This window comes from Gobius niger, assembly GCF_951799975.1.
Source record: "Gobius niger genome assembly, chromosome: 1".
Lineage (NCBI taxonomy): Eukaryota > Metazoa > Chordata > Actinopteri > Gobiiformes > Gobiidae > Gobius > Gobius niger.
The window spans coordinates 26,600,817-26,818,251 of NC_136852.1; the positions used below are offsets into that span (position 1 = coordinate 26,600,817).

At 42.2% G+C, this 217,435-nt stretch overlaps 3 protein-coding genes across 12 annotated transcripts in view; 2 read left to right on the forward strand and 1 right to left on the reverse strand.

Moving 5' to 3' along the window:
- Positions 1-10,527, forward strand: part of chrd (chordin) — a 25,217-nt gene extending 14,690 nt beyond the window's left edge. Inside the window, exons 11-20 of the mRNA XM_079559265.1 lie at positions 2,743-2,849; positions 3,580-3,859; positions 3,941-4,182; positions 5,492-5,605; positions 6,091-6,376; positions 7,877-7,933; positions 8,040-8,143; positions 9,470-9,733; positions 10,215-10,308; positions 10,398-10,527. Of these exons, the coding sequence (XP_079415391.1) occupies positions 2,743-2,849; positions 3,580-3,859; positions 3,941-4,182; positions 5,492-5,605; positions 6,091-6,376; positions 7,877-7,933; positions 8,040-8,143; positions 9,470-9,733; positions 10,215-10,308; positions 10,398-10,462 (1,613 nt within the window). The 3' untranslated portion in view covers positions 10,463-10,527. The remainder of the gene's footprint in view (positions 1-2,742; positions 2,850-3,579; positions 3,860-3,940; positions 4,183-5,491; positions 5,606-6,090; positions 6,377-7,876; positions 7,934-8,039; positions 8,144-9,469; positions 9,734-10,214; positions 10,309-10,397) is intronic.
- Positions 10,528-18,707: 8,180 nt separating this feature from the next.
- clcn2c (chloride channel 2c) lies at positions 18,708-197,140 on the forward strand. 10 transcript variants are annotated; one of them, XM_079559307.1, is made up of 27 exons: positions 18,708-19,292; positions 68,423-68,561; positions 82,803-82,853; positions 101,882-102,013; positions 104,128-104,256; positions 106,139-106,272; positions 112,949-113,026; positions 116,221-116,244; positions 118,153-118,231; positions 121,011-121,136; positions 121,760-121,844; positions 128,129-128,230; positions 129,172-129,256; positions 131,539-131,694; positions 142,454-142,523; positions 143,776-143,886; positions 146,980-147,193; positions 154,642-154,775; positions 157,315-157,508; positions 165,709-165,820; positions 170,139-170,209; positions 170,791-170,871; positions 172,886-172,918; positions 186,886-186,924; positions 187,724-187,828; positions 193,817-193,903; positions 196,368-197,140. In XM_079559307.1, exons 2-27 carry the CDS (start codon positions 68,423-68,425, stop codon positions 196,563-196,565), a joined length of 2,769 nt encoding a protein of 922 aa, XP_079415433.1. In that variant the 5' UTR covers positions 18,708-19,292; the 3' UTR covers positions 196,566-197,140. The 10 variants fall into 10 exon arrangements, with proteins under 10 accessions (XP_079415433.1, XP_079415429.1, XP_079415434.1 ...); XM_079559303.1 differs by lacking the exon at positions 18,708-19,292 and adding an exon at positions 34,287-34,694; XM_079559308.1 differs by lacking the exons at positions 18,708-19,292; positions 82,803-82,853 and adding an exon at positions 34,287-34,694.
- Positions 197,141-209,396: 12,256 nt separating this feature from the next.
- Positions 209,397-214,349, reverse strand: hspb12 (heat shock protein, alpha-crystallin-related, b12; the record flags this gene model as incomplete). The annotated part of the gene is made up of 3 exons (XM_079571373.1): positions 209,397-209,645; positions 213,017-213,219; positions 214,142-214,349. The coding sequence occupies 3 exons, from the start codon at positions 214,347-214,349 to the stop codon at positions 209,472-209,474; spliced, it is 585 nt and encodes a 194-aa protein (XP_079427499.1). The 3' UTR covers positions 209,397-209,471.
- Positions 214,350-217,435: the final 3,086 nt, after the last annotated feature.

Genomic DNA, 217,435 nt, shown 5'->3' on the forward strand with positions numbered 1-217,435 from the left:
AAAACTCAACAAAAATGTGACAAAAACTCAACAAAAATGTGACAAAAACTCAACAAAAATGTGACAAAAACTCAACAAAAATGTGACAAAAACTCAATTTTTTTTTAACAAAAATTCAACCAAAAAGTGACAAAAATTCAACAAAAATGTGACAGAAATGGAAAAAAAGAAAAAAAAGAAAGAAAAAAAACATACAAAAGGTGACACCACACAGCAACAACGCGAGGAAAAGGGTCAGTTTTGTGGGTCTTAGCTTTCAAATGAGGAGTTACATAGCCAAAAGAGGACAGAATGCATTTGGTTTAGGCGGGTGGTAAGAGGTTAAAAGCGGTGGCCTATTTCTTTAAGTTTGCATAATTATATGGTTTATGACCTCCTGTGCTTGGACTAGCTGTTCTTGGCATCTATATTAACATTCTCCACACAAAAACAAAAGCGATAACAATCATTTGCCGATATATATCGCGCCGTGTGGCCACATGTCTCACATTGTCCACAGTCACATGGTTTGGCTGTCATTATTTTCCCCGTCTCCCGTCTCTCCCTGTCCCTTCCTGAGCTCAATCTTGTTTAAAGCCCGGCTACACGCAACGACGGTTACCTCATCCTAATTTAAGCCTGACCTTCGGACCGCGCGTGCAGGCCAGACATTGAAACAACATGTATGTTTTGGTCAAGGTCGAAGCTGGCGGACACACCTCCTCATTAGTGCCTCGGTTTGCGTCTGTCCCCCCGATGACTTCTTCTGTGTGACGGGAGGACATGGCGTGTGTGTGTGTGTGTGTGTGTGTGTGTGTGTGTGTGTGTGTGTAGCTTCCTTTCGGGACCTCGGGGATTCAAACATGCGCCTTTTCACTCAAGAAACGAGGGCTGTTGGAAGTTGACAGCTCCGATTGCATCATCTCGCATGCTGTCAGGATCTGCTAGGCTTTCCAGCGGAGGATAATCCGAGGGGAAAGGAGATGGCGGCCGATAAGTAACTGGAACGCTGTTTTGTATTAATGAAATCAGCGCCACACCACTTTGGAAAATGACATGATTTGGATTTTTCTCACAAGTTCGGATTAGGATTAGGATCTATGTTTTGATATCAGGATGCAGTTTACAGGCCACATTTTTACCGTGTCCGGGAGCAATAACATTTGAGGGAAGATTGAAATATGAACTGCCAAAGCAACGCGAGAATCACATGTGTTTTGAATCTGTTTGGACAAGTCTAAACTGTAGGGTTTGGTTTTTAGACATTGTAACAGGGGTTCTCAAACGTTTCAAGCTGCGACCCCCAAAAGGACTATTCAGACAATCCGAGACCCCCACTGTCAACATATATGTAATATAGATACTATAAGACACTTAAACTGTGGTTTAGTAATACACATTTGCATTGTTTACTTACTTTAACCTTGCTGTTTTCTATTAATACACTATCAATATTTTTTTATTTAAAATTCATTGTATTCTTTATTTAGTACAGACACATACATGGTCCATATAGATTGAAAAAACAAAAAAAAGATAAAAGCCCATCAATATGATCCAAACAGTCCATCCTCACATCAGATGTTTACTGACAACTCAGAGTCTCTATGATGGAGTTCTCAGACTCTTTGAAATCTTCTTTGGACCCCCAAGTCAGCTTTTTCACAACCCCCCCAACTTTGGAAACCACAGCTTTATATGACCCCATAGAGACAGAATTGTAATATTAATTTTTACAAATTATATTGCACTGTCTCAGTTCTCAGTGATCTCAGTGTTTGACTGGTGGTACTTGGTCTCTTCAGGTGGTACTCCGGGTCGTCTGCAGTTAAAGGAACAGGCCACCGTTTTTACACACTGAGATATGTTCTTACCTTAGCTTAGACGAGTTGATACGTACCTGTCTAGTCTTTGTGTGTGCGCTCAGTCCCGTAAATGTTGTTAGCATTTAGCCTCTCCTAGCATAGCGATAGCTCCAAACTGGGGTGTCAATTTCTTAAGTGGATAAAAAGGGGCACTACATTGTAAGGCGTAGTAACATAGGAGCACTTCAACATCCAAGCAGGAATGTCTCACTTTACTGCACGGATTACTATGCCTTATATATAGTACCCCTTTTTATCCGCTTAGAAAATCGCCATGTTTAATTTTGTGTAACTTTACTTGGATCGTGTAAAGGCTCACATAACTGTGTTTAAATAGGGAAAACATGAAACAGCTTGGTCGCTTCCAACTTCACCCCAGTTTGGGGCTATGCTAACAACATTTGCGTGACTGAGCGCACGCACAAAGACCAGACAGTTACGCATCAACTCGTCTAAGCTAACTTTAATTAGAGATCATTCTATTGCTGCTTTAGTAAAGTATTTTTTGTTTTTTGTTTAGACATGGTTTACAACCCGCAGTAGATAGAATTGAGTCTACTTTTTCGACCAGTGGTTCTCAAGCTTTTCACAAATATTTGACTTTCCATTTACTGATTGCAGATGACCCTGAGAACCGCCAGTGTCAAACCACAGCTTCAGATCATTTTAAGACTCATTAAAGTCTTGAGTTGATCTTAATCCAGGCCCAGTGGTTCTTGGAAGGTCATATGTTTGATTATATGGTACTTTGGTGGTACATTTTAGCACCACTCGCCGGAATAATTGCAGTCTTTATTTTTTTCTGCCAGTTGCAATCATTCAAACTCCAGTTTCGATTTCATTGCAGTTACTCTTCCAGCCCTGGCTCAAGTATTGTGTTTCCTTGTGTTTCTTTTAGCGCTTCAAAGCGTGATGTCCAGCGGTGACGCGCTCATGCCAAGCAAAACCGGAGGGGTCGGTTCGGCCATCTTCAAACTCCACGACAACGGGACACTGGACTATCAGGTTCGCGCCACGTCGAGTTCCCTTTTCATTGCTGCCTGTACTTTTACTAAAAGGGCAAATCATTTCATAGCGCATATTTGGAGTGTGAGAAAAGTGACTGCTGCCTGCCAATGTTTGGAAAAAGTTACCATGGTGGACTGCGAAATCTGGTGGAAAAACAGAAACCAGATTAGCAGCCTATTAACTGAGAGGAGCTGGGGATAAGGGTTATTGATCCACAAAGGAAATTGCTCGGTCATAGTCGCTTAGTTGCACTCCAAACACTTGAGAAAACAGAGGGTACAGTATGTCGAAGATGAAAATGTGCATGCATGGAATTGAGAAGCAAAAATCATTCATTTCTTCAGCTCTTTGCAGAAGTCCAAAAGCACATCAAAGAGGGAATCATTTGGAGCATGATAGAACTGCACAATTTCAGCATGCTTTGTATTTGGTCAATGTCTCTCCCCGCTTTTCACCCGCTTCCACACTGTGCTGTCCTAAATGTATGGAAAACACACAAAAACAAACTTAATATCGGAGCATAAAGAACAAATTAGCTAGACCTGCGCTGGCACTGAATGGAGTGAAATTTAAATCAACTGCTGCTTGTCATTAGGAAAAAAAGGAAAAGATCAGAAGATTGAGTCCTAGTGTGGATGTCTGGGAATACGAAGAATAAATAAAAGGCATGACACAACAGTATAAGGGAGGTGTTAGTTTGCATACTGATATCCTTTATCTTTAACAGGTCCAGGTTGCAGGCCTCACAAGCAACGTCCTTGGCCTCACCATCGAGCAGAAGCCCAGGCGCCGCAACAAGCGATCGGTGCTTTATGACCTCACCCCGGAGTATAACGGCGCCAGCGGGCAGGCCCTGGGCAGCTGGAGCCGACTGGAGGCGCGGCACATCCACATGCTGCTGCAGAACGAGCTCTTCATCAACGTGGCCACGGCTCACAACCAGGACGGCGAGCTCAGGGGCCAGATCAAGGCTCTGTCCTACGGTGGACTGGACGCGCCGAGACACGGTGGGGAAAACGCATTGTAAACAGTGAAATGAACTCTTCTGTGGTAGCTCTAACTCACGTGTATTTCCCTTCTTCCTCCAGAGATTCCCACCCCTCTGGCTGGTTTCTTCGTCTCGCCGCCTGTTCGGACGGGGGCGTCGGGGCACGCCTGGGTGTCTGTGGACCAGAGCTGCCATCTTCACTACGAGATCGTGGTGACCGGGCTGAGTAGGGCCGACGACGTGACGGTAAACGCCCACCTCCACGGACTCGCCGAGATCGGGGAGATGGACGACAGCAGCGCCACGCACAAAAGACTGCTCACCGGCTTCTACGGCTCACAGGTAGGAGCGTCTTTAGCTTTTCAGGGCGTTCATCCAGGGGCTTGTCCCGGAGTGACCAGTATGGGCAAGGGCCCCCGCAGTGTAATGCAGTATATTGGGGGACAATAACAACTTAAATTCATCAGAAATGAGAAAATTGCTATAAATACACAAGTTGACCCGAAATGTAAGTTTAGCTCTCATTTCAAATTTTGAATAAAGTGAACTTTTTAGACCAGGGCCTTTAAATTGATCTTTTTCGGTCATTTGGCGAGTCCCCCACCATCACAAAATGTATTCATATTTTTGGGATAAAAAAATTAGAAATGAATTACATCTTTGCTTGAAATGAATTAGGCAATAATATAAAGGTTTTAAATGTATTTACACAATTGTAATATATTCAAATATATTCCAATATTAGGGTTTTAAGTTTTTTTTTTAATTCATTTTAGACATTGCAATTAAACACGGTACAAAAGTTTGTACCTGATGTTATTAACCCCTTAACCCACGCTTTAACTGAGTGCATTTTCTCCAGTTCAGCTATACCTAAATCTAAAAGGTCACAACATATAGGCCAGTGTAAGGGCTCATTTGAAAGCTAAGACATACAAAACTCATCAAAACTGATCATTTTCCTTGTGCTGTTGTCGTAGTGTCGCCACCTTTTTAAACACTTATTTTCTGTCACTTTTGTTGTTTGCTTTGCTCTTTTGTGGGATTTTTGTCACCTTTCTCCACCTTTTTCTCATTTTTTTCATTGCTTTTTTTGTCACATTGTCGTCACGTTTTAAATAACGTTGCATTTTCATTCTTGTTTTCATTGCGTTTTTTTGTCACTAATTTGACACTTTTTTCCACACGCTTTTAGATTTGACTAAAGCATCTTTGAGTAATCTTTGAGTCTTCTCTAGTGGCTATTCTTAGCTGTTCTGAGCTTACTCCCAAAAAAGCTCCTTTTGAGGTCCTACGTACCGAGGAAATGTTTTCCTCACCTCTCGATCTCTTGCTCAGCTTAACCATCAACCATCATCAAGTGAAAACACTCAATCGCTTCACTACAGCTGCATGAGCTCCATAGACTTTGTTTTCGTTCTCTCTATATTGTTCACTTTTTATTGAAACAGCTGCACAGCAAATGGGAGCAAGGGGGGGGGGGGGGGGGGGGGGTCGGAGGAACTTATGAGGATTTTGTGTGAATGTCAGGAATTTAAACTATATGGATATTTTGTTTTTGCTGTTTTAGATCAATATAACATTTTCTAACCAATAACAGTAATATTAAAACATCACTATTATTATTATTTTTTGAATCTTCATCTTTTAGGCTCAAGGTGTTTTGCGAGACATGAGCACCGAACTGTTACGACACCTGGACCAAGGAACTGCTTTCATCCAAGTCAGCACCAAGACGAACCCGAGGGGAGAGATCCGAGGACGGGTGAGGACAATTCTGCTTTAATCAGATAAACTCAGACGTTTTTTTTTTTTTACGGTCAATTCCTGCTGCTGAAACTTACCAGAGAGTCGACGAGAGGCGAGATGGCCGCGGAGGGTTTATGTGTCTGTGCGCTGGCTCACAAACAGGTGCGAGAAGCTGGGAGGCATTTTATAAGTCAGGAAGTAAAAGTTTTATTGGGGAGCATTAAAAAAACACAGGCATTTCTGCAGGTGAAGTGGTTGATGGGTTTTTTCTGTCAGGTACAACATACGTCTCCCGTTGCTTTAATAGAAAACAGCCGGAGCGTAAACAGGCATCTGGCGAAGGGGCCTGGGCGTGTTCCGTGTAGATTATAACAATTAAAAGGCAGTAAATATGAACTGGAGTCTCCTTGCGACGCCGGAAAGGACAATACCACAGCAGCAGCAGAACTAAATGATCCTGTTTCCTATAGTAACAGCCCTCCTTGGTTTATCCCCACATAGGTGCATGTGCCCAACAACTGTGAATTCGGGCACAGAGGCGGCGCGGCGGAGATTGAGGCCGAGGAGGTCCTGTCCAGGGACCCCGAGGAGCTGAAGAAGGACCCGCACACCTGCTTCTTCGAGAACCAGCACCACGCCCACGGCTCGCGCTGGACGCCCAACTACGACAAGTGCTTCTCCTGCAGCTGCCAGAAGAAGACCGTCATCTGCGACCCGGTCATCTGCCCCGTCCTGAGCTGCGCCAAGACCGTGCAGCCGGAGGGCAAGTGCTGTCCCGTGTGCGACGGTGAGACTGGGGGTAGATCGTGTGGGTTCGGGATGGTGTTTGACGTCTCTCTCTGCTAGTCCTTGCTTTATTATGCTGCACTCGCTGAGGCTGAGAAAGTTCGATGTCAATTTTAAAGTGATAGTCTGCAGGTTTAAATTTGACATAATGTTTTTTTTGTTTTTTTTTCAAAGTGCAAACCTTGTCAGCAACATTAAAATCCTCGAAGGGATTCTGGACTAATCATTTGGGAAGGGGGAGGGAACTAGACCGTTTACTTTTGAAATTTCTTTCTCCTCATTTTGTAAACTAGAAGTGGCTTTAAAGTGCATATGGCAGGTTTTAATGCTTTTGAAAGGTCATCATTTCATCAGCGTAATTATCATTTCATTTCAGTGTCAGGCAGAAAAGTTATTTTTATTAGACTTTTTAAGCTGCTGACAGGAAGTGACATAGATACAGACGGCATCTCGTCATAGAAGGGGGCGTGGCTTCGCCGAGGGGGAAAATAGAATCTTTAGAGAAACACAATTTTTCACTCCTTTTGGCCATTTTCTGGTGGAATATCAACTTATTTATCACATATAAATAAAGTCAAGTGTAAATCGGGCCCATATGGATATTTTCTCACAACAGATTGTTCAGTAGAAGTGAAAAAACGGCAGTTGTAGCTAGCACTAGCTAACCGTTAGCATTAGCCCGATGCTGACATGTAGCATCAAGTTAGCATTCTCCGTTATTCATGTATTTATGGGCTGTTGAACCACTTTGCTCCTCCCCATGTCTTTGTATCATTACCTAGTAGAAAACTATGTTCATTTTTCAGCATTTGTTAAAGTAGTTTTTGAATAATTGGAGAAAATTAAAAAAAAATCTAAATTGTTTTCCCCCTTAACTGTTTTCAAAAATGACCATATATGGGCGATTCCAGAGATGCCGTCTGTATCTATTGCTGGGTTGCAGGTTCTAGAATGTGATGATGTCATCGGGCCCAGCGGGGGGCAGGAGCCAGTTTTTCCTATTCACAGCATTACACTTTCACAAGTCGTAGCTCAAAAGAAAATGTATGAATTAGAAAAATGATCATTAACATCAATCACTGGGTCCATGATCTCTCTGTACAAGACCAAACATTTCCTCAAAAACAAAATAATTTTTCCTCCATACAATAGCATTGGCCTTTAGAACGCTGTGATGTCACCTGCAACCCAGCAATAGATAGAGGTAAAGTTCCAGAGCAGTTTGACTTAACATGGTTGGCGCGGCAACAGTTTTCCCTCCATCTATGTCACTGTCCAATAAGGAAGTTGCAAAAATGGCCAAACTAAAGAAAACTGGGAACAATTTATTATTATTGTGAAATTGTCCTTTCCCATATTGTCCCACAATCTAATTCTAAAATGTTGTCAGTTTTATTTGATCATTTTAACCTATACATCACTTATGAACTGACACTCACAATTCAGTTATTTGTCTTTCAACTAGTTGCATATTGAAATGTTTCTATTCATTTGTTTTCAGACAGGATAGAGGCCAAAGACATGAAAGCCCCAGAGAAGGCTGCTGAACACCCTGAAGGTACCACTTCATCAATCTTATTTTTTTTTTTGCCAACAATCTCTCTTTTTCTTTTCTTTTTTTTCGTAATTAATCATCATCCAACGTTTTTCTCTTCTCTCTGCAGGCTGTTACTTTGAAGGAGACCAGAAAATGCACGCGCCAGGAACCACATGGCACCCGTTCGTCCCTCCTTTTGGCTACATCAAGTGTGCAGTCTGTACTTGCAAGGTAAATAAATATCCCATTGATGAGGGATTATCCCAGATAGTGCGGTCCAATGTACAGTCCAAACTGTGTCTTTTTCTGGAAGACCAGTTCTAGTTGAGTGCCCAGGGACCTACAATTTTGAAAACGGATGCATTTTGTGTCAAATATTGTCCAATTTCACAATCTATTCTTTTTGCTTCATTCGAAATATGCAAGATGACAAGATAACAGAATCAGAATAGATTTTATTAAGTGCTCTTTTAGTTTTAGTGTTTAGTTCCACTGTCTTCTGGGCCTTCAGCTCCAGGTTGTTGTGGTTGCACCAGGACGCCAGCCGGTCCACACTGACCTCGAGGCGGGGTAGTGTCGTCCGCAAACTTGATCAGTTTAACGGACTGGTGACTGGAGGTGCAGCAGTTAATGTACAGGGAGAAGAGCCGAGGGGAAAGTACACAGCCCTGAGGAGATCTGGTGCTGGCAGTCCAAGTGTTCGAGACAATCTTCTCCAACCACACACGCTGCTTCAGAAAGAAAAGAAAAAAATTGTCACCATGCACAATTGAGCATTTGCCATTGGACATGAACCTCTTAACCCCAGCCTTAACCAAGCGCATTTTCTCCAGTTCAGCTTTACCTAAATCTATAAGTCTATAGGCCAGTGTAATGCCTCATTTGGAAGCTAAGGCTAACAAAACAGATCTAAACAAATCTTTTTCCTTGCGTTATACATTTTTTCTTTCTTTTTCATCTCATTTTTGCCATTGTTTTGTTGAGTTTTTGTCACTTTTTGCTGATCTTTCTTCGTTGTTGTTTTTTTTTTAGCTCTTTTGAGGCTTTTTATGGTCATGGTTTTTTATGCTTTTTTGTTTCATTCTTGTTTCATTCTTGTTGCTCTTTTGTTACAATTTTTCTGCTCTTCTGTTGATTTTTGTTGCTTCTTTATTGTGTTTTGTCATGTTTTTGCCCCTTTTTTGCTGCGCTTTCATCATTTTTTTGGTCACATTTTTGTTGCTCTTTTGAGACTTTTTTGGTCACTTTTTGTCACTTTGTTGTTAGTTTTTTGTTGCATTTTCATCCTTGTTTTCAAGAAGTTGGGTAAAGCCAAACTGGAGATAATGTGCCCGGTTCAGGTGGGGGTTGAGAGGTTAATAGCAGAAATGCAGCCATGCTTCTGCCAATCTACCCCAAGGCGGCTGGGGCTGTACACAGAGTTCACCACCACCAACTGCAGGGAGTCAGAAATTAATCCAAGCAATATTTTTATTATCATTCTTACTACAGTTGTATTCGATATGTCCCCGTTCTGGTGTGGACCTGTCTCACCGGGATCCCTCTTTATTCCACCAGGGTTCGACTGGCGAGGTCCACTGCGAGAAGGTGACTTGCCCCGCGCTGACCTGCAGCCACCCCGTCCGCCGGAACCCGTCCGACTGCTGTAAGGAGTGTCCCGAGGAGGACCGGACGGCCCCGGGCCTGGAGCACAGCGACATGATGCAGGCGGACGGGCCTCGGCACTGCAAATTCGGCAAGAACTATTACCAAAACAGCGACAACTGGCACCCGTGGGTCCCGCTGGTGGGGGAGATGAAGTGCATCAACTGCTGGTGTGACGTGAGTGTGATTTTCTGTCAGTACCTCATCGCTCGTATCGGTGGTTAGCAGTGGTACTTTTGCTTCTATGTCGGGGCTACTAGATGTCCAGCTCCATCCCGAATGACATCTTTTGTAAATTTGTAAACCCCCCCCTTTTTTTTTCTGACAAAACTTAAACAAGATTTAGTTGTGGTTTCAATTCAGACATTTTCGAACAACTGGTCTACATTACATTTCGCAATTTCGGGGAAAAACCAAGTCACTCCTTTGTCCATTTGTTTGTTGGTGGTCGAAAGCTTTGTATTTGGTCACTGTGCGACGCTAGCCTCAACCGCATCCCCCAAAATTCGCTTAGCGCAGCAACCGCTTGGTGTCACGATCCCTGGCTCTTTTCAAACAGCGAGGAAATGTTCATCAACAAGCAAAAAACCCGCCTATGAATCTGCTCTCATTTGTGGTCCCGGTTATTAACGTGTATAATTTTCTTCCCTTTCGGCAGCACGGCGTCACAAAATGTCAAAGAAAGCAGTGCCCGCTTCTGACCTGCACTAACATCACCCGTAAAGATGGGTCTTGCTGTCCCGAATGCACTGGTAAGCGAACGAAAAGCTCCACAGCACATCCTACTCATGTTTACGAAAAACGTTTACTGACTAGATCGCGCTTCCTTCTCCCCTTTTAGATTCCACAGATGAGGAAGAAATCGTACTGAAAGCTCCGGACAAGCGGCGGAGCTCGAGGCACTGACCACTTTGGGACGCTGCTTAAAAAAAAAAAAATCCCTCCCCCCAAAAGAAAGGACTAAATTATAGACTTCTGTAAAACTTGGATCTTACACATGGGAGACGCGCCGTGGATTCCTTGAACTTTCGCCTCGCTCCCTCTTTCGAAAACTTTGCACCCACCAGTTTCCCGGCTTCAGGATTGTACTGCAAACCCCCCCCCCCCCCCCCCAAAAAAAAAAAAATAACAGAAAAGAGAAAAACTTTTTTTTTTTTTTTTACAAAGGAATGTAGCGACATGGACAAAGCTACAGGTGAGGACCAATCGTGAAAATGGCGTCCTCGTTGACAGAGCTTCTTGTTGAAGTGCGGCAAAAAATGAAATGAGAAGAGATTTTTGGAAAAGAATGGATGTGCGTTTGCGTGTATCTGCGTGCTTGGAGTGATGCTACAGCTCAATAAGTCGAAGTGAGTTTTTTTTGTAAAAGTGAAAATAAGAGTAAGTTAAAAGTGTTGAAGCGTTGCGACGGCAGAGATTGTGAGTTGTCTTTAAAGCGTACCCGTTTCGTGGCTTCTTGTCTGTACCGAGCTCGGTAATATTTTTAATGGATTTCTATTGTCGTTGAGAGGAAGGAGCTCATGTGTATTTTGTATTTATTGAAAGCTGAGGAGAAGATATAATACAATGTTTGTAAATAAAAATAAAAGATAAGAATACTGTGTGAATGTGTTATTGATATGGCATCGGGCAAATCACTTTTGAATTCCTGCTTTAAAGAGTCTCTGTGGTAAGTCTTATTCATAGTTTTACACCAGTGAAGTGGTCATTTTATGAGGACAAGTTTAAAACATTATTAAACATGATTCACTTATTTCTCATTGGTTGACCAATTTTTGGCGTCCCTGGGGGCTTTGACACACATTGCCAGGAGATGTTGCTTTTTGCTGCAAGTTTAATGATTCAAAGCTGTTAAAACATCAAAAACTAACCTTTAATTGCGAGACAGAGCTGGGATTACAGCTCAAAACCGAAATAAAAGGGAACAATTTGAACCTTTCAGTTGAATGTTTTACTTCAGTGATCACCGGTCTATGCCCCCTCATACTGCAGCCTATATACATCTCAATCTGTGGCCCTTCATGGAAAAAAACGTTTTCTGAGAATCCACACGTGTTGTCTATTTCAAAGAGTTAATGGCTCTCAATGATTTGTTTTTGTTGCTATCTTAATTTATATTTATTTAGCCCAGGAACAAACAGTCGTATTTTATACTTTTTTCCCCCCTGTCCTCTCATAAACACGGACAAACATAAACATGACTATCATGGCAGACACGTGTGACCGAAGATAGACTTCAGGGGGGGGGGGGGAAATCACAGCCAACAGCTTCCTCTGCTGGCCATGTGATGTAATTACAATATAAATACTATGAAGGACAGGCATCCAGAATGGTACCCTCTCTGTATATTTCACACGCTGGATTTTTCCAGGCTACAGGCAACAAGCAAAGATGCAGGTTGGTCAGAACCAAAGGTGGGGAGAGTAGCCAAACATATTTACTCAAGAAGTTACTTTGAAATAATTTCACCCAAGTACAAATAAAAAGTAGTGACCCAACAATGACTTTAACCCATGACGCCTGATTTTTGTTTCCATTTTTCAATTATATAAAAAAAAAAGATCAGTGTTTTTAGGTTTAGGTTCATTAAACATTGACATAGCAGGAAAGAAAGAAAAAATCTACCTGAAATGTGTGAATTATAATAGAATAAAAGCAGCAATAGAAGATAAACATATTTCATGTTTTTTTTGCGTTGCTCTTCTTGGCTGCACATGGTCTTCGGTGCCTGAGCTGGAATCCAATGGAAGCGTCTGAGGTGCAAAGGAGAGGAACTGTCCTTCAGGATATTGTGGAGGGTCTGCAGTGTGGCCATGTCCCGGCTCTCGCTCAGAGATTGGATGTGTTTTTTGTGCCGCCTTTGCTCTGCCCGATCAGACCTCGGAAGCTCAGGGTGTAGGTCTGTTCAGTAGTTGAATGGGAGACCGTTTGGTGACACCAGGAAGCCTAGCGGATGTAGTGAGTGAGTGGTTGGCTGTGGTCAGAGGGGCCGATGGCGCAGACTGGTTGCCTCGCTTCTGTCAGTCACTTGAATACTGTGAGTGCTGAGAAACTGTTTTAGCCAAAAAAGGTTGGAAGAATTATTTTCAATGACGCCGCAAATCAAATTGGGTGAGTCAAAACATAGAAATCATGTGGAAATTGTGATCTTTGCAAAGAAAATTCTGAGAAAATGTCAGAAAATACAGGAAAACTATATAATTCTAAAGAACATGGAACACGAGACGATCTACATCTATTTTACAGATGAAAATGAGGTATTCGCCGCTGAACCTCTTGACCCCCGCCTGAACCAAGCGCATTTTCTCCAGGTCAGTTTTACCCAAATCTAAAAGCTTCTCGACTGGTGCTGACAGCCTACAGCCCGTGTTTTTGTCACATTTTTGTTGGTTTGCCAATAGCTTTCTTTTGTCGTTTTGTTTTTGTCATTTTTTTTTCTTTCTTCATTGCTTTTGTCCCTGCTTTTTGTCACTTTTTATCCGTGTTTTTGTCACGCTTATTTATTATGTTATTGTTACGAGTTACAGTACTCCAACATCTTTACATTATTTATAAGAGCAATTACTACAGCCAATTAGCCAATCAGATTACAGCTAGCAGAAGGCCAAGTATAAAGTCAATAGATTCAAACCTCTCCCAAGTAATGCCTGCTGAGAACTTATTCAGAGATAGAGATAGAAGTTATAATTAAAGAAGCACACAGTTCATTCCCCTGCCCCTGTTTGCAAGTGACTTATGAAAAGATGAATGCGGGTGCCATTTTTGTGAACCTAAGCCCTTTATCTTGCTCTATAGGAGAATATTTGTTTGCTTGACTGTTTCGAATGTGTAGCTTTCTCCAATTACTGCTATAACCTGAATAATAATGATGATAATAATAATAATACAGCCGGTTTATAGTGTCACAAAAGTGAACCTAGATTCCACTTCTGCTCCTGCCAAAGATAAAAAAAAGAGCGAGGGGAATATTTGTGTATAAATATCCACAAACAAATGCAAATTATTCTTATTTTAATTACGATGGATTATGTAGTTTTATAACGTTGACTTGTTTAAGGAGCTGGGGCACATGAGAGTATATACGCTCCAGTGTCCTCTGCCCTCTGCGGTGAACCATTGCACTCACTTTTGTGTGATTGGGTGGATACTGTGCGGCTGTGTTTTTAACAGACCATATCCACATGGAGCAATGGTACTTTCACAGAGACAGCTGTAATTAATATACTCTTCCTTATTTCTTGCACACCATTCGTCTGCACTCTTACCTCACCGAAGCAGTTTGTATTGCCTCAATAAGTTAAAGACTGAGTCTATACAAAGAATACAAAGGTGAAAGTATTCATGAATCCTTCCACAAATCGTACTGACCACTGCATTCCATTTGAAATGTTGAGAAGTTCTAGATCCAGAATGTGAACATCTATTCCATTCAGCCAGCCCTTCAAGACTCTTCATTGACTGAACTACTGGATCAGTACCTTTTAACCATATTATCATGACCATCCCGTACAGGTGAAACTCGGAAAATTAGAATATTGTGAAAAAGTTCTGTCATTCAATATAAAGTGTGAAACTAATATATGATATAGACTCATGACATGCAAAGTGACATATGTCAAGGCTTTGTTTGTTATAATTTTGATGATTTTGGCTTAGAGCTTGTAAAAACCCCAAATTCAAAATCTTAGAAGATTAGAATATTACATGAAATCAATTAAAAAATGATTTTAAACAGAAATGTCAGCCCTCTGAAATCTATAATCGCGCATTTGGTATTTGGTTTGGCCCCTTTTGCTTGAATGACTAACTTAATGCTGTTGCGTGGCATGGATGCTCTCACTGCTGAGGTGTTATGGAAGACCAGGATGCTTCAACCAGAGAAATCTGGCATTTGAAGCCCATGTCCAGGATCTGTCTGTGTGTGGCGGCTCTTGATCACTGACTCCAGCCTCAGTCCACTCCTTGTGAAGGTCCCCCAAACTTTTGAATGTCCTTTTGGATGGATGGATGGATGGATGGATGGATGGATGGATGGATGGATGGATGGATGGATGGATGGATGGATGGATGGATGGATGGATGGATGGATGGATGGATGGATGGTTGTATTGGATGGATGGATGGATGGATGGATGGATGGATGGATGGATGGATGGATGGATGGATGGATGGATGGATGGATGGATGGATGGATGGATGGATGGTTGTATTGGATGGATGGATGGATGGATGGATGGATGGATGGATGGATGGATGGATGGATGGATGGATGGATGGATGGATGGATGGTTGTATTGGATGGATGGATGGATGGATGGATGGATGTATTGGATGGATGGATGGATGGATGGATGGATGGATGGATGGATGGATGGATGGATGGATGGATGTATTGGATGGATGGATGGATGGATGGATGGATGGATGGATGGATGGATGGATGGATGGATGGATGTCTAACCACAACATTTACTCGTTTACTATTTCAGATCAGCGTAAATGTTTTGCTTTTGAAACCAAACAAAACAAAGTATCTATTCAAAGTGTAACAGCAGTGGAACAGAAAAAAGTCAGGTTGGTGCCATCTTTTATCTTATAACCTTCACACTCCCGGGGAATACACAATGCCTCCGAGATCTAAACCGGGAGAAAATGGCTTTATCATCTTGATACATCTTTTGACATTCATTTTCTTGGAAGTTTGGTTCAGTGTTTGACCTGAGCAAGAAGCAACGAACCTCCCCAGAGGCAGAAGATAGAAGCCGTTTAGCCTCAGTACTTTATAGCAAGAGCCGTACTGCATAAGAACTATACAGTATACAGTCAGATTACAGGAAGGATTTGAGGGTAGCACAAAATAAGGTTATTCAGATATTTCTGAATAATAGGAACATTGATAAATCAATTTGAAGCCTTTGTTGCAGATTACTTACACAAATATAAAATATAATAATGTGTCTAGATGAGATAATATATGTCAAGAGAGCAAACTGCCCCACGCCAAAGGGAAGTTGAATCCAACCATTAGATTTGAAGAACAGTGTTGACAACAAGCACTTTTAGTAATCCATTATACAAAGACTTAAAACTTCATATAATCAGAGAATAACACGAGTATGGAGGAAACACACATCTGGGTATTTAACATTCATGTCTTGTGAGCAGTTGGTATAAATGTATTACTTGCCATTGTGCTATTCCATTGTTGGTATTTTAAAATCATTGTTACCTGCATCAGTGAATATTAAAGTGTGTAAGTGTAAATGATGTGCCACTACAACACTGTCAAGGGGTTTTTGAGAAGATTGAATAAGGAAGGAACATTTTGGTTGTTTTAAATCCTTGACAGACTGGGGATTGACTATTTCAAGCCAATTTTGGACAGAACTGCACAGATGTTCTGCTGTATCTTTTTTCTGTTTGATCTTGGCACACTTGCTCGCAATAAAAAAAAGGAATGACATGAAGGTGAAGTCGGAGCCAGTCGAAGTTTCCCCAGCACTCATTCAACTAACTCTATATGGCCTTTAGTTTCCCCTTTGTGAGATTCCCAGTCTGATAATTACTCTTTATAGATCCTTCTCTGAAGCTGCTGAACATATCTTTTTTCTGTTGAACCTGTGCTGGACCAGTCTTTGAACCAGCAGATAATGAGAGCAATTTCATTGTCTCTGCACTGGAGTGCGTAAATGACTTCATCGACTTCTGGAGCTTTCTGTTTCGGGGCGCTGCTAAGTGTTCTTCTTCACTGGGCATCATGTTAATACAAACTGTGCAGCATTATCCACAGACTTTGAGCCAATGTGCAAACACTCACTTTAACACACTCAATAAATAGTGTGGAAAATGATGGTGATGTCCTCGGAATTTGGGTTGATTTGTAAAAATGGCCAGGGGTATAAAGTATGGAAGACAAGTTCACTGGGAAAGTGCTTAGACATGTTCTACTGTACAGTGGGAACCAGATGTTTACATACACTATATAAAAGGACACATATGCATTTTTCCCCTCATTGTCTGACATGAAACCAGAATTAACTTTTACTTTTTACGATCAATTAGAATTTTAACTATAATTTCTATTTGCTAAATGCCAGAATAATGAGAGACAGAAATCTCTACACAGTTTTATATTACTTTTTACAAAGCCAAAGGTTGACATACATTTCTTTAACATTTGGTAGCATTGCCTTTAAACTGTATATTTTGGGTCAAACATTTTGGATTTCCTTCCACAAGCTTCTCATAATCGTTGGCAGGAGTTTTGGTCCATTCGTCCAAACAGAACTGGTGTAACTGAGCCACATTTGTAGGCCAATTTAAGTGTACATGCCTTTTCAGCTCTGTCCATACATTTTCATCAGGACTTTGTGATGACCAAAACACTGACTTTGTTATCCTTAAGCAACTTTGTAACCAGTATTGGCCAAATGCTTTGGGAATTGTCCATTTGGAAGACTCATCTGCACCCGAGCTTTAACTTCCTAGCTGATGTCTTGAGATGTTGCTCCAATATTTCCACATAGAGTTCTTTCTTCATGATGATCTATTTTGTGAAGTGCACCAGTCCCTCCCACAGCATAGCCACCCCACAGCATGATGCTGCCACCCCCGTATTTCACAGTTGGGATGGTGTTTCCCCCTTTTTCCTCCAAATGTGACGATGGTCATTATGGCATTACGGCATTCAGACCACAGGATATGTCTCCAAAAATAAAAGTCTTTATCCTTGTGTGCAAACTGGCATTTTGAAGTTTCTTTTGGAGTAAGCACTTCTTCCTGGCAGAGTTCCCTCTCAGCCCATGTCGGTACAGGACTTGTTTCACTCTGGATAATGACAAACTCTCTCTTCAGCATCTTCACCAGGTCTTTCGCATTTGTTCTTGGGTTGATTTTCACATTTCAGACACAGCACGTTCATCTCTGGGACACAGAACCCGCCTTCTTTCTGATCTGTTGATGGCTGGTAAGAAAAGTACCATGGTGTATTTATTTTTGTACGACTGTAAACAATAAATCATTTATGACATTTTTGTACGATCATAAACAATTTATATTAATACACAAGCATAGACTGCTAAACAAGGCCTCATGGAAGGCCCAAGACACACTGGTGGGACTATGTCTCTGAGCTGGCCTGGTGTCAGAACAGCTGGAGGAGGTGTTCGTGGATCAGGAAGTTTGGGCATCTCTGATGAGACTGCTGCCCCCGCGACCCGGCCCCGGATAAAGCGGAAGAAAATGGATGGATGGAAGCATAGACTCATGCATCGGTTTCTTGCATGAACACATGCTGAAAGTTTATGTGATGTTACTTGAATGAGAGATGGGGGATAGTTTTATAATAAGTTCTTTGAACTTCTTCCTACTCCTTTTGAGCACAATAGTCTAGTTTTGTTTTCTTTCTTCTGTAAACATGTTCTGCTCAATTGAATAAATAAATGAAAAAACAAAGTTAACATTTCCATCTTTTTTATACTTGCATTTAATTGTTTGAACCCATGTATCTGGCACCTTCATGCGTCTTGAAATTGCACTCAAGGATGAACCAGACTTGAGAATCCAAGGACATGACATCATCATCTGGGCTTTCCCAAATTGTTTACAGGTATACAGTAGTGATCTTTGTGTATGTAAACTTCTGACTTTGTAGAAAATTACAAAAACATTCTGGCATCGAGCAAATAGAAATCATTTTGAAAATTAAAATTTCTTGTTTCTGAGGAAAAACTGCTGATGTATCTTTTTATATAGTGTATGTAAACATCTGGTCCCCACTGCTTACATTTCTATTTCATTTCTCTTCCCGAGAGTCTGATAAAATCATATTAACTTTTTTATTGTGCAATAATAATTCATAAGTGGATTATTTTGCAGCATTTGTCGTTTTGAAATAAGGTTGACCATATTTTTTATATATTAATAGTTTTATTATTATTTTTAACATAATGCAAAAACAAAGCAGGGAAATCTGAGGAAGCGTGCCATATCATGAATGACTGTCTCCTTCTGCCAGTGACCACTCCACTCGTGCGTCAGGCACGATCACGCGCGGTGTTTTTAGAACCCACGTGTTGTGTGCGTGTGCGTGTGTGCGTGTGCGTGTGTGCGTATTGTGTGCCACCTCTCCTCTCTCGTGCCCCCTCTCTGTCACTCTGTCCATGTCAGGTCCGCGCGCTCATGGGGCTTCACCGCTGGATCGGGCACATCTGGATCCCCGGCTCAGCAGCGGAGGAGGAGGAGAAGGAGGAGGAGGAGGAGAGCGCCGCGAAGTTGAGCGTTTACCGCATTGCAACACGGAGCACGGCGCGCCCCCACGACTCCCTGTTGCATGTCCGCGCGCTACAACCACGGAGTTTTTGTGGAATCACTAAACGCGTAGGCTATATTTGTGTATCCATTTTTCCTCAGAGTGTTCAGGCAACGCGTCATTTATTTTCTTCTTGATGCACAGATTGCCAAGTTCTACTCCCAGCATCCTCCGGGGCGTCGGAATTTGCGGACAGTTCCTTTGCACTGATTGCGATTGAGACCAACTGTTGCCTCGGATCAAAACTTCTGTCTGTCTCTGAACTCTGGGACGAGCCGAGCGCTCCCGTGTCCGCCGCGCGCAGGGGGAGCTGGAGGGGGAGAGGGCAGCAGGAGAGATGGAGAGCGGCTGCAGGTGACTGACTCCACCGCGGGACGCCACTGGGACCAGCCCGCGAGGGACACCCAGGGGCTCCAGGCAGCAAGGTAAGCCCTGAGCACTGCGTCTGTGTGTGAGGGTGATTGAGACTGTGTCAAGCATCACTGAAACGGTTTAGAATTCAATTTAGACAGATTTGTTTTTTTAAAAAGGCTGTAAAGCTAAGAAAACATAAACTAATATCATGATCCAACATCTGCCCAGTTATATTGTTCACTCTTTTCTCCCACATTAAATTAAATTAAAACTACGCTGCGGAACATTCCATATGTTCATCCTACGCCAAGAAAGTACAGTACAACATTTGCTCCAGGTGATGTATTTGTGCTATTTGGAATGGGGCCCGCAGGTCTGGATATTCGTCATGCTAATCATATACACTCACGCATGTCAAAAAAAAAGTTTGTCACGAGATCTCTGCCTCATTGGCTGTGCCTCTTTCTTTTTTTTAGCAGATACAACAGATTAAACTTAAAACGCTGCGATAATCACAAGACGCGCTCCGAGTGGTCACACACTGGAAACGAGCTTAATGGCATTTTGATCATGTGCCACGCTCTGTACACACATCCCATACACGCGGAGGAGAGCTTCCGAGAAAGCGACTTTGATTTTTTGATTTTTTTCCATTCTGTTTTATGACGAGCTGCGGGTGCAGATCTCATCCATGCACGATGCCCACTTCAGTGACAGAGGAGTGTGGCAACAGGAAGGGTGCAAAAACGAAATAAAAAATAGGCCCATGATTGTTGTTCGATTACAAGCAATAACAGAGGAAGCGACTAGATTAAAAGGTTAGTTGTCTAAATTCAATCCTCCATCCATCCATCCATCCATTTTCTTCCACTTTATCCGGGGCCGGGTCGCGGGGGCAGCAGTCTCAGCAGAGATGCCCAGACTTCCCGATCCACACACACCTCCTCCAGCTGTTCTGGGGGGACCCCGAGGCGACACCAGGCCAGCTCGGAGACATAGTCCCACCAGTGTGTCCTGGGCCTTCCACGAGGCCTTGTCCCACTAGGACATGCCTGGAACACCTCCAGAGGGAGGCGACCAGGAGGCATCTGAAACAGATGCCCGAGCCACCTGAGCTGCTCCGTTCGACGTGGAGGAGCAGCGACTCTACTCCGAGTTCCTCCTGGGTAACTGAGCTCCTCACCCGATCTTGAAGGGTGTGCCCAGCCACCCTGCGAAGGAAACTCATTTCGGTCGCTTGTATTCGCGATCTTGTCCTTTCGGTCATTACCCAGATCTCATGACCATAGGTGAGGGTGGGAACGCTGTGCCCCCCTGACTCAGCTCCCTCTTCACCACCAGTCCGATACAGCGACCCCGTTACTGCTGACGCCGCACCGATCCGGCTGTCGACCTCACGCTCCCACACTCGTGAACAAGACCCCGAGATACTTGAACTCCTCCACTTGAGGCAAGGACTCCCCACTGACCTGAAGAGGGGAAGCCACCTTTTTCCGGTAAATTTAATCCTAACTTTTGATATTTGTAGCATCCCAATTCTTCACAGAGCTTATAGGCATATTTCACCCTTTCGGGTCATTGCCACAGAAATGATAGAAAACTATACAGCCTGCAAGTTCTTGATTCAGCTGCTTCATAATTACATGGACAGCATTTTTCCCACAAGTGTCTGAGTTCACAATATAGTAAAGGAGGAAGAAAATATATGACTTAAGATACTGTATTACTTCATTGATATCCACTGGTCCGCAACCCACTAAGAAAGATTCCGGACCATGTAGGTATTAATAAAATGTCTAATACTAGAGTAATGGTTAATGATAAGCATTTGGGCACTTCAGTTTGGATGCACGGTGGGAGGAAAAAGTATGTAACAAATTGTTCACATTTCTGCCTAAATTGGTCACTAAATGTATCTTCATCAAAATCAAAAGAATGAATAAACAGTGTCTGCTTAAACTAATAGCACGCAACATGTAAACATTCACATTTCAGTGTGGAAAAAGTATAAGTGAACACCCAGAAATCTCGCTGCGGGTCTTTCCTCTACTTTTTGTATTGTTTTTAGCTAATGTTTTGTACAGTGAACAGGTTTCTGCGGCGATGCTAAATTCAAAAAACATTTCCAAAATGTATGCGCTTTTACATCTATCTCAACAAACAGCTGGACACAATGGTTATAATGCTTTGTGTACATCCGTGAATCCAGCCTGAGTTACATTATATCGAACTGACTTCCTTTTTTCTTTTACTTCATCCGTCACCATCGATTTCTGCTGTGAGAAACAATTAGGTTCAGGCCATAGGGGATTGTGCCTGATAGCTCAGATTCAACACATCCCATATAGACGATCAGAGATGTCCTCACTCGAGACGTCTCGCTGGAGGGGAACCATGGATTTCTGCCTAAAGTTCGGCCGCTGTGGGATAATAGCGTGCTCGTGGTAAAGGCTGGGCAGGTGAGCGGTGATGCTTAAGTCGGTCATTATAAGCTCTGGGACAGTTTCAAGTGTTGAACATCGATCGTAGAGACTCACAGAGGAATGGATTATTTTACAAAGTGAGAGATATGGACAAAAATGGACACTTGTAGTAGAATATCTGGACGAGACGAGGTGTGCTCTGTAACCTTCAGCTCCAGACTAGACGCAGTAAGTGGGTTGAACGGGGGCTGTACATGGGCTGGACAGTCACCCATGGAGAATGCCGATGTTCAGTGGTCTGTCACCAAACGTTTTTCACTTGGGCAGTGTTTGTATCCCACTCACAGTGGGATAAATAAAATATAGTATAGTTTGTCGTGTGAAAAGAGATGGAGCCTGAATCCAGAAGGAAGTGCATGAGGCGCCATGTTAAGGGGAGACACTTTAGGCATTTTAAAGAAAATGTGTTTTTTTTTTCTCAAAATGCATTTTTATCACATTAATGCAACTCTCCACATCAGTATCTCCTCCTACACACTTTCTAGTCTTGGACTTAATATTTTTGAAGTGTTTTCCAGAGGGATTTTTCAATATCTAAACCCTAATTTAATTTTTTATTTTGAATTTCAAAAAACAAGGGGAATTTAAAAGGTTTACCTATTTTTCCACTATAAAACTACTTATTTTAAGAAGAAACACAGAATCCCAAATCCATCTGAAAAAGTGTTTGTAACAAATCTGTCAACCAGATAAAACCATAAATTTAAACTAAATTTATTCAGATTTTGTTGTTGAAAATAGAGGCTCAAAGGGCCTTATTTTCATAACATAAAATGACAACAGAACTTGCAATACTTTTTTTCTCATATTAATGCCAGTACAGCAGAAGTTTGAAATTGATGTCTCTACATTTAGAAACGTTCCGCCCCATTCATTGTAATGGTCCCGAGTGGTCTGTGAAAGTAACATGGCTGCTCAATCTCCTCCTACAAAGCCTGTTCCTTAAAAGGGCAAAAAGGTGAGACCACAGTGCTTCATAGATTTAGTCTTCCACATTTTAGTGCTGATGTACAAAAAACAGAGTGGTTAAAAATATGGCACGTACCCCAGCGTTGTAACATGGGTCATTGCAATTTTTAGAAAATGAAAAACTCTTTGGAGCCATGCTTTTAAGCTGTGCAAACGAGGTCCAAACATAGGATCTCTTTTGGAGTTACCCCTGGCCACCAGGGGGTGGTATTAGAGCAATGTCAACTCCGCAGCATGAGAACCAAAGAGAAGCGCTTTCATTGCCCACTAGTCTCGCCTCATGGAGGAAAGCTGCCAAGGTAAAGCAGAAAACCAAACCATGCCTCAGTCGACCTTTGTCTCCTGTCCTTGAGCAAGACACCTATATAGTGTGTGTGTCTGAGGGATCAGTGCAGGTTGGAGGGGCTGTTGGCACAGGTTGGCAGCCATGTCTCCAAGCTCAATCATTCTTGTTTAATTTTAAACAAGAATAATTGTTTAAAGAGAAAATGACATTTGGACAAACTAATTGCTAAATAAGGACATACATCTGTAGTCAAAAGCTATGCTGTTGTAACTTGTGCTAATTATGTTTTTTCTGCCGTGTTTAACGACAAATGTTTAGTGGGTCAAGAGAAGATGGAAAATACTGGTTAGTTTTCAGATCATGTGCACAGTAAAGCATCTTCAGACTGAACAGGAATTTTAATGAAGTGGATCAATTTCAGTCTGAGAAATACGTCGTTCGAGTTATTTCTGTTGCCGTTAATTTGAGACATTTTAGATACCGCTTTAGATGCGGAAATTGACCGACAAAAAAAAATAAAATCTAAAGATGCTGCATTTCAAAGAGGATTTTGAGTTAAAGAAAAAAAAAGGTATGATTGGCTTCCTCATTTTTAGACTGTATGGAATATGGCGCCGTAATGTCAAAGAACGGCATGTTTCGTGGTCATATCCTGCACGCAGCATCATCAACAAAAAGGCAACCAAAGAGGCGCGATGACATCAAAAAACCAAACCTGTAACATGGCAGCGGTTGCATTTTTTGGCTGCTCCATTCCCTCAAAGCAGTTCCAAAATCGATTTACGAGGTTCTTGTAATCACACTGTTCCTCATTCACCAGATAATTGGGCTTTTGTCGCGGCCAAAAAAAATCCACTCTTATCAGCGCTGTGTATCTCAGCTGGTGGCACGAACGAGGAAGCGGCTCAAAGCGGTCAGGAACTTGTCCATTTTCCAATTGCCGGCGACTATTGTATAAAGTCCCTATATTTTTGGTCGTCATTTTGGGCGAGGGTAATGCTGAGTGCGACAATTAATCTAAAGACCAAAGCTGTGATGGGAAACACTCGGGGCTGGTCAAAGATGCGTCATGAAAGATACGTTAATAGTGTCCAATATGTCTGGACTGTGAGCTCTTACCGCATATATCCGGTCTTTTGTTGATATTGGAAAGTCATTTTTGTGGATGGAGATCGTTTGCAGCTCGTGTGTGGATGTCTGTTTCGGTATCAGCATGTGTCCCGGCTTTGTATCTCCTCACTCTGCGTTTTTTCAAAACTTAAGTGGCTCACAACAGCTCAAACTTTTGAAAACTGTTGACGATTCAAGCTTCCCATATGACCTGTTTCCTGCCTGTGTTTCGTTGATGTTAATGATTCATAAAATACACTCAGTCCTGTCCCAATTTTTTGCTCGATATACTGACATATACTGTAATGCTACAATATTACAATAAGTGTCATTTTTACCACTCCAAAGTCGACATACTAACTCTATTACCAAGACTCATAAGCTTGTTGTTTTCTGCGGCTTGAATACGTTCATTTTAATTGGAGCTCTTAAAGCACTGTGTATTGTTTTTTTTGTTTTTTTTCATATTTGCTCTCACCTCTGGAGAAAACCCCTGCACTCCTGCTTTTATCATGTACTCTGAACTCCCTTCACCTCTTCCTCACATGAAACACTGCCCATACATCTAGTTAATAAACCAACAGCACATACAGCATCTAATTTATTATTGATTCAAAAATGTAAAGTATGTGTTTATGGTATGAATGTTTACCAATGCTGCTTTAAAGATTAATTACATTATTCATTTCACACTAAAGACTGTTCGATCAATGTGTCTTCAAATGAAAGCTCTTCCTACTCCTTTTGAGCACAAAAGTCTTGTTTTGTTTTCTTTCCTCTGTAAAAAATGTTTTAAATAAGTTTCTGCTCAATTTAATTAATAAATAAATGAAATTAAATGAAAAAACACAAATGTGCTAAGGTTTTGTTTAGGTTTTTTGGGATTTTGATTGGAGCACAAAGGATTTATTTATTTGAATACTATATTGATTTATTGGAAAGGTCATATGGACTTGAGCAGAAAATGTATGGACCATATAGGCCTGCCACGATAATGTTTTTTTGAGGATGATATATCGTCCCCGAAAATATCGCGATAAACAATAATATTGAGTATAATGCAAATACTGTAGGCAATAAAAATTAAATTATAAGCAACTATTTTAGTTGAAATGTATTGAACTTTTGGCATTCAATATTAACACCTTATAGCAAACAAAATGCAAGCTAGAAGGTTTGAAATCCAGCTGTGCTCCTCAATCTTTTTACACTCTCACTAGGTTCTGTGTTTGAACCTGTTTGGCCTGTCACAAAATTGTTTTTTTTAAATAGTCAACATACAGTAGCCTACCATCTTTAAAAATATCCCAATAACAATAATATTGATATTTCATATACATTAAATATTTCCTGACAAAAACTCACTTCTGTGTTAAAGCAGTACTAAGTAACGTGTTTACCTTAATAAATCCTTTTCGTAGGCCTTTGGGGGTAATACAAGTGTTTATGGGATGATTGGAGGGTCTTTCATCGCCCCCTTGTGTCTCTGACCAGAAAACCATGTTTGCAACTTGACTGCCACCGGTGCGGAGAAAGCAATACACACTAATGGAATCACAAAGAAGAAGCTAACATGCTAACGGGCAAAGCTAACTGCGGGCTAACGTCACTTTAAACAGTATTTACAGCCAGGTTTGAGTGAAAAAAAACATTTCCATTGTATAATTGGATGCACAGTAACCCTCTCTCCCTCCCCTTTCCTGTCAGCGTAGTATTTACTCTCCAAGACAATTAATAAGTTAAAAAATCGTAACTTGCTACTACACCTGCAGTTGCGCTTATGGCCTCTAGGGGGAAGAGATACTTAGTACTGCTTTAAATTAAACCTGGTTAGAATGAAATAAATATATGGATTCAGATAATACTGTATTCCTGCAAAAGTCAAGTAGTCATATGTTTTTTTTCCCCTTTTAATTTCAAATATAACCTCCTGCACACATGCTGTTGGTGGTCACTCTGTATAGCACTGAGTAATGTTCTCAGGACTATCGCGCTTGTATTTGGATAGAGGCTAGAGCGCTCGGGTTCCTCTCGCTAACAGTAGCTCTGGTTAGCTTTGATGCACTGACTGGGCGGTGGTTCCTCTCGCTAATAGTAGCTCTGGTTAGCTCTGATGCACTGACTGGGCAGTGGTTCCTCTCGCTAACAGTAGCTCTGGTTAGCTCTGATGCACTGACTTGGCGGTGGTTCCTCTCGCTAACAGTAGCTCTGGTGAGCTCTGATGCACTGACTGGGTGGTGGTTCCTCTCGCTAACAGTAGCTCCGGTTAGCTCTGATGCACTGACTGGGCGGTGGTTCCTCTCGCTAACAGTAGCTCTGGTTAGCTCTGATGCACTGACTGGGCGGTGGTTCCTCTCGCTAACAGTAGCTCCGGTTAGCTCTGATGCACTGACTGGGCGGTGGTTCCTCTCGCTAACAGTAGCTCTGGTTAGCTCTGATGCACTGACTGGGCAGTGGTTCCTCTCGCTAACAGTAGCTCTGGTTAGCTTTGATACACTGACTGGGCAGTGGTTCCTCTCGCTAACAGTAGCTCTGGTTAGCTCTGATGCACTGACTGGGCGGTGGTTCCTCTCGCTAACAGTAGCTCTGGTTAGCTTTGATGCACTGACTGGGCGGTGGTTCCTCTCGCTAACAGTAGCTCTGGTTAGCTCTGATGCACTGACTGGGCAGTGGTTCCTCTTGCTAACAGTAGCTCTGGTGAGCTTTGATGCACTGACTGGGCGGTGGTTTCGTTTCGTTCTCATGTTGGACATACCTGCAGTCGCATTCATGTTGCTATTCTCTCCGTGATGAATTCTTTGACTGGAATTCCAAGTGTTTTCACACGAGTCCCTCTTGCTCCGCGATAATGTTCTCAGAAAGTGTTGGAATCAGTGACGCTCTGTAGTAGCACAGCACTTTGTTTACAGCACGTGCATTTATCATGCATTTACCGGGACTAAACATGATATCGTCCTTCATTTTACTTATCGAGCAATAAGTCAACATAGTAATTATCGCGGCAGGCCTAAATTTTGGGCACAATCATATCAGAATTTTTTTTATTTTTGTCCGGGGGGAAGGCTCCTAGACCCTCTCATCAAAACGCAATTCAATGGTTGAGTGACAAACGGATAGATCTTATTCTACCAAAGATGTATTGCATGAAAAATGCTACGAATAAATGAACTTGCATTTAATCGTACATATTTGTAGTGTTTTACCGTATAAGACATATTTTAAGTCAAACGTTTGCTCTGAACTATGTCTATGAGATCAAAACTGAAGCCTGAAGTCATTGTGCATGTTTCTGTCATCGTCTTCAGGGCATCTGTTAATATAGAAACCATTGTATCTTTAAATATCTCCCGAATAAAAAAAAATCTCTATATCTTTCTGGCTATTTATATACACATGCCCCATTCCATCGGATGTGTCTGTTTATGGTGATTAGTAACACATCATTGCTCAAAATAATATAAAAAACCTCAAATCCGCCTTAATTATGCCTGTTGATCCCTATAAGGAAGTGAAGCATTTCATGTTAGCACTGGGCATTTTTACACCCGACAAAAGAGGTCACTGTTGCGTGTGTAGCGCGAGCTTTCCTTTGTATGAATGGAGCCGATTGTTCATTACCGCCATGGCCACTCTACTACATTTAACTGTGCTCACAACCGCCTTGAGATTGGCCTCTGGGAGATTTTTGCATAGCTCTAAAGATCCAATGGGCAGATTTCAGATTTCCAGTGCCCAAGCGCTTAAGTAAACAACATCACATGCTGTTTGTGGTGAGAAGAAAGACTCAATTAGGAGGATAATTGTGCTGCGCGGCGAGTTTGAGGCTGTCCCAACCGCCAAAGGTCAAATGAAAAAGATCAAATAAGAAAAACAGGCTTATGAGGAGACTTCAGTGAGCGATGGCGGCTACAGAGCTTTGTTTGTAAAAGTAATAGTTGGATAAATATTGTGACAGTGATGATGTCGAGAAGCCGAAGTCGTTTTTTTCTTTTCCGGAATAGCCACAGCAAATGATCTATAATGAGGAAAAAATGATTGATTAGAGCCCATAAACCAAGCTACAGTTCAGAGTGACATGTCAACTTTAAAGGTACATTATGCAAAAAAAAATTTAATATTAGCGTGTATTTGGCCCAGTGGCTGTATCATTGGTCATTGCTCCTGGATTACAATCGAGGCCATCGGGATGGAAAGTAAAGGCGTCATGTTTACCGCTGATACTAGGTCACTGAAAGGTCAAATATGCATTAATAGAGTGGTACGCAAACGTTTGGGCATTCCTGTACATTTTCATCATTTTCCTTTATAAATCATTGGTTGTCTGGATTAGAAATGTCAGTTAAATATGTCACATAGGAGACAAACACAGTGATATTTGAGAAGTGAAATAAAGTGTATATGATTTATGGAAGGTGTGCACGAATTATTTCAACAAAATTAGGCATAAATTTAGGCACCCTTGTCATTTTGTTGATTTCAATACCTTTAGCACTAATTATTAGAAGACAAAATTGGTTTAGTAACCTGAGTGACCTTTGGCCTCCATACACAGGTGAATCCAATCATGAGAAAGGATATTTAAGGAGGCTGATAGTAAGTGTTTCTTCTCTGGAGAGTGGCAACATGTGAGCCTCGAAACAACTCTCAGAAGAGCTGATAACAATGATTGTTCAACATCATGGTTTAGGGGAAGAATACAGAAAGCTGTCTCAGAGATTTAAGCTCTCAGTTTCAACTGCGAGGAACATTGTGAGGAATTGGAAGACCAGAGGCACAGTTCTAGTTAAGGCCTGAAGTGGCAGACCAAGAAAAATCTCAGATAAGCAGAGAACAGTCACAGTTAATTAACCCACAGACCAGCTCCAAGACCACTGTCACTGTCACTGTCACTGTTTTGGGCAAAACAAGGGCAGACAAAGAGCACAGCATTACAAGAAAAACACTTGCTACCTACAGTGACATTTGGTGGCGGTTCCATCATGCTGTGGGGCTGTGTGGCCAGTGCAGGGACTAGGAATCTTGTTAAAGTTGAGGGTCGCATGGATTCCACTCAATATCAGCAGATTCTGGAGACCAATGTCCAGGAATCAGTGACAAAGTTGAAGTTGTCTTGATCTTTCAACAAGACAACGACCCTAGACACTGCTCAACATCTACTAAGGCCTTCATGCAGAGGAACAAGTAGAACGTTCTGGAATGGCCATCTCAGTCCCCAGACCTGAATATTATTGAACATGTCAGTTGTGCAGGTTGTTGTTGTAAAAGAAGAACGACTTCAGCTTCTTTTGCACCTGTAAAAATATCAAGTAGAAAGGGGGTGGGACTAAATAAGGTCACACTTCAACCCACTCCTTTTTGAACAAAATAGCTTTGTATTGTTTTGCATGCATTATTATTGTTTTTAAATTGTTCAAAATTAAATAATTGAACTGGAGATGTTTTGTAAAGAACAATGGTCCAAAATGATCTTCCATCAGAACCCAGACTCTAATTGGAAGCTATAGAAAGTGTTTAGTGTTTGTTATTTCTACAAAAGGAAGAAGCACAAAATATTGAGTTATTTTTTCTTTTGTGGTGCCTAAATTTACGCACATGCTTAATTTTGTTTAAATCATTCTTGCACACACCAGATTGGAAATCCATCCATCCATCCATCCATCCATCCATCCATCCATCCATCCATCCATCCATCCATCCATCCATCCATCCATCCATCCATCCATCCATCCATCCATCCATCCATCCATCCATCCATCCATCCATCCATCCATCCATCCATCCATCCATCCATCCATCCATCCATCCATCCATCCATCCATCCATCCATCCATCCATCCATCCATCCATCCATCCATCCATCCATCCATCCATCCATCCATCCATCCATCCATCCATCCATCCATCCATCCATCCATCCATCCATCCATCCATCCATCCATCCATCCATCCATCCATCCGCTGGGTCCACAGAAGGATGACCTCATGGTTCTAACTGGGCCTGTTGGTCTCTCATAAGGGGCTTCTGAACCACTCTTTGTCTGACCCGTCACCTAGGACCTGTTTGCCATGGGAGACCCTACCAGGGGCACGAAACCCCCGACAACAAAGCTCCCAGGATCATTCGGGCGCTCAAACCCCTCCACCATGTTAAGGTGACGGTTCCAGGAGCGGAAGATTGGAAATACATCTCTAATCCATCCATTCTGTGCCATAGAAGGATCTTTCCACTTTAAAAGAATAAGGCGGCAAGCCAGTAGTGTAAGTGACCACCTTACAGCCCCTCAGAGTCATAGTTTCAAACAGTGCCATGAGAGGGTTTGGGGTCACATTTACTTTCATATGAACACCCTGGTATCACAGTGACCCTTCACACCTCATGTGTCGTCCGTCACCTGAGAGAGAGTTTAACCTGCGCTCCGTCTCACTTCAGGCTCATGTCAAACAAACTGAATCCACATTAGCTTTGTGTATAGCGACACTGACTGACGGCTGTGTCATTAATATGGACGTGGCTAACGGGCCTTTGTACATGAACGAGTCGCAGCACAAAGAGGAGGAATGTGCCCAAGTACTTTTCCACTCTCTGATACCCACGCCAACAGTCGTTTTTACACAGTATCTCAAAGTCTCGGCTTGCCAATTTATACCAATCTCAACATGCTGAAATTGTTGACGTTGTTGCTGATCCTGTTCATTGGTTTGGATAGTTTCCCCTGGTCACAAGTGGTGAGAGACCAAAGTTGTTTTTGGGGAAACAAGCAGCGGTTTTGTCAATGCAGGATTAGCCGCTGGACGAGAACAGATGAGGAATGTAGATACCAGGATCCGTTTGGAGAGAAGTAAAAAAAGACAAAAAACAGTTGTGCTCATCAGAAGTTCTTCTTTTTTACTGCTTCTGCTCTTAAGGGTGCTGGTAAACCTGTCAACTTTGTGCCGCTAGCCTGGAGAATTTGCATGTATACGACTTCTCTATCAGTTTAGACATTTCGTTCGATGCTTTATAACAAATAGGACTTCTGCAGGTTTTGGCATGGTTTATGCTCAGTTCAGCCTTATCTTGCTGATCTTTGTTATCTTGTGGTTATTTTCCATTATGACAATAAAGCAATATACACTGGAGTGAATCCTGGTTTGACCTTGAGCAGAAACTACAAAGAGCCCGGACAGGACAGACACAAAAGTGTGACAGTAATGATTAACCTGAGGAGTTGATCTGGCTTTACCTGTGAAGTGGATCCAGGTGTGATGGCTTGTGTTTGTTTCACTTCACTACGAAAGAACACCAAACACTCGAGTCGGTCAATGCTGGAGAATCATTTGATCAAAAGGCTGGGCAGGACCTGGGTGGGGCTCTGGCACATGTTTACTATAATGTCCCCAAAAGTGGCAGGTTTGTATTCAAATTTGATAGTGTCAAGAATTATATATACATAAAGTCACTGATTTCCAAGATATGGCTTAATCTGACTCCAATGTCCTTTTATAACCATTATTCTATAATAATAACATAACTGATCTTACTCTGAGGCTTGGCTCAGGACTCTGTCACTATTTGTCCATGTGACGGCCCAAGACAGCCATCCCCCAAAGCTGTTTTGTTTGAGATATGCATTTAGATATTATTTGACATCAAATCAAATCAAATTTATTTATATAGCACATTTAAAACAACTGCTGTTGATCAAAGTGCTTCACAAAAAGGTCTACAGTACAAATGATAATAATAATAATAATAATAATAATAATAATAATAATAATAATAATAATAATAATAATAATAATAGTAAACAAAACACAATATACAAGCAGCAAAGCACTAACAGCTCAGGTTTTGGCCATGTGCCAGACAGAGTTAAAAGCTTTTGCATAGAAACGATTTAAAACGGTCAAGTGTCTGTGCAGCTCTTATGAGGCATCATCTATTATGTTTATCGCCCATGTTTCTCACAAGTATTCATTTGAATTCTGTCCCATGATTTCCATACTGTGAAAAACACGTATGACGTACTCTCGTGTTAAAAGATTCGGGAAACATTGATCTCCTTTCTTGCTTTGGAGACGTCTGACATTTGTAGTCAAGGGTTTGTTGGGCGTGTTCATTATGTAAGGGATAATGCACGACGAGGTGTCCATTAATAGAAATGTTATCATTGTTAATTATTCCACTTTTTAATCAGTTTTACCTGAATCTAGTTCCAGCTCAATCATGGAAACAGCGGCAGTGGAGTGATATAGAACGTGATTTAACTGTTATATAACTGTTGCCGGGCTCGGTGTACATTACGTAAGGATTAAACAACTCAGAGCCGTGCATTCGACGGTTATAATGCACGACGCGGAGTCAAGAACACCACGACGCGCAGCGGAGTGGTGTTACTCCGCGAAGTGCATTATAACCGTCGAATGCACGGCTCTGAGTTGTTTAATCCGCTTATACCATGGTCCCACAAACGTAACATTTATAATAAATATTTGTTTCATTTACTAAACTCACTAAATATGCCAGACCACCGGGACTATTTTATGTTGGTTATTAGCCGGTCACTGAAGGCTCGTCTCAGGGCGAGTCATTCTCCGCAGCTACGAGGATCTCAGTCAGACGCAACCAAACAACATAAGCACACGCTGCATCGCCAGAATCACAACACAACAGGACTAACCCGGCACTTTTCCGTGGAAGTAAACACCGATGTGCGGCACTCGTGGGCAGGAGTTGTTTCACTTTTACGCTGTTTAATAGATCCATGTGTTTAACCTGAAGCTAGCTAGCTAGTTCAACGAGCTCAACTGTTTATGGAAACAGCTGCGGTGGAGTCCGCTTACACCTGGCCCCCACGAACTGAAACTTTTATGATTGACTTTACTAATCCAGACAAATATGTTTAAATGCAGGATCATTTTATGTACGCCTGAAAATCATGAATATAGTGCCTTAACCGTTTTCAATAGAAATGGAAAGCTCATATTTTATTAACAGTAGCTAACCTAGCTGCTCACTCTCCTCTACTTCCCATTTATCAAACATTTTGTTTTGGCCCAAAACGTTGAAATTAAACAAAATCCATCTCATACGTTCCCGTCAGTCACTAATTACGTGTTTATCTGATTCAGCTGTGTCATGCGTTGCTATGGCGACGCCCACAGCGGAGTGATATCCCAGTGATTTAACTACCGGACTACGTGTGCGGTTATACCAAAATAATGCACGCTTGTTAGCACCCACCAGCCAATCAGAATCGAGTATTCACCCAGACCATGGTATAATACTTTTTAACGGACACCCTCCAGCCAATCAGAATCAAGTAATTTAATATTGTTGCACGGCTGCAAGAATGTTTTCTGCTACAATCAAATCTGGTATAGTTTATATATTGCCTTACGTACTGATTGTTTTTTGCCTCTGCATTTTCCCTCATGTATATGTGTTTTTTTTACGTGTATTTTAAAGGGACTATACGGAGTTTAAACATGTTAAAACTCCTCCCCCTACATGTTCCAGCAATGTCCTAATGTGTAGAATGAGCTCAGACCTGTTCACCACAGCTTCCTCTAAAATCCTGCACTGTCACTCAGAAGTTCCGCCATGCACGAGCTTAATATAGAAGCTGCAGTTACATGTAAGACTGAGGTGGCAGCAGTGAGTATAAAAATGGCCCTTTAAGCAAACAAAAATAAAAAAAAGAAGCGTATAGAGTCTCTTGTTTACAGCTTCCAACAAAAGTATTTGAAACTAAATTGTGTATCGCTTTGATTTGGTTTTTGATTTGCTTTTACCTTCGTTTAACCTCTTGACCCCCACCTGAACCAAGCACATACCTATTGGGCATTACTCAAATCTAAAAGCTTTGTCAGAATAGCAACAAAAACGAGAGGAAAACAAGGATGAAAACGCAACAAAAGAAAATCATAAGAGAAAAAAGGGACAGGAAAGCAAAAACAAAAAGAGCCACAAAACAGCGATGAAAAAGCTTCAAAAGTGCTACAAAAAAGTGACGATTAAAAAGCGTAAAAAAAAGCATAAAAAATCGACTTGGGGGAAAAAAAAACATCAGAAGTGACAAAAAATGTGACAAAAAAGTAAAAAAAAAAAAGTGACCCAAAAACGTCCAAAAAGGGACGACTGGAACACGGTGGGAGGGACTGTTTGCCAACTTCATTCATTTACGCAACACGTGGATTCAGACCCATCCACGCGCGTCCATGTGCGCCTCTCTGTTGTGAACTTGACTGTGCGCGAGAAGTTACTGCAAACTTCTTTGATTGGCAGTCCTATCCAGATGGGAGGGTCAACAATATCAGGCAAAGCACGTCCGTAAGTCCCGCCTCGCAGAGTGTGTGGATCCTGCCGGGGACTTGGAGCTATAAAATGAAGGAACTTGGTGTTATCGGAACGCACTTTGTGACCGACTGTCTCCTTGGAGAGCTCCCACTCCGCTCGGGCTCCGTACCGCTCCGTGCCACAGCCGCTTCGCCGGGAGTCTCGCTGGAGCCTCGTCTGTCCACGTTTTGAAGCCGACAACCTCGCTCCTTTCGCCGGGTAGAGAGAGAGAGAGAGAGAGGGAGAGAGCTCAGCCATGGCGGGGGACGGATCGGACCAGCGGGCGCTACAGTATGAACAAACTTTGGTAAGTGAGCGTTACTTTACGCGCACCGCTCACGTGTTTGTCGATGACACTGTAGCCTGTAAACACATGTGGATCTGCTGCAGTCATAAAGTGGCAAATGGAGTGCAAATAAGTGAGAGAAACGCGGGTTATAAAGTTGTCCTGGCTTTAACCAAATGCGTTCTGGAGTCGTTCTGTTGCGCCGATTAGACGTGTGCACATGTAGGAATCGTGCATTTGTAGAGTATTTCTTGCATTTGCCCAATACATATAATGAATAGATAATCATCAGATTTTACAACGTAGTTTGGCGCACTGTGCACGATTTTGTTGCTTCGAAGGATTGTAGCGACTTATTTTTTACTTTACCACATGTTGCCTTTGCTGATAATACAAAACAGAAGTTTGCAGCACTTTGTTAGTGAAATTGAACATAAATAAATCTGTTCTGTTGAGTTGGCCTGCTGGTACACTCAACAGGTGCTTGTCCACACATCTGGATTAACACTGTCACTGCGCTCCTGCCGAACTCCATTGAAATATTTGCACATTTATTGAAGTAATCACTGTTTTCGTATGAAGTATCGATGATAACAGCGCTTAACACGTAATCATGACGTATGCACAAATCCGGCATAGATGTCATTGCGTCGGTTTGCACATAGTTTCAAAAATGTCTGTGACCAATAAGCCAGATGTGATGATCAGGCTGCTTATTGATACTTTTGTGAGTCAAATCCTGTGCATTTGTATGAAATGTTTAGCCTTCCGTTTATGGTAGGATCTTTTTGTCATGTTTTTGTCACCTATTCATTGCTTTTTTGTTGCTATAATGTTTTCGTCACTTTATAGTTTTTAATTTTTGTTGCGTTTTCATCCTCGTTATCGCTGCTATTTTGACTTTTTAAAAAAACATTTTTATTCAAGCTTTTAGATTTGGGTAAAGCCAAACTGGAGAAAATGTGCAGGTGGGGGTTCAGCTGGGTTCAGGTGGGGGTTCAGGGGTTAAGTGCGAGTCCAAGAGGAAAATGGCTTAATTTAGTGCTGGATGTGTTGAAATGTGAGGTTTGGTGGTTCATATATTTCACAGAGCAGGTAATATTCCTTTGGCAGCATAGAGTGAGTAGAGAGTGAGAGAACATGCAAACCATATGGAAAGCAGTGTCAATAACAATCGTGCTTTGGAACAAATTGTGGATGGGAACAGATCGACCTGCCAGTCCTGCCAAAGTCAAAACATAAACCAGGTGATTTTAAAAATCACTGCACACCGGAAGCCATGTAATCTGCTCTGGTGTGTCCAAAGGGGAAAAACGGTATTTACCTTTTAGTAATTTGAAGCCCCTGTTTTTATCTGCCCTTCCATCGGTAAACTATTTATGACTTATAGGTCTGTAGGGCCCTGGCTGTGGTACATGCCCCGCTCACAGTGATTAGGCCTTGTCCTGAGTTAAACATTTCCTCACCGAACTGTGCCGACCGTGAAGATTCTCATGTGCGAGAATGAGAGTAAACAGTCCATTCATCCACCTGAGCTTAATAAAAAAAAAAAATCAAAATAGCGACAAAAATGAGGATGACAACATGACAGAGATGTGCAACAAAAAAGCCACGTCAAAATAGACACGAAAAAATGACAACAATGTGATGAAAAATTGCAATAGCTTTTGTAGGTCTTCGCTTTCCGATGAGGCGTTACGCTGTTGCTCTCCTGTCAAGAAGCTTTTAGATTAGGGTAAAGCCGAACTGGGGAAAATGTGCTTGGTTCAGGTGTTAAGAGGTTAACATCATCACAAATATTGTAATTTCAGTTGAGATCCATGAACATAGACAGATATACAAAAGTAAAAGATTGAACCCCAAAAAGTGCTTTCCACTGTTATCTTTTAAACACACAAATCTTCCATTGTACTCCTTCAGAGTCATAACCAGGAGCTGTTCCTCCCACAGAACTGGCTGTACACCTGGTGATTAAAAAGCTCATGATGAACACTGAGACTGACCAAGGGCTAAGATTGCCATTTTGATTATATTTTGATTAATGACCCAAACCCAATAACCCATCTACGCCACGCAGTTCAGCTGTATAATGTATGCATAATGTTAATGTATGCATTCTGTTCAGTTCAGCTTTACCCAAATCTAAAAGCTTCTCGACTGAAGCTTACAGCCTATAGACCAGAGTAACTAACGCCTCATTTTGTTGTTGTGTTGTCGTCGACTAACTTTTTCCATAACATTTTGGCCCCTTTATTTATTTATTTTTGTCACTCTGTTGTTGCATTTTCATCTTGTATTTGTCTTCTTTTTGTTTCCCTTTTGTTGATGTTTTGCTCCTCTTTTGTGGCTTTTTTTGTCTGTTTTTTTTTTCCTCGCTATTTTGCCACTTTTAGATTTGGGTAAAGCCAAACTGGATCAAATGTGCTCAATTCAGGTGGGTGCTAAGAGGTTAAACAATTCAAGGGCTTCCACTGCAAACAGATTATTTTGTACCTTTTTTTCTTCTTCTTTAATGTAAACTGCGTGGTACAGTAACTTGTATTTGTTTGAATGAGGTGCTTTTATTGGCCAAGGGAGCCTCCATTGAGCGTCTGCCAGGCTTTGAGTCCGAACACTTCTTTGCCCCTGTGTTTCCCATGTTTAGAGCTTGTCTTTGTGAGTGGGACCCCCCCCCCCCCCCCCCCCCCTCCTCTGCCTTTCCCTGCTGCTAATCACACACCGTTTATGTGTGGGGGAATTACACAATCTGGACCCGCACTGATGGTGGCAATGAGCAGCAAGTCATGGCAGCAATACGACCTGTCAGTGTCTATACTTACTTTAATTCTGTAGGTGGGACAAAGGATAAGGATATTTTTCACCTGTCTTTATGGGATGTGTATATCATGCAGCACTATAGGCACATCACATTAAGCGTCTTGCTCAGGGGCGCAACAGTACTAAGAGACTTTCTTCTTACCAACCCTCTGTCTGCTTTATCTACTGCAGGATGTTTCATAAAAGCTCATTCTTTTCCTGTTTTTATAAATACATGTACACGTGACACATAGGGAGGGTGTATAAGATGCTTTGTCAGATGCACATAATGTAAAGGAAACTCCTCGTGTGAGCCGAGTACCTCGTGTTTGTCCACAGTCCCCATGCCTCTGCCTGTGGGCCGCAGTAACCGTCTTTGTGCCGCTCTGTGTGGGATTGTGTGGTGGGCAGAGGATCCTCAAAGAGCCCAGTGTGTACGGGCTTGTATATACAGAAGCTGAGGCTTTACCCTGCAGTGCTGGAACTGCAACTTCTGCATGAAAACAGACACATTGATACGTCTGGTTAGATGATACCAATTTGTAGCTTTCATTGATTTCACTGAGCACGCTGTTTGGCCCTAGGAAATGCATGAAACAAAAATAAGTGACATGTTTTAGTTCTTGCTGGTTTTTGAGACAAAGGGTTTGACGCTCAAAGGAAACCGACACAAATGGACTGATCTGTAATTTTCCACATTATTAGCCCTGTAAATCTAAATACAATAGCAAATATGTAACTTGATATTCATCAAATGAAACGTGGCGACTGGTCCTTGTTTGCAAAGCCATTTAATAATCATTGACTTTCATTTGAGCGACGGTAAAATATGACTCTTTATTAAACCCGTTGGAGCTAATATTTACACCACGCGAGTCAGTGTGGAGTTACTGTTCAATAAAAGGTCATATAAGGTTTCCTACATGTGATACCTGTGATTTTATAGTAATCAGTGTCACATGGGCTGCAGGATGATAGCCCTGTGTTTGTCCGTAGATTAATTTAGCAGAACGTTCAACCTTAGGAACTTGCAGTTAGTGATTTTTTCTTGGCACTGTTGTAGCGTTGCTCTTTGTAATGCTCATGTGTCAAATACTATAGCCTGCTTTTTTATTACCATGAAATAATGAATTAGCGGATGCCTCAAAGTGCCCTCTACATGCTGGCACCATATTGACCCAACAACGATTTTGCGTTGGGTGGTCAATGTTATTTCCATGAGTTCTGTCTGAAGAAATATCCCCCTGAAAAGTACCATGTTCTGCCAAATCAACTCAGCTATTTCACTGATAAGAAGGAAAGTTATAAAGTTTGTGCAGAATGCTATGTGACGTGAGTCTTGCATCTGCATTGGTTTTGGGAAAACCTTTTGAACAGAAAGCAGGAGAGGCTGGCTGGCCAGGCTAACGGCCCCACGGTAACCAGAGCTTGAGTGCAGAATGATGACTCCGGTGAAGGTTCTAGGGCTTTTAAGGTGATTTGAGTTGCCTTGTGTGTGAATTGTTCAAACATTAATATAGCACTATGTTGGAAGAACAGTTTGGATTAGAAGAAGAAATGACTAAAGTATCATTACTGCATCAATGCCTTTTTTTTTTTTTACCATCTGACAAACATCGCTAAGATCAGAGGCATAGTGTTGAAACCAGACTTGGAGAGACTTATCCAGGCATTTGTCTCTAGCAGGTTAGACGACTGTAATGTCCTGCTCACTGTGAGACAGCTGCAATACATCCAGAACGCTGCTGCTCGAGTCCTGACAAGAACCAGGGAATACGACCATATTAGTCCAGTGCTCCGGTCCTGCACTGGCTACCTGTCACTCAGAGAATCGACTTCAGATTTTGTGTACAAGTCTCTACATGGTCTCACATGTTAGAGCCATGTGACCCATCTCGGGCCCTGAGAACGTCAGGGAGGCGTCTCCTGGTGGTTCCCAGAGTCAGGACTAAACACGGTGAAGCTAAAACTAAAATCTGGAACAGTCTTCATGGCCTTCAAATCCAGGCTGAAAACAGTTCTTTTCACCCATGCATATGACACTGAAAGTATTTTAGCTGCACTCTTGCTTTTCACTGTGATTCATTAAATTTTTAAGTCTATGTTTTATGGATTGATTTGATCTGCACTTTGAATTGCCTTGTGAAGGAATTGTGCTCTACAAATAAACTTGCCTTGCCTTTAAGCGAACACCTGATTTAATAAGCCACAATTTGTGAAGTGAAATGTTCATTCATGTCAAAAATCTATCGCAGAGTCCTTCAAACCTTGAAAAAACAAAAGCCCAGTCCATTGATATGACTTCTAAACACTATCTGGACCAAATTCCAACAAATAAGACCTGTAACCAGCATTTACAGCTCGTTATTCAGATGAGCATCGCACTCGGAGTAAAACAGGATGTTATGGGCTTTGAACTAGACAAAATTAACACAAAAAAGAGACTGATTTCAACATGCTGTCCTTTTCACTCATCTTAGAAGGAAGTGAAATCACTGTTTGGAGAAATGTGGAAGTGCCGCGTGTCTTTATAATGATCCTGGCTCTGACATAAAACGCTAAACTGTTTCAAAACTGTACCAAATGAAACAAAAATCACTCGGCTTTGATGACAATATATTGGCGATATATTGAGCAGCGCTGCGACGTTCTTAATACCGATGTGTCGCATAAAGCTGCCACTTCAGCCTGTGGGAATTTTCCACTGTTTGTCCTCTCTATTACTTGTCTATTTTCTCACTTTTTCTCGCCTTTTACCCCAAAACAGGTCAACGACTCATTGACCTGTCTTTATGTGCGGGAGAAAGGGCCGCTTGCATAACGTTTGCTCAGAGCTGAGTTGTAAATGCACTCACTTGGCTCGAGATAAGCATCAAAAGCTGTTTTCTCTCTCTCCTTCTTCGCCACAGAAGGTTTTGTCTCGGAACGTTGACCCGTCCAACTTCGTCGGGGCAAGCGCTCAAGTGCCTCGGGGCTTTGAATGCCGTCACAGGCGTGTGCGCACGTTTGAATAAAAGGCGAGACAAATGGGTATTAATTTGGTAAACACTCGAGGACAAAGGCATTCTGCTTATGTTTGACGCGACCCACTTGAACGCTAATGATTAATCTGGAAAAGATGAAACGGAGCTCAATGTTTAGAAAGTCTTTGAGATACTCTGTGTTATTTTATTTGGATTAAATAAATGCAGTTGATGTTTATTTCTCTTTTTATCTGTCTTTATCTTTTCTGATACGATTGACAAAAGCACCAGCAAACCCTCCAGGCGTCATGCTGAAAACCCAGTGAATGAATTTAGTTAGAACTTAGTTTTCGTGTATGTAGGAGCCGATGCCAGCAACTATGGGCACTCTTTCTACCTTTCACCTGCCTTGTTCCCTTCCCTTCTTTCATCGCGCGGACACTTGGATTGGACTGCACCAACTTGAACTAAAACGGGGTGGGGTGTTCCACTTAAACACCCTTAACCTAGCACCAAAAAAGTGTTATGAAAAGGTGACAAATGTGCGATGAAAACACAACAAAAAAGCAGTGAAACAAAATGTCCCAAAAGTGAGTAAAAACATCCTTCTCGATGAGTTTTGTAGGTCTTAGCTTTCAAATGAGGCGTCACACTGGCCTGTAACCTTTTTAGATTTGGGTGAAGCTGGAGAAAACGCACTTGGTTAAAGGAATAGGCCACCGTTTTTACATGCTGAGATATGTTCTTACCTAGCCTTAGCCGAGTTAATATATCCCCGTCTGGTCTTTGTCCGTGCGCTCTGTCACGCAAACGGAGCACATACGCAGCCTCTCCCACATGTCACATAGCTCCAAAAAAGCTCACGATAGAAGCTACCAAGCTCTTCCACGTGTTCCCTATTTAAATAAAGTTACGTGAAGTGTTTTCATGCGAAGTATATTTACACAGAAATGTAATGTGTCGATTTTATAATCAGATAAAAAGGGGGACTATATTGTGAGGCGTAATGATACAGGAGCACAACGTCCGTGTAGTAACTCCTAAAGACTTCCCCCGCTCACTTCTGTCAATAGAAGCTGCGTGACTTGTAGAGAGCCTTTTACAACAAGCAGAAAATATATTTTGGGAAAGTGCTGCGCATTCCTACCTCATGGTCGAGCTCCTGAGTCCGTCGTCGTCTGGGGTGAGTTGGAAATCCGTGAAACATTACTACACTATATACTTTCTGCTTGTTATCCCAGCCCGGCACGATGCACGTAAAAGGCATTGTTCACAAGTTATCGACGCTTCTTCAACTGTTCTCTGCTAGCTCTCTACAAGTCACGCAGCTTCTATTGACGGAAGTGAGCGGGGGAAGTCTTTAGGAGTTACTGCGCGGACGCTGTGCTCCTGTATCATTACGCCTCACAATATAGAACCCCTTTTTATCTGCTTATAAAATCGACATGTTACATTTCTGTGTAAATATACCTCGCATGAAAACACTTCACGTAACTTTATTTAAATAGGGAACACGTGGAAGAGCTTGGTAGCTTCTATCGTGAGCTTTTTTGGAGCTATATGACATGTGGGAGAGGCTGCGTATGTGCTCCGTTTGCGTGACAGAGCGCACGGACAAAGACCAGACGGGGATATATTAACTCGGCTACGGTTAGGTAAGAACATATCTCAGTATGTAAAAACGGTGGCCTATTCCAGTAAGGCGGGCCGTTAAGAGGTTATACACCTGTCTGAGTTAGGTCAAAGTCAAATGGTGTCTTCCTGCCACAAGAATGAAACATTCGATGCGAAAATTCCTTCTGATTTCAATTAGAGGGCGACCGATATATCGGACGGCCGATATTTGGGATTTTGTCTTTCCAATATCCCGATATCTCCAGGACCAAAAGTGACTTTCCGTTTATGGCATTCCGTTTAGAGGGAATGAGTCCTCCCACAACAGAGAAACAGCTCAATGAAAATGAGTTAACTACAAGTTTGACTACAGTTAGTTAGTTTCACAACATCTCAGTGAATATGTCATTTTGAAACACAGAACCTGGAGAATTCGATCACTGAGTTAGTTTTAACCTCCACAATTGTATCTTTGACGGCCGAGTTGGTCTGGTAGCGGTTGACTGTCCCCAAAATTGTCACCGTTAAATGAACCATTTACAAACAGAGCTGCCAAAGTCTTCTGCTGCTCTGCCACCGCTGCACTGAATATTCTGAATGCTACGGCGATTTGGAAAAGGCCCACTTCAAAGTGACTGCAGTGAGTCTTGTGACCGAATAGACATTTAGTGGAATTAGTACAGTAAAAAATTCAAATATAACAGTGCTTCCTGCCGAGATTAGATGGTCCGATATTAAAGGATGTGGCGAAACGCTCAGCTGACTGTTGTGTGACCCTCTCAGTGCAGCTGCACAAGAGGCAATGAAACCACTTTATACGTTTAGTTTTCTATTTTTCTTCCAGGTTTTCCTGCGCAGGAAGAAAAGTGTCAGTCAATGATTAATGCCACATTGCTATTAGATAGTGCTGGGTTTAATTGATTATCGATTTGAATCCATTTTTCCTTGAAATAACCCGGTATCGATTTAATAAAAAACCCTTAGATCAATCCTAAATGAGATAGAAACTTACTTTCTTCCACTGTTCATTTTGAGTGCAAGCTCATCCCTCCAGCCCTTCAGGGAGTTACAACGTGGCAGAAAAATTATGAATTATAAAGCTTCCGTCGGATATTAAATGTCTTTTGCGCACGTTTCCTTCCTGCTTATCTTCCATACAAAGATTTTGTGGTTTGTTTCCCAAAGATCTTGTCCCGTACAGTTCAGTCTGATGTCTATGGTGGCAGCCATGGGGGAGTTTAATTCTTAGTGTAAATATATATTTACTAATTTACAAAGCTAGAGTTAGTTTCTACTATTTGCAGCATTAGTTCTAGAGAAGGTCCAAGTAAAATTGGTTCTGCAAAGTCAATCGAATTGAATAATGATCAAACCCTTGGGAAGTCAATTGAATAGAACCGATTTGACTTTCTGCTTGAATGGTTTCACCTTTTTGTACTATTCGTGATGAAGGGCAAACTACACGTTGACATATCAGTGGATGTTCAGTTCATTATCAGCGGGCCACTGTTGTGTGTTGAGAGATCAGACTCGTCCTTTTCACCTCAAACTTGTAATCGCCTCCTCTCACTTTGGGCAAGTTGCAGCTTTGCGGAGGATGAAGCAGAATGTTTGAATCTCTTTGAGTTTGTCAGATCTTTCGTGCTCCGCAGAATGCTTTTCATGTTCCTGCTTAAAGTTTCCTGCGTAAAGTTTTTCACCTTTTCCCATGTCTCTGTTTGATGTAAAGGTTGGCAATCGATAGACGTAGGATTTGGGAATTACAGTGTGGGATCTGAAGTATAATTTTGCCTTAAACACATTTATGTGGGTACTTTAGCTTTGATCTTTTGCAGGTGAGGCAGGTTAGGATTTCTCATGGAGCTCCCTCTTCAGGTGGCCGTGGCAGCTAGCACATGATGTCGTCGGGATGAATACAATTTGAGCACCAAACTGCTTACAATGATTTATTATGGGCTTGAGAGTCTGGTGTATAATCTGTGACACAAATATCATGATTCTAGAAGAACAGGTCGGAGCGCTTCAACAGTAGGAGAATGAACGACTAAAGTGAACAAGAGTCACAAACTGCTACTCCCACTATGCTTTGGATGAGGGAACAACTTCATAAGTGAGGGTTCTTTTAAGACATGCAGTTTTGGGCCTGGAGAATGAACAAGCAAACATCCTATGTGACTGTGAAGCGGAGCCTTTTCAGTTTTGTTAATTTCCCTAATTCCCTTAAACCATCAATTATTCAAGTGGTGAGAATCCACCTGCTGGAACAGTTCTCTCATTCAAGTCACTCTTGTAATCCCAAGGCACTGCAGCTACACACTAGTTTCTCATGGGAAGACGTGAAAAAGCAGTTTGGTGACGCCTAAATAGTGAATGACAGCTGCCTCCATAAGTTCCCTTCGTCTGCCACTGTGTGTTTTAGCTCGTTGTAATGACCCAGATCAGGACAGAGCAGGAAGAAGAACTCGAATACGAGATACAGGAGCAAATGATTTAGTAGGGCCTGACCGATAGATATTTTATATATTTTATGTTGTAGACAAAAGCCTATAATTTCGGAACCGTAAGAGAGAGAGGGACAAACCTTTTTTGTTTGTTTTGGAATCTACTTATTTTTGTCTTTTCAAAGAAGCTCCCATAGACATGAATGTCCTGAATAAATCAGCCCTATACCTCTCATACAGCGCCCCCTGCTGTCACAGTTCAACACATTAAAGAGACAAGGTGCAAGTTGGTCATTGTGTATACTCACTACTGCCACCTCTGGCCTTACACGTAACTGCAGTCTCTATATTAAAGAGGGGGTATTATGCTTTTTTCAATCACATAGCACCAGTCTATAGCACACTACGATGATGACCAAACCTTCTGTTGGTCTGTAAATGCAGTGAATTAGAATAACTGCCTTGTATAAAATTGCTCTCTCAAAATGGCTGTAGTGAATGTCTTGAAATAGGCCTCTGTCTCTTTAAGAACCTCTGAGCCTTTCAGACACGCCCCCTTCACACGCTGTCTGTGGCATCAGTGGGGAGGGGTTCTGCTGAGGAGCAGTGGTTGGTTACTCGGCTGGTGACAAAAGCTCGGAGGCGTCTCCAGGAGGTGGGGGCGTTCCTAGGAGGACTCAGGCAAACGTATCCCTAAAATGGCTGCCATCAGAGTTTTTACAGATTTCTCAAAAATACGTGAATGTGCCAAGGCAACACTTCAGGCATGTTTTTAATGAGGGAATGACATAATAACATGATGTAAAGCTTGAAAGTCCATTTTGCATAATACCCCCCCTTTAAGCTAATGACAATTCCCAAAAACCATCGACCTTAGAAAGAAAATACCTCTATTACATACATATTGCTATATATTTGAACTATACGCTATTTCAGAGATTTAAAAAAAAAATGGCATCATATCAAATTACTTAAAATATCAGCCTATACATCATCTATTGGCCGTGCTAACCCCCCTCATATCAGTGTCGGACCTCAAAAATCCATATCGGGCGGGCCCTGTGATTTAGTATCAGATAAATTCCACTAAAGTTAAAGTGTGCATTTTCTCATAGCGCTCCAGAACTTCTCCATGTGCCTTTTTAAACATTATGGCTTCATTCAATTGGAGAAGAACATTTTATCCTCAGTTTGTCCTCATGAAGTCACATGAAGCTAAAGCGCGTGTGGTAAGTCACACGTACGGCTACAACCTTGAAGGCACCTGCTGATGGAGGACTGTTGAACGCTGATATGAATCTGAACATTGCTCTTATTAAAGACCGCCTGGCACCTGGCCATGTTAATAATAATATCTGTACCCTGCTGTTAATATTCTACAATTACCTTTCTTAATTGCCTATTGCTTCTATTGATTTTGTGATGTACGATTAAGAACTACTTTTTTCCCCGCTATATTACACAGCCCTATATCCCAGACATTCAATGATACACGATACGCTTAAACACATGAGAAAAGACTGAGTGGATCTGCATGTGTAGGTGAAGTTTTCACAAAGAAGGCTTTATTCAATCATTACACATTATTACGCCGCACAAACAGCGATTGTGCCTCAAGCTATTGTCATGTGAGATCTGACTCCTGTGGAGGACTGTGTGGGGTTTGAAATGTGTGAAATGGTGTTATACATGTAAAGCGTCTGCACATTCTGAACGTCTAAACCTAATTATCCATTTGCGTCTTGTTGTGCTTTCCTTGTAGCAATAGTTCAGATTCAGAAAACTTGCACAGTCACTGCGCGTCAGTCCCAACAGTTCAGACGAAAGTAGAGGCTCAAGATGGACAATAACAAAGAATAGAGCACAGTTTAAATGGTTTGTGTTGCTTAATAAACACACTTCCTGTAGAATTCAACCGTTTAGTGGCAGAGGGGACAAAAGAGTTGGAGAAACAATACGTTTTCTGAAAAAGGAACATAAAAACGATGTCCAGAAGGCATGGGCGAAAACTGAAGACAGAGCGTGGAGAGGCCGGCCCAAGATGCATTCTTTAGCGCCTGCTCCTTTCATAGAGAGTTTAAGTCTCTTTGATAACTGCTCAAAAATGTTGATATTGATTTTGGAGTTGAAGTGTTCAGCATGTACACAGACACTGATGGTCAGGGCCATACTGACCACTTTACATGGGCTTGTAATGGGCCAAAATGTAAAAAAGACAATTTACAGAAAGTAATTACAGCTGCTAATCATTTGTTTAGGCTTTATATTACTTTATATTACCATTTTCATGTTTTTAAGACGATGCTTGATGTCCTTTGAGCAGATAATGTTTTTTGTTTTGTGAAAAGGCTTCTTCTACCTCTGGCTGAACCATAGAAGGCAGATAACCATTGACAAAGTTCGTCCACGTGCACTTGCCCTCCTTCACAGTCGGCCGCTCTCACGTTACCTGCCTTTGTTACGTCATCTGTTGTTATGACTGAAAAGTAGTGACTACTGTATGTGGTGGTGCCTCTAGTTTTGAACACGTGGAGTAATCCCGCCAGGACCAGCTGAGAGAGATGTCCTTGGAGATTGCCGCTGTCTGATACAGAGGCATTAAAGATGGTTTAATATTTATTGCTCTGAAATACTGCGGTGCCCTTCAGGCTACAGTTACAGGCCTGAGCTATTCCAGAAAGTTGCATTGTTACATTGTTGTTTACATGGAGAAAAATCATTCAGTGTGTTTCTCCATCTAGAGCTAACTCACACAACTCCACACAGAAAGGTCCACTTAACCTCAGAACAAACCTGGGACCTTCTTGCAATTGGGGCAAGAGTGCTAACCACTGCACCACAGTGACACACATTTATTTGGAGACAAAGATAGGTGATGTTTATGATATTTCACATTGTCAGTCACTTGGTTCCAGAAAGTGATTGGATCAAACAGGTCAGTGATTAAGTTTTAGATGGACTGTGATTATTAGGCTGTAGATACAAGGATCAAACACCATGAATCCTGCCTTATCTGGTTAAGGGAAGTGCTCAAGTAGCAGCGTGCAGGAGCAGGGCAGAGTCAGAGATACTATATTTATTCACAAACAGTGAATAGTTACAAACCATCGCCTATTTGTACTTGAGCCTGGAACCGCTGCTACACACTTGCTTCTGTTTGCAATAACTTTACACATTTTGCAACAGCCTGAATTGTCCAATTAATCCTCACTAATTATTTAGAGCCAAATGATCAAGTCATTTCCATCCACCGCTCTCTCAAGACGATCCTTTAGGCCATTTACAGAACTTACCGTTAAATATCTGAAATGCTCAAATACTTGTGTGAACTGTTTTAGCCCGGGGCGCGTCGGGACACATTGGAAAACTCTTTTTTTTTTTTTTTTTTTTTTGCAATCTGCTGCACAGCCAAGGACATGCATGACGCCTTACATAAGAGCAGATAGGACCCTGCTCTTTACATTGCAGCGCTCTGGCTAAGCAGGCTTTAGGCTGACTGTAGTTAAGAGCCAATAGCACTGTGATAACTTGAGCAAATGTTTAGTCACGGGTTGAGAACGTGTTAGATTTAATGCATGAAGTGTGTGCTTTGTATTAAGACCAGCCAGAAAGGACTAGGGTGGATGAAGTGGAGACTTAGGAGAGCATTAAAGACTGAGGATGAATAATACTGGGAATTGTTTGTGGTGTGCACTTGACTTGGATATACAATGAAAGTTAAATGTCATAGTGTTTTTCCTTTGTCAAAAAAAAAAAAAAATAGTTTCATTCATGCAGGTTTGAGTGATACTTGCTACTGTACTTTTGGTTGTTTGGTCTTGTGCAGCAGAAACGCTTTCCTGGATTTTGTTGTGGAATAGATCCTGAATAAAACCTGCAGTGTCCCGGGCTCTCTTAAACACCCAAAAGGCATTCATGACACTGCCACTGATTTGCTAGCATGCCAATAGTTTAAATGAAATCTCACACTTTTTCTTTAATGATAGTGATACAGGATTAATATGCAGAAAATGTCTGCTGCTGCCTGGAGAGGGCGCCGCAACCTAACGACAAGATACAAACAAACATGATGAAGTGTCCTTATATTTTATGTTATAAGGTGTAAAATAGAAATGCTGAGGTGCCCGAGAGGAGGTTTATAACCCGATCATACATGCTACAACCACTTTAAGAAGCAACAATATTATAAAATAAAATGCAACCAGTTTCCACAAATGCTTTACCTTTTAGAATGCCCGTGTACATTCAGTCAGTCTGTCATCTTGCTCATTCCTCATTTCTCAGTTAAACTAGCCTGGACTTGTGCCTTATCATGAAAACATCATGCTGGGTACATAAGGAACAGAAGGAACAGTATGTAGTTTAATTGTACACAATAGTAAAAATGTGTAGAATTACTGCGTATTATGAAAATTGGTAAATGAGGTAAAGGTAAATGTGAACTGTGTGACCAAGACACATTTGTCCGCCTTTTCCCCGGACGGTAGCTCTTGGTCAAATTGGACATAGAGCTGGAAGATTTTGGTATAACCTCGCTGACTATCATTCGCAATTCCCAAATGGGTGCACAGTCACTTCCTTTGAAAAAAAAGAAAGAGTTTTGTTCTCATTTTGTTTTAAAGTAAAGTCATAATTCGTCCATGTTTATCCAAAGCACTGATGCATTAGTCACCAGGATAAAAGGAAACCGTTATGACGCGATTCATGGTGTGATCCCTTTCACATCACTCTCCCCGTGCTCTTTGTTATAATTTCTCTATGATATCTTATACGGGCATCACAAAAGCCCTGACGCGACTGATCCCGTAAGTGGATTTAGTCTCCGCAATTCACTGACACCTGTCCAACCGCCTTACCCCACTGAATATAAGATGAAACTTACAGATCGATATACACTAGGTTGATTCGATTAGTGTTTGCCGAGGCTGCAGATTTTTTTTACTCCACATTGTCTTCTTACCTTTTGAATTAGAGGTTAGAGTCTGTGGAAGATGGTTCAGGGCTTTTTCGGGTTATAAAATCCAAATTCACTTTAAACACTGTGCAGGATTTGAGAGAAGACTGAAAAATGAAATGCTAAAAGGATAAAAGAATCCCATGCATTTCAGCGTGTGGGGATTAGTTTATGTATAATACTCCATGGAAACAGGATATTTTGGTGTTTGCACGAGATATTGAATGACCTACGGTAATTAACTGCAGTCTTTACACTATTTCGTTTTGAGATTCTGTGTACTTCTTGCCCTTCTCCCTCCTCTGACGTTGACAACCACTCTCACACTACACTGCATTAAAAAAATATTATGCAAATTGTAATTCAGTGCCATGAAGGTTAAAAAAAGAAAGAAAAGTTTTCCATTAAACTCATGGATGGTGCTGTGTCTCAGGGCTCAATCTCAGACGCCTGTGGTGATTAGTTGTGGAAAAAACTACTGTCTTCAAGCAATAAAGGAAAGAAAAAAGGATCTCTCTGTTGATGAAAAGCGTTTCATTCAAAGATTCAAAGAGATTTGTGGCTGATTCAGGGCACACACGGATTAGTGCAGATAAAAGCCCAATGAGGACGGTTTCTACCAGACAAATACATCAGATTAAGAGAACAGCTGCTACAAAGCAGCAGACAGGTATTTGAAGCTGCTGGTGCCTCTGTAGTCTCCCGAACATCAAGGTGTGTTGTGCATAAACCTTCTCTCCGGCCTCCTCTAAACTGTTCATTGAAGCTGACAAGCAGAAATGGCTGCAGTAGCTCAGAAATACATGAAGACTCATTTTCATACTGTCTTGTTCACTGATGAGGCCGTGTAACCCTGGATGGTCAGATGGATGGAGGAGTGGATGGTTGGTGAATGTCCCAAGGCTATGACGTCAGCAAGGAGGGGGCGGAGTCATGTTTTGGCCTGGAATCATAGGGAGAGAGCTCCTATAGGCTCCCTGAAGGTGTGAAAATGACCTCTGAAAAATATGTGGAGGTTCTGACAGACCACTTTCTTCTATGGTACAAAAAGAACTGTGCTTTCCCTAACAAGATCATCTTCATACATCACAATGCACCTTGTTGCTTCAAATGGTGGTCTGCTTAATAATGTCCTTTTTCAGTACTTTGCTAAACCTGACGACTAATTATCCCAGGTGTCTGAGATTGATGTCAGTGATTCAAAGAGCCCTGAGACACAATACCATCCATGAGCTTTTTTTTAACGTTTATGACATTAAAATAGAATTTGCATAATAATTGTTAACACAGTGTATATAGTGTTTGCATAGTGTAGTTTGTTTCCTCTTTAAATCATTCATTACGATGCTGTCTTTTTGGATAGTGGGACAAAGCCGTTGATCATTTAAACCCAAATTAGCTTGAATTCTCAAAATTGGTTATTCCGCACGTTGACTTTTGCCAACACTGTTTTGCTAAATGCTCCCTTTGTTCCCACGTGAGTTAACTTGATTTTCCGCTAAGCTCATCTGGCGTGATTACCCGAACAATGTCAATCCCTCTGAACGGGCTAAAAGTCATTCTCTTCTGTGCAGAGGTGCCTGTGTGCACTGCAAACATCTTTCGGCCTTCCCGTTTATCTGTTTGTTGTTTTAAATCCGCCGCATGTGTTTTCACAAGCTGTGATTTAGACCTGTTTCCAAAATAAGCCTTTTAGTCCTGATATCTTTTCAAAATGCTATTTAAACTGCAGGGAACAACAAAATGGTGGTTTGGGCCAAAATACCACCTCGTCAGCTGTTCCCAGACGGATCGGGGTAAATCCATAAATCTGCTGGATTAATGACGTGCAAATACCAGGCTTACACCAGTTTATTGTGATGTGTTATATTTGTAACGTTGTTGTGGATTTGAGTAGAAGCTGGAGAAATTAGCCAAGTAACAATATTATGACCAGAAGAAGAATCAGACGGAGCGAAAGAAGTTGAAAAGAAATAAGACGAGTAATGAGATGATAGAGAAAAAAAGAGAGAAAACGAAGTTAGGGAGAAAGTCGAAGTCCAGGCCTTTTATGTTTGTGAAGTTATCCCCCCATAGTGTCCGACTCACTCCACAGTGGTGTCATTGGTAAGTGCTTCGTTGGTGCACACAAAAAAGAACGTTTGTGTGCCATATTTTGTATAGGCTACTGTTTTGTTGTTCTTTAAACAGTTCAGTTAAAGGAGTGGCCTTAGACACAGTACCATACCTCCATACATTTTAAATTAAGGTTAGGGTTCACGTGTTCTTGGTGATAAAAAAAAAAAGGCACCAATGTGTGACCATAAAAGCACTGACGGCGAGGCATTGTCGTCCGTTAGAACACATAAGAATTAGGGCTGAATGATATCGATAAAGAAATTTTGTCCATATCTCGATATTCATGCCAGATATCTCTATCGATACGATGCTATATAACTATTGGTTAGGTGAAAACTAAACATTTTTCAGAAAAATAAAATCATCATACAAAAGAGTGCAGTTTTATTGATGAAAATCTATATAGTTTATATCTTGCTTTTAAGATATTAATATTTTAAATGTTCATATATCGATATCAATATGATAACGATATCCATCCATCCATTTTCTTCCACTTGTCCCTTGCCGGGTCGTGGGGGCAGCCGGTGGAGCTGCCCAAATCACATTGCATCTACTGCAGGTGGTGGGTCCACGGGAGGATGACCTCACGACTAAACGGGCCTGTTGGTCTCTCATAAGGGGCTTCTGAACCGCTCTTTGTCTGACCCGTCACCTATAGGACCTGTTTGCCATGGGAGACCCTACCAGGGGCACGAAGGCCCCGACAACAGAGCCCCCAGGATCATTCAGGTGCTCAAACCTCTCCACCACGTTAAGGTGGCTGTTCCAGGAGGGGATGATAACGATATGATTTTCTTTTGTGAAATTGATATCTTGAATGTTCATATTTCGATATCGATACGAGAACAATATCTTTTAGCCATATAGGAATTCAGGTGAGGTTCCTTTAATAAATGGATCAATAACTAAATAAAATGGAGCTCATTTTGTTTGTACAAACATGCACTAACTAACCAATGACATCATTTTGGAGTTAATTGGTCACTATGAGAAAAAGGTCATATTTTAGAGGTCATTATTGACTCCAGTGTAAGTAAAAGCTGCTCAGTCACATTATCACTTAAGTTAAATTACTCAAATATACTTGCTAAAAAGTACAAATTGTACAAATCCAAGTGTCGTAAATAATAGGGCTCCTTCCGAAACCATCAAATTGCTAAGAGCTCTTACGCCAAACCGGATGTGCGTCAGCGTCCGCCATGGCAAGTTGCTTCCGAATTGGTAAGTCAGTTAGGAAGTAGTTAGGAAAAGGAGCCTTGATGCTAACTATCATGGCCACTTTAGCATAGGGACCTCTGGTGCTAACTAACCGGTGATTAGGAGCTATGTGCCATCCCATAAACCACCACACTTTTCTCCTTAAATGTCTTTGTTTGGACACTATGTTGTTGTTTGACACTATACAGTATAGGGGGCGACATGCACTTTTGTTTGGCCTGCACTCCACCAATAACTTTAAAGAAGAAGAAAAACAGCTGTTGGTGATGTCACTTCCCTTTCCCCTGTTTAAGGATGGACGGATTGTGCAAATTCTGCTGAAGGTCTAGTTCACTAACTGCATAGAGAGCTAACAGTCGACCCCATGAAAGGTTAAGGAGCTAGTTGCTAGTGTTAGTGCTTAGAGGCTACAATTTGATGGTTTCAGACGCAGCCTATCTTTTGGGATTGCACTCAAATGCAATACCTTCTTCCTTGTTTCCGTGGCATTAACGGCACATCTGCACACTGCCACCTACTGGTCTGGAGAGTTCATCATTGGGCTTCTAAATGGGAAGAAATGTAGTGAATGACAAAATACTGACCAAAAACAAAAGAATGTTATAAAATATCAGATTGTAGTATCCCCCTGTTCTGAAGTTTAGTTCCTGGTAATAAGTGAAGTGCTCGTGTTGTTCAGACCCGGTGCAGTCTCTCGGTGCTGAGGGCGGCAGGTTCGGTGACTCACTCCGGTGATTGGATATTGTGTGCGGCGGCTTTTATCCCATTACACTTATTGACAAAAGTGTCGCGCTCCTGGCTGGCACTATTCCAATCTACCTTTCCTGTGTCATATTTTTCAGACTTTTTTTTATTTTTCTAAGTGACAAAAATGATGTTTGGAAACGGGTGATGTCGAAGCAGAACGGCACGGTGCATAATTAACTGGGTCGACGTAAAATGTGAAAATGGGCCTGTTGATGGGTTTTCTCACAGCGCCCCGTGTTATTTTGTCCTCTCTCCGTTCCCTGCCGAGCTCTGTTTGGGTTATGACGCTCACATTTCAGTTCACACACTTGTTGCGCCACCGCTGCTCCAGGACTCTCTCCTTTCTCTTCTCCCTCATTGTTATGTCCCTTTTTTCGGTGACACAGATGTTTAAATGGAAATGCCCATACCCTAGCCGAGCTATCAACACTGTCACAACTTATAATCACCTTTAGAAACCGACAATTCCCAAAGATGATCAAGATTTACGTCCAACTTGGTGATTGTAAGCAAAACTCTGTGTCATTTTTTGGGATTTGTAGAGGTTTAAGCTACAGGGAGAGCATTTTTGAAGCAGGATACTTTATGTGTTAACCCATATCCCAAAGGTCTCTCCCTGTCATCTACGTGTTGCTTCCCACGCGCTCGGCCCGAGTGATTTTTCTCAGGCCGCTTATTGTCGCAGCTGTGTTGTTGGGACAGATGTGCGTGGACCGTCCGGACACTGCGTCCCCTCAGTCCCCGTCCGTCTCTCTGTGTGTTTTTTTATATTACGGCCGGTGTGGGGCAGTGCCATGGCCGTCCCACAGTCTCACCCGAGCACGTGTGAGGGGACTCATTCAAACACACAGGGGCCCATTGTGAAGAGCCTGTCGTCCCTCGATCCCCTGTCCAGCCCCAGCTGCCTCTGTGTCTCTCTCTCTCTCTCTCGATTCTCTCTTTCTGTCTCTTTCTTGGAGATGCAGTTAGTTTGTGTTTGGGTTTGAAGGTTATCGGAATCAAATAGCAAATGGATTGGTTGCAAATATTTGGACGATGTAATTCCCTTAAGTGCTAGATGTTCTGATGTGTGCAATCGTTTGACCAGAAAAGTTGACACCATTGATCGGTCCCAGGTAGAGATGCACTCATTCAGCTTTTTTGCTTCCAATACCGATACTAGGGGTTTGCGTATCGGCCGATATTAACCGATACCAAGAGACAAAAGTGGCTTTGTCTTAGTGAAAAAGTGAACGGTCCTCTTATCTCCATTGTGAGATCAATAAAGTCTGGTCTTTTCTTGTCATGATCAATGATCAATTATATTTATTAATAAACCAATGGAAAAACATTTAACAAGGATCACTAGACTTTTGACACTGTCCTTTATATTAATATAAACGACTTGCATAAAGTGACCTCATCTCTTATCTTGATATCTCATAAAAAATATTCTTTAACAGCATTTCATAAACCAAAATAAAAACACAGAGGCCAATTTTATTTTATTGAGCTACTTTAGGTATTTTTAATAGTTTCTGACAGAGCATTGTTGCTAGCCGTGGCATGCTCCCGCTAGCTTTCGCATGCTTTTGCTAACCACAGCATTTTGCGCAATCAGGTTAAAAAACAAACTCAGCTAACTAATTCTCCAGGTGCTTCCCTTCAAAATGACATACAGCATGCCCATTCACTTAGATTTAGTTAATGAAAGTTGTGTTTTCAAAGAGGTGGGAGCAAAACTAGAATCGATTCATTATCGGATATTTGTAGCTGATACCCAATATTGTAGTTTTTCTAGTTTTGCCCCAATATCCAATACCAGTATTGGATCGGTATGTCCCTAGTCCCAGTGTGTAGACACAATCATGCAACACTAGGTTTCTTTGAACTTTCTTTGTCACGAACAGCCCACCTTTGTTGCTTGAATTTGTTGTTTGTTTTTTAAATGTATTTTATTTTACAACATTAAATCCCTATTTTAACACGTTGCATCTTCTGAGTGACAGTCAAATGAAGCCAGAGAGATGAATGTGAATAAATAAAAACAGTAACATTGCACCAGTATCCACAACAGTCTTATACCTTACAACTAGAATCCCAGTTTCGATTCCTGAAGGGGCAAGCGGGAACTTTCTGTCTACAGTTTGTATGTTCCTCCCATGTCCACACAGGTGTCCTTTTGGGCACTCCGGTTGTCCCTGACTAAATATGCAATAGGAGGAAACAACCAGGTAATCCTGATCATGGTCCTGGCTGACATCTGGACATGGGTCCCTGAACGCTGCACTGCGGCGGTCGCCCACTGCTTGTGACATTTTGAAGAATGGGTCTGCAACGGCTACAGCTAGACTTTCACACAAACATGACTATAACTCCTGAGTAGTTCCATTACAAGGATTGTAGTAGTAGAAGTAGAAAACCTGTTGTCCCCGTGGAGAAATACATTTTTCATTTTTCATTCACTCCATGCAGCGTGGTGGTAAGCTTTGTATATAGCCATGGCTGCCCTGGTAGACAAACAGAATGGAAGCTGCACACATCACTCACTCACTCATAGTTTATTGCTTATATTACTTTTGTGTTGAATTCTGCATCTGACTTTCACTCTTGACATATGCAAAATCGTCGTTTTGAGCTTTTAACTGTGTGCTAATGTTATAAACAAGCTGGAGTAATAATTCACTTCATTCACGCGTGTCTGAAATACCTAGTTTACTTTTGGCACCTAAAGTCATCACATATTGCATTTTTATACTGTTTCCATATCTAGTTCCTTGCCTAATTTTTTGTTTTTGTTTTGAACCCCAAACAAACATTAATAAACCAGATTTTGAATGTTTTGCTCCTGAAATTGTTCTAAATGCTAATTACATTTTACAGACGGGTGTCCTGAGTTGGCCTGGTGATTTTGAGGGTCATGTCCTGAAAGTTTTGGGAACCCCTGATCTAAAGCTGTGTCCTGGGGCAAGACACTGCACACACAACAAGAACCTTCAGTGTACGGGGTCCTCTGAACATTTTGCCTTTCAACTCACCTGCGCCCTGTTTAGTAAACGCCGCCGATCCGGGCTCTCATGCAAAGTTTCAGGAAGCCACGTGCGATGAGCTCTGGACTTTGCATGTCATAAAGTTTGTGGTTTCCTCTTCTATTTATAGCCCGGTTGGTTTGAGTGAGTCCGCTCCCGTCAGTCCTGTCACCTGCAGTCCTCCCTAATGGGAAGAAAAAAAAACCTGCTCCTCTCTGACACTGCAGTGAGTGAGGGGGAGTGGAGGGGATGGAAAACAGAAAATAACATGTCCACAACCGCTTTAGACAAGTCCGCCGCTGTTCAGAGTCTTAGCTGTCAGCATCGCAAATGAAGTAGGAAAGAAATAACACGTTTTTCAGCCGTTATTTAAAAGTTTCAGCCCGAGAGAAGCAGTCAAATATATGTTCAAATCACATTTTTAAAGAAGCCTTATCTGGGTTACTCCTTCTGTGGCCACTCTCTGAACATTAATGTCTTTCATAAATAAAAGCAAATGCAAATAACCAGAAAGGGCTTAAGTGTGACAATATATCGATTTTCCGATATATCACGATATTTTGCGGGACGATACGATATTTTTTATGACAATGTCGATACTCAACTGCCCCTATATGGGACACAGTGTTTGTTTTCTGTTGTGTTTTACTGTATATTCAAGACGGAAAGAGTCACCTTTCACAAAACAGCATCATTTCTCTTGGAATAGTGACTTTATCTCACTCTTTATACTCTGAGAAATTGCTTTTTTATGGGTATATGTAGTAACAGGCACCAAAACAGAATAAAAACTAAACTAGACACAGCAACTTGTGGTGTAGTGCGCACAAAGTGCTGTTCCGATACTGGCTGCAGAGATCTCCAACGAGTAGCATGGGAGCTACCATGAGCTCACTGAACATTTTCTGTATACACTTGAGCAACATTTGAGACACATTTTGTTCTTGTTCTGAACTTATTGAAACATCTCTTGGTTACTACCTCTACCTCTAAACTTGAGTCGCACGGTTACACAAGTGTCTTCGAAGCACTGGCAGCTCTCTGCCATTTTTACTACGTTTTGTGCATCCCCAACCCCCCAAGGATCAAGACCTGAATGTTCAGAGATGGCAGCACTACTCTTTTTTTTTATTGTGCAGCCACAAGTTGATAAACCTATTTGTAGGTTCATAGATATGATATAGATTCGCTTATTTAGATTACAGAGCAGTTTTCTTGCACTTATAAGATTTATCCAAGATTCTATTGAGAGGGCATTAAAGCAGTACTAAATAACTTTTGCCCCTAGAGGCCATAAGCGCAACTGCAGGTGTCGTAGCATGTTATGATTTTTAAACTTTTTAATAGTCTTGGAGAGTAAATACTACGCTGACAGGAAAGGCGAAGGGAGAGAGGGATATCGTACAATGGAAATATTTTTTTTCACTCAAACTTAGCTGTAAAAACTGTTTAAAGTGACGTTAGCCCGCAGTTAGCTTTGCCCGTTAGCATGTTAGCTTCTTCTTCGTGATTCCATTAGTGTGTAATGCTTGCTCCGGTCCGGTGGCAGTCAAGTTGCAAACATGGTTTTCTGGCCAGAGACACCAGGGGGAGATGAAAGACCCATAAACAATTGCATTAGCCCCCACAGGGACCACGAAAAGGATTTATTAAGGTAAACACGTTACTTAGTACTGCTTTAAATGACATGTATTTCAGAATATGTAGCAGTCTTAATGACAGTATGTCTTCTTTGTTGACTAGATGATTATAGGCTTTGCCACTTGCTGACTGACCATTTCCAATTCCAAGTCGTTTTGCCGCCCCAAAGCAAAGTCTGGACATTGCAATGCATGCTGCTCTTTCTCCTTTTTCTTGTTTTCACTTGTTTGCAGACAGGGGAGCCCTGAAACCCAGCCACACTGGCCTCTGTATGGGCAGTCTCCTCAGTAAACTGCCCCATAGTCCGTCTGGCAGCTGCTCATTGATATTACAACCACGTCTTTCTGAGCGGTGCCACGAGACCTCCCCTTAAAAACCATCAGAACTCCATTCACCTGGGTCCGGCGCAGCAGGTGCACCTCTGTTCCCTTTCCCTCTTTGAAAAACCCATATTTACAGGGGGGATATTCACAGCCGCTGGCAAACTGCGCTCGCCTCCTTCCAAATACATCCCTCGCTCTCCAAGTATGAGACCCATGTGGTTGCTTTCGAGAGCCAGACTCGTTGATTTGAACAAGCCGCCTTTGGCCTATCCGAGCGTTTCGGCTGACGTAAGAGCTGCCAAGAAATAACATACGCGCAAAACTGTGATGATATTACACGCTTTAATCATTTCAATAACACGGTGCGCTCTGATGGCAGCAAGGAGAATTACCTATATAACGATATCAAGATACAAGCCACCATTTTTAGGTAACGGAATGCTATCAAATCGACTACGCTGTGACTCCTAAAAACAATTACCAAAGCGCTGAAGCAGAAAGCATTGATGCGAGTTAGATACGGACCCTTGGGTGGCCAGACTGTAATATATTTGTCAAGGCCCTTTGTAGCCTCCCTGTTGCTCTCCCCATAGAGCTGCATGAGACAGGTGTGCCGTTAATCACTGAGCCCGACTGCGGAGCCTGCAGCTGCTCTTTCACCGACTTCCCCACTGCCTTCATCACTCCTGTTTCCCCCTCATACCTCCTCCCTCTCTTGTTGAATCACCCTCACCTCTTTCCTCCCTTAGATTTTGCTTCCCTTTTTATCCTTCCGTTTCCCTGCGACAAAACATTTTCTATCCAAACACGGCGATATTGGGGCTGCTCGATCATGCAAAAGTAATAAACGCAATGACTTGAGAAATCGTGATTATTCCAAGTGATTGGTATTTGAAATTACTTTTTTTTCCTTTTCTTCAACTTACTAAACTAAATGTGTAATTGTTGGGTAATAGGGCTGCATAATTCATCACCAAGTTACAGTGGGAGGAAACAGTGAGTACACTGTTTGGAATTTCTCACATTTCTGCCTAAATTGGCCATAAAATGTGGTCTGATCTTTATTTGAATCATAAGAATGATTAAACAAGTGTCTGCTTGAACTAATACCACCCAAGCATTTACATTTTATCATATTTTCATTGGCCATAACATGTAAACATTCACAGGACAGCGTGGAATAAGTAAGTACACCGCCTGAATCTCACTGAACTGCAGCATTTTCATAAAGAGGAATGGTCTAAGCGTGATCGTGAGCATCTCATCTGCGATTACAGAAAAGCAGTTATTGCTGCAAAAGAAGGATCAGCCAGATATTTAATAAAAGGGTTCACTTACTTATTCCACTCTGTTGTGAATGTCTCAAGTTTTTCTGCAAAAAATCTTGATAAACTTATGAATAAATGTTTCTTTTGATGATATCACGTTGTCCAGGCCCTGAGGCAACAAAACAGCCCCAAACCATGATTCTCCTGCTCCAGACTTCACAGTGGGAATAGGGTTTTGATGTTAGTGTGCTGTTCCATTTTTCCTCCACACATGACGTTGTGTGTTCAGCCCAAACTGTTCAACTTTGGTTTGTGAAAGAGCACTTCGATGCTCCACAGCACTACTGGCAAAATATACTGAGGACTGATTGACCCGAAGTTTAATGGTGTGCGGCACATTGGGTAGTAATCGTAACTGAAATCAAAATCTGATCGAATGCAAAGCCCCATGTGATATTTGAATTAAAACAATAACTTCTTACAATTGTCTATAACGTTAAGTTGTCTTTCATCGGAACCAACGTAAAGACATCGCTGTCGATAAGTACTGTTTTTCCCCCCTCTCATCTCATCCATCTTCTCTCTTCTCTTCTCTTTCCCCTCCCTCTCTGTGTCTCTCTCTCTCCCTCCTTTCTGCTCCTCTTTTCTCCCCCATCTCTCCCTCTCGCTAAACTCGACACTGATCTAAATTCAGCTCACACAGTTCGATGGATGTTGTGTACAGTGCCAAACCTCCCAGATTCCCCTTCGGCACACACAAATGCCCGTGCTTTGGCATGGACAGAAAATAGTATGTTGCAAAGTCAGAGTACAGTATAGTATAAGAAGAAATATGATATACTGTTATATTAGAGGAGACCTATGAAATCGAATGACCAAGTTTACACCTAAAAACACCACGTACTTATTTTATTGCAATGTGTTATATTTTTGTTTCGAGACACCAAAAATGAGGTATGTTTGAATCTAACAGATTTTTTTTTTTAACTAACCAAAATATCCCAAATCCCTCTGTGAAAAAACTCTTTGTATCTTGAGTAATATTTCAAAAAATGGCAGGACTTGTTCTTGAGCGCAGACCTACTCTCTCCACCTCACCTAACCCTGGCCCCCTGCTGCTTCCCCTGCCTCTTACACGTCGGCCTCTGTCCATCTCCCTCCCTTTTTCTCCGAACTTTTCACAAGTTCTTTAGGAGAGGCCCACAGGGTTGGCATGGCAGCCTGGCACCACCACTCAAGCCTCCCCTCTTCCCCCCTGTCCCGCGGTGCCCCACGGAGCAATTGGGCCGTCCTTTATTTACTGTACATCCTTTTAAACCGCTGTTGTAAGCCTTTAACTCAGCTTCTGTGCCACTTACATGTGCATGCCTGGCCAGTGTAAATTTTGTCAGGCTCTCATTGAGGGGATGCCAGCGGGCCGCAGAGCTAACTTTAGATGGGCACACACTGGAATCCCCACTTAATCACAGGCCAAAACATTACCCCCGCATTCATTTACATGCAGCTGCGGAAGGGACTTCTTCAAAGGCAAAAATCACGTGAGGTCAACGTGTGAAGCCCATACGAGGGACTAAATAACTTCCTGCCACCGTTTTGTTGTGATGTTTTGGGTTGGCTTCCAAGAACCATTCACTTTTTCCACTAAGCTGTATGGCCATAATAATGTGCAAATGTAGATTGCAGGAAGAAAGACAACCTGCACTTACCTTAACCTGTACTGTAGGCATTGTAATTTTGAGCTGACAGTGGCCGATGGATTGTTTGTGGTTTGAGCCTAGCTTTGGCCAGTGCAGGTCAGCTCATGTTTGATATTTGAGGAGGAGTAGTGAATATATGGGTTGGGTAGTGTTTAAGAATACGAGATACTGTATGCAATGGCTAAGTGGTTTGCGATCGTAACTCCCTTTTCGGGCCTTTATGTGAAGAGTTTGTATCTTTTCAACCATGTCTTGGGTTTCCTCCAGGTTCTCCCTCCAACATAAACTAGTCACCCCAAAACATGCATAAAATGTTAACCCACCAGCTAGGTGAATAGCTCAGGGGTTTGCAACTGTTTGAATCCAAAGATCCGATACTCCCCCAAAATACGCAAACCTTACCCATAAAGATCCACAGTTAGTTTGAGGACCAAACTAAGACATTCAATGAGGCACAAGGGCAGGGCTGAAGAACTGCATGGGGCTCTTAAAGTGATAGTCTGTAAGTTTAAATGGTTGACAAACTTAATAGATAGCATACAATTGACTGCCTGGGCCTGCAATTTGATGTAACATAAGTAATAATATGTTTTTAAGTCTCTACCTTCGCTGATTTCGACAACTAATCACAATCACTGGCGCCATCACTTCGACCAATGAGACAAGCTTTCCTGTGAACCGGCCTGTCTCTCCAATCAGGAGGGAGGGAGGGGCTTAGTCGTTTACTAGGAAAGGAACTAGATATTGAAAAAGTAAGCAACTTTTAGTACCAAAAATAAACTTGGTCTTTCAAACATGCGTGGATGAAGTGAATTATTACTCCAAGTCTGGTTTTGATAAGGGAATAACATTATAACAGTTAAAAGCTCAAAACATACTTCTTCTTTAATATAACAGTAAATCAAGAGTGTAAGTCAGATGCAGGATTCAATACAAAAGTAATATTTCTAATCAAATAATATGACAAATAAGATGACTTTGTAACATATATTTTAATATTTGGCTTCATTTTGCTGGACTACTGTTCTCAATCATAAACACACCAAATTCAGTGTTACGAACTTAATTATTTAAATCCTCTTGCGACCCCCATCATAGTGTCCCCTGACCCACCTACAACTACAAACAAGGACAAAAGACTGGCTTTGTTTATAGAAAGATGACAATTGTGTGTCCTGAGCTCATTCATTTAAAACCATGCTGGGTTTGTATTACAAACTGTATCATTATATGTGTGCATGCTACTGTCCTCTTTATAAAGCCCCCTTGCATTTATTGGCTTGAACCACTTGTTGACTCTCCGACTGTTGGCTGCAGCTGAAGTCTCTGTTCCTGCCCTCTTTGTTCTGGCCTCACCCCTCAGCTCTTGGAGGTTGCTGCTTGAGTTTTTAAGTAGGAGTTTCCCAACAAAATGTGCCACTTTCCACCCTTTTCGACAGACCACAAAGGCCCTGTTGTGTTCCCCTAACATTCTGTGAACCTGAAAACTTCTAAGGATGCAGAGCTGTGCCCGCACAAATTGAATTCTCATTAGGATGAAGTCATGCTCACTTTTGGCCCTCGGCTCAGCCCTCCCTCGGCCCTCCTCATGGCAGATCCCTTGGTTTTAATTGCACAATGATTCTTTCAGATTCTCCTCTTCCTTCCTCCTCGCTCCGCTCTGCTGACACGCAGAACAAACAGCAGGAAAAGGTGCTCAGTGAACTCGCTCAGCTCAATGTGGGGCCAGCGAATGTTCGGAAAGAGACAAACTGGGCGCTGAAAATGCCATTCCTTTGTCGCAGGAGCAGCGCCAAGGACTTTAGAGCTAAATCAGTCCAGGTCCTTAGCCCGCAAAGTCCTCAATTCGATATCTGAGTCAAGTTGATGGGACTTCATGCGTGAAGCTCTGTGTGTTTCCTCAATGGCACTTCATAAATCAACCCCGGTGCCTTCTGCCCTTGATCCCCTTGGTCTTTGTTTTTTACTCATTAATGAAGCCTCGAAGGCATGGCTCCAACTCCGAGATCTCATTGGTTTACGGAGTCTCTCACCTTTGTCTCCTCTTGTCTTGTTGTTATCTGCTCTAGAATTTCTCCGTCAATAAAACCCTTGCATTCCTCGTCCACGGTCATTCTCTGCTTGCCCTGCATTCGGTGTGCCTCCGCCCCCCTCGATTATGCAGTTTGAGTGACAAAGGTGTGAGCATGTGGGCAAAGAAAAAACCTTAATCTCTTACACTTTGCGTGGAAATGATTGTCCTGGAACTTGCAAGTGTTGCCAAGGACGACTTGTGCGACTGGGGGCACCCTGTTCATCTGGGACCAATTAACCAAAACTATGTCCTGTTTTCTGACTAAACTCAAACATAATGATAGACTTTAGCCCCACGCTGTAAGGCCTTTGTCGCACTTGGGTCTGTTTGTTCGCGTGTTTTGGAGGGGACACATCTCAGAAGGGCTATTTCTGCCCCTTATGTTGGGTTTCTCCATGTTTTTTTCTCCCCTCCTCTTTGGCATGTGAAGTGTCTTGATTAAAAGCCTGGTTGGGTGATCATGATTGCGGCAGGGGAATGCCTCCAGCGGAACGGTATCTCGGGGAGGGCAGTGGTCGGCATCTCGAAAAGGGAGGAAACCCCAAACTCGGTTCTTACTAGTTTTGTGTTCATTCCTCACATGGCGTGTTGGGAGCTTTGGTCGTGAAAGTGGGGTTTGATCGCGCTCCACGGCCTTCTCGGGCCCTGGAATTGCAGCAGCAGCTGTTTTAGAAATGGTTACATGGTTGATGAGAATGTTGCATCTTTCCTAAAAGCCTTCGACCTGCTGGGGCTGCGCAATTTTGGAAACAAACGAAAGACAAAAGACGGATTGCTATTTTTCTGAGATCTTTTGCAAGTGGGGCTAGCAGGTTGGAAACATGATTAATACCCATAGAGACAGATTTTCGTATTCATATTTACTAAATGATTGCAGTCTTTGAGATTGATTGATTGATTGTTGTCACATGACCCAATAGTATGGTCAATGGTCTCAACTTATATAACCCATTTCCACCTACATTTGATATCTCATTCATACACCAATGTACGCAGACACTGGAGGCAAGTAGGCGTGGGCCATATCGTATCGCATATCGTTGTCGCAATAGAATTTTTTTTGCTATCGTTAGAATTTTTAATATTGTTGTGGACACGATATAATTTATAAACACTGACTGCAGCACACGGGGTCAGGTGCTTTTCATAGTCAAATGAAATGAAGGATGTGAACTGCTTGAGTTGATCATACTTGCGAGGAAATAAGTATGCCGTAAAAAAACAACATTAAAATATGACTGAATTAATCTTCCCAATTGGCGTAAGGCTGGGATTGTGAAGTTTTTTTTGTCTATTGTCAGTTATATCGTCAAATATATCGTTATCGTGATATTTCCTTTTTATATCGTTATATAGATTTTAGGCCATGTCGCACTGCCCCAGAGGCAAGGTGGGTGAAGTGTCTTGTCAAAGAACACAACGACAGTGTGCACCTTCAGGAGGCGGGATTCAGACTCCCATGGCACCGATGGGCGATCATGAGACGACCCGCTCTACCATCTGCACCACTGTCCCATAACTGAGCCGTCACTGGGCGGCACTGGGTCACTGCGGCCAGAGACCCACCTCTCTTTTCGCAACACTATCTAATAATAATAATAATGGCACTTTTATTGTGCTTTACAAGCTTATGTTACCAAGTTTCTCAAAGCGCTACGCTGTAGTCATTATTCATTATTCATACTTGATGGTGGTAAGTGGTAAGCACAAAAAATAGTGTGATATTAGATGATGCAATATATGTATTGCAAGAAGCCACAATATATCACAGCATTGCCGAGATCAACACATTTGTTTGCAAACTCAGCCAAAAACAAACAATGCATTGAACTTAAAAATGTGTAAAAGTTCAGTTTTAAACATTTCCTAATTTAGTTACATTTTAGTCGTGTTTTGGTCCTGATGATGTAGTGTTTTTTTAAAGTCTTGTTTTGACATTTGCAGAAAAAAGTTACTTCTGATTTGTGTTTAATTAGAATGAAACATATGGTGTTGAAATGGTTCAGTGAAATATCGTAATAATATTGTTATCGCGATATTGCACATCCGTATCGCGTGTCGCAAGTTACTTCAATATCGTTCAGCCTTAGTGGTAAGCTACTATTGTAGCCACAGCTGTCCATTGGGGTAGACTGACGGAAGGTGAGGCTGACAATCTGAGCCATTCGCCGCTCTGACCGCCACCATCACTCCCACACTTCATTCATCCTGGCCTATTGTACATGTTTGTAGTGGTAGGGGAAACTGAGTACCTGGAGGTAACTGAGTACCCGGAGGAAACCGAGTACCCGGAGGAAGCCGAGTACCCGGAGGAAGCCGAGTACCCGGAGGAAGCCGAGTACCCGGAGGAAGCCGAGTACCCGGAGGAAACCGAGTACCTGGAGAAAACCTACGCAGACATGGGGAAAACATGAAAACTCCACACAGAAAGGCCCCGCCTGGGCATCAAACCCGGGACCTTCTAGCTGTGAAGCACGAGCGCTAACCGCTGTACCACCCCCTTTACTTCACTTACATTTTTACTTAATGGACCATGTACAGACATTAAATAAATAGTTTAAATACGTCGTCTAGCTGGAGGATTTTTTTGCATGTTTTAGTTTAGTTTAATTTATTAGTTTATTTCAACAGGGACAATGTGCAATGTTATAGTGTGAAATATAGTAATGTTGACATAAGAGCTGCAGAGTGCAGACCCTGTTTACTTGTACATTTTCATATCTCTGTGCTACTAATAGTACACAAGTTATGACATATTTTGTGTCCGCTTGTGTAGTTTTTCATGTGTCTCTGCTTTGAAAGAAAAGCCCTTTGTCCAGTGTCTTTGACCCACTTAAATCTATGACCCTCACTTCACCTCAGTGAACCTGTGAGCCCTTTCACCCAACAGACATCGCGGCTAAAAATATCCTCCAGCTTTCGATCGCGTCCCATTCGCGGCTCCGAGTGTGGGACAGTGAAGAGGAGGAGGTGGCAGGAGGAGGATGCCTGTTTGTTGTACTGTTTGTCAACTAAACACAAGTCCATATGGGTGGCCTCCTTCTAAAAAGGGTTTGTGTATTTTGGGACAAATAGTTACCATTAAAGGTATGTGTGTACTGCCCACCTTTTATACAGGTATTCGATAATGTCGGGTTCTGAAACATGGAACGGGAGATAAACACAAGTCTAATTGAACTGCTGTGAACGTCCGTCCTCGCTGTGATCATGTATCTCCCTAATGAGTCCGTGTGCTCCCACCGACCGACTGCAGTGTCTAATGGCCGTGTGTACCTCCTTCACTTCACCTCAGTGAACCTGTGAGCCCTTTTACCCAAACAGACATCGCGGCTAAAAATACCCTCCAGCTTTCGATCGCGTCCCATTCACGGCTCCGAGTGTGGGACAGTGAAGAGGAGGAGGTGGCAGGAGGAGGATGCCTGTTTGTTGTACTGTTTACTGTTACTGTTTCAACTAAACATAAGTCCATATGGGTGGCCTCCCTCTAAAAAGGGTTTGTGTAGTTTGGGACAAATAAACCTGATAAAGCTTTCTGGCGAACCTTGAATTTTGAGACAAATATAGCCTGTATCTTGATTTCTTTCTACTTCAGTTGTAGATTTTTAAACCGGTCCAGGAGCAGGGACATTTGAGAGGAGACTTAAATCTGAGTTGTTTGCTTTGAATTGCTTTGATAATTAAGTATTTTAGATGAATTATTAATTAATCACGGCTCATGAACTCTAAAATGACATAACCTGAAATTAAATATTTGATCAAAACAAGTGGACGCCTTTGTTTTGCAGGAGAGATATTGTTCATTTCACTTTGAGTCTGGAAATTGTGCTCACTGTAGCACTTCCTGTCCCCCGTTCTGCTGACACTTGGCCTTTTGTGCGGTCGTGGTTTTTATCATTGTCAAAAGCTTATGAGGATGAACTTTTTTAGAGCCAATGTCTTGTGTTGTGGAGGAGAAAGTAGAATCAAAAGTTGTTACATAATCAGCTCTACATTTAATACTGCCTGGCATTGTCGTCACATTTTCATCAGTTTTTGTCACTTTTTTTGTTGCTCTTCTGTCACTTTTTCATAGATTTTTTCCAGCATGTTTTTGTTGCTATCTTCACACTTTTGTCAAGAAGCTTTTAGATTTGGGTAAAGCCAAACTGGAGAAAATGTGCTTGGTTCAGGTGGGGGTTTAAAGGGACTATACGGCGTTTAAAAATGTTAAAATTATGTATTTTCCTCCCCCTAAAAAGTTGTTACTTCAGCTCCGAAGTGCCGTCATGCACGAGCTTAATATAGAAGGTGCAGTTACCCGTGTGACCTGAGGTGGCAGTAGTGAGTATAAAATGGCAAACTTGCATCTAGACCCTTTAAGAAATTAACTTTGTGCCTTTTTCACATTTTCCTGCAACACTTTGATAAAACTTTACTTAGGAAAGAGTAGTGACTCAAATAGTAGCTAAAGTAAATCACTCAAGCAGTATTTTTACCAAGTCCTTTTATACATTTGAGTACTGAGTACACATTTGAGCTAAGTCTGTTTTTGTGTTGATGTAATGGGTGTGGATATTCTGATATTTGCAAAGAGAATAAGATTTAAATGACACCTCTTACTCTAGTACGAGCACTTTCACTTTAAACATTATTCTCTAATAAAAGTACACATACTGTCTCTATGAAGTTACTTTAAAAGGTATGTGTATACTGCCTACCTTTTATACAGGTATTCGATAAGGTCGGGTTCTGAAACGTGGAACGGGGGATAAACACAAGTCTAATTGAACTGCTGTGAACGTCCGTCCTCGCTGTGATCATGTATCTCCCTAATGAGTCCGTATGCTCCCACCGACCGACTGCAGTGTCTAATGGCCGTGTGTTCCCCCTCCCTGTGTGTTCCAGATGTATGGGCGCTACACCCAGGAGCTGGGGGTGTACGCCAAAGAGGAGGCAGCTCGCATCAGGGAGAGCGGGCAGCGGAGGTCCGTGAGCGACCGCAGCCTGCTGGAGTACGACAAGGGCCGCTGTGCCAAGTGCCGCAGTAAGTCTCACGCACAGTACAACACAGTACAACACAGTACAACACGCACAGTACAGCACAGTACAACACAGTACAACACGCACAGTACAACACACACAGTACAACACATGTACAATACACGTACTACCACTCACGGGTCCGGGTCCAGAATGTGTGTGGCATTAGAGCGTGGAATTTCAATGTTAACTCATTGTTTGGAACTTTTTTTCTTCACACTGAGCTGAGGGACTTGCTTAGACTGTGGTCACTCAAGATCTATAGAGACGGAACTGGTGTTGCCCTGGTAACATTGGAAAATCCAATAAATGTCTTGATAAATCTAGTATCTTAAAGGGATATTTCAGGATTTTTGACATAGGGCCTAATTTCCTAGTTATCCAGAGTGTTGTTGATTTCTGGAGATTGTTTTTTCTTAAATCCATGCAGTTCTTATATTTGAAGAGCTTAGTGGCGCTAGGCTAGTGCAAGGCTAGTGCATTTCTATGGTATCAGCTAGCCTGCATTAAAAACAGTCTGACCCGCCCCACAGAGCACCTGAGGCAAACCACTTATAACGCCAGACCAACCATATAAATGTCTGTGTCAATAGAATCATGTTTGAAATATAACAGCTCTTCAAATATAAGAACTGCATGAATTTAAGAAAAAAATATCTCCAGAAATCAACAACACTCCGGATAACTAGGAAATTAGGCCCTATGTCAAAAATTCTGAAATATCCCTTTAACTTGATTCTCATTTGCAGAGGAATTGAGGTTGTATTCATCCCACATTCACTGCAGTATAAAACTAATGGAATATTCACAGCATTTTTGCCTAGAGACATTTAAAAGTCTGAAAGCTGAAGGGATGAAAGAATGTGAACATCATTTGTTTTCTGATGCGAGGAGACTTGTCGCCTCCCGGAGGGCATTGATGAAAACTGCGGCCGCAGAACATGGTTTGGCAGATTTAGGATAGATTGACGCTTCATCTGAAAAGTGTAGCATTTAAAGGGACTATACAGAGTTTAAAAATGTTAAAATTGAGTATTTTCCTCCCCCTACATGTTCCAACAACGTCCTAAGGTGTAGAATGAGCCCAGACCTGTTCACCACAACTGCCTCTAAAATCCTGCACTGTCACGCAAAAAGGTGTTCATTCGGGTCCGAAGTGCCGTCATGCACGAGCTTAATATAGAAGGTGCAGTTACACGCATGACCTGAGGTGGCAGTAGTGAGTATATAAACTTGCATCTTGCCCCTTTAAACAGATGTGCTGCCTTGGCCCTAACGTGGGTAAAGTATGTTTTCAGGGTTTAAGTTCATCAAAAATATGAACAATGTGGTTCAAAACAGTAGTTTCCAACCTTCTTTTGTCTCTCGGACCCCCCAAGTCATTCATTTATACTCTGAGTGCCTCCAACGTCGTACCAATACTATTACCAACTAAACAAAAATGATTCAGCAATTTTATATATTTTGTATTGTATTCAAAAACAAAGCTGAACTACTCTCAAATTCAAACTTGAAATTAAACTCTTAACCCCCACCTGACCTGAGCACATGTTCTCCAGTTTGGCTTTACCCAAATCTAAAAGCTGCTTGAAGAAACCCCCGAGACGTAAATAAAGAAAGCAGACAAAAACGCAACAACAGATTGCCCAAAACGCAACAAATACGTGACAGTCAAGTGACAAAAATGCAGGAAAGTTACAAAAAAAAAGGTAAACAAAAAACATGACAAAAAAAAGTTAGGAAAATGCAACAAAAATGTTACAAAACCACAGATGTATGATGAAAGGATTAAAGACTCTGCACCGCTGTTGAGCTCTCAAAGAATTTATTCAGCACCACGCGGTCACCAGCCCTGCATCAGACAGTGAAATGTCGGTTACACACCAGTATTTATAGTCCATAATGAGGTGATCACATGACCTACAATAACACACGGGTCGTCACATGGCCAGTGAATGAGAGTTTACATAGGCAGGCCTTTTCAGATGCAGCCTTTATATTTTGGATACTTGGCTTTGTCTTTTCTAAGTTAGACCTTTCACAAATACATGAGAATGGTCATGATTTCTATCGGCATCAGCCTGTCTCAATGGTCAGTTTAGAGGGAAACGAAATCCAGGGACAATTCTATCCATCCTACAGCACAGTTAGAGTTAGAGAGCCTTCCATGTTCAATTTTAATTCTGAGTGCACTTGCCTGCAGTTTAAAGCGACAAACCCACTCCTCAAAAGCGTCTTGTGCGTAAAGAACTCCCTCTATTGGCGAGGAGAGAACATTACACCCCTGCAACCACACCACTTATCCCCTTTCTCTTCTCTCTGCTGCAGCTTTATGCGTGGGTTTAGTTTTTTTTTTTTTTTTTTTTACCCGGCGGCTGGTGAGTCACCCCCCCCTCCTCCTTCCTCCCTTTTCTTCTTCTCCCAGCTTCTCACCCACTCGTCCCCACACCGTCCACAAACCAGCGTCTCCAAAACGGCGACGGCTCATTTTGACTTCCCCTCTGCGTGTAGTCAAATATATTTCACGATTGTTGGAACGTAAGAGAAGTGATGAACTCCCGGTAATATAAGCGGATGAATAAAACAAGAGGCCAGTAGCTAAGATTATGCAAAATCTCCGACCGATACAGACACATCGGTCTTCATCAGTGCAGGGGGCTGGTGCTGCGGCTGTCAAAAAAAAAAAGGCGAGACCTGCGGCTTTTGTTAATGCAGACGCTCATGCTTTAACGGGGAATGTGTGCGGATCCATCAATATTTTTTTAGGTTCAATAAAATGTGATACGTTTCTGCGGTGTGCCATTGTTTAAGTAACCGGCAGCAGCAGAAATGTAACCTTAAGTCTTCATATCCTCTGTAATGGCTCCATACGTCATATAAAACTCAGCAACCGCCTCTCCGGCACAAAATGCTGCCTTTGTGTGATGGAGAGGCCCCCGCTAATTCTCCTGTAGCTTTTGAACCATGACTCTCAAGGCTTTTATCATTTTCTCCTGCGCACACTGAGCCACCTCTGACCCGTCTGCGCTGCTGCCGAGGCATTTCCCGCTTCAGAAAGTCCTTATTACTCCTGAGTTAGAAGACATTCGATTGCCTCGTCTTCATTGTCAAACCATAAGTCAATTAAAAAGGCCCCGGACCTGATTTGTCTTTTTCCTCCCCCCTCCTCTCATTGTGAAGTGTAAGCTGTTAGCTGTGGTCTAAACTCCTTCCTCACATTCCTTCACCGTTGCGGTTTACTCCCGTGTTTGTTCACAAGAGATGAACATGCTTTGTAATTTCATGCAGTTTTTTTTTTCTTCACATAAGGCCTCTACAATATACAGAAGGACTAAAACTAAATTCTTTCCAAAAGTTTTAGCTTTTGGAATCCAAGCTTATTTGTAAAGCGCTTTTCACATGACAGAAGTCGCCCAAAGCGCTTCACACACACGGGGCAGGGGATTATTATCTCCACACTCGGGCTGGGCAAAAAAATCTATTTGAATTAAAATTCGAGTTGGTAAGTCAAATGGATTCATATTTTCAGAAATTCAGAAAACTGCAGTGACTTTTCAGTTTTTTACCGTAATTGCCTTTGCTATTTTTGGGAGAAATTGCCCGGCTACGCACCGCTGCCCCTTGACTGACAGAAGCGCGGCTGCACACTTTGTATACTGTGCCAATACTCGCACTTCCTTGTAAAATGCTATAATAAAGGTTGATTTGATTTTCTTACACAATCAAGATTTGCTATGTTACTTGGAAAGTAAAAAAACAAATAAAAAATCATTACTTTTTTGTGCAGTTATTCATAAAAATCCAATTTTATACCAGTTAGTTACCCACTCTACATTTAAAATTTAAATTATACAGCTAGCTCAAATGAATTACTTATTTCCAATATACATTTACATTGGATTTTTTCTCACTAGGCCGGATGAAATTACCTTCAACTTTATTAAGTTTAGGTCTGAAAATGACATCATTTTTATTTATTGACCTTTATTTAACCGGGATAGTCCCACTGAGATCAAGAATCTCTTTTTCAGGGGAGTCCTGGCCCCAGAGGTGAATCTATTATACATGTTTTTAGTGGTAGGGGAAACCGGAGTACCCGGAGGAAACCTACGCAGACACGGGGAGAACATGCAAACTCCACACAGAAAGGTCCCGTCCAGGTGGGAATCGAACCCGGGACCTTCTTGCTGTGAGGCGTGAGCGCTAGCCGCTGCACCACCGTGCCGCCCGTGCCCTCATGAGTCGAACCCCTACATGCACTTCAAACAAGTGCACACTTTGTTGAGGAGCGTAGGGTGGGTATTGGGACAGGGTCATACTGCCGCTGCAGGGGCCATGTGTCTCCTGCATTTGACCCATCCGGGGATCCATCTGCAGATCTTAAGCCAAGAACTTGAAACCGATTACTTTGCTGGAAGCCGACAATATCTTGCCCAAAGACACATCAGCAGTCTGCCACTTCGCTTGATGAACCACAAAACTGGAAATCAGTGGATGCTTGTAACCCTTTGAGCTACTTTATATATTATTTATATTTTTTTGATTACACCAACGAGCCATTCATTCACACATACACAGATATCATTTGTTCTGGCCTATTGTACATGTTTTTATGGGAAGCCTACGCAGGCACGGGGAGTACATGCAAACTCCACACAGTAACGCCCCTCATGTGCACCTCATTATATATTTGACCTTCCACCCCGAGGCCACTGAGATCAAGTCGGGTTTAAAACCAGCCTGAAATAGATCGGAATTGGACTAAACACTGTATATGTCTAAACCAGTTACAGTCAGTTAGGTTTTTTCATCTAAAGCATAAATGAAATGGTCTCACCTAAAGATGCCCAAGTACCACAGTTTGGAAACCATTGTTTTAGCATATTGCACATGGCCTCACTTGATTAGCCAATTCGTGCAGCTTACATTTTGTTTCTTCTTTCTTTTCCATACTGAGATATGTGCTTACCTGAGCTTAGACGAGTTGATGTGTACCTGTCTGGTGTGTGTGTGTGCCCGTGGAAGAGCGTGGTAGCTTCGAACTTCACCCCCTTTTGGAGCTATAGGAATACATTGGGATTTTCTAACAACATCTTTGATCGTTTTGCGTGACTGAGGGCACGCACAAAGGCCAGACAGGTACGCATCAACTCGTCTAAGCTCAGGTAAGAACATATCTCAGAAGATCCTTTAATCGAGCACATTTTCTACAGTTCAGCCTTACCCAATTCTAAATGTTTCCTGACTGGAGAGGTATAGGCCAATGTCACATCTCATTTGAAAGCTAAGATCAGCAAAACTCATCTAAACAGATATTTTTTATTTGCGTTGTCGCCGTGTTGTTTTTAACCCTTTTTTCATGCCATTTTTCTCCACTTTTCCATCGCTTTGTGTTGCTCAATTTCGTCACTATTTTGACGCTTTATTCAAGAAACTGGAGAACACACGCACGGTTCAAGTGAGGGTTAAGAGGTTAATGAAAAACATTTGTCTAAAAGTAGAAACATTCACACATTTATATTTTTCTATCTGGCAGCAATACAGTGAACCTCCACCGTGATTTAATTGTACGAGGATTTATGTGCGTACTGTCTTTGTGCACTTGGGCAAGACCCTTAGACCATTTCTGTTTGAGTGCATGTCCTTTTTTACACTAGGAGCAGTTTTAGAAGCTGTCGTAAAAGGAAGAGTAGTGAGTTTGAATAGAAATTGTAAATGGGAAGCACAATGCAGCTTTTTAATGACGGTAAATACTCCCAACTTTTGAAAATGTCGACCTCAAAGACATAGTTTCAACTCAATACTATCCAGTTCTTCCACTGCTCTTTAAGGACATCCGGTTGCAAGCGGCAGCTGACCACCGGGGGGCACCATTGAGCTTCGCAGCGTCGCTGGAATGAATGAAGAGAGAAATGTCAGGGCTCTTTCTAGAGACCCAGTGTGAGCGAGGCCTCTTTCTAAAGGACAAACTCGATACTGTTTACATTACACTGACATTTAACATCGCTTGAAATGGGAGCGGGGGGGGGGGTTTAGTATCATTTTTACCTTGTGATCAGGCCTAATCAGATTTTCGAGTCCTGTCCCGGCATGTGCACAATCAGATTAGCCGTTATTGTTTTAAAGTTCGATGGCTTAAAGATACTTCGTCGGAATAGGCCTCTTTTCAATCGAGGGGGGTGTGTGGGGTGGGGGGCGGTAAGGCTTACGCAAGATGTAGCAGATTCGATTATGCAGTGAGATGGATTTCCCCGCGATAGGCAGCAGAAGCGAGAGGATGAGTTGATGAAATATTCAGGTGTCAGAACGGACGGACGGACGGACGGAGGAGCCTCGGTGCAGAGGAAGCGGAGGTGTATAATCCATCACCTTTCATTCATTCACACAGTTTTGGATCTTCTCCCGAACCTTTCATCATCTTCTACTGTACGGCTCCCTGATGTGAGATGCACATGTTCAAATCAAATGATGTGGCGTTTTTAAAGGGAAAGAAAAGTGAAACATCTCCCCGTCGCGCGTGCACCTGTGCATTGGCGCTGGCAGCCATCTTAATTGTGTGTGGCATGTTGTCAAAGTGGTTTAGTCCAATTGAGCGTAACAGACGTTGGATTTACATTTGGAATGAACTTTGAGAACCGTTATTATACCCTATATTTCTTTCCACTCATCACTGATAAAATTCTTATTTGTATCACCTCAGCAAGTATAAAAGTGTGTTCTCATCCTGGCTCCTCCAGCTTGCCTTGTGCAGTATACTCTACTGTCACTGCAGGCCAGGGGCCATTTGTCTCCTGCATTTGACCCATCCGGGGATCCATCTGCAGATCTTGAGCCAAGACCTTGGAAAGGATTTACGCAGCTGGAAGCCTGTACTCTATATCTTGTTGAACCACAAAACTGCAAGTCGGTTGATGGTTGTCAGAGGTGGGTAGTACTCCGTTACATTTAGCTAAGTACATGTACTTGAGTCACTTTTAGAAGTAAATGTAGTTTGCAAGGAGTTTTTTTCATATAGTGCTTTAAGTATCTGTACCTACATGAGTAAAATAAATAGTAACTCGCCACACTGTACAGTAAGGAAATCTTTCAGTGAAAAATATTCACTTTGACACAAAATAGCTGCATTTTGGGGTTTGTTTGCTTAAATCTTCAAAATTAATTTTATTGATACGTTTTTATGGGATTTTCTTTGAAAATATTACAATTGTCACATTATGTCATGTTTGTTTTCTGATCATTTCTGTCACTACTGAAACATAAATTAGACTTTTATGCTCAAGCAGTTACTCAATAATAATAATATTCATAATGGATTAGCTTACACTTGTATTGCACTTTACAAGCCTGTATTACCAAGTTTCTCAAAGCGCTACACTCGTCATTATTCAATCACTCCATACTTGGTGTAGCCACAGCTGCCCCGGGGTAGGCTGACGGAAGTGAAAGCGAGGCAACCAGTCTGTGCCATTGGCCCCTCCGACCACCACCAACCACTCACTCACTGCATTCACCCGGGCTTCCTGGTCTCCCATCCAAGTACCGACCAGGCCCTTCCCTGCTTAGCTTCCAAGGTCTGATGGGATTGGGCAGAGCAAAGGCGATATGGTCAGCACTCACAGTACTCAAGTACTTTTTTTACTTTTACTTGAGTACTTATTTGGGCCACAACTCTTTAGTTGTACTTGAGTAAAATCATTTTAAAGTAGCGTGCTCTAACTTGAGTAAACATGTTGGCTACTCTACCCCCCTCTGATGGTTGTAGCCCTTTGTGCTGCTTTGTCCCTTGATAGCACAGTGTAAATGAGTGGAAGAAGATCAATGCTTATTATCGGTGCTTGAAGAGGGATTCAATTAACAGGAATGTCCTGGATAGACGACAGTTTGTCCCAAAGGCAAGCATGAACCTAAATCATGTGCAGCAACATTTTTTAGCCTTTTCTACCTTTTCTTTTTCTATACAATGAACTTTAAATCGCATATAAATATCTACAAATACAGCTTTCAAGTATGTAATGATTGAAACAGGCTGGCAAACAAAATGTCCCTTGATTTGACGGACATGAAGAGGAGTTAGAGGAGGTGGAGATGTAATGCACTGTAATGTTCCCACTTGTTATTCACAGCGGGTTAAGGCCAGAGCCAATTACCTCCAGTCTGCCTTCAGTTCTAACTCTTAAAAGTTGGAAATTATAGCCCTATTGGAGGAAACCGCTGGTGGGATTGGATTATCCTCTTCTCTTTGGTTTGGCTCTGCATTTACCAAATCAGCAGCGAGTTCACAGGAAGAGACCAACATACTTTTGAGTGGAAATCTCTGTGCAGCTTTTATTGGAATTAACCCCCGCCTTATTCAAGCACATTATCCTCAGTTCGGCTTCTTGACTGGAGTTTACAGCCTGTCACTCTTCTGATTATTTTTTTTTCATCCTTGTTCTCGTCTCGTTTTAGGAGACATGCAGCAGACAATGTGTTTTCGGTTCAGGTGGGGGTTAAGCAGAGCCGCGGCACATTTGATTATACAGTTTGCCTGTCGGTCCCACACTGCGCCTCTTGCGGAGGTGTGCGGACGTCATTCGCACCGAGCCGCCGGCCAAAAACACAAAGCCTCCCAACTCGCAGGGACACGGGAGTTAAGCCGAGAGATCTGGCTTCGCTCTCGCCGGTAGAGAGAGGGGTGGAAACTTTTACTTTTAATATACGGAGTATCCCCGGTGACGAGAGGCTCCTTTTTTGATCAATATTTGATTCACTGGCACTCAGGGAGATTGGTGCGGTGATCTCCCAGACTCCTCCACTGCCGGCCGTGGCATAGGTCCACTTACTGTCAGATTTAGTGCCAGGCTCTATTGATTTTGTCATCCAGGTTGAGCCAAGGCGGTGCCATTAAAGCGGTGACATCATATTTATTTTCCCCCCATGGCGCTGCTCTGGTGCAGGTGGCCAGACTGGACATTTAATTCTGCCAAGTTGGAACCTAGCCCGGGGCCGGTGTTGCACTGTTAGACAAAATATACTATAGAGTAAAGTGAACTGCTGGGTAGTCTTAGTGAGGGATATACCCTGTAGCATTGATGGTGGTGGATGGAAGTAAACGTAAAGGTAGTTTTATTGATGCTTGTTGTTAGGGAACACTCCTAAAGCAAACAAACACTGGTGTCATTCCTCTGATGTTTTTTTCTGATAGCCAATTTGCCTCAGCATTACAGTAAAGCAGTGCATCGTCTCTGTCATGAGATCACAGATGATGATGGCCATCCACTGTCCCATCACTCCAAACTCCCTCCATCACGGCAGAGAAACAGACTTCCTTTGGCCAAGAAAAATGTGTACAGGAATTCATTTTGCCATCCGGGAGCTGAATAAGCCTAATGTGGCTCAGTCTGTTCCGTTCCTTTTCTTTTGATCAGGTGAATCTGCTGCTGCTGTGTCTGCAATGAACTGATTTTATAATGAACTTATTATGTATTTTATTATATTTGCTGGGCAAAATGTACCTGAATGTGTGAGCAAGCCAAAGGCAAATTTCTACAACAACAATACAGTGTTTCTATTTTATATTATTTTGTTTTATTTTATTTTATTATATTTTATTTTATTTTATGTTATTTTATTTTATTTTATTTTATTTTATGTTTTATTTTTTGTTTTATTTTGTTTTATTTTATTTTATTTTTTGTTTTATTTTTTGTTTTGTTTTTGTTTTGTTTTGTTCTGTTTCTATTCTATTTGTTTCTATTCTATTCAATTCTATTCTATTTGTTTCTATTCTATTCGTTTCGATTTGTTTCTATTCTATGCGGTTCTATTTGTTTCTATTCTCTTCTGTTCTTTTCGGTTCTATTCTATTCTATTCTATTCTATTCTATTCTATTCTATTCTATTCTATTCTATTCCACAAGTGCTGTATCTAGTTATGTGTACTCATACATCATCTGCCTCACCAGACTACATTTAAATAGTATTTCGAGTACTGCACGTTTTGCAAAGGTATTATTTATATGAGGAGAGATGTTTTTCAACAATTAAATATCTGTTATCAGTTAAATGCATGTACTACATTCTTTTTATTCGGTGAAATGCGCCACACAGCTTAGCTCACAAAAGAGGCATAGCACCGGCTGTAAACATTAAAGCGGTGACATCATATTTATTTTCCCCCCATGGCGAAACAACGCAATAAAAACGTGACAAAAAAGCAACAAAAAACACGAAAACGCAACAAAAAATGTGCGTAAACCTGCCGGAAAAGTAACAAGAACGCAATAAAAGGCAACTAAAAAGTGACAAAAATTCCACAAAAACACGACAAAAATGTGACATTCGATTCTTTTTTTTCTAGGTCTTAGCTTTCAAATGAGGCACTACACTGAGCCAAGAAGCTTATAGATTTGGGTAATGCTGCAGGTGGGGGGTTAAGAGGTCAATATACAGAGGGGGGAGGTTGATATTGACTGAAGGCAGCCGAACATGTCATTTTCAATCTATAATAAAAATAAAAGTAAATAATAATAAGGTTGATTGCCCACTCGCGGGTCATAAGGAGCATGTCTTGTTCTTGTTTCTTCCGAATGAATCCGTTTTGTATCCTGAGGTGTTCACGGGCTCCTCCAAATGCACCGTAAATGCAAATGACTAAAAGCTACAGTGTGCACTTTGACCGGCGGTGACCCTGCACCCTGTCCATTATTCAATTTGCATGACGACGCTTGTATACATGACCTAACCTTCCCCTCTGTTTGTGCTGAGGCCAAACAAGCTTGGTTTTCACTTGCGCTAGTGTTACGGAGAGACTTAGCCCGGACTGCCAATGTCATCGAGTTTCACCGTCTCTCTCGGGAGTCGTGTCAAAGAGTAACGCTGCCCTGCGCTGGCCGGCGTTTGGATGAAAAACTACAGAATGGGAGACTAGGGGCGAGTTTTGGTTCTGGTGCTGTGTCTTACAATGAACAATGGCATCATTTCCTCTTTGCAGAAACACAAACTCGCCCCTGTTGGCTTGTTCGTGTGCGAGTTTGTAATTTGCGCGGAACATAAACACATTTGTTAATTGAGCCGTCTCCTCTCAGGGCCTGAGATGCAGCGCAGCCGTAGCCTCGCGCATAAATCATCGCTGCGCGTTGTTTACCGCTTAAGAAAAGACCGCAACAACAAGTCAGCATAAAGTTTTATTACCGCACCCATTAATGTTTATTTGTGGGTCGATTGTCATCTCAAAATGCGACCTCGCTCACTGTCAGATCAATGGCGGCCACAAGGCACAGTCCGAACAACGTATACTTTGTACTGGGGCATTTCAGGGGCTCGGTATCGATTAGGTGACGTTGTGGTGCACAGGGGAACACAGCTAGTTCAATGGATATTAAGGCATCGCAGGGCAGTTTGTTTAAAGGTGCATTACGCAGCTTTTTATGTGAAAAAAAAAGTTTGCATATGTGCATATTTCATCTTTAATTTGCGTTTATTTTTCATCACAGTGGCCTCTTTGATGCTCCAGGATCAATTGTTTTTAGAGTTTTAGAGTTTTCACTGATGATGGGCCCTCTTACCAAAAAACCTACAAAACAATTGATGCTAAAGAGTTGTGGAAGCAACTGTGATGGAAAGTAAAGGCGCCATGATAACTGCTCATGCAGCCATTGGACAACAAAATGGTCAATTTTGCATAAATATAATGTTTTTTTTCACATAAGTTTCGCATAAGTTGCATAGTTCACCTTTAACTGTTACCCATGGGGTTTGCACCTATACTCCTGCAATAAGACAAATGAACAGACTAAACTACATTACTGAAATAGCCATTGTTCTTGATGTAATAACATATTTTAAAGGCAACAATGTTATATAGAACAAGTTAAAAATATGAATTTCTTTTGGAAGGAAGGAAGTTATTTGTATAGCACCTTTCACATGGTCACAAAGTGCTTTACATGAGGCAATTTGCATTCACTTGTTTCAGTGTCGGTCTAACCTTCCAATTAGCGCTCTGCACAAATCTGCACCATCTGGCCCTTCGGCCACCTCCCAGAGATCTCATTCATCCTGGCCTATTACACATGATTTTAGTGGCACCCCGGAGGAACCCCGGAGTCCCTTACACTGTGTGGCAGATAGGGAGTGACTCCTATTGCAGAGTTTTGTCTGACTTAATGCACTTGTTTTATGACTGTCCATATGTCAGTAAGTTTTGGATGTCGGTTCAATAAAGGGTGACCATTTTAAACCATTCGAAATATAACATACATAACATATTTTGAGTTATTACGAATATACAGTAAAAAACATTTACACATTCATTCATAGATGATAATGCATATTCATAAATGGGACACGCTTTAAGCAACATTTAGCTTATTTATGGGGCCCAAGATAAGACACAGGCAGTAGAGGTTGCTTTTTACCCGCACCAATGTTTTTTTAAATGTATTTTTTAATTACAAATAGTTGCCGCAGATGTGCTTCTCAATTGGCGTAGCCGCAGAACCTCTAAGTAATTTCGTCAAGTTGCAATCCAAATAAAAATATGAATTTCAACTTTTAGATATAAACCCTGCAGAAAAAGCATATTGATACAAACACTGATCATCAGGCTGACTAGACAATTCATCAAGTCTAACTTTTCCCGGACACGACCCTCTGAAAACGGTCTTCCGGTCCACTTGTTGGTCCCACTAGAAACAGACTTCCGATATACGTGTTATCAAGCTTTTTCCTTGTTTTTGTTTTTTAGTTTTGCACACTCCCCACTGTATCCCCCTTTCTGCCTACCACTCCCACTCTCCCCCTCCCTCCTTCATCCATCACCTGACTTCCCCATCCCACTGCAGTATGTGTGCACCTCTCTGTGTATGTGTGGTTATGAGTCTCTGACCTGCCATCCGCCGGCGCCTGCTCCTGCTCTGAGGTATTGCTCCCTGATCGCCCCTGAGCTCCCCCACACACTCCGACCCGGCACATATTGGTCCCATCGCTGCAGCATAAGTCCAAACTCTTCAACAAGAAACTTTATTTTTTTCTTTCCGACCAGAGAAATGAGCAGTGTGGAATACAGAGTCTGCTGTCACGACTCGCTGAGACCATCATTGGACTTTATGGCGAGAGATGTCTTTCCCAGTATTGCCGGCTTTAAAATTGGATTATTTTATCTATCTCATGGTCACAATTGTCTTGGCTACTGTCTCGCTCTCAGTTTGACCCTTCGAGACGAGACTCTCTTAGACTTCTGTAAGACTGAAGCAAAAATGGATGCAAAAAATTACGCTCATTCGTTTTGCCCATAACTGTTGGATGGAGATTTGAGAGTATCCACAAAACATTGTCTGAAGACTATTGGCTTGTGGTTGTGAGTACTAACTCTTGCTTACGTCAATATTTGAAAAATGTATAAAAGGTCATTCTAGAACCGCGATAAAGAGATTAAAATGTATCCGTCATCTGAGCCCTGTGACGATCTGCTCGTATTTGGAGAGATCATCGTGGCTTCTGTATTTAAGATATCTTCATTCTCAAAGACGGACACTTTACCTCAGCTACAACTCTGCATTTTACAGGACTTTCCCTGCACTTCTCCGTGGAAATAAGCATCGCTGGCATGCAGCACTTGCCTCAGCTAAACACACACCGCCTGGAGCCTGAAACTGCTGCGATGAACTTTGGTCGTAGCTATGATTGTACTTTGAGCTATCACGCAGTGCGGACGAGTGCAGCTCACCATTTTACAATCCCCATGTCTGCAATGTGACGTCTAAAAATGTTGTCAGACAAAATAAACACACAGTGTACACCAGGCATAAGGCAATGTAAAGGTATTTGTGTGATAGAATGGAAGCTGTATTTTGTCTTTGGTATGGCCGCCGATCCAAAATGGTTCCACGGCTGTGTTTGGCTCATGTCAACTCTCCTGCGCACTTTGACACGTATATATTTTGAATACTGTGCCTTTTTAATTGGTGTTTAATCATCTACACAGGAGGCTGTCAGCTGCGGCCACTCCCATTGTACCCCAATCTTTCTTCCGTCCTCCGCTGTTCACTTATTTGTTCAGCTGCTGAGTTTGCAGAGGGACGACATCCATCAAAAACTCATAATTCCATCCAGAAAAATGTATAAAGAGGCTATTTTTACCGCGGTGGAAAACAAACTTGTTAAGCTTGAGTGATGAGCTGACATGGTTGAATGCACAGCGGTTCCGGAGCGTTTTTTTGTGGCCTGTTTTTCTGGTGCTAACTGTCTGCTGTGGTCTTTGCAGGGTCAGGGTACCCCTATGTCCTGGACAGTCCGGCCCGGAACTTTCTCTCCGGTAAAGCAGTGTTCAAAGTGTGTGGCTACCATTTTACCCCTAACTCCATCGCGCTAATACAGCAGCTTTGGCTTCCCATCGGCCCCCTTCTTACCACAGTGTAACATGTTGTGTGTTGTTAATTTAACATTTTAAAATCATGTGCCACCACATGATATAACAATATTTAACAAGCACCTGAACTTGAAGAAAGTCACTATTGGAGGAGTGTATAATAGTTTTACCATAGCCTTCACATTGCAGAGTGCACAGTACCCGTCAAAAGTTTCAAAACACTTCTTTATGTATTGTTTTTTCTGTCGTGTATTAAGATAAACAAATTAATATATAATTGGAATTTACACACAAGGGGTGCCTCTCTTTTTTCTCACTGTTTGTTTTGGGAGGATCAATTCAACGTACCGATTTTGTGGAACTTTTCAAAACATTTTTAAAACAATTTGCCATACTACTATAGACTCCTATCAAAGAATATTTCAACTCAAAATCTTTTATGAATTAACCTCTGTGTAAATGGCAGATAGGGAGTGACTCCTATTGCACAGTTTTGTCTGACCTAATGCACTTGTTTTATGACTGTCCATATGTCAGTAAGTTTTGGATGTCGGTTCAATAAAGGGTGACCATTTTAAACCATTCGAAATATAACATACATACCATATTTTGAGTTGTGTCACATTTTTTTGTTTCCTACATAATCCCATGCGTTCATTCATAGTTTATTACCTACTATGAGAATCACACAATGTAAATAGTGTTGAAAATAAAGAAAAAATGTTTCCAAATGTTTGACCGGTACTGTAAGTTTTAGCAAGCCTAATATTTATACACTACAGGTCAAAAGCTCGCATATACTTGAGAAACGCTGTACTTACTTTAGTATTATTATAAAATACTTCCACAGTTCTCCAGGGAAGGACCCTCCAGATCCTCCAGGTTTCATGTTATCTCTCCAAGTACATCTACCCTACAACTCTTACATTTATTCAGTATTCAAGTAGTACAAAGCAACAGTGCAGGTTGAATGATGACCCTGTTGTTCTCTAAAACCTCCTTCACATTCACACCACTTCCACCTTTTGGCTTTGAATTAATCCTGCAACAGTGACAAATATCTGTGCACACATATCGCCATTTGTGTTCCCAAAAGACTAAACTCCTCCAACTTGGTCTCATTACTGTTTGCGACTTCTCGGTTTAGCCATGTGTGTGTGTACCTGTATGTACATGCGTGAGATGAATGGGTCTAATAAGCCACTGTGGACAACCACAATGATCAATGTCTCTGTTTGAGGCGCTGCTTAGGACCAAACAAATGCTTCATGGTCTGTGGCGCTGCACACATGGACCTGTTTTTTTTTTTTCCATTAAAATATGTGTTGTGTTGTTGTTGTTACGCTCATTGGCTTTTAATGGGCTTGGTTCCCGGTAAGATCGATGTTGCACCACTCCCCTGCCCTCAGTCTTAAGCATTCAGTGAATTATTATCGCCCGTTGTGCTGTATGGGTTTGTCATGGTGAGTATTTCCACAGGACACAGGTGTTTATGTTCAACAAAGTATCCTGAATCGATTGACAATCTTCAGGGAAGGATGAGTAAAAATCAAACCCTGAGTTGCATGTTTAGTCCTCCTAATTTAGTTCTGGTTACATCAGTTTTTTTTTTTAGTAGATAACTTCATTATTTTGCCCCTCTATTGTTAGGAAAATGCTTTTCATTGCAATATTTGTTCCCGTAAAGTGATAGTCGGTAAGTTTAAATGTTTTACATAATTAGTAGATGTTTGTATGTATGTATGTTTGACCGCCAGCGCCTCACGTAAGGTAAATATTATGAAATAGTAATTTCAACCTGGATAGACTGGAAGATTTATTGACATGTATATTAGTTTTGGTGATCAGACCCCGGCGGTAGACATCGATGTATGAAAGTCAGTATGGATGAACAGCTTGTAGTTAGGGATGCCTTCCCCCGAAGCCGGGACACTGGTGGTGGTATAGGAGACCCGTGAAGATGCAGCAGGTAGAAGCCGTGATGGAAGAAGCAGAGATGGGGTGGAGGTGGGTCGCAGCACAGCTGGAAAGTGAACGAACCATGATTGCTGGGGCTTAAAAGCGGGACCGAGGGCGATGATCGGCTGCTACGGAGGTGCGGCTCTTACGCTGAGGTGGAGGTGTGGCCCTCTCGGGAAGCGATCATTGGCTGGAGGTATGTGATGCTGAAATTAGTCTCCCAGGTTGAATTAATGCTTAGGCTTCATATTTATTGATACTTACATTACGTCAAAATCCCCTCCTTTGCTGATTTCAGCAACTAATCAAAATCCCGGACTATCGCTTTGACCAATGAAACGAGCTGACGGAAGTGAGGCTGCCAATCCACTGGTTCCTTTGACCACCAGCATTCACTCACTCACACATTATATTGTTCAAGGACACAACAGCAGTCTGCACGTGCAGGATTCAAACTGCCAATCTTTGTTATAAAAATGACATGCTGAATCACCTCCTCTCTGAGCAGTATTTATCCAGTTCCTTGACCTGAAGAACAAGAGATTCTGAAGTCAAATCAAACAATTTCACATTAAAAGTTGTTAGTAGGAACATTGACCATTTGCCAGCTACCCGGGATGCCCCGCCCTCGCACTGTTCTCCACGTATCCAGACACATACTGTCCACTGGCATGTGACTCTTTCCATTTTTGAATTACTTCTGAATCACTTTGACCTGACACTTACTTTGAGTGCAGTATCTATCTTATTCCTGGAAACACTGAGAGGGCCCGTGATCGGTTTGGCACTGTGTACGAGCTTATAAAAGTGTAAATGTGTGCAGAGGCTCTGAGGCGGAAGTGCTGAGTGGGCACGGACTTTGGGGTGAGGGAGAATTAAGGGGCGAGAGGAGAGCCAAAATGTTGGGAAGATTTAAGAAAGAGGCAGAGGGGAAAGTAATGAAGGGGCAGCTGGATCAGGAGGGGACCCATGCAGCTCGACACTCGGGCAACTTCGATTTTTTTTATATTGTCCCCCCCATCAAAAACATACATGGAGTTGTTTTTTGAATCATGTTTGAGGAAATTTTGAATCATTCGTGTGGACTATTTGAAGTGCCGCATCGACAGCTCATACACAATGCTCTTGTTTATCCTCTTTACATGGCCTCATGTAACCAGGAAGTGCTTTCCTTACCTCCCATTCACTGAAACGTTGCTCTGATGCTATCCGGAGGTTTGTTTTGCAGGGGAGTGAAAGGAGGAGGGGCTTTGGCACAGTGCGCTTGGCAAACCCGGAAGATCTGTCAAAAGAAACTTTGAGTTAGCCCCTTCAGATTGATACATTTGAATGTTTTGTTACCAATAAAGTGTAAGTTACCATTGAAATGACAATGATTCTATTCTAGACTATACTTAACTAGTCTTGCAAAAAATGTAAAACCCACCCCTGCTTTCATTTATTGTTGTTACATAGGCTAAGAGTGATGTTTCAGTGTTTAGTTGCAGAGCTGTGGATCAACTTAAGCAGACAGAACATACTATTTCACAATGGCCGAAAGTGTTGTGCCACATATGATTGGTGAAATAGGTGGATTTTAGTTCTTCTATTCTAGTAGATATTACAAAAGAATGCAAGAGACGAAGGGTACTCTGTAGTGATGACTTGACTCACGATAAACCCGAGAACATTAATAGAATTTAAAAACAAGGGGAGACTTGTTCAATTCGTGTATTGAGCAACCATATCAATGACAAAGTGCATGACAGTGCAGCATAAAATCCCATGCAACCCCTCCCCCAAAAAAAACTGTACATTTCCATATGCTCAATAGAAGGAGGACATAGTATTTCACGCTCTAGGTTTTTATAATACCACTGTAAGTGTCCGAAATGACCATACTAGACTGTTTTAAAGCAGTACTAAGTAACTTGTTTACCTTAATAAATCCTTTTCGTAGTCCCTCCTGAGAGTAATACAAGTGTTAATGGGATGGTTGGGGGGTCTTTCATCTCCCCCTGGTGTCTCTGGCCAGAAAAGCACAATTTATGCTTTCCTGCCTCCGGGTCGGAATCACCAAGACACACTAATGGAATCACAAAGAAGAAACTAACAGGCCTGCGGGCACAGGTAACTGCGGGCTAGCGCCACTATATACAATATTTAAAGACAAGTTTGAGTGAAAAAAAAAAGATCTCTCTCTCCCTTAGTCTTTTCTATCAGTGTAGTATTTACTCTCACGGACAATTAATGAGTAAAAAAACGTAACATGCTGCGACACCCGCAGTGGCGCTGATGATCTCTAGGTTCACAAGTTACTTAGTACTGCTTTAACTGTTACATTTCATTTTACAATGAGTCACTCCGTACCATCATTAGTGTCAGGGCCTCAGTTTGAGAACCACTGCACTATAATATTTTACAGAGAATCTCTCCCCTGGTACAGGCCGTGCACACATTTGCTTTGATTTATCGTTCTTGTCATGATAAGTGCCAGCCTCAGACTCCTCTGGCTCCTCTGTGTCCATTCATCTCCAGTATCTGTCTGCTGTTTGTCACCATTAGAGAAATATCACTGCGCGTTTGATTACAACTGGGGCGTTGGACATTGGTGTTAGTTTTTTTACTTTTTTACTGTGCAGACAACATTTGCTTTGACCACAACACATTTTTTTTAACTCATTTTACTAGTGTCTCCCCTAAAAAGGCCAAAAAGATGTGTTAATGTGTTAATCAGAATGGTTCGAAAGTCATACAAAATACAAGTGAGGCCGGGGTTTTTTGGTTTGGAGCCAGCGACAAATGACTTAAAAAAGGGATCCGCGATTTGTAGATAAAGTTTGAGAAGTCAGCCTGACATATAGTTTGGACATGCTCAGACTGAGATAGCGGAGGCTTTGGCGGAGGACCAAGGAGCGAGAAGACATGACAGTTTTTGCAGCTTCTGTGCTTTTTACAGCTGATGGATGATGGATTAAAAATAAAAACTTGCCATTACGTCCAAAGCGCCGTCCGTGGTGGCTGCTCCCAATCAATGTGCTTCTCCTTTGCCCACGTCACAGCTTTGCTCATTATTGATTTTTATTTGAACGAGAAGAAAAGGAGACATAGGGCTAGAGTTAAGGCCATGCCCTCTGTATGTGTCAGTAGTTTTAATGAGGCAGACAAAGGAGTGACTTTATCCTCAAACCGGAACGAAAAGGACCTTATTCATTAAGTGAAGGTGCTGGTCTGACCACCGTCCCTTTTAAAGCTTTATTGATTATTTTTTCTTTTTTTGTCATGTGACACAAGGTCTGCTCATTGGAGACTTCTGGTTTTGAAGGCCTAATCAAGGGAATGTGTCGTAAACTCGTACAATTTTACATGTATCGTAGATTTTAAGTAATAGAGTAGTAATAGAGTAAAAGTAATAGAGATTTGAGAACATTAATGACAACTAATAACAATCATCTCAGCTACTACTTTTGAACACTGGCTTTCAAGGTCCTTTGTCACAGTTTGCTTTCTAAAGGGCCTTCCAAAAGTGAAGCCTCACTTTCTCCAAATCCCATTGATGGATCAGCATCATACAGGGTTTCTGCGGGGCATTAAACCACTAAACCCCCACCGGAGCCGAGCCCATTTTGTCACCAAAAATGAGACGAAAATGAGAATGAAAATGCAACAAAAGTGTGAGGAAAAACGTGACAAAAGGGCGATGAAAAAGTGACAAAAATGTGTGACAAAAGATCAACAAAAAAGCTACAAAAGAGTAATAGAAAAGTCACAAAAAAGTAGAAAATGTGTGATGAAAATGTGTGACAAAACAACAACAAAAAGCCACAAAAGAGCAACAGAAAAGTGACAAAAAAGTGATGAAAATGTGTGACGAAAACGCAACAAAAAAGCTACAAAACGGTCCCAAAAAATTTAGAAAATGTGTGATGAAAATGTGTGACGAAAATGTGTGACGAAAATGTGTGACGAAAATGTTTGACAAACGCAACAAAAAGCCTCAAAAAGCAACAGAAAAGTGACAAAAAAGTGATTAAAATCTGTGAAGAAAACACAACAAAAAAGCTACAAAACGGTCCCAAAAAATGTAGAAAATGTGTGATGAAAATGTTTGATGAAAATGTGTGACGAAAATGTTTGACAAACGCAACAAAAAGCCTCAAAAGAGCAACAGGAAAGTGATGAAAATGTGTGACGAAAACACAACAGAAAAGCTACAAAATAACAACAGAAAAGTGACAAAAAAGTGATGAAAATGTGTGACGAAAACAACAGAAAAGCCTCAAAAGAGCCACAGAAAAGCTGCAAGATAGTACAAAAGTTTTTCGAAAATGTGTGACGAAAACGAAACAAAAAGCCACAAAGGAGCAACAGAAAAGTGACAAAAGCACAACCAAAAAGCTACAAAATAGTAACAGAAAAGTGGCGAAAAAGTGATGAAAATGTGTGACGAAAACAACAGAAAAGCCACAGAAAAGCTACAAGATAGTACAAAAGTTTTTAAAAAATGTGTGACGAAAACGAAAAACAAAGAGCCACAAAAGAGCAACAAAAAAAATGACTTAAATGCAAGAGAATAGTCACAAAATGCAGTCAAAAAGCTATAAAATAGTGACAGAAAAGTGACAAACAAGGGTAAAACTGACCAGGAGAAAATGTGCTTTGTTAAGGCGATGAAGAGGTTAATCAATTTTTAATTAAAAAAAAAACCTTCATGACTAAATCAACACCACAATTGTCATCAGTTAAACCAATACCTGATTTGTTGCATGTGAAAAGTTCCATCCTCTCGGCTGTATTCATGAGGAGGCAGTGCCGCAGTGAAGGCTGATGCGGCTGCTGCATCAGGGGAATCCTCCGGAGTCACGGGGAACGACAAGGACACACTCAAACCTGCATCAAAGTGTGTTTCCTGCGATAACTCGGGATGGGAAACTTTCTGTCGCAGTCAGCAGATGCTCCATAAGCTTTGGAATCTTTTAACAGATTTTTGCACTTTTGGAGGAATTCTGAAAGCCCCTGTAAAAGAGTCAGAACTTTTCAGAACTGGAAATTTGCACCACTGTGTTGCTATTGGCTTCATTTATAATCCAAACAAAAGTGGAGTCTGCATTCGGTTACCATTTGTTTTTGTGGGGGTAATCTCCTCTTCCTCCCACAGTTCAAAGGAAATCATGTGTTCGCTGAATCGGTTACTTCCAAAAAGTGCCGGCGAATGAATGCGAGCGCGAATGGGTGCCTGCCATGTCGCTGTTGTTTGCCTCGTTAGATTCTGGCTACTGAACTAAACCTTATTAAATTAAAAAAACACCATTTCGAATTATGTAAATGCGTTTGTGTCCGCTACAAAGTGGATTTTCTGAAAAAGCCTTGGCATTCCTTGTTCATTCATCCAAAAGATAAAAAGAAGGAAGGCGGTTAGAGGGACTCTTTCCTCCGGTTTGCTCAGTCTAAGACCAGACAAATCACCAGCTGCAGTTATAACAAAAACACAGAGATACAAATTTGTTTTTGAAAAAAAAAGCTCTGCCAGTTTTCACAAATTGCCGTGGCGTAAGCTCATGGTGGCATCTTCCAAACTTGCATTATTGACTAGTACACCAGATGTGTTTATTTTCCTGTGTGAATATGCAACGCTCACATTATCAACATACACTTGTGATGACTTCTGTACACGGGAAGAATAAGACTCAACATTTAAGGAAGTGCCTTATTTGTCATTATACGACTGTACACTGAAATTGCACTGAATTTAAACACATATCATACTGAGTCAAAATAAGACTTTAAGATATTAAATAACTTCCAAAACAAGGCTGAAATGAAACTGAATTACTAAACAAAAGGCCTTATACCTGATTTTTTTTTATTACAAACAATGAAAGAGGAAGCCACTGAATTACAATGTTAGTTGTGGTCCAAACTCATTCCTTAGTTGTAGCTTCCTACTTCTTCACTTTATAGGCACATTTCACAACCTGCAGGGTCACTTTCACCGACAATGCTAGAAAACTGGACACTTGAAAAACCATACAATTGAAATTGATGCAAATGCTTTATGATTAGGTGCACAGTGTTTTCCCCCCATTGTATGTTCACAATTAGAGGTCGATATATCGGGCCGATATTTGGGGATTTTGCAATATCAGCTATTGGCATGGGAATGGGAAAGAGTCAAGTCAGGGCTTTAAAACGAGTCCCCCCACAACTTCCTATAGGCCTCAGGCGAGCAGAGAAACATTGTGATGAAAATTGGTTAGCTACAAGTAAGTTAGGTTTAGTGAAACTAAGTGAATATGGACATGCTGTATGTCATTTTGAAGCACAGAACCCGGAGAATTCAATCGCTGAGTTAGTTTTAAACCTCCGCAATTGTATTGTGATCGCCGCACAAAATGCTGAGGCTAGCAACAGTATGCTAATGCTAATGGCAACTGATCAAAGCTGGGACTGAAACTATGATTGAATCACCTTAAAGAGACTAGATGGAAGTTGTCATTTCCATACTCGCTACTGCCACCTCAGGTCTTACACGTAACTGCCATTTCTATATTAAGCTCGGGCATGTCGGCACTTCGGACCTGAATTAATTAATTATTTTTTTGAGTGACAGTGCAGGATTTTAGAGGCAGTTGTGGTGAATAGGTCTGGGCTCATTATACACATTAGAACATAGTTGGAGCATGTAGGGGTGGAAAATGCATAATTTAGGACGTTTTAAAGTAATAAAATAAAAGTGGCCTCTGCTGGAGCGGCCAAGTATTTATGTTTTAACAGGATCACGGAGCAGACATTTGGAAAAATCGGTCAAAAATATATTGGTCAAAATTGTCTGCTGAGCATGTCGGAATCGGCCAATAAAAATCCCCCAAAAACCCATGTCGACTTCTATTTACAATATACAAAACAACATTTCGTTTCCATTATTAGACAAGTAAATCCGGTATAGTGCCTTTAATGAACATACAGTATCTGTGTAGGCTCTCAGTCGTTTAATGAACATACTCAGCCTCTGGTCATTCTAGCTTATTTTAGTTTGAGTCTTTGTTAGCATAAGACATGTGTCGAGCTCAGTCAGATGGGATGTGTCAGTGATTTTGCGATTGTGACATCTCCAGATAATGAACAGTGCGACACCTGATGTTGTGAAACCAGAATTTGGCAGCCTCCTCAGTTCTGTTTGCCCACAACTCTAAGATTCTACAACTTTTTGGAAACTTTTGCCGCATTGGTCGACTCACCATAATCAGAAGCGGTTCAAATCCTTACTGTAATTATGCCATAAGCCTGAGTTTCTACCCGGATGGTTCAGTCGCACCTCCGTGTGTTTACACGATATAACCCTTATCTCCCTGTTTAAGAAAAAACCCCACAAAAAAACACAAGGCCTGAATAGACAGATTTGCCTTTATCTCTATTCATTCCCATCTAATTAAGCCACCAGTATTAAACACAGCCAGGCATTTCTAATTGAATCTCTTTTCTCTCACATGAAGCTACATAATCACCATGGACGCCCATACACACAAGCCGGGAAAGTCCTCATTGGCATGACTGTGCAGAATCCAGGAATTAATGCTCGGCTCCCCCACACTTAAGTCCCATATAGTCGGAGCTGTCGGCTTGCATAACCAATGAATGGCTTATTTGAATAATGAGGGGTTTGTGGGAGGAAATGTGCACAGGTAGGGATTTTCATTTTTAAACATATTGGCCAGGTTTCTTCAATTTCCCAGGATGAATATACTTACAATAGAAATGCACTTCAGTGTCTGTGATTATGTAACCGGAATCGACTTGTTAACAATTAAAATTAACAGTGTACTGCACTCAGCCACTTAGGCAAGGCAGTGTTATTTATAAAGCTCATATCAGCTTTAGTGAGAATGTTAGTGTTAGCTCTCATGTAGGAGTTATCCAAAGGTTCTTGAGGGCGGATTTACCGACCCTAAACTTAAAGGGGGGGTATTATGCAAAATGAACTTTTTCAAGCTTTACATCATGTTATTATGTCATTCCCTCATTAAAAACATGCCTGAAGTGTTGCCTTGGCACATTCACGTATTTTTGAGTAATCTGTAAAGACTCTGATGGCGGCCATTTTAGAGATCGGTTTGCCTGAGTCCTCCTAGGAATGCCCCCACCTCCTGGAGACGCCTCCGAGCTTTCGTCACCAGCCGAGTAACCAACCACTGCTCCTCAGCAGAACCCCCTCCCCACTGATGCCACAGACAGCGTGTGGAGGGGGCGTGTCGGAAAGGCTCAGAGGTTCTTAAAGAGACAGAGGCCTATTTCAAGACATTCACTACAGCCATTTTGAGAGAGACATTTTATACGACGCAGTTATTCAAATATACTGCATTTACAGACCAACAGAAGGTTTGGTCATCATTGTAGTGTGCTATAGACTGGTGCTATGTGATTGAAAAAAGCATAATACCCCCTCTTTAACATGACACCAGCTATTAGTTATTGGTCGCTACTTTCCGTGAGTTAACACCAATATGAACAAAGAAAAATGCATTTTCTATCATCTAGAACAGACCTGGACAAATACGGTGGCCCGCGGGCCGTAATTTGATCCGGCCCATGACTTGTAGGGCATAAATTCCTGAGTATGTCAAAAGTCTCTAGCTCATTCTTTTGCAGTTATGATTTTTTAAATAAATTACCAAAATGCTCCAGCCACTGGGGGGCTGCTTGAATAGAAATAAAAGGAAAGAATTCAACACGTGTCCAGTAGAGGGCACTGACATAATGAGAGATCAGGATACAAACAACACATTGGCTACAGTCCTGTCAGGCTCATTATTGTGCATTTATTGAAAAAAAGGTCCACAATAGTATTTTCCCAATCAAAACATTTTTATTTAGGAGATTTTGTTAATGAACCCCGGCAATACACTCCCCATGTATGTTTTGGCCCCCAGGGAAATTTACTTGGAGGCCCCTGCTATCGCTTCACTTCCCAGAAACTCCATATGAAGGAAGCGCAGAGGTGCTTTCAGTGCGATAGTAGAAGTTAGCTAATAAAGCTAAATAATGATGCACACGCATGTGTGTCCTTGTCTTGATATGGCGAAATATTTTCAGATAATAGTAGTCCTACTAAATACCAGTATCAGATATTCAAAATACACAATTTAGTGTAATGTACAACAGGATAAAGTTACAGAATAAGTTTGAGTTATTGTTGGCCCTCCAACTCAATTCAGGCTTCTTGTGTGGCCTCTTATGAAAATTAATTGCCCCCCTGATCTAGAATCTGGCACAAGAACGACACATTGAACCTGTTTTTTTACTTTTAACCACGCTTTTAAAGACCCGAGTTGAGGCCTGCCTCTACTGCACTGACCCTGATGACACGAGGGGGGCGCTGTGTCTGTCCTACAAATTTCTACCAAAAAGGAATGAATACAAGTGAAAACCAGTCTTATTACTCTGCACAGCTTAGGAGAAGCGTTGCAGATGCAAAGGGATGTTTAATATTGAAAATTTTGATTAGACTGGCCTTTTATGGATAAATCAGGACTGTCAATAACTTACCATGCGGGCGGGCGGGGTACGAGTCCTGGCCATGCACGGTTGGTTGTCTTTAAAGGGGGGGTATTATGCAAAATGGACTTTTTCAAGCTTTACATCATGTTATTAAGTCATTCCCTCATTAAAAACATGCCTGAAGTGTTGCCTTAGCACATTCACGTATTTTCGAGTTATCTGTAGAAACTCTGATGGCGGCCATTTTAGGGATAAAACGCCTGATTCCTTCAGGAAACGCCCTCGACCTCCAGGATACGCCTCCGACCTTTCGTCACCAGCCGAGTAACCAACCACTGCCCCTCAGCAGAACCCCCTCCCCGGAGTGTCTAGCCCTAAGACGTAAACAGAGTCATCATGGAGGATTAGCTTCATGTGTTGTGAACCGGAGTTACAGCAGTTCTGAAACTTTTACAAAGACACACATCAGTGTTTCTGTTACCGAAACACCCAGGATTAAAACCGGTGACAAGAACACTTATTTCAGTGTCTGGTTCTGCGCTGGGCCTTGATGATGCACAGAGCCTCCGGAGAAAGCTAATGCTAAGCTAAACCTCGAGTCATCACGTGAAAACGAGAAATATGCACACATAAAGTCAATAAAACCACCACACACATAAAGAACCGTTTAACAATGATCACACACGGAGCCTGGCTTGTTGATTTGGAAGTTTATTGCTCACATTTCATCTACAATGGGTCATAGCCGAGTGGTTTTCTCCCGGAGCTAACAAGCTAGCCGCGATAAGCTAACGGGAAAATTCACTGAATACAAGCAGCATATTATGCATTGAAAACGTCACTAAAACAGGCAACTGCTTGGAGCAGCCTTTATGACGATCACACACGGAGCCTGGCTTGTTGATTGTGTAGTTTATTGCTCACATTTCATCTACAGTGAGTCGTAGCCGAGTGGTTTTCTCCCGGAGCTAAGGCACTATTAGCCGCGACAAGCTAACAACCTTCACCTTCACAACATTCATTGAAAACAGGCAGCATATTATGCACAAATAACGTCAATAAAGCAGCAACTACTCGAAGCAGCCTTTACGATGATCACACAATGAGCCTGGCTTTACACATTTGTGGTTTATTACAGACTTTTCATCAACAATGAGCTGTAGTCGATTATAACAAGCTAACGGGGTAACCTCGAAAAACCACTGTCCATCTGCACAGATAATGTCCGTCTTTTGAATCGTATGGGCTCCTGCAGATCCTGGTGTCGTCCATGGGGGTATAGTTAGAGATCCATAGGGCATGGCAGATGCAAAGAGATAGCCTCCAAACAGCAGTTATTTTTCAGGCAAGAGCCCCTTCCAAGCGTCCGGTGTGGAAGGTTCGTCTCCAAATAATATCCTGGGTGGCCATTGTTCACAAAGTGATAAACAGTAGCTCCTTTCCAACAATAAAAAATAAAATGCACCGATCGTAGTTTCAATACTGTGGAGACGAGCGGAGTGTTGTGATGCCACAGACAGCGTGTGGAGGGGGCGTGTCGGAAAGGGTCAGAGGTTCTTAAAGAGACAGGGGCCTATTTCAAGTCATTTGCAACCGCCATTTTGAAAGAGCAATTTTATACAAGGCAGTTATTCTAATTTACTGCATTTACAGACCAACAGAAGGTTTGGTCATCATTGTAGTGTGCTATAGACTGGTGCTATGTGGCTGAAAAAAGCATAATACCCCCTCTTTAAATTTTTATTTGCAATTTATTTTCTGATTGAAATTGAAAATGTGCTTTTTATTGGAACATGCTATTGTTATTTCAAAGTAAGTAACATCAAAACAGTCATCAGGGAAGTTGCATTTTCCTGCAGTGTTGTTTATTTTATATTGAAGTCTAGTGCAATATGTGCCTCACCAGCAACAAACCTCCGCACGTCACCTGAGCTCCGCACTCTCCCCCACTGTTGGTATTTCCAATAACTACTGCCGACTGTCAACTCCTGACTATTCAAAAAAGCCACCGCAGATTCTGTCACATAGTTTGTGCTCCGTACCTTGGTGTCTCTGCGCCGACTGTAGCGTTACATAAGTGCAGGGCGCGTGGGCGTGCTGTCGCTTCGTATTACCGTCAATATGAAACGTCTATTTCAATCCAAACGCCTCTGATTGATTGATAAACCGTTTCAAAAGCGTATTGCTCACCACAAAATGAGGCCCTATAGGTGCGCGCTCACACACACCGAATCAGCTGCACCTCGTGTCTACGGAGACCCAAATGAGTCGCAGCAGCAGGTAGGTGGGCTTCATGATTGTCCCGGGAGGGAGGGTGACGGGGAAGGGGAGGGAGCGAGAGCAACAGATAAGATGTGATTAAAGTGGCTGCAGAAGAAGAGAGGGGGCAGAGTGATGCATGATGGGATGTACGGGGAGTATAGGGGTAGGAGGGTCTGCAGTAGAGGGTGAGTCATGAGCAGATTGTTGCTTCATTTGTCTCTCCTGGGCAGCTGGAGGAACAAGTTTGCTTTGCATAATTACCGGCGACAATACAGCATCATTCACTTTAACTGGCTCACAAAATGTACATGGATGGTGAGTAACTGCATCCATTTAGGCGTGAAGAGTTTTCTTTTCATATTAAACGTACTCCAGCATAAGCAAAGGCACTTCACCAGCCTTGCACTGTCGTTATCTGCACGTAAACACTTGATCCCGAGCTTTTGTCCCGATGATTGCAGCGACGCATAATATTTGTGGGTGTTTCTGAGCCTTGACTATGACCTTACCCGTGCACAGTGTTCGCCAACCATGGATACTGCGACTTGAGAGAGTACGCGTGAGCACTTAGCCACAGGATATCCTTGGAACTCTTTCAGTTTACAAAAGAGTGAAACTGAACAGTAATCGACAGGTCTGCGGCCAATTCTGAGGCCGCAAGAAGAGAGTTTGAACTTTGGAAAGTGGAAACTGGTTTATGTTGAGCGTTTCTATAAAGTCTATCTTATGAATCGTCTTAGCGGGAAAATAAAAAGGTTTAGATTTAGATTGCTGATTTACATTTTGATACAACATGAGGAAATTCTCTATTTTCATCCTTATCCTTTACCCTGTAATACAGACTTTGATTTATATTTTACAGTATGTAGTATTTAAAGAACCCCAATACATTTATTGTAAAATACGTATTTGTTATGATATGGTACGTATTACGATTCAAGTGTCCATAATACAAGATATATTCCGAATTTGAAGAAAAATATCTCATCGGTGCACAAAATGGAGGTTTTTATTATACTGAATCAGCTCAACGTGGAATTTAAGCTTTTTTTGTAGTAATTAGAGTGCATGTTGGGATACACTCTGAATAAAGATGATGGTTAGACCAGTGTTTTTCAACCACTGTGCCGTGGCACACTAGTGTGCCGTGAGATATTGTCTGGTGTGCCTTGGGAAATTATCCAAGTTCACTTAGTTTTTTTTTTTTTAAACAAATGCATTATTATCCACAAATAATGTACCGTTTTCGAGTGTCTGTGCTGTCTAGTGATCGGCAGAGCAACCATATAATACTCTTTCATATCAGGTAGGTAATTGCTTTGAGACAAGAGAATTAGTGATGCATTGAGGCATTGTGGCTAGCGAGACTATATGGTGTTCCTAGCCAAGACACTTTGATGAGAACGATTGAATATATATACAGAGTTACATTTTTTAACATTTTCTGCTGGTGGTGTGCCTTGTGATGTTTTCAATAAAAAAATGTGCCTTGGCTCAAAAAGGTTGAAAAACACAAACATATTTGTGTATCACGATACGAGTGCCTCGATATAATTCTTGTATTGTCACATACTCCGTAACGATATAGGCAAGGCAAGGCAAGTTTATTTATACCGCGCATTCCGTACACAAGGCAACCGAATGCGCCTTACAAAAGAGGATATGCAAAATTACAATCAGGTTAAAGTTTAGGCAAAGCACATACATAAAAACATCAAGACATTGGAAATACACAGTCCACAAGTCACGTGTTGGCCGGAGGGCAGAGGAGTTAAGAAAAGGTCATGAACGCAGACGCCGAAGGATTGGGCCGTGGTTAATGAGGGGATATCTGTGCAGTGATTTGCATGGTCCTTGAAATGAGCGTGTTTAGCTCCATGACTTGGCCTTGAATGGGGAATGTTGATTGTGTTGGAGAGATGAGAAGTCCAGCTGCTTCAACCTGGAAAATACTTATTCCTGTACATCATAAATGTATAATTGATTAGCTTTTACTTGGTCTCAGCATCAATTCAGTTCTCCAGGGCAGGTAGTCCTTATATTGTTCCCTATATCTGATATATTGCCATTACGATATATTGAGGACAGCCCTACTTCTCTCCAAGGAACATTCTTGGACTGATGGGGTTTGCAGGGCAAAGCTTTTTGAGGCAACAGATGTTGGGAACCAGTGTAACAAACCACTCCCAACAAATAAACCTCCTTGTTGGATGTACTGAATTAGCAAAAGAGCGGGCATGACGAAGAAGTATGTGAGTGGTGGCCTGAAAAGGGGGTCCAAAAACACCGGGGCTCTGTGGGCGAGATGACGCAGAGCTTACCAATGAAGCAACACATACTGTAGCTCTAAATATAAAAGTTGTATTCTCAGCGCTGTCACGTGTCTGAAGTGTGTAATAATAGAAAGATTGTGGGTAATCACAGTTCGGCAGCGTTCGTGACAGACTGCTCCTAAAGGTGTTGATTGCTGCTGAATGTCTCCGTGTTACATTGAGACTCATCGTTCCTCCCGCCCCCGCCTCCTCCTACATCTGTCAATCACTTCCCGGCTGTCAATCAAAGCTCTTCATGTGCAGCGTTGCCCGAGTGAGTCAAGCGCTAATGCGTGTGATATCAGTGGTCTTAAATGACCAACGAGCCTCACAAAAATCCCAATATTGAGCGGCTTGGGACACATTCCTGCACATTTGATGTCAGAAAACTGCAATGTTATCAATCAGGAACTCCAGTCACCACTTCTGCTACGGTTTTGAATTCCCACTTAACATTAATGTCCCTAGATTCTCAGTCAGCAGCAATAAGCAAAAAGTCTCAGGTTTTGAGGGTGCATTGGACGAGGACAGTCCAATTAATCACATTTTAATCAAGTTGTGATTGAATCCGTGGTCAATCTCAATTATCAGCATGGGGCTGCAGCCAATCCTGTGCCACTAACTGCTCATTTTTTGGAGCAGCGTGAGGAGGACTTTAATGAAGAAAATAGAATGAAAAGTGCCGCATTTATAGGACTGATATTTCTAACGTCCTAATCCTTAACAGGGATGAGTTTATTAGCGTGTTTGTTAATTTAAATAACAAGCGGCTATTGTTTACCATCGATAAAGAGGCTTCATAAGTAATTGGGCAATTTATTTTTTTGCTTATTTTCAGTTATGAATGCCTTATAATGTTTTCAGACCTGGGGTAGTCCTGATGTATAGTTTTAGGGCTGGTACAATACATCGTTTTCAATCAACCAACGCGTTATTGTCATTTACTGGAGGACTAAGTAACTTTTGCCCCTAGAGGCCACAAGCGCCACTGCAGTTGTCCTGGCATGTTGCGTTTTTTTTTTTTCTCTCTTTAATTGTCCGGGAGAGTAAATGCTTTGCTGATAGAAAAGACAAAGGGAGAGAGGGATATTATGCCGCAACCCAATTACACAATGGAGATATGTATTTCTGCTCAAACTTGGCTGTAAATACTGCTAAAGTGGCATTAGCCCACAGTTAGCTTTGCCCGTTAGCCTGTGGACAAAACTCAGTCAGGGCTTACCTGTACCATGTCATAAACCCCAGAAATGTGATCCAAAAGTGATGTTGTGGACAACTGAGAGCAGTGAGGGAGATGTTTTACATTAATGTGTATTGGAGCTCCCGGGTCGGAGGCAGGGAAAGTTGCAAATGGGGTTTTCTGGCAAGAGACACCAGGGGGAGATGAAAGACCTCCCAATCACTCCATTAACACCAGCATTACCATCAAAGGGACTACGAAAAGGATGTATTATGGTTAACAAGTGACTTAGTTCTGCTGGTCAAAGCAATAATCTTCCTGTCAAAGTGTCCAAATAATAAATAATGACAAATATTCAAACCCATCTGTTCATGGCAAATCAAAAACCATGAATAAAAGAACTCTTCCTCCCCTTCTTCCATGGGGTTACATAATCCCAGGTACTATACAGGTGGATGGAGAGGTGAGCGAGGGTGACGGCGGTTAATATGCATGTGCTATGTCATTAGGGAGGGCCTCCCACAGGTCCCAGGAGGAGAGTCACACGGAGAGACGGAGGGAAATCAGAACACACTCTGTGCAGGGGCCAACGGGGGTCTTTGTGATTACACTGTGCATGAACATCCCCTGCAGCCCCATCACACATAATTGTTCCTATTAGTACTGCCATTTCAAGGCAAGTGCAAAACTTATAGCTTATAGAGACAGACACGAGCAACTTGGAGCGAGTTTGTGATTTTAGATAACAATTTCTTGTAGCAAACATTGTTGGGGCTGGATAGTAGCCTAGTGGATAAGGCTACAGCACATGTACCTCTGGCTCTATCCCTTGTCAAGCCTATCAGTCTATTAAATAAAGGTCCAAAAGGTTGTTTTTTTTGACCATTTTCATGTCTTTCTTCTTAAATACTGAACTACTGGGTACAGTTATTTTTTTTTTCGATACCAGTACTTTAACGATACTTGGTTTTCGATACTGATACCTGAACGATACTTTTTCCGATACCAATGCGAAAATATTTCTCATCTAGAACCAGAAAACTTCTAGAAACAGAAAATGTATGATATCGGGTTCCTCTCAAATGTCAAGAAATGGGAGAAAAATGGGGAATAATTTAGGAAAACATGTGGGGAATTTGTGGCAAAAATTAGTTAATTGAAAAAAAAAAATGGGGCAGAAATAGGGAGGAAAAAGGGGAACAAATTGGGAAAAAAATTGGGGGAAAAAATTGGGAAAATAGCGAAGATATTAGTAATAAAAAAATGAGCAAAAATTAAATGTTTACATTTTTGTCTTAAAAATAGGAAAAAAATAATTTAACAATAATTTATTTCAGCTGAAACAACCAATTCACTTCCTTTAACGCCGTCCCTGGACCCTACACAATAAAAACTTTGATCTAAAGATATGCAATTTTTTTCCGTACCTACTTTTTCTTTTCCGATACCACTTGACTCAAGAGGTATTCTCTCTTCCTCCTATGGGCTAACACAACAACATACATGATCATTATAATGTATCTTTTCTACTGATATACACACAAGCCCCTAAGTCATAAATATATTTAATAACAGCAATAGGTCGCCTTCACGTGACATCACACAAGTATTGCGATATGGGACATTATATGACACCTGTACTATATTATTCAAACCTAATCACCTAATATTCAGCTTGTGGATGTCGTCGATTCTCCGCTTTTCGTCATTTGTTCTGGTTATGTGATGTCGTTGTTGCCATGTGCTGATGCCCATTTTCCCTCTGTCACTCTCTCTCTCCTCTGTAGTCTGCACGGTGCGCTGTCAGAAGTTCCTGATCTCGCGGGTCGGGGAGGACTGGATCTTCCTCATCCTTCTGGGGCTGGTCATGGCTCTGGTCAGCTGGGTGGTCGACTTCTGCATCGCCATGTGCCTGCAAGGTCAGCAATGGATATTTGGTTCTTTTCAACACACGCGAATGCCAAATCAACATCAAATCAGATCGAGATGAACCTCAAATTGCAAGATCACATTCCTTGATTATGCGACAACCGAGTCATGCTATTGAAGGGGAAAGGCTACAAAAACAAACAGTATATTACTTACTTTTTCCTTACCCGCCCGCCTTAAAGGAATAGGCCACCGTTTTTACATACTAAGATATGTTCTTACCTCACTTTAGACGTGTTAATATATCCCCGTCTGGTCTTTGTCCGTGCGCTCTGCCAGGCAAACGGAGCACATACGCGGCCTCTCCCACATGTCACATAGCTCCAAAAAAGCTCACGATAGAAGCTACCAAGCTCTTCTACGTGTTCCCTATTTAAATAAAGTTACGTGAAGTGTTTTCATGCGAAGTATATTTACACAGAAATGTAGCATGTCGATTTTATAAGCAAATAAAAAGGGGGACTATATTGTGAGGCGTAATGATACGAGGAGCACAGCGTCCGCGCAGTAACTCCTAAAGACTTCCCCCGCTCACTTCCGTCAATAACCTTTAGGAGTTACTGCGCGGACGTTTTGCTCCTCGTATCATTACGCCTCACAATATAGTCCCCCTCTTTATTTGCTTATAAAATCGACATGTTACATTTCTGTGTAAATATACTTCGCATGAAAACACTTCACGTAACTTTATTTAAATAGGGAACACGTGGAAGAGCTTGGTAGCTTCTATCGTGAGCTTTTTTGGAGCTATGTGACATGTGGGAGAGGATGCGTATGTGCTCCGTTTGCGTGACAGAGCGCACGGACAAAGACCAGACGGGGATATATTAACTCGACTAAAGTGAGGTAAGAGCATATCTCAGTATGTAAAAACGGTGGCCTATTCCTTTAACCAAGTGCCTTTTCTCCAGTTCGCCTTTACACTTATCTAAAGCAAACTGTAGAAAATGTGCTCGGTTCAGGTGGGGGTTACGAGGTTAAAGTCACACTGCGGAAATGATGTGTATGTCATGTGATCAACAAAACCTTCACAAAACCTTGAACGTAAACAAACATTAGCCTTCTTTTGGACTTGTTGGCTGATCATAGTAGCTAACCACTTTACTTTTGGCATAACACTCTGCCATGTCTGCATTTTGATGTCAAAATCCATGCAGTACACCCTGTGGTTGGAGTAATCCCTGTCGCCCCATATGACAGTCTTCAGTGGATGTTAAAGCAGTCATTTGTTTAGCTTAGCGTTAGAATATAATATGACGGCAGGCGTATATATCCCAGCCCTCCAAGTCCACACGGGTTGTTCCTCTTTCACCCGTCCTGAAGCTCTTACCCGCCCGAGGAGCTTCACTCTTCTCGACACAACCGTGTGACGTGTGAGAGACGGGCTGCAGTATTGGGGATAGAACGTGCCGCTCACTTATAGAAGAGGATGTGGCTGTGGTCGTGATGGTGGAGAGGGGGGGAGGGAGGGGGGGGATGGTAGGGGGTGGGGGTCGAGGAGTGGATTTGAAGCGATGGCAGGTGGGTTTAAAGAGAGATGATGTGAACAAGGGATTTATGGGTAAGCTACCTTCAGTGCGAGGAGCCTCCCGGAATGAGAGGTGAGCTGAAACCTTGGGGGACTGACGCTAATACAAATGGATTTCCAGTTGTCGGTTTGTGTGTGTGTGTGCGTGTGTGTGCATGTGTGTGTGTGTGTATGTGTAAGCTTCTCTCAAGGTGAAGCTAACCTCGTAATGTCACTTCTAGTGTGCTTTTAATTTGATACCAGAATTAGTCATAACCCATTATATTGTAAACAGTGCGGAAAATGCCATCACAAGGAAATGGATTTACCTTCTCCTCTATTATGTTACTTCATTGACTAAATAATTATAGCTGTTCCCAAGATCATCTTCTCCTATACATGCAACATTATCAATGCTTCAGGAGAAAGCTGTGTTTAAAACCACAGCAAAATCACCCCCAAAAAAGTACTTCTTTAAAACTGGCTATTACCGGAATAAAATGGTTAAAGCAAATTGAGGGAGACCATGTTGGCAAATGACATTTTAAACTTGCAGATTTCTTTGTCGTAATATGTTGTTGTCTGGCGTGTCCACAGCACAGAAGTGGATGTACGGGGGCTTGGACAGCAACGTCTTCCTGCAGTATCTGGCCTGGGTCACGTACCCCGTGGTCCTCATCACCTTCTCGGCCGGCTTCACCCAAATCCTGGCCCCACAGGCTGTCGGTATGTCAAAGAAATGATGCATTTTCCATTAACGCCTTGTGTAATGTGTTGTTTAGCAATTTGTAACAGTTGCCTCATGATTTGGTGCAAATTATTTCCTAAAGTCAGTCATTTCAACCCTCCTGTTATGTTTATTTGTCATGAACATCAATGTTGTTTCGGGCCATTTTGACCCGGTACATGTTTAATTATCCCAAAAAATCCTAACAAGCAGTGTTATAGTGTGATTCATAACTAACTCCATTACTATTATTTTATCAATTATTATTGAATGGGGTGGTGATTGGGGTGAAAAATGTCCTACACTTACATTTTTGACACCCTTTAACCTCCAGTTTGACTGCTGGGTCAAATTGACCCAAGCAGTATCTATGTAATATAAACATGCAGGGGGTGGTTGCAAATATGTGAGATGAGCCATTTTCATATTAAATGTCGATTACTCTAAATAAGGCAGGCAGAAGAAGTCTCATACTGAAAAAAAACTTTTTTCCTAGATCTTCAAACTTTAAAACGGGTCAATTTGAATTAATATATATATTTTTTTTAATGGAAATTGGAATATGTGAGAGAAGAGGAGTAACACAAAAGTGGTAACTGAGGTGCAGATGTTGAGGAAGATAATAATAATTAAAAAAAGCATTGCACACTCACAGCCGATGTCAAAAAGTGGGTTTATTAAAGATTATGTTTCGGCATAGCCTTCTTCAGATCATTTCTTTTTTTCTATTTGGAACCACAGTGCACTGGAGGAATATGGAATATGCCAATGTATTCAGCTCTGTTCAAGGAGAATAGTAAAACCTTGTGGATACATTATGGTGGCCATTTATCAAGACAGGAGTTAAATAGCAAGTGCAAGCTGAAATATAAAATATATTATTTAGTGGCCGTGTTAGACCTGTTAACCTTTGAAATGATGTGTATTACAATATTAGTCACAAAGCATTCTCCCATTTACACTTTAGATTTGTGGTCCTAAGAACTGCACAAATTACTGTGCTGCTGCTCCACTTTTGCTCGTGCTACTCACTTTGCACATGAGCAAACGTTTGGCAAATGACCCCCTAGGCCACTCTGACATTGTGTTTTGTACTTCTTGGGTCCCCAAAGCTCTTGCATTTCTCCCTGGTGCTGCAGTATTGAATGAGGCACTGACAGAAAACCTGGTCAGGTCCACAAAAGACGAGGCCGCTTTATATTGGGTTTGTCTAACTCAGGTGCAAACACAGCTGCCTCGAGTCATTCAGCTGTGGGTGTAATGTACGCCGTGCTGTCACATTCTGTAACACAGGCAAACGAGACAAGGGAGCTCAGGAGAATCTAAGGATGTGCATCTATCATAGTCACTGAAGCAGCGGTCCTGTCTCATTAAAATACATTGAATCTTTATAATCCTGTCTAACATGATTCAAAAACGCTGAACGGTGAAGAGATGTCAACTAAAACAAAGGCCTGTTCCCAATGAACTCAACCCAAAGCACGCACAATACAAAGTCCTCCATCTATGATGGAGTCCAGACTGGTCCGGACAAACAATTTTCAGTTCTTCGAAGCAGAAGGTTTCCAATATTTATAGTGGACTTGACTGGGTCGTTTGGGTTGAGGATCTTTTCACCTCACCGCTTTAAATTGAAGCTAACTTGCCATAACATCTGATCTACGCAATTTCGACAAATAAAGCGCTTTCCAACGGACTGCAATAAAATGTTGACTGGGAGTTGTCTTTATCTAAACAGGCCAACAGGAAGTTAGCCAAAAGCATTCATTTTACTTTACATTACTGCCCACCCACTTCCCAAAAAAGAGTCAAATGCAGTAATCATACTGATATGCATTCATTTATCATTTATCACTCGTATTTCTTGATGTGTCCCCACAGGGTCCGGTATCCCAGAGATGAAGACCATCCTGAGAGGGGTGGTGCTAAAAGAATACCTCACCTTCAAAACGTTTGTGGCCAAAGTCATCGGCCTCACCTGTGCTCTGGGCAGTGGGATGCCTCTGGGCAAAGAGGTAGGACACTCCGCCGTCCTCTGCCCGCTGTCCTCTGTACAATGTGTGTCTATGCGGTCCGGGTGTGCTGAGGGGGAAAGATGGCGCTGACGCACTTTGTTGAATCAATGGCTCAATCAATATGTGCCTTGTGCTATTAAAGAGGAAGTGGACATGAAGTGGCTCAGCTGGCGGAAGACCGGACAGAGGGGAGTGGCGGGGGGGCACTCTGGGGGATCGGATTTACTTTTATTCATCTCACAGCGGGACAGTTCGCAAAATTACAATGAGGGAGATCCAAACCGCAAGGGAACACGTGGACCACTCTTAAAGGGGACATTTTATTTAGAGCTGCCTTTGAACTGTGGCTTTTCTTAAGCACTTTGATTGCCCATGAAATTGGTTGCACAATAAACAGAACCAGGAGGTCTCACCTGTGCTTTTAAAGCCCATAAACGTCACCGGACCCGAGTTTGCCTCACACAAACTGCATTCATCACAGGACATTTGGGTGGCTTGTACTGTGTCATGTGTTTGCTAGGGTTGATTCCGCCCTCAGCCAGCAGAGGGCACTCCAAGCAAGACATGAGATTAGATGTCGACTGATGTGGGTTTTTCTGAGGCTGATGCTGTTTTTGGGGAATTTTTATTGACCGATGCCGATATGCTCTGCCGATATTTTCGACCAATTTTTTTATTTTATTTTTTTATATCTGATCTATGGAATTCGGGAAAATCCACTGTTGCCAGGGAGATCCGCCATGTTTGTGGCTGTTAGCATACATTTTCCATAGACTGACATAAACTAAAAACAGTATAAAAAGTGAAGAAAAAGGCAGTGGAACAACTTCGTTAGATGTATTTACCAGTAGTGACTCAACAGTTAACACACTGCGGTGTCCAAGTGTTTTAATGTGAACAATAACTCCAGTATTTAACCTTTTTAAAACTTCCATTAGTTTATTATTGCTGCAAATCCCATGATGCTCAGCGATATGACAGCACAATCCTGAACACTGTAATCATGTAAAAGCATGATTTTATTTTATTACTGAAAGGGGCTAGATACAAGTTGGTCATTTTATACTTACTACTGCCACCTAAGGTCTTACGCGTAACTGCAGCTTATATATTAAGCTTGTGCATGACGGCGCTTCGGACCCGAATTAGCACCTTTTTGAGTGATAGTGCAAGATTTTAGAGACAGTTGTGGTGAACAGGTCTGGGCTCATTCTACAACTTAGGCTTACGACATTCCTGGAACGTGTAAGGGGAGGAAAATACATAATTGTAACATTTTTAAACTCCGTATAGTCCCTTTAAGGTGATTCAATAGTTTCTGTCCCAGCCTTGATTAGTTGCCGTTCGCATTAGCATGTTGCCGTTAGCATTAGCATACTTTTGCGTGGCGATCCAAAATATAATTGCGGAGGTTAAAACTTACTCAGGGAGGTTCAAATCAAGCGATTGAACTCCCGAGGTTCTGTGCTTCAAAATGCAGCACGTCCATATTGACTTAGGTTTAGTGAAACTTGTATTTAAAGATCTTGTAGCTAACCAATTTTCATCGCAATGTTTCTCTGTTCCCCTGAGGCATAGGGAGTCACTTTTGGTCCCTGAGATATCAGCTTTTATCGGCGCTAGAATAATCCCCAAATATGGTCCCTCTTCACGAGATGCTTGAAAGGAAAAGCAGTCCTTACTAATCAAGTGTCTATTCCATGCACACAAAGGAGTTCACATTTTAAAACAACAACGCTGAGGTGCCTAAAAGCCACAATTATGGATGATACATATGTCCACTTTATGACTACTCCTTGTATTCATGTTCCTAAAGACTGAGGCATTGCACACACAGGGATGAATAATGGATAAGAGAGTGCCCGCTGGGAGCTCCCCCCTCCTCTTCCGCCTTTTTGCTGCATTAGATGGAATGCGTCCAGTAAAATCTGTACAATAAGCACTGCTGGCTGGCTTCCCCTCTGTGGAGAGATAGATGCGATATGCTGCTTCCCACTAGTCAAGTGCAGAGGGAACATTGAAGTGGCTGATTCGTCGCTGGAATAAGTATGAATGTACGGCGTAGTTACAAGATATAATTGACAACCAGGAACAGGGAGAAGTAATGCTTAGATACTGCTCAACTTTGCTACAGAAAGTGTTGTTTCTGAGAATATTTATTCGCACTTTACTTTACAGCGCAGGAATAAGATGTTGGTAGGGTAGAAGTGGCTTGATAACTTGTAAGAAGAAGAATCAACCATGTTTCTTGGTAATAAGCTCTCTCCATGGTGTGTAAGGGTTATATCAATCATAGAAAACTAACTATCATGACTAGTGTGTGCCCTGTTTCGATGAGGGATTATCATTCCATATTATAATTATTATGTTATTACACTTTTAAAGTGGAAGTCTGTAAGATTGCAAAATTCATTGTCTGCACGTAAGAAAGCTTGTCTTATTGTCTAATCCTGCGAGAATCAGATTTGTTGCTTATAGCAGAAAAGGCAGGGACCGGAAAAAAATGCAAGCCCAGATGGTCAATTATATGCTTTCTAATTGGTGGCTGTATGGTGGCGCAGCGGTTAGTGCTTGTGCTTCACATCTAGAAGGTCCGCATAGGTGTCTGCATAGGTACATCGGTTCCCCCTGCCACTAAAAACATGTACAATAGGCCAGAATGAATGTAATGTGTGAGTGAGTGAGTGGCTGGCGGTGATCGGAGGACCCGATGGCACAGACTGGTAGCCTCGCTTCTGTCAGTCTACCCCAAGGAACAAGCATATCACCACCTAGTATGTAATACTACATTTAGACGTAGACAATCACTTTTAGTACCAAGCTTTTTTTCCATCCTTTTACCATGCTGGATGTCCCAGCAACACTAGTTAGTGCTGATTTGAACTTGCCCCAAGACTTTCTTCAAAACTCTTTTCAACAGAAACAATACATTTCCGACTACAGCAAACCAGCGCCATTGCTTAGCTGTAGTAGGAAAGGAAGAAAAAAGAAGCAGTAGTGACACAAAGTTTTTTTCCCCTTATGCTTTGTCATAATAGCAGTGCCTTTTGATTCCTCGTACTTATTCGACGTCAGCCACATTAGATTCCTGTCTGTCATGTATTTGTTTTTTGTGCTTTGTTGAGTTTGAGCGACTGACTGCACTCATCCATCAATCTCGGTGCAGAGCACGAGCTGTCGGCACACTCTCATCATTATCCGACATCACAGGCCTCTCTACAGTACAGGGCCCTGTTAGAGCTGCTTGTCCTCACGCTTGTCTTACACCATGGTATTCAACATTATATCAAACTGTTGCCGGGTAGAACTGCAAGCACGAAACAATGTGCATATCTTCCACCCCAAATTATCATATTTATCAGCATCAGAGGCTGTGAGAGAGCTGTGGTACTGTATGTCCCTGTGATGAGCGTAGTCCAGCAGGATATCCACATGGCACACAATGGCCTCTGGATTAAGTCATTTGTGCATCTTTTACTCATGCTGCATTCTCTCATTTACCGTATTTTCCGGACTATGGGCCAGATCTTGTGGCGGCGCACGGGGCGGCGCAGGCTCTTGGCGAATTATTTTCCGAGTGGCGGCGCTATATGTGCCATTCACCTCCGCCACCTGTGAGGGGGCGTCACAAGAGGAGGTGACTGCACTGATGGAAACACGGCTGACATTTACTTCCTCGTTTACATTGCGCTGTCTTGCGTTCTTTCTTAAGCCTTAGGCTCTCACAGGTCAAACTAAAAACTTTATTTACCCATCGTGAGCTAAACCATGTTCACGTCTCGAGAGAAAAAGAGCTACAGCGTCCGCTGTGGCGCGGATCGGCCGCGCTTGGCGTGAACGTGAAGCAAAACAAAAGCACATGTTCACCCCCCACTCCCACACAACCACTCTCCTGGACGCGGAGTCGATCTGGTTGGAGGAAAATGTGTGTGTCTCAACCCACTTAAATGCGCTAAGTCTGGAGTGGCAAGATCACAAAGTGCGCCCCGACTGAGCGCAAAATGTCACGCTATCGTCTCCGTTTTGATGCACAATATCGGGCCCCATAAGTTGCTCTGGAGTATAAGACCAAAAAATGCCTTATGAAGAAAAAAACAACAGGCTGAATAGTCATACGGTATGCTAACGTAGCTACACGAAGCATAAACAGCAAACTAAACAGGTGTCTAGTATGTTAACGTCACATAAACAGTTCAGATAACTATAGCATGAAGAACATACCAAACTCTCGATCCCACTCCAAATCACTAAATCCATTGAAATCTTCATCCTCTGTGTCACTTCTGAACAATCGCTGTGGCAGTGACCTGAGCACGGAGGCGTAACTGCACCGTTGACAAGCCTCTCCCGGCAGCACGTTTTTCAAGCTCTCATTTGCGAACTCATCAAACAAAGGGCAATTTATAGTCCGGAAAATACGGAATATGACGATTATTTTCTTGCTTGCACTCACTAGTTGGCACAAGTCTTGACACCCCTTGAGTGTTGTCCAGTCCACAACAGAAATGGCAAAAAAACATCCCCAAAACATCTCACAAAAAAGACTCTTAACTCGAGACACGAGAAAAAAGACTCTTAACTCCTTTAGTTTTTGGAGAGAGGGGCCATGTTTCCCCATTGCTCTGTTCTCCTTTGTTGATGAAATGAGTGATTGTATCTTATTCTATTTTTTTTTTTCAGGGTAAAATGTTCTGCTGCATGGCTTCATTCAAGTTAGAATTGTCTCTCTCTCCAATGATTTAATGTTTTCTTTGTGAGGTTGTGATAGAACTGCATAGGACATGACATGTGCATGATCTGTCAAGTACAATATTTCATCACAACATTTTTGAGTCATACAAATTATGCCACAGAACTGGGGCTGTAGTGTATCACATTAGCCGACGTCCAACTTCTTCTTAAATCATTTCCATGTCATGAATTGCAAATGATTCTCTAAATTACAAAGGGCCAAAGTTGCCGGGTCGTACCGAGAATGAGGACGGGACTCCCGGTGGGGAAGTGCGGTGCGAAGATTAAAATTGGAAGGTGCACAGATGTTTCGATCATCTGCATTTGTTTTTGTCTCTCCCGGCGCACACGGTGAGAATACGAAATGCTGAATACTTTATTATTTCTCAGCCTCTAAGCAAAAACATTGTTGCAGGTACGGCATTCCCAAAAGACGAGATTGCCGGAAGAAATTCTTGCAAATCTGTTTGAGTTTTTTTTTTTTTTTTTTTGTCTCTCACACCGGCCCGAGGCTTCAGCGCTGCAGCAGTCCGCATCGCTCCACTTCCATTATCTACTGTAGCACTTTTTTTTTATTTTTTATTATGCTCTCACTCCTAATCCTGTTAGTTCCACTTCAAACTTTCTGAGTTTTAATAGTCGCACCACGCTCCAGTGCTTTACAATGACAAAAGGGCTCCTGGTTCAAAGTTAAAACAGGTAAAGTTTGATGCGAGAGGAGAAATGTGGGGAAACATCGTGGAAGAGTATGTTTGTGCGGGCTCTCAGTCGTCCGGGAAGTATTTCTCGTAGTGGAGCTTAAACCGTCGGATTGAATTGATTGAGTTCTGGACCTTTCGCTCCTTTCTTCTTCTTCGCTCTTGTGGTCGATATAAGCTTCGCTGCGATCGTGGGCGAGTAGTAAGTGCCTAAAGCTTTGAGCAAATGTGTTTTCAATAAGTTGATTCCAAGCTTTATCCCACTCTCTGGGACCTCTGGGTACCTCACGATTCGATACGATACACGATACATGGCTCGCGATAACGAAAACAATAATTTAGATTTAAATAACCTATGATACATCCCGATTTTTTTTATTATTCAGGATTTACCTTTGTTTTCATCTGCATTGTACCCTTTTTAAAAAAAAGAATAAATCTCCCTGGCTTATGCATTGGAAACAAAGAACAAGAAACCAGAGCCCAAAAGGAATAAATCAACAAATCAATCACAAATCAATCTTACTTCTAACTATTAAAACTATTAGAAGTATGTGACAGTGTTTGGTCCAAGGTAGTGCTTTCGTTCCGACTGAATTCTTGATCATTTTTGGCCTCTATTGACTGAAAGCAGTGGCGCACGACGGCCTCATTAATATGCACAACATCATCAAAAGAATTGATATCAGAATAAAAAGTATCGTATCGTCCCACAGAATATCATGATATATCGCAAAATCGACATATTGTCACACCCCTACTCCCAAGACATTTGGGATCTCTAACCAGTTGCTCTCTAGGCCTTTCTTAGTAGCTCGCCAAAGGCTTTCGATAATTTTATTGAAATATATTGCTTCTAATTCTCCAGGGTGAACTCCTCCAAAGTTGCCTAGTTACACAAAGTGTCTCTGAAGCATAAGTAGCTCTCTGGTGGTTTTGTTATGTAAAAGTAGCTCACCCAGTAAAAAAAAAAAAAAAAAAATGTTGGAGACCCTTGCTTTATTGATTTGTTTTTCAATATATTTCCATAGTGGATCACAATGTTCATTAATGACTGTATTGCGGTTGTAGCTTTTGACTCACCTTAAACCTAACATAAGAAGCGATTGTTTTACTGTTTTCCCCTCAAAATCCAAATCGAAATTCATCATAAAGTGGAATATCAAAACAATGTATCAGGAGCCAATGCGCACACCACCTGATACCCAAAAGATGAATGAATTGCAAATGCCTTTTGTCTCCCACAGGGGCCGTTTGTCCACATTGCCAGTTTGTGCGCCGCTCTCCTCAGCAAGTTCATGTCTTTGTTCGGAGGGATCTACGAGGTAAGTCCGGTTTACTAATCTAATACATGGTCACGATTTAAACTGTGAGTTCATTATTTTAGAAAAGATTTATGAGTTGCTCTCTGAGAAAATCTAAAGTTGTGGATGCTTTGGAGAGTCCTAGAATCAAGTATTTGCACTTTAGGCTTTGGACTGAATGTCGAAATAAGTGCCACATTTTTTGCCTCGTTTGGATTTTAAAAGTAGCTTCAAAAAGTTAACTTGACCAAATTGTTCAAAAACTGTTTGAAAAATTGCTTATGACCTGAAAGCCCCCCAGTCTAAAATTGGTTACATAACAGATTTGAAGCGCAACAGATCTGCTCGAATGTGAGTTTTTAAACCCTCCAGTGGAATTTACAATGTATTTTGGGATTTCTTTTTTTTTTTCCCCCTCACTTTTTATCTCCTTGAATAAATGAAAATGCACGTGTCCACGGTTACATAAGGCTGCGAGCCCATATTGAAATGAATTCCTCCCCATGCCATGTACAGTCAACAAACAAGTGAGAAGTACACGGCTTGATAAATGTTTAAACAGTGTGTATTTGTTAACAAACAAGATCTGGTTCATCTTCAAAACCCCGGCGTGACACAGAAAGATGATGGGATTCAGGAGGGGAAAAAATATGTGTAAAAGCCTAGATGCAGATGGATTTTTTTTTTCTTCTTCTTTCACATATTGTGCGTCTTTTGGGAGGAGTGAGAATGTTTTATGTGCCCCTCTGAAGCTTCCAGAGGGTTCCTAAGGGACGACGGGGTTTGAAGAGGCAGAGATGGTGGAGACTCTGCCCTATGCCTCAATTATGCCATTTAACTCATGCTTATATACATATACATTGACATTATAAAGCAACATTGCACAGAAGTTGATTCAAAAAATAATTACATTTGAAAACACGACACTTACTGTGTATGAGCTATAGGTTTGTTTTCCTGTAGTATAAAAAGTATTAATTAACTATAGCGCAGTGTTTACCAAACAGGCCGCGGTTTTTCAGTAAAAGGTTTGACTTTAAAGGAATAGGCCACTGTTTTTCCATACTGAGATATGTTCTTACCTTAGCTTAGACGAGTTGATGCGTAGCTGTCTGGACTTTACGCCTGCGCTCAGTCACGCAAAAAGACCAAATATGTTGTTTGCATTTAGCCTCTCCTCCTCTCTTCTATGGGGCCAAACGGGTGTGAAGTTAGAAGCGACCAAGCTCTTCCACATTCCCCGTATTTAAGCGGAGACACTACAGGCAAAACAAAATTTTTCAGTTTTCAGGTTTTGGGCCAAATTGGTCTCTGAACATATAAGCTTTCACCCGGAAACAGAAAATACACCTAATCTTCACAATAACATGTTTAAATATTGCGCTGATTCAATGTTCCCCCATAGACTTATATGGGACAATGCAATTTCAAGGCCCTTTTTCTCACAACACATTTTTCTGTCATTGTGGCGACACTATGTCCACGTCAGTAGGACCTAAAGACTTCACATTTTCCAGCCTTGGACTGAACAATATTTGGAAGATTTTTTCAGAGGGATTTTTTATTATTTAATCCCTAGCCCCATTTATTGAGTTTTGAATGTCAAAAAATAAGGCGAAAATTTAATTTGTACAAATTTTTCCACTAAAAAACAGCTTATTTTAAAACTAAACCAGAAGTCCAAATTCCCCTCTGAGAAAGTTTTGGTAACTCATTCATCAATAAAATGAAACCATACATTTGAATGTAGCTCTATCCATTATTCAGATTTCGTCGCCGAAAAAAGGGTAAATTTAGGGCATTTTTAGGCATAAAACACCTTGTTCTTAAATGAAAAGATAAAATGACAGAAAACTTGCCATGTCTTTTTTTCTCACATTTATGCCAGTGATCGACAGCAACAGTTTCAAATTGATATCTGTAAATATACATTTTTTCACTATTCACCTGTGTCTCGCCTTAAATACGGTTACACGATCCAAGTATAGTCACACAAAATTAAACATGTCGATTTTCTAAGTGGATGAAAGAGGGCACTATATTGTGAGGCGTAGTAACACCTTAGGAGCACTTCGACTTCCACTTTATCTCAGTATGGAAAAACGGTGGCCTGTTCCTTTAAACCATGTCATACCGGTCCAAGACATGCCTGCAGTAGAATTTCACAGCATTCACACAGTTTTGAGTAGACATGGGAGTCTCTTCAATACAGTTTTAGTCCTGATAATGCAAAAAATAATAATGAAAGCCACGTCAAGTACCGTAGTATACAAGATCAGCAGCATTAGAGAAAAGACTGAACTGTATCCGATTTAACAGCACATAACCTGATGGAGAGGCATTACATTTTGAATATCATACTCCCTGAATAACTTGTTTTTTTGTGAAATGCTAATAGCCATTCAAGTTAGATCAATTTCGTTGCGATTTTTACTTCCTGGATACACTGGTTCTGGTATTATCTTTACAGGCCTGTGCCACGCGGCTCATTTTTGTTCAGACAACAATTATTTTGCTGCTTGAGCATCCGCCCACTCGCAGGTGTCACAGGGTAATTAGCCGTTTTCACTCTAGTGGGGTTTAATATTATCTCCAAAACCCTTTAAATAAAACAACAACAACAACTTAATTACCTTATTTAGTGTAAACGAAACAGGGCAGCACATTATATGCCAAATTGTCGTGAAAAAACCCCGAGCCGGGTCGTAACTGCCAGTTATGACCTGAAGCGACCAGGTAAACATAGTGTTTTATCCTCCCATTATTATTTAGTTCCCCGTGCTCCTCTTGACTCCGCTCCCCTGTGGCCCTCATTACCTCCATTTTGTACTCTGCGCTCTGTATCTCGCTGCTTTTCTTTTTCTCCCTCCCTCCCCCTGCTTTGCTCCAGTTTAATGCTGAGACTGTGTGTGAAGTGTCCCTCTCCTCTCCATAGACCTCATGCTAATAGGCCAGTGTGGGGCTCAGGGGTTGTTGTTGATGTCCTTGCTTTACAATATATATCTTTTTTTTATTATTATTACAAGATCAGTGTGTATGCCTCATGAAGAAAACCTGGAGTTAAGCAGTTTTATGAAGAAAATCCCAGGGGGTCCGTGGTGTGTTGCAGTAAACACTGTTGGTGGCATTATCAAGCCACATTATATACTGTAATATTATTTCCCTAAAAGGCCACTTGGCTAACTCTGCGCCCCATCCTCCCACGCTGCCTGAAGGACCCGAGCCTTTTCTGGTCCAAGGTAATTTACTTTTGTCTGACTCTGCCCTCTGATGTCTTATTTACTTCATCAAAAAGAAAGGACATACGTTTGAATATGTTCATGAGAAAATGATCATTGATAATCATTGGCTCGGATTGACATCAGCTGCATGCCAAGCATCAAATGGCATTAAATCAATTTCACTCATACTGGCCAATCCCTCATTGAGCTTGTTCATGCACAGTGGCTGACTTATTTGAAATATTAGCTTCTATCTTCATATTTTTGAAGCCACAAAGTAAGGATTCATTCATTTATTCACTATTTTTTCTTGTTTTATTGTCATTATTTTTTTTATTGTTCTCCCCCACACATTATTAAAACATGTTTAAAATTATGTGTATCATTTACTCCGAACATTTAAAGGCCCTGCTATTTCCTTGTTCTAGTTGTAAAATTAAGTTGGTTTTGTCCTTACAGCAGTACTAAGTAACTCATGCCCCTAGAGGCCATAAGTGCCACTGCAGGTGTTGTAGCAAGTTGCGTTTTTTACTCATTAATTGTCCGTGAGAGTAAATACTATACACATCCAATTACACAACAGAGATAAAAAAATCACTCAAACTTGACTGTAAATACTGTTTGAAGTGGCGCGAGCCCGCAGCTAGCCTTGTCCGTTAGCATGTCAGCTTCTTCTTTGGGATTCTATTAGTGTGTATTGGTGGCTCCGGTCCGGAGGCACGCAAGTTGCATTTGAGGTTTTCTGGCCAGAGACACCAGGGGGAGATGAAAGACCCCCCCAGTCATCCCATTAACACTTGTATTACCCCCAGAGGGACTACGAAAAGGATTTATTGAGGTAAACAAGTTACTTAGTATTGCTTTAAAGAGACTAGATGCAAGTTGGTCATTTTCATACTCACTACTGCCACCTCAGGTCTTACACGCAACTGCAGGCTGCTCTTGTTGTTTACAATGTATACTTAACTCATACTTATACTTACTATAAATTCATCCCCAGAAAGAATTGAGGCGTTAGAAATGTGTCAGGGAATTTAGAGATGAGTTTGGATGGAGAGAAAAGGCTGTACAGCAAAGAAAACTTAGGTATCAAGTATTCATTTGAGTGAGGCACTTTTATTTGGAGTAACTTGACTTCACAGATTTGTACTTTTAACAGTATTCAGAATGTTGGCCACGTTGCTTTGTAAAAAAGAATGAGCAGCGTGCATTTTCCGTGCCTTTAACGTCTATGATTTACTCTCTGGATACAATTGTCTTGTGCCTAAATATCTTGAACAACAAACCCTAAAAATGCCTGATGATGATTTAAACTCAAATAGTGCATATTCCCAAAATAAGCAGTTGTGGCGTAATCTTCCTCCAGGTTAATCTGAAGCATGTTTGCAGTGTAAGCCCTTCCCCCCCCCCACCCCCCACCCCGAGTTCTTCTTCTGAAGTCAGATGTTCAAGAATCAAAGTCAAGGCTCTGTCAGTTTGTTAAACCTGGATAAGCTCCTTCCGGTACACCTAATACCTAGCACTAATGCACCTACTTATTAAACTCTATCGCCTTCCATGCTGCCGAAGGAAGCCGCTCTCAGATCAGGTGTCAAGGACTCGGCTTCCCAGAATTCCCCGTTGCTCAGTTGCCCACAGCCACTGCATTTCTCCGATCCTCCTTTGATTAAAGAAGTATTCATTTTTCATGAAGAAACGCTGCATGCTGTCATCTTGTGGATGTTCATTACGGTCTTGTCACATCACCAGAGGCCATAATATTCTTTAGTTTATGAATGTAATAGTCTGTGAGTGTAGTGCGTGTTACCATATCTTTCTCCATCCATCTAAAGAAACGCATGTATGAAATAAGCCCGGCTAGCATCACACAACAGGAAGCAGTTCTAATGTATTTATATGTAACCAAAAGTGTTCTGTGTGTTTCAGAACGAGTCCCGAAACATCGAGATGCTGGCTGCTGCTTGTGCCGTGGGGGTGGGCTGTTGTTTCGCTGCCCCTATAGGAGGTGCGTCAAAGTGCTACGACGTGTTGCCTTTGACTAGTGACGCGTTGTAGCACGTTACTAGTTACATTTTGTTTCGATACCAGTACTTAAACGATACTTGGTTTTTTCGATACCTGATTCCTGAACGATACTCTTTCCGATACTGACATATGTGATGTCTAGAACCAGAAAACAGAACAATGATGTTTGGAAGATCTGCAAATGTATAGTCGGGTTCATCTCCAATATCAAGAAGTGTGTGAAAGATGGGGAATAGTTTGGGAGAAAATGGGACGGGGAAAAGGAAAAACTGAGGAAGAAATTTGGGGGGGGAAATGGAAAAAAAAATTCATATTGGGGCAAAAATAGGACAAAAAATAGTAAAAAAATAAAAATAAAAAAATAAGGGGGGAAAAAAATTCTAAAAAATTATGAAATAGGGAAAAAATGGGGGAAAATAGGAACAATATTAGTAATGAATAATACGGGGGGAGGGCAAAAAATTCATTTATTTGAGCTGAAACAAAAGTCACTTCCTTTAATCCTGTCCCTGGACCAACAGCACTTTAAAGATTTAAAAAAAAAATCTGGTTCTTGCTTTTAGATACCAGTTGAACCTAAACTTCTTTAATGATGCCAAACCAATATCATTTAATGGTACCCGGCCTTATTGTTGACATTATGTTCTGATGTAAAGGTACACTATGTCTAGGAGACTCAATGCAGCTTCTATGCGGCAGGTCATATAATGCACACAAACTATAGATATTGAATTCAGGTCACTCCTATTTATGGCTCAGAGATGTGCACTGTGGACATCGACAGGTACAGTCTGCCCTGATTGTACTGGTCATATCCAGGTTATCTAACGACCAAACTGCTGACCTTCAAAAGGCTTGACAGTAGCAGCTTTGCATTTTCCTACTGGACCTTGTTATATTTACACCTGCACATATTTCCTCTTCTTTTACACAGTCCGTTACCTTGATATGTGATTATATATACATTTGTTTCACAGCATTTAATATAGATTGGCTTCAAAACTTAAAAAATAAATTTTTGTTTATTTAAATAAATAAACATTAAGAGAAACAGCCATGCATGATGCCATAATCGGCCGAAAAACTCTCGCGAAACAGATGATGAGCTTAATGAACGCAAGGAGAGTTACTGACTTTGAAAGGCATCAGAGGAACACTATTTTAGAAAAATGTTTGCATAAAGTGTTTGTTTAATTAGAAAGCTGTTAGTGCTGATTCTCCTTTTTAAGTTAGGGTTTTCTCTGCCATGTTTTTCCCCATAAATCTTAGAGCTTTGGCAGCAAGGCTCGAGTTTCCGGTCAACGCTGTATTCACTGCACTAATGGAAATGTGCATATTGGCATCTGTTTGAACCTTCTTTTAGTTCTTTTGGCTTTCTTTCTGCATTTAAATGTTTATATTTATTTATTTATGTTTAGCTTTTTACGACCTTGGACACTTCCTGCCACCATCGTAGACAGGAAATAATACACTGCCTGACCAGAAAAAAATGTCGCCACTTGGGTTTCACTAACTGTTCTGATCTGGGGCTGCTGCAGTCCGTCAGGTCTAGGTTAAGCAGCAAGAATGATCATCAACATCCTGAATGACCAGGTTATTCCATCTGTGGATTTCTTCTTCCCTGATGGCGCGGGCATGTTCCGAGATGACAATGCCAGGATTCATCAGGCTCGCATTGTGAAAGAACGGTTCAGGAAGCATGGGACATCGTAATCTCGCATGAATCGGCCGCCTCTGCAGAGTCCAGATCTGAACCCCATTGAGGATCTTTGGGATGTGCTGGGGACGGCTTTGTGCAGTGGTCACACTCTCCCATCATCGATACAAGACCTTAGTGAATAGTTAATGCAACACTGGATTTTGACAATGCCACAGCAAATGTGTGCTGTAATGAAAGCTAAAGGTGGTCTGGCTAAGTATTGAGCGTTGACCTTTTTTTGTTGTTGTGGCGACTTATTTTTGGTCAGGCAGTATATTTTTCAGATTTTATATTAAGATATACTGTGTGCTCTTTGAGAAACTACTGTGAACTATCGTCCACTTAATTTTTTCCACCATGATTAATATTGAATAATCATTTTGTGCTAGCACGGGTACGTCTCTTATAAAGTAAATGAGAAAATGAGCCATTGTTTAACGGATGCAAATTGGCTCGTGGCTACAATCTGGTGTGGTGTGTTCATTAACATGCCTGTCCCGACCAAATAAACCAATAAATTAAAGCAATTCACAACACTTTTCTTCTCTCTTGCCTAGTTTAATCATGCATATCTGGAAAATACAACGGGTGATACAAAATGCTAACACAGGATGCTTGTTTTGGAAGTGTCACCGAAAACCTCCATGCTCAGGTAAACCACTGTGTTAGACGGACCACACTTTTCTCTAATTGGTTATTTATGGTAAATAAATCACGTCCATCAGAACTCGCTGGGCTAGCAAGTCAGATAAAAGGCGTATGATCTTTAAAAACGGATCATGTTGTGATCCGCGAAACCTCCGTCGCAGAAACATTCCATTTCCTCCTAAACGCAAATGAGCCGCGAAGTCTTCGGGTTTAGTGACGCGTGGCTCTGAGACATTGCACCTGATGTCGCGTCTGTAAACATCAGACAGCGCCATGTAGCATCAAAAATTACCCCCCGATACGTTTGTCATCGTAACATCTGGCTCACAGCGGGACGCCTCTCGCTGCTAAACACAGATTTATAAATAGTCTTCATCATATTAACCAGTGCTTTTTTTTGTGTGTGTTGCAGGCGTCTTGTTCAGTATTGAAGTAACATCCACTTTCTTCGCCGTGAGAAACTACTGGAGGGGGTTCTTTGCTGCTACTTTCAGTGCCTTCATTTTCAGAGTTTTGGCCGTCTGGAACAAAGATGAAGGTAAAGTGGCCTCCAACAGAGTCCAAAGTACACCGCGCTTTGCCGGATTTCAAGCTGCGGCGCGTCCAGATGTCATTGGGATGGCACCAAGATGTGGCACCAGGAACGGCCCATGTCTTCAAAGACTTGGAGCAAACTTTGAATTGAGAATTGAACAGTTACATTTCAGTGTTCAAGAAGATACAAACTCCACAAAGGAAATCTAAATAGAGACGATGCAGATCCAATGCAAACACTTATTTACACTATCGGGCAGTACAACATGGTAGAGGCAGAGAGAGTACATCCTACTTTCTAAAAACGACCAATTGGAGCGATAACGTTATTGTGTGGAGATGTTTTAGTGAGCCCTGACAGTGCTTAACCATTAGCACATTTTAGTTCTGTGCTTTTCCTAATATGTCAAAAAAAAGATATGCCCATTAGGAAGACTCAGCAATGAACTCCACTCCCTTTTTCCCACTGCGATACGCATATATCAGATAATCATTTTGCGCTAACAAGGGTACGTCTCTTTAAAAGTCCGGAACACAAAATAATGAGCCAGTGTTTGTGAAGTTGTGTGTTTTCCATATTTGCAGTGGGGTCAGTGGTTTGTATATTCTTCTTTATGGATTGTGCAGAAACCATCACGGCGCTGTTCAAGACCAGGTTCCGTCTGGACTTCCCCTTCGACCTCCAGGAGCTCCCAGCGTTTGCAGTTATTGGGTACGTGCTCAAAATGACTCCCGCTCAGATCTGGCATTTCTGTGACATTTCTGCTTCAACAAATGACACTTTCCAACCCCCCCCTTCCACCTTCTTTTTTCATTAACGCCGATTTTTAGATGCCGACTTTTATTGCTTTTATTTCTTTCTTTCATAAGGCGGATAACAACTGGTTTTGCTGCGAGCTGTTTTTTTTTGGTATTGCATTTGTATCGCAGACGGAGGTTCTGAGGCTGTAGCGTTGAGGACGTTTCTTGCTCTCGCTTCAAGAGGCTTCGTCAGCAACTAACACGTTTGATGAGAAAGATGACAGATGAGAACCTTTGACTATGATGGAATAGATAATGAAATGAAAATAACGCTGCAAGTAAAGATTTTATTATTTATTTGCCCAACAGGTTGATCCCAATAAGCCGTCCATTTGGTAAACCACTTCTCCGCGATTTGCCAGTACAAAGTGTTCCCGCCGGCTTTAATAGCTACTGTACGTCCTCCGCGCTTTCAGAAAGAGGGGGTTTGATGGAGAACGGGGGGAGTGAGCTGCTGCTGCTGCCGCCTCTCTAAAGGTGTGACAGTGGGCAGGTCCGCGTGTCTCTCCGAACATGGATAATTTAGCAGCTACAGTTGCCTTCTCACCGGGGGACGTCTTATTTTATCCTGCCTTTGCCTCCGGGCTCGTCCGCAGAGCATACAATCAGACCACGGGCTCCTTGAAGAAGCCGCTGCACAGATGGGAGAGAGAGAGAGGGAGGGAGGCCAGTCCAATCTTTCCCGCTGTCTGAGCAGTTTGTGCGGGCTCTCGGTCATCCAGGAAATGTACATTGCAGTGGAGATTTAATGTCGAGTTGAAGGCGTGCTTCGATCTTCAGACGCTTTTGCTCGCTCTTGTCGTACTAATTTTAAATGTGCAAGTGGGCAGAGTTTTCCATCTGTTTCTACTGTCAAGGCTTGAAATTCTCTGCCAGAATATGGCTCTTGTATTGTGTGTTTACATCAAAGGGGCTCTGATCTTGTGTTTCTAAACGCAGACTAAAGCGTAACATTTTGCACTTGGGAGGAGCGCACTTTCAGATTTTGCCACCCCAGACTTGCTGCTTTGAAGTGGGAAGTACATGGGGTGGAGAAAAACCAATGGGCGCTGGCTGCTCTGCTTTATGACCACGACACTGGGGGCCACCATTGCTCCGCCATTGCTGTAGTACCTCCATATTGCCACTAGGCCCCCATTGAAAAGCATTGGAGTTTAGACACCTTAAAAACAACTTTAACGCCTGGTTTAAATTTTTTCAACACTAGACTAGGCTGGATATTCCTCCTGAGATAACGCTGGGTTAGTCACAATTTATGAAACCAGGCTGGTTTTCGTAAGAAGAATTTTTGAAATCTCGTACTTAATGAGGCTCGGTCTGTTAGCATTGGAGCAGCGCGAGCTACACGTCACGCAAGGGCCGAGTGTACGGTGAAGATCCCGCCCTTATGCCCTTTTTAGGAACATGCTTCGTCAGAGCTGGGGAGGAGGAGTCTGTAAATCCTCCATGAATTCCCCCTCGACCGTGGTCATTATGGTAAACGGGGAGGAGTGAGCAGAAGACGTCCATTATTTTTTACAGTCTATGAGAAAAACCCATGACTATTGGCTATGTAATGTGCAACAGTGAACATGTGCTTTTTGTTTTGGTCACATCAACGCAATTACGGCCGAGCGAGTGCCGACCCGCGCCACTGCGGGACCGGCTGTAGGCGACATCTCTCTCTCTCGGGACATGGACATTGTTTAACTCACGATGGAGTTAATAAAGTTTTTAGTTTGACCTGTAAGAGCCAATAAGGCTTAAGGAAGAACACAAGGCAGCGTGATGTAAACGAGGAAATGAATGTGAGGTTGCCATTGGAGACCGCTCTCAGTGCTGCTTGGAATGAACCACGCCTCAGTCCTCTCTCATTTTATAAGTGACACCCTCTCACATGGAAGATAACCATCACGCTTTAAGCTTGCACCAGGCACAAGATTTGGCCCCCGAAGTCTTTCCCCCTAGAACCACTGTACTATATATGTCTGCACAATTGTTGTTGTTAAGGTGATATTGGATCACACAATATCAAGTATATTATAGCATAGAACAGTAGTTCCCAACCTTGTCCAACATACTCTTTAGGCATTAATTTATACTCTGAGTACCCCCTAACTCGAGGATCCTGACAAAATTTTAACAAAGTGAGAAACTTAACGCTCAGTATTTAGTAGAGTGTTATGTTCAAATAATACTTAAAATACTCTCTAAGTGAAACCTTTTACTGAAAAATCGAAATAAAACTAACCTTTTAAAAAAAAAGTAATATTGGAATTGTTACTTGGAAAAACAAGATTGAACCATAAGGTCGTGGTTCTGTTCCTGCTCCCTTCTTACTGGCATTGTATTCTTGACCAAAACATTACACTAGTTTCGTATGAATGTTTTGTGACCAGTGGTGGTTGGAGAGCTGGTTGAAACTCGCATAATAACCCAGTGTGACCCAGCTGCATTGAAGTTCCAGATTGTGTGGGGAAACGGGAAAGTTTTTGGGAATCCACTCTTACAAAAAAAATAGAAAACTCCACAAAAAGACCATGTTGCCGTGGGGCTCGAAGGCAAACCACTCGCATATAATCTGTTAAGGCACTCAATGTCGGAGTCTGAGATTTCCCATTGTACAGTTTCGACAGTGATCCCGAGGAAGAAGAAGAAGAAGACTGCTTTTGTCTTTAATCCTTTCAAGTCCTGCGTGACTGTGGTGAGGACTCTCCCTCCCTTGTTCTCTCATGTTTAATTCTCTGTACTTGGCAGGTTTCTTGTTGCGTTGGTGTTGGCGCCCACTGCTGCGTCACTGACTTTACACTTATCTCTGCCACCAGAAAAGCGGCAATATCCTCCCGTTCAAATGTTTTATTTTTTTTAATTTATTCTGTGCCTGCCAGCATCTGAAAGCGATTTTTGCAGTGATTTTTTTGAAACAAACAAACAACAAGTTCACATTATTACAATACTTGCTTTGGCTTTCCAGCTCTCGGACGGCGAAAGAAATCAAGCTCTTAAGTGTTGACCAACATCAGTGTAACTAAGACAATAACATGAGGATCAACACACAAATGCCTCATAGGGCTGCACGATATCACAAATGCGGCTTTACCCAAATCTAAAAGCTTCTCGACTGGAGCTCAGAATGATGCCTCATTTGAAAGCTAAGACCTACAGAACCAATGGCCGGCTGGCTGCTCTGCTTTGTGACCACGACAATAGGGGCCGCCATTGCTCCGCCAATGCTGTAGTACCACCATATAGCCACTAGTTACTCATTGGAAAGCATTGCACTTTAGACATGTTAAAAACTTTTAAGCCTGGTTTCTAATTTTCCTAAACTTTCTACAGCTAGACATTACTCTTTTTGATAACGATGGTTAGTAAGAATTTTTTTTAGAAATCTCGCATACTAATGAGGGCTTGACTTTGATTGAAAGTCCGTTAGCATTAAAGCTAATGGCGCGTTCACGACTGAACTACGTGCCCCACGTGGGTCGAGTCTACAGTGAAGATCCCGCCCTTATGCCCTTTTTTGGAACATGCTCCATCACAGCAGGGTTTCCCTCTCGAACGTAGTTATTATGTAAACAGGGAGGAGTGAGGAGGAGCTGTCTTTTCTTTTTAATGGTAGATCTACAAAACGGATTGTTGTTGTTTTTTAAAAGCGTTTTTGTCGTGTTTTCATCTCTTTTTTTTTTTTGGTTGCATTTTTATAGCTTTTTAGACACTTTTTTGTTTTGTTTTTGTCACTTTTTAAATTGTATTATTGTAGCTTTTCTGGCTTGTTTTTGCTGCTCTTTTGTCACTTTTGTTGCGTATTTGTCACTTTTTTTATTGCTCTTTTGTCTCTTTTTTATTTGTTATTGTTGCTTTTTTAATTATGTTGTTGTTGCTTTTCCGGCTTGTTTTTGTTGCTTTTTTTGGCGTTTTTTGTCACTTTTTTATTTGTGTTATTACTTTTACTTTACTTTTCCAGCACATTTTGTCACTCTTTTGTCTTGTTTCAAGAAGCTTTTAGATTTGATAAAGGCAAACTAAAGAAAATGTGCTCGGTTCAGATGGGGTTTAAGAGGTTAACTATAATGAGTACGATAATGTAATGAAGCTAAAATTGAGCTATACTAGGAATAACTCATTTGAAAAGGCTGTGAATCTGTTGCATCTTTTTCCAGTGTAATGCTTTGTCTCTTCACTGTTTTTCAAGACGTCTTATACAGTCTCTCTTTAGAATGCTCCCACGGCGCTGACAACAAAGGCCACCAAGTTACGGAAACCCTTAATGGCACTACTCTTCTCACGGTTAGACGAGCGTCACTTTCTCCTTCCCGTTGCCAATATCTGTCAGGCCGAGAAAGTCGGTCAGTGTACTTTCCTGAACTAGGCCAGGAGACTTTGTTCAGGCTGCTTCAAGGGCAAGTCTTCCGAGTACGAGTTTACTCCTTCAGGCTGAGTTTAGTCGGAGTGCTCCCTGGAACACAAGGAGGCCATCACACAGCCTGTATTCTGTACAGTATCCGTCATCCTCTGAAGTCTGAGGCATATCTGTGTCTGCGAATACTAATGCGAGCGGTGCATGTTGAGGGCAGAAAGGACATGCCTTCTGAGGTTGTTCCTGTATGTTACGTGCCTTTGTAAAGTGTCGGTGTTGCTACAAAGTTTAGATTTCAAATAATGTTAGTGTAGCTGTAGTTTTTCCATCCAAATTCTAAACTATATCTATTTCTCTTGGCCCAAAGCAACCAGCAGAGCTTATGTTACAAGGCCCTGTGTTTTTTCTACTTATATTATGTAATCACATTTGTTTTGTCCCAGGGTATATTGTGCTGTGCGTGTAGTCATCATACAGCTTCTTTATTGACTGAACTCGCAGGCTAGTTGTTGTTGTTAGCGTTAATAGAACAGTTACAGCTCAGTTTTGAAAGTTGTGAAACAAATAGAAGAGAATTAGAATAGTAGAAATGCCATAGAGGATAGTTAGAAATGGGTTTGGACCACAATAACACAACTGACAGTTTTAGATTATTACATTGTTTGTAATCCCACTTTGCCTGCAGTGTTTGTATGCACGATTGTTTATTGTTTTTGTGAATAGGTTCTCATGTAAAATGCTTTATGTGTGCCGTACAGGGAACAAAAGTCTTCTTTCCCCCAAATTCTCAAATGAATTGCACATTTCTGATTGCTCACTTTTATAAACCACAACTTTATCTAAACTAGAGATAGGCTTAAAGGGACTAGATGGAGTTTAAAAATGTTAAAATGATGTATTTTCTACCTACTTGCTCCAGCAATATCCTAATGTGTAGGAGCTTACTATAGAAGCTGCAGTTATGCTTAAGACCTGAGGTGGCAGCAGCGAGTATAAAAATGACAACTTCCATCTAGTCCGTTTGTCTGAAATGTTTTTTTTATTTTATTATTTTTTTTTCACACATTCATAGGATTCCATAGTTACTAAACTATTATCTTCCACTGCATGCGTCGTATTATGATGATCTCCCATTATGATAAATCCAGACTAATTGAGGTTCTTGTCTTAAATCAAAAGCACCCATGCCGTGTTCCCCCGCTGCACCTCCTCTTCCTCCCTCTTTTCATTAATGCAGGGCTGTTTGACAGGATTAATAATGCATCGAGATGAATTTATGAGCATTAGGGTGTCTCTGTCTAGGCCTTGTTTTTTTTTTTTCGTCTTCACTGTGTATCTTTCTCTCCCCTCATAACGCCGTACAGCGGGCTCCTACTGTGCGTTCAAACACCGCTTATGTAAAACTCTTTGCCGCCTTGTCTCACACTCCCATGCACTTTCCTCCTTTTTTTTTAATTTCCTCAGCCTGTGGTCTGAATCGCAATCTTTGTTTTTGTCCCCGTTACTTGATGTTGACTTTATCCCTCTCCTACGCCTCCTTTTTCTCTATTTGCCTTTTGAATTTGAAATCCGTGTGTGTATCTTAGATGGGAATAGTCTTTTTGAGGGAGGAAGACATGGAGGGGCAGGGCACCACTAAGTATGGAGGGAATGAATACTATGTGGAATTGTAAAGACTTTAAAGTTCGAGAATAGCACTTTATAAAATCGAGGAACCATTGTAATCACTGTGTCTGAAGCTACAGTTTACAAGGCTGAAAATGTGTCTCAAATTTGGGTCTGGTTAGTGGGCAACTGAGCCAAATGAGCTTCTGTTTGTGGCTTTATGGAAGTATTCTCGTCTGATCTTTCTGCAGCATCGCCAGTGGATTCGGTGGGGCCTTGTTCGTCTACTTGAACCGTCTGATTGTCCAGTTCATCCGGAACCAGAAGACAATCAACAAATTCCTCATGAAAAAGTGAGTTTTCATCACGCCACGACTTAAGGCGAGACACGGTGAAAGTGTTGATTTTTCACACAGTGGTTCAAGTGGAGATTTTTAGCTAGTTTCCTCCTTTAGCATCTTAGTTTTCATGTCAGAATATAAAAAAAAATGACAATGTTTGTTTCTAATATGTCAATAAAATAAAAGCATACATTTATATTCGTTATTTAGATTTTGTTACTGAAAATATTAGCAATTTTGGCCATATTTATGGACAAAATGCTTTATTTATATATGAAAACATTAAATGACAGAAAACTTGCAATACATTTTTTTCTCATATTTATATCAGTTATGTTCAGCAAAAGTTTCAAATTGATATCTCTAAATTATATTTGTTTCCCTATTCACCTGCAGTGTCCTAATGTGTAGAATGATCCCTGACCTATCACCACAACTGCCTCTAAAATCCTGCACTGTCACTCAAAAAGGTGTAATTCGGGTCCGAAGTGTTGTTACGCATATGACCTGAGGTGGTAGTAGTTCTTCTTGTAATACTGTGGCACTTTCCTGGCTTCCTCCCTGTATGTACTATTTACTGTATGTATATTTGACAGCAGCAGAGCTCTGAGTGTGAATGGAAGCCTCTGTATCAGGCTCTCCTCACTGTTTCCTGTTGAGGTGAGACACTGCGAGTTAACAGGGAAAACAAATCAAATGCAAATCAAAACATCCATTTGGAGACAACGGGTTTTGAAGTTCCTGTTTCTCACGCTCTAATTAGCGCCTTATTGTAAAAAATAAGGAAATTCTTTGTGTCCGAGTAATCGTTTATAATTGTTAAGAGAGCAAACTGGCCCAAAACCTCACAAGTGAACTAATTGAATTCTGCCTGCAGTGTCTCCCTTTCAGGCCTATTTCAGGACGTGTATATAGGTGCCACTCGATTTTACAGGCTTGACTTTTCTCTCCAGGCGTCTGCTGTACCCCGCACTGGTCACTTTAATCATCTCCACTATGACGTTCCCCCCTGGCTTCGGACAGTTCATGGCTGGCAGGGTGAGCTCTCGACGACCTCCGATTTAATCACAGTACAAAACACAAACCATGATACGATTCATCCTCACTTACTTTTAAATCAGGCCCTGGCTTCAGATGTAGTCTTTCTGTGGGCGTCGCGGGCTGTTTGCTTTGGAGATGACTCACATCCATCGGCAATTACAGGCTTTGTATCTGGTCTAATTATCTGAATTAAAAGAGGAACAGTGTCCTCAGGCCGCCGAAAATACTTACTTCATCTTGTTTCCTAATTATGGGTTGAGTCAGGCCTCGGAAAGGTCACTTCCGGAGGCTTTCTACCGGCTTCTCTAAAGCGGAGGTTTCCGACGTTCATATTTTGAGTCTCGAGATTCTCGCGACTGCTTTTAAAGGGATCTGGCTCAACCTTTCGTCCGACCATCGCCTCACTATCACCACTCGTATGCCTCAGATGGCAGTGACGTGCTGGCGAGGGAGATGTTGTATAGACTGTTTTATATAAAGTAAACAAAACTGCAGGAAAAAGCAACTTGTAGTCTGGTAATTGTGTAAATGTTTCTTGCTTTCGAATAACAACAGCATCTTCCTATAAAAAGCCAATTTACAACATAAAATATATTCTCATGATGTTGTAAATAATAATTAAAACATAAAATAGGGTGCATGACTCATGATGTCAACATTTTCACTAAATACACTCGTCTATAGCATTTCATCCATGAGTCAATGAGGTTTTCACTTTTACTCATCCCTTTAAAGTTTATGCTTAAAACGCCCCTCCTAAAGCGTGCAGAGTAATAAAGCAGACTGGTTTTCACTTCGTAGAAATGCGTGGCGCAGACACAGCGCCCCCCTCGTGTCATCAGGGGCAGTGCAGTAAAGGCAGGCCTCGCCTCAGGTCATTCAAAACGCGGTTTAAAGTCAAATGTACAGGTTAACCTCTTCCCCCCCACCTTCACAGAGCTCAAGATCTCTAGTTCGGGTTTACCCAAATCTAAAAGCTTCTGTACGGAAGAGTTCGGCCAGTGTAAACGCCTCGTTTGAAAGCGAAGACCTGGAAAATTGATTGCAACCATTTTGTTGCATTGTCGCCCTGTTTCCTGTGTTTTCTTCTCTTTTTTTTTAAAATCATTTTTTGCTTTGTTTTCGTCACTTTATTTGCAGCGTTCTTGTCATGTTTTTGTTCACTTTTCAGTTGCTCTTTGTCACTCTTTGGTAGTGTTTTTTTTTTCTGCTTCTCGTTTTCGTTGCTTTTTGACACTTTTTTCAAGAAGCTTTTAGATCTGGGTAAAGCCGAACTGGAGAAAATGTGTTTCGTTTAAGAGGTTAGACATGTCGTTCTTGAGCCAGATTCTTTACCAAGATGAAGCCAACAAAAACTCATTTACAAATGTGTTTTACTTTCGGGGACACATCATTGCTCAATGACTGTCTTTTCTTCCACCATATTTGGACTTTTGTCTGAAGTGTCTTCCATAAATGCATCTGCAAAGGCCAGACACTTTTCTGCATCTCAGGGTGAAAAAGAGGCCGTGTACTTATCAGTAATAGTCTCATCAGTTACACCCCAGTCAAACCCATCTATTGGCCTGTCATGAAATGTAGAGCTGCTTAGTGACAGTGTTAAAACGCAAGCTAATGTCTTATTGACCTATCGTCATGCCTCCGTTAGAAGCCAAAAACGTTTTTCCACACTCCTTTTCATCATTACCTTGTTCAACACTTCACTCGCAACTTTCGTTATGGTCTCGCCGCACCAGAGAACAGGGATTATCCAAATTACAGTTGATGTTTTTTTGCCACAAGCTGTAGCTAAGTGACATTGACAGCACACTTTAAATGCTCCGCCGAGTATTCGTTTTTATTTGACAGATGAAAAGCCCTCATTTGCCCGCCTCGTGTTTCATCTGCAGACTGTGGTCGACTTCTACCAACTGACACCAATTAAAACTAGTCACCAGTGTTTTTTTTTGTACAGACGAGTCAAATCTCGCTGTGTTTATAAAGTCTGTAGCTGTACACGGACTAAGAAAAAGGTCATTCAGCTCATACAAGAAGGAGTAGACTAGCGGGACAATACCTAAATGCGACTTCCACGTTCTTGTGACGTGCACGTTCCACGTTCCCGCAAATTCCCTGGTTACAAAGATGACGGAAGAAGCTTGGCCCTCACGATTTTGAATAAAATACGATGCACCTAACAGAGATCTAAATGACTGTCCAAACACGTCTTTTCGGAGGATGACATTGAACTGTTTCATGCCGTATTCATTGCTCTTTGTGGTCCCTCCTCGTCTGCATAGCTGACACAGAAGGAGTCCCTGGTCACGTTACTGGACAACCGGACGTGGGCCAAACAGGGCATCGCAGAAGAGTTCGACTACTTCGGAAACTTCCAGGCCTGGCAGCACCCGCAGGTCAACGTGTTCGTCACCCTGGTCATCTTCATCGTCATGAAGGTACGATCTCAAAATGTGCACTATGGTGTGGTAGAAATCATAAACGCTGTGCTCTGGGTTTGGCGACGCCTTCTCATAGACATTGATGACCGCTACTTCGAAAATGGGATATTTAAAAATACATTGCCGTGTGAACATTCTACCTCCTATTGACGGAGTGTCCAATTCAAGCTTCACCCCGCCGTATCTCAAAGTAAGTTATGTTATGGGGCCAAGTATATGTTTCCGGAGCCAAGATAAACTCTGGCGTGTCATTCTCCGTTCACGTTAAAGTCAACAGTTTTTTTTATGTGACACTTATTCATTCTGGCAACCCCCGTTTAAATGCCAAATTGAAGTGCACTTTAAATGTAAATGCCGTCTGGACTGCTGATGAATGGGAACTCCTTACCTTAAATAAACTCCTTGGGACGCTGCTGTTGTTTTACTGTAGTGCTTGATCTTGGATGTCAAACTGAATTATATAATTATATAATACCGTGACATTACAAGGTATTATATAATTTCTGTAGCTGTGCGGTTAATGGTTTATTTGTAAAAGTTGTGGGGGGCTCTTGGTGCCTCTTCAGTGTTTTAGAAGAAGACATTTGTAGGTCTCAAATGTCTTTAGCTCAAAAGCTAGCTGTTTACTTGTACAAAGCTGCTTTCTTCAGGACCATTATGGACTCTCTTCAGGAAAAAACAACAACAAAAACTGTCGAATCTCCACAAAAACACGGCAAAGATGTACAAAAGCATCTAGCAAAAAAGTGTGGAGCACAGAAACCACAAATGCAGTCCGCAGAAAAAGGCAAAAAACTCAGCTGTACCAAGAGAGAGAGAGGTTGCTGCTTGTTAATGCGTCGCCATGACATATAAATAAGCAATAGAAACATTTGTCGACTAGGTAAAGCTCAGGACTAACTCAAATGCAATCACTAAAGCCTGCACGGGCGATAATTTCGTTTTGATTGGGGACAAGTTTATGGATTTTGGAGTTAGAAAAAGTCCTATTTCATTCCAAACTGGTTTTAGCCATTGGAACTAGCACTTGTGGGGCTTATTCTGCTTTCTGATTAAATAATTGTCTTAATGATCAGAAGAAAGAAACATACCCTGCTTTTCATAATGACACTTTTTGAATTTCTGAATGAAACATCATCAAACCTTTGATAAAGTGACTGATATTGTGCATCCAATTGTAAACAAATAAGACAGAGATGTGTTAGCTGCAGCCTATTGAGAATAAATACGAAGCACCTTTCTGTCCTCATAAAACACTGGAATGTGTTAAAACTCCCTCAAAGTTCGAGGATCTGCTTGAGTAAGGAGATAGTTTCCCTGACTTATAGCTGTGAGCGGTGACGGCAGCCGTCTTTTTACAGCTAAAATCACACCATTTGTTCAGAACACCTACTGCAGTGAAATGACAATCCAACACTCCAGAGGCAAAGTGTCAGTTATGCAAGAGACAGCGCGGCGTCTCCGTCTGTGCCGCTATAACGTACAACGCAGGCCATTGTCCTTTTATCAAGTCAAAGGAGCTGGAAGCTTCATGTCTTCCCTGTAGACTTGATTTATAATTTACTGATAAACCCCCCAAATCCTACAACTTTTCCCATTGGCCACAATTGATTTAATGCACTAATACTAACACTTTACTTTTATTACTGAGAGGCATTGGTTCATACTCAGATCAGGCACTGTGTGTTATGTCTAGGGTGAATATATTTACATGATAAAAGGTTCTTAAGCAATCATCCGCTGTAGTGGTACCTCTTGGTTAAATTGCACACTTTCTGTTTGAATTGGCCCTGCACCTGCTCACACCTCCGTCTTCCTTTGGACTTGGGTCTCGAGAGGTCACATGACACATTCTGGCTATAATTTGGATCTTTTTTAAACCCTCAAATTGCACTCTCCCTCCTCCTCGACGTAACGAATGCTTCTTTTATTTAACATGGCAGCCATCTTGGGAGGATGTGCAGAGTGCTGTGTTTTGGGTGTAGCAGGGCCGTGTCGCCGCTCACTGCGCGGCCAATCCATCTTTTACACCAGATGAAATTCCACAATGCATAGAATGTGAAAGGTTTGATGGCACCTGCAGGTTTGTTTCTGTTGTTTGCATGAATGACTAGAGAGAAAGTTACCAAATGCATTTTAACAAAGCTGATTTAAAGTGGTGATGAGGGCCACTGTGTTCACGGCCAAACTACAGGTCTGGCTGGAGCGGACATTGACGAGTGGACATTGGCTTTGATTTCTGCTTTTGATGTAACATGTTCAGACTGAGTATTGATCGGTTGCTTATAGCTGTGGCTCTCAACTAGAAAGGCATCCGGACATCCATGACAAGCCTCCACCTAAATACGACTTAGACCTGTAAAATATAATGTAAAAGATTTTTCTTTTCCTCAAATGCTGTTGTTGAATAAGCATCAAATCAGTCAAAAAAGCTGAAATTATGATTAGAAAAACAACCTGATGTAACAAGTCATTAAAGGCTCGTGACCCAATGAAAACAGTTCTGCAACCCACTTTTGAATCAAAGCAGAGGAATAACAAAAAGTAAGAAAAAAGCATCGCATTTATAAACCTGAGGTGAGAAAAACCTATTTCCTTTGAGCTTTTTTGTGAGTTTTCAGTTTATTCACAAGTTTATTTTCATTGTCATATTTCAATGACTACGTTCTGATATAGACTGTGGACTTCCCTGCGTGATCTGAACTTTATTACAAATTTGGCAAATGCGCTGTACACTGGCCAGCAGTGTTAATTGTGACAACATATTTATTTTAGTTTTAGTTTTAGTCTTTTGACTAAAATGTAATTTAATTTTAGTCGAGATTTAGTCAAAAAAACGTTTCAATTTTAGTCTAGTTTTAGTCGACTAAAATTGCATGTCAATTTAGTCGACTGAAATTAAGACTAATTTAGTCGACTTTGCATTGATAATATTCATTATAATCATATTTAATCTTGTTCCTCGGCTTCATGGAGCTGCTCCACATGAACAAAGCTCAGAGCTGATCCTTTGGCAGAGAATGTAAATGATCTGAGGCTCTTTCAGAAGTTTGGCTGATTTTAGTCTCTCCTTTTCATTTTTATTTAGTCTTATTTTAGTCGACTAAAATATCTGGACATTTTAGTCATAGTTTTAGTCTCATGAGAAACGTTTAATGTAGTTTTAGTCCAATTTTAGTCGGAAAAAATTTCACTTTGACTAAAATTAAGACTAAATATTTTAGTCGACGAAATTAACACTGCTGGCCAGCCCCCCACATTTTACTATGCTTACTATTTACGGTGTATGCTACAGCATCTCTAGCTGTTCATCCCGTCTCACTCTAAGTTTAGAAGCCCATCTCGCTGCTCGAAGGTGTAACCTGAGCACACGCAAACCTGACAGACTTCGTTAACAAGTTTTAGGCGCTGCTATTTAAAGCGATGTTCATTACGCACCGACAGCGCTCCGTTTATTATCACGGCCGTGTACTTGCGTGTGTGTGTGTGTGTGTGTGTGTGGGGGGGGTGATTCTATAGTGTGATTGGACTGGGACTAGTCTGAGGGCCCCCAAAGTCCCCTGAGGGCCCCGGGCGATAGACAGTGCCACTCTCATAGACACAGGACTCCCACGGGACTGCCCGCTGAAATGGAGGATCCTCATGGCCTATATACTACGTCACAGCTCGTATCCTTGACCACAATTCACCCCCTCCTCCTGCCTGTCATTACCTACGCTCAGTTTAGGCTATTTTTAGGCTGTTGTTTTTAGGCTAATGATGGACTGGGGACAAGAAAGTGAAAGGAATAAAGGCGCCAGGTTGAGCGGCACAATCTATCACCAAATTATTGTTATTACAAGGACACAAAATCACAAAATCACTCCGCTCCTCCATCTGTCTGAGATTTACTGAGATTGCCCAAAACAAACAACATATGGGAACTAAAAAATATGCAATGGTTCAGTTTTAGCCGTCTTTTGTTCTGTATCAAACACAACGATTGGAAACATTGATTTTTCAGTGGTCAATGTTTTGGCTCATTTTCTCAGTAAACATCTCGGTTTTAATATGAGAGTATTAAAAAAAAGACTGAACTTAGCCTTAATGATGCTTACTTGGTGATATTTTGTCGCCGGAGATTTCCAGGAAGTAAGTACAACGGCGTGGCAGTCTCTCATCTTTCCCACGCGTGCTCGTTTTAAGGCAACCGAGATGGAGCTGTAATCCAAATATGGTCATTTCCTTTCTGCGAGCCCACTGCGGCAAAACACGGGGAGAAATGTACAGTAATGTGCAGACGTTGCAAAACTTTACAGTTTTCTCAAAATTATGTTTTCATTCCACGTTTGCAATAAAATATCCACTTCAGTAGCACCGGCAAACTCCGAACTTTCCAGTCTTCGACTTAAGAACTATTTGAAGGTTTTCTCTTATGGATTTTTAATATCTAATTCCCAGCCTGATTTATTAAGCTTTGAAGCCTAAAAACAAGCCGAAGTTTGATTTTTTTTTTACATAATCTTTCACTAGCGGATTCACGAACTTAACAAGATATCCAAAATAACCGTAAATTTAAACCTGGGTCTATCTATTTTTAAGATTATTTTTTTTCACTGCATATGCATAATTTTTTTTATTTTTATATGAAAACACAATACATTCTCTTCTCATATTCATGCCTGTTATCCACAGCGAAATTGATATTTCTAAATGTATTTTATTCACCTGTAGTCTGCCTTTCTTTCTTTTTTTACTCATGGACTTTTGTCTTAAACTCCACATTATGATCAGTATGTTGATTTTCCTAAGTCCTAAGGCGGTTTAAGACTCAAGACATTTACTGTACATTTACATTCCTCTTCAATTGCCGCCTGTCATTCTCAGAGCAGCGGCAACATATTTTGGTTAGGGTTGCTGAGGGACAAGATTTCCCCCAAAAGATTTTTTTTTTGTATTCACAATGCAATATGCCAACCATCCACCAGGGGCAGTGCAGCACCCTCAGCACCGTAGGTTCCCACTGCTTCCGGCATCTTTTATTTATATTCTAAATACCTTCTATCTTTGGGTTTGCTGCTTTATTTTCAGGCACTCTAAACAAATATGCACAGCACAAGGAAATGCTTAAAGCAGTACTAAGTAACTCTTGCCCCTAGAGGCCATAAGCACAACTGCAGGTGTAGTAGTAAATTTGCGATTTTTTAACTTATTAATTGTCTTGGAGAGTAAATACTACGCTGACAGAAAAGGCGAAGGGAGAGAGGGATATTGCACGTCCAATTATACAATGGAAATATTTGTTTTCACTCAAACTTGGCTGTAAATACTGTTTAAAGTGATGCTAGCCCGCAGTTAGCTTCTGCTTCGTGATTCCATTAGTGTGTATTGCTTGCTCCGGTCCGGTGGCAGTCCAAGTTGCAAGCATGGATTTCTGGCCAGAGACACCAGGGGGAGATGAACGACCCTCCAATCATCCCATAAACACTTGTATTACCCCCACAGGGACTACGAAAAGGATTTATTGAAGTAAACACGTTACTTAGTACTGCTTAAAAAGGCCTCATTTCAGATGGCCAAGCCAACATGTTTCGACCGGCGGGTCTTCATCAGGGCTTAATTGATGAAGACTGATGAAGACCTGTCGGTTGAAAATGTTGGCTTGGCCATCTAAATAAAGCAAGCAGTCATTTTGTTGTTTCTACCTTATTTTTTTTGTTGATCACTTTCAAAATGATGGGCAACACCCAAACGCTGATTTTCTCATTATGTAGTGTTCAAAATAAAGCCACAATATGTGTGTTTTCTCTAAAGACTTAAGGCTGTTTTAGAGTCAAGACATTTACTTGTGCAGCAAACATCTTTTCTAGTTAAATTATTAGCAGCGGCGTGTATTGATTGTGCATAACTCTCCTCTTCACCTAAAACAGTTTTGACCCTAGAGCAGCGCTAAAACTTATTACTTTCATTAAACTTACGTCAAAGTCAGAATTTATGCCCCTCATTAGCTCCATATTAATTGCCTCTATTGCAGAAATGTCTCAGGTTGGAAGCAGTAGCAGCATTGACAAACCATGATGAACGTTGTTTGTTTTGCTCAGGCTCCCTCTTTTCTTGGGTTGCCCACGCATTTGGAGGGCCGCCGTGCTCCACCTCAGAGACATATACTTAGTAGATTGCATTAGATTCGATGAGATGAAAATTTAATGATTCCTGCGGGGAGTGAGTCATGCCTCTGATTGAAGAATGTGTTCCAGTGATGGCCAGGAGAACATAAATATAGTACCGCTGCACATAATGGTGTTGGAACAAGCCTATGGCCATGAATGGGCTGCATATCCATCACCTGTCAATGTTCAGCTGGCAACTCAGACGACTTAATTTTTCATGACTCTAGCCCCGAGGTGAAAAGATTTTAGTATTTTTTACTCCAAATGTTGAATAACGGAAAACACAGCATTTTCCAATGTTGAGGTTATTTTTATTGTGTTTTTATTCACTTGTGTACAATTATATATTATAATCTGCCAAAAAAAAAGTTTTATTATTGCACTTCTTTCCCCTCTACTTTTCTTTTCCACATTGTGACATATAAAGTAGCACCTATACACCTGGGGGGTCATTTACCAAGTGTTTTGCAAAGCAAGGTGTACATATCAAAAAGGTAAATTAGGTGCAACATGCCCACAAAATGTTTTACTTTTCAGCTTGCACCCTCTCTTCAGTATGTACCTTGATAAAATACCCCCACATGTATGAGTCTTTTACTTGTTTTTATCAAAATGATTTTTTTTCCTTATCAAATATCTAGCGTCTTTTATTGCGATTGAGGAGCTCGAGGTTAACATGAAGGACATTGTATAAACTGCTCTTGTGGCAAGGTAAGATTCAAAGATTATTCAAACATGCAGAAATGCCTCCAAAACACAACTTCGTTTTTGATAACATTGCAACATGACAAGAAGCTTTTAAAGTGGTCTTTACTTGACAAAGTTCAGGAAAGTAAAAAATGTCAAGCTAATGTGGCTAATCATTTACAAGTGTTGATAACTCACCATTTTTCAGTAAAGTTAACTCGCCAATTTCAGTAAAGTTAACTCAACAATTTCAATAAAGTTAACTCACCAATTTCAGTAAAGTTAACTCACCAATTTCCTGTAGTGTTCAATTTAATTTTTATTGCCCAACACTTGCATTATATTTTAATTACTGTATTCAAGTTTTCTCTACTGAGGCTACCAAAGTTCGTATTACTTAATTAATGCATTCTGGTTACTAATACAATTCCAGTAAACCGATTGCCTTCAAAATGCACAGCAAAGACACATTGTTTTTTTTATTACTGTCTGTACAGCAATACAATTTTTTTAAAAGGCTGCCACAATCAAAAGAAAAGAAAAGAAAAAAACATTAAAAAAAGTGACTCTACAATAACTGCCCATATTCTGAGTCAAAGCTATTTCACAGAATTATTTTAGAGACGATTAAAGAAGCCATTACAACTATTATGCTAAGTATATACTGTTATCACTACCGCATTTCCAATCATATCAAATGAAGCTGAATATGTAAATAACAAGGACAAAATCGCAGCAGATCTCCTCGAAACTCTCTTCCTTACATGCCTCCAGCCGGGCTCCTCTCTGTTCTGTCAGTGTCACGCAATGAGACAGGTTTGCTCACTCAGCAGGCTTCGGCATCCAACAGGTGAATCTGACAAGAGCCTTCCTCCTACTGTACACAGCACCACAGCAGCCCTGCCCCCCATGTTTCACTGTCTATAGAGGTGCTGGGATGAGAGTTCTCTAGCTAACATTCATTCCCTTTGACAAAGCTAAGCGCTTGGACTTCTCATAGACCCTTCATTCTCTATTTGGTAGATTGTCCCATCTTCCAGTGTTCTGTTTTCCCTGAGTTTTGGGTGGCGTTTTCTCTTGTGTCTGGAGCTCAGTGTTAGTACGAGCGTGGGCAGGCGACAACTCCTACGCCCATATGCGAGCGCGAACGCAAACGCAGCGGAGGGTAGGGTTACGCAAGGAGGACCATTACACCAGCCAGACTTAATTACCGCTAACTATAGTCGCCGCTTTACAAGAGGGGGGAGAGCGGGAGAAGGAGAGAGCGGATAGAGGAGCGGAGACGGGCCAATGAGTATAATTAATAAAGTCTATTTGAAACCGCCTTATTGCACTGATCAAGTTTGTATAATGGTGTGCGCTCTGTGCGGTTACTTATGCGCCTTATTGTGTTAGGAGTGAGCAGTAAGCATTAAGAACTCTATATAATTCTTCTGTTTGTTGAGCAGTTCTATTTGCAGCACCCTCAGCACCCTGGGTTCCCATGGCCTTGGTCATTTAATCATATATAGAAGCAGTGATTCAACGCCTTTTTTTGTCTGGCGTCTTTCATTTACTCTAAATACCTTCTACCACTTGGGTGTTGCCCATTATTTTGAAAGTGATCAACTAAACTCTGATTTTCTCATTAGATAGTTTTATGTTGTGAAATAAAGCCCAACATTATCGCAAATTCAAACCTTTTCCACTGCAAAACATCATTGCACGCAATATTGAAATACTCCTCTGTTCCGTCTTCTTTTAATGATCTGAAACAATTCCAAGTGCCTCCTGTTGATTAGGCGCTCAAGTGTGAGAATCGTTGTCATAATTGACGACTGTAAAGCAATATACAACACAAAACAAGATCCAAAGGCTTTTAAGGAAACCATTTAAATTTGATTTCTTCCTTTTCAAATCAGAGCCCCACATTATACTGATTCACTGAACAAATGTCGTCAGCCTTACGTATCCTGAAAAGGTCCGTGAAGCCCTGGCGTATTTGGATTGACTAGTTGTACTAACTCTTGATCAAAAGATAAAGATTAAGACTAAGATGAAAAAGAATGTTCCCGTTCCAATCCAAAGTGTTGGGTGTTCCCCGTCTATGGCCCTACAATAGAGGATGCTGTTAATGACTGGGTAATGTTGGGACAAATGGTGTGCTGCTCTCTCCCTCATTCACTGTCAATCACTGCTCAGTCGTGACTTGTTTCAGAGAATCAGGGCTGTCAAATAACAAGTGTCCAATTCTGCCCAATTTGTGTCATGGAAATTGCCGCAAAAACGCCGCTAGCGTTCGAGATGCGTAGTCAGCGATTTTCTTTAAACATGGCATAATTCACTGCATGCACTGTAACTTCACTTGACACTTGACACTTGGTTGATAAATAGGCCCCAAGTCAGCCTCGGATTCTTAAACATGGAGATCTTGTGTATTATCGAGGCACTATATTGACGTTACAGAGAGAGCAATAACTGCTTCTTCTGAATGTTTTTACCTCGACTGCTGCAAGATATTTATAAAGATTAAAGCAAGGCTAATGTTTGTTGAAATGTTAGTTTTAGTGTTTGGATTTGGGAAGATAGAAACTTACCAGGTTAGATGGTTAGATACCAGCAACGCAAAACAGGATGGTATACTCAATTGATATGACAAGTTTCTTGATTTAATACCTCGCAATTAAATGTCTTTGTCAAAGAGTGGAGAGAAGTTTTAAATACAGTTAATTTTGTCCACCCCTCCTGGAACCGCCACCTTAATGTGGTGGAGGGGTTTGAGCACCCGAAAGATCCTGGGAGCTCTGTTGTCGGGGGCTTCGTGCCCCTGGTAGGGTCTCCCATGGCAAACAGGTCCTAGGTGACGGGTCAGACAGAGAGCGGTTCAGAAGCCCCTTATGAGAGACCCACAGGCCCGGTTAGAATCATGAGGCCGTCCTCCCGTGGACCCATCACCTGCAGGAGGAGCCATAGGGGCTGGTGCAATTTGATTTGGGCAGCTCCAACGGCTGCCCCCACGACCCGGCAACGGACAAGTGGAAGAAAATGGATGGATGGATGATTTTGTCCAGTAGAAATGTGTTACTGTATATAGTTTGGCCTTGGACGAGTGTGGGGCCACAGAATTGAGCTAGGCTAACCATTAGGGTATTCAAAAGTGTAATTACTTCTAGTGTACATTCACCAAATTCACTGAGGGAAAAGTCAAGAAAGCAGCAATAGTGATGGTTCTGGTTTCTGGTTGCGTTTTGCTGCTGCGGTGAGACCTTGACTGAAGCAGCAGAGTCATTCGGGGAAATGGAGGGTGCTTTTGTGAGTGGCATGAGAGATGATCAGGTGAGAGGCAAAGGTAGTGATTGGCCGACAGCTACCGAATGTTGACAGGAAGTTTCAGCGAGGTCTTTCTGGTGGTTCAGTCACCTTGAGAGAAAATAAAAAGATCTACGAAAAGTAACGTGCATGTAAAATGATGAGCGATGTCTTAGTTCCAAGACTCAATGATGCACCATTACTTTTGAAATGAGGCGAAATCGGGACGAGTTCACTTTGACATCGTTTTATTTCTAATGATGACAAGTCAGATCTGTGCACAGCCCGTGGAGATTTGGACGTGTTCAGCTCCTCGACACATAGACCTAGGTGAAGTTATGCGCTTTGACAGTGGTGACATTTTTCTTTTGTGTTTGTCTTTTTCCTAATTGGCCGGTCTCTGTTGCTCGTCGACGGGAAACAATCCGGTCCGAGTCACCACGCTGTGCTTATTACTGAAGATTTATTTCAGGCCTTTGCCAAATGAGGAGCGAAAGTGACAGCTCAATCTCACTCCTGTGCTAGGCTGTGCATGGGGATCCCCTTACAGCCGCCCAGAGTCAACTGCACACAGATATAATATGTGGGCACGTCACTCAGTTAAATTCCACACTGTTTTTTATGTCTTTTAGTTTTGGATGTCGGCTCTGGCCACCACGATCCCAGTGCCCTGTGGGGCCTTCATGCCAGTGTTCGTGATTGGTAAGTAAATTGGTAAAGTAATTGCTACATATCATGCTAACAGAACAATAGGTGTGTATCCAAGTGCATTTCATTTGGATTTTATTTTTCGTGAATAATTTTGACTGTAGAGTCTTAAGGCCCCATCTTCCGCCTGGCGCAAGGGCAGCGTTGCTCCAAATGAAATGTTGTCATCTTGCATGTGCGCAGCTGTTGCACTGTGTGACTGTCGCTTATTAAAAGAAGAGGTAGACTGAGGCATAGTTTATTACAAGCAGCTCTCCTTTTGCGGGCTCAAATTGTTTCCTCGTTTACATCGTGCTGCCTCATTATTATTTTTATTGTGAAGACTTTTTTAAGGACGCAAAAAAAACATACATTGTCCATAGAGTCATGTTCTTCTTTGAGCATTATAGGTTTTTATAAAGGGGCAAGTTGGTCATGTTATGCTCATTACTGCCACCTCAGGTCTTACGCGTAACTGCAGTTTCAATATTAGGCTCGTGTACGACGGCACTTCAAAACCCGAATTAAGAACTTTTTGAGCGACAGTGCAGGATTTTAGAGGCAGTTGTGGTGAACAGGTCAGGGCTCATTCTACACATTAGGACATGGCTGGAACATGTAGGGGGATGAAAATACATAATTTTAACATATTTAAACTCCGTATAGTCCCTTTAAGCTCTCTCAGGTCAAACTAAAGCCTTTATTTAGTTTAACACTGTCCCATGACCGGTGTGCAGAGAGAAAGAGAATATACTGCCAGTCTCGTTGTGACGCGGGTCTGCACTCGGCCGAAACACTATCCAAACAAAAGCACATGTTCACCCCCACCACCCCTTCTACACAACATCGACCTTGTCTGTCCCAGATATTAGTGGATTGTAAGTGAATGTTTTTATTGCATGATCGCACCACAAAACTAACTAAATAAGTGCAGCCTTTGTCATTTGCCAATTGCAACCATTTTAATTTGATTGGTCTCTTAAAAACAAAGTAGCCAGTAGATATTTCAGTTCATACTTCTTTCTTTGGGCCAGATATCATTTAGTTAGTTAGATTTTTGAAGAAAATAAAATGTGAACAAACAAGTGAAAACTTCAACTGTAAAACAGCCAATGAAAAAAGAGAGAGAGAGAAATAAAGAAAAGCAAAACTCCGTACAGGATTTTCTGACATGTTTGTGTTGTCGGTAACAGACATTTGTTCACTTGTGTGAGTACTTGAGGAGTGGACAGTTTGCGTGCGCTCGCTGAGTGTTTGTTTGTCCCAGGGGCTGCGTTCGGGCGTCTGGTCGGTGAGAGCATGGCAGCCTGGTTCCCAGATGGCATTCACATGGACGGCACCATCTACAACATCGTGCCAGGAGGATACGCTGTCGTGGGTAAGTCACGAGAGGAGAGAGAGGTTTGATACTCGGTCAGATTTGCAGGGGCTGAACTGACTCAAATGAATGAGCTGCGAAGGAAAGACGCTGATGATAAAGTGTGCCAAAATGTGAATCAATGTTTGTTGTCATAAAAACACAATCAAACACAAAAAGTATCTCTTCACCGGCTTGCATGTGTTGCTCGTTGTTTCCATCTTGAAATCACACAGCCTGCCCAAAAAGGTCTCGTCACAAAAAAGGTCTCACGCTCTGATATTTGGTCTTTAGCTTTGCTCACGGCACACATTCACCATGGCATTGTTTCATTAAGCTCCTGCCATGTCAAAAGATCCAGTGTTGACGCCTTCTCCAGCACATCCCAAAGATTCTCTCTGGGTTTAAGATCTGGACTCTCTGGTGGCCAAATCGACTCTCGTGCCCCCTGAACCGCTCTTTCACAATGTGAGCCTGATGAATCCTAGCATTTTTATCTTGGAATCTGCTCCATCGGGGAAGAAGAAATCCATTGATGGAATAACCTGGCCATTCAGGATGCTCAGGCAGTCAGCTGTATTTTATCTTTATTTGAATTGGGACAGTGCACATTAATCAACATGTGTTTTTTCAACATGTAAATGTGCCGGAGTTAGCCATATAGGCTCATTTTCATCCGTTGTCCCATGGCAGGTCGATGTCATGACAGATAGGACAAACAACAGGCACAAACATACAGCAAAAACATCATCACAGAGACATAAAAAGACAGTGAATGATGAATGACAACATTAAATATGTAAAACACCACAATCTTCCACACAGCAAGACATGTATCAGTGGTTGGTGACTTTAGACCATGGTGTGTTCACATGTCTGATCGTCCAAAAGCCACTTCTTCACAGCGTTTCTCAAAGTGTGGAATGAGGTCAGGTTCCTCGGTTCTGTTGGGATTCCAGGAGTGAGCTGCACGTACTGAGAAGGCAGATTGTCCAAAAGAAGTCCTTCTAAATGGGATTCTACAGTCTCCTCTGCTTGATGAGCGTGTGTTTGTATTTACATTCAGCTCTATAAACTCCTGTAATGGGGGCAGGGCATTTAGGGTTTTATAGACCATAATTACATCTGAATACATTGACATTTCCCACTAAAAAAAAAATATGTTTGGTAAAGACTTTCTAATAGTGATGAGAATTGTTGAATTCATTCTTTGGGCTCATAGTGTCAGCAAACCCCAGATCATTGTCTCCTTATCATTCATTAGGCGATGAGAGTGAATCTGCTACAGTGAAATCTCCTCTCTCCTGTCTGCAAAGTAAAGTTTGCCGAGCGGAAAGTGTGTCAGTGTGCCTCCGTATTGTTCTAACGAGCTCCCGCGCTGCACGTCGACAGTTGTTCCGAGGCGGCTGCTGATGTTGTTCTGTTGTAGATGATGACTAAGGCCTTTTTCCCCCCCAATCTCGGCATCTTTCATGTGGAGCTCGCTCTGAGCACTAAATGTCAGGCGGGAGAAGCCGATGCCATCTTAATTAAAACACAGGGAAGAACAATAGTTTCTCCCAGTCTCTATCAGGCGCCCGCCGTTTCTTCTGACGTGATTACAGACCTCCAGCGTCGCGTTGCTTATTGTAGCTGGTATTGCGCTCATCTGTTTCGTCCGCCGCTTGCCTCTCTCCACCTGGCTCTTTATTGCGATCTCGACTCGCCTTATTGGAGGGAAAGAGATGGGGAAATATTGAAGTTCCTCCGGATTAAATTAAGTGAATAAATTGAGTTGTGCTTTATGGGTTTAAAAGGGAGTGGGGGTGGACGAAAGCTTGAGGAAAAAACGTCCAAAATAAATGAATATCTGGCTAGTGCGAAAAAGTACTTCTCTGTGGGGTCTGTTGTGGCAGTGGTCACCAAGATATCAATATACACATGTAATTTAGCATGTCAAATGTGTGAACTTTCATTGGCACTCATTCAGTTTCTCTGGAATTATGTGGGTAACTGTCGCTTCAAAGCCCATTTTCTCATCTTGCTTTTTTTTTTCTCACATTGTGGTAACAACCTCTGCGTTTAAAGTAGAACCTCCAAATAGTATTTGGATTTGAGCTATGAATTTTTTTTTTTCAAGTTTTGTTTTTTTCCACAGATTCTTTATTAACCATTGAAAATACAGTACACAGCCACCTGGATTTATCCTACTGTTCTGACCTGGGTTTGCTGCAGTTGGTCAGGTTTAGGTTCAGCAACACTATGTGCCCAAACAATGAGATCAGCTGACGACCTGAACATCCTGAATGACCAGGTTATTCCATAAACTGATGTCTTCTTCCCTGATGGCACGGGTGTTTCCAGGGTTCTTCGAGCTCACATTGTGAAAGAGTGGTTCAGGGAGCATGAGACATCCTTTTCACACATGGACTGGCCACCACAGAGTCCAGATCTTAACCCCATTGAGGATCTTTGGGATGGGCTGGAGAAGGCTTTGTGCAGTGGTCACACTCTCCCATCATCACCACAGGATCTTGGCAACAAACAACGCACCACTGGATCTTTTGATATTGTAGAAGCTTATTGAAACAGTCCCACATTGATGGCATTGTTATATAACGCTTTTCTACACTGTCTAAGATGCTTTCCGTTGCATTATTCATTCACTCCATACGTCAATATCTGTCGTACAGGAGTTTTCCATCTTCAATGAAGGTTCTTGAGTCATCTTCTGCACTCTGCAGTTGAAGTCGTGTACAGAAGACGAGTCAAGAACCTTCATTGAAGATCCATACATTGATGTCTGGTAAAATAGGGGTTGGGGAAAAAAGCAACAAAAGAAAAACTGGGATCTACTGTTCAAATGTATGTTTTTTAAGGTCAGTTTGTCTGCTTGCAGTAAATGAAATAAAAATACACAAATCAAAGCACACTTTCTGAATCATATTTCATCAGTCATCAGTATTTGTCATAAACAATGACTTTGTCTGAGGCTGAGACCCACATAAATCTAAATAAATACCTAATTTTGGCCTCCATCCCCACTTTGGACACCAAGCTGAAATATGTCTCGAATCCTCTTCTACCCTACTCTTCTCACATGAACCCCTCTCTCTTCCCCCGTGTCTCCCGTAGGTGCAGCGGCCCTGTCTGGAGCGGTCACCCACACTGTGTCCACTGCCGTGATAGTGTTCGAGCTGACAGGGCAGATCTCTCACATCCTCCCCATCATGATCGCTGTGATCCTGGCCAACGCTGTGGCTCAGGCCCTGCAGCCCTCCATCTACGACTCCATCATCCGCATCAAGAAGCTGCCCTACCTGCCCGAGCTCGGCTGGGGACACCACGAGTATGTACAGTGCAGTTATCTGAGCAAATTGATTATTAACAGCAATGATTATCCCTCGACATCAGCAAGAGCCAGATACTTTGCAGCACGAATACCACATTACACAGGCTAATAAAAGGTTATGAAACTCTAGGCTTGTAATGTACTGCACTGTGTGGAGGAATAAAGCGCTCGCACGTCTCGAGTGGGCCGCAGTTTTACATGCTTACCTGCAAACATGCTACTTTTTGTGGAGGAGTCAGCAAGTCCGGTCCACGAAGCGTTTTCATCAAATTCAGCTGATCTCTCCTCGGGGTCCACTTCGTTTTGGGAAAGGGAACAAAGCTTTAGCCACACATTTAGCAGCCTGTGAAACTGCACTGAGCCCTTACTTTTTGTCCCAATTAAATAAATTTAAAGTGGCAACCTGAGATATTTTATACAAACTGAGATTGGGTTTCCAAGATGGCTGACCCTTCCTTAAAAATAGCCAGAGCTCAATGACGCAGGTGTTGTTTCTTTTCCTCCAAGTTAAATCATTCACCTTTGTGTATGATGGTTTCCCGTTATGTTTTATTGGAGGATTTTTTTTTTTTCCCTGGGTTCCGCTGCAGTTTCTTTAATCAAATTGCCGTCAAGCCTGAGGGGGCTATACCCTATTCAGATCATTATGATACATTCATGGGACATTTTATTATCGGAACATGGCATGTAAACACGGAAAAGGAGCATCCTCATTAAAAATTAAGTTGTAGCTTCACAGCACACAACAGTAAGTAAGTAAGTAAGTGCTTTATTTTTTAAACCGTACACTGAAGTTGTGTTCAGGTATTAGTTCTGAACCGCGCCGCTACTGTGAGCAACCCTGACCAGCATGTTTTTGGAGATGGGGGAAACAGTAGCACCCGGAAGAAACCTGGTACAACACCTCCCCGGTTTGTCCCTATTTCAGAGCGTGGCCAATGCAGAACACTGCATTGGTCAGCTCCACCTCCTCCTTCCTCTTCCTCGTGCGCAGCTCCCTCCGCTTTACAACAGTCTTCCATCATCTTCTTCTTTATCCCTTTTTTGTTTCCTGTTGCGCCTCTTGTGACGCGTCCTCTGTGCTGCAGCTATGAGGGCTCTTGTTGAAAAAAGGTCTTTCTTCAGGACCATTATGGACTCTCTATAGTAAAAACAATCTTCCAAACCCCACAAAAACACGGCAAAGACGTACAAATGTTTCCAGAAAAACAGGCTGGAACATAGAAACCACAAATGCAGCTCGCAAAAAAAGGCAAAAAAACGCTGCTGTACCAAGCGAGAGGGACATGGCTGCTTGTTTAGTCGGACTTTGACAAAAAAGGGCTGGTAAAGAAAGTTTAAATAGAAAAAAAAATGCTCTTTTTTTGTAACACTTCATTAACTGATCAGGTTAAGTGTTCTTGTTTACCTGAGTGCAAAATTAATCTTTTGAGTTAGTTTTTAATTATTATCCCTATCACCAATGAGTGGTCAGTGTTAATTATTATTAATGTTTGGTTATTTTCCCTCACCTACGCAGTGTACCAGCTGCAGTCCACAGTCGACCCACACAGAGCCATTTTCATATAATTGTCGGGCACAGCCTGCTATTATGGACACTGGCAGACCATTAAGTGAAAATAATAGTTCAGATGCTTCGCTCGCAAATTGGGAGTAATGAGAAAAATTGTGATTTCATCCGCCATCTGTTTGCTATTGTCACAGTCGTCACTACCAAGAATCCTCTGTGGCTTGTTATTGTTAATGGGCAATGTTATAAAGGATGGCACAAATTGCATCATCATAAAATGTGAGAAAGATCCTCTGTCACACCAGAAAACTCCATCTTTTCTTTCACTACACATACATATCCCCTGTCCCTCGGCTGCTCTATAGGGCTAGACAATTTGAATGATTGCAATTGGCAAAGGGTATAGTTATATCCTGTCTTTATGGTGTTTTAGACCTCCAATTTATCGATTCTATGTATTTATTTATCAATAGGGCAGTGTCTGGTTTCCCGATTGTGCTAAAAAATAGCTCGACTTACCTCGCATCTGTGCATATCTCATTATATTCCGACAAACTCTGTCCGACTCCATTGATTTCCACTGTGCTCGCTACAATCAATGAGCATTTCTGCTTCAATTTCAGCTGAATAGCCGCCCGAACCATAGAATAATGGTTACATCGAGATAAGGATGACATCTTTCCGCGCTCCATACTTTTTGCATGTGGAAATTCATATTATAGAGTTAGTCAGAGTTCCTTTCACTGTCTCAATGGAACTGTTATTCAGAACCTGTGATTGGCCCTTTAGTTCCAGTCTGAAGACCACATGATGTTTGGTGGACTGTAGCAAGTTGCAAACACTTTTTGTTCATTTAGTGTACTTCCCCTAGTTTTCTTTGCATTGCACAGTTCTGTTACGCTTCATCGTTGCATTCAAAGAGAAAGTAGCAAGGAAACTTCAAATATAACAAAATCTCCTGGACCTTCTCTTTTTAATGCACTACACGATTCAATTGTCAGTCTACTCCCGCCGGTGTCTCGCCCCAGCGCGAACGCAGCACAAAGCGTAATCGGTTGTGCACCATGTTGGCGTGGGCAGACGCATGCACGAGTGTCTATGGGGCTTGGCTGTAGTTACAAATGCTGCTGCTGCTGCTGTACCACAGACTAAGTAGTGAGTAGCGAGTGGGTGGACGCTTGTGGGTGTGAGATGGATCATTTGCGGTCTGGGGGGGAAAAAAAGAAAGAAAGAAAAAAATAGCTGCTCGGAGGGGGCCATGCGACAGACTCATTCCCCCACTATTCCCTGGATGCCTGACTGTTTCTAATATGCCCCAGTAATATAACACCGGCTGGGAGAAATACAAGGTAAAAAAGTGATTGAAAAATGGTCTTTCTTGCACACTTCATAGAGCTGCATGCCATTAAATATAGATGAGCCGAGATTACTTTTTCTCCCCCCTTTGTTGCGGCTCAGCGAGTTGGTTGTTGGTTTGTTTGGTTGGCTCGGCCGTTCCCGGCGAAAATGGCTTTCGCTGCACTTCTCCCGTCATTTTTCATGCGCTCCCGTGACTTTGTGAAACACTGTCATTATGCAAAGATAATGTGATATACTCCGATGATCGATGGTTACGTCGCGATTCAAAATGCAGAGCAAAACAAACGCGGCGTGGCGTTCGTTTTGACAGTTGCTCAATCATCTCAACTTGAGCAAACTTCGGGGGAACTTTGGGATTAGCGGTAACTAGCTTCACTGTAAACTGTGTACAGACTGCTTGGAACTCCTCAAGGAATAAAAATCATGAACAATGGTGATCAAGAAGTGTTTGAACCAGTAAATGTTAGGAATGAACATTTCAGTACAAATAGTAGGGTTTTCTGGTGTTTTCATTGGTGGAATCAAAGAAAACTGACAGGATTTCGGAAACTTGCCAATGCGATTGTGGAAAAACTACAAGAGCAAACTTGACAAAGCTTATGAAGCTTCTCCAGCTTGGAACCTTGAGAAACATATTTCAGAATTAGCCTTGCTGCTTTCATGGTTCCGGAGAATACTTCATGTTTTTATGTGCGCAAACACTTTATCTCAGCGCCAAAAGCTTGTGTCAGAAAAGGATTAAATTAGAACCAGATAACTTGTAAAAAGCATAATACCCCCGTTTAAAATATGATGGATTTATGATTTAGAATGTCTGTCTCCAAGCAGCAGCATGAGAGGAATTGTCAGATACAATATATTTGAAATGTCAAACTGGCTCCATAAGACCAATTCTTCCTTTGACACGCCACGTTGGGAAAATCTCAAATTTTCACCGCATAAGAGATAGCCCACAATCTCTATGCTGAGAATGATTTTTTTTCACTGCTCTGCCACATGCACAATGTTACCTCCTACCTATGGCTTATACTGTACATTTTCTATTCCAGGATCTCCCCATAACATGGGCACAAGCTAAAAACCAAAACAATATCCGTATACTGTAGAGGCATCGGTGTGTTCCAATCAGGTGTTGACAGCTACGGCTTGTAGAAATCCAAATACCTCCCATAAAACCCTCCACAGAGAAACGTCTCACATCACGGCACACGTGCATCATGTTTGTCCATCATCCCGGGTCTGATCTCTTATGAAAGCGCGCCGCAGCCACATGCATTGACAGCGCTGGAGTGGCATTTAAAGCACTGTGGGGGAACATGATTGCGTAAGCTCATAACCGCTGTGGGGGCGGTGTGGCCCCTCGCATTCGTAATGGCCAATTAAGACTTCGGTGAGCAGTCTGCGTCCCGGTGAGCCTGACGGGGAGAGAAGACACCTGGAGATGATTAAACTTTATCTGGATCTTTCCGAACCGCCTTTTAGCGGCTTCCTTGGTAAACAAAAGCGGAAGATGGCGGATGCATTAGCCGCAGATGCCAAACAGTTAACGGTGGAATAGTGCAGTTGCCACCTTGAGTCGCAACTTTGAATTCATTTTGTCACTCTAATTGGATTATGAGAACTGAAAATGCACTTTCTTGCAAAGTACAAAACAGGTTTGTACCAAAATGTAAGCCAAGGCAAACTGCAACCATACTGTGAGCTTAACTGGGGGTCTCCTTTTATGGCTAGTTGTGTGGTGATTTGCTATTTCGCTGGATGCCCTTCTTGACCAGTCACATTACTGTCTCTGAAGTGGGGTAATAGAGGTTAAGTATCTTACCCATGTTCTGGCCAAGACACAAGGAATGGCACTTAGTTGCTGCTACAACATTGGCATTGGCAAACCCTGCTTGTATACCGAGCAATGCTGTCTGGTATTGCTCCATAGAGATTGGATTTCCATCTGGTGCATTCTGGCTATCCAGCAAATCCAGAATTGGATTTCTCGAACTGAAACATACAAAATGACAACTGGAAGGGATCGTTTTTGCTTTTTTTTTGTCCTGCTTCTTAATTTGGAACTGACCTGTTTCTATTGAAAGCAATGAACAAGCCAGACATAGTCAGATTGCTGGCCTGTTGAAATCAAATCTCTCTGGATCAGTACTTGACTGTCTTACTCCATATAGAATTCATTGAGCTAACTCCACCCCTTGCCTTCCTTGTACAAATGTGTAAAACGTCATTAAATATAGAACACGTCGGGAAAAGTGAGAGCTTACACGCAGTAGGCTGTGGTTGGGGTGTCCCTTAATTGGCACAGAGCGGCATCCACATTTCTATCAGTCTACTTCAGGGCAGGTGTCAGGTGTCCGAGAAGTGAATGAATAACGCATCAGACGGATTCATTATCACCGCGACGGACAATGTGTAAGGTAGCATTACTAAGTCCGCAGGTCTATCTTGGCCGTGAATCTGTAATCCTTGGCTCCGGCCCGATAGCTCGCGGCGATCAGATGCATCGCGCGGCCTTGGGGGAAGAGAGGCTCAATTAAAAGGAGAACCAATCAGATTTCATCACCGGCTCCGATTATCCCGGGGGAAATTAGCGTTGGCAGCGGTTCGCGGCCGGTTCGGAATACGCTGTTGCCTTATTCTCTCTGATCCTTTGGCAAATTAAAGCGGCATCAGGAAAAAGGCGGGCTACGTGGGCGGCTTTGTGATGTTTCCTTTTTTTTTTTTTTTTTTATACATTTATGCATCAGGAGCAAAGTAGAGAATTAACCTTTTACCCGTGGCTTCAAATAACTCGTAACTCCCGGTAACAGGAGGTGGCTCATCGCAACTGATGATGAAAGGCAAATTAATTGAAGCCTTTTTTTTTTTTTTTTTTTATTTGCGAGGAGATCAGTGGGCGAGTGCACAGTTAATGAAGGATGCTGTGAATCTTATTAATTGTTGATCCACAATCAGACAAAACAAACGGAAAATTAGTCTCCCATTATTGTATTGTCTGCTCTGCGTGAACTGGTAGAATGATAACCGATCATGGCAGAGTTTAATTCTTTTTTCTTGCAGAAGACTTTCTTGGTTGATAGAACGCAGCGTATTGATGTTTTTTGGCGTGCATATTTTGAAGTCCTGTTGCTGTTGATGTAGTGCATGTAACAATGGCTACTGTTTAGTATGTTTGATGTATACTGGCCTATGCTGGGAAGTGATAAAACTATACTGGACTACTGTATGTAGAAGCACAACTTTTTCTCCGATACCTTTTCAACACGAGACTGACGTAACAGTCTCCTTCAGAGAGTTGTGTCACAGGCATCCAGTCTGACCTTTCGGCTCCTACGCACTTCCTTTCTGACCGCATTCTCTGTAGTCGATGTGCTTTGGCGTGTTCGTCACAGAGGCCGACAAAGGGCTCAAAACGATCCTAGAATGTTTACGCGATCAAATGCAGGCCTGATTAAATCCAATTGCACATGTGATAATCTCATTGTCGGTGCTGAGAAATGGCAACCTCTAACCGCTCTGATTTAAATCCTGTCAACTGGACTAGGTTGAATGCCAGTAGTTTCAACTCTGTTCAAGCCTGTTACCGCAACCTACTGCCAGAGTGTGGACTTGCAAGCCATGACCTGGACTCGAGTCAGAATTGAGTCTCTGATTTGAAGACTCGACTTGATAAAAAATGGTCTAAGGCTTGTGATTTGTGCTTTTTAAGTCCTGAGTAACAGTCAATCGGGACTTGACTCGGGCTCTCGGCCTTGAAAAGACTTAATGCTTCTCCTCAGAAAACCAACACGATACGAAAAATAGTGATTCAAATCTGATTGAATTTGGCAAATGAATACTGGACTAAGACTCTGTATCCCTTCAATCAACTGTGAAAGGTATGCACTGTATTATGTATGAACGGAACTACATTGTGTTTGTGGTGTCATTAACACGCTGCCCCATATGCATACAAGTTTTTAAGATATACTTGCTTTATTGCTGCATCTGTACTTGCTCTCAAACCCGTTCCCGAAAGGGCTTTCTCATACATTAAACCGTGGGGAAATGATAGATGAGGAAAGAGGCTGTTGATCAGATTGGCTTTGTGACTTTGCTGGAGAGGTCGGAGTATTGAGTTGTCATCAGATGGAGGTTCAGAGTGGAGGGTTGGCCCGGGACGGTGCTGGCAGGAGGTGGGGGGCGTTGGCATCGGGAGCAGCAGGTTGAGCCAAGAGCGGACAGGAAGTGCAGGCTCAGAGTGAGAGATTGTATACAAGCTGAACTGTTGTACTGCTGATGTACCTATAGTCCACTCAAGCAGTGTTTGCAGTGATCTAGTGTCACTTCCAGTTGTCCATGTCCATTAATGTGGTGTTGTGAGGGGCCAGGACTGAGAAAGATGAAAGTCATCACCTTTCAACTCCAGTCTTGTTCAAATTAAACATGAAAAAATTGTAATAACCTTTTTACCTGTATCAGGAAATGTCACCGTTGTACAGAGTATAGTACATGTTCAGTTGACATTTCAAATGTGAGGAATCACTGAAGTTAATAACTCACATTGTTTCTCTTTTTTTTTTCATTGATTTTATAGGAAGTACAACATCCGTGTGGAGGACATCATGGTGCGAGACGTGAGGTACATCACTCTGAACTGCACCTACAGAGACCTGCACAACGTCCTGCTCACCGGACACCTCAAGACTCTGGCTCTGGTCGAGTCCGCCGGTAAACTTTACTGTCATTCTCTCTCTTTCTCCAGTCATATTACATGGACAAGTTTGACGGCAACTGCATCAGCAGCAGCACACAAAATACCAAATTACTTGACACTTTGATAGTAAGGTAGTGGGCTTGCCTGTTTTTCTAATCATGGCAATTTAATGCAAAAAAAAAAGTTGTGATTTTTATGTTCTAAAGCATTTGTGACATAGGAAATGTTCCATAGAACATGACCCACTGGCACAGTTTGTTTGCACCGCGGCAATTATGTAATTTCTCCAACTGGGTTTTGGGCCAAAGGGCTGGTGGAGTCACACACCTTGTGGTGAACATCACTGAGGATCTGTCCCGGTCACTCCAAATTGAGACCGTTGTGAAGAAATCCCGACAGAGACTCTACTTCCTGAGAAAGCTGAGGTTGTGTGAAACGAACACCACCATTCTGACAAATTTCTACAGGTGTATTATCAGTCTGCAGCCGAGTGTGAAGCGGCTGGGATGAGGATCAGCACCTCCAAATCTAAGGCCATGGTTCTCCACTGGAAAAAGGTGGTATCCCCTCTCCAGGTCAGTGGAGAGTCCTTGATTCAAGTGGAGGAGTTCAAGTGGAGGAGTTCAAGCATGTTCACAAGTGAGGGATGGATGGAGCATGAGATCGATAGACGGATCGGTGCGGCGTCAGCAGTGATGCGGTGGCTGTATCGGACTGTTGTGGTGAAGACGGAGCTGAGTTGGGGCAAAGCTCTAAATTTGTCAGTCTACGGTCCTAACCTCACCTATGGCCATGAGATCTGGGTAATGACCCAAAGGACGAAATCATGTATATAGGCGGCCGAAATGAGATTCCTTCACAGGGTGGCTGGGCGCACCCTTAGAGGAGCTCATTTATCAGGGTGGAGTTTGTAGTAGAGTTGCTGCTCCTTCACATTGAAAGGATGCTTTGGATGCCTCCTGGTTGCCTGGGAGGAGGCCTTGTGGAGGACACGCTGGAGGGACTATGGATGGATGGATGGATGGATTATCAAGCCTGCTGACTGGCTGTATCCAGGACTTCTACCAGGAAGGCCCACAGCATAATCAGAGACTTCACCCACTCAGCACACACATTGTTCCAGAACATGTGGCACAGGAACCTGCCTGGACGCACAAAGAGGCCGAAGGACAGCTATTATCATTAGGTAGTCAGACTCCTGAACTCCTGGACAACAAGTGCGCTAGAGTTTTTTATTTTTTATTTTTGCTTTTTGTAGCACGTTCAATATGTTTCCTTCCTCCTCCTTTGCACTTTTGATTGTGCATATGCAAGTGGATAGTTGATTATTTCTTTATAAGTGAGTTGGCAGATTCTTCTCATCCAAGCAAATTTCATTGCATAGTTGACTGTGTTAACCTGCATATGATGAGAAACTCGGATCTGCTCTCAGGGGATGCCTGGGGCAAATTCGCCCGCTGCTTCACTGCTGACAGTTCATTGTGACACTGCATGTGTTTGTCTGTGTCGTTGTTGGTTCCCAACTGGTCTTCCACAAACTAACGTTCTCTTTGTGCTTTTATTTAGCCATCGATTACTCTGCCTTTATCGTTGCATATTACTGTGATATTGGCTTTACTCTAGATGCTCTTCCTGACAAACTGACTCTGGGTTGACTTCTTCCTCTGTTTATTTGCACTTTCTTTTGCTTTCTAGTTTCTTGGTCCAACTCTACATTTATCCAAGCGGATATAGTATTTTAAATGCTTTCTAGAGACCGAGCATGAGTTCCAAAATGGCTGAATTTGTGTTTACACGGCTGATGTAGCTCAACCGAACGTCCCTTCCAGTCTGTACCCAAACAAAAGCCTTGGCTCTCTCCCTGCGGCGCTCTCATTAAAGACATTGATTGACGCGGTGTGCTGATGCTGCTGTACTCACCTTTTTTTCTTTTTTTTTATTCCTCCGCGGTACCATTTTGGTATTCCAGGGCCGTCTCAATTATGCAATGGTGCAGGGACAATTAGCCGCGGCATTTAGCCAAATACATAATCAGCACGTACTGTCACAAAGGCAATTACTTAAAGCAAGCAAACTGCCGCCTACGCACACACAAACAGCGATAATGCATGTTCGCCACATGCTGCGAGCTTATGTAACGCGGCGAAAACCTGCCACAGTGCTGTCACGCGGCTTTAATGCGGATTTAAGTACACTATTTGGAAGGCTGTTTGAATAAGGAACATTAAGAAGAAGGCTTGGTAAAAATCCCTTGAGTGCATATTTTAGATAGTGATCTGATTCAGTCTTTAAACTTAAATGAAGTGCTCTCAGTTTACTAGTTTAAACTTTTGCACAAGTTCACATGCATTTTTAACGCACTTATTGTGGCAGTGGCTTTAAGGAGTAACATATATAGTAGCTTTCTGTTACTGAAAAGTTGCATTTGGACACCTTAGACTTGAACAAGCTTCAGCATGAGGATATAACATGGTTAAAATACCCGAAAAAGACGCCTTCTTCTTCATCCTCAGTGAAACCTAATCTCTGTCACTGTTGTTCTGTCCTTCCCAGAGTCTATGATCCTGCTGGGCTCCATTGAGCGCGCTCAGCTCCAGTCCCTCCTCTCGCAGCAGCTCGGTCGCCCCCGACGATTGGAGTACATCAGGGATCGCTCGCTCGAAGAGAAGAAGAAACGCCTGTCTGTGGTGTCCTGTCAGAACAGTGATGACGGCAGCCAACGGGCCAGCCAGGAAGTGCGTTTTCAGGTAATATTCCCAGTCATTTTCAGGGCTGGCGAAGGGCCTCTTGTAATCGTATAGAGTCCCACGTCTCAGCATTGTCAAAACAATTATTTTTTTTTCTGACAAAAACTTTATCGAGAGGGCACATTAGCGCATTCCAAAAATCCTAAAACTAAGACCCTAGGGGAAAAAAAACTTAATAATAATACTATGATACTAATATTATCAGAAAGCACATTTACACTTATATTTGTTTGTATACTTTATTAAAGTAAATAAGGGGGGGAGTTGGAGCTTCGGTTATCTGAAACAAAGAGAAAGACAAAAAGATTTATCAGTGATGAGAGGAGAAGTCAGACGTTAGAGTCACATCTGAGGAGCGTGATGTTCAGCGATGAGGACACACAGGTTCTGCTCGAGGACAAGGAGACTATAGACGAGAGAGGAGGTCTGTGGATGTAAAACGAGATGGTTTTCAGGAGAGAAGAGGGAGGACTAGGGGAGAGAGGAGAGGACAGAGAGGAGAGGATGTAGGAGAGAGAGAGAGGAGAAAGGGAAAACAGGACTGGAGAGAAGAGAGGATGTAGGAGAGAGAGAGGAGGAAGAGGGAGAAAGACAGACAAAATTGTGTCTTGCCCAAGGACACGACAGTGTGCACCCCTGAAAGAGAGGGGAGAGAAGAGAGAAAGAGTAGGGAAACCAAGAGTAGATAGAAAAGAGAGATAGATAGATCCATCCTCCTCAGACCTCGTGAGAGAGATGTTCCCCTCAGACCTTGTGAGAGAGATCTGTCCCCTCAGACCTCGTGAGAGAGATCTGTTCCCTCAGACCTCGTGAGAGAGATCTGTTCCCTCAGACCTCGTGAGAGAGATCTGTTCCCCTCAGACCTCGTGAGAGAGATCTGTTCCCCTCAGACCTCGTGAGAGAGATCTGTTCCCTCAGACCTCGTGAGAGAGATCTGTTCCCCTCAGACCTCGTGAGAGAGATCTGTTCCCCTCAGACCTCGTGAGAGAGATCTGTTCCCTCAGACCTCGTGAGAGAGATCTGTTCCCCTCAGACCTCGAGAGATCTGTTCCCCTCAGACCTTGTGAGAGAGATCTGTTCCCTCAGACCTCGTGAGAGAGATCTGTCCCCTCAGACCTCGTGAGAGAGATATGTTCCCCTCAGACCTCGTGAGAGAGATCTGTCCCCTCAGACCTTGTGAGAGAGATCTGTTCCCCTCAGACCTCGAGAGAGAGATCTGTTCCCCTCAGACCTCGTGAGAGAGATCTGTTCCCCTCAGACCTCGTGAGAGAGATCTGTTCCCCTCAGACTTCGTGAGAGAGATGTTCCCCTCAGACCCTGTGAGAGAGATCTGTTCCCTCAGACCTCGTGAGAGAGATCTGTTCCCTCAGACCTCGTGAGAGAGATCTGTTCCCTCAGACCTCGTGAGAGAGATCTGTTCCCCTCAGACCTAATGAGAGAGATCTGTCCCCTCAGACCTCGTGAGAGAGATCTGTTCCCCTCAGACCTCGTGAGAGAGATCTGTCCCCTCAGACCTCGTGAGAGAGATCTGTTCCCTCAGACCTCGTGAGAGAGATCTGTTCCCTCAGACCTCGTGAGAGAGATCTGTTCCCCTCAGACCTCGTGAGAGAGATCTGTTCCCCTCAGACCTCGTGAGAGAGATCTGTTCCCTCAGACCTCGTGAGAGAGATCTGTTCCCCTCAGACCTCGTGAGAGAGATCTGTTCCCCTCAGACCTCGTGAGAGAGATCTGTTCCCTCAGACCTCGTGAGAGAGATCTGTTCCCCTCAGACCTCGAGAGAGATGTTCCCCTCAGACCTTGTGAGAGAGATCTGTTCCCTCAGACCTCGTGAGAGAGATCTGTCCCCTCAGACCTCGTGAGAGAGATATGTTCCCCTCAGACCTCGTGAGAGAGATCTGTTCCCCTCAGACCTCGTGAGAGAGATCTGTTCCCCTCAGACCTCGTGAGAGAGATCTGTTCCCCTCAGACTTCGTGAGAGAGATGTTCCCCTCAGACCCTGTGAGAGAGATCTGTTCCCTCAGACCTCGTGAGAGAGATCTGTTCACTCAGACCTCGTGAGAGAGATCTGTTCCCCTCAGACCTTGTGAGAGAGATCTGTTCCCCTCAGACCTCATGAGAGAGATCTGTCCCCTCAGACCTCGTGAGAGAGATCTGTTCCCCTCAGACCTCGTGAGAGAGATCTGTCCCCTCAGACCTCGTGAGAGAGATCTGTTCCCTCAGACCTCGTGAGAGAGATCTGTTCCCTCAGACCTCGTGAGAGAGATCTGTTCCCCTCAGACCTCGTGAGAGAGATCTGTCCCCTCAGACCTCGTGAGAGAGATCTGTCCCCTCAGACCTCGTGAGAGAGATCTATTCCCTCAGACCTCGTGTGAGAGATCTGTCCCCTCAGACCTCGTGAGAGAGATCTATTCCCTCAGACCTCGTGAGAGAGATCTGTCCCCTCAGACCTCGTGAGAGAGATCTGTTCCCCTCAGACCTCGTGAGAGAGATCTGTTCCCCTCAGACCTCGTGAGAGAGATCTGTTCTCCTCAGACCTCGTGAGAGAGATTTGTTCCCCTCAGACCTCGTGAGAGAGATCTGTTCCCTCAGACCTCGTGAGAGAGATCTGTCCCCTCAGACCTCGTGAGAGAGATATGTTCCCCTCAGACCTCGTGAGAGAGATCTGTCCCCTCAGACCTCGTGAGAGAGATCTGTTCCCCTCAGACCTCGAGAGAGAGATCTGTTCCCCTCAGACCTCGTGAGAGAGATGTTCCCCTCAGACCTTGTGAGAGAGATCTGTCCCCTCAGACCTCGTGAGAGAGATCTGTTCCCCTCAGACCTCGTGAGAGAGATCTGTTCCCCTCAGACCTTGTGAGAGAGATCTGTTCCCCTCAGACCTTGTGAGAGAGATCTGTTCCCCTCAGACCTCGTGAGAGAGATCTGTTCCCCTCAGACCTCGTGAGAGAGATCTGTTCCCTCAGACCTCGTGAGAGAGATCTGTCCCCTCAGACCTCGTGAGAGAGATCTGTTCCCCTCAGACCTCGTGAGAGAGATCTGTTCCCCTCAGACCTCGTGAGAGAGATCTGTTCCCCTCAGACCTCGTGAGAGAGATCTGTTCCCCTCAGACCTCGTGAGAGAGATCTGTTCCCTCAGACCTCGTGAGAGAGATCTGTCCCCTCAGACCTCGTGAGAGAGATATGTTCCCCTCAGACCTCGTGAGAGAGATCTGTCCCCTCAGACCTCGTGAGAGAGATCTGTTCCCCTCAGACCTCGAGAGAGAGATCTGTTCCCCTCAGACCTCGTGAGAGAGATGTTCCCCTCAGACCCTGTGAGAGAGATCTGTTCCCTCAGACCTCGTGAGAGAGATCTGTTCACTCAGACCTCGTGAGAGAGATCTGTTCCCCTCAGACCTTGTGAGAGAGATCTGTTCCCCTCAGACCTCGTGAGAGAGATCTGTCCCCTCAGACCTCGTGAGAGAGGTCTGTTCCCCTCAGACCTCGTGAGAGAGATCTGTCCCCTCAGACCTCGTGAGAGAGATCTGTTCCCTCAGACCTCGTGAGAGAGATCTGTTCCCTCAGACCTCGTGAGAGAGATCTGTTCCCTCAGACCTCGTGAGAGAGATCTGTTCCCCTCAGACCTCGTGAGAGAGATCTGTCCCCTCAGACCTCGTGAGAGAGATCTGTCCCCTCAGACCTCGTGAGAGAGATCTGTTCCCCTCAGACCTCGTGAGAGAGATCTGTCCCCTCAGACCTCGTGAGAGAGATCTGTTCCCCTCAGACCTCGTGAGAGAGATCTGTTCCCCTCAGACCTCGTGAGAGAGATCTGTCCCCTCAGACCTCGTGAGAGAGATCTGTTCCCCTCAGACCTCGTGAGAGAGATCTGTTCCCCTCAGACCTCGTGAGAGAGATCTGTTCCCCTCAGACCTCGTGAGAGAGATCTGTTCCCTCAGACCTCGTGAGAGAGATCTGTCCCCTCAGACCTCGTGAGAGAGATCTGTCCCCTCAGACCTCGTGAGAGAGGCCTGTTCCCTCAGACCTCGTGAGAGAGATCTGTTCCCTCAGACCTCGTGAGAGAGATCTGTTCCCCTCAGACCTCGTGAGAGAGATCTGTTCCCCTCAGACCTCGTGAGAGAGATCTGTTCCCCTCAGACCTCGTGAGAGAGATCTGTTCCCTCAGACCTCGTGAGAGAGATCTGTTCCCTCAGACCTCGTGAGAGAGATCTGTTCCCCTCAGACCACGAGAGAGATGTTCCCCTCAGACCTTGTGAGAGAGATCTGTTCCCCTCAGACCTCGTGAGAGAGATATGTTCCCCTCAGACCTCGTGAGAGAGATCTGTCCCCTCAGACCTCGTGAGAGAGATCTGTCCCCTCAGACCTCGTGAGAGAGATCTGTTCCCTCAGACCTCGTGAGAGAGATCTGTTCCCTCAGACCTCGTGAGAGAGATCTGTTCCCCTCAGACCTCGTGAGAGAGATCTGTCCCCTCAGACCTCGTGAGAGAGATCTGTCCCCTCAGACCTCGTGAGAGAGATCTGTTCCCCTCAGACCTCGTGAGAGAGATCTGTCCCCTCAGACCTCGTGAGAGAGATCTGTTCCCCTCAGACCTCGTGAGAGAGATCTGTTCCCCTCAGACCTCGTGAGAGAGATCTGTCCCCTCAGACCTCGTGAGAGAGATCTGTTCCCCTCAGACCTCGTGAGAGAGATCTGTTCCCCTCAGACCTCGTGAGAGAGATCTGTTCCCCTCAGACCTCGTGAGAGAGATCTGTTCCCTCAGACCTCGTGAGAGAGATCTGTCCCCTCAGACCTCGTGAGAGAGGTCTGTTCCCTCAGACCTCGTGAGAGAGATCTGTTCCCTCAGACCTCGTGAGAGAGATCTGTTCCCCTCAGACCTCGTGAGAGAGATCTGTTCCCCTCAGACCTCGTGAGAGAGATCTGTTCCCCTCAGACCTCGTGAGAGAGATCTGTTCCCTCAGACCTCGTGAGAGAGATCTGTTCCCTCAGACCTCGTGAGAGAGATCTGTTCCCCTCAGACCACGAGAGAGATGTGGAGGAGGATGCGGCAACACGATGCGGCAAAATGATGCAAAAATTCGACGAAATTCTGCGAAAATGCTACAAAACGTGAGGGAGTGCGTGTAAATCGACTTCTCTGACAAACGTATCTGGATAAGTGATGATAGTGATGACGGTTCTAGGCTAATGCATAGAGTGATGTCATGGAAGAGAATGGAACGCCCTGACGATAGAATGTGACGTCATCACAGAATCACATTTAAACAGCTGAGCTCGTTCCACAGGTCTTTAGGGCCGTTGCCATGGTAATCCATTGCTCATTGGGTTTGAGGGGCTGAATGAGCCCTGGTGGATCTCCCAGGGCAAACAGGTCCAGACCCTTATGTAAAAATAAATGCTTGTATTTTTTATTTTTTTTATGTTACGCGGTGTGGCTTCAACTGTGAAATTAAGTTTTTTAGCTGTTTTCTGATCTGTCAAAAGTACAGTTTATTGAAGTATTGTCATAGGTTTAAAACAATTTTATTCACTGTAAAATAAACAACCATTTACTATTTACTTTTTCAGTGGATAGATTTACTGTAAATTAGCTGAACATGTTAGTGTTATGTAATAGATCACTGGATCTTTTGACGTTGTAGAAGCTTTTTGAACCAAGGCCACCGTGAATTAGTGCTGAAATTCCCATTACTTATTTATTCATGAAAACACAAAATGACTGAAAACTTGCAATAGATACAGACGGCATCTCTGGATTCGCCCATATATGGTCATGTTTGAAAAGGGGGAAAACAATTTTGAAAAAATCTGAACTTTCTCTAATTATTCAGAAACTACTTTATTGATATCTCTAAATGTAATTGTTTTCTCTGCTCATCTGCAGCATCTCACCGTCAATATAAAATGAATGAAAAGGTGACTTTTGTGAAGCGTCTCATCCCAATATGATTAAAAAAAACAGATTTATAACATATCGAACCTGGGTGTTCACCTCAACAATAAACTGGACTGGTGATTGAAAAAGGTGATTCATTGATTTGCATGTCAATCACTTCACTTTGCTGCATGACTGACCGTATGAGATGACAGTGCTGAGTTTTGTTACCTGGAGTCGGCCCCGTCCTACCTGGCCCAGAGGGAAACATGTAGGAGAAGCAGGGTTAGGAAGCCTACAATTCCTTTTAAGCTCCGGGGCCTGTGGGTGCATTAAGGTGGGCCTGACAACACCTCCCACCCACAGCACATTAACTCGTGCAAAAACCTCTGGACAAAACCATGAGCAGTAATCTCTGTATCGGCGTCATTTTATCAACCACCTGCACTAATGCTGACTTTTAGATATTGTACTTATTTTTAATACTTTTTAAGGTCATTGTATAGAAGATATTCCGTGTTTTCTAGAGGAAAAAATGCATTCCGGGCTCGGGCCTATTGTAATTATTTCATGCCTTCGCATTTGAACGAACTGCGTTGAACGCAGCGACTCCCCGGTCGCTCCAGATCATCTACATGTGGGACATTAAAAGTTATTAAAAACGTTCTAATTGCTGGGTTGCAGGTTCTAGAATGTGATGATGTCATCGGGCCCAGCGGGGGGCAAGAGCCAGTTTTTCCTATTAACAGCATTACACTTTCAAAAGTCATAGCTCAAAAGAAAATGTATGAATTACAAAAAGGATCATTAATATCATTCACTGGGTCCATGATCTCTCTGTACCAGACCAAAAATTTCCTCAAAAACAAAATTATTTTTCCTCCATACAATAGTATTGGCCTTTAGAACGCTGTGATGTCACCTGCAACCCAGCAATAGGATTTACGGTGTTGTCATGGCAACGACATGAATTTTGCGTAAGTTTTCAGCGCTCGCCATCACCTTCGAAGAGTCATAACTCGCACATACTTTGGCCAATTTGAGCATAACTTGAATCGTTGGTCGAGTTTTGACCCCAGATGTTGTGATGTGGGAATTTTTAAAATGGGCGCGGTGGCGCCGCCTGCAGAGCACCAAATACAAATTAATTCAAAAATAAAAGTGAACTTTGTCGTAGACTAATAAAATTTGGCACAGACATCCGTCACGTGACCCCAATCAAAAAGGTCAATGATGGCCACGCCCACTTTCCCACTGTGTTGCCATGGCAACGACCCGATGTCAAGTTTGGCGTAGCCAAACCAAAATCGGTACACACCTTCGTCATGACTTTCCGAACAAAAAGTACACTACGTGGTTGCTAGGCGCATTGAGTTGCCTTGTGTACGAAATGCGCGGTATAAATAAAGTTGCCTTGCCTTGCTAGGCAACCAACACGAAGTCGGCCATTTTGGGAAACATCGAGTGATCTGGCGCCTTCGATCTCTTGCCTTCGCTCTTGCCTTTGCTGTTTTGTAAACTCAACCAAGGGTGGCAGCGACAGCATAACCACGTAGGGGGCGGCAGCGCCCCCCGGTTATTGCGGTTATTGCGGTGGCGTGCGGCGGCGTGCGACAGCGTGCGCCAACCGGCCAACGCTGCTCGCGAGGGCCTCTAAATGCCGCTTGCATCAGACAAACCTCTGTATGTACATGCTGTTGCTCGCCATCTGATTTCTGGACATCAATTTCAAAACTTGTATTTCAAAAATAGGAAGAAGGTCAGAAAGCTTGTTACAACTGTGAAGTTTATGATAACTACAAGCTTAAATCAGATGCCGGAGAACGTGGGCAATGCGAATCAAGGTTGGCTTCAACATAATTATAAATATTCAGTCAGACACTTCTTAAAATGTGCATTTGGAAATTGGAAATTGGAAACCCCTCAGGCAGAGATTTGGTGATGTTAAAACCAAAACAAAACCTGGCTTTCAGATGCAAAATTCTCCTTACGCGTATCCTTTTTTTTTCCAGATTAGCTTGCGTAATAGCTTTGTAATAAATAATACAAGCCGCTGGCACATTCAGGTCAAGACTTACAACATGTTATTCACAATTCTCTTGTTTACATGCCTAACTCAAGTCTATGGAATTAATGTCACAAGAATTTTTGAAGAGCTACTATAGATATCAGCTTTTTTTCTCCTTTGACTCAGGTAAGAAAAATGCAAGACACTTCCACTTGAGTAACTCCGTAACGTTTTTACAGACATTAAATGCTTCTCCACTTGCTGTGAATTCCCTGTGTTGTTTTTCCATGCATGTTTCGTGATCATGTTTTCCCTTTCGTTGCGAGCAGATCTCCACCGAGGAGTCGTCCTTCAGCCCCACCCGAACCTCTCCACCGAAGCCCCTCAAACCCGCCTTAAAGCGACCGTCGGTGGTGGAGAGGCCCACCGAGCTTCCAACCAGTAAGACACCGATGCTACTTTTTCTATTCCTTTTATTTATCTAATGTTTGGATGACGTTACAGCAACCAGAAGTGTTGTTTAAAGTGTTATAAGAGCACTTTGAGTTGGCGTTCACACAAAAGCATTCCAGTGTTCACCAGCAGTGACCTTGCAATTAACAGTTTTTCCACTTCTTTTTCGTCTATGTTTTAATGAAATCTTACCTAATTTCAAGCAACACCAAAGCTTTCTTCGTACCTTTGAACTTGGTCTATTTCTGGTCATATTTGGACTGAACCCGGTCTGAAATAGGACTGAACTATGACTAAATGCCGTTCATACCAAATGAGGACAAAAATATGATTAACATGATGAATTAAACAAGATGAACCTCTTAACCGAGCACATTTACTCCAGTTTGACTTTACCCAAATGTAAAAGCTTCTTGAAAAAATGAGGATGAAAACGCTGGAAAACAGATGACAAAAAGCAGCTAAACAGGTGACAAAAAGGGATGAAAAAGCAACACAAAAGCACAAAAAAGCAGCAAAACATGACAACTAGAAACTGGTTTTAATTTTGATTAATTTAATGTGCATAAACTTTTTAACCTCTTACCCCCCACCTGAACAGAACACATTTTCTCCGGTTTTGGCTTCACCCAAATCTAAAAGCTTCTCGAAAAGTGTCAAAATAGCGACGAAAATGAGACGAAAACAAGGATGAAAATGCAACAAAAGAGTGACAGCGAAGTTACAAAATAGTGAGGAAAAAGTGACAAAAATGTGACCAAAAAAAGTGACAACAATGTGTGATGAAAGCACAACAAAAAAGCCACAGAAAAAGTGAGAAAAAGTGATGAAAAAAAAAAAAAAAAAAAAAATGTAACAAAAAAGTGACAACATGAGGAAAAAGATCCGTTTAGATGAGTTTTGTAGGTCATAGCTTTCAAATGAGGCTTTACACTGGCCTTTTAGATTTGGGTGAATTTGAACTGGAGAAAACACATTTGGTTAAGGCGGGGGTTAAGAGGTTAAATCAAACTGTTGAAATCACTGAACTGCTGAAATTGCAAAATACATGGGCCGGATTCCCCATACACATGAATGGGCAGAATTCCCAATCCCGTAGAGAAAAACTGGAAAACCACAGAAGGCGGAATTTTTCTGAACGTGCACAAACTGCAGAACTTGTTGAAAATGCAGGGATTAAAAGGCGTCACACTGGCCTTTATTCTTTATTCTTTATTCTTTATTAGGATCCCCATTAGCGCCCACAAGTGGTTGCTAGTCTTCCTGGGGTCCTGACACAATATAAAATTACAAAACAGTTAAAATAGAATACATGAATGTTACACATTTCATATAATCATGCAACCTTATAGGACACATATAGGACATGGTGACTATGCTCACATGTACTGAGCTAATTGACCTTTGACTTTCAGCTTGAAGTGTGGTTTACTTTTAGTATTTCTAATATTAAAAGGAAACGAGTTCCAGGCGTTTGCTCCTCTGTACAGAACAGTTCTTTTCATTGAGTTACTTTTGGGTCTGGGAACAACCAAAGAGTTTGTCGACACTTGGCGAGTCACACATCTGTGACCAAACCTGCTGAATAAGAGTTTGTTGAACAAAAACCTGGGCTGTTTGTCCATCACAACTTTGTGCATGAACATGAGGAGACTGGCCTGTAGTTTGCCCTCAACCGTTAACCAAGACAGTCTCTTGTGCATGTCACGGACATTAGTGTGGAAAGGACAGTGGAGCACAACTCGAGCAGCTCTGTTCTGAGCAATCTGAAGTTTCTGAAGATGCTTTTGTGTAGCATTGGACCACACTATAGGGCAGTAATGTAGGTGAGACAATACTATGGCCTTAAGCAACCAGAGCAGGTTGTCTACGATTTGAGAAATTCTGGCCTAATGCAACACCTGTTGCCATTAAGTTGGAGGATTTTTCATTTAACATCTGTTTAAGGCATCGATTTCCGAGCTCTTGGCATTTCAACAGCAGCAAAAACATAGACACATGGAGCAATAACATACAGGTCATTGATATCTGAGCTCCTAAACCAGTACATTTGTAGAAGTTTCAGACATACTGTACCTTTCTCTGTCTGAACGTGTCCAAGTCCTTTGCACAGTGAGACCCTTTACAACAGTTCTTTGTTCCATCTCCAAGCATCAGTAACATTAGCAGGCGCTCTCCTCTTCCCTGCGGTGACGGAGGAAGTGTCGAGTGGTCCACTTGTTGGCACCGAGGACACACAATCTGTGCGCTGTGAGCTGCCAGGTTCCAGGCCGACCACTATCAATGGACAGGCTCAACTGGCTCCAATGTTCTCGCTCTCATGTTGTTCTTGTAAAGTGACAAATCGCTGCATGAGTTTGCAATAGTTCACAAGTTTAAATTCTATTCTAAGCCCTAGGACAGTACAGGAAAAGTATGTGTAGTTGAAGTATGTTTAGAAGAACAAAGAACAGAGATGGTGCTTATGTAACTGGGTTTTTTTTTTCACCTGGAAAGTCCTCATTCAGACATCAGGAAGGGCTTCTGGCATAATCTCAACATACAAATTAGCGGAGCGGTTTTGGTCAAACATTGTTCACTCCGTGCCAAAAATGTGTATGATGCACTTTGAGTCCTTCAGTATGACCACATTTTAATTTTCTTGATCATTTTTTACTTATTTCTGCCAATGAAATTTGAAAACATAAAAACACGAAACGCAATCATGCTATTTAATTATAATCACTTCATGACATTTTGTTCCAAATTTCATAATCCTGTCACATGTGTGTATGTGTATGACCTCATTATAGTTTTGGAACAAAAAATGAATGTAGAGGTAAGCTTTAAACTAGATAAGGCTGACAGTTCTCTTGGCCTGTTTACATTTAACATTGGAATAACTGTTGGAAACTGACACCAATGTTGTTAGATTGTTTTGGTGCTAATGGATTTTTCTGAATCATAAGGTCAGAGGCAACATTTATGCCAAGTTTAAGCTTAAGTTCCTCCACTAAAGCAGAGCTCTCCACCTTAACTGACTTGATGTTGTAAGATTAAGAAATCCGTAGACAGAAATTACTTGCTAAACTTGAACTGTAAGGCACCTCTCTCGTTTCTTGACATAACACTTGCTCATGGAATAATGTATAATGAGGCTAATCTCGCAGCCCCACATAAGACTGTCACATGTAAAATACAGTTGCAATGCGGTTGAATGTAATTAGTTTCGTAAGAGGTGTTCGTCAAACTGTAATGGCTTTTGAAGAGAGGAAATGAACACGCAGAGTGGTGCAGATAGCACTAGATTGACATTACGTAACGGTGCAGCATTAGCCCTATCTACTTCAAAGCAGCCCCCATCAGAAACATTTACTCTGGCTGATGGTCAAAGAGGGAGAAGCTCTCCATGTTTTATGAACGCAGCCGTACACCAACGTTTGACATTTGGATTTATTTTTCTCTTAAACAAGGACCCTCTGTTTTAACATCAAATATTGGTATTTTGAAATCCAAGCTCAAATACGATGTTTTCGTCCGATTTAGCTGACATTTTTGTTAATCACAAAATAAATAACAAAACTGTAACATACATCAGCCACAAGTGGGTCTAGTTTTATACATGTAGCTCAGCACACAAATCTACTGCAGCGATGAACCAGAGGGTTTGCGGTTTGAATCCCAGCTTCCGCATGTGCAGATGTATGTGTCCCTGGGCACCAATGAATGTAGTGTGGAATGGTGGTGGTCAAAGAGGCTGATGGTGCAGATTGGCAGCCTTGGTTCCATCCCAGGGCAGCTGTGGCTAAAGTAGTAGCTTTCCAGCAGCAATTCATACATTATTTCATAAGGTTTTCTCTGTGCAGTGTATAGGGCTTCCACCGGGGCATTAAAAAAACCCATTAAAAGTCATTAAATTAATCATGCCAAAATTAACGCCTTAAAAGTCATTAAAAAGCATTCATTTGGATTTAAACTTGCATTAAATCTATATTTGTTTGACAATATTATTTTTCCTTAGTGATGGAACCCATTCTCTGACATTGCTCATCTATATTTTTACTGTGTACATTTGTCAAAAACACAAAAAAACAAATTCAGCTCCAGTTATGACCAAAATATTAAACAATTTTTTGCACAAAAGTTTCCTGTTGTGTCCAATTTATTTTTTGAATATCAACTTTTCCCCTCGTTCCTCTGTTGAATGTTTACACATTTTAAACACAATGAAATATTCCTGGATTTTTTGGCATCTGTGGCATTACAAAGCGTAACATTGCACGTGCTGTCCCCTGCAGAAACCCTGACTGTGCTTTGTGTCTCACAGGTCCAAACGATCATTCAGGCATCGCTCTGAAGAACCTGCTTTGTGCCAGTCCAGACGCAGAGGCTGTGGAGGTGAGGAGTGCCTTCCTTTAGCCAGGCAAACATGCAACACATACAGAACTGTGCAAATGGATTCTATTCACACTTCTAAAAAAAAATTAAGAGGAAGATAGTGGTTTGAAAAGGACCATGTCTGTACCTTTTCTGGGCTAATATTGACATGCATGAATAAGAGTAATTATTGAGTTCATTTTTAAACATTTGAAAAACTAATGTAGTCTAGGAACTCTCCTAAGAGACATAACACAATTAAAATGTATCACTTTCACACCTCACCAGAATATTTGCACAGTGCTGTCGTAAAACCTTTAACCAGTTTTCTCAGTCTGACGATATTTATGCAATATCCCTCCTACACTTCCCCCCCCCAAACGCAATTTTGTATTTGACCTCTATTTTAGATTCTTTCCCTACTTTGTCTCCGCTCCCAGCGAAGCTTAAAAGAAAACCCTCTTTTCTGCTCCAGCACTTCCTACATTAAATTATTCATATTTCCCCCAAGCAAACGCCGTAAAATTCCAATTCAAGCCGGCGCTGGAAATGATGCCTGGCAGACTCTTTGTTAATGTTGTTTGTCTTATGTCGCTGTGAAGAGAAACAACAACAACACTCTGGAGGTCCCCGTGTCTCCCGAGCATAGGAGACCATCCAAACGGGTCCGGATATCCGTCGTGGTAAGCGCCGCCATAACGGGGCTGTCCGACAGGCCCTCGCCAAATCCGCCCGGCAACAGGTTCATCCGAATCAAACCCCACCACGGTCGTCATCGCCATCTCATTCTAGTTTTAATCTTGCCGATGGACTGTGATGTGCGCTGATGACAAAGCCCGTCCACGTCATCGTGCCGTAAAGAGCTAAACAATCTTGTCTGACATGTTAGCGCCACCTTCTGACCGGTTGCTATTCTAAGATTCCTTATTAGAGCAATTTAACTGCCAATTTATAAGGAAATGTAGGAACAATCCGCAGTAGATGTTTGCAATGGTCCAATCGTCTAAATTGGACCATTGCAATTATCTACTGCGGAAAACAAGGCGTTTGAGAAGATAAGTACATGGGTTATATTTAGCGCTTGAAATAACAGGCCTTAAAGTTGCATAACATTATATCATGAATAAAACACAAGGCAAATAAATACAGTTCATTTTCATTCAACTAGAGGCCAGTGTAAGGCCAGTGTAAAGCACTTCCATGATCTTAAAACGTAGGGGGGAAAAAATCCAAAAATATCATACTATAATTTATTGAAAATGTGTCCATCTGCTTTACATGACGCAATACAATATTTAGTACAATGTAGAGTAGCATCCAGGGAGCCTACATTAGTCCAGTAAGTAATGTCCGTCGTTAACTATTTACTAATGCTAGTGCACTTACATGAATTAGCATCCAATTAATATTTAGGTGTACAGTGCTATAAATGGACATACTGTATATATATATTACACATGAAAGATATAATTTTTGGTCAAATTCTAGATTCTCGATTCAAAATATGTGAATCAAGAGTGTACTTTAGTAAACCCGGATGAAGTGGCCTCTGAGGACAAGATTGTTCAGCAACGCATGACCTCATCAGTGTGTCACCCGAGGCGTCCAATCAGTGACGCCTCCCAGAGCGCGGCCCCGGGACCCTACGAGCCCCGCCTCAATTCTGGAGTGACCCGGAAATCCCTCTGCATCCGATGGAATCGATACAAAGATTGTGCGTTTACATTACGTCTCGAATAGGAAGGAAATGCCTATAATTAACGAAAATGTTGTCACTGTTTAAACCGTTAAAGCAATGCAATGTAATGATTCCACTATTGATATTAATTTGATGATGTCACTCTAAAAGGCAGCATATGGAAAAATAAAAAAAAATGAATTGGTTGTTCATTCTTTGTTGCGCCATCCCAACTTAAAGGGGCTGGAAGCAAGTTCGCCATTTTATACTCACTACTGCCACCTCAGGCCATATGTGTAACTGCACCTTCTATATTAAGCTCGTGCATAACGGCAATTCGGGCCGAAGTGACACATTTTTGAGTGACCGTACAGGATTTTAGAGGCAGTTGTGGTGAACAGGTCTGAGCTCATTCTACACATTAGGACATGGAGGAACGTGTAGGGGGAGGAAAATACTGCATTTTAACATTTTTAAACTCCTTATAGTCCCTTTAAAGGCTTTGTTGCCATCAAATTCATATTGCATTATTTTCCATAAAACTAACAACATATTTGCATGTGATGTCAATCTAGAGTCCATGCATATTTAACTATCTATTATAATAATCAGTTTATCCTTTTTTTTCTTCGCCTAATGCAATATTGGAGTATCATGTCTTTGTAGGAGAAGGCTTGTTTTTGAATTACGACCTTTCAGAAAATTATGATGCATGATGAGCTCTCAGAGATATTGGAGATTACAAGATTAAAGACAGATGTCCAATTACCCGGGAGTACTTCTGCAGCCATGCATGTCAATCAATGAACAGTGAATATGATTGTAAATGGAGAAAAATTATGACTCGCCGTGATGTCGGACGAATGAAGAAGCGCAGTTCGTACTGAAAATTAATGACCATTATCGGTCATTTGATTGTGCATCCGAAGACGCCCCTCCATTTGTTGCCGCCGATGATTTGCTATTAATCTTTAGCATTCAGATCTGTTCTCTCACCACATTGTCATTGCCTTCACCAGGAGCCCCCGCCCAATTTCAAGGCTTTCTCTGCGGTGAGCAACACATCCAACTCTCTGCTGAACATTGCATGATTACATGTTTAAAAGGACTTGGATTAGACTTTGACTTGAACTCGACTGTGAGTTGGCTCGGGCTACACTTTGCACATGTAGGACATCCACTTTGAATTGACTAGGACTAAACTTGGACTAGGTCTGGGCTGGGACCCCGACTTATGACTAGATTTGGATTTTTCAGTTTCTACGGGTTGTCGAACTAGATTTGGATGAGAAACTATCTTGACTTCGACTCACTTTGGACAAGACTCGGGTAGGGATCGGGTAAAATTTTGATTTTTCTGTAACACTTTAGATTACCATGTGTACGTACAGGGAACAAGAAAGACATGTAAGTACAAGTAGTTCCACATTAAGGTGCCAGTGTCAAATCCAAAGCAGGCAAATTGACATGTATTTGTGCTGCAGCCTCATCAAAGGATTTGAACACAAAACCTTTGGACCAGATTTGGAAATGTCTGGGATTATTTGCCCGAAGACGACACAATGCTTGTGATTTTCGGGAATTGTTCACTGTTGAAATACGTTGATTCCTTTCTCACAGTGCTTTCGCCGGTAGCCTGAGGGTGTCACTTAGAGAAAAAAAGGGTCGGTTAAGGTGTGGTGCGCTACTTGCTGCTTCCTCTTCACCCTCCTCTTCTTTACATGAACAATGCAAGCAGCCTTGCATATCTTACGAAATGCTCGCAGGACAAGCTACAAACTATTTTTCCCACTGTGAATTAAACACTGTTCAGTTCCTGAATAAAGCGATGGTCCCTAGCCTGGCCTTAGCCATCTGTAAACTCCGGTCAATTATAATTTCCCTACATGTACGTTTGGGTCTGATCTCAGTGGCTGCGTTACGTTGGCTGACTTTCTACCTACCATTCAGCGAGTGGGGGAGGCGGGTGTTGTAGGTGATGTCAAGCATTTGCGCCAAATTGCGGGTTGTAGTTTGGCAATGGCGGCAGATGCGAAATAAATGGAAGCTCTTCAATCCGTTCTGGCTCGGCTCCCAAATATCCAGAAATTAAAATTGAAGTCTTGGAATGTGCATGGAATGTCCCAAGAGTTATGATGGCGTTCTTCACTCACTCGGGCGCATTACATATTTCACGACCAAATGCTAGCGAAAATCAGATCCAGTTGTTTCAAGGGAGCTCACCCCTCCCACCTGATAACGGGGCTCAATTGTGAAGGTCCAGACCCTTATACGAAACGAAGTAAGTACGAGGGTCTGGTAAAACCAGGCTAGTCCCACTCTAGTGCCAGTATTAAAGACTCTATTCTGCAGAAACGTGATCAAAACACCAGCATGTGCGCCCCCCAGTCTCGTACGGTCTGTCAGGCCCCTTGTCCGGCCCACTTGCTATGCCAGGTTTTAAAAAGTCTAGCCTACGGTCTGTGTTTAGAAACGCAAGATCAGGCCCATGATGTTCAATTCCAGAAGAAACGTCACTTATAAACACTTCTAAGCCTTGGCTATCAAAGTGTTAACATTGAACATTCAAATGAGCACACATCAGTAATTTATTTTTGCCCCGACGGTTGCATAAGAAGAGCTTATCTCAGACGTGAACAAAAGCTCATTACATGAACACAATGTTTCTATGCTCTGTTCTCTCACAATGACTCTATTAGCCGTATTAATCATTTATTCTGCCTCCACTTAAGCGCCCCATTAGTTTTCACATGTCACTGGAGATTATTGAAGTTTGTACACATTTTCCATCGCTCAGAGCCCAGAGCAGGCAGAGGGTCATTGCTCTTTTGTCGCTAAAAGGCGTGCGTGCGGAACAGGACGTGATGAATGGAAGTGTACACATGTGCACATAAAGAGATGTCAGGGTTATGAACCGACGGCGTTTGTCAACAGTGATGTGTGCTGTTGTTTGAGATGATGGATCAGGCTTGAAAAGTAACATGGCTTTACAATGTGGTCTGAAGGCAACTGTTGAGAGACTGTGCCGGAATGATCATGTAAAATGAAGTTATTGAAATGTTAAATGCAGTCCAGTGTTTGCCGTTGCTCTCTTTCTGAGATAGTTCGATTTACTTTAAGCCAAGTGTGTTCAGTTTTTCCTTTTTGAAACCATTGTTCAGAAAATATGCGTTCAAAAACACACCATGCACGTCGTGAACAGTTCCACTCTTGTTAACATGAGCCAGGCCTTAAGTGTTTAATGAGCCTCGGGCATGACCCACTGGGATGGTTTGTTTTGAGGGGCATATAATCCTAGTCCCTCGGGCGTTTCTTTCCCACTGTGAGCATGCGGAGTTCACATGGAGCAGACCCGGGCTTGTACACTGTAAGCACCGCTAAACGAGGAAGTGAAGGCATCACTGCTAGACGTTTCTTAATAGTGTTGCGTGTGATGTATTTGTATCATTTTGATTGCTGATAAATGTACCGCTTTGGAACGCACCATTAGTTTAATATTAATTAATATTCTTAATTAAAGTGGGCGTATAAAGCAAAATGGACTTTTTTAGAACTGCTACCGTTAAAAACATACCTGGAGCTGTGTTTCGACCCACTCGCGCCTCATAATCTGCAAAGGCAATTCCTAGTATTCCAACAGCAGCTCCAAAAAAGGGTTGTCAAAACCCTTCTCCTGAGGTCTTACGTATCCAGGAAATGCTTTCCTCACCTCTGTCCCTAAGATTAATCCTTTCATCGCAAAGTAAAAAGACTTGCCATAGCTTCACTACAGTAAGTCACACAAACCGCACAGACTATTTTGTTTTTTTTCTTGGTTGAAACAGCTGCACGAAGGACAACAAGAAAAGAGTAGTTGCTTATGGTGAGATTGTATAAAAATCAGGAGGTGAAACTATTGGATATTTTGTTTTGGCTCTTTTGGATCAATATTGCATTTTCAGAGCAGCACAGTGTATGATGGTAGTAAAGATGTGTTTGAGATTTTTACCAATTACCGGCAAAAAGCTAAATACTCTTTGAAATGTTTATAATCGAGATTTTATTGTATGTCCTCATTGGAAGATGTGATCTTGCTTGCATAAATGGAATATTCAGGGCCTTTCATTAAAAGTGCTTATGAGGTGTACTGTAGTGGCCATATGTGGTATGGCCACTACATCTCATCTGATCTTGGAGCTATACAAAGTGGGGCCTGGTTAGTTAGTAGCTCAGTAGTTAGCGCTGCCTTTCCAAAATGGAAATACAATAACGTGTGAGGGGTCAAATACAATCATGTTCAGCTACAATACCTAACAGATTACGATTTTGAGTAAAAATATTTGTTCCTAATTGAGGTATTGGTCACTTGTGTCATATTGAGGTCATCAGTCCTAAAGTTTCCTGTTGCTCCTAAAATGCCTGTGCGTTTTAATAAGAGCCTAATTGTTAAACGTGCCCAGGAGGAGCGTGGTCCGCGGCCAGTGCGGAGAGACAGATGGCGCATTATTAGCCGGGTCTTTTTTTGGGACGTGTTAAGTGGGCTGAGCTCCATGTTGGTCATCATTGCCTTGCACTGAGCTAATTAGTGGCGGACCCCTGCAGCCCCTTCTGTATGACCATCCTGTGGGCTTGTTCTGCTTGTCATGAGTTCTTCCAACACGTGGCAGAAGGCGCAGTCATCACACTACAACCAAAGTGGGCCAGATATTTCATGTTTTGGCCTCGTAAGGAACAGGAATCCTGTTCGTCTCCATAGCAACATTTCTTATCCTTATTTGACCCGGCCACAGTGAGGGGCTTCGGGACCCATCTGAAGACAGAATCGCGGTGTAAAGCTGGAGAATTACCTCTTTGAGTGTGTTTTAGGTTGAAACTAGAGGGGACATCCAAACATGGGGAGGACGTGTGAACTCCACTCCAGCTTGATCTAGGCGTTGAACTTTGGACCTTCTTGAAGAAAATTGATTAATTGAACTCGATAAGGACCTCCTCAGACTGTTCGCTGATTTGATTATTGGTTGCCTCCAGCAGAAAATCCCCCTGGGCCAAAAAAGTTTTGTTTGGAGTTTTTTATTCTTTCAAAGAGCCTCCATTTCAGTACATACTCATGTTTGGTTGTCAGGGCACCTACAACTTTCAAAAAGGTTGGATATCTTAATGATCATTGGGCTTATGGGATTTTTTTTTTTAACTTTTTGCATCATCCAAGAAAAGAAAACACTTTTAAAGGTGCATTATGCAATTTTTTATGCGAGAAAAAAGTTGATATTTGTGTGTATTTGACTTTGTATTGAGCCAGTGGCTGTATGAGTGGTCAGCATTGCACATTTGCTTTCTATCACAGTGGTGTCTTGGACGCTCTAGGATCAAATGCTTGGAAGGTGACGGACCCTCTCACCAGAAAACCTGCAAAACAATTGATCCTGGTGCGTTGCAGAGACCCCTGTGAGTAAAGGCACCATGCTGACCACTCATACAGCCTCTGGGTCGCTACAAGGTCAAATACACACAAATATAAACTTTTTTCCCTAATAAAAAGTTGCATATTGCACCTTTAAGATTCAGCCAAGAGCCAACAATTGGTCTGGACCAGTAAGTTGTGCGGCTTTTTTATGTTTTAACCACAAGCGCCAAAGAAGATAAGCCCTTGAAATGAACAGGCGGCCATGTTGGATCACTGGGGCTTGGTTTTGAAGCAAAAATGTGTCCACTTGTTTTGCCTGTGAAGGATTGTCATAAGTTGAGAGCAATATCACTGAAAAGAAAGCTTCAGTCGAGGCTGTTTTTGAGATTTGTTGGTATTCTATGTATGTTATGTAGCGTGTCTTTTGAATCTCTAAAATGTTAGCTCTTGTTGGCGTCCGTGCCTGGTCAGTCAGCATCAAAAAGAGCAATAGGTGATGTAATTGGAGGCAGTTGTTACATAAAGGGGAACATTGCCATCGGATTAAGTGCAGTCAGTTTCAGTGCATCTTATCCATCCACTTTGCTAGCCATGACCTTGTTTTCGTCCTGTCCTTTCTTGGGTCCAAATCACATTTTTTGCTGCCCCACATTTCGGCCTCTCGCTGCAAGACAAACAAACATATACACATTTCTTTTTTTTTTTTGCCTTAGATTTCCTTTTCTCCCCTACGGCCGAACTGAAATCAAGTTATTACTTCTCTTCCCCCGCTGCACCACACCAGCCTGTCGGTCCGTCTCTCTCTCTCTCTTTCTTTCTTTCTTTCTTTGAGACGCAATGCACCGTAGCCACTTTCTCCGTCTTGTTTTTCTGGGTTGGGTTTAATCAGCTTTGCAACTTTATTTTTTTTCATCCAACTTTTCTTAATCCTTTATCCCTCTCTTTTCGTTTTGTATCTTGGCCATCTTTCAAAAGCCCCCGAATTCTTTAGCGCTCATTTCGTCTGTGAAATATTGATGCGGCCCAAATGACTTCAGCCTCCACACTGTTGTTTTTTTTTTCACATTGTTTTTCACCATCTTGCTTTTTTTTTTTTCTTCCCCTGGATCTGTTATTTATGATCGCTGCTGGGCTGAATTCTTTGGCATCTCTCCTCTGTCTTGCAGTTTTTTTTTTTCTTCTGTATTTTGTTAACCAGTTTCGGTCAATAAGAAGTTTCCAGCAAATATTAACTGCATGAAATCTTTCCGACTCCCCCGTTGATGGCACGTCCTTAAGATTTTAAGAAGTGAGTTGTATGAAATAGGGTAAAAAACTTCAGTATCAGGTCAAGTGTTGTGTGCTGCAAGCAGAGTGAGGGAAAGCGCAGACCGGGCCCCCATTAAAAGTGTCCTTCGGGGATCTGATAGAGAATAATCAGAGGAAGAGATGAAACGCTCATTTCCGAATAATTTGTGGAGACACAGAGTGAACTTATCTCCTGCAGATGGCTCTAATTCATTTTGACCGGAGCTGATTTCTTTGCTTGATATCGGATATGTGCCGAGTGACAAATTTGGTCGAGATCCCAGTTGCTTTACAGACGAGACAAAGCTGCCGTGACACATTCATCTGTATCTGTGGTGTTTCCTTTGCCTGGAAACTGCACCAAATGCACTAATGAGGTTGTTATCAAGCTAGTGTTAGCAGCGGAATAGCGGTTTGTATCACACTTGTCTTTGTACAGAGTGGTTCCTTATACTTATGTTATTGCTCAGATGAAAAAAAGTAGTCAATGAGGTCGTGCTGGGCGATGTGGGAAAAACTGTATTATATCACGACAACGATATATATCACGATATACCTCAATACATGTCCTCAGTACATGTCGCAAAACCACAAGACGGAGTTTCTTTGCGAAAAAGTTTGGTTTTATTCATCAGACTATGCATTGTGACAAGACAACACTAATGGTCCTAGCCTATTAAAATTGTTTCTTTAATAATTTATCAAATTAGGCTAGAAACGATAGAAACGATAGCACAACATGTCCGTCATATCACCCAGCACTACAATGAGGTTCAGCAGATCCATATTTGCACAGAACCTTAGGGTCTGGTCTTGACATGGTGTAGACATGCTTTTGTTGTGTTTTAGTTGTGCTTTTTTTGTTTTAGATCCCTTTAGAGTGGACATATCATGCAAAATTGACTTTTTTTTTTTTGCTTTAAACTGTGTTATAATGTTGTCCCTTGGGGGGGTATTTCCCTTCATGTTTGGTTTAGCTGTTTCTTCCTCTACACAAGTGTTTCCTATCCAGGGAGTACTTCAGCACTCAGCAGGGGGTACTTGGAATGACTTAGAAAGTGAAACTGTTTGGTTTTTTTTGTAAAAGGTTTGATTTTGAGAGAATTTTAGCTTAATTTTGAACACAACACACTATTAAACACTGAATAATCTCAGTTTAGTTGGTCACTAATTATATTGGAAAGATCCTCGAGATAGGGGGTACTCGGAGTATAAATGAACGACTCAAGGGGGCAAGACAAAAAAGGATAGGAACCACTGCTCCACACCACTGTGTCAGCGCTTCGTTGTGTACTTCCTGGATACAATTGTGTCATTGTGAAAACCCCCCAAACTGTCCTCCACAATTTGAAAGCCCATAATCCACAATTAAATATCAGTTCTGAGCCGTTCTGCTCAATGTGTTTATCAGGCCGTGCTAAAGCGGTAAACCACGCCCTAAACCGAAACCGAAAGTGAGTTTTCTATTGCGTCATTCCTACAGCTGCCAGCAGGAGGAGCCCCGGTCATAGTCTTCACTAGCTCTGTACTTCATTGTTACTATTTAATACCAGAGACATAGTTTCAAATTCTAAAACATCAAACATAAATGCTTTTTTTAAATTTTAAATCTATATTTCTGCCCCATATTCGGGATATGTCCACTTTAAGACCCAGTTTAGTCTTGATTTGATCTTGATTTAGGCCTGGTGCCACTTGGAAGGTCGAGTATTTAATGTGATGGTACTTGGAAGGTAGAAAAATGTTACGAGGGAGCTGGGAAGCCTAATGTTTTATGTGGGTGGGTCGTGCTTGGTTTGAAAAGTTGGAGAGCCACTGGTCTGTACTTTCTGTGAGCCTGTTAAGGACTTATTTACTTTTGCAGTTCGGTACAAATACGGCCGTAACGTGAAGTGAAAGCGATAAGCAGAAGCTCACCCAAGCAAGTACAAGCAGCTGGTGCCAGTCGTCGTTTGCAAGTTCGGGTCATTATTATGTGATTATTGTGCCGCACTCCTCTCTTGTTTATTGCACGGTACAGCAGGAGGCGGGGGACGAATTACAACTCGCCGCGTCGGAGGGAACAAGAGCGCAGGACATAAACTTAATTGTGTGTTTTACCGCATCAACAAAACAAAACCAGTGAGGAGCGAGGGAATTGTCATTGGGATGCTGCTGCTGTTGCTGCTGCTGCTGTTGCAAGTGCATGTGTCTATTGGGCGCGCACTTGGATCGGGGCCAGTGAATTGCAATGGTGTGATTGGAGAGAGAGTGAAGATGGATGGCGATAGGAGGCGCAGAAAGGTGGTTACAAGAGCAATGGGTCTTTCTAATCTGTGTCTGGTCAGGGGAAAAAGCAGAGCAAGCAGTAACAGCTCTATTGTTGAGTTGAGTTGTCAGCACTCTCAACCCGAGCCGGAGAATAAAGCTCCCATTTGGACAAGCCCACTCAGATCTGAGCCGTTCAATGTCAGATGTAGCACTGAGGTTACACCTGTACAACAGTTAAGATACAGGCGAGAATTAAACCAAGACATGGCATAGTGGCCAGGTGTGTGGTAGATTTAGACAAGGTACCAGTGGACTTCTTAGCATGGGTAGTTCTTATGTGCTTTTTGTACACAGGGCTAGGTACAATAAACAGTAGGTGTGATTAAAAGCAACAACAACAAACTGCTGGTGTTGCTCAAAGACATTGGGCCTCATTCATGTAACTCTTTTTAAGAAACTTAAAATCAGGAGCATGATTGTGTACAGAAATTGAGAAGTTTTTGTTCTCAAGAGTCCTCCTGACTGTTTTTGTTCTTACAGAGGAACGTTTTCAGCTAAGAACAAGTTTTGTGAATGCCAAAAATAAAAAAAAATCTACATCAATAAGCAATAACCAGAAGAGCAGGTTCACTACACCATTATTTGAATCCTGGCCGGTTTTCTCGGATTGTATGGTTCTTCTGAGTTGGTGTTGTGAATGTACAATTGAATTTTCATCCGGACTAAATCCTGGTACAGCTGAGAGCAAACACGGGTTTGCGGTAAACCCAACTCTGATTGGAATCGTTTGACTTGTGAATGCGACTGGACCAGAGATTAAAGCAAGACCAGGAGGAGCTCGGATCCACAAGGCCCTGTGGCTGTCCAAATCATAACAAATGGCATGAACAGGGATGGATATGGCGTCATATGACTCATGGCCAGATGTGATAGGACATAATAAGAATAGGTTCCCGCAAAAAAATACAGCACTGGACTGTTGTTCATGCCCTCAGCATCTCGAGCGAGGCACTGGGCATCCCGCCTGGCTCATGCATTCTCCCAAACTGAAACACCATGGTGCGAGCTGCTCTGCCTCTTCTACCGCCCCGCTGTGCCAAGTCGTATTGGAACAGTTTGTCCAAGGCAACCCAAAACGGTGATCCCAACAGCGCTGTCCTGTCTTTAGCTGATTACTGCTGCAGCGTCCCTACTGGTGAAGGAGGAGAACACACTTATGCTAAAATTGTTAAAAAGTGCTTTCAGAACACGAACTGTTTAATTAAAGTCTTTTTTTCCCCTTATTCATGAGAGATGCATTCGGTCTCGGCTACTACTAACAGGATTAACAGTTGTTTGAGCACCGCGTTGCTGTTGTTTGGCCTAGAAAACAAAGCCGCGAGGCACGACTGAAATGATACTGCGCTCTCTGTGTATTCCGGGTTTGTTGTCTTGGAGAGATAGACAATACTAGCGCATACGAACTCGCCCGTCCACCGAGCGCGTCTGGGCTGTCGAAGCGATGACTGTGCCTGTCAAACAATGCAAGGGCGCTGTGAATGTCGTACGGATGAGACGTGGTTGGAGGGCTCGTATGTAAGCGCTTCAAAAAGAGATCAAATCGGTATGACGGCCGGCGCTCGGGGAACAAAGTACGCGGGGACAAGGGCTGGACCGCATGCAAAGTAAGTCCTTACAGTTACAGTTGAGGACAAACGTATCAGCCCTTACTCAAGCTATTTTGCGTGCTATGAGTTTTATGATAGAAGAATGACATCATGTACTAGTGTAGAGTTAAACTAAAAATTCAAAACTCAGAAACAAACAAACAAACAAACAAAGAGGGTGCTAGGGGCTATGTAGCCATCTGCATAGGCCTTAAAGTGAAACTATGTTGGAGAGACAAAACAAAGATTTTTCACACAGTTGTCAATGTTGAGATCTTTGTAGTTTTTTCTTCTTTATTCACCTGCAAAGTCTCACCGATAATTTAAGCAATGTTAACTGAAAATTAAGTTTCAGGGACTTCCATGCGAGCAAATGAGCGGACCTGTTTTGGAGAGTTGAAGTCATACGATGCCACCTTTTAGAATGCCTAAAATCTAAATATGAGCGAAGACACCATGGAGATTCAAGTGAATACTCTGTTCAGTGTCTGGAGAATGTGTTAAGTGAATGCGTCGTCCCCAGATTGGTAGCAGGGCCGGTCTGTGTGTGCAAGTTTAGCCTAATCAACCCAGTGCACGTCTGGCCCGAGGTTGCATAATGCTACAGTAGGACACCCTTTTCCCTCCGCTCTGAGCTGCAGTCGCCGAGGTTACCAACAGGTCGACCACCAGCGCAATGTGGATAAATGAGCTCCCATCAGCCCCTGAGGCACTCCACTTCCTCTCCTCCCTTTTCTCTCATTCCTTTCCCTTCCCTTTCTCCCTTTTCAATCTCTCTCTCGAAGGTGCTGTCCTCAGAGGGTAAATACCTGAGCCAGGGCACATGACTAAACAGTCTGAAAGCGTATTTCACAGCCCAGCACACCGCGTTGTACACAGCCCAGGAGGGTTGGCTGGGAGGGTGTTAGTATCCCATTCAACGCAATTCACTGGAACTGTGGCGTGACCCGAGAGCCGAAATATTTACAGAATCACTGCCTGTGTTGTCGTCGGTCCACATTTTGCTGTTACATTGTCAATCCCATAATGATCACATTGTGGAATCGCCACTTCTTATATTTTTATCATATTAACATTCTGAAATAAAGTCAAATAAAAAGGTAGCCATATGGTCCCCTTAGAAATGAAAGGTGGTATCTGACATTTTCATTGAAATTGAGTTATTGACAAACCTAAATATTAGAACCATATGGAGAAAGCATGATCAGACCTTTTAATTTTCAGGGAATTCAATATATGCAGCGGAGGAAGTACATTTTCCAGTGAGATTGCTATATATTTTGTCGTGATGTCTTTGTTGAACTGGGTTTACTCCTTTCTTTTTCAGAAATAAGTCTGGTTTAAAGTGATAGTCTGGAAGTCTAAATGTATTGTGCAAAATCAACCACCTGGTCTTGGATTTTGAAATTAATGTATATATATATATATATATCCTCCTCCATCGACCAATGAGACGGACTATTCCTGCAAACCAGCCTGTCAGGTCCAACCAGGAGAGGAGGGGGAGGAGCTTTATCGTTTACTTTTGAAAACTCTGTTCCTGCTCTCCTCACGTTCAATCTAATGGCGGGTGTACACTGTGCGCTTTTTGGCCGTCTGTGACCAGGTCTTATGTCGTACAGTGAGACAGGGACAAAGATTGAAAATAGATCCGCCGTGGCTGTGAGCTGTGTCTGATATTTTGGAACGTCAGTCATAGAGTGAGCCTCCTCTCGCTGCAGAGAGGATCTCTGTCAGTGCCCCGTCAACACACCAGCGCACACCCCAGAGTCAAAGCAACAGAGGCGAGGAATGAGCAGAGCAAGCTACGCATTTTACAGGACTGTCCCTGCACTTTTCCCGCGCAAATTAACCTAGCTAGCATGTGGCGCTCACCTCAGCTAAACACATGACATCTGAAGCCTGAAACTGCTATGACAGAACTTTGATCATAGTTACAATTGTCTCCTTGAACAATCACAGAGTGGAGACGAGTGGAGATTGCAACTCACGATTTTACCATCCCCACGTCGTGCAATGTGACATCTGAAAATGACACAGTGAACACCAGCCGTAAGAAGTGCTTTTTGGTTAATGAGGGGAGGAATTTGAACTTTACTTTGAAATCTCATTCCATCTGTCCTCACTTTTCAAACTTATAGACTATCACTTTAATGACAGGGCACTCACAGTAAGAACTTTCTTTGGCTGATCCCAAGAGTTTAGGTCCAGAGCATTGTTGAGGTCTTGTTTATGATTTCAGTCACATAACTTTTTCCTGTTATGGCTCCCTTTCATCATTCAAAATTGATCAATATCGTGGGACTCGTGGCATATTTTTGATTATAGAATTTGATGATTTACTCATGGAGTCTGTTTATTGATTACACTGTCTTGTCATGACAAACAGCCAAAAAGGAAAATGTACAAATGCTTTCAGCAGGAGGACGTTTACCTGCCTCGCATCTTCATTAAATATTAAAGCTCCATAGATTTTCTGATTTCTGAAATTTGAGTTCTTTCTTGGTCTCTTCTTTTGAAGCTGCGAGCCTTTTATTTTCAATTTTCATTCAATCCAGCCAGTCTGATGTCTACAAAACAACACAGATCATTCTTTCAGGGTTGTGAGTTTGATTCCGTCTCTTTAACAGCCTTGGCGTGTCATTTTTTAAGTGTCTCAGCTCCGTCTTTGCATTCAGCGTTCATCTGCTCTGACATCTCATACATCACTCCCCCGCTCTCATTAAAAAATACTGTAGTCTCTGCTTCTCTCACTCCGCTGTCATTGCTGCCCATCTGTCCCCAGACGCCGCGCACTCACTGCCAAAGCAGGGTGATTATGTGCCCTCCTCGCCATGTCATTTAGCTTTCTCTGCACAAACGTGGAGGGTATGAGAGGCACAGAAGTCCCCTCAAGTGGTCAGCCGCCCTGCACAAATCTACTGTAGTTAGAGCGACTCAAATCAAGATCTCAAGTCTTTCTAACAGGTTTTCAAGTCTAACTCCCGCCATTAGACGAGTGTGTTAGTTACCTCTGTGTACCTGGTGAAACTCGCTCCAAAAGCAGTTAAGCACCGAAAGGTTTCAGAATTTCATTGTGTTTTATTGTTTTAGATCGTAAATAATGTTGCAAAGTTACTGGGAAAAAATCAGTTACTTTATTTTACACAACCCTTGATTCTTATTTTATTTTATTTAACAGGGACAATACACATTAATGAGCATCAGCATTGAAAGAACAAAAACAGACGTAAACATGCCATGTTATAGCCACAAGGGCAGACGACAGAAATACATAAAGTGTAACAAACAAATGCAACAGAAGTTAGTAAAGTACAAGAAATGTAAAGAGTCTCTTAATGGTCACAAGATTTGCTTTAAGCCACACTTTGAATATAGGAAATGCGAGACATTCCCTACCAAATTTAGAACAATGTAAGGTGCTTTAGTATGTGTGTTAACTTGTGACTATAGTTGGCTATACTATTTTACAATATCGACTATCGGCTGATATCGTGCCGCTAAAAGGCCGACGTCTCCTGAACCGAAAGTGATCCTTCCTGTTTCAGTCTGAGTCTAAAAATGAGCCCTTCAATAAGGCAGTAATAAGTTACTGTACACCTATTTTATATAGTTTACAAACTTTGTTTATAATTTCCAAACCATAAGAGAGAGAGAGACTTTCCGTGTTTTGTTTTGGAATCTGCTGCTTTTTGTCTTTTAAACAAGCTCCCTCTGAAGTACCTACTAAACACAAATGTCCTGAATAAATCAGCCCTATGCCCCTAATAAAGAACCACCTCTGCAATGGTCGAAAGTGTATTAGCAGTTTGTCGGTACATAATGCAATAAGACATTACACCGTAACTCTAACCCTGACCTTAACCCCTAACACTATGGGTCTTATGTCCAATTGCATTATGTAACACTCTATCAATACACACCACTCCATTGTGCATGTTCTATATGTACACGTAATTACAGATTGTTACACAAGACATTGCATTGTACAATGTATCAAGGGTAGTGTAGAATTAAGTGTTCCAATGTTGATGCCAATGCAGTCGATGCGTGAGACTCCCAGATTAATCTGTCTTTAACTATCAGATAGATTTCAATAAAATACGAGTGAATACTGAATACTACCAAAAAATGTTTACAAAATTATGTACAAAATGATGATGGTAATAATAATCTGACCAAGCTGCTCATATCAAAATTATTGTTTCCAGTTCAAGACTCTTAACTGAAATCTTACTAGTGTGAATATTCTTTCTTGCTGTGTACTCTCCTAAGGCCAATCCTTTTTGTTGTCGGCATCAAACGGTATCAGCCCTCACTGGTTCAATACTTTTTGAGTAGAGGGGAATGTTTTATCCGAGCTGTTCCCGTGTTGTTATTCTGGTGCAGTTGTCCGTACTTAGTTCTGACTGATTTTTTTTTTGTTTTGTTTTTTTGTGCTTGTTCTCTGCAGGATGATGGGGATGTGGAGGACGACATGACCATGAGAGAGGTGAGATGTTTCCCAAAACACCGATATAGAAACACCCACAGCCTCCACTCGATACAGAGGCAGGGGGCAGCGTCAGAGCACTTCTCCAAAAGCCAAACATTCAATCGAAATGTACTGTTTATTTTCGGAGGTGGGGGGATGTACAGTACAAACACAAAAGGTCTCAAAGTTGTTCCACCGCTGGTTACACTCATAGCTGCACTTGAAGAGCTTACTTTTATGAGACCTAGCAAGACAAATATGCTGCCAGCGTTAAACTTTTGAACTTCCTCTATAGACATGTTGTAGAAAGTGTTATATTTGACTTGACAAAAATAATACTCAAAGTACATAGCCTCAAAAACTGTACTTAAGTCGTGTTACTGACCACCTCTGCAAACTCATTTGGAAAGCTTTTCATACTTGAACCATACGGAAAGGAATATCTACCTGGAAAACGAAGGGTAAAAAGTCTCTCGTTTCGCAGCTTTGACTGACACTCGTTCATTTTCCCGAGACTCTTTCCATCTGATGACATCATCCACCCGTGACGGACGGGTCTCAATATTTCCAGTGGGACAGATTATCCCGCAGCCTCATATTTTTGGATATCACATCATTCATAATTCATCCATCAACAGCACTTCTCATTTCCGCTCTGTCAACCCATCTCTCTCTCTCGCCCCCCCCCCCCCCCCCTTCTCCCTCGTACTTCCGACTCACTTCTTTGAAAGAGTTGACTACATTCTTGTTTAAAATCTTTGTGTCCGTAATATCCCTTGCATCTCGCTAATCCCTCCCCCGTTGGACGTCGTTGCAGATTGCAGAGTGGGAGGAGATGCAGCTGGACGAGCAGGTCAACTTTAACAACTGCAAGATCGACCCGGCCCCCTTCCAGCTGGTGGAGCGCACGTCTCTGCATAAGGTCTGATTGGAAAAGCACAACCAACCAAAATACCTATCAAGCTTTTCGTTAGCCACCTTGCAAAATTGCTTAAAGGGGGGGGTATTATGCAAAATTGACTTTTTCAAGCTTTACATCATACATACATTTATCATCATTATGTCATTCCCTCATTAAAAACACGCCTGAAGTGTTGCCTTGGCACATTCACGTATTTTTGAGTAATCTGTAAAAACTCTTATGGCAGCCATTTTAGGGATAGGTTTGCCTGAGTCCTCCTAGGAACGCCCCCACCTCCTGGAGACGCCTCCGAGCTTTCGTCTCCAGCCGAGTAACCAACCACTGCTCCTCAGCAGAGCCCCCTCCCCACTGATGCCACAGACAGCGTGTGGAGGGGGCGTGTCGGAAAGGGCCAGAGGTTCTTAAAGAGACAGAGGCCTATTTCAAGACATTCACTACAGCCATTTTGAGAGAGCAATTTTATACAAGGCAGTTAGTCTAATTTACTGCATTTACAGACCAACAGAAGGTTGCATCATCATTGTAGTGTGCTATAGACTGGTGCTATGTGATTTAAAAAAAGCACAATACCCCCTCTTTAAGTCTTTGTTGGAGCCACCGCCTTTAGCCCTTTTTGAGTGTTCTTTATGAGAAACTAAGGCAAGTATGCCATGAGGCTTAAACCATCTTCTTTAGGTACATGGAGGAATATCCATATCCAGTAATATGCCATTGCTAGCAAGAATATGTTGAACTAAAATGTAATACTAAATGGAAAGGTGTGTTCACTGCCTGACCAAAAAAAAAAGGTCACACGCTCTAATATTTAGTTAGTCACCCTTAAGCTTTGATTGCAGTGTTGTGTTTTTCACCAATCTCTCGTATCGATGATGGGAGAGTGTGACCACAAGCTTTCTCCAGCACATTCCAAAGATTCTCAATGGGTTTAAGATCTGGTCTCTGTGGCGGCCAATCTATGTGTGAAAATGATTGATAACTCATGTTCCCTGAACCGCTCTTTACCAATCCCGGCATCGTCATCTTGGAATGTGCCATTGGGGAATAAGAAACCCATAGATGGAAAAACCTAGTCATTCAGGAGGTTCAGCTGATCTCATTCTCTGTGTTGCTGAACCTAGCTAGACCCGACCAACTGCAGCAACTCCACATCATAACAGTTAGTGAAATCCTGGTGGAGATTTTTTTTTTTGTATTTTGCATTAATAAAAAGCGAGAACTTTAAAGATGAGAGGTAAAACGGCAAGGTAAGTGAGGAGGCTACTTTCAAAGGAATGAAATATTCTTTTTACTCTTTAGAAGGTTTAACTTTTTACCGCTGCATCCCCCAGACTATTGGCAAAGACGTGAGCCATTCTGGAAGGCAAATGATGAGAATCTCCCGTATAGATGGGGCACATTGGCAGTGCCTCATGCTGCACTTTTTTTTTTTTTTCATAATGACTGCAATCATTTATAATAATATAGTTTGCTCGTGTTCTCCTGTCTCGGTGCTCTTTAAAGAACAGCGGCTCGTCACAGTGAAAGACTAATGCCCTTTAAAGTATACTATTACACTAAATGTCAAGCCATTAGAGCCAAGTCTCTGTGGGGAAGGCTGTGTTTTCTCATACAAACAACACACTTCTCCTCTCTCTGTGTGATGGATAAAGGGAGCCGAGCCAAAGAGCCCGAGATCATGTCTTGATTTAGATTAGTTTTCCGCGGCGCCCTGCTAAACACATTGCACTGTTCCGCAAGAAAGCCTCGATTTTCTTGCAGCTGTTGTCGCCTTTTGTCCTCCATTTGTATTCCGCCTTCTCTCTCATTCTCATTCTGTCTTTCTACCTTCTGCGTAGCGGGGTCTTTAAACATTAAAGAGAGGGATCCTGCCAATTCGTTTTAGCCCTCCACCCACAAGCCAAGCCAATGGCGTTCGCAATCTCTCCCAGCATGCTAAGCGGTTGTTCCAGAGCAAGTCTCTCCACACCTGGATCCCTCTGCCTTCGGCCCCTAATTGTCCCCTCCAAATGCGGTTAGAGGTGGTCGCTTTTTGCTCGTTGCGGAAAATAGATTGGTTATTTGACTTCAAAATGCTCTCTGCAAGCCACAAGCATCAGACGAGAAGGCGGATAAATGTCCAGCTGTAAAACGTAGCTGCAGTGGTTACGACTGATCAAACTGAGGACTTAGAAATCGACTTGGGACTTGTGAGTTTCTGAGGACTCATAACACGTAACTCGACATGATGAGGCTCAGGCTGGAGGACTCGGACTTGTGGACCAAAGACTCTGACTCAGATTTAGATCCCAAGTCCTTGGCACTACTACCCTCTGGATGTAAACACTTATGCACTGCCTGACCAAAAAAAAGGTCACAGGCTCTAAAATTTGGTTGGACTGCCTCTAGCATTGATTACAGTCCACATTAGCTTTGGCATTGTTTCTTCTTCTGCAATGTCAAGAGATCCAGTGTTGCGTGTGTTTGTCACCAAGATCTTGTGTTGATGATGTGAGAGTGTGACCACTGCGCAAAGCCTTCTCCAGCACAACTCGGAGATTCTCAATGGGGTTAGGATCTGGACTCTGTGGCGGCCAATCCATGAATGAAAATTCTGACTCATTGTCCCTGAATTACTCTTTCACAATGAGAGCCCAATGAATTGGCATTGTCATCTTGGAATAATGACAATCCATTGATGGAATAACCTGGTCATTCAGGGTGTTCAGGTTGTGACCAACAGCAGCAAACCCCAGATCAGAACAGTTAGTTCAATCCAGGTAGCGACTTTGTTAGGGGGGTCAGTCAAAGTACATTCTGTCAGAATTATTTGAAGGATCCATTGAGTGGACACTCCTTGGAAAATGGAAAAAAACTTGATCTGGACTTGAATAAAGACGTTGACCCGGATTTTGTGATAGTGACTTGACTGGGACTCGTTCTTTATGTAAGTGACTCGCACTTGGATTCACACATTTATGACTTGGACTATGAGGGTAAACTATTATAATACTGAATTCATGGGTTCATAAAGGGCTTTAGACTTTTTTTGTAGTGTGCTAATTGCTATAGCTTGAAAAAAAAATATATATATATATATATATATATATATATATATATATAATATGTGTTAGAAAATATCCTCATGTTTGATTGCATTATAAAATGTAGTTACACGAAAGGCCAACAGAGGGTGCACCTCCTCCTTTTATTCTCCAGCGGCCATATCAGAAAAAGTTTGGTGAAGGTGTCTAGATGTCAAAAAACAGTGGAGCCTCATGGAAATCTCAGTGTTAGCGCATGGAAGAGGTTGAAGGATTACAGAAACATGCACGGGTGAAACAGAACCCCCCTCTAGGTGCGTTTTTGATGAGGCTTTAACATTAGAACGTGGTCGAACCTCAAAACCAGATGATTCTGAATGATTTCGGACACATTTTCTGGATGGTAAAGATAAGGATAGCGCTCCAGCCAAACCTGTGCTGAAATCTTAAGTCCTTGCAACGGTTTTTAAACAGATTATGTGGCAGAGGGCTGTTTGTGATTGCATCCCTTTCTCCACTCTCCATTGAGACCACTCTTTTACAGATTGCACAGTGGCACCCAGGGCTTCTAACACTTACACCTTAATTCCCTCGGCACAGCGAGCTTGTTTTTTTTGTTTCTTTTTTGCACGCTGGGATCAATTTCACATGTCCCCGATGCCCATTTTGTCCTTGCACAAATTCCCATTAAACCCCTTAAATGGCTCGACAACAAAAAGTCAACTTGACATCAGTTCCGCAACCTTTGCCATCTTCTGATTTTGACCCTTTAGCTTTGCTTTTAGCTACTCTCTGGCCATAGTGTAGAAGATAGGGATGAAAATTTAATGACCTGTGCGGAGGAAAAGCATCCATTGCATCAGAAAATACTGCTTCGTCTTGCTTTATAACTGATAGGGTTTGAGGTGAGGATGTCGGAGGAAGACTGCGAGTGATGTAACTGGATTTTTAAGATTTTTGATGGGGATAGAGAAATGGTAAGGATTGCCACATTGTTGCTCCAAAACATTACATTGCACTTCCATATCAATTCAATTCAATACTTTATTTGATTCCGGAGGGGCAGCCCACAGGAACATGCGTACGCCTCCTGTTGGGTGTTTGCTCAGCAGATAGAAAGTCTGCCTATGGGTCTGTCAGGTGCGTCCTTTGGCAGGACCATCATTTCCAACAGTCCTTCTCTTCGAAATGGCCTGTAGTTTGTTTAGGCTTGCTGTAAAGTTAAATATGCATTTTTGAAATAGATGGCAGCAGCTGATCTAAATTGTAAAGCTCCTCTCAGAGTGCGCCCTTGACTCTCTCCCTCAGTCCGTCATGTCCGACCCGTTTCTGAACCCATTTGCGAGGCAGCTGCACCAGGTTAATGTGGGACAACAGAGGTCAAAGGTCCTGCTTCGCAGCTGGGGCATGTAAACAACAGGCTATTTTGTGGCTTAATATTTATTTCAGCTTTTTTTTTCCTGTTGCCTTACTAAAATGAAGCATTAAAGTGATAGTCTGTAAGTTTAAATGTTTTGCAAATGATGGTGTATTGGTAATTTGCTGATCTCAGACACTAATCAGAATCCCCGGTCACTTTGACCAATGAGACGAGCTTTTCTGTGAACCAGCCTGTCGGGTCCAATCTGGAGAGAAGGGGGCAGGGCTTCATCATTTACTTTAGACAACTCAGGGTCTCTCACTTCATTTTGCAATCCAGGAGTGGCTTTCCGACCAATCAGGAGGGGACTTGATTGTTTACTTTCGAAGTCTGTCTTTCTCCATCACTTTAAGCATTTAAACTAATTGTACAGATGTTTTGTGTACAAAGGAACAGGAGGGGCAAATGGACATGAAGAAAAGGTTTTGAAGTAGTCATCTGTACTTTTCTTTTTCTTTTACATTTACATCAGGCCAAAAGCTCTTGTTGTTACAAACTGGGCGATTTTATGTCCCAAGGGTGGAGTTACACTTTCCATCCCAAAAACAACAACAACATTATATTTCCTTATTTGAAAAAGTAATATTAAGGTTCACTTCCATGTTTCTATCCAACTCTGACATACTGCCCCCTGCTTCCTAACGCTTTTGCTGCATCCGGAAAACGCGATCCGCAATGACACATGCAGAATGTGGGCTGAGTCTGGTAGACCAGAACCAACTAAAAATTTGTTGTCAAAACGAATCCTGCTTTTATCTAATGTTATCTCACAACCAATCAAACCGGAAAGCCATAAAAGCCGTTTTTTTTGCAATGCACGTAATGAAGATTCTGCTCATCAGAGCCGGTTCAGCGCCATTTGAATGCAATAGTGATAATGGCTAAATTCAAAGGCTTAAAAGGATCCGGGGCTACACTTTCCCAAAACGATCGTTTTCTATTAAGGCAGAACAAGCCGTATGAGACCGCAATGTGAACAAAATAGTCTCAGTCTGACAATTAAAGCCAATGGGGTGTTGATGGATTCTAAACCAGCAGCACTTCCTGTATACGGGAATACAACAGCAGCATGTATAATGTAAATAACAAAGGCCTTTTTCTGTTGTTTTGTCAAATTAATGGCATATATGAAGTCAAGGATCAGCTAGTAATGACGTTAAAACACTTGAAACATGGCTTGAGTCTCTCGATGTTTGGGACAGACACAAAGAACTTGTGAGCTCTTGCAATATTTCACAATTAATCTATTAAGTCTTAATCAGAACTTGAACAGCGAGAAGTTCATATTTCGGTCTTCTGTCATTCGTTAACCTTTTGACCCCCACTTGAACTGAACAAGAAAGTCACAGAAAAAGCGGAAAAAACGGTGATGCCGAACTGGAGATAATTCACTCAGTTAAGGCGGGGGTTAAGAGGTTAATGTACCTGGACATGTTTGAAAGGCACACCGAGAATAGATTTCCACTGTAAAACTGAAAATGCAGGCATAACTCTTTGGTTGCTTAGTTCTGTCATGGATAAAATAATGTATTTGTATTGTCTCTCCAGACACACACGATTTTCTCGCTGCTCGGCCTGGACCACGCCTACGTCACCAGCATCGGACGCCTCATCGGGGTGGTGTCGCTCAAAGAGGTACGAAAGCCGTCAAATCCCTCATTGTCTTTGTGTAAAGTCTGTTTGCTCTCGCAGTCTGCATTGTTACTGTAAAATAACTGTCAGTCGCACACAAGGGGGCTACATCATCAGAACGCACAATACACAGAAATGCACAAAGACATTTTTTCTTTTTTTTTCTTAGCGTTGACAGTGATGGTCCCTCCCGCAGCCTCTTATGCTCGGACGCGGACAAAAGGCTTGCTTAATGCGGCTGTCTCCTCGCCCATTGTGTCGATGAAGCAAAGGGAGCTCGCAAACATCTCTGCCGCTGAATACGACCGGAAATCCAGCGACATTCATCCCTCCGTGACATTTAGGGAGTTTTTTTGTTCAGCTGAAGCCTCTCTGTCTGTCACACAAACACGGTTATGTCACAGCATGCGCGGCCTTAAGGGGGGGCGGCCGCTATTATGAGGCACTGGGTTCGCTCTAACACAAGACCGGATTCAGAGATGGTCTTAAAAACATGTTATGCCATGCAAATAATGGGTTGACGTTCGGTGTAAATGCATGAGGTATTTCGCTAGAGTGGTCGATTTGCGTAACGCTCTCGTGACGTAGACCCGAATGTTGTGCAGTCTTTTATAAATGTGTGCAGGCACAGTATACGCAGAGAATCACTGCCATCGCATGCTAAATGGGACGACCAATTAAGACCTACTTAACTGACAATAGCCTGCTCCGACAGGTCACCATAATTTATATGTACTCTGTGCACCCGACTTAAATAGTTAACCTAGAAAAGCAAGACTGTATTTGCAGTGTTTGTCGGTGTCAGTTACCCATTTAAGGAGTCCATATGGGGAACAGACTTTCAAAAGAGGATTAGTAATTAGATCATGTCTCAGAGATGTAACTTAACAACAACAAAGCCTTTGACCTTTTAGGCGCCGATGTTGCCAAAGTAGGACTGAAAACAACAGATTTTTGGTTTTCCTCCAGAACCAAAAATGCTAAAATCCACTTGTAGTGTCTAAGTCTTGCTCAGGATTAGTTGTACAGTAGTACGGCCGGCCCCGCTTAAAAGCGAATCGAGCAGCTTCTTAGGCCCCCCGAGGCCAAAGGGGGCCCTCCAAGAGTGTCTACATTTCAAGTAATATTCGAATCATGAATTAAAATGCTTAATGTCCAATGCTTAAATGTACATAGTAAATAAAATAATTACATTTCTGTTTATGTAGCCGAGCCAACCTATATTCATGTTGCCTCCTTCAAGAGCCCAATTGGCCCAAATTTGTGGAGGCCCCCAAAGTCAAATTATAACCCTGAAGCTCTGGACCAGCCCTGTTTTTTTTAAATGTTTATTATGTAGTTATATTGAAAAAATAGAAATGTATTTTAAAAGAAATCTAGTACCTGGAGGGTTAATTGAAAAGTAATACAATATTTTGTAAACATAGTGAAGGCAGAATAGCCACATTTTTCACTTTCACAATGTTGTTTACAAATAGCAAAAAAAGGCTTCTTGTTATCGGCAAATGTAACCCACTCACTCATGGCAATGCTGCCATGCGATTGGCTCTACCCACCAGTGGAGCAGTAAGATGGATTTTCTTCCACAACAATCTGCATTACTGTGCAGGAGAAATTCAACAAACCGTAATGCAACAATCTCTTTCTAGATTGTATTTAGCATACGCTAAACCCACTCAAAAGCATTACAGTTATAAATTGTTCCTGAACAAAGATGGAGCAGCTGTGGGCCTACTTTAGAGAGTCCACATTAGCTTCTCATCTGGCTGCAAAATGAAAATGACTTAAGTCCAGTGTTTCCCAGAAGTGCTTGACAAAAAAACCTTTACAAGCCCATTGTGCCACAAACTTCACAAAATCCATTATGAAGTTATAGATGCAAAAAGCAACATAAATGTCCCATAATTCAGTCTGGAGTGTTGCACAAAAGATTGCTTTTTTTTAATAACGTTGGCTTATTTACAAGGCTGTCTCCAATAGCGTCTCGGTGGGACATGGCAGCGATCCTTCTTTATAATGACTGCGCAGGGATTTACGACTCAATGCGAGGCTGTTGTTTGAGTGACTTTTCCCTGGCCAATTAATGGTTTGTAAAATGTCACGTACCCCACAAGCTGACGGCGGGTAAAAACTTGCACGGATAGCTGTTTCCCAGAACACTACGTCGATCCAGGAAGCAAATGGCAGTTTATTTTGTTTTCATTTCAATGCTGTGGCGCGTTTCCCACAGCCAAATTGATGACTACGTATATTGTATTCCTAGTGAGGAATAGTTGTGGTACACGTAAAGGACATTCAAACTGGGGCAGAAGACTATACTTTGATCAGCTTTCAGAAAATCTAAAAGGGCATTTCACCAATGATTAGCAAAAACCAACATAACTTCGTTCTTACAGCTTTGTGAAATAATATGTTAATACTACAATTATGTGCCGTCATCTGCAATTGTTTTTGTTGTCCCTTCCAGCTCCGCAAGGCCATCGAGGGCTCCGTGACCGTGAAGGGGGTCAAAGTGCGCCCCCCGCTGGCCAGTTTCCGGGACAGTGGCACCAGCAGCAGCGAGAACGAAGCCACGGAGCTCCACAAACTCTGGGACCGCCACAAGAGCATGTCTCTGCCTCGGGAGCACACCCCATCCTCCGAATCGGATGAAAAATCCCACTGAAGAGCCACATTCAAAGAAGCGTGAGGGGGTAGGAGGGAGAGAGGAGGAGGGAGGATGGGAGTTAGGTCTCCCAAAGCCACCGACATGCAAAAAAAAAAAAGAGAAAAAAAAAAAAAAACCTCAGGGCTTAGGATGTACTTTTAATCCTATGAGTTTCTCCAGCTATTTCAGCCTGTTTTATCCTTTCCTAACTCCTTCCTTCACTTCCTTTCCCGCTCCAAGACCGAGAAGAAGACACTCCACAGGCCCCACACACATCCTCCTCGCTCCACTCGGGTAGACTGTAGTAGGATGGAGCGAGGGCGGTCTTCCAAGGGACTTCAAGCTTTCAAGAAGGGAATTTTTTTGCTATCTCATCGGACTTTCTATATAATGCCGAGCTGGTTCGATCAATTCTGCAAATGTTATGAATGAGTCTTCCATTTCAAATAGGTGTGCGAGACGTGTATGATTGAAGTTTGCGTGGTCATAGGAAGAACATTAACTACTTTTCCATGAGCTCTGTTTTTTTTTTTTTTTATGTATACGTACTTAACTGATCAAATGCACTGGGTTTAACTGGACACAACGTCATATAGCTTTGTCTCAAGCAACTGACAAACACAGAGTCACGCTTGCCTTATATGCTTCTAATTCTGTTTCCTGTTTCCTTCTGGCGTTTTCAGCTTTCAAAGTGGACAGAATAATGGCTTTCACGTTTCAGAATTAAAATGAATGTGAGGGAAAGACACTACGTTGGGTTGGAGGAATCGACCATGGTAAAAAAACAGTATGTTAATGAATCGGTGGCACCATAAACCATAATCAATGCCATTTGCGGGGACTGGTGATGGTTTGTATAGACTATGTAGAAAATGAGTGGGACACTTCATGGATGTATTCATTTTCCTACAGAATCCAGGGAAGGCAAATCTAAGTGCTTTTGCTGTGCGAGTTCAAACAACCAAAGTAAATAGGATAACACAAACCTGTGTGAGGAAGCAAAATGCTAATGACAGAAAGTTTAAAGTGCATATGACACGTTAGACACAAGTTTGGCTAAAACATAGTTAACACAATTTTTATTAAAGATTTTGCTAAAAGTTTTCTTAAGTTTGACCGTGTTTGTGATGTTTATAGTTTCACTTCCTGATACAGTTGTTATGTGGTGATGTCACAGCTCTACTCCTGGGTCCACAATATATATTTCTGAAACTCAACAGAGTAACTGAGCATACTTATTTTTAAAGCCCATTAGCCAAAAATGCTGATAATGTCCGAGTCGGCGCAGCAGCTACGCTAAACCCGAAAGTAGCAACTTTAGTAAATATTACTTTTTTAGCAGAAGGTGCAGCATTTTGGCTAATGAGTCTGAGAAATAAGTGGGTGCAGGTACTCTCCGTTGAGTTTCAGAAATATTGATTTTTGTTTTTAATAGTTGTTTTATGTTTTGTCTGCCAGGACCCGGAAGCGGAAGTCGTGACGTCACACTTAACAAACGTATTGGACACTGACGGGAAGTGACATAAATAGAGGCAAACTACTTTAAACTGTTGCCATGCCGACCATGTTATGTCACTGGGAAATGAGTCAAACTGGTATTCACCTTATTCCGCCCCGCCCGCTTTTGCCTCTCTTTGCCTCGTCTCGGCACCTGCGTTGTATTAACACTTCCGGCAGAGCGTGAAGCCCGTTCGTTTGAGCGGAGAACGAGGGAAAATGTTCGCCGCTAAAATCTGTCGTTTAGTCGATTGAATTGTGTAAAATGTCCAATATGCACCAACAAGTCAACACTGCACCGTCTCACTAAAATCGGCTTTGTTTTTGTGTAGTAATTGATATTATCTTGACTTCTCTAGTCCTATGTTAACTGATAGGAAAAAAGGGGCGGGCACAATTCGTTCTCACAAGCGATCTTCCGGAATAAGGTGAATACGTTTGTTAAGTGATGATGTCATCTCTCTACTTCCGGGTCTAACAGAGCTTTAGGCCTATTCACTATAATAGGATTTTACTGATTTTAATCTGCTTTAGAGCCGGCTACAAGGCTCTTTTAAACATCTCAGAAATGGTGAGATATATTATTCTAATTAGGTGTAAAATAGTTGTTGGCCTTTTATTTGTTGTTATTTCAGCAAAAGGTATTTATCCCCCCGTCAGTAGCTTAGACATTCAAATAAAATAACTTTTCTGACCAACATTTCTTCATTCAATTGCTGCACTGAAATAACATAATTATGACTTCAACAGATATTATAATAATTAAAACATATGCACTTTAAACTAAACAAAAAACATTTTGCTTGATAAGTATTTCTAAATTTCAAGACCTATGCAAGTTGTTCTACATTTGACCCATTCATGAATGCCGCTGGGGTTAAACCTATCAGGAGCAGTGGGGACCTCCGGATCCTGAGCAAGGATCTTCGTCAGGAGGAGTACTTCACTGGGGGAGTATCCTGTTGTGCATGTTTTAGGTCTGAAGCACCTGTAGCTCTCTTTTCATGGCCAAACTCTTACGTAAAAGCAACATGCAACGCCTGGTCGTCTGCTTATCTAAATATAGCCCCTAATAAGCGCTCTGGAGAAGGCTGGGCGGATGGAGAGGGCAGGAGGCAGGGAGGGATGGAGAGAAAAGGAGAGAGAGTTGAAAACATGAAGACATCATTACCTACGCAGCTGTTCGGGGCCGTCGCATCAATCTGTCTTTGATCACAATGTTAGCTAACCCCCATTACCGCCACAGACACATTGGCCCCATAAGCCGCGCCACTGGTGTGATGTAAGCTGCTCCCCTCACCGACACTCTCACTGCAGAAAAACAAAAGGCTTTATTGCGCTTGGATCCCTTCAGCGTGCGCTCCTATCTGATCAATGCATCTTCAGCCCAATGTAAGTGCAATTAGCGCACTGAAACATGGGCAAATATCTAAAGCGAGCAAAAATACTCAAATGTGGCTTTAACAGAGTCAACAGAGTGCACGCATCTGTTTCATTATGGGTGCGTTACCTTCCTCGACCTGACTCGGAAACTTTGGTGGGAGTGGGACGTAGCCTTTCTCTATGGAAAGGCTGCCACTTTGCACAACAGTTAGCCAAACTAGTGGCCGCTTTGAATAGGGTACATTAGATCATCGTCAAATGTCTGTCTAGCTGAGCATTCGGAGCCCATTTGGTATCACTGGTTAGTAAATGTTTTGCGTAGTTATTTGCACTCGTGACGTAGCAACAGCTCACCTGGAATGTCCCGCTGTGTGGCTTTATTAATCACCTTTTGGTAATAATGTACATGCAGAATATCACTCAGATTCACCAGTGTAAAAAGAAAAAAGGTAGGAAATCCATTGGCCCAAAGGGATTAGAGGTGGCAAACACGCTATCAAGCTATTTTAAAATCTTAATTAACTGCTGCAAGTCTAAAACATGACCGATGAGTTCCTTCTGCTTCGCACAAGCTCCTGTACTTAAATCTGATCCAACCTAACATGACATATGAATACTGTGTATTTAATAATTCATGTCGGCCATAACGCTCCAGGCTCGTCGGTGCAGTGCTTCCACAGAGAATAACAGTGACTAGTCTTCCAAGTTTTCTAGACAAGTTAATAGTTTTTTCACACTCCCTTTTCATTTTCGAATAAGATGTTGTAAATATGCAACATGACTGTGGCAGACAGTGATTAAGGGATTATAGATTTGTTTTTTATTGAACACATATGATCTTGTATTGTTTTAACAAATGGCTTCTTAGCTACGCATTTTCTGGATGAAAATCAACACATTCAGTGCTGCTACATGTATGTGACAGTCTTTTTTTTTTGTCCAAGAACAAAATCACACAAGATCTTTGTATTCACATTGGCAGGGAAAGCTGGTCAACTGTTTCATTTTAAATTGATTGTGCCTCTTTGAAATGAAGTTGTGGGGCCATATCTTAAGAATTATGTCTTTACCAGTTAAAATACTGAAAATGAAGTTTCCATTTTAACAGTATATGTCAATAGGGCAGTGGTTCTCAAACTGTTGTTCATGTACCACCAGGCAGTCATTTTCTGTGGTTTATTTTAAGTAGAAATAATTTAATTCACGCTTTAATAACGATTCAAGTCCAGTGTTTTTTCTGGTTTAGATTTAATTTATTCCAATTTAGAATATTTTAGACCCACTTTAGTACTAATGTGATCTCGATCTAGGCCTGGCAGTACTTTTGAAGGTTGAATATTGTATGAGGTGGTACTTTGCGTGAACGGTTTGAAAACCACTGCGCCAGAGGAAATGATTTGAATTGTTTACATAGAGTAGCCTTGAATCACGCCGGACTAGGAGCTCCTGCATAATTCAAACACATGCCTTACACAACACGTCCACGCTGTGGCCGAGCAGCCTCGCGGGCTATCACATCCTGTATCTCCTCGTAGATCCTTGAGATAATGTCAACAATCACCATTCCCCTCTTCTCCGAGCATCACCTTGATTTCACTCTAAGATAGCACCCGTTTGCATGGGCACGGCTTGTGAATTTCATTACGGACCAAAAAGCTTGACTTTGTACTGACCATGTTTTGTTATGTTTTTTGTTTTTGTTTTTTTGTACTTGAGCACCAGGTTATTTAACGGTTCTTCCAATGAGCATCTTGTGATTTGCAAGTGGGTCTGGGGTTGTTTTCAGAAATTAATATATTTAACTTCATGGCTGTGAAATAAAATCGATGTAAATATGTAACTGACTAAATTGTTTGTAGAGATTCTGTTTTATAAAAATTGATTGACTTATTATTGTATCTTTGTGGTTTTATTTGTGTATTTAAAGGTGCTGCATTCTACAGATGTGACCTTTTCCTCACCGTTTGAAATGTGTTTAAAATGTATATTGAGAAATTTGGCTTTTATGGCATGGTTTCCATTACCTCCTGTTGTATGATCACTGAAGGTTTGTTCAAAAACATGTTCCCAGAAGAGGAACTTCATCAGTTTAGTTGTATTTAGTTGTGTCTTGACACATTGTGTCTCAGGGTTCTTTAAATCACTGACATCAACCTCAGACGCCTGGGATGATTCCTTTTTTTATGTAAACACATTTAAGGGGGAAAACTACTGAAAAAGGACGTTCCACATTATTAAGCAGACCACCATTTTCAAGCAGTATGGGAAAGAAAAAGGATCTCTCTGCTGATGAAAAGCGTGAAATAGTTGAATGCCTTGGTCTGGCTTGTGGTAGCCAAGTGTTCATAGCAACGACACTTTTTGATCCTTCGATGTCGGCTCTTCCTATCATTGTGAAGCATAATTCACCAAGCGTTGGATTGTTCACCCACTAGGGAACGTGAGCTGGGTTTAGACCGTCGAGAGACAGGTTAGTTTTACCCTCCTGATGATGTGTTGTTGCAATAGTATGCTTAATCTTTCATGAAAGATTAAGCATACTCATCATACTATTAAGACATTTGTGGCTGATTCAGAGCACACACGGGTTTGTGCAGATAAAAGCACAGTGAGGACGGTTTCTGCCAGACAAACACATCAGATTAAGAGAACAGCTGCTACAAAGCAGCAAACAGGTATTTGAAGCTGCTGGTGCCTCTGGAGTCTCCCGAACATCAAGGTGTAGGACCCTCCAGAGGCTGCAGTTGTGCATAAACTCGGGCCTCCCCTAAACTGTTACTTGAAGCTGACAAACAGAAACGGCTGCAGTGGCTCAGAAATACATGAAGACTCATTTTCAAACAGTCTTGTTCACTGATGAGGCCGTGTAACCCTGGATAGTCAGATCAATGGAGTAGTAGATGGTTGGTGAATGGCCACAATGTCCCAACAAGGCTGTGACGTCAGCAAGGAGAGGGTGGAGTCATGTTTTGGGCCAGAATCATGGGGAGAGAACTGGTCAACCACATTCATATGATCCTCTAACAGTTAAAGACTTTATGCTGACTGTCATTTGAGTTGATAATTAAAAAAAATCGGATCACAGCTAACCCTTCTCACCCTGGACACGGACTTTTCACCCCTCTCCCCTCAGGCAGGAGGCTATGGTCCATACAGACTCAGACCTTCCACCACAAGATGTCATTTGCATAATAATTTGGAACACAGTGTATAAAAGAGGGACATAAAGAACCAGTTTGAAATCAGAAGAACAGATGGAAGTGAGGAAGCGTTTCGGATGATAAGATAAAAAAAAAAACCTTTTCTGTATTGGATAATTCCTATACAACTGAGCTCACACCAACATATTAACAGCTGTACATTTGTTTTTAAATTGGAATATGGTACACATTTTGATAGAAACTTTACGACGCTGCACTATTTTCTTTTGCTTTCTTTTAAAACTATACCTGCAATCACATGTAATAATACCCTGCATTGTCTCCAATCTCCCCCATGCACGCCGAGAAATATGAAGTGTGTCAGCGTGGTCTGCAATTATCACCATGGAAACAGGCCCCGTGCTGTCAAAACCATCCTAGATCCACCACTCCCCGCCACATCGTCTGGGAGTATTCATTATAGTGTGGCATAATCAACTGTCACTGTATGTTGTTCTAAATTCATCTGTGCGGTGACTGTTCTCCCTCTCACAAGCCAGTTTGACTGATGGAAGCAAGAGAACCGCATAAGAAAGGATCAGTAAGGCCGCAAGAGGCGATAAATGCCCTCGCAGGAAAGTTTCCGTGGCCACGCCCACATCCTTCAAAATAAAATATGGCTGTAATATTTGTTTTTAGAAGGTGTCGTGGGAAGAATGTGTGTGCCATATTGCAATTTTCGGCCATACTGTCTGTGCAATGCCTGATCCTGTCTGATCTTGGGAATTAAGTCTTTATAGTTACAGACAGTAGTTTTAAAGTTGTTTTACATTATTACTTCATTGGCAAAAATGGCATACTTACAGCCAACAGGACACTCACACAGTCTTCAAAGTGCTCACAGATTTCAAACGGACAGGACAATGACACAGGCAGGACATGAATCCATCATCTCGAGGCAGGACTGGCTTTCGGATGTTCTGTTACTAGATCAGCACACCAAACAATAAATAGCTTTATTTATGGATGTGTACACATTGCTTTTCTTCAATTAATGACATTTTAAAACACTCTTGACAAACTGGCAGAAACAGCAGTAGCTCAGTGGGTAGAAGCCTTTAAGGCATGCTATGTGTGATTTAAAGGTTATGAGTTCATTTCCCGCTCTACACTGAGCAGTAAGTAGTTTTCTGTTCAGTATTGTGAGCTTCGTCTCAGGGTTAAATTCGTTCTTCATGGTCCTGGATGGAGGTGGCCTTAGTTCAGGGAGTAGAGCGCACGGTAAGAAGACCAGTATCAGCTGTGATCTAGAGTTTATTAGTATGAATCTCCGTCGGACGCATGTGCTCTGACCAAGGCCAGCGTATTGTGATGGTGACCAGAAGCTCAGACAAAGGAAAACCATACATGTCGTTTATCCAGACAGGGCGAAGCACCAGGCACAGCATGCAATGTCAGGACTGTCTGAATAGATTGAGATTCATAGTTAAGTGTTTTTTTATGATCACTTAAGTGCAGCCCTCCTGGAACCGCCATCTTAACGTGGTGGAGGGGTTTGAGTGCCCGAATGAACCTGGGAGCTTTGTGGTCGGGGGTTTCGTGCCCCTGATAAGGTCTCCCATGGCAAACAGGTCCTTGTCAACGGGTCAGGCAAAGAGCGGTTCAGAAGATGGCAGTAGCTCAGTGGGTAGAGTATTTGGGTAAACGTCTGTCCTTAATCCAAAGACCGTGAGTTCAATACAGACTATGAGCTCAAAGAAGTGCTGAAGTGTTTTTACATTATTGCTACATTTCTATTCACCAGAACACTGCAGCCCACAGCACACTGACACAGGTGGGACCTGAACCCACAGGCTCTGGGAAGCTCAGTGAAAAGAGCGTTTGGGTAATTGTGCGCCTCTCTCACAGACACTGAACAGAATGTATATTTAAATGGACTCGACAGAGAAAAAAAGACCGGTAATTCTTTTGAGGTGACACGTGTCGGTTGGATAAAAAGTTGGGGTGGTTTGAGTGAGAGGTAAAGGAGGCCACATAATGTACAATATAAGAGATTGGTGCGCCCGGCCCTTAAAAGACATGGAGGACTCCAGGGTTCCAGCTGTCGTGCACTTGGGACAGAACTGTTCAGAGATGTCATTGGTCATATCGTCTATATCAAGTGGTAGGGACAGTCTCTCGGGATGTCGAGTGAAATGTGCATATATTAAACCACACCTTTGCATCTATCATCACCTTTGCATGTAAATGTTTCAGTTCATTCAAATATAGGCAAAGTACTGTGCCATTCAAAAATATATTCTCTAACATGACAAAGCATCAATCTCTGGAAGGCCTTTAATATCAAATGTGTCAAATGTGTATGAACTCTTCCCAGTTTGGTCTTAATCCAGTCTGACAGGCTCCAAAAGCCCACCCTTTAGCTACGAGCCACTTATCTCACTCCCATTCCCCCCCAAAAATCCTGCACTCCTCTGGGGCTCTTGATAAGACCTCCTCACGTCCCCGTCAAGGGCTGTTCATAATCCCCTCCTGAGGGCTCTTAGGAAACGACTATTGTCCTTACAGATAGAGACTTCTACAACGGAAACTGTACAAATGCGTAGACGACTGCAAATTAAGGGGAGACACTGTGGCAGATTGGTCTCAAACAAGACAAATACACCCTACATTCCACAATACACAATCAGCTTCATTATTGTATCCAATAAAGACTATTGTTTATAGATATATATAGAGAGATAAGGAATTGTAACTTCTTCCGAAATGCCTTTTGAAGATTTTTTTGTCTTAACTGGACGATTTGTGTAGATATCTATTTCCTCGACTAATTTATTGACCATAGAACTAAAAAAAAAAAAGAAAAAGAAAATGCACATTATTTGCATTCTGTAAAGTCAACTCAGGCAATAAACATGAATAAATCATAAATAATATCCAAAACATAACATAAATTAATGTATTGCAAGGGCTGCATTATCAAGAAGCTGAATATCAGGTCCCCTATTCTTTGGTCTGTTTTGACTTAGGGGAGCCCTGTTTTATAATGTACTACATCAGGGATGAGCAAACGAGATGTCAACACTCTCTGCTTGTGATTGTAACAGCTGGGGAGCTCCTGGAGAGTTGCTCCGTCTCTCACGGAAGCTCCCAGTGGGACAGGACGTGCAGAAATGGTGCACAATAATGGCCTAAAATCAGTTCACCGCGTCCCCAATCTCTTCATGCTCACGCTTCCCAAGACGGACGCACACACATTTTTCATTTTAACTTTTCGTTATTGTAAGGGTACCTGACAGCTGATGTCAGACTACCTTGATTGCATTCTGCGAGAGAGTAATAAGGAATTTTCTGGCACAAGAGAGATTAAATAACGGCATGACCTCGAATGTGACATACTGTATCATGTGTAGCATCTTTGTTGCTCCTTTTTCCCGCCAAGGACTTTGGCTAACCATGCTCCCACTAAATGACAATAAAGTAGGAAAACACCAGGCTTTGCTGTGAGCATTTGTAAAAAGCTGCCAAACAAGAGGCTGGTGCAGTTCTACACGGCCATCATCGAGTCCATCCTCACCTCCTCCATCACCGTGTGGTACCCCGGCGGCACTACAGATCAGGATAAGCATTGACTGCAGGGCATTGTGAGTCCTGCTGAGAAGGTGACTGGCTGTGAGCTCAGGTCTGAAGGACCTATTCACCTCTAGGACCAGGAGGTGTGTGGGTCGGATCACAGCTAACCCTTCTCACCCTGGACACGGACTTTTCACCCCTCTCCCCTCAGGCAGGAGGCCATGGTCCATACAGACTCAGACCTTCCACCACAAGAACAGTTTTTTTTCAGACTCATGAACAATAACAAGACCCAATAACTCTGTATCAGACTCATGAACCTGTTCTAGCCATTCACACTGCTCTATTGCACTATGTGGTATGTCCACACTCATATCTGCTGCTAACACTCAATACACCTGCACATAGGTAGACATGAGGTTGTCTTTATCATAGTTTAAATGTAATCATCTTACACATGCCCTTATAGTTTTAAGTTTTTATAGTTTCATATTTATTTCATTTGTTTCATGTTGCACGGTTGAACCACAAAAAAAGCCTAGTTGTGAACCTGTTCATGACAATGGCAATAAACAATTCTGATTCTGATACAGTGGCTGCACTAGTATCACACTCCTATTCCAGTTATTGAAGTTGTTGCAGTAATAATGTGGCAACTCATTTATTTTCTCAAAATCAAAGAGGGAGCAAGGTAAACCTCTGAACCATTTTCTCCTGTTCGGCTTTACCCACTTCTTGGGGGGAAAAAAAATCATCGATATAGCAACGAAAACAAGGATGAAAATACAGCAAAAAAGTGTTGGGGGGGGGGGGGGCGTGGACAAAAACACAATTAAAACGTGATGCAAAAGCGAAAAAGAGCATGCCAGAAAAGCAACAATAACAAGACAAAAACGCTCTGAAAACCAGATAAGAAAGAGATGAAAACACAACAAAAATGTGACAAAAATGCGGTAACAGCTCAACAAAAAAGTCACCTGTTTTGTAGGTTTTAGCTTTCAAATGAGGCATTCCAGTGGCCTATTGCTGGGTTGCAGGTTCTAGAATGTGATGATGTCATCGGACCCAGCGGGGGGCAGGAGCCAGTTTTTCCTATTAATAACATTACACTTTCACAAGTCGTAGCTAAAAAGAAAATATATGAATTTAAAAAATGATCTTTAATATCAGTCACTGGGTCAAAGATCTCTCTGTACAAGACAAAAAATTTCCTCAAAAACAAAATAATTTTTCCTCTATATAACAGTATAGGCCTTTAGAATGCTGTGATGTCACCTGCAACCCAGCAATAGGCAGCAAGCTGTGAGGTCAGGAAGGTTTGGATAGTGCCGAACTGTAGAAATGGACTCGGTTATGTTTTTCACAAATGTCTGTTTTAAATTATAATGAACTTCACAGGGTCACTCTCGAGGCACTTGCTCCTCCTTACTTTTGAGAAGCCCACTCTTCATGTTGATTGGACATGAGTCTCACATGGTTGAGCAGGTGGAGCTCAAACGATACAGCACGAGTTGAAAATGAACCAAGAGCGTCAATGAACTCAAGCCGCTCCCTGACATTACAATAGGGTAGAAGTTGTATCGGTCCAGAGGATTGCACAGGCTTTACGTATTCGACAATATCCTTCCCAAACCGGAAACCATATTATGCGGATAACAGGCAACCTTGTAGATAAGACACAACATGTTCTCCAATGCAGCTGACCCTCTTTAGTCAGCAGGTTGTCTTCTCTGAAATATTTATGCCAACCAAATCGCTTTTCAGAATACTTCAGTTCCAACATCGTGCATTATTCAATTGTAAATATGTTCTTAAATGAATAATGTCTTGAACAGAGGACTTTTCCTCTATGACATTAGTCTCCGTGTTTGAGGAGGATCATCTGGCCTGGATCAGGATCACGTGTGTGAAGTGCGACAGTGAAAGCCCACCAGAGAGTTCACTGGGTAAGTCGGCTGCGCTCTGTCCCACTGGAGCCGTGTGGAGATGCGGGCCCTCCCTGGAGACGCTGTGTTGTGTCTGACTTTAGCAACAGCTGTTTTTTACTGAGTTTAGACTGTACAATCCTGTCTCCAGCTGAGGCAATACGAGTTATTAATAACAATAGCATTAAGTGAAAAGGTACACCAATAAGCCTAAGCGTTATGACCACTGAGAAGTTAACAGTTCATTTGAACTCTACTTTCCCATTATAGAAGTCTTTGTTGTCCATTAATCTGCAGTCCCCCAGTCCATGACTTCCTAAAAATCAGTTTTACATTGACTTTTTGAGATTCTAGGTTGAGACGATTTGCGAAACATTTTAAATAAATGGTAAATGGTCTGCCCTCCTGGAATCGCCACCTTTAAGTGGTGGAGAGGTTTGAGCGCTCAAATGATCCTGGGAGCTCTGTTGTCGGGGGCTGCGTGCCCCTGGTAGGGTCTCCCATGGCAATCAGGTCCTACGTGATGGGTCAGACAAAGAGCGGTTCCGAAGCCAACAGGCCCGGTTAGAATCGTGAGGCCGTCCTCCCGTGGACCCACCACCTGCAGCAAGAGCCATAGGGGCTGGTGTAATGGGATTTGGGCAACTGCCCCCACGACCCAGCAAAGGACAAGTGGAAGAAAGGATGGATGGATGGATGGATGGTAAAAGGTCTGCACTTATAAAGCGCTTTTCTACAGACATTAGACCCCAAGGAACCAGTTACTTGGAATCAGTCAACCAATATACGCAGACAATGGAGGTGGGTGAAGTGTCTTGCCCAAAGACACAACAACAGCATGCATCTTCAGGAGCTGGGATTCAAACCCCCGACCTTCTGATCATAAGACGACTCTCTCTGTCGCCCCAAAACAAAGCAGTTACCATAACTTGAAAAAATTAGACAGTGAGATATTTGTTTCTATGTTTTTATTCAAACAGTGACATAAAAAAAAAAAAATCCCAATAGTCATAAAAAAGTTAGAAAATCACGTTACTGGTGACATTGGTATCTCCAATTAATAATGCATTGGGTTATATAGCGCTATTCCAGACGGTTTACAATGCTAAACCATGAGCTATGTAGCCACAGCTGCCCTGGTACTGACTGGCTGCCAGTCTTTGCCATCTGCCCTTCTGTCCAACACCAATGCCATTCCTACACTGGTAAGGTGGGTGAAGTGTCTGTCCCAAGTATACATTGACAGTATACACCAGCTGGCGCTGACCTTTTAGAAATGCCGTGACTGCTGCGCCACTGCTCCCCCATAAGTAAAGTTCTACACAGTTAACCATTGCTTCTAGATCAAGTAAATAGAAGTAAATAGGGCTGCAGCTGACGGCCAGTGAAGAGGTCAAAGGGCAGACTCATTGTGGTGAATGGGGCCCGGGAGGCTCCATTTGTAGAGAGCAGTTTCTCCTCACGCTGACGACCAACACTCCGTCTGAGCCGATAGAACCGCTCACAGAGAGAGGGTCCATGTCCGCAGGGAGCAAGGATTTATGGGTAAAAGTGTCCCCTACTCTTCCGTCATCCAGCACCTAGAGGAGAGAGAAACGCACAGGAGGAAAGACATTAGATAAAGAGGTATATGCATCAGCGAAAGTAAGCAAAGAGAGGACTATAAATCTGTGCTGAACCAGAAGAAGGGGATCTCTATGGTAACATGACTTTAGCACGTTTCCTGTAGTATCATTAAAATGTAATCACACACCTTTCGTCATTGGGCTGTGTGACTTAACATGTGTCTTGGTTGACATACGGAGCTTTGTGATGTTTTTGTCATGAGATTAATGTATGGATTTGGAGATTCGGATCAACAGTCACCAAGGACTCAAACCTGGTGGCTTTAGTCTTGTCTGTCAGCTTAGTATTTACTTTCACGGACGATTAATGAGTAAAAAAAGAAACGCAACATGCTACGACACCTGGAGTGGCACTTGTCGCCTCTAGGACAGTGGCGTAGCAAGGGTAGCAAGGGGCCCCAAGCAAGAATGTTGGTAGGGGGCCCTTTGGTGGCCGCCCTGTGTACTGCACACTGGGAGAGCATTTGATGCAAGTTTTAAAAAAAACGGGTCAGTTCATGGGGGCCTTGCCTGTTGGGGGCCCCTGGCAGCTCCCTACCTTGCCATTAGGCAAGGTAGGGAGCTGCTCTAGAGGCATAAGTTACTTAGTTCTGCTTTAAAATAAACGTGACGAAAAAATTTCTCATGCAGAAACAAAATTATCCCAAACTATATATGTAAAACCAGGACAATTAAATATCCGTACCATGGCGATGCTTAGTATAATTGGTAGTTTTATTTCGCCGGGGAAAGTAACACCTTATGAAACATTTATAACCACCGTCTTAATTGAGTACATTTTCCCCAGTTTGACTTTACCCAAATCTAAAAGCCTCTTGATAGAAGCATCAAAACAGCAACAAACGGTTACAAAAATAGCAACAAAATTACAATAGGCTGTAAGCTCCAATTGAGAAGTCTTTAGATTTGGGTAAAGCTGAACTGGAGTAAAATCTCTCGGTTACAGCGGGGGTTAAGAGGTTTAGAAAACAAGTGAAATAGAAAGAGGCAGGGTCCCATATTCCGAGGCTAGAACTGGGACATGCTCGCCCTGTACAGTACGGTTGTGTGAGAATGGACCAGCTGAGCATCCGGAACCACAAGTGGAGAACAGGATTCATCAGAGAAGAGGAGAGACGAGGACGTAAATGAACAGTGGCCGGATCCCTCTGACAGCTCCCTCAGCAACAGGGCTTTAAGGCAGAGGTTTGAACCAATTTGTGTCCTGACCTCCATTAGAAGCGCTCCCGCTCCGAGAGATAACCCTGGCCCCGCCACGGCCCTGTATGTTTCATTAACACCAAAGTGGGCCCAAACACTGCACAGAAGCGTCGAGAGAGGGAGAGAGAGAGAGACGGCAGGGGATGAGCGAAAGAGGCTGTTGATTAGTCCGCGCGAACGCAGTGCAGAGAGGTACTCATAGGTCTGTCAGAGCGAGCCAAACAGATGTGTTCATGGAGAGAGAAAAAAGGTCGAAACGGTTGAAGGACTTAAACGGGTTATACAATTCTCAAGAAAGACACCATCTTCTGCGTATTGACTTCATTTTACCCATTGGGAAGTTTGTTTACTGTCACGGATAATGCAATTACAGTGTCAGGGACAAAAACTGAATAATTGTCCATATAAAATATCACTGTAATGCTGAAATAAAACATTTTCAAAGAACACACTCTTTATCAGTTCTGAAAATGTCTCCTACCAAGCCAAATCTGATGACACAATAGTGACAACACCAGTGGCTACGTTTACATGGTCAGAAAAATCAGATTACTGGAGAAATCAGATAACCCAATAATCAGATCTAATGTGTTTACATTCTCTTCAGAAATCAGAGAATCCAAATCTCCGGTTTCCACATTGTGTGAGAGTGCAGATTTGCATTTTTAGAGCAACTGAATTGTCTCCACTCCTCTCTTCAGGTGGAGAATGATTGCTCCTCCATGTTTGGACTTGGAGTCAAATTGCTCCATGTGGCAGTGTTTTGTGCTCGGTGCCGAGTGGATGCAGCACAGGTTTAGGAACTCAAATGTCTGAGGTTCAAATCCTTTTAATGCTCATTGTTTTCTGAAATAATTGAAGAAATTAAATAGCAAAAATGTGTGGTTTAACTTCTATTTAAAATGTAAGGGTGAGGAGAATGGAGAAACAATTCAGTAAATAATCAGAGCTGGGACTTGAACTCACAACTCACTATATTATATCTTAATATAGTCATACTATATTAAGATAGTGTAAGATAGTAACAACACTATACTACTATCTTAATATATTACTATATTAAGATAGTAGTATTCTGCATAATGTGAAGCACCTTAACCACTCGACTGTCAGCGGCACACTTACTTTACAAACTCATTTGAGATTTATTTCATGGATAACTTTTGTAATTATTAATTTTTTATGTATAAAAAAAATGAGTTTATTATCTTTAATTATTTCCCTGGTTAGTTTAGGCACACGTGTGAAAGATCAGGAAGAAAAAGATTATACAATGTTCATTTATTTTCAGGGGAGTCCTGGCCGGAGAGGGAGTGCCCGCAGGAAACCCATGCAGGCACGGGGAGAACATGCAAACTCCACACTCCAGGTGGCAAACCTGGGACCTTCTAGCTGTGAAGCATGAGCGCTAACCGCTGCGCCACCACGCCGTGCTAATATGCATATTATCGTATATACATATCAGATAATGTATATAAGATCATGCTGTTTACTTATCTCTACATTTATCTGAGAACTCCACATACAGATTATGATCAGATTTTTAGTCCCCATGTAAACGTAGCCATTGACTTATCTTCACATGTTTGCTGCTCCAATGCCGCACCTCCCCACTATTTTTTATGTATTAACTGTTCAAAGGTTATAAAAATGTGTATTAATTCTGTAATAAAACCACACTTTGTAATGATGTTTTGCATTTTGCATCAACTTATTTTGTATCAAAGTTGATCACAGCACATAATCAGGCAGTTATGCAGTGTTAAATACATGATTCATGCTTTATAAGACATTTACAGTTTACTAACATGAATAAGCATCTTATCAGATCGTACAGTGACAATGTGCGCCATCCATGAGTCTGGTTAAGGTCAGGGACAAGTCAGAAATGGTTAAAGGGACTAGATGCAAGTTCTCATTTTTATACTCACTACTGCCACCTCAGGTCGTGTGCGTAACTGCAGTTTCTATATTAAGCTCGTGCATGACGGCACTTCGGACCCGAATGAACAGTTTGGGGGATTTTAGCGGCAGTTGTGGCGAATCGGTCTGGGCTCATTCTACACATTAGGACATTGCTGGAACATGTAGTTTGGGCAAGTTGTATAATCGTACGCTATACGCACCTTGGCGGCCTGTATGACGATGTGCTGGTGGTAGGCCATCACCACCACGTCCTGGGGCTCAAACTGACTGGCGTCCACCGACACGAAGTACAGGTCGCCCAAGCAGCGCACCCCTCCTCCTCCTCCTCCTCCTCCTCCTATTCCTGTGCTGCTACTGCTGCTGCTGCTGCCGGGATGTCCCATTACTGGACTGCCCAGGGAAACTGAGATGGAGGGAGGGGAAGACAGAGGATAAAAAAAATAATCAATGAAGGGAAATAACATATGGAAATGTAAACATGAATGTATGCATGATGTCTAAAGGGCATCTCAAGAATGCTGATGTGTTTTATTAGGAAGTCTTACTTATGCAGCTCGCTTATTTGTATTTCTGAGAGCCTTTTTTTTAACCTCCTAATCCCTACCTGAACCAATAACATTTTCTCCAGTTTGGCTTTACCCAAAAACAAGATTAAAAAAATGCAACAAAAATGTGACAAAGAAACAAGAGCATGACAAATCAATTCAAAAATCAACAAAAAATGTGACCAAAATAAATAAATACAATAAAACAAGTGACAAAAACAAGAACAAAAAAAATTAAACAAAAGTGCCGTAAAACTATGACAAAAAAAGCACCAAAAAGTGAAAACGTTTAAAGAATGTGATAAAAACGTAATAATAAAAAAAGACACTAAAAGTAACAAAAGAGCAACAAAAAAGTGACAATTAAAGAAAAACAGCATGAGAAAAAGGCGAGGAAAAAGATCTGTTTAGATCAAATGGCCTATAGCAAATGGACACTGGCCTATAGCTCTCCAGTCAAGAAGCTTTTAGGTTAAGTGTCTACAGACTTGTGTTACAGCGGCATATACTGCATGTCATCTATGAAACCGATACTTACTGTACGAGCATGCTGTATTTATTTTATAAACACAGACAATAGTTGATATAAAACATGTCTTGTAGTGATATTTTAGTACTAACACCCACAGCCCACCTCTGACCAATATTTCTTTTTTTGCACATTCTTCTGGCTCACGTTCTCGCTTCTTAAGAAACACAAACATGCTCCAGTACTTTCACTCAGATACCACATGCAGTAGACATTACACACGCTCATTATCAAGTTCCCTTTGCCCTCACCGGAGTTCCCGAAAGACGAGCGATTGTGCCAGCTGTAGGGCGACGAACACTTGGGTCCCCCGGGTCCTTCGTCCGCCGAGTCCAGCCCGGCGGTCCCAAACAGTGGGTCCAGCGTGGAGTCCTCTGCCCTGTAGGAGCTGCTGTACCGGGCTGTGGAGCGGAAGGACGAGCTGGAGGATCGCCGGCTGCTGGAAGTCAGGAGAGACATTGTGGAGGGAACAAAAAATCTAAGCAAATTTGTGAATCTGTCGCTGTCCGTTTGGTACTGATCGACAGTTCCTTTGTTATGGTTTTATATATAGGTCCCAGTGCATTGTGGGTCAGTGGAGCAGTCCTTCCTCTTGCCTTAAATGGTTAAAGGATGAGGTGAACAGTGATGAGTTACATGCATGATGAGTAACTTCTTTAAGATCCTGATATGCTTTAATTAGCTGCAAAGCATACACGGTTTAAGGTTTAAGTGTGCAAATGTCTACGCTTTTATAAGATGCTGAAATGCAAAAAAAAAAAAATGATTCCACTACTAGAAAAAAAGTCAGGTAAAGGGTCCTCGAGGAGATTTTGACCAACTCTACCCGCCTCTTTCCATTGGTCCGGTATTTTGAGCCAAGAATGCAACGGTCACTCTGATAAGACTCCATATGCCGAATGGACCTCCTCTCAGCTCGCACTGGAGGCGGAGATAAGGAGAAGAGGCTCTGGGTCCGGAATAGCATGCAGTGGTGGTCAGTCAGTCGACCGTTAGACCAACCGTACACATGGGGCCTGCGTATCAATAATTCAAAGTCAAAAATGGTCCATTTAAGGGCCACTGACCCGCTCATGTAGAGAGAGAGTAACTTCTATGTTGTTGTACAGTGTCCGATGGAAAATATGGTCAAGTTTAGACACAAGGAGTGAAAGAATTGTGCAAATAAGCTCAAAGCAAGTCTGATCACTTCATATCCCGAGTTCATCATCCATGGAGTTCTGTGTTCACTCTGGTGGGTGTACTTTAGCCAGACCTTCAGGTTTAATGGGAAAAGTCTGAGATCCATTTGGGTGGTAAAGAGTTCCATAACCTTCTACCTTTCACTGAGAACGGAGATTGACCCAGAGAAGTTCTGCAACTCCTGACGCTGCAGGTACCACTGAGTCCAGCTCTCTAAACTGACGAGGAAGTTATCAAATGTCATTGTTTAATATTCATTCATTGGACACTTTTGATGTCAAAGGCTTCAGGACTAACTTCATGGCCTGGCCCCCTAATGATTGAACAAAATGACACAAGAGATAAAATCATGGTCATCATCATCTGAGTCGATGCAGAAGAGCATTATGGATCATGTTTACATGGTCAGGAATATCAGATAACTGGAGAAATCAGATGATTAGGAAACACACTGTAACATTCTCTACAAACAAATTAGATTCTCCAAACGCTTTTCTTTTTTGTCAAGTTATTAGTGTTAAGTCCTGATTTGCCGCAGATGTTCATTTTCTTTCGAGAGCGATTCACAAGATGTTCTCTCCATATGGCACTTGAGTGTGACCTTTCATGTTTCTCTTTAATTGCGGTGACATTTGCCTATGGACAGCCCCGCGCTCCCAGCCTGGCCCCATGTCATCCGCGACATTCGCTCCTGTCATATAAATACTTTTATGGTATGTGCCCTGCGTCTCCTCCAATAGGATGTAAAATGTGACATTGAAGCAGAGCCGTGTTGCCCTTCGCTGCACTGTACTCCCATCACGGACCGGACTCTTTATGTGAGAGCCGTAAAGTGAGCAAATATATTAAAGGGAGGCTTACATCACCATGACAGCGCCAATTTGCGCTCGAAAGGCAAAACAAGTGCACCTGTCCTGGCGGAAAATGAGGGAATTGTCATGGGAAAAAATATCCAAATGCAACTTTTCTGAACAAATATCTCGGCGTGTCAGTTCACAGTGCATATTTTCAACATGCCCAGGAGACTGAAATGCGAATAGGAAATACCAAGTGGAGACACAAGTATATTTTATGTGAGGTTTGCAATGGGCATTATATTTGCAGTTACTGCGACCATTCAAATTGTAGTGATAACATTAGCCCTTATTGTGCATTCATATACGGCTCTTTCCATATTGGAAAAGCTTAAAAATGCCATAAAAAGAGGAGTGTTTTTGCGCTGTGACGCAGGTGCTGTGAAAGGTCCACCTTGGGTCCTCTGAGACTATACTTCAGGTCTCTGTGTGGCTCATGTTGGTCTCCTGAGTCCTGCTTTGCCCAAAACCTTTGACAGACGGATCATGAGGACGGGCCACAGGGGAATCTAAGGGTAGGAAAAAAAGCTTTGAGAAAGGTTGACTTGTGCTATGATGAAGGGAAAAGAAACTCTTCCTCAACGGACTCCCACAGCTCAGCTGCCGTTACAGGAGCACACTGTAACAGCTGTGCAGCAGCTGTGTGAGCGCATGTCATACATGTTCCACACTCATTTTTACTGCGTGATCTACATCTGTCCCACAGATTTGTCATTTTTGGATATTTTTATACCATGTACCTTTTCTGCTTTATTTTCTACAAATTAATGTATTAATAGATTATCATTAATATTCTATTTCTGTTTCCTTGATTTGTTGAATTAGTTTTAATTAAATATGTAATAGTAATTTACTGTGACAATTACATTTTCCATGTACAGTATTTATGCACATGAAATGGAGATGTGGAGACGGTCCATTCTATTTTAGTCTATAGGACACAATCCTCCAAAAACAACAACAACAACAACAACAACAACAACAACAACAACAACAACAACAACAACAACAACAACAACAACAACAACAACAACAACAACAACAACAACAACAACAACAACAAAAAAAGCGTATTTTTGCCTGTGGTCCCCTAATCGTGCTCTAGAGACTAGAGTCGACATCCTGTCTTCAGACTGGCCTGGGCCCCTGGATAGCGGCAAACAGGAGAGAATGAGACCTTGCCGACATTACAAAACATTTCCCACACACTATAATCAACCCCTTCAATTCAATGTGGACAATTACAGTATCCTGACTCTGCCATGCAACGCTCCTCTGTTTATTTTAAACTGGAGTTTCGAACAGAAAGAAAGTGGGTGTGGCCTGCCAGGCTACAATTAATGTGCAATTATTCAAATGTGTGCTTGAAAAGTGACCTGGATATTGCCAAACAGGAGCGAATGCTTTGTAAAGTATAGCACCGCCCTTTCACAGCTGCCATTTAATGATGCAGCATCCCACTGGTCCAACAACATTCAACAAAGAAACAAAAGGAACGGGGCAGTGTCC

What these genes read in the sequence shown, in the direction of transcription:
- clcn2c (XM_079559303.1), top strand. Translation starts at nt 34,644, where the DNA reads ATGGCGGGGGACGGATCGGACCAGCGGGCGCTACAGTATGAACAAACT. An exon ending in CATGCCAGTGTTCGTGATTG is followed by an intron (nt 142,524 to 143,775) that starts GTAAGTAAATTG and finishes TGTTTGTCCCAG; the next exon opens with GGGCTGCGTTCGGGCGTCTG. An exon ending in GCCCACCGAGCTTCCAACCA is followed by an intron (nt 165,821 to 170,138) that starts GTAAGACACCGA and finishes TGTGTCTCACAG; the next exon opens with GTCCAAACGATCATTCAGGC.